Source organism: Somniosus microcephalus, chromosome 3 (assembly GCF_052327205.1).
Source record: "Somniosus microcephalus isolate GS21.2 chromosome 3, FLI_Smic_1.0, whole genome shotgun sequence".
Taxonomy (NCBI): Eukaryota; Metazoa; Chordata; class Chondrichthyes; order Squaliformes; family Somniosidae; genus Somniosus; species Somniosus microcephalus.
The window spans coordinates 111572966-111829096 of NC_140989.1; the positions used below are offsets into that span (position 1 = coordinate 111572966).

The window sequence follows — 256131 nt, forward strand, 5'->3', positions numbered from 1 at the left end:
TGCAAACAGATCAACAGAGGATGCAATCACAACTGCTCTACACTCGGCACTGAATCACTTAGATGGTAAGGAGACCTACATCAGAATGCTGTTCATGGACTACAGCTCAGCATTCAACACTATCGTCCCCAACAAGCTGGCCACCAAACTCCAAACTCTTGGCCTGAACACTTCCCTCTGCAACTGGACCCTGGACTTCCTAACAAACAGACCCCAGTCTGTCAAATTAGGTAACCACACCTCCCCCCCCCCCCCCCCCCCCCCCCCCGAACCCTGAACACGGGGGCCCCACAAGGATGTGTGCCGAGCCCCCTCCTCTACTCCCTCTTCACCCACGACTGTGTGGCTGTTCATGGTTCCAACACCATCAAGTTTGCGGATGATACCACGGTAGTAGGCCAGATCACCAACAACGATGAGTCAGCCTACAGGGAGGAGGTCCAGCATCTCGTGAAGTGGTGTGCCGATAACAACCTGGCCCTTAACATCAAGAAAACCAAAGAAATCATTGTGGACTTCAGGAAGTCTAAAGGCGGAAGTCACCCCCCCCATCCACATCAATGGGGCTGTGGTGGAAAGGGTGGACAGCTTTAAGTTCCTCGGAGTCCACATCTCGGAAGACCTCTCCTGGTCCCTCAATACCTCCTCTCTGGTGAAGGCGGCCCAGCAGCGCCTATATTTCTTAAGGAGGCTGAAGGGATGTAACCTGTCACCCCTGATCCTCTCTAACTTTTACCGCTGCACAATAGAGAGCATCCTGACAAACTGTATCACAGTATGGTATGGCAGCTGTAGCTACTATGACCGGAAAGCCCTGCAGCAGGTAGTCAAAACTGCCCAACGCATTACCGGCACCCGGCTACCGACCATAGAGCACATATACCAGAAACGCTGTTTACGGAGGTCACGGTCCATCATCAAAAACCCTACCCACCCCAGCCACAGTCTGTTCGCCCTCCTGCCATCTGGGAGACGCTACAGATGCATTCGCACCCGAACGACCAGATTTAGGAACAGCTTCTTTCCCAGGGCTGTCATCCTACTGAACTCCACAAATAAACTCTAAAGCCTGCACATCTGCCAATGCACTTTATTATGGTTATGTTTATGTTAATGTATTACAAGCCAAATGTATGTTGAAAGTTTAAATGTCTTAATCTAAATGTACACTCTCGGGAGCCGCAAGCCGACATTCGTTGTACTGCACTTGTGCACTAACAATGACAATAAAATTTGATTTGATTTTTTTAAAGCGGGTGCAGGAACAGAGACCTGGGGATGTATGTACACAAATCTTTGAAGGTGGCAGGACAAGCTGAGAAGGCTTTTTTTTTTTTTTTTAAGAAAAAGCATATGGGATCCTTGGCTTTATTAATAGAGGCAGAGAGGACAAAAGAAAGGAAGTTATGCTAAACCTTTATAAAACACTGGTAGGTCTCAACCTGGAGTATTGTGTTCAATTATGGGCACCACAGTTTAGGAAGGAAGTCGAGGCCTTAGAGAGGGTACAGAGAGATTCACTAGAATGGTACTAGGTTATGTGGAGAAGCTGGGGTTGTTCTCAGATCAGAGAAGGTTAAGAAGAAATGTGATAGAGGTATTGAAAATCATGAACAGTTTTGATAGAGTAAATAAGAAACTGTTTCCAGTGGCAGAAGTGTCGGTAACCAGAGGACGCAGATTTAAGGTGATTGGCAAAAGAACCAGAGGGGACATGAGGAAACATTTTTTTCCGCAGTGAGTTGTTGTGATCTGGAATGAACTACCTGAAAGGGTGGTGGAAGCAGACTCAATAGTAACTTTCAAAGGGGAATTGGATAAATACTAGAAGGGAAAAAAAGAGCAGAGGAGTAAGAATAATTGGATCATTCTACTGAAGAGCTGACGCAGGCACGATGGGCAAAATGGCCTCCTGTGCTGTATCATTCTTTGACTCTTTGGGCCCTGCTTGCAACACTATCTTCCGTATTGCTGGGAAGTGGAAACTGCTTTGCAATGATGCTGAAAATGGTGTGAACCAAGTTGTACAAATGGGAAAGTCACATTTGACTTCTGGTCCAGGCTAAATCTTCACCCTACTTTACAGTGAAAGTGCAATTGGTTTTGGCATCCTCAGTCAGAAGAGTGAACAGAAAATTGACTAAAGTTTAGTTTCTCTCTCCCTTCACCTGTCCCCAACTCCTTTTCCAGAAAAATGCACATACGGATCTGGGGTGAGGACAAGACCAGCACGGCCATGAAACCCCATCCCATTGTTTAAAACATTGCCAACACTTGTGGAAAAACTATGTGGGGAGATAGAGCTTTGTCACAGCCCATTGACTCATAAACCATATTTGCTGCATTCAGGCAGTGTGGGTAGGGAAGAGGAAAAATAAGTATCTGCCAAAGAGCACAAGTTAAATTTTGGGGACCAAATTTCTACTTTCACAAGAAGACACCCAGATAATTAGTAATCTGATGTGAATTTGGAATTCAAAACACTGCTGATTCTGATAAGTGACATAGCTGTCTGAAACGATTTACCTTTAGGCAACTCTAGTACGAGCATGCCAGAGTCGCCCTTGTGCCTCCAGCAGAGGTTACAGTCTGTCAGTTCCCTCTATAGGCTAGTTTCTATGCGAGAGATATATTAAGTTACGCATCGTGTAATGAAGCCTCAGGCCAGCAAGCAAGGTGATACTCTGTGCATTGACCTGTGTGGACCTCCACTTATCTGACTTTGCAAATTGGGGGTTCTGTCTGGTTTCGTGGATGAAGATTTGTTTTTGTTTTTTTATAAAGGTGTAAACCAAGAATGAGAATAGGATGGGGTATTCCAGTTCAGCCAGTTTCAGTAGGATAGAACAAAAAATAAAAACACATGTAATTTTTAAGCATCTGTGCAATTACAAGCCACGTGGAATTGTCCTTTTTGATGGGCACATTAAGTGTGTTATTTTAGGCAACACCGCTATAATAATTGTTGCAGCAAAGTTGTACATTTCAGCTTTTCCTGTATAGTCAATTAATCCCAAGACCTGCTGTTGTCTGCAGCATGGCAATAACTATTTTCCTTGAAATAATGTTTAACAAGTCTGTTCTAATGAGTGCAGAATGTGAATTTTTTTTAAACTCTCGTTGGCATTTCCAATTGTAATTGGCACCTCTTCTGTATTTTGTTGCACTTGAATAGCACCTTTAACTAGGAAATGTTCTCGAGGGTGATTGGACGTGGGGTGGGGTGGTAATTTTAAACTAATCGGTATTACGGGCTGGGCCCATTTTAGAAACTGCTCAATGTTCCTTTATGAAACGTGCGGTTTCTAGGACTGGTGCCCAGCCCACAACATTGGTTTCACGCTCCAGCGATGAGTTGAAAATTACCCCCAGAGCAGGAATTGGGCGAAGAGTTAAGGAACGTGACAGCAGATGTAGATTTCAAAGTGGCTTTTGAAGGTGGGGTGAGATAGTGAGGCAGTGGCGTTTGGAAAGTAAATTCCAGAGTTCAGGGCAGGCTGGTTGGAGGCTCTGCAACTGACGGCAGAGCAAAGAAGAGATGCACAAGCAAAAGTTAGAAGAGAATAGGACTTAATGCTGGAGGTTGTTTCAATGGAACAATGTTGTCCAATACTTGAGCCACTAGCCGCATGTGACGAATTATGAATCCAGATGTGGTGAATTGCATTTCTGATTAGTAAATAAAATTGAATAATGGACACTGTCATTAGGCATGTGATTTCAATACTATTCGCTCAGAGTGTATGCATTTGTACTTTAACCCTTTCTATATGCCTGTTAGTAAAATGGTCAGATGAAAAGCAGAGTATGCAAGTGTTTTTTGATCGTTGTGAATGCTTTACTTCCTTGGTTACTGCTTATTGGTTATTTGCTAAAATGGTGTGTAACGCGAGTGAAAATGTCGAGCTTCAGCACCATGGAAACACCAGCAACATTGTATGGAGAGGGAAGCTGTGTTTGTGGTCAGCTTGACCAATCGGAATAACTGTTTAAGACCAGCAGAAGAAAGCAAATGCAGCCAATAACGAGCAGCTCCAACAGGCATCCCATGCAAAAGGAAAGCAGCATCCATTCTGGATGAAGAGCAGGGGCGGGTCTCATGAAAGAAAAATAAATAAAGGATTGAATAGATTTGCAAATGGATAAGTTTGTCCCCCCAAAAAAAGGGAAACTGAGACTGTTTTCTATGAATTGAGAGCTGACTGATGGGCCAGTGGAGTATCCAGTCAACAAGGGTTGAGAATGGGCGAAAGTGGGACGAATGTTTCACTGTGAATTGGAGATTCAGTTTGCTGTCCTGATAAGTGATGAGAAGCCACTTTGTATTTTGTGCAAAGTTGTTTCCTGAGAATAAGGTGGATAATTTGAAGAAAATTTCAAACATGAGCATTTTCAACTTGAGAGAAAACATCCACTCGATTTGTGGGAAATGGAAAGAGTGCATAAAATTTCTCAACTGAAACCAAACTTTCAATCAGCAGAAAATGATTCTGAAGCAATTTCTCTCATGTTTGAAAGTTAGTTTTGGCCAGTTATAAAATTGTTTGGATTCAGGTGCGAAAATAAGAAACTGTTTTCTGATGGAGATGGTGACAATCATGGACACTTTACTGGAGAACTAACAACCAAAAATCAGAAATTATATTCTGCAGTTGAGTTACTAGACAGTTTTGTTGCTATCTGTCTGGCAGCATCGAAGATTGTCTTGCATTTTCATTTGCACTTGATGAGTCCTGAGACATTCGCAGCACTGTCCAGTTGGTGTTTGGAGTATAATTTTATGATTTGTTAAGCAAGACTTTGAACTGGGAGCAGAGCTGTTGGCGCTTATGGGACTGAAACACCTCGCACATAGTCCTGACATTTTGGCTGCTGCGAAACTTGGCATGGAAAGGTTTGAGCTAAACTTGGACAACCTTGTCTCTGTAACCACTGATGGTGCATCTGCCATGATTGGTCGAGACACTGCAATATGGATACATGAACGAGGTCGACTTTGTGCTGAAATGTGGCAAAATGCCAAACTAAGGATGAATATCCGGTTTTCAGAATTTCCATCGCCAAGCTGCGTTCCATGTTCGGCTTAACGCCATATACAGTTATGCGAGTCAATATTCTCGACAATCACTGAAGTTCAAGTGCCGCTCGCAACTGCTGGACAAAAACCTAGAAGCTGCGCTAAGATGTGTTGTCATACCAGAATCCTAAACTTTGGTGGTGACAGAGCAAGACTGCACAGTTTTTCACTGAATAGTGGTAGATGTTTAAGTAAATATATATGAGAGTGCACTTGCATGTAATAATGATGCCATAGCCACACCTGTGGCTAGTCAGCGATATTCTGTTGAACAGCACTGCAACAGAGATAGGATCGGTGCTCATGCAAGTCACAGTTGTAAAATACTGTGGTGTATATGATGAGATTGCCGGTGCGGAGCAATCTTTTAACTGTCACTTAAGGATCCTCTTGTAAATACACAGGCTTTCCAAGGACTTATGACATGATGCATGTTTGAATTAAGAATGTTAATTGGATCAAATCCTAGAGACTGAGAATACAATTTTTTTTTAAAAACATGGATTCTGAAAGAAAGGTCATGTTGAGCAAGCTTTATTGAATTCTTGAAGAATTCAAAGAGTAAACAAGGACAATGCGGTGGATGGACTTTCAGAAGGGTGCTGCATTAGAGACTGATAGACGAATGGAATGAAAGATGGCTACAAAACAGAAACCCAAAGGTAGCAGTTAAGGGAAGTTACTCTGACTGGCAGAAAGTCCAAAGTGGGAAGTGGTGTCCCACAGAGATCCGTGCTGGGATCACTGCTGTTTACCAAATACTTAATGATTTGAACTGAAATTGGAAGTAGTGTTGACATTTGCAGATGATACCAAATTAGGGATGTAGCTAATAATGTGGAGGACTGCATCAAAATACAGGAAACATGAACACATTTGCAAAGTGGGCAAATATGACAAATGAAATTCAATATTGCGAAGTGTGAAGTGGTTCATTTTGGTAGTGATGTGCCAAATAACTGCCTGAATCCATGAGGTTAAAACTCGAGGCTTTTATTAAGTAAGAATCATGGCATCAAGTTAACACAGGGCAACCATCATTCATCACCGACCCAGCCCTTATGAGTAAAACCCAGCTCTTATAAATAAGACTCACACCAATCAGGAGGCTCCATAAAGGCGGAGCTAGGGAGGAACATTTGTGGTTGCACCTGTAAAACATTCCAGACATTAACAAGTACAACAACAGACAATCCAGAACAGACTTATTTCATCACAGGTAGGAAGAATAAGGCACTTATTCCTTGGAAGGTAAGAAACAAAATGGGGTAGAAGAGCAAAGAAATCTGGGAATACAAATACATAAATCATTAAAAATAGCAACACAAGTTGATAAAGCCATAGTGCAAAGTACTGTACTGGGCTTCATATCTGCATAAATAGTATATAAAGGCTAATGTTAAATGTACATAAAATCCTGGTTGGACCATACTTAAAATACTATGTGCAGTTCTAATCTCCATACCACAAAAAGAATATTGACGCTGTTATGTCCGTGTATCTTAATGTTGTGTCCTTAAATAATCAGACAACAGACTGCAGGGAACGATTCAACAGGTGTTTGCTGAATGAGGGTTACTCTAGAACTAACTGTACAGATCACTACTCAGGGTTTATACACAGGTGTGGTCACTGCCGGTACTACAGTATACAGGAGCTGTAATAAGTAGTTCCCCCCCCCCCCCTTAAAGGTACATACCTTTACAATTCCTCCCCTTTTAGATTAACAGTACCATAACACTCATTTAACAATTAAATATCAAACTAATTACAATTAACACTTTCAACATGCAACATTAGCTGAAAATAGTCTATTTATAAATTCAGTCTTTGGGGAGGCTGCCTGATCCTTTCTGGATAGCGCCTTTCCCGAGTGTCTTGCTCTTGGTGCAGAGGCGATTCTGGCCCCGTCGTCGGTTGGTTCATCAGCTTCCGATGCTACTGTTTCTGGGGTAGATGCTACCTGTACGTCGGGTTCATCACCAGGTACGTATGGGCGAGGCATGGGGTTGACTTGTTCCTGTGACTCTAGGATCTGGTCAGCATGGCGTCTCACGATGCTCTCCCCAACGTCCACTGTGTACATTAGTGGGCCCTGCCGTGTGCATATCGTTCCTGGCTGCCATTTTTCTGTTCGGTAGTCGTGGGCCAAGACTGGTTGCCCTACATTGAAGCTCCTTGTTGGCTTCTCATGGATGTGCTGGAATTGCTTACACTCAACATCTCTTCGTACGTTTGGTCTGAGCAAATCCAGGTGAGATCTTAACCTTCGGTTAAAGAACATCATGGCTGGGGCCTGGTTGGTGACTGCATGTGTCGCATTCCGGTAGGCGAACAGGAAATTGTCCACCTTGTGCTGCAGCGGAATGTTGTCATTGTACATAGCCTTTATTGCCTTAAAGGTTTGTACAAACCCCTCAGCCAATCCATTTGTGGCTGGATGATATGGGGCGGATGTGTAATGCCGGAACCCATTCTTTTTCAAGAACCTCCGGAACTCTTCGGACACAAACTGTGGTCCATTGTCGGAGCAAATCTGTTCTGGCAAGCCATTCCTGGCAAAAATGGTCCGTAGGACTGCAATAGTTTTCTCCGTGGTGGTGGAGGACATTTTGATGACCTAGGCCATTTCGAGTGCGCATCCACAGCTATTAAGAACATTGAGTCCATGAATGGACCAGCAAAATCAATATGCACCCGTTGCCATGGAGATGAGGGCCACTCCCATGGGTGTAGAGGGGCCTGCGGTGGTGCATTTTGGACTTTCTGGCATCCTGAGCAGCTCTTGGTCAGGTCCTCGATTTGTTTATCGATTCCCGGCCACCACACAAGCCCTGGCTAGGCTTTTCATTTTTACCCCTCCCAGATGACCCTCATGAAGCTCATTGAGCACTCTCTCCCTTAACTTGGGTGGAATTACCACTCGGGATCCACACATCAAGGTCCCCTGGCATACTGACAGCTGTTCTCTTCTGGATGAGAATGCTGGCAACAGTGAGTCGATGTGCTGGCCATCCCTTCACTGTCAAATCATATACCCGAGACAGTGTCAGGTCATTTCGGGTCTCCTTCTCTATACCAGCGTTAGTTACTGGCAAGCATTCAATTATAGTCGAATGAAATATTTCGACAGGATCCACTGCTGGTGCTTCCTCCGCAGTAGGCAGTGGCAGGCGTGATAGCCCATCAGCGTGTCCATGCTGTTTCGTGCCCTTATACTCGATTTCATATTGGTGCGCCCCTAGAAAAAGGGACCATCTTTGTAGACATTGCGCAGTCATCACCGGAATGCCCTTTGGATTAAAGATGGAGACAAGAGGCTGGTGGTCGGTCAGCAAGGTCAACTTCTGCCCGTGCAGATAGTGATTGAACTTTTTCACTCCCCACACTAGGCTGAGGGCCTCCCTGTCAATCTGGGCGTAGTTACGCTCGGCTGAGGTTAGTGATCGTGACGCAAAGGCTATTGGCCTCTCTGAGCCGTCCGAGAATTTGTGCGACAGCACCGCTCCAATGCCGTAGGGTGACGCATCACATGCCAACTGAATTGGTAATGCCGGGTTGTAATGGGCCAATACCTCTTTCGATGTGATTAGTGTTTTGCTCTTCTGGAAAGCTCGTCTACATTCGTCACTCCACTTTCATGGCACCCCAGTTTGCAGTAGGGGGTTCAGTGGGTGTAGTATTGTAGACAAATTTGGCAAGAATTTATGGTAGTAGTTTACCAGCCTGAGGAACGACCTCAGTTGTGACACATTTTCCGGTGCTGGAGCCTTGACTACTGCCTCAATCTTCTCTGGGGACTTATGTAACCCCCTCTTTATCGATAACGTGGCCACAATACGAGATCTGTTTTCTAAAAAACTCGCATTTGGGGCGGTTAGCTCGGAGCCCATATTCCTGCAATCTAGTAAGCACCTGCTCCAGGTTCGCAAGGTGATCACTGTCATTTTCGCCCGTGACCAGGATGTCGTCTAAGTAACACTGGGTCCCTGGGATCCCTTGCAGGACTTGTTCCATTGCCCTCTGCCAAATAGCCGGAGCTGATGCTACCCCGAATACCAGCCGGTTGTATTGGTAGAGACCTTTTATGGGTGTTGATTGTGAGGTATTTTTTTGATGCTGCTTCTACCTCCATTTGCAGATACGCCTGTGCCAGATCAATCTTAGTGAAGCGTTTCCCTCCAGATAGCGAGGCGAAAATATCTTCAATCCGCGGAAGTGGATATTGTACGGTGTGAAGGACCGGGTTCACTGTTCCCTTAAAGTCCCCACAGATGCGAACCTTCCTTGGTTCCCCAGGCGTGCTGCTCAACGACTTTTTCATCACGGGGACGATGGGTGTAGCCCACTCGCTTCAGTCTACCTTAGACAGTACACCTGAACGTTCCAGACTCTCCAGCTCTGCTTCGACAGCTGGGCGGATCGCATAAGGTACCGGTCTGGCCGTAAAAAAAAAAAAAAAAAAAATTTGGGGCTTGCGTTTTCTTCAATTTTAATCATCGCTGTCATGCCTTTTAGTGTTCCGAGTCCTTGCTGGAACACTTCTTTCGCGTCAGTTAGGATCTTTGACAGTCGCCCAGGTGTGACGTCGTCATCCTTTTTGTCAGCCACAGTCAGTGCTTGCATGGAATGCCAATCTAGCTGTATCTTCCGGATCCATTCACGTCCTAGTAGTGGTGGTCCTCCATCTGGCAATACATATAGGTCCATTTTTGGTGTTTCCTTGCTGTTATATTTAACGTTCACCCTTATTTTTCCTTTGGGGTAGACTTTTTGCCCCGTGTACGTCTTCAAGACAATCTTTTTGTGTCTCAGGGGTATATGTGAGAATAGCCGCTTGTAGTCCCTTTGGTTTATGACTGTTAGGGCTGATCCTGTGTCCAATTCCATTTTCACTTGGACTCCTATCTTGAGCGTGACCCAGATAGTTTGGTGATCCTCCGTTTTGATCACATTATGTAGTTTCAGACAACCCAGCTCCTTGATTCCGGAGTCTGTGTCACTCTTCTGTTCGTCTGAACTACTCTCCGTCACCTTATGTACCTTCTTGTACTTCTCCTGTGGAGATTTCTTGCTGCTCGTTTTCTTTCCCGACCTGCAGACTCTTGCTATGTGTCCTACTTTTCCACACTGTCTGTACACTTTGTCCTTGAACCAGCAATCATTATGGTCGTGTGTTGTTCTGCCGCAGCGATAGCACTTCACTGTTCCGTATGACATTTCATTGGTGCCATATTCTTGCGGTCTCCGTTGTATCTCTGCAGCGCCCCGTGCTGCTGCTTCGTGTGATACTGCAATGCTGAAAGCCTTATCCAGCGTAAGATCCTTTTCTGATAGAAGCCGTTTCTGGGTTCCTTCGCTTTGAAGCCCACACACAAACTTGTCCCTTAAGGTATCTGCTAGTCCCGCTCCAAACTGGCAGTGTTTCGATAGCTTGCGCAGTTCCGTTAAATACTCAGCATTACTTTCATCTGTATGCTGGTTCCTTTTGTGAAACTTAAATCTTTCTGCTATCTGCAGCGGTGTGGGGTTTAAGTGGTCCTGTAGGATTGACACTGTTTTCAAAATCCTTTTCTACTGGCTTCTCTGGGGTTACTAGGTTTCGTAGTAAGCCATACGTTTTTGCACCCATTGAATTCAACAATACCAGCGCTTTCTTGTCATCTGGCACTTCATTCGCCTTGCAGTATACTTCTATGTGTTCGACATATGTCGTCCAATCTTCGACTTCATTGTCGAACGCTGTGATACTGCCACTCTTCGGCATTTTTGGGTGTGGTTAGACTGGCTTAAAATGGCGTCTCCCGCGCTTTCCTTCCCCGCTGCGGCTTAAAATGGCGTCTCCCGCGCTGCTGCCAACGCCGCTCTCGGCGGTCCTCGTGGCAAATGGCGACACCCTATGGGTTTCGTGCGCTGCAGCCAACGCCGCTCTCTGCGGTCCTCGTGGCAATGGCAGCGCCTCGCGTTTTCCTGCGCGCCTCTCTCCCCCGTTGACGCTGCTCGGCCCTTGAACACCGGCTGTGCTCTGCTCTCTCTCGCCCCTCTCCCCCATTGACGGCGCTCGGTCCTGAACACCGGCTGCGCCCTGTGCGCTCTGCCCTGTCTCTCCCCTGTCGACGCTGCTCGGCCTTTTTCTGTGCCGCTCGGTCGGGCTCTAGCCCGTCGCTGTCCGGGAAGGGTCTGCGCAGTACCTGTTGCCAGCCCGTTTCGCTGGACCACCGTGACCGGAAAGCCAAGCCTGGCTCTCGACAGCCTCCCCTGCGATGCTCAAATCTCCGCTGGATGACTAGGCGGTTGCTCGTGGTCGACGCCCGTGCTTCTGGACTCGACCTTCTTCCACTGTTCTCCAGGAGCGCATCCCTGGGAGGTGATGCAGAGTTGCAGGTAGGTTCGAATCTGCTTGTCGCCAATGTTATGTCCGTGTATCTTAATGTTGTGTCCTTCAATAATCAGACAACAGACTGCAGGGCAGAGATTTGGCAGATGGAATACAATACTGGAAAGTGTGAGGTTATGCACTTTGGCAGGAAAAATCGTAGAGCAAGTTATTATCTTAATGGCAAGAAACTTGAAAGTACTGAAGTACAAACGGATCTGGGGGTCCTGGTGCACGAAACTCAAAAGGTTAGTATGCAGGTGCAGCAAGTGATTAAGAAGGCCAATGGAATGTTGGCTTTCATTGCTAGGGGGATAGAATATAAAAATAGGGAGGTATTGCTTCAGTTGTACAAGGTATTGGTGAGACCGCACCTGGAATACTGCATACAGTTTTGGTGTCCATACTTAAGAAAGGACATACTTGCTCTCGAGTCAGTACAAAGAAGGTTCACTCGGTTAATCCCGGGGATGAGGGGATGGACATATGAGGAGAGGTTGAGTAGATTGGGACTCTACTCATTGGAGTTCAGAAGAATGAGAGGCGATCTTATTGAAACATATAAGATTATGAAGGGGTTGGATCGGGTGGATGCAGGGAGGATGTTCCAGATGATGGGTGAAACTAGAACTAGGGGGCATAGTCTTAGAATAAGGGGCTGCTCTTTCAAAACTGAGATGAGGAGGAACTACTTCACTCAGAGGGTGGTAGGTCCATGGAATATGCTGCCCCAAAAAGCTGTCGAAGCTACATCATTACATAAATTTAAAACAGAAATAGACAGTTTCCTAGTAGAAAAGGGAATTAAGGGTTACGGGGAGCGGGCAGGAATTTGGACATGAGTCTAGGTTCGGATAGGTCATGGCCCTGTGGGTAGCGGAGCGGGCCCAGGGGCCGTGTAGCCTGATCCTGCTCCTGTTTTTCGTGTGTCTAATGCTGTTAGATTCAGGAGATAGTCCTGTCATAGTGGATTGGCGGTTAGGATCAGATCAGCCATGATCTTATTGAATGGCGGAGCAGGCTCGAGGGGCCAATTGGCCTACTCCTGCTCCTATTTCTTATGTTCTTATGATTCAACAGGTGTTTACTGAATGAGGGTTACTCTGGAACTAAGTGTACAGATCACTATTCAGGGTTTATATACAGGTGTGGTCACTGCTGGTACTACAGTATACAGGAGCTGTAAAAAGTAGTTCTCCCCTTAAAGGTACATACATTACAGAAGCAGTGGAGAAAGTACAAAATAGATTTACATGGATGTTAACAGGATTAAAAGGATACAACTATCAGGAAAGATTGAGCAGGCTGGGCTTTTTTTAGAAAAGAGATGATCTGATTCCACTTGTGGGTAAGTCTAGAACAAGGAGCAATAAATGTAAGATGACCACTAACAGATAAAATAAAGAATTTAGGAGAAATTTCTTTTCAGAGAGTGGTGAGAATGTGGAACTCACTGTTGCATGGAGTGGCTGAAGCAGAGCGCAGTGACTCATTTAAGGGGAAGCTTGATGCATAATTGGAGGAGAAGGGAATAGAGGGATATGGGTGCAGGTGGGATGAGGTAATTAGAGTGAGAGGACTACTGGCATAGACCAGTTGGGCTGAATGGCCTGTTTCTGTGCTGTAGATTCTATATATTTAATGAAAATTGTTTGGGGAGCTTGAGAATAGAATTTTAAATGGAAGATTGTGAAGCTAGGGATCATGGAAAATATTTGCAAATAAAATAATTTGTGAAAGGATGAATGTAAAAACTTTAAATGAATACTTAACATTGAAAGTTTGGATCCGAGTCTTGTATATTTAATGGAGTAATTTTAGAAATGGAAAACTATCTTTAACAATTACTTATCACCACTGTAAAAGAACATGAAAGCACCAACTCTGTTCAATATTTCAGTCACAATGAGCTATATCATAAAGCTGTCACAGAACTAGTGGTTACATCAGCTGACTATGCTGTTTGGCTAAGCTATATGTCACCTGATGTAATATATCTTTGTAATTTTGATTAGAACACATCTAAGAGAAGAGTGGGTCCAAGACTCGTATTTTACACTTGAAGGCAATTATGAGGGCATGAAAGCAGCGCTAACTAAAGTGAACTGGCAAATTAGGTTAAGGGATAGGTCAATAGAGTTGCAGTGCCAGACATTTAAGGGGATATTTCAGAATACACAATATATACATTCCAACGAGAGAGAAATTCCAAGGGAAGGACCCACCATCCGTGGTTAACTAAAAAAGTTAAAGGTAGTATTAAACTTGAAGAAAAGCATATCATTGCGCAAAGATGGGTGGCAGGTCAGAAGATTGGACAGAATATAAAAAAACAGCAAAGAATGACAAAGATTAATAAGGAGAGAAAAATTAGAGTACGAGAGAAAGCTAGCGAGAAATATAAAAAGATCGTAAGAGTTTCAATAGATATTTTAAAAAGAGTTAAAGTGAGCGTTGGTCCTATAAAAAGTGAGTCTGGTGAATTAATAATGGAAAATAAGGAGATGGCAGTTGAATTAAACAGGTATTTTGCATCGGTCTTCACTATAGAGGATACAAGTAACAGCCTAGAAATAGCTGTAAATGGATGGGAGGGAGGTACTCCAATTACAATCACCAGGGAAGTGGTACCGAGCAAATTGTTGGAGCTGTGGGCTGACAAGTTCCTGGGTCCTGATGGACTTCATCCTAGGGTCTTAAAAGAAGTGGCTGGTGAGATAGTTGATGCGTTGGTTTTAATTTTCCAAAATTCCCTAGATTCGGAGAAGGTTCCATTAGATTGGAAAATAACGAATGTAACTCCTTTATTCAAAAAGGGAGGGAGACAGAAAGCAGGAAACGACAGGCCAGTTAGCTTAACACCTGTAGTAGGGAAGATGTTAGAAGCTATTATTAAAGACGTTATAGCAGGGCACTTAGAAAAGTTCAAGGTAATCAGGCAGAGTCAACATGGTTTTGTGAAAGGGAAATCATGTTTAACCAATTTATTTGAGTTCTTTGAGAAAGTAACATATGCTGTGGATAAAGGGGAACCAGTGGATGTATTTAGATTTCCAGAAGGCATTGATAAAGTGCCACATCAAAGGTTATTGTGGAATATAAAAGCTCATGGTGTATGGGGGTAACATATTGGTATGGATAAAAGATTGGCTAGCTAACAGGAAACAGAGAGTAGGTATAAATGGGTCATTTTCTGGTTGGCAAGATGTAACGAGTGGTTTGCCACAGGGATCAGTGCTAGTGCCTCAACTTTTTACAATTTATATAAATTACTTGGATGAAGGGACCGAAGGTATGGTTGCTAAATTTGCTGATGACAAAGATAGGTAGGAAAGTAAATTGTGAAGAGGACATAAGGATGCTACAAAGGGATATAGATAGGTTAACTGAGTGGCCAAAGATCTGGCAAATGGAGTGTGTAAGAGCCATAAAAGCTTCAGAAAATACTTTAAAATATTGGTTAAATAGCATAATACAGTTAATTTACCTGATTGACTTATTGTATTAAGAAACCCCCTATTTTCTTGCTCCAGTAGTATAGTCCGAGACACCCCCTTCATTCTTGCCACAATGGTACAGTTCCTAAGCCACACATGGTATGCAGCCATTTTACAGTTTAAACTCCACGTGGCTGAAGGAGGCAGAAGTTGAGGTTTGGAGCAATACAGTTTTTGACCATGTTCGTTTATACGTGTTTGCTTTGTAATTCCGTTTGTGAAGTGTTATAGTAAACAGTTTAAAAGACAAAGCTACGTTTGGGAACGTTTTATTTCGACACGCGTCTACTCGTTGTTAACAGCCCCACAGCTCAGTGGCTGCCTGTTTGGAAACTAAGAAGCGCCACTACATTAGTCAAAAACTTGCTCCCTAAGAAGGAAAGGACGGAATCGTCGGCGAACGTATACATGAATGGTCACAGAGCCAGACGACAATATAAGAAAGCGAAGGTACAGTGACTGTTACTTGCTTTGTTCATTCTATTGAGAAGCTAAATAAGAGCTGCGGGTAAAATGGCCGAGGCCTTACGGAGCCAGGAGCTTCCCCCAGCCAGAAGGATTGCTGGCCAAAAGAGGGAAATAAAGCTCCCCCCCCCCCAAAGGCAATGGAAGAGAAGTTACATAGAAGCATAGGTGCAAGGAAGGCTAAATTAGCTCAGATAACTGGAAAAATGAAGATAATTGATCGTCTCATGGAAGATAATGCTAATATTAAGAAAGCTGAAGACCTAATGTATTACGATTTCTCCAAGCTGCATGAAGAATTTAGTGTACTCAATGAAGATGTATTAGCACTTCTGTCTGAAGAAGAGGGAAACGCTGATCACAACTGGTTTGATCTTAAATCAACCAGCATTAAGGACTATATCAAGGCCACAGAACAGTGGATGTTAAAGATTCGTCAAGATGCTGATACAGCAGAGAAAGATAAAGTTGACGATGAAGTCGGACCAGACGATAGCATTTCAGAGACTTCCGCCAGACCGAGCAAAAATCGAAAAGAAGGTCGCTCTGTTTCTGGACGCAGGTCAGTCGCTTCTACCACAAGCTCGTCGCGACGCATGAGAGAGGAGGTTGAACGGGCGGCGTTGATGGCGCACGCAGCATCTTTAGCGGAGAAGCAAGCTCTTGAACGGGAAGAGGCCCAACTGCAGGCCCAACAGGCCCAGGTGCAGGCAAAGAAAGAACAGCTGGACATAAAAACAGCTATCGCGGTCTCAGACGCCAGGTTGAGTGCGTATGAAGATTATGAAGGCTCACGGGACGGCGGGAGCGAATACTGCCAGTCAATGTTGTCACATAGAGTTGGATCCAGGGCACCTTCAAGAGTTACAAGAGAGTCCGAAGGCAATCCCCTGGCATTACAGCGTGGAAGAGTGGCCTCTCCACTAACAGGAGCACGTGATGCTACGTCAGACGGCCTAGACTAGACCCTGCTGATGACCACCAGAGGCCTGAAGACACAGGGAGAAGCCTATACCGAGTGATGCAACGTCAGAACGAAATTACAGAGATGCTTGTAAAACAACAGAATCTGTTTCGACTCCCTCAAAGAGACATACCAGTGTTCCAAGGCGACCCACTCAAGTATAAGCCCTTCATCAGATCCTTTGAACAAGCCATTGACTCCAAGACAGAGAGCAGCAGTGATAAGTTGTACTACCTGGGACAGTACACCAGTGGTAAACCACAAGACCTGGTCAGAAGCTGTGAACACATGAGACCGGACCGGGGATACATAGAAGCCAGGAAGTTGCTGCAGGAGCACTATGGTAACGAGCTGAAGATAGCCACTGCATATATTGAAAAGGCTACCAAGTGGCCACAGATCAGATCGGAGGACGGAGAGGCATTGAACGCATATGTTCTTTTCCTCATAGGATGTCGCAACACCATGGAGGATGTTGAATTCATGGAAGAGATGGACAATCCTACGACTATGAGAATCATCATCTCTAAGCTTCCTTACAGGATGAGAGAACAATGGAGAAGAACAGCCTTTGAGATAATGGAGAGACGGAAAAGTAGAGCCAGGTTTGCAGACTTAGTGAATTTCATAGACAAACAGGCTAAAATTGCTAGGGACCCATTGTTTGGAAACATCCAGGACACCAGCCCGACCACCGATGGAAGAGTGAAAGCCAAGCCTGTTGAATCAAAGACTCTCAGGAAAGGTGCTTCCAGGGGAAGCAGCTTTGCAACTATCGTCACTCAGGCCGAGGAAGAAAGGCCCCAGAACTCATCTCCCAAAAAGAGCAGCACAGTGACGCCTGCTAATGCCTTTCAGAAGCCATGCTTATTCTGCCAGAAGAATCATACATTGGATTTCTGCAGCGACATCAAAGCACAGCCACATAAGGACAGAATCGAATTCCTGAAGTACAACGGCCTATGTTTTGGATGTCTCTCTCGGGGGCACCCGAGTAGAAACTGTAAGCAAAGAACAACATGCAGAGAGTGCACTCGGAAACATCCCAGTCTGCTGCATATCCATAAAGAAGAACAAGTCTCTAAGAAGAGTGAAGAAAACCATACCGACGAGAAGGTTGTTTCAAGTGCTCTGGTGTCGCTAGAACCAGAGACTTGTGGACTCACTGGGGCCGGTGACAGTGATTGTATTCTTGCCACCGTACCAGTAAAGATCAAGTCTAAGAGGAGCGAGAAGCTTGTGGAGACTTATGCCTTCATGGATCCAGGTAGTTCAGCAACATTCTGCACAGAATCACTCATGCGACAGCTGAACGTTAGAGGCAGAAGAACAGAAATCCTATTACGCACCATGGGTCATGAGAAGTCAATGCAAAGTTATATCCTGTCAGACTTAGAAGTGTGTGGACTTGAAGAGAAGGACTTCATAGACCTGCCTAATGTTTTCACACACAGGGCGATTCCTGTTAGAATAGGGAACTTAGCCCTGCAGAAGGATGTGGATAGATGGCCTTACCTAGAAAAGGTGCGTCTCCCATACATTGAAGCAGAAATTGGCCTATTAATTGGAACCAATGCCTACAAAACTATGGAGCCATGGCAGGTGATAAACAGCAAGGATGACGGACCCTACGCCGTCAGGACAGCTCTTGGATGGGTAGTCAATGGACCGGTAAGGAGAGATGATGGCAACAAGTCGAACAAGGAGGAACGACAAAATGTCACAGTTAATCGCATCTCTATCGCAAGCATTGAAGAGCTGTTGATACAGCAGTTCAACGCAGACTTTTCAGAACGCAGCTGTGAGGAAAAGACAGAGATGTCACAAGAAGACCATCAGTTCATGGATTTGATGACAAGGTCTACACAGTTCATTGATGGCCACTATCACATTGGTTTGCCACTGAGAAGACAGACCGCGAAGATGCCGAACAATCGCTGCATAGCAGAGCAACGCGCCATCAGTCTAAAGAGAAAGCTGAACAAGAACCCCGACATTCACGAAGACCAGAAAGGCTTCATGAGAAACATCATAGCGAAAGGCTATGCTGTAAAGGTGCCCGAGGAACAGTTGAACAGAGATGATGGAAGGGTCTGGTACATTCCTCATCACGGTGTGTATCACCCAAAGAAGAAAAAGATCCGTGTAGTGTTTGACTGCGCCGCCTCATTCAGAGGAACTTCACTGAATGACCAGCTGCTTCAAGGTCCTGATCTTACTAATACCCTCATTGGCGTCTTGACTAGGTTTAGACAAGAGCTCGTTGCCATGATGGCAGACATAGAATCAATGTTCTACCAAGTCAGAATCCCTGATGAAGATGCTGATCTTCTGCGTTTCCTTTGGTGGCCAGATGGCGACGTTGGTCAAGCGATGGTGGAATGTAGAATGGCCGTACACTTGTTCGGAGCCACATCATCTCCCAGCTGTGCAAGCTACGCTCTCAGAAAAACTGCAGAAGATGGCAAAGGCAAAGCACCGTCAGAGGCTGTGGAGACAATCTTCAGAAACTTTTATGTCGATGACTGTCTGAAGTCCGTGTCAACAGAAGACGATGCCATCGCACTGTCAAGAGACCTTAGAACTCTGTGTTCGAATGGAGGATTCCATCTGACTAAGTGGATAAGCAACAGCAGAGCAGTTCTAGCTTCTATCCCAGAAAAGGAAAGAGCCACTGAAGTCAAAGATCTGGACCTGAGCCACGATGTCCTTCCTATCGAGAGAGCTCTTGGTGTACAATGGTGCATTGAGTCAGACACGTTCAACTTCAGGATAATGGTGAACGAAAGACCATCCACAAGACGAGGGATTCTCTCCGTGGTCAGTTCCATCTACGACCCTCTTGGATTCCTGGCACCACTCATTCTGCCGGTGAAGCTGATGCTACGAGAGCTGTGTAGAGACAAGAGAGGATGGGATGAAGATATCCCAGAAGGTCAAGCTCAGAGATGGCACAGATGGTTGACAGATTTGCAACAACTTTCTAGCTTCAACGTCAATAGATGCATCAAGCCCGTGAGTTTTGGAGTTACAAAGACGGCTCAACTACATCATTTCTCGGACGCCAGTGAGGACGGCTATGGCACGGCTACTTACCTCTTGCTGACAAATCAACAGGGCTAGAAACATTGTGCCTTCTTCATGGGGAAATCCAGGGTGGCTCCGCTGAAGCAGGTCACCATCCCGAGACTGGAGTTGACGGCAGCGGCTGTTGCAGTTAAAGTTGACCAGGCGATGCGGAAAGAGTTACAGCTCCCACTAGAAGAATCTGTCTTCTGGACGGATAGCACGACGGTGCTGAAGTATATAGAGAATGAGAAGATACGCTTCAAGACCTTCGTAGCAAACAGAATCTCATCCATTAGAGAAGCTACACAACCATCTCGATGGAGGTATGTAAACACCTCATTAAACCCAGCAGATCAAGCCTCACGGGGATTGAAGGCTGAAAACTTCATGAGGAGTGAAACTTGGATACAAGGCCCAAGTTATCTGCTGGAAACAGAGATCATGGCCAGAAAGACCAGATATGCCAAGTCAGATTGCTGAAGACGACGTCGAAGTCAAGAGATCAGTCACAGTAAATCTCATAACTACGAAAGAGAACATTGACACAGTGAACAAGCTTGTTAACCATTTCTCAGGATGGCACCAGTTGAGGAAAGCAGTTGCATGGTTTCTAAGGTTGAAAGAGTTGCTGCTACACCTGAGCGGTAAAAGAGTACCGAGCCACTATCAGTCAGTCTGAAAGTAACCCCGATAAGCGCAGAATGCTTCTACAGTATATGCATCAGCACAAGACCACATTGGGTAAGAATTCATTGACCGTGGAGGATTTGGCCAAGGCTGAGATGGAGATAGTTTGCTTCAGTCAAAGACAAAGATACCCAGAAGAAATCGAAGCTTTACAGCGAAATACTCCAATCAAGAAAGGTAGTCATATCTACAAGCTGGACCCTACACTGCAAGATGGAGTACTGAGGGTGGGAGGGAGACTAAACAAATCTGCTATGCCAGAGGAGGCCAAGCATCCTGCTATCCTTTCTAAGGACCTCCGGGTTGCTACTCTCATTCTTCAGCATATACACCAGAGTATTGGACACAGTGGGAGGAATCACGTGCTTGCGAAGCTAAGACAAAGATACTGGATTCCAGGAGCTAATTCCGTAATAAGAAAAATACTCTCTGCATTGTTTGCAGACGGTTACACGCTAGAGCTGGGGAGCAGAAAATGGCAGACCTGCCTGAAGACCGTTTGTTACCAGACAAGCCCCCATTTACAAACGTAGGGGTGGACTATTTCGGGCCTTTCGAGGTAAAGCGAGGACGGAGCCTTGTCAAGAGATATGGTGTGCTTTTCACTTGTTTGACCATCAGAGCAGTTCATATTGAGGTGGCACACACGCTTGACACTGATTCCTGTATTAACGCCTTGCGGCGCTTTGTCTGTAGAAGAGGTCAGGTGTCCATTATGCGTTCTGATAATGGCACTAATTTCGTCGGAGTGGAGAGAGAACTACGGGAAGCTATTGAAGGTTGGAATCGGCTTAAAATACAGGAAGCCATGATGCAAACAGGAATTAAGTGGATCTTCAATCCTCCGGCTGCATCCCACCACGGAGGTGTCTGGGAAAGACAGATACGCACCGTAAGAAAACTACTCAGTTCTGTACTGAAGCAGCAAGCGCTCGACGACGAGGGACTCCAAACCGTTCTGTGCGAGGTCGAAGCCATCATTAATGACCGACCGATAACTAAGACATCAGATGATCCCAATGACCTCGAAGCCCTGACTCCGAACCACCTGTTGTTGTTGAAAACACAGCCAGCCATGCCCCCGGGAGTCTTCAAAAAGGAAGATCTGTATGCCCGTCGGAAGTGGAGGCAAGTTCAGTATATGTCAGACCTTTTCTGGACCAGATGGACAAGAGAATACTTACCTCTGCTACAGGAGCATCAAAAATGGTCCAAAATAAAGAGGAACTTCATTGTCGGAGACATTGTCTTAATCGTGGATGATTCAGCCCCTAGAAATTCTTGGTTGATGGGAAAAATAATTAAGACCATGCCAGACTCCAGAGGCGTCGTTCGTCGCGTTTGTTTGCAAACCAAGACCAGTACCCTGGAAAGACCGATCACAAAGCTCTGCCTGCTACAAGAGGCAGCGTGAAAAGTTCCTGAACGAAAAAAGTGGACACTTTTATATTGTAAATATGTTGAACTCATTAGTTTATGACTCTTAATGTTTGAGTAATTGATACGCTTCATGTGCCTAGTCAATTAGGGGCCGGAATGTAAGAGCCATAAAAGCTTCAGAAAATACTTTAAAATATTGGATAAATAGCATAATACAGTTAATTTACCTGATTGACTTATTGTATTAAGAAACCCCCTATTTTCTTGCTCCAGTAGTATAGTCCGAGACACCCCCTTCATTCTTGCCCCAATGGTACAGTCCCTAAGCCACACATGGTATGCAGCCATTTTACAGTTTAAACTCCACGTGGCTGAAGGAGGCAGAAGTTGTGAGGTTTGGAGCAATACAGTTTTTGACCGTGTTCGTTTATACGTGTTTGCTTTGTAATTCCGTTTGTGAAGTGTTATAGTAAACAGTTTAAAAGACAAAGCTACGTTTGGGAACGTTTTATTTCGACACGCGTCTACTCGTTGTTAACAGCCCCACAGCTCAGTGGCTGCCTGTTTGGAAACTAAGAAGCGCCACTACAGAGTGTAATGTGGGAAAATTTGAAATTGTCTATTTTGGCAGGGTGAATAAAAAAGAAGCCTATTCTATAAATGGTGACAGATTGCAGAGCTCTGAGATGCAGAGGGATCATAGAAACATAGAAGATAGGAGCAAGAGTAGGCCATTTGGCCCCTCGAGCCTGCTCTGCCATTTAATGAGATCATGGCTAATCATCAAAATTCAGTACCCATCCCTGCTTTCTCCCCATATCCCTTGATCCCTTTAGCCTTAAGAAATATATCTAATTCCTTCTTGAATATATTTAATGAATTGGCCTCAACTGCCTTCTGTGGTAGAGAATTCCACAGGTTCACCACTCTCTGGGTGAAGAAATTCCTCCTCATCTCAGTCCTAAATGGCTTACCCCTTATCCTGAGACTGACACCCCTGGTTCTGGACTCCCTGCCATCGGGAACATCCTTCCTGCATCTAGTCTGTCTAGTCCTGTTAGAATGTCATAAGTTTCAATGAAATTCCCTCTCATTCTTCTAAACTCTAGTGAATATAAACCTAATCGACCCAATCTCTCCTCATACGTCATTCCTGCCATCCCAGGTATCAGTCTGGTGAATCTTCGCTGCACTCCTTCCATGGCAAGAACATCCTTCCTCAGATAAGGTGACCAAAACTGCACACAATACTCAAGGTGTGGTCTCACCAAGGCCCTGTACAACTGCAGCAAGACATCCTTGTTCCTGTACACGAATCCTCTCGCTATGAAGGCCAACATACCATTTACTGCCTTAACCGCCTGCTGCACCTGCATGCTTACCTTCAGCGACTGGTGCACAAGGGCACCCAGGTCTTGTTGCACTTCCGCTTTTCCCAATCTATTACCATTCAAATAATCTGTCTTCCTGTTTTTGCCACCAAAGTGGATAACCTTGCATTTATGCACATTATCCTGCATCTGCCCAATCACCCAACCTGTCCATATCATACTGGAGCTTCTCTGCATCCTCTTCACAGCACACACGCCCACCCAGCTTTGTGTCTTCTGCAAACTTGGAGATATTACATCTAGTTCCCTCGTCTAGATCATTAATATATATTGTGAATAGCTGGGTCCTAGCACCGATCCCTGCGGTACCCCACTAGTCACTGCCTCCCACTCGGAAAAAGACCCGTTTATTCCAACTCTTTGCTTCCTGTCTGCCAACCAGTTCTCTATCCAAGTCAGTACCTTACCTATAGACGGTGTCACACGCCGTTTTATATATGCTGATGACTTATGTGTCACTGCCCAAAGCACTGATTTTAACACCGTGGAGAAAACGCTTTCGGAGGCCTTGGAGGGACTAAAATCCTACTATGAAGAAAACCACCTTCGCGCAAACCCATCAAAGACGCAAGTTTGTGCATTCCACCTCAAACCGTGAAGCCAAACGCCAGTTGAAAGTAACCTGGTGTGGAGCAACACTGACGCATTGCGAGCACCCGATCTACTTAGGAGTCACCCTTGACCAATGCCTCACCTTCAAGAACCACATCGAGAAGACAAAGGCAAAAGTGAGCGCACGAAACAACATCCTGAATAAGCTCACTAACACAAGATGGGGAGCAAGCCCGAAAACATTACGAACCAGTGCACTTGCTCTTTGCTATTCCACTGCCGAATACGCCTTCCCTGCATGGGAAAGGTCTACTCATGCCAAGAAGATGGATGCTGTTCTGAATGCAAGCTGCCGATTTATCACAGGTTGCTTAAAACCAACAAACACCAACAGCCTATGTATCCTGGCGGGTATCACTCCCCCTGATATAAGAACGGTAGCCAGCAAGAAAGAGCGACTCCGTCAAACATCAGATGAGAGGCACCCTCTGCATTGTCATACACCTACACCCAGCCGCCTAAAGTCAAGGAAGAGCTTCATGAACAGTGTTGTTCCATTACAATCAACCTCATCTGAAGCCCACATCGCCTTGTGGAAAGACCGGCTCGCCAGTCTTGAACAACCCCCAGCGATGGAAATTTTACCTGATGAAAGCCTTCCCCCAGGAGCTAATTGCAACTGGGCAATCTGGAAGTGCCTTAACAAACTTAGGACCGGTGTACGTTGCTCAAAGGTGTCACTAAGCAAATGGGGATATTCAACCAGCCCGACAACTTGTGAATGTGGAACTGAGGCACAGACTATGCAAACCTCTCCTGCAATGCCCATCGTTGGAGGAACCCTGCACTGTTGCAGATCTTGCCGAATCCAACAACAAGGCGCAAAAATGTGTCCAGTTCTGGCTGGGCTATGTATAGACTGTCCGTGGACACGATAAGTACATTACCCCCAATCCCATGTGCTTTAACTTTGCACGCTAATCTCTTATGTGGGACTTTATTGAAAGCCTTCTGAAAGTCCAAATACACCACATCCACTGGTTCTCCCTTATCTATTTTACCAGTTACATCCTCAAAAAATTCCAGATTAGTCGAGCACGATTTACCTTTTGTAAATCCATGTTGACTTTGTCCGATCCTGTCACTGTTTTCCAAATGCTCTGCTATTACATCTTTTATGATGGACTCTAGCATTTTCCCCACTACTGATGTCAGGCTTACCGGTCTATAATTCCCCGTTTTCTCCCGACCACCTTTTTTAAATAGTGGGGTTACATTAGCTACCCTCCAATCCATGGGAACTGTTCCAGAGTCTGTAGAGTTTTGGAAGATGACCAGCAATGCATCTACTATTTCTAGGGTCACTTCCTTAAGTACCCTAGGATGTAGATTATCAGGCCCTGGGGATTTATTGGCCTTCAATCCCGTCAATTTCCTTAATACCATTTCTCTACAAATACTGATTGCATTCAATTCCTCCCTCTCATTTGACCCTATGTTCCCCGACATCTCTGGAAGGTTATTTGTGACCTCCTTTGTGAAGACAGAACCAAAGTATGTATTTAATTGGTCTGCCATTTCTTTGTTCCCCATTATAAATTCCCTTGATTCTGACTGCAAGGGACCTACGCTTGACTTCACCAATCTTTTTGTCTTCACATATCTATGGAAGCTTCTACAGTCAGTTCCCTGCAAGCTTACTCTCATATTCTGTTTTCCCCCTCTTCATTAATCCCTTTGTCCTCCTTTGCTGAATCCTAAACTGCTCCCAATCCTCAGGTTTGCTGCTTTTTCTGGCCAATTTATATGTCCTCTCCTTGGATCTTATGCTATCCCTAATTTCCCTTGTTAGCCACGGTTGAGTCACCTTTTTTGTTTTATTTTTATGCCAAACAGGGATGAACAACTTTTGTAGTTCATCCATGCGATCTTTAAATGTTTGCCATTGCCTATCCACCGTCAACCCTTTAACGTTCCCCAATCCATCCTAGCCAACTCGCGCCTCATACCATCCTGGTTTCCTTTAATTAAATTCAGGACCCTAGTCTGAGTCAACTACGTCACTCTCCATCTTAATGAAGAATTCTTATATTATGATCGCTCCTCCCCAAGGGGCCTTGCACAACAACATTGCTAATTAATCCTTTCTTATTACATAATACCCAGTCTAAGATGGGTGTCCTAGTGCATGAATCGCAAAAGGTTAGTATGCAGGTACAGTAAGTAATTAGAAAAGCTAATAGAATGTTGTTTTATTGTGAGGGGAATTGAATACAAAAGTATGGAGGTTATGCTTCAATTATACAGGGCATTGCTGAGACCACATCTGCAGTACTGTGTATAGTATTGGTCGTCTTATTTAAGGATGGATGTAAATGCGTTGGAAGTAGTTCAGAGAACGTTTACTGGACTAATACCTGGAATGGGCGGGTGGTCTTATGAGGAAAGGTTGGACAGGCTAGGCTTGTATCTGCTGGAGTTTAGAGTAAGAGGTGACTTGATTGAAACATATAAGATCCTGAGGGGTCTTGACAGGGTGGATGTGGGGAGGATGTTTCCTCTTGTGGGGAATCTAGTACTAGGGGTCACTGTTTTAAAAATAAGGGGTCGCCCATTTAAGATGGAGATGAGGGGAAATTTTTTCTCAGAGGGTCATGAGTCTTTGGAATTCTCTTCCTCAGAGGTCGGTGGAAGCAGAGTCTTTGAATATTTTTAAGTCAGAGGTAGATTCTTGATAAGCAAGGGGGTGAAAGGTTATCGGGGGTAGGCGGGAATGTGGACTAATCAGATCAGCCATGATCTTGAATGGCTGAGCAGACTCAAGGGGCCGAGTTGCCTACACCTCCTAATTCTTATGTTCAGCAAAATGTATACTAGTTTTACAGGTTTATAAAACAAGTCATAATTTCTGTATAGCAGGTAGCCTTTCATTTTAATCTTACAAATTTAATGTGGCCCTTTGGTCTAACCGACCCCACCCCCTCCCAAATCAGCATGATAGTAAGTAATTGAAATCAATTTGTTTTAAAATTTTCAGTGTATCTGTCACTATGCAGATACTCTTTAGTTTCTGAGTGCAGGGACTTTCCCATTAGTTTAGCTTGTTTTAAATTGTTTTCAAACTTTGCTGTATGAAGAACATCCTGCAACTATTGACACAGTCTGGGGATTCCCCTGCCCTAACTTCTGAAATGGTGTCTGCTACCCAAAGGAAAACAGTACTATTGTTTCAAGAGTTTTTTTTATTGCCATAAAGGAACATTTGTGAAGTATTTATAAAAAATTTAAAAAAAATACAGCATTCCTGAGACACTGCTTGTGACACACTCTATACTAGCCCTAAACAGACTGGTGATCTTGCACACTTCAGTTTGAAAGCTTGCGTCTTGATCTTAAAGAATATTAAGTGTTAGCTTGGCTCCATTCACTTCACTCACTTGAGTCTGAAGATTGTGGGTTCAAACACACAATGGCTGCTGTGTTTACCCACACCAGAGTAATACAAAATGTAATTTGTTGTGTCTAAAGCACTTGTCATTTCTGGGGGGTCATTTCTGGGGGCACAATCAGGTGCAATTATAAATGCAAGTTCTTCCTTTTCACTTAATTTTATTGCTAGGTGTAACTAATGGCAATTCAATAATTAAACTAATTGTTTCAGGATTTGTTTATGAACCATGGATCCAAAAAATGATCAAATATGTTAATACTTTCTCCTAACATTCAGGAATGACCAAGGTGACCTGGATTATGAGGAGGTCAGCAAGCATGGACCAATCAGGCCTGTACCAAAGGGTTCAGAGTCGCCCAATTCTTTCCTTGATCAAGAATACCAGAGACGACGGTTTACTGTTGCAGAATATGATCAGTTGCCTCCATATGCGTTCGAAGTGCCTACGCCCACCAGAATGCGGGACAAGACACAGTTATATGGTTTGTTTCCCTGTTGTGCCTTCTGAAATTAAGTGGTTGATATTTTTTCCACCTCTTGGTTAGAATTTCCCAAATTCCAATACATTTGGAGGTATATATTCCTGACTCATTGAACAGTCTATCCTTGTGTTCAGCAGTGTTAGTAAAGGTTGTGGTCATCTGCACAGACTGTCTCCTACAGAATCCTCAATATGGGGTTCAGATACTACCTTAAATCAACAGCAGCAAAGCTTAAAGACTTTTTTTCCTTTTGAGGGTGTGACACGGGTATGGCAGTGGATACGGGAAGAGTAGCATAGTGGTTATGTCACTAGGCTAGTGATCCAGAGGCATGAGTTCAAATCCCACCACGGCAGCTGGGGAATTTAAATTCAGTTAATTTAAATGAATCCGGAATAAAAAGCTAGATTCAGTAATGGTAACGATGAAACTATCAGATTGTAAAAACCCATCTGGTTCACTAATGTCCTTTTTTAGGGAAGGAAATCTGGCGTCTTTACCTGGTCTACTCTGAAATGGCCAAGCAAACCGCTACAAAACAAAATAAGAATGAAACCAGACGGACCACCCGGCATCGACTGCTGCACCGGCTACAGACACAACAACGCGCACCCAGCCCAGTCAACGCTGCAAAGTCGTCCTCCACCAACATCTGGGGACTTGTGCCAAAATTGGGAGAGCTGTCCCACAGACTAGTCAAGCAACAGCCTGACATAGTCATACTCACAGAATCATACCTTTCAGTCATACTCACAGAATCATACCTTTCAGCCAATGTTCCAAACTCCTCCATCACCATCCCTGGGTCTGTCCCACCGGCAGGACAGACCCACCAGGGTGACCAGGCCCAGAGCTAGTTGAGGGCATTGGCGGGAAACTCAGCGGCGGCAGTGGGGCTATAAAAGGCTCCAAGAGACCAGGTAGGCCTCAGCGTTGGCGGGAATTTCAGCGGCAGCAGCGGGGCTATAAAAGGCTCCAAGAGACCAGGTAGGCCTCACCGCGTCGGCGGGAATTTCAGCGGCAGCAGCGGGGCTATAAAAGGCTCCAAGAGACCAGGTAGGCCTCATCGCGTCGGCGGGAATTTCAGCGGCAGCAGCGGGGCTATAAAAGGCTCCAAGAGACCAGGTAGGCCTACTAATCTCCAATCTCAGAGAGGGAGAGAAGTAAAAAGTAATCGAAGTGTGATGTCACCAGAAAGCAGGTAAGTGATTGGTGAGTATTTCTCTTGTTTTAAACTTTAACTCTGTGGTGTAGCGGGGACTGTTTGTAAACCAGAACCCTTAAATATATCATTTAACTGTAGTGAAATTGGTGGGATTGATTTGATTTAATTTAATTGCAATTAACTAAAGGGTAAGTCGTGGCAGGACAGCCCGGTGCCGTGGTATGCTCCTCCTGCGATATGTGGGAACTCTGGGACACTTCCTGTGTCCCTGACAACCTTGTGTACAGGAAGTCTGTCCAGCTGCAGCTACTGGCAGACCGCATTGCGGCGCTGGAGCTGCGATTGGATTCATACTGGAACATTCACAATGCTGAGGACGTCGTGAATAGCACGTTTGATTAGTTGGTCACACCGCAGGCAAAGGTTGGACAGGCAGAAAGGGAATTGGTGACCAACAGACAGAGTACAAGGCACAGGCAGGTAGTGCAGGGGTCCCCTGTGGACATCCCCCTCTGATACACCACTTTGAGTACTGTTGGGGGGGGGGGGGGATGGCTTATCAGAGGAAGGCAGCAGCAGCCAACTTCCTGGCACCAGAGGTGGTTCTGCTGCACAAGACGGGAGGAAAAAGAGGGGTAGAGCTATAGTAATAGGGGATTCAATTGTAAGGGGAATACATAGGCGTTTCTGCGGCCGCAAACGAGACTCCAGGATGGTGTGTTGCCTCCCTGGTGCAAGGGTCAAGGCTGTCTGAGTGGCTGCAGAATATTTTGGAAGGGGAGGGTGAACAGCCAGTTGTCATGGTGCATATAGATACCAACGATATAGGTAAAAAATGGGATGAGGTCCTAAAAGCTGAATATAGGGAGTTAGGAGGTAAACTAAAAAATAGGACCTCAAAGGTAGTAATCGCAGGATTGCTACCAGTGCCACGTGCTAGTCAGAGTGGAAATAGAAGGATATTTCAGATGAATACGTGGCTAGAGGAATGGTGTGAGGGGGAGGGTTTCAAATTCCTGGGACATTGGAACCGGTTCTGGGGGAGGTGGGACCAGTTCAAACTGGACGGTTTGCACCTGGGCAGGGCCGGGACCGATGTCCTAGGGGGAGTGTTTGCTAGTGCTCTGGGGGAGGGTTTAAACTAAAATGGCAGAGGGACAGAGGAAAGGGAAACGAGGATATAAGATAGGAAGGAGAAAAACAAAAGTGGCAGTCAGAGAAATCAACGGTTTAAATCAAACATGGTCACAGTAAATAATAATTCTAATAGGTCTAAGAGCGTTTATATAAAAAAAAAAAAAAAAAGCCTGAAGGCTTTGTCTTAATGCGAGGAGCATTCGTAATAAGGTGGATGAATTAACTGCGCAAATAGAAGTAAACGATTATGATTTGATTAGGATTAAGGAAACATGGCTCCAGGGTGGCCACGGCTGGGAACTCAACATCCAGGGGTATTCAATATTCAGGAAAGATAGGCAAAAAGGAAAGGGAGGTGGGGTAGCATTGCTGGTTGGTTGAAGAAGGGATTAACACAATTGTAAGGAAGGATATTGGCTCTGATGATGTGGAATCTGTATGGGTAGAACTGAGAAATACCAAGGGGCAGAAAACAGTGGGAGTGGTATATAGACCTCCAAACAGTAATGCAGAGGTTGGGGATGGCATTAAAAGGGAAATTAGAGAAGCGTGCAAAAAGGGCACAGCAGTCATCATGGGTGACTTTAATCTACATATAAATTGGGCTAACCAAATTAGTAATAATACTGTGGAGGAGGAATTCCTGAAGTGTTTACAGGATGGTTTCCTAGACCAATTATGTCGAGGAACCAACCGGAGATCAGGCCATCTTAGACTGGGTATTATGTAACGAGAAAGGATTAATTAACAATCTTGTTGTACGAGGCCCCTTGGGTCGGAGCGATCATAAGATGATAGAATTCTTCATTAAGATGGAGAATGAAGTTGTTGACTCAGACTAGGGTCCTGAATTTAAATAAAGGAAACTACGATGGTCTGAGGTGCGCGTTGGGTAGGATTGATTGGGGAGTGTCACTCAAAGGGTTGACGGTGGATAGGCAATGGCAAACATTTAAAGACCGCATGGATGAGCTACAGAATTTGTTCATCCCAGTTTGGCATAAAAATAAAACAAAAAAGGTGACTCAATCGTGGCTAACAAGGGAAATTAGGGATAGCATAAGATCCAAGGAGAGGACATATAAAATGGCCAGAAAAAGCAGTAAACCTGAGGATTGGGAGCAGTTTAGGATTCGACAAAGGGATTAATTAAGAAGGGGAAAATAGAATTTGAGAGTAAGCTTGCAGGGAACATAAACTGACTAAAAGCTTTTATAGATATGTGAAGAGAAAAAAATTGGTGAAGTCAAGCGTAGGTCCCTTGCAGTCAGAATCAGGGGAATTTATACTGGGGAACAAAGAAATGGAAGACCAATTAAATATATAGTTTGGTTCTGTTATCACAGGAGGACACAAATAACCTCCCAGAGATGTCGGGGAACATAGGGTCTGATGAAAGGGAGGAACTGAAAGAAATCAGTATTTGTAGGGAAATGGTGTTAAGGAAATTGATGGGATTGAAGGCTGATAAATCCCCAGGGCCTGATAATCTACATCCTAGGGTACTTAAGGAAGTGGCCCTAGAAATAGTAGATGCATTGCTGATCATCTTCCAACATTCGATGGAATCTGGAACGGTACCCATGGATTGGAGGGTAGCTAATGTTACCCCACTATTCAAAAAAGGTGGTAGAGAGAAAACGGGGAATTACAGACTGGTAAGCCTGACATCGGTAGTGGGGAAAATGCTAGAGTCCATTATAAAAGATGTAATAGCAGAGCACTTGGAAAACAGTGACAGGACCGGACAAAGTCAACATGGATTTACAAAAGGTAAATCGTGCTCAACTAATCTACTGGAATTTTTTGAGGATGTAACTGGTAAAATAGATAAGGGAGAACCAGTGGATGTGGTGTATTTGGACTTTCGGAAGGCTTTCAATAAGGTCCTGCATAAGAGATTAGCGTGTAAATTTAAGGCACATGGGATTGGGGGCAATGTACTGACTTGGCTAGAGAGCTGGTTGGCAGACAGAAAGCGAAGAGTTGGAATAAACTGGTCTTTTCCCGAGTGGCAGGCAGTGACTAGTGGGGTACCACAGGGATCGGTCCTTGGACCCCAGCTATTCACAATATATATTAATGATCTAGACAAGGGAACTAGATGTAATATCTCCAAATTTGCGGACGACACAAAGCTGGGTGGGCATGTGTGCTGTGAGGAGGATGCAGAGAAACTCCAGGATGATTTGGACAAGTTGGGTGATTGGGCGGAAGCATGGCAGATGCAATATAACGTGGATAAAATTGAGGTTATCCACTTTGGTAGCAAAAACAGGAAGGCAGATTATTATCTGAATGACAATAGATTGGGAGAGGGGAAGTGCAACGAGACCTGGGTGTCCTTGTGCACCAGTCGCTGAAGGTACGCATGCAGGTGCAGCAGGTGGTTAAGAAGGCAAATGGTATGTTGGCCTTTGTAGCGAGGGTTTGAGTACAGGAACAAGGATGTCTTGCTGCAGTTTTACAGGGCCTTGGTGAGACCACACCTTGAGTATTGTGTGCAGTTTTGGTCACCTTATCTGAGGAAGGATGTTCTTGCCATGGAATGAGTTCAGTGAAGATTCACCAGGCTGATACCTGGGATGGCAGGAATGACGTATGAGGAGAGATTGGATCGATTGGGCTTGTACTCGCTGGAGTTTAGAAGAATGAGAGGGGATCTCATCAAAACTTATAAAATTCTAACCGGACTAGACAGACTAGATGCTGGAAGGATGTTCCTGATGGTCGGGCAGTCCAGAACCAAGGGTCACAGTCTAAGGATAAGGGGTAGGCCATTTAGGACAGAAATGAGGAGGAATTTCTTCGCCCAGAGAGTGGTGACCCTGTGGAATTATCTACCACAGAAGGCAGTAGAGGCCAATTCATTAAATATATTCAAGAAGGAGTTGGATATATTTCTCAAGGCTAAAGGGATCAAGGGGTATGGGGAGAAAGCTGGGACCGGGTACTGAATTTGGATCAGCCATGATCGCATTGAATGGCAGAGCAGGCTCGAGGGGCCAAATGGCCTACTCCTGCTCCTATCTTCTTCTATGACAGCACTGTGGTATACAGTCGGAAAGAAGTGGCCCTGGGAGTCCTCAACATTGACCCCATGAAGTCTCATGGCTTCAGGTCAAGCATAGGCAAGGAATCCTCCTGCCAATTACCACATACCACACACAATGTATTCTGGGTGGGGGACTTCAATGTCCATCACCAAGAGTGGCTCGGTAGCACCACTACTGACGGAGCTGGCAGAGTCCTGAAGGACGTAGCTGCCAGTCTGGGCCTGCAACAGGTGGTGAGAGAACCAACACGAGGGGAAAAACCTACTTGACCACCTCCTCACCAATCTACCTGTCACAGACGCATCTGTCCGTGACAGTATTGATAGCAGTGACCACCGCAGTCATTGTGGAGATGAAGTACAGTCTTCACACTGAGGACACCCTGCATCATGTGTGGCACTACCACCGTGCTAAATGGGATAGATTTAGAACCGATCTAGCAGCTCAAAACTGGGCATCCATGAGGCACTGTGGGCCATCAGCAGCAGCAGAATTGTATTTCACTGCAATCTGTAACATCATAGCCCGGCATATCCCTCACTCTACCATTGCCATCAAGCCAGGGTACCAACCCTGGTTCAATAAGGAATGTAGAAGAGCATGCCAGGAACAGCACCAGGCATACCTAAAAATAAGGTGCCAACCTGGGCAAGCTGCAACACAGGACTACATGCATGCTAAAAAGCAGAAGCAGCATGCTATAGACTGGGCTAAGCGATCCCACAATCAACAGATCAGATCAAAGCTCTGCAGTCATGCCACATCCAGTCGTGAATGGTGGTGGACCATTAAACAACTAACGGGAGGTGGAGGCTCCATGAATATCCCCATCCCCAATGATGGTGGAGCCCAGCACGTGAGTGCAAAAGACAAGGCTGAAGCGTTTGCAGCCAGAAGTGCCGAGTGGATGATGCATATCGGCCTCCTCCTGAGGTCCCCACCATCACAGAAGCCAGTCTTCAGCCAATTCAATTCACTCCACGTGAAATCAAGCAACAGCTGAGCGCACTGGATATAGAAAAGGTTATGGGCCCTGACAACGTCCCGGCTATTGTGCTGAAGACTTGTGCTCCAGAACTAGCCGTGCCTCTAGCCAAGCAGTTCCAGTACCGTTACAACACTGGCATCTATCTGACAATGTGGAAAACTGCCCAGGTATGTCCTGTCCGCAAATAGCAGGACAAATCCAATCCGGCCAATTACCGCCCCATCAGTCTGCTCTCAATCGTCAGCAAAGTGATGGAAGGTGTCATCGACAGTGCTATTAAGCGACACTTAGTCACCAATAACCTGCTCACTGATGCCCAGTTTGGGTTCTGCCAAGACCACGCGACTCCTGAGCTCATTACAGCCTTGGTCCAAACATGGACAAAGGAGCTGAATTCCAGAGGTGAGGTGAGAGTGACTGCCTTTGACATCAAGGCAGCATTTGACCGAATGTGGCATCAAGGAGCCCTAGTAAAACTGAAGTCAATGGGAATTGGGGGTCAAACTCTCTACTGGCTGGAGCCATACCTAGCACAAAGGAGGATGGTTGTGGTGATTGAAGGTCAATCATCACAGTTCCAGGACATCACTGCAGGAGTTCCTCAGGGTAGTGTCCTAGGCCCAACCATCTTCAGCTGCTTCATCAATGACCTTCCCTCCATCATAAGGTCAGAAATGGGGATGTTCGCTGATGACTGCACAGTGTTCAGTGCCATTCACAACTCCTCAGATAATGAAGCAGTCCATGCCACAAGACCTGGACGACGTTCTGGTTTGGGCTGATAAGTGGCAGGTAACATTCGCGCCACAGAAGTGCCAGACAATGACTATCTCCAACAAGCAAGAGTCTAACCACTGCCCCTTGACATTCAACGGCAATACCATCGCCGAATCCCCCAACCATCAACATCCTGGGGGTCACCATTGACCAGAACCTTAATTGGACCAGCCACATAAATACTGTAGCAACAAGAGCAGGTCAGAGGCTAGGTATTCTGTGGTGAGTGTCTCGCCACCTGACTCCCCAAAGCCTGTCCACCATCTAAAAGGCACAAGTAAGGAGTGTGATGGAATACTCGCCACTTGCCTGGATGAGTGCAGCTCCAACAACACTCAAGAAGCTCAACACCATCCAGGACAAAGCAGCCCGCTTGATTGGCACCTCATCCACCACCGGCATACTGTGGCTGCAGTGTGTACCATCTACAAGATGCACTGCAGCAACTCCCCAAGGCTTCTTTAGCAGCACCTCCCAAACTCACGGCCTCTTCCACTTCGAAGGACAAGGGCAGCAGGCGCATGGGAACACCACAACCTGCAAGTCACACCATCCTGACTTAGAAGTATATTGCCGATCCTTCATCGTCGCTGGGTCAAAATCCTGGAACTCCCTACCTAACAGCACTGTGGGAGTACCTTCACCACATGGACTGCAGCAGTTCAAGAAGGTGGCTCACCAACCTTCTTGGACAATTAGGGATGGACAATAAATGCTGGCCTTGCCAGCGACGCCCACATCCCATAAAAATGAATTTTACAAAATGTGGCGTACTTGGTTTTCAGTAAAGCCTGTGATGCAGTTCCTCTGGAAAGACTGTTACTGAAAATAAAGAAAGCGGGTATCGGTGAAAATATTTTAAAATGGATATGTAGGGCGTAGTGGTACAGGGATTGTCATTAGCCTGGAGGAACGTTACCAGTGGGGTGTCTCGGGCCTGTTTTGGGACCTCTTTTGTTTTAAGATCTTTATAATGATCTGGAGCTAGGAGTCACGAACGAGCATGGTGACTAAATTTGCAGATGATACAAAACAAATGAAGGTGGTCAGACTCCAAAGTTGAACAGAACAGGAACATTTGAATATATTTGGGAATTGGGCAGACAGGTGGCAGATGAAATTCACTGTAGAGAAATGCAAAGTGCTTCATATTGGGGCAAAACAATCCAGGAAGGGACTGTTAATTAAATGGGGGGAAAAAAATGTGCATGGAAAATGAGATCTATGGGGCCCTGATTGACAAATTGAAGCTATCGCAGCAATACTTGGCAGCAGTGAGTAAAGCAAATCAGATGTTGGCATGTATGAAAAGGTCAATGTTGAGCCAGAATACTGCAGGAATCCTACCACTTTATAAATCAATGATGCAGCCACACTTCGAATACTGTGTACTGTCTGGCTGCCGCAGTACAAAAATAATATTGCAATTATTGAAAGGATACAGAAGAAAGCAACCACAATGATGGAAGGATTGGATTGAGTAGCAGTTATGTAAATTGGACATGTTCTCACTTGGAAAAAAGAAGGTTGAGAGATGATAAGATGGCTGTTTTTAGGATTCTAAGTCAAATGAACCTTCGTTGCCCTCCCTCTAAGGTAAGTATACCCTTCCTCTGGTATGGAGCACACCTGGAGTACTGTGTACCTTTTTGGACTCCGTACCTGAGGAAGGATATACTTGCCTTTAAAGGGAGGGCAACGAAGGTTCACTAGATTGATTCCTGGGATGAGAGGGTTGTCCTATGAAGATATTGAGTAGCCTGTACTCTCTGGAATTTAGAAGAATGATAAGTGATCTCATTGAAACATAAGATTCTGAGAGGGATTGACAGGGTAGATGCTGAGAGGCTGTATCCCCTGGCTGGAGAGCCTAGAACTAGGGGGCATAGTCTCGAGATACTGGGTTGGCCATTTTGGACTGAGATGAGCATTTCTTCACTCAAGGTTGTGAATCTTTGGCATTTTCTCCCCCAGAGGGCTGTGGATGCTCAATCGTTGAATATATTCAAGACCGATCGATAGATTTTTGGATTCTAAGGGAATCAAGGGATATGGGGATCAGGTGGGAAAGTGGAATTGGAAGTCGAGGATCAGCCATAATCTTATTGAACGGCAGAGTGGGCTCGAGAGGCCGTATGGCCTACCCCTGCTATTATTTCTTATGTTATTGAAACGGGCACAAACCCATGGCAAAAATTTTCATCCAAGCCTTGAAAATGTCTAATATGGCACACTGATTATTTTGGAATTTGGAACACTTGGAATTTTTAGATGCTCCGGCTTAAAATTGATGTGCTGTGGAATGCGATTCTCTTTTTTTTGGTTTCCACGAATATGGTGCATGCCAATCAAAGTAAATAATTTTACACTCATGCTAGCAAAAAGAAATCATTGTTCTACTTTTGTTTTGGGAGGTCAATACAGGAAACTTTGTTATATCCGGCACCGACGGGACCGAGCTGTTGCCGATCTATCAAAACTGCCGGATATACCAGCGTTAATGTTGAAGCATACGAAGGTTTTCATCTCTGTATCTGACAACAAACACTGTTGCTTAGCAACAGCTTCTAAACAGTCGGCCCATACATTGGAAGCGTCTCTGTAGCTTAGCAACAGCTTCAGAGAGACTTTCCAGAGCCTGACTGTTGGGGGGAAAAAAAAGCCACGAGAAGGAAAAAAAAGCCACGAGAAGAAAAAAAACCTAACAAAACGGCTCCTGAGTTCTGCCGGTAGATCAAGGTTTCTGGACATACAACCTCCGGATAAACCAAAGTTTCCTGCACTATTAAATTGTGTACCAGCTTTGCATCATATTGCTATATAATCTTATTCTATGGCTATAGTAAAAACCAGTAACTCCTCTGCTTAATATCTCATCTTTTGGATGAGACATTAAACCGAGGACCCACCTGTCCCCTCGGGTGGGTGTAAATGATCCCATGGCACTATTTCGAAGAGCAGGGGAGTTCTCACCGGTGACCTGGTCAATATCAACCAGCATCACTAAAACAGATTATCCTGGTCATATCTCATTGCTCTTTGTGGGACTTTGCTGTGTGCAAATTGGCTGCTGCACTTCAAAAGCATTTCACTGGCTATAAAGCACTTTGGGACGTCCTGAGGTTGTGAAAGGTGCTATATAAATGCAAGCCTTTCTTTAGTAATTGACTTTTTAAAAACTTGGGACCTAATGTGTGCAGTACATCATCAGCTGAGCACTTGCCAAAATGGAATGTAAAAACCGTAACAAAGCAGTATGTCCTATGCCGTGTTTGGGAGTGAGTTCCAAGGTCGCAATGAATTCTGAAGATTTGTATCAAAGCTGCTTGAACTTTGGGCTTGGGTTCCATTATCTGAAACCCCCCTTCCAAAACAAAGTGAAAGCCAGCTTTTTAAGTTATTCCCTGGATCACTTCATGTAGATTTCTTGCAGATTCTTATTTTTCTTAAAACCTAATAACTTCATACTTGAACATTTTTTAAGTTGTATTTCAAACCTCATCATGGAATTTGTGCAGGATATTTGACGTTTTCAGGAAGCGGAGTGCTCAAATTTAAAAATGTTATGCTATTAATAGGAAGACCTCGACCTCTGTCGATGCCCGTGAGTGGGAGCTGGATGGGTGCAGTGGAAGCTTGTCCAAGGCCCCGAGTGGAAGGAAGGAAAGGTTTGTCAAAAACTGTGGTTATTTTTGACCGGTTTACTTCATTTGTTTACAGTATTTAAGGAGTATTCAGATGGTCTTATATTAAAGTTATTTTTTGTTCACCACAGTGGCAAATTGCACAATATTTGGATTGGGTTGGCTTGTTTAATATTTACTGCTTATTCATTTTTTGTGTACTAATGGGCCTTTGCGGGTGGAATATATTTATTCAAGATGCACTGCTATTTTTATATTAAGATTGTGCCTGTATACACTCTGCACCTGTCAGTTCAACAACCCCAATATACACCTGTCATTTCATCAACCCCAATATAAGGGGCCCTATTTTGCAGTCAATGGCAAAGGAACGTTTGGTACACTTGCACTTGCCCACAGACTTTCTGTGGGCTTTTTCACTGGAAGTTGCTGTCAGCCAACCATCCAAAAAGCATAGTGCCCTCTGCAGGCCATCTGGGACCTGTGTGAACAGGGCAAGCAACTTAACCAGGTAATCAGATTGAAGAATTGTTAATGAGCAGCGCAGAGTCTGAACAGGAAATGTCAGTTAGAATATTGTATTCAATGTCAAATCAAGTACAGAGAGGGAAAGAAAGATTGGATTAAGAGACAAAAAAGAAGTCTTAAACAAGTCTCCAACAATAATAAAATCTGAAGAAATGAGACTCCACAATGCCAGAGAGATTGAAAAAGCCTCAACTTTTCCCGACTACTTTAGTTCGTACATATCGGATTAATACAGGAACTTCACATCGTTCCATGTATTTCAATGGTGAGTCTCCCGTCGAGGTACCGTTATTGGGCATCTCCGAAAGCAACTTCCTGTTTTCCACATTTAACTGCACATATGCGGTTGCTGTCAAATTTCCATGTAAAAAATGGTGAGTGCTGTTGGCCGTGCTGTTATTTCAACTGCAAAATCTGTCCTTGTATAAGGAGTATTTCATGAAGTTACCTTGGCCCGTATTTTCCGATCGGAGGCTTCCTGCGTGCGGCGGCTTCCGATCTGGAAAACATCTACGCCCTTACCGGAGGGCTCCAGAGGTCCGGCCATTTCCGATCCTGGGCCTCTCCATGATGAAATGAGCAGGGCCCACATATCCATGGGGTTCGCAAGCATCCCTGGGATCACGTGGGCCATAGGGAGCCAATGGGAGAAGGGAATCTCCTTTCATACTTTTGACAGATAGACCTGTCAAAAGTATGAATGGGGATCACGCCAAAAAAAAATCAAAACATTAAATACATTTTTAAATCATTTTTAAAGAGTTAAGATTACATTAAATTAAATATTTTAAACAAATTTAATTTTTACGGGGCTAAAAAGAAACTTGCCTTAAGTATTTTTAAATTATAAATGAGTGGGGACTTTTTAAAAAAAAAAAAAAAAAAAACTTTTTTTTAATTTTTGCTGGTAAAAGTAGGCCTTACGCTTTTGGTTGTTGCCACTTTCAAACTAGCATGCTTAAAGTCAAGAACTCTGTGCGTGGGGAGCAGCATGTGCAAGGCTTTATCCTACCTACCCAAATGTTGATTTTAAAAGAATGCAACATGCGTGGTCAAAGGAATCCAAATGAGCTAGAAGAAAAATGTATTAATCTCAGGCTTTGTATATTGTGTAACTTGCTTATTATACAAATTTACTTAACTTCTCAGTTCTAAAAGAGGAAAAACAATCTCTTTCAGGGGAGGACTACCTCTATAGGTACTTCAGCAATGATAGAATTCCACCAATCAGTGAAGATTGTGTCACCACACACATTTCTAGACCAATGGCTGGCAGACACTCTGGAAGGTCTGTGAGTGGGAGATATTCAGTCAGCCCTGAACTATGCAGCGGTATGACGTTCCCTATTCAGCAAGATGGACCCAAAAAAAGCACTAATTTGCCAGAAAAAAAGTCACTGGAACATTCATCACCGGTCAGTTGGATTACAAGATTTAAGCTATTAACTCACTGAATTTTTTTTTTCCCCCCAGTCATTTCATACTTGTGGCCAAGAGCAGTATACTAAGCGACATGTTTCATCATCTTGTGATGTGAAAACTGAGAAAAATACAGATGGCATTACTTTGTTTTTACGTTGATTTAAAAATTGACTGATGCCCCACCAGATTTCTGTTAATGGTGCCTTATGCTGTGACTAAAATAGTTACAAATGCAATCTAGTTTTCTCCATTTGATCTGATGTTATAATCACTTCCTAGTAATAAATGTACAGTGAAGTTGTGCAAAACACTTTGGTCCTCTGGATATCCTAAGCAAGGTTTTTAAGTTCTACAGTGTATAGAGTGTATGTACTGAGCAATGTAATGGCACTAAAGGGTTTTGCATCAACTTTTTAAATTAGCTTCAGACTAAGGATCACAGTAGTTGTGCATTCATTCTTGAATAGTGAACAGAATTCAAGATTAAATTTTGTTGTGCGTATCATTAAAGATTCTGAAAAGAGGGCAACAATGTACTTTTGTTGTATATGTGGAAACCTATATAGAACATTTTGATATGCTTGACTCACCAAGCAACCCATTTGTTCCATATATCTTAGCCTCCCTCATGTTGACAAAGCAAGCTTGTAGTAATCAAGAAAAGAAGCAAGTGTGAATGGTCTCGCTTTATGAACCTATTGCTTGGAGTCTGCAGAACCTTTCACATTTGATTCTCAAACCTAAAATTTGTTGCATAGTTGCAAAACTTAGCCAGATCTCTCTCAGAATACGTTCTCAAAAGTGCAGATAAACTCTTAAGGGCTTAATTAACAGACGATCATCAACCAAGCATGGGTTGGATTTTGGGATTCTTGCATTTGTAGTGTCCCTTCATTTAACAAGCAGTCATTGACCTAGGTGTTATCCCTTGAGAGATGCTGGTGACTTGAACAGTTTCTATCCCACTGCCATGCAAGTTCTGAGTTTTACTTTTTTTATTCCAGTTTTTAACCCCCTCTGGTCACTTCATTCAAGCCTGTAATCTGAGGATGTCCCCAATGTAGATGCAGTTGGGTATAAGCTCGCCCTTGGATTTCCCCTGTGTGATGTACTTGGCACATCCTCATTGAGACCACTCTGTAAAGATAACATTAATTAGTATTTTTATTTTGAAATGCAGTCATTTAGATTTGGGATTCATAATTTATTTCCCCTATCTGTGGTTATCCATATTTTGCACATATAGGCAGATATTGAGCCGCTTTGATTTGCTGTGGTTGGCTATTCAAGTCAGAGTAGACCTTCAGTCATCATGTCTTTTATGGGTTTTGTAGAAGACTGATGCTTCTGGGTGTATGAATCAAGGGCATTGAAGTTATTTGATGGACAATTGTTTTGTTTTCTTTAGCCGAAGGTCCCTGAAGAACTGTGATCAAGGAAATTCCATATTCAAATTTCAGTTCCTCAGAAGGTCATTGATTATCCTGAGTTGTGATCTATGTCTGCTCATTCCCAGCTCTTAAAGACCACAATCAAAATGTTGCTCTGGAAGAGTATGATACAACTTACTATTTATGACTTTTTTTCAAAAGATCTTCAGTTCCTTTCCATTTGCTTAATGAACAATAATGTGTAACTACTTCAGCAGTGAAGTAGTTGAACTGTACAAATATGTAGAGAAATTTTATAAAGCAAAATAATTGCAACCGAAATTTAGAGGATCATTAAATGTGTGGAGCGCTTGACTCACTAAGCCAATGGGTTCTAGTTCATATGGAACACCATCTTAGCAGCTTTCAACAGGCATCTCCAGTGATGTTAATGGAAGTGTATATAGTGTAATGAAATGAGGCATCTGTATAATTCTGGTCATTAAGGGCTGTGTGGACCTCTATAATGGTGATTGAAAAGGATGGAAGTTTAAAGGATCAAGTCTGGAATTGCAGTTAAGAAATGAGAGACAAACCTGCATGTGCAGTTTTCTTGCCAAATAGACAATTGTGCACCTGGAGTACTGGATTGTGTAGATTTACAACTATTCGGATGTTAAGAGTATTTAAATATATATATATAAAATATGCTTTAAGGTTTTGTTTTTACTTGTATTAATGTACAATATTCAAAAGGTCTAGCATGGCTATCAGTGTATAAACTATTCTGTAAAACATATATTGATAAAAACACTGAGTACCATGACAATCCCATTTGCTTAAATTGGCAAAATTTGCACAGGAAAGGCATACCAGTATTTATATGCAGAGTTTCTGGCTGTCTATAGTTTTTTTTTACTTCTTCCCAACAAATTCAGTTTATAGATGAAGGGGAGTGGGAAATGTTTATTGTAGCTGTCTCGGGGAGCCAATGTCCTATGCACATTTTTGGGTCTGAAAGAAGTTAAACGTTTACTGAGTTAAAATGTAGTTTAGTATTTGAAATGTTATGTTGAAAGATTAACAAACTTCAAAATGTAAATAACTGTATCACGACTGCCTTTGTTTAAAACATGGTGTTAAAACTTACAGGAGTATTGATTAAAGGTGCAGTATTTTTCACAAACTGTGTAATTTTCATTTATTTTTAACTATAATTTGGAAGATGCTCTAAACATCTAAAGGTTTGGTTCTTTGCTCTGAAATCCCCTGTTTAGATTTGTGGTGCTTAATAAATCTTAACTTCTTATACATTCCAATGTTTTGTTGCATGACTGAAATAAGTGTAGGCAATGATGAGAAGGGTTCCTTCAGTCAGACTGAATGGGGGGTGGGGGCAGGGAGTCACTTTCTAACTGAGCACTGGTGGCGCAAAACCTTACCTGCTGCCAGCGAAAATAATAAACTACCCATGATTTTCCAATCTGCGCTGGCAGCAGGTGAGGTTCCCCTCCGTTGCCATGTACTTGGGAAAATTAGCCCAATGCGTCTCTAAGAAAGGCTTCATAACTAAATATTTTATATAAGAATATAGGAACATAAATAGGAGCAGGAGTAGGCCATTTGGCCCTTTGAGCCTGCTCTGCCATTCAACAATATCATGGCTGATCTTCTACCTCCTCTCCACTTTCCTGAACTATCCCCATATCCCTTGATTCCCTTAATATTTAAAAATCTATCGATCTCTGTCTTGAATATACTCAACGACCCAGCCTTCTGGGGTAGAGAATTCCAAAGATTCACCACCCTCTGAGTGGAGAAATTTCTCCTCATGTCGGTCCTAAATGGCCGACTCCTTATTCTGAGACTGTGACGCCTGGTTCTAGATTCCACAGCCAGGGGAAACATCCTCCCTACATCTACCCTGTCAACCCCTGTAAGAATTTTGTATGTTTCAATGAGATCACCTCTCATCTAAACTCTGGAGAATATCGGCCTAGTCTACTCAATCTGTCCTCGTAGGACAATCCCCCCCATCCCAGGAACCAGCCTGGTGAACCTTCGTTGCACTCCCTCTATGGCAAGCATATCCTTCCTTGGGTAAGGAGACCAAAACTGTACACAATACTCCAGGTGTGGTCTCACCAGGGCCCTATATAATTGCAGTAAGATGTCTTTACTCTTATACTCAAATCCTCTTGTAATAAAGGCCAACATACCATTTGCTTTCCAATTGCTTGCTGTACCTGCATGTTAACTTTCAGTAATTTGTGTACAAGGACACCCAGGTTCCTCTGAACACCAACATTTCCCACTCTCTCACCATTTAAAAAAAATACTCTACCCACTTTGGTAGGAAAAATAGAAAAGCAATGTCACATTTCTCCACATATTCCATTTGCCATGTTCTTGCCCACTCACTTAGCCTGTCTATATCCCCTTGAAGCCTCCTTGCATCCTCCTCACAACTTGCATTCCCACCCAGCTTTGTATCAACAACAAACTTGGATATATTACATTTGGTCCCCTCATCCAAATCATTGATGTAGATTGTGACTAGCTGAGGCCCAAGCACTGATCCTTGCGGTACCCAATTAGTTACAGCCTGCCAACCTGAAAATGACTGGTTTATTCCTACTCTCTGTTTTCTGTCCGTTAACCAATCCTCAATCCTTGCTAGTATATTACCCTCAATCCCATGAGCCCTAATTTTGTTTAATAACCTCTTGTGTGGCACCTTATCGAATGCCTTCTGAAAATCCAAATACACCACATCCAGTGGTTTTCCCCTTCTCTATTCTACTAGTTACAACCTCAAACAGATTTTGTCAAACACTTTCCCTTTCATGACTCTGCCCAATCCTATTATTATTTTCTAAGTGCCCTGTTACCATAATAGATTCTAGCATTTTCCCTAATACTGATGTCAGGCTAACTGGTCTGTAGTTCCTCGTTTTCTCTTTCTTAAATAGTGGCGTTACATTTGCTACCTTCCAATCTGCGGGAACCGTTCTAGAATCTATGAAATTTTGGATAATGACAACCAATGCATCCACTATCTCTATAGCCAACTCTTTCAAAACCCTACGATGTAGGCCATCAGGTCCAGGGGATTTATCGGCTTTCAGTCCCATTAATTTCTCCAGTACTACTTTGTTGTTAATATCTTTCAGTTTCTCATTCTTGCTAGACTCTTGGTTGTCCACTATTTCTGGGAAGTTTTTTACGTTGTCTTCTGTGAAAACAGACAGAGTATTTGTTTAATTTCTCTACTATTTCCTTATTCCCCATTATAAATTCTCCTGTCTCAGCCTGTAATGGACCCACATTTACTTTCACTAATCTTTTCCTTTCTGCATACCTATAGAAGCTTTTACACTCTGTCTCTCGCTAGTTTACTCTCATTCTATTTTCCCTTTCTTTATCAATTTCTTGGTCCTCCTTTGCTGAATTCTAAAATCCTGCTGAATTCTAAAACCCTCCGAATCCTCAGGCTTACTTTTTAGCAGCATTATTAACCTCTTCCTTTGATCTAATACTATATACGTAACTTCTCTTGTTAGACACGGTTGGACCACTTTTCTGGTGGGGTTTTTGTGCCTTTTTAAAGGAATGTATATTTGTTGTAAATTATGTATTCTTTAAAAGCTAGCCATTGCTCATCCACTGTCGTACCTAGCCAACGTGCCCCTCATACCTACGTAGTTTGCTTTGTTTAGATTTAAGACCCTAGTTTCGGATTTAACTAAGTCACCTTCTAACTCAATATAAAATTCTATCATTATGGTCACTCTTCCCTAAAGGCCCCTTTACTACAAGGTTATTAATTAACCCTTTCTCGTTGCACAATACTAGATCTAAAATAGCCTGTTCCCTAGTTGGTTCCTCAACATACTGATCTAGAAAACTATTTTGCATACATTCCATGAATTCGTCCTCCACACTATTACTGCAAATTTGGTTTGCCCAGTCTATATGTAGATTAAAGTCCCCCATGATTATTACCCTTGTTACATGCGCCTCTAATTTCCTGATTTATACTCTGCCCTACATTACAACTACTGTTTGGGGGCCTATAAACAACTCCACCAATGTTTTCTGCCCCTTGCTGTTTCTTAGCTCCACCCAAACTGATTCTACTACTTGATTTTCGGAGCCAAGATCCTTTCTCTCTCCTGTCTTTATCCCATCCTTTATTATCGGGGCTACCCCTCCTCCTTTTCCATTTTGCCTATCCCTTCTAAAAGTTAAATATTCTGGAATATTTAGTTCCCGACCTTGGTTACTTTGCAACCACGTCTCCGTTATGGCTATTGGATCAAACCTGTTCATTTCTATGCGCTATTAATTCATCTATTTTGTTGCGAATGCTTCGTGTATTCAGATATAGTGCCTTTAGCTTTGACTTATTTCTCTTTCCCTGATGTCACCTTAGTCACTGATGGCCTATTACCTTTGTTGCTCTCTCTCTCCCTTCCTGACCCACTCTGCTTATTTTTACCCAAAACTCTACTCTAGAGCCTTGACATTTCTCTTGCTGCTTTTAAATTTACTCTTTCCCGAATCTCCCCCCCCCCCCCCCCCCCCCAACTTCATTAGTTTAAAGCCCTGTCTACTGCCCTAGTTATTCGGTTTGCCAGGACACTGGTCACAGCCCAGTTTAAGTGGAGCCCATCCCAATGAACAGCTCCCTCTTCCCCCAGTACTGGTGCCAGTGCCTCATGAACCGAAACCCCTTCCTCCCACACCACTTTGAGCCACACATTTAAACCTCTAATCTGTTTGTCCCTATGCCAATTTGCACGTGGCTCAGGTAACAATCCAGAGATGATTACCTTTTGAGGTTCTGCTTTTTAATTTGGATCCTAGCTCCTCAAACTCCCTCAGCAGAACCTCATTCCTAGTTCTACCTATGTCGTTGGTTCCTACCCACGCCCCCCCCCCCTCCAAGTTCTTCTCCAGCCACGAGGAGATGTCTTTAACCCTGGCAGGCAACACAACCTTTGGAACTCTCGGTCGCGGCTGCAGAGAACAGTATATATCCCCCTGACTATACTGTTCCCTACCACAACTACATTCCCTTTCACTCCCCCCACTTGAATGGCCTCCTGCACCATGGTGCCATGGTCAGCCTGCTCATCCATCCTGCATGCTTTTCCCTCATCCACACAAGCAGCAAGAACCTCATACCTGTTGGACAAGGACAAAGGCTGATCTACATGCAATAGTTGAGAATCGAGGGAGAAAATAAAAAAATATATATACTGGATCAGTTAGCATCCAATTAAAGGTAGGTTAACATTTCCAGCAGACACCTGGGGCTGGATTTTCGTTGAAGAGGCGGGACTACATTTTTGGGGTTGTAGTCCCGCCTCCATTGAGTTCTAGCCAGCCCACGAGATTTAGACTTGATTGACCTTGTTGAGCCTGCCCAGTGGGCTCAGCAGGCCAATTAAGGGCCACCCGGCAACAGGTGACGTCACAGATTGAAATTTCATCTGTGAAGACCTTTTGACAGATGAAATCTCAGTGTTTCACAGCTGTTTGAAGCTGTCAAACACTGACAATCTGTACTCCAGGTTAATTCCTTCCTCTCAGGATGATTTAGAGATCTCCCCGGAACAGAAAGCAGAGGCTGCAGATTTTGACAGCTAGCGGCCATTCTGCTTTCTGTGTCGGTGAGATGAGGGACTCCCGGGACCTGAAGGAAGGTTGTAAAGGTTAGTAGAACTTCTTTAAACACTTTACACAGACCAAACACACTTACCTCTGCACTCATGCACCCATCACTCACCTGAACACCGGACATCTCGACCCCTCCAAGCCCTTCATCCCGACGGCCCGCCTCGCTAACTTGGCGTGGTTTGGAGCTGTCGGGAATCCCACATTTCAACAATGGAAATAGGGATTAGGCTAAAAACTGCCTGTTAACAGGCAGTTAATTGGCACTAATCCCCTTCCCTGCCTCGAGGAGGCGGGTCCCAGTGCAGGGCGGGTACCCGCCTCCTTTGAAACTGGCATGGAGGTGGGTTGGGGGTCAGGACCCCCGATTTCGGTATTTTAAACCCCCACACGCCTCCAATCCCGACTCCACGGCCCAGTGAAAATCCAGCCCCTGCAGTCAGACCTCCAAAGGGTGTCTCCCTGAAATGCCAATGTCTTTTTTGGACGCTGATGGACTTGCTACTATGCATTTGCAATGTTTTCTTTCTGTTTGTGTTCATGTCTGTTGCAGGCAAAATGTTGATTCCAAGCCATATGTAGAATTCAAGGTATTTCAAAATTGATAATTAGAAGTGCTCAGTTCCTATTAAAGTAAATAGTGTTTCTGACCAAATTTTTTGTAGAAATTCACCTTGTTCATCGTTTAGTGTTCCCAATATGGAGGTAAATTTATTCTATAGAGACTTCCCCAAACTTAGAGCATTAATAATGCACATCTACAGAGAAAGTGTACTTTTATGACATGGTATTATCCTCTTTCCCATCCCCCAACATCCTGCACCATCTACAGTTTGAGAGTTGGAGGCTTACACCTGTACACATGAATTACTAAACCTGGATCATAAAAGAAGTGTGTGAGTAGTTCATGTTGCTGTCTAATGTCTTCTCCCTGCTGAAAATACTGGCCTCTACTCAGTCATCCCCTACTGTTAGTTTCCAGGGTTTTATGTCTTGCATATCAATAGGTTAATGGTGCAGCTTGTACAATGGGAACGGAGCGGTGCTGCCCTGACACAAACTTTTATTTAAATAAGAGGCCTATACTTAATAAGCATTCAGTGATATAAAGAAATGTTATAGGAACAGGGGTAGACCATCCAGCCCCTCGAGCCTGCTTGTACATAGGTTAAGTGTACTTTTCCATTCTTCACTTGCACATTACTTTTAACAATCCTAGATCAAGCTCACAATAGATTACTGTTCATTATATAACTCAAGACAAGTTTGCCATTTGAAGGAAATAGAGCTTGAGCGACTACTGATCTGTAGTGTTGTACATTTCCCTCTGATGCTTTGGTAATGTGACCATGTAGTCCGCTGCTGAGAATTGCCTTCACTCTACCAAAAACAAACTTTGTAAGGCCATAAGCTGAATCTGGCTTGCTTTTGACATTGTGAAGAATTGCAATGCTATTTTACAATTCAAGGAGGAGCTGCATTTGCCTCCAGTTTTTAAAAGGTGGTCTTCTCACTACAGTACATACCCAAACTTGTGCAAGATGACAGAGGGGAGCACTCTTTCTTCCCGCCTCCAATAATGTGACTGGAGGTTTCTTTTTTTAAACACATTTAAGTTCCTCTGCCGCCTTTCTCCCACCCCACAACCCCTCTCCCAACACCATCACCTTTCCAACCAACCCCCCAAAAATCTCGTACTCTACAGGCAACCAGCAGCCCTTCTGGCTGCTCGTGCCTAATATTCTGGCCCCCTTGGTATTTCCAGCACTTCATGAGCCATGTGTCAGAGCGACAGAAGTGTATTTAACTGGGTTGTTCTCGGTCAACTCATTTGTCCACAGGGGTGTGCGGTGGAACAATGCCCGGACCATTTTATGTATTGTCCCCATACTGTACTGTGGTTTCCATCTTTAAATATATACCATATATACAATGACCTTGGTTTTAAATCTGTTCTTTATGTACTTAGGAGACTGGCCCTTGAAGTTTAAACAGCTAAGTCACAATATAAACATTTTAGGTGCAGTGCAGTATAAAAATGTCACATAGCCAGACAGTGATATTTTTGATTGTTCTCAAAACTTTTAAATCTTGGCTAAATTGTGTTTTCAGTTATCCCACACTGCTAGAAGTTCCTGTGATGCCATTGAGTCATTTATTAACCAGACCAGGTTGGGGTAGCAGATCCCTTCCCTGAAGGACGTTCATGAACAAATTGGATTATTACAACAATCCAGCAGCTTTCTTGGCCACTTTTTCTGGTGTCAGCCCACAAATTACCAGAATTATTGGGTTCAGTTTCACAATTTGCCATGGTAGAACTTGAACTCAAACCCTCGGTTGGTAGTCCAGTACCGTAACCACTAGTTTACAATCAAGGGCTGATTAATACACGGGCCCCAGCCAAACATGGGGCTCATCCCAGCAGCCTGGTGCAAATGTCTTTCATTTAAGCTTCGTCTATTGTGATATGATTTGTTTTATTTTTAATGCCGTGTGTAAAGATTCTACGGGCCTATATCTTCATGCATTTTACTACACGTTTGGTATTTTACTGGAGGGGGGGTGCGTGCAGATGGGTTTTGAATGTTCTTGGTGCTCAGGGCATTAAGAATTCTTAATCTGGCTCTGGTTACCGTAATCATTATTGCTCTATGAAAAACAACATCTCGACCTCAAAATGCTTTAGCTTCTCATCTTCTCTTCCACCCACCCACCATGGAATTATGCAACCAGTAGCTGAGCTATGCAGGCCAAGAAGGTCCCATGGATGATCTGTTGAGCTTATTTCAGATGGAGAAGGAAAAAATGCGGCAGTGCAGCAATTGGCCTCTACCCTGGATTATGGAGAGTGAAAACATTGGTTGGGCCTCCCATTTCTGATTGCTGTTCACTGATCCCTGTTGGTTGTGTATATGTAAAGATGTTAAGTGAGGACTGGATCTAGTGCTGCTGTAATGCAGTTAAATGGAGGGTCAAGGTTTACTTGCAAACTGGTAATTTGGGCAAGATATCTGAGGCCATTTGGTATCTGTGGAACCATTCTGCCAACAGTCATTGCTTTCTGAAGATAAGAAATAGATTTTTTTATCAAAGATAGGAAAAGCTTTGGGTGTCTTGCGCTAGTTTTTAGTTCCCCTTGGTGTTCTCTGTTCTCAAGAAGGCAGTGAATTGTGCTGCACAGACATTAGTGACACTTAAATATCTCCTCCAAGTGGCCATACACATGCGAGCCGTTCTCTCGCTTGCTGAATTTAAAGACACTTGTGGTTTATAGTGCATGGTTAGTAGTAACAACAATATTAAATAATTTGGTATATTCATGTATTTTGCCCCAAAAGTTATTGATTTATGTGTATTCCATCACTACTTAAAATAGAAGAGTTTGTTAAGCAAATATTCTTAGCACATTTCCTTTTAAAGTGAGTTTTCTGATCGACCTCTCTTGTTTTAAAGCAGACTCCAGCCTGTGTACAGAAATGGATGGTAAGCTGATGTGCTGTAGTAGATGAGCAGTAATATAGATTTAGTGTAAATCTTTTAGCTAATAGTTTCTATTTGCTTTGATTATCAGCTAGTTTAATGTTCTTGGGCTAGTTACAGTGTTAATTTAATTTCTGGTGTCTTTTAAGCCATGTTCATCAAAGTAAAACTGGAGAACAGAACATTTTTCTAATCACTTTATGGCTCCCAATTTCAGTATCCAATCCAAGTCAGCGATAAGAGTCAAGCACTCTCTGCTCTGCCATAAAGCAGTGCACCCTAACACTAACCTCAGAGTGCCCTCTGCTGTCACTTTTCAGAATTTTTCCATTTCTTTCAAGCCACCCTTTTTTTAAGGGGGTTTGTGGGGGGTTAATTCTCTGCTAGTTTGTGACCTATTGGGCTGAGGATTCACACCTGCAAGGGAACTGGGTTGAATTCTTGCAGCTGACACAAGGCAATGGTTTCATTAGTCTGGACTAAATTTGAACCCAGGCCCTGGAGGTAAAGGGATGGTGTTCCAATCCTTTATACCACCCACGCCCTATCTAATTTGCCCCCTTGATTGCTAAATGTAACTTTCAGCCTGCTTCTCATTGTACAGTCTCTCCAAAGTATTTTAATTTGCAATAGCAAGTCCAGGCTTGTATGAGCTGAGCTGTTATTTTTTAACTTGTTTATGTAACCACATCACCTGAAAAAACTCCCCTTTTTCCTTATGTATTTGTGCTCTGCAAATGTTCACATGTACAATGTTGGCTCTTGCTGGCCAATCTTAACTGAACAATTATTGCTCCTTCATTCTCCGTGTATTGGGTTTATGTAGATATCGCATATTGCCTTTTGGTTTAGGGATGCGGATTAAACTACAGTGAGGCTACCAAACTGCCCACTTTTTCAGGTACCCTTTCCTAATTTTCCAAGTGGATCTGTATCAAGAGTACTGTACAAGAGCACTGTACAATCAGCACAAAATTGTGAGGTTGATTTGAAATTCCTTGGATTACACAGTAGCACTTGACCTTTGTCCAGTTTTTTGAAAAAAATCTGCAGTGTTTGAACAACTTGGCTGCAAATCCAGTTACTCCAGTAAAGCTGCAATTTAGCACTTGTTTTCGTTCTGCATCAATGATTCAACAATTCAAACAGAATTTTCTCAGTAATGTACTCCCATGCTTGGATTTTTGTTTTTTATACAGTACTCCTACAGCCCTCTGCTATACCAGCTGAACTATCAAAGACACATGGATTGATCTTTAATTGTCCAAAATGCTTTTTGTTAGAAATGTGTATGGCAGCAACCTTTAGGAGACCAATGCTTCTCTTTTTATAAAAAAAAAAAAAAAAAAAAATTTCAAAAACCAAACGCTAATCTTTATAGATAAATGTAGAGAATTGACACCACTCAACTCTCCGGTGTGATACTTTCATAATTAAGACCCATTCTTTCTCCCCCCCCCCCCCCCCCCCACACTGACTCACTGACTCCCCGCTGTAACACTTCCCTCACACCCTGTTACTGATTCCCAGCTGTAGCCCCTTTAACAGTTAAAAAGTGCTTGCTTAACTAAGATCACTAATGCCAGCACTTTTATAAAACTGTTAATCTTTCTTGGTACAGTAGTAGCACTTCAGGTACTTATATCGTGATGTTCATAATGTTGCACAGATTAAGCTAATTGTATTGATTTTGCTCTTGTAAAATAACTTCATAATATTCTGTTGGGACACACCAGTTTGTAGCACTAGGACTGCAGTCTGTCCCACAGAATACTCTGAATTGGGAAGGTGCCCACTGGTCCAGAAGATGGTGCTAATTTAATGCACAATTTAATCAGGAATGCGCTTCGGATTTGCACCCATATTATTAAAACATGACTATCACCATTCGGTCTACTTAAAAATGGAGCCTTGTGGAGAGTTACCAATTTTAGTACAGAATTACCTTTTTGAAGTATTAACCATAAATGTGGTTACTGTTTTATCTTTATAGGGAAATGCATATTAAACTTTGAATACAGTATTTACTTTTCAGTTCACTATGTATAGGTATAAAAGTACTATAGATGTTTATTTATAATGTGAAATTCTGACAGTAGTAGAATTTTCTATTGGCTCATTGGAGCTGTACTATGAAGTGGAATGATTTAAGTTTACATCATTTGAATGTTGAGAGTTCTTGGTCTCCGCTGGATCTGATGGGGGGCACGTGCTAAGTGAAGATGAGTCATTTCCCCTGAAGGATTCAGAGAATGAGTCAACGCATACCAACTTTATAGATGTTGGCTCGCAAGACGCCTCGCGCCTGGGTGCTTACTCTCCCCTCTGGACCAAAGGTGGAAGGAACTTTTATTGTCAAAAGTTCATCACGCTCCTCCTATAGCACATGTTGGGTGGATTTACTGGGACTTCTTCCACTCCGTCATAACTTTGGTGGAAAACCCGTTGACCTGTGTAAATAGAGCCTCCGCCGAACTTCCACTGAAGTTATGATGGCGGAGTGAGAGTAGCCCCGAGGAAATTCTCCCACTTTTTTTTTCTTCTTTTGTCCTATTTGATTTATTTAACCCCTTCTGATTTGCTTTGTCTTGACACTTTTTGTTTTGTACCTACCCACCAGAGGCCAGCAGAGCATTCCAGTGCTTTGGAGATGAATGGGTAAGGTACCTTTTTATTTGTAAAATCAGCTCTCATGCTGTAAATTCAATATTGAACATTTTTTTTACTAGGGTATATGCCAAGATGTAAATATTTTATTTAGTGGCTTTACTGTAGAATCATAGAGGGTCAATGTAGAAAAATTGTTTTTTTTTTACTGTTGAATAAACAATGAGTATTACAGAGGCTTGAATACCAATAGAAGTGTATAATGTTGTAAAACCCTGACAAAACTGATTCACTTTTGTAAAACAAAAGGAACTTGCCCACAACTTCTGTCAGAAAGCAAACTTCAGTCTGCAGCACTGCTGTGCTGTGAAGTACACATTTCAGACTCTGAAACGCACAGCTGCTTTTTAAATTGTGAGCCAATTACATGCCCTTTGGGTAATTTTATATTATTGAGACGAGTAATCTCTTTCAGTAGGCCAAGTATTGCATCAGTCACCAGCGCCAACTTTTCTAAAAGCTCCAGTAACTTTATCCTTTGCCCCATCACTACTTAAAAAGCAAACCTAGCGCTGCTTGAAGCAGCAGTTAGTGCCAGCATGGATGTCCCATTTCAGGACTCGCTGTCCAAGTCCACACATGAAGAATGGCACCTGTGAGGCTGTACTCATGACCAGCTTCAGGGGAGGTGGGCTGGAAGGGGGTCACTCGCTCTTACACACATGCTCGCACTCGCTCACTCTTACACATGCGCTCGCTCACTCACTCACAACATCTGCTTGCATTTATCTAGTGCCTTTAATGTAGAAGAATGTCTCAAAGTGCTTCGCAGAGGCGTAATTTTTTTTTAAATGGAATACTTCCAGTAGCAGTTTCCCTAACATGCACTGAGAGCGATGAGACTGAGATGGCCACTGCTCCACCTAATGACTGATGACATTACTATTCATGATTTATCTTCAGTGAGAAATGAATTACAGTTACAGTAATTATATAGATGCTCATGTTTGAATTACATTTTTTCTCTGTCAGCTTAAAGTTTTAAAGGTCACTTTGTCTCTTCAGCCCAATAGGGCTGAATCTTAACTCCCAAAAATGGCTGGGCTGGTGTCATGTCAGAGGTTAAAATGCAAAAACTCAAAGCAACCCAACGTGCCTCGAACACACCCACTTTGGTTTTAACAGAGGCAGGGCATGGGGCGGGCGACCAATCTGCTCGTGGGAAGCGGGTTGGTCATTTAAATATAATGGCCCAGAAATTCGGGTCGGGGGCTTCCTGTGGGTGCAAGTCCCCGACCCGCACTTACCTAGCGCGCCAGCCGTTGACCTGTGGGCCCGCGTAGGATTCCAATCCTGGGCCTGCTCCAACTACCGGCGCGCAGTGCTTGCGTATCCCAGGGACGCAGTTAGTTCGATGCGTCCCCTGGGATCACGTGGGCCATGGAGAGCCAATGGTAGCAGGGAATGCTTCATAAGTTTGACAGGAAGACCTGTCAAACCTATAAATACTATAAGCCCCAAAACATCACTAAATCTTCAAATAAATTTTTTAAAAATCACATTTTTAAAATAAACTATAAATTACATGAAATAACTATTTTAAACTTTTAAATTTTTGAAAAAATTAAATTATTTTTAACAGGGCTAAAAATAAACTTACCTTTCTTTAAAGTATTTAAAAATAATAAACCTGTGGGAGAAAATGTTTTAATTTTAATTAATTCACCACTTACCTTGTAAAAAGCAGGCCTTGCGCCTGCTTTTTACATGTCTAACTTCTGGAGACTTACCTTCCCAGGAAAACCTGCAAAGAAAACCATAAGTTCGATGCGCACGCGCTGCCTCTCCTGCGCCACGTTCCACCTCTTAACCCCTTCTTTCAGGGGAACGGAAGTGCCGGTTTCCCGCACATGCGCAGTGCATGCACGAAACCGGCACTTCCATCGGGCTTACGGGTGAGTACCCCATGCGTACTCACCCGTGGAGACCCGAATTTCTGGGCCAATATTAAGGTTGACTGCTTTCATTTTAAGTGATTCTATTTTTAACTCCGTTCGGCCAGATTTCCCAGGCCTCGGGAAACACAGCAGCTGAAAGGAGCCGAGAAGGGCTGAATCCATGAAGTAAGTGCCTTTACAGCACTGCTTGTGGGCGAAGAGGAGCCGGAGTGTTTCCTCCAGGCCCAACAAGCTACCCAGTAAATCACACCCCGCGCGCGATCTGTCTGCTCACTCACTGCAGAATACCCAGCCTCTGACCTGCTCTTGTAGCCACAGTATTTATGTGTCTGGCCCAGTTAAGTTTCTGGTGACCCCCAGGATATTGATGGTGGGGGATTCAGCGATGGTAATGCCGTTGAATGCCAAGGGGCAGTGGTTAGACTATCTTGTTGGATATGGTCATTGCCTGGCACTTGTGTGGCACGAATGTTACTTGCCACTTATCAGCCCAAGCCCAATCCAGGTCTTGCTGTATGTGGGCATGGATTGCTTCATTATCTGAAGTTGTGAATGGAACTGAACACTATGCAATCATCAGCGAACATCCCCACTTCTGACCCTATGATGGAGGAAAGGTCATTGATGAAGCAGCTGAAGATGATTGGGCTGAGGACACTGCCCTGAGGAATTCCTGCAGTGATGTCCTGGGGCTGAGATGATTGACCTCCAACAACCACAACCATCTTCCTTTCTGCTAGGTATGACTTCAGACAGTGGAGTTGGCTGTACAACAAGTACAATTGATTGTACTTGTTTTGCATGGGATATTGATTTGCATGTGTATACAAAACATGATTTAACCTCTTGTCTCTTTACAGATGTTTTTTTCTAACACGAGTCCAACCTGCTTTGACCTACTTAAGAAAGGTAAAATGAGTTGGAAAGAACTTACCATGTCATTTTAGTAACATTAGTTTCTGTTCTATTTTCAGACCTACTTTTAGTCCTGATAGCTTCAGAGTTTGGGAGTTTAGCAGTTAGTAATTGTCCCTCCATGGTGTCCCTCCATGGGCCACATTGTGCATGTAGAACCATAGTGAAAACCCAATGTTGGCAAAAATAGGTTTGTTAAATTTCGTAACAAAATAAATAGCCCTAAACCTGATGGCACCACATGGATTGGTACTGAGCCATATAGGCCAGGAATATCCCAGGTCAAATTCCTGCTCTCTGCTGAGATAGCTGATCTCTGTTCACAATACAGTGCAATGGGGGAGCTTTTCAATTGGTCTCAATGTCCCCAGACTAATGAGGGGGTAAAATTAGCTGCTCCTGATTGCTGTGTAACTCCTGCTGGAACGTTTCTGCAGGCGTGAAGATTTGGTGTGAGGATAAGATCAAACCCCTCCTGTGGTTTTATAACCTATGGGCACTTACTGTGTCCAGGCTTTTATGTGGAGAATGGCCACTGCGTGAGGTACCAGGGTGCTACTGTCACCGTTCCCCACCATGAGACATCACCTTCAGGAAAGGAGAGCAGAAAAAACAAAGGAATATACTGTTCTTTCACAATTTAAAATAAGGTGTATTCAACTCGGGAGTTAAGATTTTTAAATGTTTTTATGATTACTATTATCAATGATCATTTGTCATGCAATGTATTCGGGAAATACAATTTCCTTTTAATTTCATTTTGGGCATTAAACCCATTTAAACTTCACCACAAAAATATGTTCAAACTGGGTGAGTAAAAACGTTGTGAAAATGCTGATCAAAATGACCACCTATCCCACCTTTCCCAACAAAATAATTTTCCCAGTATTAAGTTTTGTCATTAATCAAGTCTGCAAAATGTTTTATATGCAAACACCGTGGAAGAAAAATCCAGACATTGGTCAAATTCCAATTTGTATTTTTGGGAGGTGGGAATTACTGAGTTACAGACTGATTTTTCAATTCTGGAACTTGGGTTCGATTTCAGCTCCGACTGCTAAAATTAAGTTAACCCCTCCACCCCCCCCCCCCCAACCCCAACCACTAATGAGTACCTGAAATATGTTTGAACCCATATTGTTCCAAGAAATTGTAAAGATGGCTAATGTAGGAAACTAGCAAATTCGCACTGGTGCATTGGACTGCTTTTCAAGTGTTTGGGGGAGAAAGTAGGGGACCTTGACTGTACCCATTGCCTATACCATACATGATCTAGGAATGCTCTAGTAATGACAGGCTGCTGATTGAGTTTTACACTGAGGTAGGATGTGGGAGAATCGCAGAGTTGCTCCTGTGCATCTCCTTGAGGCTACTTCTGATGGCTATTAATAGTGACTTAGGACCAAGCGACTTGCAGTTGCTCTGTTGGTTGTGACAACCTACATTTCTTTTGGAGGGGTAAACAATTCTGCTTGAAGTCTGAAAATTCCTATCATGTCATCACTGAATAAAGCACAATTCCACATGGGTAGCACTGCATGGGATACTGTATTGTGGTAAAACCACCAATGAACTCCTGTACAAATGAATAACTGTCTTTAAAGCAATGTTACAGCACCTATGTCCGTTTGCTGAGTGTAAACAAGCTTTCTGTAAAAACCCTGAAACAACGCGATGATGTCATCACGTTGGTCACGTGGTGCCCCGAGTGGCGGGAAACGTCATGACGTCAGAGGTGGGAGGTTCTGAGTTCAGACCTCGTGGAACAAGCTACTGTATAGACCTGTTTTCTGTTGCTCCTGCATGTTTTTGTTTTGTTCACCAGTTTAATTAAATTCGGTTAATTTACTGAACTGACTTGACCTCAGTAATTTAGATAGGAATCCGTTGATTCCAACATTGGTGACCCCGAAGCTTCGCGGACGATTTTCACGGAGGCAAGCTCGAGAACAAGATGGATGTAAATGCAGTGAGTTTGAAGCTCCCTCAATTTTGGGAACAGGCAGCCTCCTGGTTCGTTCAAGCGGAGGCTCAGTTCCAACTGCGAAACAGAGTGCTGGATCAGACCCGTTACCTGTGTGGTCTCCGCACTGGATAGCTCGACGGCTTCCCGCATTATCAGCCTGCTGGAGACCCCGCCTGTGGAGAACAAGTACGAAACGTTCAAGGCGCGCCTCATGCAAGTATTCGGTCTCAAAGGCGGAGCGCGCACGGCGCTTGCTCGCACTCCCCGGGTTAGGCGATGCTAAGCCTTCCGAGTTGATGAGCCACATGCTCACCCTCCTCGGGTCTGAGCCGCAGTGTTTTATATTTCGTGAACTGTTCCTGAGCCAGCTCCTTGAGCCAGCTCCCTGAGCAGGTACAAGCAGCCCTGGCCAGGTCGACGGCTACGGACGGTGTGGCGCTCGCGGCCGAAGCCGACACCATTTACGCAGTGATACAACAGTATTGCGCCACCTCAACGCGCCCCGCCTCCAAGAACCCCGCCTCGGCACCTCCACAGACCGGCCTTTGCTACTACCACGCCCATTTCGGTCAGAAAGCCAGATGCTGCCGACCCCCGTGTAAATTCGTGCCACCGGCACCGAGAAAGCAGCAACACTGCGCGACCAGAAGGGAAGCCCCGAAGTCGGTTTCGCCTCCACAATGACAGTTGGTGGTTCCGGAAAATTGTTGTACATCACCGACTCCATTTCGGGCCGGCGTTTCTTATGCGACACGGGCGCTCTGCAGCATCCTCCCCGCTTCGGTTCTCGACGTCCGATCTGGGCGGCGCGGTCCTCCACTACAGGCCGCCAATGGCAGCGCCATCCATACATACGGGAAGCGGCGTATCCAATTGTGTCTCGGCGGCCAACTCTTCCACTGGGAGTTGATCACCGCCACAATACCACTGGCAATCCTCGGTGCCGATTTTTTTTCTGCACGCATGACCTACTGGTTGACGTACGGAATCGCCGCCTGATCCATGCTGCCTCACGAGCCACCATCCCCTGTTTTTGGGGCTCCGGCGCGACCCACGCGGTTGCCCACACTGAGTCGCCGCCCGACGAGTTCGCCCACCTGCTCAAAGAATTTCCGGAGCTCGCTCGACCCACTTTCTCTGCGACGACCGCCAAACACTGTGTTGAACACCACATCGCGACGACCGGCCCCCCGGTTTACGCCCGGGCTTGGCGATTAGAGGCCAGTAAACTCGAGGCCGCGAAGGCGGAATTCGCCACTATAGAGCGGTTGGGCATCGTTCACCGATCTGATAGTCCCTGGTCGTCTCCGCTACACAGCATGCCAAAGCCCGGCGGTGGGTGGCGGCCCTGTGGTGATTATCGGCGCCTCAATGAGGTCACAACTCCAGACCGGTACCCGATACCGTATATTCAAGATTTTTCCGACCCACGCCCGATCATTCCGTCATCCTGGCGCAGGAAAGTCTTCGATATCATGCACAACCTCGCCCACCCGGGTGTGCGGGCTTCACAGAAGTTGTTAGCATCCAAGTTTGTCTGGAGGGGAATGCGAAAAGATGTGCGCGACTGGGCCAACACCTGTGTCGTGTGCCAGAGAGCGAAGGTGCAGCACCACGTTAAAGCTCCTGTTGCCGTTTTTGAGGTACCGGAGCGGCGATTTGATCATGTTCATATCGACCTCGTGGGCCCACTACCACCGTCACAAGGGTTCACGCATCTGCTGACTATCGTCGACCGTACCACCAGATAGCCGGAGGCCATTCCATTGACGTCCACCACCTCCGCGGACATCGCCCAGGCTTTTCTTTCGTCCTGGGTTGCCCGTTTCGGCGTGCCGTCGGACATTTCATCAGACCGCAGGCCGCAGTTCTCTGCTTTGTGGAACGCCGTGGCTTCAGAATTGGGCGCCAAGCTCCATCGCACCACGGCTTACCACCTGCAGGCCAATGGGTTATGCGAACGCTTCAGTCGTTCTCTGAAGGCATCGCTGCGGGCTACCCTCCAAGGGACCGCATGGATGGATAAGTTGCCATGGGTAATGCTCAGGATGCGCACGGCGCCTAAAGAGGACCTGCCGGCGTCGGCCGCCGAACTGGTCTACGGCCAGCCGCTCAGGGTCCCCGGCGAGTTTCTCCCGTCGCCGACGCGTCCTTGGTCCGCCACTGAACAACTGGAGGCTCACCGAGCCGCGGCGCACGCTTTCCGGCCCATTCCGATTTCACAGCATGGACTGCCTGCGTCACATGTTCCGCCAATGCTCATGAGGGCTAAATTCGTTTTTGTACTGCACGATGCCCACCGTAGTCCCCTCATGCCTCCATACACGGGCCCCTTCCGGGTACTGAAGGCGGGCGCCAAGAGTTTTCTGGTAGACGTCGGCGGGACGCCCGACTACATTTCCGTGGACTGCCGCAAGGCTGCACACCTGGACCTCGGCCAGCCAGTCGAAACAGCGCAGCCGCCGCGTCATGGGAGACCGCCCGCGGCCGCTACGCCTGGCCCATCGGCCCCGCGGCCCAGCTCCTCTCCTGCACCATCTATTCCTCTCCGGGAATATCGGAGTCGCTCCGACAGGATTGTCCAGCCTCCTCTGTGATTGACTTTGATGATTAAAGACACTTCTGGGGGGGCGCATGAGGTAAAACCACCAATGAACTCCTGTACAAATGAATAACTGTCTTTAAAGCAATGTTACAGCACCTATGTCCGTTTGCTGAGTGTAAACAAGCTTTCTGTAAAAACCCTGAAACAACGCGATGACGTCATCACGTTGGTCACGTGGTGCCCCGAGCGGCGGGAAACGTGATGACGTCAGAGGTGGGAGGTTCTGAGTTCAGACCTCGTGGAACAAGCTACTGTATAGACCTGTTTGCTGTTGCTCCTGCACGTTTTTGTTTTGTTCACCAGTTTAATTAAATTCGGTTAATTTACTGAACTGACTCGACCTCAGTAATTTAGATAGGAATCCGTTGATTCCTAAAGTATTCTATTAAATCTAGAAAAAATATACCTTTTCTGTTTAGACCTGAGTGTGTTTTTCCCCCACAAGAGCTTTAATTCAGAGCTACAGTTATTCCATTTAATCTCTGCACTAAGCAAGTTAACTGGCTGAAAATAGTACCTACTCATGGTACCGGCCAGTCTTCTAATCTTTAGTTGCTGATAAGTAATGTAAAGATTGTGGCCACAGTAAATTCTAGAGGAAGTCTGAAAACAGATGCTAAATAGATTTTGCTGAGGAATACATCTGAACAGAAAATCACATTAAGTGTACATGTAGTGCACTCCACTTAAGTGCATTGCTGAGTTTCCATAATTGTGTAATTGTGCAGGGAATAATGTGAAGTGCATCTGCGAAACCCAATATTTATATCAAATAAGGAGCAAAGAACTGCAGACACTGGAAATCTGAAGCAAAAATAAACTAGTTGAAGGGTCTACACCTGAAATGTTAATTTGTCTGCCCTCTCCACACGTGCTGACTCATCTGAGCGTCTCCAGCATTTTCAGTTTTTGTGTCTTATATTTATATACGTTTAGAGAACAGGTTTCTCTGGAAAATGAAGATGGGAAATGTAGTGTATGTAACCTGAAGAAGGAACTATATTCTGCAGCCCCTGTATACTGCAGTACCAGTAGTAACCACCCCTGTATATAAGCCTGTGTAGTAACCTTGCATAGTAGTGCCAGTTTTGTCTCCGTTCAGTAAACACCTGTTATCACCAACTCCTTCAGTCCGTGTCTCAATTACACATGGACGTTACACTGGCGACGAACAGATCTGAACTTACCTACAGTACTGCACCACCTCACGGGGATCCATCCCTGAAGCGAAGTTATTGGAGGTCGAGGCCAGAAGGAAGAAACCCAAAAAGAAAAAAAAAACAAACAGCAAAAACAGGCGTCGACCGTGGGCAACCGCTCTCTGATTCATCGAATTCGAAGATTTGCAGGAGAGGCTGTCGAGAGCGGGGCTTGGTTATCCAGTCTATGGTGTTCCAGCTAATCGGGCTGGTGGCAGGTAGTACACTGATCCTTCCTGGGCTGCGGCGGGCTAGAGCTCGATCGGGTGGCTTTTCAACGGGGCCGAGCAGCGTTGTCGGGAAAAGGAGAGAGAGAGCGGGTGGAGCACACAGGGCGCGGCCGGTGCTACGAAGCTGGGCAGCGTACAGACCCGAGAAGAGGGAGGGAAGTGTCCCATAGGGTCTGCTCTGACGACGGGAACAGTAATTAAAATAAAAGAAATTAGAAGCGCAGAAAGCCGCAAGGAGCTGCAGTTTGCCACGGGGACCGCGGAGAGCGGCGTTGGCAGCAGCGTGGGGGGAAGCGGGTGAAGACCATAGGGCGTCGCCATCAAGGCATAAAAACGCCAGCAACAGCGCTAGCAGCAGCGGGAAGGCAGAAAGCGCGGGAGGCGCCATCTTAATCCAGCGGGGAAGAAGGCAAAGCGCGGGAGGCGCTATTTTGTTCAATCGGGGAAGAAGGCAAAGCGCGGGAGGCGCCATCTTAGATCTCCAAGATGCCGAAGACTGGCAATATCACTGCCTTCGATAATGCAATAGAAGACTGGACCACGTATGTGGAAAGAGTCGAAGTATATTGCAAGGCAAACGAAGTAGCCGATGAGAAAAAGGCATCGGTACTACTAAACTTAATGGGCGCAAGAACGTACGGCCTATTGCGGAACCTGATCACTCCAGCCAAACCGATGGCGAAGAGTTTTAACGAAATTGTTGATATCCTACAGGAACACCTAAATCCTACACCGCTGCTGATAGCAGAAAGATTTAAATTCCACAAGAGAAATCAGCATAAAGATGAGAGCAATGCTGATTACCTTATGGAACTACGCGGGCTATCGAAGCACTGCTAGTTCGGAGCAGGACTGGCAGATACCCTATGGGACAAATTTGTCTGTGGACTCCTCAGTGAAGGAACCCAGAAGAGGTTACTCTCAGAGAAAGAGCTGACGCTAGATAAGGTTTTCAGCATGGCAGTATCGTACGAAGCAGCAGCAAGGGGAGCTGCGGAAATACAGCAAAAGCCACAGGAATACGGCGCCCATGAAATGACACGGGGATTTGAAAAATGTTATCGCTGCGGCAGAACAACCCATGACCAGAAGGACTATTGGTCCAAGGACAAAACATGCAGGCAATGCAGAAAGATGGGACACATTGCACGAGTTTGCAGGTCCGGGAAGAAGACTAATGACAACAGAAAGACTACTAAGGAAAAGTACAGGAAAGTACAAAAGATGACGGACAGTAGTTCCAAAGACCAGAAGAACGATAGTGAATCCGGGAACAAGAGACTAAGCTGTCTCAAACTACACAACGTAATCGCAAAAGAGGATCACCGAACCATTTGGGTCACCCTCACGATAGCAGGGTCCCAAGTCAAAATGGAATTGGATACAGGATCAGCCCTGACCGTCATGAATCGACGAGACTACGAGCGGCTATTCTCTCTCATACCCTTGAAAGACACATCCATTGTCTTGAAGACATATACGGGGCAGAAAGTATACCCCAGAGGGAAAATAAGGGTGCCTGTCGAATACAACGGCAAGGAAATACAGAAATTGTATCTGTACATACTGCAAGATGGTGGACCACCGTTATTGGGACGTGAATGGCTCAGAAAGATAAGTTTAGACTGGCACTCCATTCAGGCACTGACTCTGGCTGGTAAAAAGGATGACGACGTCACACCTGGACGATTGTCAAAAATCTTAGCTAACGCCAAAAAGGTATTTCAACAAGAACTGGGAACTCTTAAAGGCGTAACCGCCTCGATAAAAATAGAAGAGAATGCAATTCCCAAGTTTTTCAAAGCAAGACCGGTACCGTATGCAATTCGCCCAGCCATCGAGGCAGAGCTGGAGAATGCAGGCGTGTTATCTAAGGTAGACTGGAGCGAGTGGGCGACACCCATCGTTCCTGTCATGAAGAAAACGTTAAACAATAAGTCTGAGGAGCCAAGGAAGGTTTGCATCTGTGGGGACTGTGAACCCAGTCCTTCACACAGTACAGTATCCTCTTCCGAGGATAGAAGATATTTTTGCCTCACTATCTGGAGGGAAGCGTTTTACAAAAATTGACCTAGCACAAGCATATTTGCAGATGGAGGTTGAAGAATCCTCAAGGAAATATCTCGTGATAAACACTCACAAAGGTCTTTACCAGTATAATCGACTGGTATTCGGAGTAGCATCAGCTCCAGCGATATGGCAAAGAGCGATGGAACAAGTCCTGCAAGGGATTCCGGGGACTCAGTGTTACTTGGACGACATCCTAGTGACAGGTGAAGATGACAGTGAACACCTTGCCAACCTAGAGCAGGTGCTCACTAGACTAAGAGAACATGGGCTACGAGCCAATCGCCCCAAGTGCGAGTTTTTTAAGAAACAGATATCGTATTGTGGCCACGTGATTGATGAAGAGGGGTTACACAAGTCCCCTGACAAAATTGAAGCGGTAGTTAAGGCTCCAGCGCCTGAAAATGTGTCGCAACTGAGGTCATTCCTCGGATTGGTGAATTAATACCATAAGTTTTGGCCGAATTTGTCCACAATTCTGCACCCACTGAACGCCCTACTACAAACTGGAGTAGCATGGAAATGGAGCGATGAATGTAAGTGGGCCTTTCAGAAGTGTAAAGACCTAATCACTTCAAGAGAAGTATTGGCTCACTATAACCCATCACTACCGATAAGACTGGCGTGTGATGCGTCTCCCTACGGCATTGGAGCGGTACTGTCACACAAATTCCTTGATGGTTCAGAGAGGCCGATAACTTTTGCGTCACGCTCGTTAACTTCAGCCGAGCGTAACTACGCCCAGATTGACAAAGAGGCCCTCAGCCTGGTGTGGGGTGTGAAGAAGTTCAATCACTACCTGCACGGACAGAAATTGACTCTACTAACTGATCATCAACCTCTTGTCTCCATTTTCAACCCTCAGAAGGGCGTGCCGATAATGACAGCACAACGGCTACAGAGGTGGTCCCCTTTCCTACGGGCACACCAATATGACATCGAGTTCAAAGGAACTAAACAGCATGGGAATGCTGATGGATTGTCGCGCCTACCGTTGCCGAAGGTGGAAGAAGCACCTGCAGTGGATCCTGTGGAGATATTCCAGTCGACCATAGGCGAATGTCTACCTGTGACGAATGCAAACGTAGAAAAGGAAACACGAAATGACCTGACACTCTCCAGGGTCTATGATTTAACGGTGAAGGGATGGCCAGCGCATGGCGAACCACTGTTGCCAGCATTCTCGGCGAGAAGAGAACAGCTGTCAGTGTGCCGAGGAACCTTGATGTGTGGATCCAGAGTAGTAATTCCACCCAAATTGAAGGATAGAGTTCTCCATGAGCTTCATGAGGGTCGTCTGGGAGGGGTAAAAATGAAGAACTTAGCCAGAGCGTTTGTGTGGTGGCCGGGAATCGATAGAGAAATCGAAGAGATGACCAAGAGCTGTACAGGATGCCAGAAGGTCCAAAACGCCCCACCACAAGCCCCTCTGCATCCATGGGAGTGGCCCTCATCTCCATGGCAAAGGGTGCACATTGATTTTGCTGGTCCATTTATGGACTCGATGTTTTTAATTGCGGTGGATGCACATTCAAACTGGCCAGAGGTAATAAAAATGTCCTCAACCATCACAGTCTTACGAACCATATTCGCCAGAAATGGGCTGCCTGAACAGATTTGCTCCGACAATGGGCCACAGTTTGTGTCTGAAGAGTTCCGGAGGTTCTTGAAGAACAATGGTGTTAAGCGTTACACATCTGCCCCATATCATCCAGCCACCAACAGTGGCATAGTGGTTAGCACTGTTGCCTCACAGCGCCAGGGACCCGGGTTCAAATCCGGCCTCGGGTGACTGTCTGTGTGGAGTTTGCACATTCTCCCCGTGTTTGCGTGGGTTTCCTCTGAGTGCTCCGGTTTCCTCCCACAGTCCAAAGATGTGCGGGTTAGGTTGATTGGCCATGATAAAAGTTGGCCCTTAGTGTTAGGGGGGATTAAATACGTGGGGTTACGGGGATAGGGCTTGGGTGGGATGGCTGTCGGTGTAGGGACCGGGTGCTAGGGTTTGGATGATCAGCCATGATCTCGTTGAATGGCGGAGCAGGCTCGAAGGGCCGAATGGCCTACTCCTGCTCCATGTTTCTATGTTTCTATGATTGGCTGAGAGGTTCGTTCAAACATTCAAGAAGGCTATCAAGGCAATGTGTAATGAAGACCTACCCCTACAACACAAGGTGGATAACTTCTTGTTTGCCTACCGGAATGCGACACATGCGGTTACCAACCAAACTCCAGCCATGATGTTCTTCAATCGAAGACTAAGATGCCGCTTGGATTTGGTTAAGCCAAACATCAGAAGAGATGTGGAGAACAGGCAGTTTCAGAATATGAATGAAAGGCCAACCAGGAGTTTCAAGATAGGTCAACCAGTTTTGGCCCGGGACTACCGCACAGAGAAATGGCAGCCAGGAACGATCTGCACACGGCAAGGACCTCTAATGTATACCGTGGACGTTGGCGAAAGCATTGTAAGACTCCATGCTGACCAGATTCTAGAGTCACTGAAAAACGTCAAATCTACACCGCAATCCTATACACCGGTGATGAAACCGAAGTACCAATTGCATCTACCTCAGAATCGGTGATATTGGAAGCAGGCAAACCAAACAACGACGTTGATCCCGAATCAACTTTGCCAGAAGAACCTGATACCCCAAAGAGGCGTTATCCGGACAGAATCAGGAAGCCTCCTCAAAGACTGAATTTATAATTGATTACCTTCAGCTAATGTATATGGCAACTGTAATTGTAAATATGTTATTTAATTATTAATCGAATGTTATGTACTGTTTAGCTAAAAGGGGAGGAATTGTAGTGTATGTAACCTGAAGAAGGAACTATGTTCTGCAGCCCCTGTATACTGCAGTACCAGTAGTGACCACCCTTGTATATAAGCCTGTGCAGTAACCTTGCATAGTAGTTCCAGTTTTGTCTCCGTTCAGTAAACACCTGTTATCACCAACTCCTGCAGTCCATGTCTCAATTACACATGGACGTTACAGGAAATTTGGGTTTTAAAAATACACACAAACCAAGTGTATACTTGATAGATATTTAGAAGTAAAAATAATATTTTTGATTTCCTTGTACTGTATCAGCTGATGATGGAGTGACTAGTCTGCTGTAAACTATTAATAGCATGTAAACAAAACTGTGAGCAAGGCTTCTGAGCTTCACATGAGAACATCATGAGAGCTATTTTGACATCGGTCTTCTATGCAAATAACTGATGAAGATGTTTCACCTCCTAATTATCTTGAGAGATTAACTGGGGTGGAGTCAAATGCTGACACAATTAACTGCAGGAGAGGAGCTTCTAAATCAGGCAGGCTATTCCCCATTTGTCCTAAACAGGGCTCCAGCCTTCTCCCTTACCAGCTTCTGATTTTAGTTTCACCTTTTTAAACTTGTTTACACTTTTCAGATTCACGTTTGTTCAGAATTTAGTGGTAGATTAGAAGTGACTACTCCAGTATAATTGTACTTAGGTACTCTGATTAGATTTCTGGTCAGAATTGTCAGCCGAAGATTCATGTCAGGTTGATGTAAATACGTGGCAGAAATTTCTAGTTAATATCGACAACATTTATTTTTAAAAAAAGATAGACAGACAGTTTTGATTGAGCCATCCATGCACCAAACTTATTCCAATGTTACAGGGTAGAAATAATTGCTTAAAATCAGGAGACTTCTAACCCTCTTGCTCCTGTTTTCTCCCAAAACATACATGCACCTCAATGTATTGATTTGGGACTATACAACAACAACATACACATACAAACATCCTTTAGAGAGGGAGCAGATTTGATGGGCTTTTCTGTAGGTACCTCAGTTTTTTTGAAAAATCCCTTATTACAATAGGATAGATACAGATTTGGAATGAAAACAAAATGCTGGAAATATTCAGCAGGTCTGGCAGCATCTGTGGAGAGAGAAACAGAATTAACATTTCAGTTCATTGACCATTCATCAGAACTGACAAAAGTTAGATGTAACAAGTATTAAGCAAGTATAGAGGCAGTGAAAGGTGGGGGGGAATGGGAGGAAAGAACAAAAGGGGAGGTCTGTGATAGGGTGGAAGGCAGGAGTCAATAAATGACAAAGGGGATGATGGTGCAAGGCAAAAGGAGATGGTAATGGGACAAGTGAAGAACCACAAGATGGGTCTACAGGAGCTGTAAATGGCAACAGCAGAATCATTAGCAGTACCTACTGTCCGAAGAACAATGAGTCCGGAAGGCTGTAAAGTGCCTCATCAAAAGATACCTCGAGCCTCTGTTGAGCTTCATTAGAACAGTGTAGGAGGCCGAGGAATCATAAAAATTTGTGGCACAGAAGGAAGCCATTCAGCCCATCGTGTCTGCGCCAGTTGAAAAATAGCTCTCCAGCCTAATTCCACTTTCCAGCTCTTGGTCTGTAGCCTTGCAGGTTATGGCACTTCAAGTGCATATCCAAGTACTTTTTAAATGTGATTGTTTCTGTCTCTACCACCCTTTCAGGCAGTGCGTTCCAGACCCCCACCGCCCTCTGGGTGAAAACATTTCTCCTCAACTCCCCTCTAATCCTTCTACCAATTACTTGAAATCTATTCTCCCTGGTTATTGACCTCTCTGCTAAAGGAAATAGGTACTTCCTATCCACTCTATCTAGGCCCCTCATAATAAAGGTCAGAGTGGAAGTGTGACTGAGACCGAGGATAAAAAAGTCAGAGTGGGATTTAAAAGGCCCATTCTAGCTCATCCAACCAGAGAGAGAGTAAAGTGCCCACCCTCATCACAGTATCTGGCTGTTAATTGATTCCAGATTTTTGACTCCGCTTTCTTACCAAGAAGCCCATTCCTTCTGAAAGCTTTGTGTCTTAATGCGAGGAGCATTCGTAAAAAGGTGGATGAATTAGCTGCGCAAATAGAGGTAAACGAATATGATTTGATTGGGATTACGGAAACATGGCTCCAGGGTGGCCAAGGCTGGGAACTCGACATCCAGGGGTATTCAATATTCAGGAAAGATAGGCAAAAAGGAAAGGGAGGTGGGGTAGCATTACTGGTTAAAGAAGGGATTAACACAATTGTAAAGAAGGATATTCGCTTCGATGATGTGGAATCTGTATGGATAGAACTGAGAAATACCAAGGGGCAGAAAACGTTAGTGGGAGTGGTATATAGACCTCCAAACAGTAATGCAGAGGTTGGGGATGGCATTAAAAGGGAAATTAGAGAAGCGTGCAAAAAGGGCACAGCAGTCATCATGGGTGACTTTAATCGACATATAGATTGGGCTAACCAAATTAGTGACAATACTATGGAGGAGGAATTCCTGGAGTGTTTACGGGATGGTTTCCTGGACCAATATGTCGAGCAACCAACCAGAGATCAGGCCATCTTAGACTGGGTATTATGTAACAAGAAAGGATTAATTAGCAATCTTGTACGAGGCCCCTTGGGTCGGAGCGATCATAATATGATCGAATTCTTCATTAAGATGGAGAATGAAGTAGTTGACTCGGAGACCAGGGTCCTGAATTTAAATAAAGGAAACTACGATGGTCTGAGCTGCGAATTGGGTAGGATTGATTGGGGAATGGCACTCAAAGGGTTAACAGTGGATAGGCAATGGCAAACATTCAAAGACCGCATGGATGAAGTACAGAATTTGTTCATCCCAGTTTGGCATAAAAATAAAACAAAAAAGGTGACTCAACCGTCGCTAACGAGGGAAATTAGGGATATTATAAGATCCTAGGAGAGGACATATAAATTGGCCAAAAAAAGCAGTAATCCAGAGGATTGGGAGCAGTTTAGGAGTCAGCAAAGGAGGACAAAGGGATTAATTAAGAAAGGGAAAATAGAATATGAGAGTAAGCTTGCAGGGAACATAAAAACTGACTGTAAAAGCTTTTATAGATATGTGAAGAGAAAAAGATTGGTGAAGTCAAGCGTCGGTCCCCTGCAGTCAGAATCAGGGGAATTTATAAGGGGGAACAAAGAAATGGCAGAACATTTGAATACATATTTTGGTTCTGTCTTCATAAAGGAGGACACAACCTCCCAGAGATGTCAGGGAACATAGGGTCTGATGAAAGGGAGGAACTGAAAGAAATCAGTATTTGTAGGGAAATGGTGTCAGGGAAATTGATAGGATTGAAGGCCGATAAATCCCCAGGGCCTGATAATCTACATCCTAGGGTACTTAAGGAAGTGGCCCTAGAAATAGTAGATGCATTGCTGATCCAGATTCCATCGAATGTTGGAAGATGAACAGTACCCATGGATTGGAGGGTAGCTAATGTTACCCCACTATTCAAAAAAGATGGTAGAGAGAAAACGGGGAATTACAGACCGGTAAGCCTGACATCGGTAGTGGGGAAAGTGCTAGAGTCCATTATAAAAGATGTAATAGCAGAGCACTTGGAAAACAGTGACAGGATCGGACAAAGTCAACATGGATTTACAAAAGGTAAATCGTGCTTGACTAACCGACTGGAATTTTTTGAGGATGTAACTGGTAAAATAGATATGGGAGAACCAGTGGATGTGGTGTATTTGGACTTTCAGAAGGCTTTCGATAAGGTCCCACATAAGAGATTAGCGTGTAAAGTTAAGGCACATGGGATTGGGGGCAAGGTACTGACTTGGATAGTGAACTGGTTGGCAGATATAAAGCAAAGAGTTGGAATAAACGGGTCTTTTTCTGAGTGGCAGGCAGTGACTAGTGGGGTTCCGCAGGGATCGGTCCTTGGACCCCAGCTATTCACAATATATATTAATGATCTAGCCAAGGGAACTAGATGTAATATCTCCAAATTTGCAGACGACACAAAGCTGGGTGGGCGTGTGTGCTATGAGGAGGATGCTGAGAAATTACAGGATGATTTGGACAGGTTGGGTGATTGGGCAGAAGCATGGCAAATGCAATATAACGTGGATAACTTTGAGGTTATCCACTTTGGTAGCAAACAGGAAGGCAGATTATTATCTGAATGGCAATAGATTGGGAGAAGGGGAAGTGCAACGAGACCTGGGTGTCCTTGTGCACCAGACGCTGAAGGTAAGCATGCAGGTGCAGCAGGCGGTTAAGAAGGCAAATGGTATGTTGGCCTTCATAGCGAGAGGGTTTGAGTACAGGAACAAGAATGTCTTGCTACAGTTACACAGGGCCTTGGTGAGACCACATCTTGAGTATTGTGTGCAGTTTTGGTCGCCTTATCTGAGGAAGGATATTCTTGCCATGGAAGGAGTTCAGCGAAGATTCACCAGGCTGATACCTGGGATGGCAGGAATGATGTATGAGGAGAGATTGGGTCGATTGGGCTTGTACTCGCTGGAGTTTAGAAGAATGAGAGGGGATCTCATTGAAACTTATAAAATTCTGGCAGGACTGGACAGACTAGATGCAGGGAGGATGTTCCCGATGGTCGGGGAGTCCAGAACCAGGGGTCACAGTCTAAGGATAAGGGGTAAGCCATTTAGGACAGAAATGAGGAATTTCTTCACCCAGAGAGTGGTGAACCTGTGGAATTCTCTACCACAGAAGGCAGTAGAGGCCAATTCATTAAATATATTCAGGAAGGAGTTGGATATATTTCTTAAGGCTAAAGGGATCAAGGGGTATGGGGAGAAAGCAGGGACCGGGTACTGAACTTGGATGATCAGCCATGATCGCATTGAATGGTGGAGCAGGCTAGAGGGGCCAAATGGCCTACTCCTGCTCCTATCTTCTATGTTTCTATCACTTGTACGGAGAAGTACTTTCTAATGCAAGTCTTTAATTTGCCTTTTGCTAGCTTTATCCTTTGCGTTCTTGTCCTAGTATCCTGGTTTAATTTTAAGTATTGTTCAGATTTACCTTTCCTATACCATTTGCTATCTTGGTTCTCTCTTTTCAAGGTTGAAGACCTCAAGTTTCTCTCTTTCCCCCTGTAACTCAGTTCTGATACTAAGGATCAGTCTTGTGGCTCTTCGCTGCGCCACCTCTAGGGCTTGTCTCCCTTGTGTTTCAGTGACCAGAACTGGAAGTAATCTGACTGGAGCACTGTACAGTTTATGTATGACTTTCTTTATCTTCTATTTTGCTCTTAGAATGCTGAAATATATATGAAACTATGTGCTTTATTAATTGCCACTGCATAATGATTGGACATGTTGAGCAGAGCGTACTCCCCTAGATATCTTTCATCTTTGCCTGTAGCTATTTCAACAACACCATGGAGTATATATACTGTTCATCTTTCTTCTCGTGCACAATGTCTGTATTACATTATATCTGTCACTGGTCTGCCCATTTACACGTATTAACTCATTTTACACGTCGCTGGTTACTTCCTCAGATTCAACTTCCTCTTCCCTCTGAACAGCATCATCTGTGAACTTACAGTTTACATTGAGCTTCTGAATTCAAGTCATTAATGTAAATTAGAGACACTAGGGGTCCTAAAACTGTCCACTGAGTTACTCCACTCAGCACTCTTTCTACCACCCCCCACCCCCAGGGTTGCCAGCTCTGGCTGAATGTAATGCTGGGGGTGTAAAAGGGGAGGGGGTGTTGCAATATTAATTAAGGAGTCAATTACTGCTGTAAGGAGGGATGATATATTAGCGGGTTCCTCTAATGAGGCCTTATGGGTAGAACTTAAAAACAAAAAGGGGGCAAGCACTTTGCTGGGAGTGTACTATAGGCCCCCAAACAGTCAGGGGGAGATAGAGGAACAGATATGTAGGCAAATCTCAGAGAAGTGTGAAAATAATAGGGTAATAATAGTGGGGGATTTCAACTTCCCCAATATAAATTGGGATAGTCAGAGTGTGAAAGGCTTAGAGGGTGCAGAATTCTTAGTGCATCCAGGAGAGCTTTTTGAGCCAACATGTAGAAAGTCCTACAAGAGAGGGGGCGGTACTGGACCTAATTCTGGGGAATGTAGCCGGGCAAGTGGTGGAAGTATCAGTAGGAGAGCATTTTGGCGACAGTGACCATAATTCGGTGAGATTTAAGGTGGTCATGGAAAAAGACAAAGACGGCCCGGAAATAAGGGTTCTAAATTGGGGGAAGGCCGATTTTAATATGATAAGGCAGGATCTGGCCAAAGTGGACTGGGAGCAGCTACTTATAGGAAAATCCACATCAAAACAGTGGGAGACTTTCAGAAGGGAAATAGAGAGAGTACAACGCCAACATGTTCCTGTAAAGGTCAAGGGTGGGACCAACAAGCAAAGGGAACCTTGGATGACAAGGGATATACAAAAATGCATTAGAAATAAAAGGGGGGCTTTTGGCAGTTACAAAAGACAAAGACGGAAGAAGCCCTAGAGGAGTATAAAAAGTGCAGGGGCATACTTAAAAAAGAAATTAGGAGGGCGAGGAGGGGCCATGAAATAACACTGGCGAGCAAAATAAAGGAAAATCCTAAGATGTTTTATAAGTATATTAAGGGCAAGAGGATAACCAGGGAAAGGGTAGGGCCCATTAGGGACCAAAGTGGCAATCTGTGTGTAGAGCCAGATGATGTAGGCGGGGTTTTAAATGAATTTTTTGCATCTGTGTTCACTATGGAGAAAGACGATGCGGACATAGAAATCGGGCAAGGGGACTGTGACATACTTGAACATCTTAGCATCGAGAGGGAGGAGGTGCTAGCGGTTTTAGCAGGCCAAAAAGTGGATAAATCCCCAGGCCCGGACGAGATGTATCCCAGGCTGCTGTGGGAGGCAAAGGAGGAGATTGCAGGGGCTCTGACACAAATTTTCAGAACCTCTCTGGCCACAGGGGATGTACCAGAGGACTGGAGAACAGCTAATGTAGTACCATTATACAAGAAGGGTAGCAGGGATAAACCAGGGAATTACAGGCCAGTGAGCCTAACATCTGTGGTAGGGAAATTATTGGAAAAAATTCTGAGGGACAAAATTAGTCTCCACTTGGAGAGGCAAGGATTAATCGGGGATAGTCAGCATGGCTTTGTCAAGGGTAAATCATGTCTGACAAATCTGATTGAATTTTTCGAGGGGGTGACTAGGGGGGGGTGGATGAGGGAAATGCTGTGGATGTGGTTTACATGGACTTCAGTAAAGCTTTTGACAAAGTCCCACATAGGAGACTGGTCAAGAAGGTAAGAGCCCATGGGATCCAGGGTGCCTTGGCGCGTTGGATCCTAAACTGGCTGAGTGGCAGGAGGCAGAGGGTGATGGTCGAAGGTTGCTTTTGTGACTGGAAGCCTGTGTCCAGTGGGGTACCTCAGGGATCGGTGCTGGGTCCCTTGTTGTTTGTGATCTACATAAATGATTTGGATGAGAATGTAAAAGGTATGATCAGTAAGTTCGCAGATGACACGAAAATTGGTGGGGTGGTAAATTGCGAGGAGGAAAGCCTCAGGCTACAGGACGATATAAACGGGTTGGTCAGATGGGCGGAAAAGTGGCAAATGGAATTTAACCCTGAAAAGTGCGAGGTGATGCATTTTGGACGGACAAATAAGGCAAGGGAATACACAATGAGTGGTAGGACCCTAGGAAGTACAGAGGGTCAGAGGGACCTTGGTGTACATGTACATAGATCCCTGAAGGCAGCGGAACAGGTAGATAAGGTGGTTAAAAAGGCATATGGGATACTTGCCTTCATTAGCCGAGGCATAGAATATAAGAGCAGGGAGGTTATGATGGAGCTGTACAAAACGCTGGTGAGGCCACAGCTGGAGTACTGTGTGCAGTTCTGGTCACCTCACTATAGGAAGGATGTGATTGCTTTGGAGAGGGTGCAGAGAAGATTCACCAGGATGTTACCTGGGATGGAGCGCCTCAGCTATGAAGAAAGACTAAACAGGCTGGGGTTGTTTTCCTTGGAGCAAAGAAGGCTGAGGGGGGACCTGATTGAGGTGTACAAAATGATGAGGGGCATAGATAGGGTAGACAAAGAGGAACTTTTCCCCTTAGTAGGGGGGTCAATAACAAGGGGGCATAGATTCAGGGTAAGGGGCAGGAGATTTAGAGGGGATTTGAGGAGGAACTTTTTCACCCAGAGGGTGGTTGGAATGTGGAACTCAATGCCTAAAAGGGTGGTAGAGGCAGGAACCCTCACAACATTCAAGAAGCATTTGGATGAGCACTTGAAATGCCATTGCATACAAGGCTATGGACCAAGTGCTGGAAAATGGGATTAGACTGGACAGGGATGGATGGGCGGCGCAGACACGATGGGCCGAAGGGCCTCTTTCTGTGCTGTATGACTCTAACTGCCCTGCCCTCACGCACGTAACTTGCGCTTGAAATCCCTTGATTTTTACGCTGCTTTGGGCAATTTCGGGTAAACTGTGCTGGTAAAACCAGCGCTACCTAGCAGAACCTCTACCCCCTGCTGTTTTGCCCCCTTTTCTCTCGCAAATTCCAAATACGTGAAAAATGGTCTATTAATGCTTGAAGCAACACACATAAAATGCACTTCATTTTTAATAGATATTTCTGACTGGCCAATTCACCTATAAATAATAGGAAATGTGAGCTGCAATAAACCTAATGTTTGACGAGCCGCAGTAAATTTTCCCCGCCGACAACAACAGGGAAGGTTTTGCATGACTGATGGCCATTGGGAGCTGCTAATTGCATCCATCAAGCACAAGTACAAATTGGCATACTCCTTCCAACGTGCGTCAGCTCAATTTACAACTGCGACAACAATAATGTTTTAATTTTCTAACGCAATATCGCACACACACAGACACAAATCTAGTTCAAGGCCATTGCAAAAGCTTTTTTAATCTGTCATGTCACTTCCTGTAAAGATTATATTAAGTTCTACATTTCACAGCAAACATTTTATGAAGGGCAACATGGGTGCAAGAGAATTCAATAAGTACTGATAGGGAAGTGGATACTTGAAGGCATGTTACTGCTTGCGTTACAAATTACCTTGCTTCACAATGGTCTTAATAGCTTTTTTACTTCCTGATTTGCAACAGCCCATCGAAGATAACCACTCAGATTACCATTAGCCACATGGTACAACGCACTATTCCCATAGCATTAGTAAAGAGAAGTAGTACAGTGGAGAATACTTAGCTGTGAAGTAACAGCTGTTCGAAATGCAAGCTGGGGCTGAGCTATTTAGTGTTTTAGTGTACCAGGGATTGTATGTATTTTCTGTGGCTGCCATGATGTGACTTCCTAGTACCCTGGTCAGACTACCTACGTTAAAAAAAATGTTCAGTTTTCGGGAGGAACCATTACGGATCAAACCTTGTAACTACATTTTCTGGTGAGAATATACAATGTGGGGCATGAAAAACCTTCAGCAGTCTGGGGTGAGTGTTAAATTTCAAACCAGGGATTTACTGTAAAGGTTAGTTATGTGAAATGCTTTTGATTTGCTAATTAATGTAATCTACAAGAGAGCACCTGATTTAATAGTCTGGTTTGCTCTGTGCTTCTAGTCGAAGATTTAAAGGGAAGTGCACTCGCTTAAGCTTGGAGAGGATGTCTGTGCACTTGCAAGGGGACTCTAGGTAATGCCCTCATTACATGTTTTTATTAAAGCTGCTAGTTAGAGGTTGCCTGGTAAGACTTTGTATAGAGTCATTTCTTCTCTTCCCCACACTGAATCAACAGTATGATTCTCCAGTATCTACTTACCAGCAGCACAAACTGGTGGGAGTGCTGGCCACAATGCCCTGTCCAATTTCCAATGATACTGGAGTATTATTTCATTGTGACATTATTTTATGCAATATTTTAAATTCCAAGGTGCATCTGAAGGGAATTAAATAATTAAGGGTTAAAATGTGTCAATAAGAGTAAACTGAGCAAGAGTGGAATGCGTGCAAGATCCTTCCGATTATGTGGCAGTTACATCATATTCAGTTCCCCTTTAACTACGTGCATGTGTGTTTTGTTCACTTTGACAAATAAAATGGTACTTTTTTCATTCCTAATCTTAATGTGTGAATTTTTATATAAAACTACACACATGCACACAAATATGTACACTAGCAGATCTTCCATGGCACAGCTTGTGGTTGGTCTCTGCTCTGGAGCACGGCTCTTTAGCTGTTTTATCCTGTTTGTAAGGCCACTGCTAGAAATGGGCAACTCCAAGTAGTTGTTGCTACTTATAAGCTGCTGAGCCCAATCAGAAGGCAACTCTAAATACTTGTAAATTTCAGACTCTAAGAGTCTAAAGATTGTTTTGCTTCTATAACAAAATCTGAGCCTGGTGTGTGACAAACATGTGCTAGATTTGACTTTAAATTGATGTATTCTCTGCCTCTCTGTCTAGGGCTAGCCCACTACTTCCAACTACAATATTAAGTTGGCAAGTCTTGTATTAAATCAACTAAAACACACAAAATGGGTTACAGCTCCTCGTTCCTCGAAACACCGCTTTAAACATGCTTTACAGATCACCTTGTGTTTCCATCAATGTTAGAGGCATAAAATGCAATGTTTGAGAAAAAAAAATCATAAATATTTGAAAAATAGTCCTCATCTACAATGTCATATATATGCCTTGTATGTTTTGGGGTTGAGTTTTTATACTGAGGACCAAGAAACAGAAAACTAAAGAAAAAAATTGAACTGTTTTGCCTTTTTGCTTCTTTACCAAATGTCTTTGGCACATTACTTAGTGTTGCTAAAAAAAATTCTGCTCAATTAGAATCATAAAGATGTAAGCACAGAAGGAGACCATTTTAGCTCAATTCAGTTATACCACTGGTAGCTCCACACCAGAGCTTTCCTACTCCTTCCTCACCCCCTTTAATAGTGTTTAATATTTCAAGTGTTTATCTAGTTCACTCTTGAATTGATTTGAATTGGCTTCATTAGTCACTTGTGATAATGTATTCCATTTTCTCAATCTTTTGCCTGAAAAATGTGTCTTAAACTTATTCCCTCTTTATACTTAGAGTATATATCCCTCACATACCCCCTTTTTACTCCTTCACCAACTAGTGAAAATAATCTTTCCCTATTTACCTTTTCAAAACTTTCAATTTTGTACACTTCTATTGGGGTGTCTCAACCTTTTCTGCTCCAGTGAATATTTAGTCATCCTACATTCTTCCTAAGTTTCCCAATCCTACTACCTGTAATTTGGTATCATCAGCAATTTATGATTTTGCCTCTATGCCCTTATCCAAGTCATTTATGTTATTGGAGAACTTGACAGGTCCTAATACACACTAATGGAGCACACACGAGCTACATTTTGGTAATGTAAGAAACATCCATTTCTTCCTACTCTCCATGTTGTATCTTTCAGCTATCCCTCTAACCATTGCAACACTTTACCTTTCAAACCATGGGACTTAATCTTTGCAACAAGTCTCTCATGTACTTTATCAAAGGCTTTTTGAAATTCCAAATGTATTACATTTGTATTCCTCTTCTCGATCTGCTGAGTATCTCCTTGAAAAATGTGATTACATTAGTTAAAGCATGACCCATCCTATACAAGTCCATATTGTTGTCCCTGAATAGCCCTTAAATTTCTAAGTGTTCATTAATGCTATCTCTTATAATCCCAGCAGTTTTGTTATTACCGATGTGAGGCTACAGTAACCTGGCTGATTCTTTCCTCTTCTTTTGAACAGAAGTGTTAAACCATCTATTGCGAAATACATTATTTTTGCTGGTAAAGTGATATGGTGTCTCTCTTTAATGCCAAAAATTCTATTTGTTAATTAAACATGTTTAGGTTATTCAGGATGGCTTGTCTGTTTAAAGCCAGAAAGCCTAATTGCTATAAGTAAAAACAGCTTGAGGTCACTTAAGAGTTTAATTGTTGTTGTGTCAGAGAACTTTACCAATTTACATTTATGTAGCAGTGAAACATCCAAAGGCTCTTTACAGGAGCCTGATCAGACAAAAATTGACACCAAGACAAAGAAGGAGACATTGGGACAGGTGACCAAATGCTTGGTCAAATAGGCAGGTTTGAAGCCGTGTATTAAGAGAAGAGAGAGGTGGAGTGGCAGAGGTTTGGGGTGGGAATTCCAGAGCTTAGGGCCTAGATGGCTGAAGGCACAGCCACCAATGATGCAGTGAAGGTAGTGGGAGATGCACAAGAGACCAGAATTGGAGGAAGGAAGCGTTCTCGGGATAGTAGGGCTGGAGGAGATTGCAGAGATAGGGAGGGGCGAGGCCTTGGATAGATTTGAACTCGAGGATGAGAATTTTAAATTTAGTGGACCGAGAGCCAATGTTAATGGCAGCAAAGTTAAAGGAAAGAAAAGGACTTGAATTTATGTAGTATGTTTCTTGATCTCAAAACGCCCCAAAGTGCTTTATAGCCAATGAAGTGTAGTCACTGTTGTAACGTAGGGAAACGTGGCAGCCAATTTGTACTAAGCAAGGTCCCACAAACAGGAATGCAATATATGACCATATAGTCTCTTTGTGAAATAAAAACAGAAAATACTGGAAATACTCAGTAGGTCAAGTAGCACCTAACATGTCAGGTCGATGACCAATCGTCAGAACTGAAAAAAGTTAGGTTTTAAGCAAATGCAGAGGCAGGGAAAGGGGTGAGGAGAGGAAAGAACAAAAGGGAAGGTCTGTGATAGGGTGGAAGGCAGGAGAGATTAAAAGACAAAAAGGATGATGGTGCGAGGCAAATGTTGATGGTAATAAGACAAGTGAAGGAACAAAAGATGGGTCTAGAAGAGGTGTAAATGGGAATGGCAGCTGATTCTGCCATTCCCATTTACACCTCTTCTAGACCCATCTTTACAGTGTCAGCTGTGGCTCTGGGTAGCACATTCGCCCCTGAGTCAGAAAGTTGTGGGTTCAAGTCCCACTCCAAGGACTTGAGCACACAAATCTAGGCTGACACTCCAGGGGAGTGCTGCACTGTCTGAGGTGCCGTCTTTTGGCTGAGATGTTAAACCGAGGCCCCGTCTGTGCTCTCAGGTGGACGTAAAAGATCCCAAGGCACTATTTCGAAGAAGAGCAGGGGAGTTATCCCCGGTGTCCTGGCCAATATTTATTCCTCAATCAACATAACAAAAACAGAGATTATCTTGTTATTGTCACGTTGCTGTTTGTGGGAGCTTGCTGTGCGCAAATTGGCTGCCATGCTTCCCAATTTACAACAGTGACTACACTTCAAAAGTACTTCATTGGCTGTAAAGCGCTTTGTGATGTCCAGTGGTCGTGAAAGGCGCTATATAAATATATGTCTTTCTTTTCCTTTTGCCATCCGAAGAAATGGGGGTAGAGGTTATGATCTGAAATTGTTGAACTCCATGTTGAGTCCAGAAGGCTGTAAAGTGTCTAATCAAAGGATGAGGTGCTGTTCCTTGAGCTTACGTTGAGCTTCATTGGAACTGTATAGGAGGCAGAGGTCAGAGTGGAGTGGAAAATAAAGTGACAGGGGTCATGCTTGCAGACTGGATGGAGGTGTTCTGCAAAGTGGTCACCCAATCTGTGGTTTCCCCAATGTAGAGCAGACCACATCGTGAGCAGCGAATACAGTATACTAAATTGAAAGAAGTACAAGTAAATCACTGTTTCACCTGGAAGGAGTGTTTGGGGCCCTGGATGTTTGGAAGGGAGGAGGTAAAAGGGCAGGCGTTGAATCTCCTGTGCTTGCATGGGAAGGTGCCGTGGGAAGGGGAGGGGGTGTTGGGGATATAGAGGAGTGGACCAGTGTGTTGCAGAAGGGGGGTGGGGTGTCCCTTCGGGATACTGAAAGGTGAGGGGAAGATGTGTTTGGTGATGGATTCATACTGGAGGTGGCGGAAATGGTGGAGGATGATCCGTTAAATGTGGAGGCTGGTGGGGTGGAAGGTGAGGACAAGGGGAACTCTATCGTGGTTCTGGGAGGGAGGGGAAGGGGCGAGAGCAGAAGTGCGGGAAATGGAATAGACACGGTCGAGGGCCGTGTCAACCACGGTAGAGGGGAATCCTCGGTTGAGGAAAAAGGAAGACATATCTGAAGCACTAGTATGGAAGGTGGCATAGTCAGAACAGGCGCGACGGAGACGGAGAAACTGGGAGAATGGAAGAGTCCTTGCAGGAAGTGGGGTGGGAGGAAGTGTAGTCCAGGTAGCTGTGGGAGTCTGTGGGCTTATAGTGGATATTGGTTGATAACCTATCCCCAGAAATGGAGACAGAAGTTGAGGAAGGGAAGAGTCAGAGATGGATTATGTGACAGCGAGAGAAGAGTGGAAATTGGAAGCAAAGTGAATGAAATTTTCCAGTTATGGCTGAGAGCAGAAAACGGCACCGATACAGTCATCAATGTACCAGAAAAAGAGGTGAGGGAGAGGACCTGAGTAGGCCTGGAACAAGGAATGTTCCACATATCCCACAAAGACAGGCATAGCTAGGACCCACGTGGGTTCCCAGAGCAACATCTTTTATTTGTAGGAAGTGAGTAGAGTCAAGAGAAGTTGTTCAATGTGAGAACAAGTTCAACCAGGCGGAGGAGAGTGGTGGTGGATGGGGGACTGGTTGGGCCTCTGTTCAAGGAAGAAGTGGCGTGCCCTCAGGCCATCCTGGTGGGGGATGGAGGTGTAGAGGGATTGGACATCCATGGTGAAAGGAGACGGTTAGGGCCAGGAAACTGGAAATTGTTGAAGTGGCAGGTATCAGAAGAGTCGCAGATGTAGGTGGGAAGAGAAAGGGGGGAAAAAAAGACTTGCATTTATATAGCACCTTTCACGACCACCGGACGTCCCAAAGTGCTTTACAGCCAATGAAGTACTTTTTGAAGTGTAGTCGCAGTGGTAATGTAGGAAAACGCAGCATTCAGTTTGCACACAGCAAGGTCCCACAAACAGCAATGTGATAATGACCAGATAATCTGTTTTAGTGATGTTGATTGAGGGATAAATATTGGCCAGGTCACCAGAAATAACTCCCCTGCACTTCTTCGAAATAGTGCCATGGAATCTTTTACGTCCACCTAAGGGCAGATGGGGCCTCGGTTTAATGTCTCATCTGAAAGACGGCACCTCTGACAGTGCAGCACTGCACTGGAATGTCTGCCTAGATTTTTGTGCTCAAGTCTCTGGAGCGGGATTTGAACACTCGGAGAAATTCGGTATAGCCCTGTTTGGGGCGCCATTAGCGGCCGTGCGCAAAGTTTAGCGCCTGGCGCTAATTATCGCCTCCGACGGCAAACTTGGCTTTTATCCCCCCTGGAGGTGATTGGAGCGCTAAATCAGGCGCTTCACACCTCTTAAGGCGCAAAGGCCAAGGAGCCAGGCGCTGGCGAAGCTCGTGATGTCAGTCAGCAATGGAACACAGACACACTGGCACCAGCCAATTCTTAAAGGGGAGTTCTGACGAATGGTCATCGACCTGAAACGTAAAATCTGTTTCTCTCTTCACAGATGCTGCTTGACCGGCTGAGTTTCTCCAGCATTTTCTGTTTTTATCTTAAAGGGGAAGGTTGATCTTGCTCTCCATCCACATCCTGCTCATTGCAGCCTTGAATCTTGGCCTGGAGAGACCTGTACATCAAATCTGCTGGAAAGAACAATGGAGACCCCCAGGGAAAGAGCTGAGAGTGCAGCCCCCACAGTCTCTCCTAAATAGATACAAGGAAGGGCAAATCAAAATGAACCTGCAAAGTGCTGCTCAGTATGCAAAACTCTTTCACACAGTGTTGAATCTCTCCAGAAGTCTCTCTCTTTTAGAATGCGTGGTGCAAAAATGTCACCAACAAAAAAAGGCAGGAAGCGGTCGCCTTTAAGTAGCGCTCCCCCAGTCCCTTCCTGACTGCAGAACGCTTCCCTCAACCTGTCGTTGCTAGCGGCAGGTGGTAAGGCAGGGGGCGCCACTCCATATCCGGTCCGGGGTGTTGTGCACTCGACTGACGTCACGATCTGCTGGCGCAGGAGATCGTGGCAGTAGTGTTCAGCGCCGCCACAAAATGTCTAGTTAATTTCGCGAGCGGCGCAAACATTGCCGCGCCCGGGCATTAGTTGCTTTGTGCCCCATTAGCACCCTCTTAAGGCACTAATGGGAGGCGCAAACAACTGAATTTTCCCCCCTCAACCTTCTGACTCAGAGGCTACCAACTGAGCCACGGCTGACGCACCATGTCAAGAGATTGGACGAGGGGAGAAAAAAGAGTTGAGATATGAAGAAATCATTTCCGTGGGGCAAGAACAGGCTGAAATGATGGGTCTACCAGTGCAGTCCTGTTTGTGGATCTTGGGAAGGAGGTAGAAGCGTGCAGTGCAGGGTTGGGCAGGGTATAAGGTTGGAGGCTGTGGAGGGAAGATCTCCAGAGGAGATGAGGTCAGTGACAGTCTTGGAAACAATGGCTTGATGTTCTGTAGTGGAGTCATGGTCCAGGAGGAGCAAAGGTGATCTGTTTGTGATGTCGGTTGAGGCATAAATATTGGCCAGGGCACTCCTCTGCTTTTCTTCTAATAGTGTCGAGGGACTTTAACATCCACCTAAGACAACAGATAGTTAAACGTCTCACTTGAAAGATGGCACCTCCGACAGTGAAGCACTCCCTCAGTGCTGCACTGAAGTGCCAGCCTTGATTATGTGCTCAAGTCTCTGGAGTGGGGTTTAAGCCCACGACCGTCTGACTCAAAGGCGGGTGTTGTTCATGTCATTTTGCAGGCCAGAGGTACTATCTTGACCTGCTTAGGTTTTGTTTTCTCCTTTACACCCCAAAGCTAACAATTATTCTGTAGACTGTATATATATATATATATATATATATATATATTGCTGTACCTTCAGCCTCTGAGACTTGCTCCCATATCCTAACTTGCACCAAGTTTCATTCACCCATCACCTTTGTGCTTGCTGACTTACTTTGGCTCCTGGTCCCTCTTTACAGAGTGCAGCTCAGTTACATGTAAAATACACTGCTCCAAGTAAAAATTTATGTTTAAAAACAAAAATACAAGGCTATTTTGTGATCTGATGCGGGATGTAGGCTCATGTCCACCACACTTGCACTCCAGGGTAGTAGGGGGACATGGTCATGGCCAGAGAGAGGGAGCGGGGTATTACATGAGATGGTTGAGCCACATCTGTTGTACCATGTGCACTCATCATGAGGCAGTGAAACAAGACATGTTCAACTTTCCTGTTGTATTGCGAGATGTGCACTTCTCTCTTTCTCTTCCTGGGATGCACTACCACCCTAACTTATTGCTCAAGACTTGGCTGTAATTCAACTCCGCTTCTGCAGTTGCTCTCTCTACCAATTCTTTTTTCTTGCCAATTGTCTCTCTTCAATCTGAAGACATTGATTTTTTTTTTGCTGGAGTAAAATTCTACAAACTCCTGGTACCTCATCCAAATGGCGCTTACTCATTTTAGATGTCAACAGGCTATTCAACAGGGGTAGGGCTGTTGACCCTCCCGGATTGCCCAGCAGCCCCTCAGAATGGAAGATTAATCTCTCGGGCTCCACTGCTAGTGAGCTGAGAGAAAAATAGAGCTTACGCCTGTGTACTTTGTTCCCCGCTGAGCATGCACAATAAAAGGCACTGCTGTTTTCAACGCCTTTACTGGCCTCGAGGATTGGCTGGAGGACCATCGCCTTTGTGCCATCTAGCCCCTTTTCACACTCCCTATTGGTTATCACCTTGCATCAGTAAACACTGCCCCGCAATCAAGCTATCAAGTTAACAACGTGCACATAAAAAAATGAGACCTCGTCGGTTTTGCCCAAAATTTCAGTATTATAAATCCTAATTTTCAAGTTATATTTAAAATACAACAGAATGAATCACTATTTCAGTGTTAAGCCATTTTCTTAAGCTTATTAAAGTAGTGGCTGAGTCTTGGACTCTCAGGAATCTTTTACTTTATATATTAACACTCCTTCCTCCAGATGCACTACTTGTTCTCTAGTGTGAACCCTATTATGGAAATCTAATTTTTTGATATTTCCCCTTATGAGGTGTGCCCTACCACATTGTTCTGCGTGGCAGAATACGCCCTAACACTCTTACAGAAGTTCAAACGTAGCTGAGGCTCATTGCCCAGGAGGGATGAGGAGGAATGTGTCCTGATACAGAATAGTACTTTTATTCTCCTTTTTCATCATCTTTTCATGCTCCTATTCTTCTTCCAGTGTTTGTTGCTTTCCTCCAAGAAAATGCTAGGTCATAAGATTGATTGAACACTTGATGAAGTAATGGAAAGGGTTAATGAGGGTAGTGCAGTTGCTGTTGTGTGTATGGACTTTCAAAAGGCATTTGATAAAGTACCACATAATAGACTTGTTAGCAAAATTGAAGCCCGTGGGATTAAAGGGGCAGTGGTTGCATTGATATGAAATTGGCTAAGGGACAGAAAGCAGAGTGTAGTGGTGAACGGTTGTTTTTCAGACTAGAGGGAAGTATGCAGTGGCGTTCCCCAGGGGTCGGTATTAGGACCACTGCTCTTTTTAATGTATATTAATGACCTGGACTTGGGTATAGAGGGAATCATTTCAAAGTTTGCAGATGGCATGAAACTCAGAAATGTAATCAACAATGAAGAGGATAGTAACATTGCAGGAGAACATAGACAAATTGGTGAATGGGCAGACACATGGTAGATGCAGTTTAATACAGGGAAGTGTGAAGTGGTTCATTTTGATAGGAAGAATGAGGAGAGGTAATGCATACTTAAATGGTACAATTTTAAAGGGGGTGCAGGAACAGCGAGACCTGGGGGTGTACATATACAAATCTTTGAAGGTGGCAGGACAAGTTGAGAAGGCTGTTAAAAAGGCACATGGGATCCTTGGCTTTATAAAGAGAGGCATAGTGTACAAAAGGAAGTTATGCTATATCTTTATAAAACAGTGGTTATGCTCCAGCTTGAGTATTGTAGTCAATTTTGGGTACCTGACTTTAGGAAAGATGTCAAGTCCTTGGGAGAGGGTGCAGAGGAGATATACTAGAATGGTACCAGGGATGAGGAACTTCAGTGTGTGGAGAGACTAGAGAAGCTGGGATTGTGGTCCTTAGAACAGAGGAGATTTGATAGAGATGTTCAAAATCATAGAGTTTTGCTAGAGTAAGTAAGGAGGCAGAAGGGGTAACTAGTGAACACAGATTTAAGGTAATTGGTAAAAACCAGAGGTGACATGAGGGAAACATTTTTTACAAAGTGAGTTGTTATGATCTGGAATGCACTGCCTGAAAGGGCGGTGGAAGCAGATTCAATAGAAATTTTCAAAAGGAAATTGGATAAATACTTGAAGGGGAAACATTTGCAATGCAATGGGGAAAGAGCAGGGGAATGGGACTAATTGGATAGCTCTTTCAAAGAGCTGAAACAGGCACAACAAGCTGAATGGCCTCCTCCTATGCTGTGTCATTCTATGATTAAGAGTTTGGGGTCTCACTTTCCTCATTCTCCATCCCAAAAGTCACATGATCAAATGCCATGTGATTAAGCATTGTGTGGTGAAAAGTCATGTGATCAGCAGTGAATTGATCAGGGGTTACGCGCTCAACTCTCCAGGAATATGCCCAGAGTTGGCAAACATAGGAGGGGGCATCACAACTGTCTCCTCATTCCCCATCCCAAATGTTACATGATCAGATGTCACGTGACGAAGCATTGTGTGGTCAAAAGTCGCATAATCAGTGAATTGATCAGGAGCTCATGAGGTGACCCCTCCAGGAATGCGTTCAACCAGATTTGGAAACCATTGGAGGGGGTGGGAAGCATCACAAGTGAGCCCGAAATAAAAACAGAAAATGCTGGAAATACTGAGCAGGTTAGGCAGCATCTGTAGAGAGAAACAGAGTTAACGTTTCAGGTCGATGACTAAGGAGTCATCAACCTGAAACGTTAACTCTGTTTCTCTCCACGGATGCTGCCTGACCTGCTGAGTATTTCCAGCATTTTCTGTTTTGATTTCAGGTTTCCAGCATCCGCAGTATTTTGCTTTTGTACAAGTGAGCCTGATACCCTTACTTGATGTCCACCCAGGCACTTCCAGCAGAAGTCACTGGATAGCAATTAGAATCAGGAATCCAAGCTGATTTTCCTCTTCCTACAATCCCCAAGCGAAAAGGAGAGTTGTACCAATACAACAGCTCTGTTGGTTGAAATCAGCACAAAGCAGGGACCAAACCAGAGACGTTCCTGGTCTGTGGCTGTCACTCACCTGGATAAACTTTCTGAACTACATTTTGATTGATGCAATATTGCACTATTCTTAACAGAGGGACAGAGCTGGGCAGTTGGCTGTTTATTTATTATCTGGTGTTTGAGTGAGATGGGGTTGGAGCCCATTGCTCCAGGGAGGCCAAAAGTGCTCAGCTTTCCTAACTTTGTCTTTGTTTCCTTCGAAGCATTCAATCAGATACTTAGAAACAATTCTTTATTTTTTCCTGTTTCTTTCAGTATGCTTCCCTTAAATTTCCTACATTACATTAGTGACTGCACTTCAAAAGTACTTCATTGGTTGTAAAATGCTTTGGGACACCCTGAAGCCTGAAAGGGATACTCTCTCTCTCCCTCTCTCTCTCTCTCTCTCTCTCGGGTGGTTCAGGGGAGAGAGAGTGAAAGAGAACGGCCCTGAAATTAGGATCGGGCGCTTGCCGCGCGTGCAAGCCCCCGATGTGCACTCGCCCTGCGCGCCGACATCTGAAGCCCGGGCCTGCTTGCATTTCCTGTCACTGGCCCGGTTCAGATGTCGGCGCGATGTGCTTACCTGATCCAGCGGCGTAGTTAGTGCGATGTGCCGGCTGGGATCAGGTGAGCACAGTGCAGCCAATCAGGGGAGGGGAAACTCATTCATGAGTTTGACAGTAAGAGCTGTCAAACTCATGAAAACTCCTGGCCCCAAAACACTACTTAAACCTGAAAGAAAATTTAAAAAAAACATTGCACTACTTAAATGAACAATAAAGAACTCTGGAAAAACTATTTTAAACAATAATTTTAAAATTTGAAAAAAAAAAATTATGTAAAAAATCGGGGCTAAAACTAAACTTACCTTACTGTAAATTCTTTAAAAATAACAAACCTGTGGGGAAAAAAAATCTCAATTGTACTAAAAGCCCACTTACCTGAAAAACTAAGGCCTAGAAATTCAGTTGCTTGCGCCAGCCGTTAGCGCCTTAAGAGAAGTGAATTTCGGGCGTTATGCGTGTAGCGTCCGGGCGCAGCGCGATCTGCGCCGCGCCCCAAATTAAGTAGACATTTAGCGCCGGCGCAAAGTTTAGCGCGTGCTCACCTGCGCGCGCAGAAAATGACGTCATATCCTCGTGCAACGCCCTTTGCGCGCCCCGATCCAGAACTTCAGTGGGACCACCCCATTGTGCGGCCGGCGGCCCGCACGCTTGTTTAGTGGAACGCAACAGAGCCGACGCGGGACCCGGGGAGCGTAAATTAAAGGGCACTTACCCTGCACTATAAAGGGCAGGCATTTTGCAGCAAACACTCTTGTGCAACGGATTTCTGGAGAGAGACCAAGGAAGACAGCTTTCTGGTTTGGGCCAACACTAGCTCAGGTATTTTTGGCTTCAGGCCAGAGCGTTGCAAGTGGCCTCTTGTAAATTTGACTGTTTGGCAGCATATTATGGGGGCTGCATGGGGTGCCAACGCTGAGTTTCAGCGTCATGTCCGTAGGGCTCGCAGACGCGGTGTGAGAGGGGCAGCCCTGGCTAGACGCAGAGGGGGCAACAGGCGTCGGCAACATAGGCCTTACCCAGTCAGGGCATACCGCCAGCAGCGCACCTACCTCAACATGAGTGGCGCGAGATGTGTAAAAAGGCTGAGATTCCGAAAGGAGGTGGTTGGAGAGATCTGCCATCTGCTTCGCAGAGATCTGCGTCCAAAGCTCAGGAGCAGGACGTCTCTGTCGGTGGAGGCGAAGGTGATGGTGGCCTTGAACTTCTATGCCACCGGCTCCTTCCAATCCGCTGCTGGGGACATTGCTAACATATCCTAGTTCGCCGTGCATTGCTGCATCCGCCAGGTGACCGATACCCTTTTCAGAAGGAGACGCCAATTCATCTCCTTCCCCATGGCCCTGGAGAGGCAGCATCAGCGTGCACTGGGATTTGCAAGATTCGCGGCCTTCCCCTTGGTGCAGGGCGCCATTGACTGTACGCATGTGGCTTTGCGGGCACCTGTGGAGCAGGCCGAGGATTACCGCAATCAGAAGGGCTACCATTCCCTCAATGTGCAGCTGGTGTGTGACCACAAGCAGCGCATCCCAGCTGTCAATGCCCGCTTTCCAGGCAGCAGCCACGATGCCTTTATCCTGCGGCAGACAACTGTGCGTGACATGCTCGAGGCACAGCCTCCCCAAAGAGGATGGCTTCTCGGGGACAAAGGCTATCCTTTGTGTACCTGGCTCATGACCCCGCTCCGCGCGCCCAGGACCCCTGCTGAAGAGGCATACAACGAGAGTCATCAAGCGAGCAGGAACATAATCGAGCAAACAATTGGCGTCCTCAAGCAGCGGTTCCGCTGCCTGGATCGTTCCGGCGGATCTCTGCAGTATTCCCCGGACCGAGTGTCCCAATTCGTTGTTGTTTGCTGCATGCTGCACAACCTGGCTCTCCGCAGGACTCGGGCACTGCCACCTCACGTTGGACCACCACCTCGAGGAGGAGCATGAGGAGGAGGAGGAGTACCATCCCAGGAGGGAGCGAGAAGGTCCAAGGGCTTATTGAACGTCACTTCTAAGCCCCCTGTCAGGGAATGCCTTGTGGCCATGAAGGAACATGAACGCAGCCGCTCTGCAAGGCCTCAGCCGGCGAAGGCAACAAACACTTACAGCAACAAACATGGACACTCTCTGAATAAAGAGAAATCTTTATTTTAGACCAATGAAACACCTTCACACATGAAACCCAGAAACATTCAACGGCCCCAAAAAAACAGTACATCAAATGACTCACTCCCACAACCTGGGGAGGAATAAGTGAACATTTGTTCAAAAATGGCCTTCATCCTCGGCCTTAACCCAAAAAACATCCCCAGAAACAAAACAACCATCCCCAAAAGAAACATAGGCATGGCCATATAAAATAACACTTGGCCACACCATCTACTTATTGGGCCGCGAGGGCGAGACCTTGTCGAGCCTTTTGGGGCCCCTGCCCGGCCTGCTACTCCTCCGCAAGCTCTGCCCAGTGGCTGCTGCAAGGCTGGGGAAAGGCTCCTGAGGGTTAGATGTCCTTCCGGCAGATGCCCTTGGGGGGCGGCCTAGACGGGGTTTGCCCCTCGAGGGGCCGGCTGGTGATTGGCGCAGCTGTGCCTGGCCAACATCATTCGCAGCCGCTTGCCGTTGAGGCGCCACTGGGGGAGTGGCGGTGACGGCTGGAGGAATGTGTGCAATCTGGCGGATGGTCGGCCCTGGCTGGTGATGTGGCACTCTGGCACTCGCACGGGCCTGCACTGCAGCATGCGCACCAATCTGCCGAAGGGCAGCCCGCTGTGCTGCTGCAGCGCGGCGGGTGTCCAGGCGATGCCTGGCTGACGCAGCGCGTGTGGCAGCAGTCAGTGCCCCTGTTGCCCTGGTCTGCGACCACAACAGAGCAGCCACTGTCTGGACGGCATCACTGATCAGCCGGCCACTCGCGGCATGTGAGGCCCCGAACTCGCGCACACTACTAGCCAGGGACTCGATGGCCTCAGGCATCCGTGCCACTACCCCCATCAGCTCGGTGTGCCAGCGATCCGAATCCTGGGCCATTTGATCGAGGTGGCGCACCTCCTCTGAGTTGAACATGGCCGGACTGGAGTCCGGACTCTCCCGCTGGGGAGCAGGGGGCAGAGCTGGCCGACCCTTGCCACGTTGCCGGCGGCGACTGGGCCCAGCAACTGTACTCCCCTCCGATCCTTCCCCCCCCTCTGGGGGGAAGGCCGTGGACCAACCGCAGCCCTCCTGGGTTGCTGGACGCCACTGGTCCCAGCAGCTCCACTCCCCTCCGACACTTCCTCCAGGCTCTCCTCCAGGGAAGACGTGTCCACTACTTCGGCATCTGCAGCCGCACCTGACTGCTGCCCTGATGGTCCGCCTTCCTGTTCCTCCTCCTCGGAGGGGCTGTCACTGGCAGCTTCAGGGAGCTCCTCGTCACCAGCTGAAAGCAGGAAGGCACAAGAGTAGCTTTAGAGTGAGGAGAGGGCGTCAGTGAGGGAGGCATGACTGGTGGCATTCATCGCATTGGTCGGACAATGGCAAAGGAGGTAGATCGGATGCGCAAGTGCGACGAGAGAGGTCCAAAAGGTGATGTCCATACCATCGTGGCCCAGAAGAGGGTCGGCATCTCCACAGGCGACGGGCCCAATCACCCGGGGTCCCATGAGGCGACTCACGCGCTCCTCCAGGGGAGTGAGCTCCTGGATCTGGGGGCGGCCTCCCCCGGTCTGCTCCTGGTGCCTTCGGTTGTTGGCAAGTTTTGCCTGCAAGAGAAAGGACGGCCTGGAAGTACGGTGTGTAGCCCTGATGTGGTGTGCACTGCCTCCCATGGTGGAGTAGCTTGGCCAGTGTGTAGCCCTGATGTGGTGTGCGCTGCCTCCCATGGTGGAATAGCTTGGCCAGTGTGCTGCCTCCCATGGTGGAATAGCTTGGCCAGTGTGTAGCCCTGATGTGGTGTGCGCTGCCTCCCATGGTGGAATAGCTTGGCCAATGTGTAGCCCTGATGTGGTGTGCACTGCCTCCCATGGTGTAAAGTGCCGAACGTGCAATTGATGTTCATGACTGTCCCATAGCTGCTGGCTGAGGGCTGGCCATTAGGGCTTTCAGGTCCCTTTGCCCATCATGTCAGGTGTACATGCAAGGATGAGGAGGAGGCTGGAAAGGGTACTCACCCTGACAATCCTGGTCAGGTCATTAAACTTCTTCCGGCATTGGACATTGTCCCTGGGGGCATCGCCGGTGGCCGACACCCAGCGGGCGACCGCCCTCCAGGCTTTCCTATAGACACTGGTGGGAGGCTTCCTGCCAGTGTCCGGGAACAAGATGTGCTGTCTCTTCTCCAAGGCCCTCACCATCACCTTCAAGTCATGGGCTGAGAAGCGCAGGGCACGCTCACGGGCCTTCTGTACCGTTGCCATGGCTCCTTCTGATCACCAGCAGTGTTCAGGCCTAGCTGGAAGGCTACAGTGTGCAGGCCGTTGCAGCAGAGCAAGTTGACCCTTCCCCCTTTAAGAGCTGGCCGGCGCCACGGTGTCTGCTGTCAATCAAGAAATGACCGCACCTGCGCTGCGCCCGGCCTCGGCGCTATCCCTCAGCACCGCCGGCTTAGCGCCTAAAGATAGGCGTGCATCGCCAGTTTTAGCGCTCAAGCAACCTCTTAGGGCGCAGCTACTGAATATCGGCGAAGTGCCATCGACTATGCGCCGGGCGCAAACTTTAGCACCCGCCTGACTTTACCGCCCCAAAAGTGGCTATACTGAATTTCTAGGCCTAAGTACTTACGTGTGGTTTTTCAATGCATAAAGACCGGAGGCCTTTACACACGCGCAACTCTGGGGGGGGGGAAAAAAAAAAAGGAATTTCACTGCGCACGCGCTGCCTGTGCAGTCACGCGCGCTCTGCCTCTTAACCCCTTGGGTCAGAGGACAGGAAATGCCGGTTTTCAGCGCATGCGCTGTGCATGCTGAAAACCGGCAATTCCTCCGGGCACACACGTGAGTACCCTGTCCGTACTCACGCGTTGTGCCCGGAATTACTGGGCCAATGTTTCTGCTGAACATAATTATCTGGCATGGTGAAACTTTTGTGATGTGAATTGTAACAGTGCATCAAGTGTTGTCTTGTTTATTACTTTGTAAGAAGACTGAGCTTCTTTATTGCCACTTATTCTCAACCAACCAGAATTTTTAAAAAATCTTCTAAATACTGGGGATAACAAATGTAGATTGGGTGACAGTGACAGCTTTGCAGAACATCTCTGTTCTGTCTGCAAGCATGATTCTGACCTGTTGTGACTCACCATTTCAGCTCCTCCCATTCCCACTCTGACCTTTCTGTTGCAATCGAACTCAACACAAATTTTAGAACCAATATTTTGTCTTCTCCTTGGGCACTCTGCAGCCTTCTTGTCTGAGCAGTGACTTTAGCAACTTCTGACCGTAAGCCATTTCCTCCATTTTCCTGCCAGCTTCCATTCACATTCGGGGCCGGGCACGGCCTCCCAGAGAGGCCACGGCCAGCTATTACAAAGTATTTACAGCACAGAAACAGGCCATTTGGCCCAATGGGTCCATGCCTGTGTTCATGCTCCACACGAGCCTCCTCCCACCCTTCTTCATCTAACCCCATCAATGTATCCTATTCTTTTTGCCCTTATTTGCTTATCTAGCTTCCCCTTAAATGTATCTATACCATTTACCTCAACTACTCCGTGGTAGCGAGTTCCACATTCTAACCACTCTCTGGGTAAAGACGTTCCTCCTGAATTCCCTATTGGATTTATTAGTGACTATTTTATATTTACGGCCCCTAGTTCTGGTCTCACCCACAAGTAGAAACATCTCTATATTTACCCTATCAAACCCTTTCATAATTTTAAAGACCTCTATCATGTCACCTCTCAGTCTTTTTTCTACAGAAAAGAGCCCAAGTCTGTTCAATCTTTCCTGATAGGCATAACCTCTCACTTCTGGTATCATTCTAGTATATCTTTTTTGCCCCTTCTCCAGTGCCTCTATGTCCTTTTTATAATATGGAGACCAGAACTATACACAGTACTCCAAGTGTGGTCTAAACAAGGTTTGATACAAGTTTAGTATAACTTCTCTACCTTTCAATTCTATCCCTCTAGAAATGAACCCCAGTGCTTTGTTTGTGTTTTTATGAACTTATTAGCCTGCGTCGATACTTTGTAATTTGTGTATCTGCACCCCCAGATCCCTCTGTTCCTCAACCCCATTTAGACACTTATTTTCCAAGGAGTATGTGGCCTCCTTATTCTTCCTACCAAAATGTACAACCTCATACTCATCTATATTGAAGTTAATTTCCCAATTACACGCCAATTCTGCAAGTTTATTAATGTCTCCCTGTATTTTGTTGCAGTCCTCCTCAGTATTAAACTATATTTCCCCAATTTGGTGTCATCTGCAAATTTTGAAATTGAACTTCCGATTCCCAAGCCCAAATCGGTTATGTAAATAGTGAACAACAGTGGAACACCACTTCTCACCTTTTGCCTGTCTGAGTAACCCCTGCCCCTAATAAACTACTTTAACCCCGACACACTCTTCTGTTTTGTAGTCAGCTTGCTATCCATTCTGCTACTTGTCCTCTGACTCCACATGTTCTGACCTTAGTCATAATTCTACTATGCGGTACCTTATCAAAGGCTTTTTGTACATCCAAATATATTACGTCTACTGTATTACCCTTGTCTACATTTTCTGTTACTACTTTTAAAAAAATTCAATGAGGTTGGTCAAGCATGACCTTCCCTTTTGAAATTTGTGCTGACTGCTCTTTATTATATTTTCAGTTTTTAAATGTTTTTCTATTACAGTTTTGAGTAAGGTTTCCATTATATTTCCTACCGACATTAAGCTAATTGATCTATAATTCCCTGGACTTGTTCTAGCTCCTTTTTTATATATAGCAACCACATTAGCTGTCAACCAGTCCTCTGGCACTATTCCCTTTTCTAATGATTTTAGTGTCTTGGCTATCGCTTCCCTAACTTTTAATATGCATGGATGTAGTCCAAGGATTTTATCCTCCCTAAGTTTGATTAGTTTATCAATTATCCCCTCTTTTCTATCTTAAATGTCTTTATATATTTTTTGATTTGTTCTTCTCATGTCTTGTCCACCTTGTTAGTCCCCCTGGTAATACTGAGGCAAAGTAATTATTTAATATTTCTGCCATCATTACTTGTGGGTTTATCGTGTGTATCCCAATCCTGATTTTTCTTTTATGTGTCTGTAGAATACCTTACTATTTAATTTTATATTCCTTTGATAATTTAATTTTGTTATTTCTTTTTGCCTTCCTAATTGTTTTTTTGACTTTCTTAACCTTTTCATGTTCCCTTTTGTCATCCTCTTCCTTTGTTGTCTATGTACTCTGTGTATGTCTTTTTCTTTAGTTTCAATTTTGCCTTTATTTCTCCATCCATGGTGTGTCATTACTGAATAGTTTGTTCTTGCTTTTTAGTGGGATATATTTTTCCTGGACACTCTTGATCACCGTTTTAAATGTTTCCAACTACTTTCTATGTTTGTCAGTAATTTTTTCCAGTTTACATTCCATTCTCATCCCCTTAAAATCATTTATTACTTTGGTCTTTGCCTTTCTTATGCCCATCTCAATAGTTATCTCAATAGTTATCTTAACCTTATTATGTTGTGATCACTATTGCCTAGATATACTCCTTATGCTTACTTCTTGTATCTGTTCTGGTTTATTTCCCATTACTAGATTCAGCAGTGCTCCCTCTCTTGGGCTTTTTACATACTGGGTAAGAAAGGAGTCCTGCTCACATTGTAAAAGGTCCATTCTCTGTAGCCCTTTAGCTGCCTCTTCTTGCCAGTTTACTTGGAGGTAGTTAAAATCTCCCATGATTATTCTATGTTCATTACTCATTTTGCATATTTGTTTACATATTTCTTCCTCCACTTCCTTTCCATTATTAGGTGTTCTGTAGCAATGTTTCTGCTAAGCTGCATGGCTGCAGGCCGCTCACTGGCTTTTATATGGAAGAAACCGCACATACGGAAAAATTTGAATGGGCTGTGCAGCCAGTTAAAGGGACTGCACACAAAAAAAAAAAGGGAACATTGGTCTCTGGTCTATTAATGTGACTGACCCCTTCCTATCTTTTATTTCAATCCATATGGATTCTGTTTCTAACTTTCTCTTAGTTATGTCCCTTTTTTGTACTGCCATCATGTTATCTCTAATTAGTACAGTTATCCCCCTCCTCACTTCCTTCCCTATCCTTTGATTGTTATAACCTGCAATATTTAGTTGTCAGTCCTGTTCTTTATGTAGCCATGTTTCAGCTATTCCTACATCATCTTGTTCCTCACTATCGATTATTGTCTCCAGTTCCCTGTTCTATTTTGGATGCTGTATATATTTCTGTACAGGCAACTTAATTCATCTTTAACAGTTCCTTTTACTTTATTTTTAACAGTCCTTTTATATAACTATTTGTTCCCTGACCGTTTGTGTTGCCCTTGCTCCTTACCTTGGTCTGAACTTTACTCTCATCTCTCATTTCTTTTATCTTTACGCTTATGTTATTTTCATCAGACCCCTCCCCCCGTTTGCTAGTTTAAAGCCTTATTCACAGCCCTATTTATCCTTTCCGCTAGGACACTGGTCCCATTCCAGTTCAGGAGTAGTCCACCCCAGCAGAACAGCTTCTTTCTGTCCCAGTACTGGTGCCAGTGTCCCATAAAATGGAACTCCTCCTTCCCACACCAGTCTTTCAGCCACGCAGTCACCGTCCTGATCTGCCTATTCCTATGCCAGTTAGCACGTGGCTTGAGAAATAATCCCAAGATTACCACCCATGAGGTCCTGTATTTTTTTATTTGGTTCCTAACTTCTGATATTCTCTCTTTTTTGTTCCCTTTGTCATTGGTCCCAACATGGACCACGACAACTGGATGTTCTCCACCACCCCCCCCCCCCCTTTCCAAGTTCCTCTCCAGTTGCTCCGAGATATCCTTTACCTTTGCACCAGGTAGATAACACACCCTTCTGAACATTCGGTTGCAACTGCAGAGGACGCTATTCCATCCCCCTAATTGAAAGAAAGACAGACTTGCATTTATATAGCACCTTTCATGACCACCAGACGTCTCAAAGCGCTTTATAGTCTATGAAGTACTTTTAAAGTGGAGTCACTGTTGTAATGTGGGACACGCGGCAGCCAATTTGCACACAGCAAGGTCCCACAAAAAAGCAATGTGATAATGACCAGAAAATCTGTTTCTGTTATGTTGGTTGAGGGATAAATATTGGCCAGGACACCGGGGATAACTCCCCTACACTTCTTCAAAATAGTGTCATGGGATCTTTTACGTCCACCTGAGAGAGTAGACGGGGCCTCGGTTTAACATCTCATCCGAAAGATGGCACCTCCAACAGTGCAGCACTCCCTCAGCACTGCAGTGGAATTATCGAAGCCCCATGACTCAAATCTTTCTATTACGTTCTTCCCTCCTCCTCCGTTCCTCCCTCCCCCAACCCCCTTGGACTGCCTCTTGCTCCACGGTGCCATGGTTAGCATTTTAACCATCCTCCCCGCAGCCTGCATCCTTATCCTCACAGGTAGCAAGTACATTGTACCGGTTGGACTCCAGGAGTTTGCTGATAGTGTTTGGCATTCTTTGGTTCTTGCGTTGGACCCCTCATCACCAAAGTCTGGAACAAGGTCCTTGCCTCTTAGAGTCAGGATCAGATATTGAATCATTTAACCTGGCTTGTCTAGGTATTTCTTTCCTTTCTTGGGTTTCCTTGGAGCTTAAGTTGTTACCACCAGAGGCAGATCCTCCAAATGACCTGCCAGACACTCATTTTCAGGACAAGCATACAAAACAAAGAATAGCTATGTTCCCTAGTCAGCCATATAGAGAGCAAATAAAGCTGGTAAAACATTTAAAACAAAAGGCTACGTAACAAATTGGAATTTTAGCCTCAGCGTAGAGTGTGTGCCCCAGCTGGGCTATGTGGGTACAATACGTCTTTTGGCACTGATCCAGGCAACGCATTACCTGCATTAGAACAAAGTAATAGTGTCTATTGTTGTGGCAGCATGTCTGCTAAAAGCTTTAAATATTGTGCAAGATGCAACAGTCCATTTACAATCACTTAATGCTTATGATTGTATAAAATGCTTGACACCTAAACATGAGACAGTAACTTGCCAGATTGGCTTGGGTTCACAAAATACACCCTTAAGGAACAGATGTGCTGTGTTTTCACATTATTCAAAACACAACAAAAGCACAGCAATCCTAAGAAATGCTGTCACATCAAGTCAGGCGTTGCCAAAATCCCATTGGCACCAATGGGTGCCAAGAATACACTGACATCACATAGTGAGAACTCAATGGCGTCAGTGCACATCAGGGACTTAACTGGAATTGGCTAATACTGAGACTAAGGGCTCGATTTTAATAGCCCTGAGGAGGCGGGTTTCATAGAATCATAGAAATTTACAGCACGGAAGGAAGCCATTTCGGCCCATCGTGTCCGCGCTGGCCAACAAAGAGCTATTCAGCCTAATCCCACTTCGCAGCTCTTGGTCCGTAGCCCTGCAGGTTACAGCATCCCAAGTGAACATCCAAGTACTTTTTAAATGTGATTAGGGTTCCTGCCTCTACCACCCTTTCAGGCAGTGAGTTCCAGACCCCCCACAACCCTCTGGATGAAGAAATTTCCCCTCAAATCCCCTCAAAACCTTCCACCAATTACTTTAAATCTGTGCCCCCTGGTTTTTGATGCCTCTAAGGGAAATAGGTCCTTTCTATCCACTTTATCTATGCCCCTCATAATTTTATACACCTCAGTTAGGTCTCCCCTCAGCTTCCTCTGTTCCAAGGAAAACAGACCCAGCCTATCCAGTCTTTCCTCATCGGTTTGGAGGCGGATCTGTTGGGAAAATCGGGAAAAATGGCTTCAGATACCCAACCCGCCTCCATCCCGCTCCCACCTGATTTTCCTGAGTCTGTTTAGGCGCTCCCAAACTGACCCGTCTCCAACTGGTGGGACAGGTAGTTAAGGCAGCTAACAGCCTGTTAACTGCCTTGCTAATCCTACTTTCATAGTGGTTTCCTATTTTCCTGCTTCTGGCTCCTGTTTCCCGACTAGCCAGAAACAGGCCAGGTTCAAGGAGACGAGTTGCTGGAGGACCACTTTAAAAGTGCCCCTAAAACATGGCTGGCATTCAAATGTAACAACTTTGCTGTTGTAGGTATGGGATAACATTTTGCACATCTACTGATCTTTTGACTGTTCATGCTGACACTCATCTGCAGTCTGTCATGAATGGAAATATTTCAGGCCACTTCAACTGTGTGCTTGCAAGATTGTCGCCTCAAATGAAATCTATAATGAAAGGGGATGGGAAATATTTATGCCCTCTCATCCTGGTCCTCATAATCGGGGGAGTAGCAGTCGCGTGGCTCACCACAGATCTTCCTGGGAAGAGGAGGAGGGGAGCCTTGCATGCCCTGTTGCGACCAATGCAGCATCCCTCCAGTTCACTGTTGCCCGTCAACCAGGGTATGCACACTGCCATGCCACACTACCATAAGCTTACTCTTCAACCATAGGTGCCCACCATATGGCTCTATAATTGCAGGCGACACTTGTCCAACATCATACTTCATCTCTGCTATACCCCCCTGTTATTTCCTATCACTTTTACCATCAGCATTACAAATGCAAGTCGCCCTGAGCCCTCAATGCACTTTTGCCATTTCCCAGAACACACAGGCCACAAGATCAACTGTTTGACATAATTTACCTTTAACACATGATAAAATATACCAGCAATAGTCAGAAAAAAAAGAAACCTCACCCAAGTGAGTCCCCTTGTGACTATAGGTGCTTAATCTTTCTCATGCGTGCTTCTACCTGGTGCTTCCCCTGTGGCTTCAGCAGATGTAGAGGCACCTTGCTGACTAGGATGCTGCACCTGCTTAGATGCCTTTGGTGGGCGTCCTCTGGGTTTGGGAGCCTGGGAGGGCTCTTCAGGTCTTCAACAGTCTGCTCTTCCTGCAGCTGTGCAGGGGCTGAAACGGCCATCTCAGTTGTCTCTGCAAAGTGGGTCTCTGACCAAGTGCTCTGCAGTGGCATGGTCATGTGAGTACTTTAAGAGGAGCCCACACTTCTGTCCTGCCAACAACACCCTCTCGTGGGTCTGCCACACCTCAGTGGTGGATTTCAGGAGGACCATGAGGACCCGTATCTGCACTGGCAGTCTTCCTCAAAAGGATGTCCATGAAGCTCTGGTCTCTCTGCTCAATAGCTGCTCATCGCTCCTCCAGAGATGTAATTCTATTCTGAACAGTCACCATGTTTTCCTGACTCTGGCGACTTATTTCCTCCATGGCCGTAGCCATCCTTTCCACTGAGGTAGCCATCCTTTCCATGGAGGTTGGCATCCTATCCATGGTGGTGTGTTAATGCACCATTGCCTCCACCATGGCAGTGCTGATGTTAGAGATGGACTCCTCCATTCTCTCCACACCCACACTAACCTTGGAGGCAAACCCTTCCAGAGACACCTACACTTGTTCCTGTATTTCACAAACCATTCTTTTTCTGGATGGCCCCAGAGGCACAGCATCTGCATACAGCTCAGCAGAGCTAGGAGAGTCCTGCAACCTCCGCAGAGGACTCTCCTCCATCTGCTGATGCTCACTTGTGCGCTGATAGACCAGGTGGCAACACTATAACTCGCGATGGCCCCACCGAGGTGTGCGTTGCTGCGCGCGCTGAGTCCTGGTCCCTCAGAGGCTTCAGGTTCCTCCGAGATGTCTGGCTCTTCATCCTGGATCGTGGGGAGGGGGGTTGCTCGATGGTCCTGTGGGAGAGTAAAAGGCTTGAATTAGACATTTGATATTGATGTAGCAGGCATATCCTGTTGAGCAGATGATACAAAGTGATTCTCTATGAACATCATATTCCATTGCTTTCTGAGAGGGATGAAACTCTATTATGTCACCAGCTTCCTCTAGTGTGCCCGTCTCTCCATCACCCACTTCCAGGTCCTTGCCACCTCCAACAATCTCGTTTGCTACCTCCTCAGCACTGGTCAATGTGGCTAAGGTAGGTGTTCCTCCTCCAGTCATTGCTCTCTCTTATTGTGGGCTATCTTTTCCTGCAAAGAGGGACACAAGTGGCATTTCAGCCACAGTGATGGAGTGAATGTGATTAATCCCTACCATAGAAGCTTTGAGTGAGACGAAGATGGAGTAAGGTGCCAAGAGGAAGGTAGCTCCCTGTGTGTTAGTTGTTGTCACTGCATGACAGTGAGAGCGAGTCTAAGGGGTGCATAGGCAGGATGCTGAAGTGATTCAGTGCAGAGACAGAGATGGATAGGAAAGGGTGCAAGGGACGTAAGAGTAAGGTGGGATGTGGAGGAGGAGGATTACAACACAGTGCTGGTGATGAGAAGGGAAGCAGATTGAAGGCAAGTGAGATGGGATACTCACTTTTGATGTTCTCACAAGATCATTAAACCTTTTGCTGCACTGGATCCATGACCATGCAAAAATGGACCTTGCGCTCACCACCTGAGCAATGCGCAGCCAGACTGCCTTGGTCTGCTGAGGAGGATTTCTCCGGCCTTCGGGGGGGGGGGGGTGCGGGGGGAGAGAATCTCCCTGCGCCCTCTGACACCATCCACAAGAACTTGGAGGGACTCATCATTAAAACAAGGAGCTGCCTTGCCTCTGGAAGAAGTCATAGCTTTGAAAAGAAGTGCAGGACACCACAATGGAAAGGCTCAGGCTGAATGGCAGCTTTAAAAGCAGCTGCTATTATGACATCAGAGGTGGCCAGCCAACCCGATCCCACTCATTGGACTGGCCAGCGCGCCTCATTGAAATTAACAAGCTCGTTTAATAAAAATCACAACTCTGCAGCTGTTCCCGCTGGGAGCGGCTCCTGAACCCGCTCACCATGCACCCAGACTCCAACCCGCCTCGGGAATTAAAATAGAGCCCCTTGTCTCAATGACACACCAAATATTTCCCTCCCACCTGGGAGTGTGCTAAGGGGCCATTTGAAAGAATTTGTGGGCATATGCATAACTGTCACTATAGGTGCATGGATGCTAGAGACTATTGGAGATCATTACTGTGACAAATCTGAATTGGTTTATTTTATTTGGTCCTGGTACATATCCCTTTTAAATAAGGCACAATACATGAAAGTTTATGAAGCCACCTGCATCCTCAAACCCATTGTGAAACTTCTCTCCTTGGTAGCAGGCTCGAGAAAGTGCCTAACAAATAATTTTCAAATCTATACAGACTTTGTGGTTGGTCCAGTTATGGATAAACAACCCATTGCTCTTTATGGTTAACAATTCAGATTTTCTAATGAGACTTGGAGATGTGCCGAGAGCTGTAAAGGGAGCGAATGGAGAAGAGAGGTCAGTGTAGTTGAATCAAACAAATATTCTTAGCAGGTAGATTTTAAATGACTCACAACTTGTAAGGAGACAAGGAGAGGGGTTGTGAATATAGCAGTTTATTTGCGATAGAGATTAGAATTTAGTTTCACAACCTTTTACTATTTTCCATTTGAGGAGATACATTGTTACAGTTTCACATTGTTTATTTAATAAATGTACTTAATTATTTAAAATTAGAGCAAGGTCTGGTGTGATGTTTTGCACTGATGGTTCCAACAGCTTAAAAATAACAGACTATGGTTTTACTACTTCTTGTTCCTGGTAAGTTACTGAACATTTATCTAGGTGGGGTATGGCTTGTTAAGCAAGACACACTCAAAATCCTAGGGAGTGGGACTCGCCTAGAAGAGTGGTTCAAGATATGATCTAGAATAAAGAGGGGTGGAAAAGAGGCCAAATAGACGCACACCCGTGATATTTAATGGGATGATTAGATAAGACCACCTGCAGGACATTATCATGGCAGCAGTGTTGTCACACAAGCTAGATAGACCTGAACATCAGGGGCAATGGAAAGAGTTCACCCTAATCAGAAGAGAATGTGCTTTTAAATCGATGTGGCTTGATTTTGCCACAGACAAGCAGGGAATTAACTGAAACCAGAGATTTCCCGTTGGTACCCCAGGTGTTTGTAGCAAGAAAGACTTGCATTTATATAGCACCTTTCATGACCACCGGACGTCCCAAAGCACTTTACAGCCAATGCAGTACTTCAAGTGTAGTCACTGTTGTAATGTAGGAAACACGGTAGCCAATTTGCACACAGCAAGTTCCCACAAACAGCAATGGGCAGATAATTGGCAAATGAAGTTCAACACAGATAAATGTGAGGTATTACATTTTGGTAGGAAGCATAGGGAGGTCACTTATCACTTGGAGGGTGCGAGTCTAGGTGGGGTGGAGGAACGAAGGGATCCCTGAGTACAAATACACAAATCACTAAAAGTTGCGACACAGGTTAGCAAGGCCATAAAAAAAAAAGCAAACCAAGAACTAGGGTTTATTTCTAGAGGGATAGAATTGAAAAGTAGGGAAGTTATGCTAAACCTGTGTTGAACCTTGGTTAGACCACACTTAGATTACTGCATACAGTTCTGGTTGCCATATTATAAAAAGGATATAGAGGCACTGGAGAGGGTGCAGAGAAGATTTACAAGGATGATACCAGAAATGCGAGGGTTTACATATCAGGAAAGGATGAACAGGCTGGGTCTCTTCTCTTGACGAAAGAAGGCTGAGGGGTGACCTAAGAGAGGTCTTTAAAATTATGAAAACATTTGATAGCGTGGATACAGAGAGAATGTTTCCACTTGTGGGGAAGAGCATAACTAAAGGCCATCAATATAAGATAGTCACAAAGAAATCCAATAGGAAATTCAGAAGATACTTATTTACCCAAAGAGTGGTGAGAATGTGTAACTTGCTACCACAGGGAGTGGTTGAAGCGAATAGTACAGATGCATTTAAGGGGAGGCTAGACAAGCATATGCGGGAGAAGGGAATAGAGGGTTATGCAGATAGATTTAGATGAGGAAAGACGGGAGGAGGCTCGTGTGGAGCATAAACGCCGGCATGGACTGTTTGGGCCGAATGGCCTGTTTCTGTGCCATATATCCTATGTAATCCTATGTGATAATGACCAGATAATCTGTTTGTGATGTTGATTGAGAGATAAATATTGGCCAGGACACTGGGGATAACTCCCCTGCTCCTCTTCAGAATAGCGCCATAGGATCTTTTATATCCACCCAAGAGAGGAAGAAGAGAGAGCATTATGGTTAGCTCTAATATAACATACCTTGAGCTAGTGATTCCACTACAGATTGGTGCATATAATCTAAACTGATACTTCAGTATAGTACTGAGGGAGTGCTGCTGCATTGTTTGAGGTGCCTTCGTTTGGATGGGACTTTAAATCGGAGCTACATCTGCTTGTTCAGATGCCACATTTGCATATATAGCAGTAATTAAACTTGAAAAGTAATCCATTAGGTGTGAAATGTTTTGGGACATCTGAAGACATGAAAGGTACTATATAAATGCAAGTTCATTATTTCAAGAGGCCATTAGGTGTGTTTCTGGAGAGAAGGGTTTGAGGCCTATGATGGGTTGGTCTGGGACCAGCTTGTTGGTCCTAGTTGCCCTTTTATTTCCCTGAAACTCATGTTGGTATGTAAACGTTTTCATAGAGCATATATAAAGCAGTAATAGCTTCAGTGACCATTAGGCTCCGTTGACCCATTTATCTGGAATGTATCATCCAGATGATACTTGTGGTTTCCGGCTGGTCCTACAGAGCACATCCTGAGAAACTGAAAGACTCCTGTATCTGGGGCATAAGCTGTGCCATTCCTGCAGTAAGACTCTGTCAGCAACACTCAGTTTAAAAACTTTTATCATATACTTGAAAAATGATTCAAAACATTGTACATTTGGCAACTTTAAGCATCACTTCTACATGAGTGCCCTCAGCAGGCACCAGAACAAAGACTGTTATCCACTTTTTAAAAGTTGTAATTGATTAAATTGCTGGCTGCCTGCTCCCAGAATGACCTCAAATGTTTAATACACGCGGGCTTGGACATTCAGTGGGAAAAATTCAGTTGATTAGCACCCTAAGTGGGCGCAAAGCAACTAGCGCCTGGGCGCTGCACCACTAACGCCTCCCGCGAAATTCAGTGGGAGGTTAGCGGCGGTGGTAACCATTAGCGTTCCATGGCGCTGTGTCACCGGCGATGACATCATCACCGTGCACAGCACCCCACTCGCGCCCGGCTGCGATCTTCGGTAGTGTAGTGTATGTACCCGTCTACCTTTAAGGGAACTATTGAATGTAACCGTTCACCTTTAAGAGGACTACTTTCGGGTGGCACTATTTGTTTGGCTTCTGTATACTGTAATACCGATAGTGACCACACCAGTATATAAGTGTTGTGGCATGATTGCTGGGGCAGAATCGCCTGAACCTCTGAATAGTAAAGACCTGTTTTGTTTGTTAATCTGGGAGTCTGTGTATTATTTACAATACAAACCACAGACTTTACAATGGCGACGAGGCCGATCGTACCCTGCGGCAACAGTAGTTCCTAAGCAACTAAGCAACTCCAAAGAGGAAGATTTTGGCATTGAAAACTTCCATCTGCAACAGGCACTGACGGTCCCTTCTGCCACAGTGAGGAGCGAGCCGATCGACAAGAGAGGCAAGGCTGCCACGGACTGTGAGTAAGGGAACAGTAAAAGAAAATAAGGAAGGAGTAAAACCAGAGGATAAGGGCGGTACACTCGACCACGGTCGAGGGGGAAAGGAGCCAGACAAAGTCGGGTCCAGAGGCGCGGAGACCGGGAGCAGGCCGGGTGAGACAGAGCCGAGAAATCGGGAATTGGCCGAGAGCCAGTTCAGAGGCTGTAACTGTCCGCCGTCATCGGGGGTACCCGGAGCCGGTTGCCTGCCGCGGGAAGGAGAGCGCTGAAGCCGACGCGCGGGCTGGGGATCTGAAAGCCAGCGGAGAGCGCTGAAGCCGACGCGTGGGCTGGGGATCTGAAAACCAGCGGAGAGCGCTGAAGCCGACGCGCAGGCTGGGGGTCTGAAAGCCAGCGGAGAGCGCTGAAGCCGACGCACAGGCTGGGGACCGGTAGCCAGCGGCCGTCGCCCGCGGGGGAAAGTGTACCCCTCCCGCCAGGGGAAGAAGCGGGAAACTGCCATTGCCGTGGGCGGGGAGAACAGAAGAGCGCGGGGAAAACCGCCATTAAAGTGGGCGGGGAGAGCCGAGAAGCGCGGGAAAGCCGCCATTTTTCGCGGGAAAACCGCCGGGGAAGAAGACAGAAGCGGGAAACCGCCATCTTAGAAAAACAATAATAAGTAAAGAAATACTTGTGTTCTCGAGAAGAGAAGAAGATGCCTAAGCGAGGAAATATTAATGAAAGCAATGCGGAATACTTAGTCGAACTGCGTAAGCTAGCGAAATACTGCCAGTTTGGAGGGAATTTGACAGAGGCGCGCTGCAGGACAAGTTCGTATGCGGCTTGGCCAAGAAGGAACGCAGAAGCGACTTCTGGAAGAAAACGACCTCACACTGGACAGGGCTGTCCTCATAGCTTCATCGCACGAAGCTGCAGCGAAAGGAACGGCGGAAATGCAGCTAAAGGCGGCGGCACTCGGGGTGGACCAAATTACTGCATGCACTTCCAAATGCTACCATTGTGGAAAGACAACGCACGACCAGAATCAGTGCTGGTTTAAGAACCAAGAATGCAGGAAATGTGGCAAGATCGGGCACATAGCTAAGGTATGCCGGCCAGGAGCAACGTACAACAATAAGAAGTCACCACAAAAATGGTATGGAAAGGTACAAGAGGTGACTAAGAAGAGTCTGAGGGAACAGAAGTTGGTCTCACACTCCAAATGCAAAGGACTGGACAGTCTGAGAATTCACAACGTGAGCAATGAAGCTGACCGACAAACTATCTGGATAACGCTACAGATTGCAAAGGTCCAAGTAAAAATGGAAGTAGACACCGGATCGGCGGTGACGGTCATGAATAAGCATGACTATAAGAAATTTTTCAAGCATATTCCACTACGGGATACGGAACTAGTACTACAGACATACACGGGGCACAAAGTATTCCCCATCGGAATGATAGAAGTCAAGGTGAGATACAAGGATAAAGATCATCACCGGTTGGACCTGTATGTATTGCCTGAGGGAGGACCACCACTTCTGGGACGGGAGTGGATCCGAAAAATAAAATTGGACTGGCAGTCCCTAAACACCATGACGGTGGATTCCGAAAAAGAGGATGTCAAACCTGAACGGTTGTCCAGAATATTGGACGAAGCTAAGGAGGTATTCCAGCAAGGACTGGGAACGCTGCGAGGTATTAAAGCAAAGGTTAAGATTGCAGAAAATGCAAGCCCAAAGTTTTTTAAGGCCAGATCAGTTCCTTACGCAATACGACCAGCTGTGGAGGCAGAACTGGAAGAACTTGAACGATCAGGGGTTCTGTCAAAAGTGGACTGGAGTGAGTGGGCCACGCCCATTGTTCCCGTCATGAAGTCCTCACTGAGTAATAAGCCTGGGGGACCGGGGAAGGTCCGTATCTGCGGAGATTTCAAGATTACTGTGAATCCGGTGCTTCACACGGTACAATACCTGCTTCCGCGGATTGAAGATATCTTTGCTTCGTTGGCTGGAGGGAAACATTTCACGAAAATAGATCTGGCTCAAGCATATCTACAGATGGAGGTCGAGGAAGAGTCACGCCAGTACCTCACCATCAACACTCACAGAGGCTTGTATCGCTACAATAGACTGGCCTTTGGGGTAGCTTCGGCGCCAGCAATTTGGCAGAGGGCCATGGAAACAGGTGTTACAAGGAATTCCAAGCACGCAGTGCTACTTAGATGACATTTTAATCACGGGAAAAGATGAGGAAGAACACCTCACGAATTTGAAACTGGTACTCACCAGGTTGAAGGAGTATGGCCTTCGGGTTAATCGCAAGAAGTGTGAGTTCTTCCAAAAACGGATCTCATACTGCGGTCATGTCATTGACCGAGAGGGACTGCATAAGTCACCCGAAAAGATAGAAGCGGTTGTGAAGGCCCCCGCCCCAGGAAACGTATCACAGTTAAGATCATTCTTGGGGTTGATTAATTACTATCACAAGTTTCTGCCAAATTTATCCACGGTACTGCATCCGCTGAATGACCTGTTGCGGAAAGAAACACCATGGAAGTGGAGTGAGGAATGCAAAAAGGCTTTTCGCAGAAGCAAGGAGTTGATTACCTCTGAAGAAGTGTTGGCTCATTTCAACCCAGCATTACCCCTTCGTCTAGCTTGCGATGCTTCCCCGTACGGAATTGGGGCAGTACTCTCGCATAGGCTACCAAATGGCTCGGAAAGGCCAGTGGTTTTCGCGTCCCGATCATTGACACCCGTGGAGCGAAATTACGCCCAAATAGATAGGGAGGCCCTCAGTCTTGTGTGGGGCGTGAAGAAATTCAACCATTACCTACAATGTAAAAAGTTCACATTGCTGACAGACCACCAGCCGTTGGTGTCCATATTCAACCCAAATAAGGCCGTTTCCACCATGACAGCACAAAGGTTACAAAGGTGGTCCGTGTTACTTGGGGCACACCAATACGAAATTGAGTACAAAAGGTCTAAACAGCATGGAAATGCTGATGGGTTGTCACGCTTGCCATTGCCGATGGTAGAAGAAGCGAGTATAGTGGACCCAGTAGAGTTGTTCCACTCCTCCATAGTGGAGTGTCTACCGATAACAAACTCAATGATTGATTGAGAATGAGACGAGGAATGACCCGACTCTTTCACGAGTCTATGATGTAACAGTGGAGGGATGGCCAGCACAGAGCGAACCAACACTGCAAGCATTTGCACAGAGGAAAGAACAACTGTCAGTGTGTCGAGGAACCCTGATGTGTGGATCTAGAGTGGTGATTCCACCCAAACTCCAAAAGAAGGTGCTAAAGGAGCTGCACGAAGGACATCTGGGGGGAGTAAAGATGAAAAATCTAGCAAGAGCGTTTGTGTGGTGGCCAGGCATTGATAGAGACATAGAGGAGATCACGAAGAACTGCCTAGGATGGCAGAGGGTTCAGAACGTGCCACCCCAGGCTCCTCTGCATCCATGGGAGTGGCCCTCATCGCCTTGGCAAAGAGTACACATTGACTTTGCTGGTCCATTTATGGACTCGATGTTTCTAATAGCGGTGGATGCCCACTCCAAGTGGCCGGAAGTAATTAAGATGACCACCACCATGACGGAAAAAACCATCGCAGTGTTAAGGACTATGTTTGCTCGGAATGGCCTGCCGGAACAGATCTGTTCTGATAATGGACCACAATTTGTATCCGAAGAATTCAAGAAATTCTTAAAGAGCAATGGGGTTAAACATTACACGTCAGCCCCATACCATCCCGCCTCAAATGGATTGGCTGAAAGGTTTGTCCAGACCTTCAAGAAGGCCGTAAAGGCCATGAGTAATGAAAATATAAGTCTGCAACATAAGGTGGATAGCTTTTTGTTGGCATACCGAAATGCGACACATGCGGTCACAAATCAAACTCCCGCAATGATGTTCTGTAATAGACGCCTAAGATGCCGGCTGGATTTACTAAAACCAAACGTCAGAAGAGATGTAGAGAACCGGCAATTCCAGGGCATGAACGACAGGGTCACTAGATCTTTCCAGATCGGTCAGCGAGTTTTGGCCCGGGACTACCGTACTGAGAAATGGCAGCCTGGAACTATTGGGAAAAGGCTGGGGCCATTGATGTACACCGTGGACATTGGAGACAATATAATAAGGCGCCATGTTGACCAAATCATAGGGTCCGCCACAAATAGGCCACCGACTTCACCACCTTATCCGGGTGATGTTGAAACTGAGATACCCAGAACACCTACTTCCGATCTAGTGATATTGGAGTCTGCTGAACCTGACACGGCTTTTCAAGCCGAATCGACCTTGCCAGAAGCACCTCCTAGCCCGCCTGAAATGACGACACCACTGCGGCGTTATCCTGACAGAATCCGGAAACCCCCGGAAAGACTGAATCTATGAACTGTCTTACATAAACCTGTATATATGTTAGAATGTATGTTCACTATGGACTTAGTAAGTAATAAGCTAAAAAGGGAGGATTGTAGTGTATGTACCCGTCTACCTTTAAGGGAACTATTGAATGTAACCGTTCACCTTTAAGAGAACTACTTTAGGTGTGGCACTATTTGTTTGGCTTCTGTATACTGTAATACCGATAGTGACCATACCAGTATATAAGTGTTGTGGCAGGATTGCTGGGGCAGAATCGCCTGAACCTCTGAATAGTAAAGACCTGTTTTGTTTGTTAATCTGGGAGTCTGTGTATTATTTACAATACAAACCACAGACTTTACAGGTAGCACCCCCTGACTTACCGCCGGACGTTTGTCCGACAGGGTTAGGGGGGGCCTACCTGCGGACGGGGCGGTGCAAATTAAAGGGAAGGTGCCGGGCGGCCATTTTTGTTGCTGGCCGCCTGCAAGCACCTGCCCACTGACCAGCCCCACCACTGCGGAGTGCCAGCTGCACTCCGTGAGTTCGGCACTTCTCTTGAGTGCTGGGCTCTTGCCGGCACTCCAATCCCCGGTGGCCCAGCTGGGCCCCGGGTCTCGCTGCGCTAGGCCCCTCCCCTTTAATAAGGGGAGGAAGGCCTGCAGTACCACAGCGCAACATTCACTTGCAGTGTCCCAAGGGGAGGCTGGGTGCTTCCAGTAGCGCCCCGCCTCCCTCTTGGGGCGCTACCGGTGAATTTCGGGCGCGGGGCGTTAACCTTTTCGAGACGCTAAAAGTAGCGTCCTGGCGAAAGTAGCGCCCCAAAGGGGGCGCGACCCAATTTATCGCCCCCAGTGTTAAACCACGTAGTTACTCCTCACCCTTGGCAATAAAGTAGAACCACATTGTGGCAGAGCCACTAAAGGACTCGGACCGTTTGTATATAATTCCCTTTAACAACATGTTAGCTACAGCCTGAGTCTGTATCTTTATTTATACTGTTTACTTGTACAGAGCGTGATTACTTTAACAGCGCGGGTAAACACGATGACGTCACACCGTACATCACGTGACCCCCCACTGGCGGGAAGAACGTGATGACGTCATGACGTCAACCACGGGACGGCCCGAGCAGTCCTCGTGGAGCCTCTGAACTGAACAGACCTACACTCAATGTTCTCCTGCAGTTACTTGTTTAAACCTGTTCGTTTCCATTAAACTTCATTTTATTTGAGCGCCTGTGGACCTCAGTCTTTGGATAGGAACTAGACATTCCTACAATATTCTTCATTGCTTTTCACCAATCCCCACCCCCACCCTGCACTAACTGCAAAAGATTCAATGGATTCCCATTCCTCCTTTCAAGTACTTCGCTGACCAAACTGTGTCTAAAAAACTGCTGACGTTTTTTGCTGAGACAGTAATATCGACAGCAACTATTCATCAGACAATGGGCATAATGACGGGGAGACTTGTGACGTGGGTACATAGCAATGGTGTGTTTGAAAGGGACAGGCAGTTCTGAATCTGAAATGAATCAACATTCAAGTATTTGCCAAATTGAACCAGTCTGGCACAAATTGGATCGTTACTTGATGAATGTTTTCTGGCATTAATCACTACTATTATTCTATTAATTTAAAGGCATTCCCTTTGTTCAAGATTTTAATCCATCAAGATCCATTTTGACACAATTGGAAGTTTTTAAAATTGGCATGGGTGAGATCAGCTCACCTTCAGCTTTAATGCAATATGTGTTCAATTTGTGGAAGTGATCACCAGGGTTGGGAAGAGGGGGTTTCGGTATTGGTATATGACCCACAGTAGCTATGGCACACAATAGTGAAAGCATCTGAGGCTGTGGAACACTGGCTTTTATAACCATTCTTTGTGTATACACACATACATACAAAATAAAATCTGAGCATTGAATTTTGCTTCTACATTACACGATCCAGATCTTGCTAACAAATTTCTTATACCAGCTTTGAAGAATATTTCTTTCCTTCATTTTCTGCATTTGTCACTCTTCCTTTGACTGCTTTCATGCCTCCTGCTTCATGTGCTAATAAACAGATGTACAATGGCTTAGCGAGATGATTTTTCTCCTGAGCTACTCACAGCAGTGTCCAGGAGATTAATCTAATTCCTGGAGACTCTGGAACAATCCTGGAGTGTTGGCAACCCTAAGCAAGAAAGGCGAGCTCTTCATTCACCTGAGAGAGTACAAGTGAGCAATATGGCTCTTGGGTAAGACGTGGAAACGTTTGCTCAGAGCAGATGAATAGCTCGCCCTCTATTCATCGACCCCTGGGTCCATAAATGTCATTCGTCATGGGGTAAGAATGAGTGAGAACAAAGTCTTCAGTGCTGTTTCTCTTGTAGGGGCCGTAAGGCAGTGAGACATTGTATTTCCAAGAGAGTGTGATGTTTAACACCCTGAGGGCTGACTATGTGGCTGGCAAACTCTGCTGTAGTTCACACCAGGATTCAAACCAACAATGGTGTGAGCTGAAATAACAACAGAAATTGCTGGAAAAACTCAGCAGGTCAGGCAACATCCGTGGAGAGAAATTTGAGTTGACGTTTCGGCTCGAAACCCTTCTTCAAAACTGGAAAGAAAAGAAAATAGATCGAAGGCACGGCTGCGATCGAACAAAAGAAGTAAAAGAGACAATAAAAGGTATTCGAAACCAGACGAGATGCTAATAGGCCAGTGGAGACAGAAGACAGCTGAGATTAGGTGTGAAGTGTACTGGCAGGATAGGAGACAGCTGCCAGGTGGGAGAGAGAAACAAAAGGAAAGGGGGCGGGGGGGGGGGGGGGGGGAAAGGAAGACCCAAAACAAAGGGGTGGAAAAAAGTAATAGGGGCCGAGGTTATGATCTGAAATTGTTGAACTCGATATTTAGTCCGGAAGGCTGCAAAGTGCCTAATCGGAAGATGAGGTGCTGTTCCTCGAGTTTACGTTGAGCTTCCGTGGAACAATACAAGAGGCCAAGGACGGTGAGGTTCGAGTGGGAATGGAGCGGTGAATTAAAATGACAGGCGACCGGAAGCTCGGGGACTGAACGGAGGTGTTCCGCAAAGCGGTCACCCAATCTGCGTTTGGTCTCCCCAATGTAGAGGAGACCGCATCGTGAGCAGCGAATACAGTATACCAGATTGCAAGAAGTACAAGTAAATTGCTGTTTCACCTGGAAGGGGTGTTTGGGGCCTTGGACAATGGGAAGGGGGGAGGTATAGGGGCAGGTGTTACATCTCCTGCGCTTGCACGGGAAGGTGCAAGGGGAAGGGCTGTTTGGGATGATAGAGGAGTGGACTAGGGTGTCTCGGAGGGAGCAGTCCCTACGGAATGCTGAAAGGGGAGGGGAGGGGAAGATGCGTTTGGTGGTGGGATCACTTTGGAGATGGCGGAGGATGATCCGTTGAATGTGGAGGCTGGTGGGGTGAAAGGTGAGGACAAGGGGAACCTTATCGTTGTTCCGGGAGGGAGGGGAAGGGGTGAGGGCAGAAGTGCAGGAGATAGAACGGACACGGTCGAGGGCCGTGTCAACCACGGTAGAGGGGAATCCTCGGTTGCAGAAAAAGGAAGACATGTCGGAAGCACTGGTGTGGAAGGTGGCATCGTCAGAGCAGATACGGCAAAGATGGAGAAACTGGGAGAATGGAATAGAGTCCTTACAGGAGGCGGGGTGGGAGGAAGTGTAGTCCAGGTAGCTGTGGGAGTCGGTGGGCTTGTAGTGAATATTGGTTGATAACCTATCCCCAGAGATGGAGACGGAGAAGTCGAAGAAGGGAAGGGAAGAGTCAGAGATGGACCATGTGAAGGTGAGGGAAGGGTGGAAATTGGAGGCAAAGTGAATGAAATTGTCTAGCTCGGGGCAAGAGCAGGAAACGGCACCGATGCAGTCATTAATGTATCAGAAAAAGAGGTGAAGGAGGGGACCTGAGTAGGACTGCAGCAAAGATTGTTCCACATAGCCCACGAAAGTCCCCTCCCTCACCTCTTTTTCCGATACATTGATGACTGTATCGGTGCCGTTTCCTGCTCTCGCCCCGAACTAGACAATTTCATTCACTTTGCCTCCAATTTCCACCCTTCCCTCACCTTCACATGGTCCATCTCTGACTCTTCCCTTCCCTTCCTCGACTTCTCCGTCTCCATCTCTGGGGATAGGTTATCGACCAATATTCACTGCAAGCCCACTGACTCCCACAGCTACCTGGACTAAACTTCCTCCCACCCCGCCTCCTGTAAGGACTCTATTCCATTCTCCCAGTTTCTCCATCTCCGCCGTATCTGCTCCGAAGATGCCACCTTCCACACCAGTGCTTCCGACATGTCTTCCTTTTTCCGCAACCGAGGATTCCCCTCTACCGTGGTTGACACGGCCCTCGACCGTGTCCGTTCTATCTCCCGCACTTCTGCCCTCACCCCTGCCCCTCCCTCCCGGAACAACGATAGGGTTCCCCTTGTCCTCACCTTTCACCCCACCAGCCTCCACATTCAACGGATCATCCTCCGCCATTTCCGCCACCTCCAAAGTGATCCCACCACCAAACGCATCTTCCCCTCCCCTCCCCTTTCAGCATTCCATAGGGACCGCTCCCTCCGAGACACCCTAGTCCACTCCTCTATCACCCCAAACAGCCCTTCCCCTTCGCCTGGCACCTTCCCGTGCAAGCGCAGGAGATGTAACACCTGCCCCTATACCTCCCCCCTTCCCACTGTCCAGGGCCCCAAACACCCCTTCCAGGTGAAACAGCGATTTACTTGTACTTCTTGCAATCTAGTATACTGTATTCGCTGCTCACGATGCGGTCTCCTCTACATTGGGGAGACCAAACGCAGATTGGGTGACCACTTTGTGGAACACCTCCGTTCAGTCCGTAAGGGTGACCCCGAGCTTCCGGTCGCCTGTCACTTTAATTCACCGCTCCATTCCCACTCGGACCTCAGCATCCTTGGCCTCTTGTATTGTTCCACGGAAGCTCAACGTAAACTCGAGGAACAGCACTTCATCTTCCGATTAGGCACTTTGCAGCCTTCCGGACTAAATATCGAGTTCAACAATTTCAGATCATAACCTCGGCCCCTATTACTTTTTGACTTATTTTTTCCACCCCTTTGTTTTGGGTCTTCCTTTTCCCCACTCCCCTTTCCTTTTGTTTCTCTCTCCCACCTGGCAGCTGTCTCCTACCCTGCCAGTACACTTCATACCTAATCTCAGCTGTCTTCTGTCTCCACTGGCCTATTAGCATCTCGTCTGGTTTCGAATACCTTTTATTGTCTCTTTTTTACTTCTTTTGTTCGATCGCAGCCGTGCCTTCGATCTATTTTCTTTTCTTTCCAGTTTTGAAGAAGGGTTTCGAGCCGAAACGTCAACTCAAATTTCTCTCCACGGATGTTGCCTGACCTGCTGAGTTTTTCCAGCAATTTCTGTTATTTTGGATTTCCAGCATCTGCAGAATTTTGCTATCATAATGGTGTGAGCTGGCTGGTTGTTGCAATTTCCTTCTGTGCTGAATCACACTCACTCAGTTTACATGTTAAAGATATGGAGATGTGGATCTGTTTCTGAGCAACCTTGCAACATGTACTACAGCGGACCTGGGTACTAAATGGCATGTGCACTGCTAAAGAGGACTGCAAAAAAAAAAAATGCACATCTTCCACAAGTACAGTAATATGTTTATCTGAAAGTATGTCATGCAGGTCAGGTTGTTTTGAGTGATTAAAGGCATCCATTTATGCAGTTGAGGACCTAAGCCACAGCTGCTGGGAAGTCTTTCAGCCACTGTCTGTAAAATTATGATAATGCATGCTCCTTTCCGCTCAAGTTATTTGTAGCGCTGACAAGTTTGAGCTAGAACTTCCTGTGTGTTTTGACATGCTGTCATTAACCAATGTAGCTGCAGAGATGGTCAGTGGTTTGAGTGATTTGGTATGTAATTTCTGTTTTTTAATGCAATTTATTTTTCAATTTGTGTTTCTCTGCCTATCTTTGTGAATATTTAAATGAACATGTCTGTAGATTTCACTGCTCGTAGGTTTAAGAAGAGTAGGGTGTATGCCTGAAAAAGCTGTGTTTTTTCCAGAAACTTTACAATGTAAAATGTTTTTTTATAGCTCTCTAAGCAATGGATCATACAGTCTAAATGTTTCATGCCTTTTTCCATTAAAACGTTAGGTAAAATTGTTAGACAAATTGACAGTTGACAACTCCTGTATTTTGACAATTGATGGAGCAATGTAAACATTTTAATTCATGACTTTATATAATATAAATCCCCTTTTTTTAATTGGTTAATATTATGCCTGAGCTCAATTATATCACATTTGTCTTGTTGAACCACAGGTGGTTTTTATAGTTATTTTGGCATGTGGTGGTGTTGCAATGTGTTTGAACTCCAATATTTTGTGTCAAAGAATATTGGAATGAAGCCTTCGCTTCCACAATTCTTTACATAGGCACTTACTGATCTCATCTGAGTAATTCTGAGGAGGTTTAGTGGATGTTGCCAAGTAGCAGTTAGGCATTTCCTCAAAAGGGTAGCTACAAGGAAGGCGAGAGCAGAGGTTTTCAGGCTGGAGTCCCTGGACCTTAGGAGATCTAGAAGGGGGTCCATGAAGCGCTTCCCAGATGATCAGGTTTCTGTCTATCCACACAGCAAATTTCTCAATCTTGCTATTGTTTATTTACCACCTGATTATTTCTGTTGCTGTATACTAATAAAAGTAAGATTTCTCCAGTGCGAGCCCGTTTTCCTTTGGGTGGCGAACACTTTCACAAGTTGGTGGAGGAGGTCCCTTGTCAATGTGTCATTATTTGCAGAGGATGCCTGTGAGTATGTTGATGTTTGCAGAGGTTCCCCTACATGGAAAAGTTTAAGCGATTGCACAAGTTATCTGCTAACAGAGTGCGTCATAAACAGAGTGTGAAAGTTGGGAATTTGGTGGGAGTGGAACTCTCTTGTAAGTACTGGGTGAGTAGGTCTCAAACTGAAATTTAGTTTATCATTTAATTTGGAACTTTAAAAACTGTAAAAGAAACTGCAAGTTAGTCAACAGTTCACAGAAACTGCCTGCCAGTGACAATTAAGTCAATCGGATGTAAGTGATTGCTTGAACAGGGGGTAATTACTGTGAGCAGGGAGCTAAGTGAGCACTTGTAACTTGGGTGTGGCTTGAAAAGGTGTATAAAAGTAAACCGTTATCTGCTAACGCACTGAGTGGTTGCACTGAGTTGTCATAAATGGAGTAAGTCATAAAAAGGGTGTAAAAGTTGGGAATTTGTGCAGGCGGGGGGGAAGAGGTGCTGCTTTTTACCTCCAATACTTGTAGTGGTTCATGTAATCTTGAGTCAGTTAAGTATTTAAAAATTTGTCCAGTTTTTTAGTGCTTTGTGCAAGTTGGGGTGTAAGAAAACCAACTTACAACAGACTAAAAAGTATGTATAAATAATCTAGACTAAGATATGGCACAGCAGGTTGTGTCTGGACTGCAGTATGTGGGAGTTTGCGGAGAGCGACAATGTCCTGAGCGAACACGTCTGCAGTAGATGTCTCCATCTTGAATCTCTCCGGCTCAGAGCCATTGAGCAGGAGTGTGATTTGGAGACACTCGGACACATAAGGGAGGGGGAGGAGTACCTGGACAGTTTGCTCCAGACCTCACTCACACCTCGTAGAGGTGTGCAGGATCAGAATGATGTTGGTGTAAGCGATAGTGTACAGAGTAAGGGGAACTCAGGTGAGCGAGAGAACGAGGATTTGCAGAAACTAATCCTATCCAACAGGCACAATGTACTTGCTACTTAAGGATAAAGTCTGTCAGAAGGACAGCTAGAATGCTGATCATGTCACCTTGGAGCAGGAGGCTGTCCAAAGTGGGAGGAGGAGGGGTAGCGTAATGTGGTAGTTGTAGGGGATTCAATAATTAGGGGGACAGATAGCATCCTTTGTAAGCAAGATCGAGAGTCACATGTGGTATATTGTCTACCTGGTGCCAGGGTGGGGGACATCTCGAACAGGCTTAAAAGGATATTGGAGAGGGAGGGGAGGATCCACTCATTGTGGTCCATGTTGGGACCAACATAGGAAGGAGTAGGCGAGAGATCCTGTTTGGAGAGTGTAATAGAGCCACCTGGTGGACTACTGGCGTATATAATAATAAAGCCATATGCAGTACAGTTCTTACTGGAAGCCATGTTGTGCTGTTATGTATATGTGTGTATATAGATAGAGATAGATATATATCTATCAAGATATCTCAATTCCCTAGCTGAAAGTTTTGTTGGAGGATAATCCTGCCAACCGACAGAGGCATTGTTAGAGGTTCTTCGTTTTGCAGAAAAATGTAAAAATCCGAGGAAAATTTCGAGCACACGTGGCTGAACTGTCGACATTGCCGGAGTCCAGATGGCCGCGCCTATGGGAATAATAGGGGGCTTGGATGAGTTCCATCATGACCGAGAGACTTTCGGAGCATATGTGGAGCAGCTAGAAATGTTTTTCACTGAATAGTATTATTGAAGTCCCAGATGATGTAAACCGTAGCCAGGTGGTTTTAGAAATGATACAGGCTATCTTTTTGACTGAAGGAGGCCCCGATGTGTATGAAACCCTGAAAAATGTGCTTCTTCCTGCCAAGCTGAAGGACACGCCACTGAAGGAGATCCTAACCAAGTTATAATAGCACTACAGTCCTGAGCCCCTGGAAATTGCTGAAAGTTATCGTTTTGGAACATGAGATCAATTAAATGACAACGGTATCAGTGAGTACATTGTAGCTTTAAAAAAGCTATCCATTCACTGTCATTTAAGAAACTTTCAGGACTGAGCTTTGTGAGACTGCTTTGTTTGTGGGTTGAAAAATGAACGTATCAGAAGTAAATTGTTGACCACCCCTAACTTGACTTTTGACTTAGCTTGTCAGACAGCTATGTCGATGGTTATGGCCAACCGATCGATGCTCCCGAGAGTTCCGTACCATTTCCAGTCATCAAACAATCAAGGTGAATCTACTGCAGGCTAAAAGTAAAAGGCAGTTGGGACCCAAGGCCTCGCAACTGGCCAAGGTAACAGTGCATTTAAGTCATGCTATCGGTGGCTGGGACAACACATCGCTCAAAGCTGTGAAGGCAGAGTGTTTCTACTGCAAGAAACCTGGGCATCTTGTGAAGGCGTGCCAACAGAAAAGTAAACCGACTGGCAATGCTAGAAGTAGAAATCGCCAGACACTACATACCGTTGAAGAGAAAGCAGCAGGACGAGGATTTCCTGGAGATTCACGTAATCAGGGGCACGAATGTATCTAACAGATTCGCAAGGTATCATCATCCAAGTAGATGTCGCAGGAACCAGGATATCCATGGAAATCGACACTGGTGCATCTGTGAACGTAGTACCGGAATCAATATATCACGACAAGTTGCGTGATTATCGACTAGAGAAATCAAAGGTAGGGCAGCAAGGCTACTCAGGAGAGCAAATCCCTGTAGTAGGAAGTGTCACCATACCAGTGAACTACAAGGATCAGTGTCAGAGCTTGCCTCTCATAGTAGTGGCAGGAGACAAGCCTGCTTTGATGGGTAAAAATTGGTTGGGATCACTGAAGCTGGATTGGAATGAGATTTTTCATGTGGAAGCGAAATTTGCATCGAAGGATAATGTCGTCGAGCAGTATCCGAAGCCGTTCAGCAAAATGGGCAGTCCAATCCAAGACTTCAAGGCAAATGTCCGAGTGCAGAAGGATGCAAGACCAGTTTACTGCAAGCCACATCCCATACCATACACACTCAAGGAGAAAATTGAGCAAGAACTCAAAAGACTAGAAACTGAGAACATTAGCTCTAAGGTAGATCTGAGTACAGGAAACTCTCGATTTACCGGCACCTAAATAACCGGAAATCTCTGTTAACTGGCAAAATGCAGGAATAGGTTCAGGTAAATTTTACTTCATATTAGTGTCCGTTCCTGGATCTGTGGCTGTGTAACCGGGGTTCTTGCACCTGTTGCTAAGCAACAGGGACGCCTGGATCTTGTGGCCGGGGTTCCTGCACCTGTTGCTAAGCAACAGGGACGCCTGTATCTTGTGGCCAGGGTTCCTGCACCTGTTGCTAAGCAACAGGGAAGCCGGGATCTGTTGCTGTGTACGGGGCTCTCGTACGTTTTACTGTACCTCACTGTAATCCGGACTTTTTGATAAACCGGCACCACGTCGGTGCTGGATTAAAAAAAAGTTTCCTGTAATTGGGCTACACCTATTGTTGTACCTAAGTCAGATGGTAAGGTAAGGTTGTGTGATGATTATAAAGTAACTGTAAACCAGCTTCTAGAGTGTAATCTACCCAATACGTTGCCAAATGTGGAAGATTGGTTCACAATGCTGACAGGTGGCCAGATCTTTTCAAAGTTAGATCTAAAAAACGTCTACCTCCAACTTGAGTTAGATGAAGAGTCCAAGTCATGTTTGATTATAAATACTCACCGAGGCCTATATCAGTTCAATAGGCTACCATTTGGAGTGTCTTCTGCCCTCGACATATTCCAGGGGGTGATGAACCAAATTTTGCAAGGGATTGAAGGTGTAGTGTGTTATTTGGCTGACACATTAATTTCAGCCCCAAACAGGCAAAGGTGTTGAATGAAGTGCTCAAACGGCTAGAGAAGCATGGAGTACGAGTGACAGCTCACGAGTGAGAGTTTCAAAACTCAGTGGAGTACTTAAGGCACAGAGTAGACAAAGATGGTTTATATCCAACCAAGGGAAAGCTGGATGCAATCAGAAATGCACCTACTCCCAAGAATGTCTCTGAACTTCAATCATTTTTGGGTCTTTTGAATTATTACGGAAAGTTCCTCCCAAACTTGGCTACATTGTTACATCCACTGAATGAGCTGTTGAGAAAACAGGTCCCTTGGATGTGGTCAAAAGAATGCGACACAGCATTCAGAGTGTAAAAGCCAGTTAGTAGAGAGTACCATGTTAGTTCACTATGATGTGTCTAAGGAGATCAAGCTAACGTGTGATGCCTCTCTGTACGGAGTTGGGGCAGTGACCTCTCATGTATTAGATAGCGGGGAGGAGAGACCAATAGCTTTTGCTTCACACACTCCCAGTATCAGTGAGCGGAATTATGCGCAGATCGAAAGGGAAGCTTTGTCATTGTTTTTGGGGTCAAGAAGTTTCGCAAATACTTGTTTGATTGTAAGTTTACCATAGTTACTGACCATAAGCCCCTGACCGCAATCCTCCATCCAAAGTCCCCAGTTCCAACCTTAGCTGCAGCCCGAATGCAGAGATGGGCTTTGATTTTGTCAGTGTATACGTAAGACATTGAGTACAGATGATCAGCTGATCACAGTAATGCTGATGCGATGTCCAGGTTGCCATCCCCATCACAAGTTCCACCCAATAAGGAATAAGTATTCTATTTCTCATACCTTGAGCTGCCAGTCACAGCTGAAGAGATTAGTAGGGCAACCAAACATGACCCAATTATGACAAAGGTGTGTGGTTACATAGCAAATGGATGGCCAAACCAGGTATCAGAGGAAGATATCCATCCATGATTCATTTGTAGGAATGAATTGTCTGTGGATAAAGATTGCATCATGTGGGAAGCAAGAATGGTTATCCCAAATAAGTTCAGGTCAAAATTGTTATCAGATCTTCATGACCAGCACCTGGGAATGTGCTTGACCAAGAGCTTTGCACGCATTTACTTATGGTGGCCAGGACTAAATAAAGAGATAGAGTACATAGTCAGTTAGTGTACATGTCAATTGGTGAGCAAGAAACCACCATCAATACCATTACAATCATGGAAATGGCCTCCCAGAGTGTGGTAAAGGTTACATGTAGATTTTGCTGAGCTGGAAGGACAGCAATTGTCCATAGTCATAGTCACTCGAAGTGGGTAGAGGTGTTTCTGATGTGGATAACAACAAGCAAAACACTAGACAATTTGCGAAGATTGCTTTCTTCATACGGCCTCCCAGAAGAAATTGTGTCTGATAGTCTCCAATTTTGTTCAGAAGTGTTCACACAGTTCATGAGCAGAAACGATGTGAAACATACCAAAGTTCCACCGTACCACCCTGTTTCAAATGGTGCAACAGTGCGCACAGTACAAATTGTCAAACATGCCCTCATCAAACAAATGTTGGATCTAAATCCAAAGAAACATCAGTTGTTGTTGGATCGCAAACTGGCAAATTTTCTGATTACCTATTGGAATACTCCTCCTACCACTACTGGTAGAAAACCAGCAGAGTTGTTTCTCAAACGAGAGCCACAAACCAGGTACTTGTTGTTAAATCCAAACTTGCCACAGTCAATAGAAGAGAAACAATCGAGGCAGAAAGAGTCATGATAAAGGTAGAGTTAGAGAGAGAAGTGTGAAGTTGAGCCAGAAGGTTAGAGTGAAGAACCATCACCATAAATGGTTAAAGTGGTTACCAGGAAGAGTAGTGAAGATATGTGGCCCTCGCACATATTTGGTCAAGATGTTTGATCATGGAAAGGTTAGGTTTGTTCACATTGATCATATCTTACCTACAGATGTGGAAGATTTGAAAGCTGGGATGATTCAATTTATTCTGATGCGTCAGATAGTCTTATTACAAATAGAGTACCAGTAGCAAATCCTACATCAGACATAGCAGAAACAAGTCCAAGACAAAGTCAGAATTTAAGTCTGAGCCCGAGTAAGGGAGACAAACAGTCAAAGTGTAGAGAGTCCAAATGTAGATCAAGGTCAGCCCTTGGAGAAAAATTCTCCGCAGGCTCAGCCTAGAATGAGTCAAAGTCCTACAACAAGATCTGAAAGTGTTCAAGAAAGAAGGTATCCTCTTCAATACAGAAAACCAAGGTTAAGTTTAATCTGTAAATATGGAAAATAAGTTCATCTTTTGTTTGTGTTACAGAATTCTACAGTAGAATTTGGCAAAATAAAATGGGTTCCATTTGAGAAATGTATATCAAGAGTTGTGTATACCATGCAAGTCACGTACAATGATTATTTGCTATGAATAACTTCTTCAATAAGGAGGAAGACGTGTAGTAGAGCCACCTGGTGGACTACTGATGCATATAATAAAGCCATGTGCAGTACAGTTGTTGGCCATATTGTGCGTGTGTGTGTATCTATATATCTATATCAAGATATCACAGAGAGTACCAGGAACAAGGAGCTAAATTAAAGAATCTATGTGGGAAACAGTTTACAGATTCAGTCTCTGCGGGAACAGTTCACAGATTCAATCTGGTCTTGACTCGGTCCGAACAACATCTCTGTGGTGTAGCCGGTTCACATTGCTAGCGTGACTCATCCAATAGTCTTTCCCTTGACTTAACAGCTTGAACTTCCGTCCTGCTGAACCAGCAGTGCTGACTTTTACAAACAGCTGGACTGCCTTGGTAATTTTTCCTACTTGCCAACTGATTTGGCTCCCTTCGTAGGGCCCACGTACATGATCTGGTAGAAGTGATAATGATTTAGATGGCTATCACTTTCTGCTTCGTCTTTTTCTTTTCTGCTTCTTGGAGACTCTCGGGGCTCCCTTATCAGCTGCCAGCTGTAGCACCACCATCTCCCTATGTTCCTTAGACTTTAAGTGCTTCATCCTGATTTCTGCACTTTGGGAGTTTTCATCACAAGCTGGGCAGACCAAGTCCTCGTAATATTCCGTGTCACTCAACAGGTCATGGTAATATTCGGTGTCGTCCTGAACTAGTCTAGCGAGAGGGCCTGCTACTTCTTCCTTACCCAACCGGACGTTAGCCGACTGTTGTTCCCTCCCTAGACATCTTTCCTGAAGAGACTTCTTCATGCGTTCATATTCATCCCGCTCTTCCTGGGTTTCCTGCCAATCCTTCACTAATGACCTCATTTGTGATTCCAATACTTCCCCTTCCATCGGGGATTGATTGATCGGGCTATTCAATCCTTCTACTGGAGCAGCTGTTTCAACATTCTGTAGTTCACATTGACGTGATTCAGCGTACTTTCGACAGCCCCGTAAAATCTGTGTTGCAACCTCAACTATTCCCCAAACTTTTGAGAGCTCCGAACCCCTTTCCTTTGAAGATTGAAGCTCATGTTCAAATGGTTCCCCTTGCAGAGTCTTGTCTCTCAGCATATGAAGGAGTTGGCTGACCGTTAACTCTTCCACGGGGACCCTGTGGATCAGAGTCTTCTCCATTTCATCCACCTTTTCCTCCAATGCTTTCACCTTTTTTTCCTCCTGTACTTTGGCTTTAAGCGCTCGGAGAAGTTGCGCCTTGATGCTCTCTAGCTCATGTTCAGGGGCCATTCTTACAGTCTCTGTGTTTCTTACAGTTGCCTTTTCTTCCACTGAAAGAATTCCCAGTTGAATCTGTTCTTCAAGTTGTTGAACCTCGGTCATTGCCGCCTCATATTTGTCTTGGGTTTCCTTCAATATTTTTATGAGTTCTTGGACATCTTGACTTTCATGTTCTGCCATGTCTTTCACCTCTAATTTCTCATCTATGGATGGAACTTCTACCGATGAGTCTGTCTTGGCCTTGAGCTCATCAAGAATTTCCTGCAGCCTTTGGACTTCTTGTTCATGTTCAACCTTTAGTTGCTCATATGCTTCCACTGAAACTAGCTTTTCGGAGGTTGCCGAGTTAACCCCCTCCAGGATTGTAGCCTGGGCCTGTTCATACTGTTCCTTCAACTTCTCAAACTCTGCTTGTAAGGAGTCGTAGAGAAGAACGGGAATAAAATCCTGGCTTCCTGAAGATTCCTCTTCATTTGCTTCTTTCTGCAAATGTTCTAACTCCTGAACATCATAAGGGAGATGTGATCGGTGATTGGTCATGATGGCTCTATGGTCGCGCTCTGCTTGAGCTAGCTGCTTCTGTTGTCTTTCCAGATTCTCCCATTCGGTGTCATAGAACTTTTTCATTGTTTTCATCTCTTGTACGAGACGGTAACTCAATTGTTCTAATTGTTGTCGTGATTTGAAATAAAGTTGAGTCCGAGCTCGGTGTTCTTCCGTCATGGATATGTCCTTAAACTGAACAGACTCAGAATTCTCTGTCAAACTATGTTGTCGTTGTTTGGTGGAGATCTGTTCTGAAACTTTGTTCTTCTCTGGAGCATAAGCCTTTCTGCATGCCTTCGTTTTTCCAACCTTAGTCGGCAAGTCCATTTTAGCCTTGTCTTTCACATTTGGGTTGGTCTTATCGTCATCCGATTCAGAATCTGAGCTGATTGTCTGCACCGAGTCCTCACTCGTTATGGCTTTTAGATAGTGCCATTCCATGTCTATTTTCTTGATCCACTCCCATCCTAGAAGTGGTGGTCCTCCCTCAGGTAGTACGTATAAGTTCATTCTTGGGTGTTCTTTACCCCTATCTCTCACCTTGACTCTTATCTTTCCCATGGGGTATACTTTATGCCCCGTGTATGTCTGCAATACGAACTTGGTATCTCTTAAGGGTATATGTGAGAATAGCTGGTGGTAATCCCTTCGATTTATGACTGATAGAGCTGATCCAGTGTCCAACTCCATTTTCACTTGGACTCCAGCTATTTTTAGCATGACCTAGATAGTTTGTAGGTCCGCTTCCTTACTCACATTGTGATTTCTCAGACTACCCAGCTCCTGGCCGTTTGGGTCTGAGTCCGAATTCTGTTCGTCTGAACTCTTCTCAGCCACCTTGTGTACCTTGTTGTACTTTTCCTGTGATGGCTTCCTTTGGTTGTTGGTCCTTTGGTTGTTGGTCTTCTTCCCTGACCGGCATACCTTAGCTATGTGACCCAGTTTGCCACATTTCCTACATTCCTGGTTCTTAAACCAGCATTGGTTCTGGTCGTGTGTTGTCTTCCCACAACGATAGCATTTTGTTGTTGTCGAGGTAATTTGATCCACACTGAGTGCCGCTGTCTTTAGCTGCATTTCCGCAGTTCCCTTCGCTGCGGCTTCATGCGATGCTGCAATAAGGACAGCCCTGTCAAGTGTAAGGTCGTTCTCTTCAAGTAGTCGCTTTTGCGTTCCTTCCTTTACCAATCCGCACACGAACTTGTCTCGCAATGCCTCTGTCAGATTCCCTCCAAACTGGCAGTATTTCGCTAGTCTACGCAGTTCGACCAAGTATTCTGCGTTGCTTTCGTCTTTCCGTTGCGTTCTCGCATAGAATTTGAATCGTTCCGCCAACATCAACGGTGTGGGGTTCAAGTGATCCTTCAGAACAGCCACAATATCATCGAAAGTCTGATCCGCCGGTTTAGCCGGTGATAGTAGATGCTTCAAGAGCCCGTATGTCTTCGCGCCCATCGAGTTTAGCAAGGTTATAGCTTTGTCATCATCTTCTATTTTATTGGCCTCACAATAGATCTCAATGCGTTCCACATACGTGGCCCAGTCTTCTACCTCGGAATTAAAATCGTTGATGTTACCACGCTTAGGCATCTTCCTCTCTTCCTGATAACACCACGGATTATTTCTTTAAATTTTCTTTTTTTTTCAAGATGGCGGTTCCCGCGAAGATGGCAGTTTCCCGCGCTTATCTTCTCTCCCCGCCCACTTCAATGGCGGTCCTCCGCCTAATGGCGGCTTCCCGCGTTTCTTCCCCTGGCGGGAGGGGTACACTTTCCCCACGGGCGACGGCCGCTGGCTTTCAGGTTCACAGCCTACGCGTCGGCTTCAGTGCTTTCCCTTTTCTCGGCAGGGCAACCAGCGCTGGGTACACCCCGTTGACGGCGAACAGTTTCAGCCGCTGGGCTGGCTCTGGCTCAGTCTCCCTTGGTCGGCTCTGCTTCTCCCGCTCGCTCGGCTCCCAATCGCACCTCGCAGTCCGGTGCTTCCCTCCCCGGCTGCGGCTGAGTTTATCTCTTCCCGCGCCTACGTTCCCGGTCGCAGCGCTTCATGGCTTCGGTCGCTGCCCGGCCTTTTTCGCCGGTCGCGGTCTAGCTGTCTCACGACGCCGTTGCGTCCCCCAGCCTGTCTGTACCGCGGCTTCCTTGCTCCACGCTGCCCCAGTCTCAGCGCCTCTGGGCCCGACTTCTGTCCGGCTCCTTTCCCCCTCGACCGTGGTCAAGTGCACCGCCCTTATCCTCCGGTTATTCTTTTTACTTTCCCTTACTCACAGTCACCGTGGCCGCCTTGCTTCTCGTGCTGATCGGCTCACTCCTCACCGTGGCAGAAGGGACAGTCAGTGCCTGTTGCTGATGGAAGTCTTTGTCTCTAAATTCTTCCTCCTTTCTAGTTCTGCAGCCTCGAGTTTTTTCCCAGCAGAACGACGAGGGCGGTTGCCTCTTCTCGACGCTCGTTAACTGCTTCGGACGTATTGTTGCCGCAGGGTACGATCGGACTCGTCGCCACTGTAAAGTCTGTGGGTTGTTTAGTTAATTAATGCACAGACTCCAAGAGTAACTTAAAACTGGACTTTACTTTTCGAAGGTCAGGGCGAATCTGCCAAATAATCCTGACACAGCACTTATATACCGGTGTGGTCACCGTCGGTATTACAGTATACAGAAGCCAACAAAGTAGTGCCACACCTAAAATAGTTCTCTTAAAGGTGAACGGTTACATACAATGGTTTTCTTAAAGGTAGACGGAGACATACACTACAGTTTTAATGGGGGATTTTTAACTTTCATATAGATTGGGATAAGCAGACTAGCTGATGTCAGAAAGGGAGTGAATTTCTTGTGTTCAGGATAGTTTTCTGCAACAAAATGTCCTAGAACCAACAAGGGGGCAGGCCATATTAAGTTTAGTAATGAGCCAGATTTAGTTAACAGAATTAGTTGCACGAGCATTTATCTAATAGCGATCTTAATATGATTGAGTTCAACATAGTGTTTGAAATGGAGAAACCCGCAACAGCTACTAAGATTCTAGACTTTGGTAAGGCTGACTTAATTGCGATGAAATAGAGACTGTCCACAGTAAACTGGGCAAATCTGTTAATGGGTAAAATGACAGAAGATCAGTGGGAGGTGTTCAAAAAATAATTAAATGTGATACAGAACCAGTTTATACCCTTAAGGGACAAGAGCTCTACTCGCCAAAAAAAAAGCCATGGACAACTAAAGAGGTAAGGGACAACCTAAAACTAAAAGAAAAAGCATACAAGAATGCAAAAACGAGCACAGATCCTGGCAACAGCGAGGGATATAAAGAACAACAAAAGGTGACAAAACAGATAGTAAGAGTTACAAAAAGGGAGTATGAAAAGAAACGTGCAAGGGATATCAAAATGAACACAAAATTTACAATTACATTAGGATTAAGAGGGTGGCCAGGAGCAATGCTGACCGTTTCAAAACTGATAACTGTGATATTATCAATGAAAATAAGGAAATGGTGGACATGTTGAATAATTACTTTACATCAGTATTTACAGTAGAGGAAGAGGTCAGCATGCTGGAAATCCCAAGGAAACTAATTGAATCAAGGACGGGGACTCACCAAAATAACAGTAATTAAGAAAATAATGGCACTAAAGAGTGACAAATCCCCAGGACCAGATAGTTTCCATCCCAGGGTTTTAAAGGAAGTAGGTGTGAACATTGCAGATGCCTAACTAGAAAGAATCGTTCCTTTAGATTGGAAAATTGCACATGTCACTCCAATATTTAAGAAAAGTGAGAGAGGGAATCCAGGGAATTATAGTGCAGTTAGCCTAACATCTGTTGTCGGAAAATTACTAGGGGGGCTAAATTCGGTTGATTTGCGCCTCCCATTAACGCTCTCCCTAAGAGGGCGCAAATCAACTAGCGCCTGGGTGCGGTGCCACTAACGCCTCCTGCTTTCTGTGGCAAATCACTCTTGACATTGTCTATCCAGCGCCCCCTTGGTCTTCCTTGACTTCTTGTTAATAATAGTAACTAATAGTAACTCACTGAAATTGCACAACTAACTAATATTAATAGTGGTAACAGTCAAGACACCCCTCATAATCAACAGTAAATACAATGGCCCAGAAATTCGGGTTGGGGGCTTCCCGCGGGTGCAAGCCCCCGACCTGCACTTACCTTGCGCGCCGGCAGTTGAGCTGTAGGGCCCCGTGGAATTCCAATCCGGGGCCTGGTCCAGCTGCCGGCGCGCAGTGCTTGTGTATCCCAGGGGCGCAGTTAGTTCAATGCGTCCCCTGGGATCACGTGGGCCATGGGCAGCCAATCGGAGCAGGGAAAGCTCCATTCATAAGTCTGACAGGAAGTGCTGTCAAGACTTATAAATACTACGGCCCCAAAATAGCACTAAACCTTCATATAAATTTTTTTTAAATCACATTTTTTAAATAAACTATAAATTACATGAAATAACTATTTTAAACAATAATTTAAATTTTTGAAAAAATTTTTTTTATATTCTAACTGGGCTAAAAATAAACTTACCTTGCTTTAAAGTATTTAAAAATAATAAACCTGTGGAAAAAATGTTTTAATTTTAATTAATTCACCACTTACCTTGTAAAAAGCAGGCCTTACGCCTGCTTTTTACATTTCTAACTTCTGCAGGCTTACGTTCCCAGAGAAACCTGTATATATAAAAAAAAACGTAAGTTTGATGCGCAGCCTCCCCCACGCACGCGTTCGACCCCTGAACCCCTTCGTTCAGAGGAACGGAAGTGCTGGTTTCCCGCGCATGCGCAGTGCATGCAGAAAACCGGCACTTCCATCGGGCCTACGGGTGAGTACCCCGTGCGTACTCGCCCATGGAGACCCGAAGTTCTGGGCCAACTCACTGATAGTCTATATGTAACTTGTAGTAATAGGTGTAATATCCCCATATTCTACCTGTAACTCATAGTAATCCTTTCACCCGCTGTATTCACCCTATAACTATAGCCAGAAATCCCTTGCACTGCACAAGGTGCGGTCAGGCTTCCCCCCTCCACCCCCACCCCCCTCAGTGCCTGTACCTGCACTGGCACTTTCCTGTAACCGCATTCACCTGAGATTTATTTTATATTCCCCCTTTTAAAAAATTTATCCCAATTCCTTTTAAATGATCTTGTCTCTACCTAAATAGCCGCTTGTGGTGAAGCATCCCATGACTTAATAGCCTTCAGTACAAAAGCCTTCCTTCTCTCTTCCCCCTTGGTTCATCCAGTGAAAATCCTGACTCCTTCCCTATTCGCCCATCAATGGAAACAATCTTTCACTCTTTACCCACAGTAAGGTCCCCAGGTTTCACACCCCTTTACTGGCGGCTGCTCCTCTCTCAGTGCCACTCAGCACCTTGCTGCTGCTGCTCCTGACTCTGCAGGAAATGCTGGGCCCCATATCCACCCCATTCATAAGTGTGTCTCTCTCTCTCTTTTTTCTCTCTCTCTCTCTCTCTCTCTTTTCTCTCTCTCCACCAAGCCCTAATCCCCCCAGTCACCAATCCCTCACCCCCCCCATTATCTCCTCTTCCAAGCCCCACTCTCTCCATCTCCTTCGATCCCCAGTCTGCTGTCATTCTCTTTCCCCTCCCCCAACCCCACCACCCACCCTGAGCCCCAATCCTTCGACCCTCCCAGTCTCGGATCACTCAGTCCTTTTCCCACCCTGTGAGCTCCAGTTCCCTGGTCCCTGCTCACCCTCATTCAACCCAGCCATGTGCCTCTACTGCTCCATCAGTGTCTGTCTCTGTCTCTTCCCCCCGCCCCCACCCCCCAGCCCCAAACTCCTGGCTGTTTCTCCTCCAGCCATTCCTGTTTCCGGTCATCCCTAATCAGGGAGATTAGTTATAGATATTGTAGCCAAGAGCCAGCACAGGCACAATAGGCAGAATGGCCTCCTGTGTGGTAAATTGCTGTCATTCTGTTTAGCTCTGGGAATTCAAGAAATGCTGTTATCAGTGCTGAGCAATAATTTAGGAGTGAAGTCTTTTTATTCTAGTGATATTTAAACCACTGTTTTGATTGGAACTGTGGTAGGTAGTTTTTCATACTAGTTGCAGTTAAAATTTGCCTGACCGAGTTTAATGGTTTTTTCCTTCGTTGCAGGTGCACAAGCTAAACGTCCTGAAAAGAATTAACAGCTGTTAAACAGCCTCGGTCTCTTATACCTCTGGGAAGCCAGTGTGTGTTTTATTACTGTACTGTTGAAACCAAATTTAAATAAACTTAAAAGCTACTGTATGTGGGTGGCACTTGCTCAGATGAGCCATTTTTAGATATTGCATACATCCCATTTTAGCATAATTACAACCAAATGAAAATTTGTGTTTGTGTAGATTTTTTTCAATTAATGAGCAAAAGAACTTTTTATAGCCTACAATGCATGAATCATTTGCTGCTTTTATGTTTGGGTTTAGATTCTGGGAGCCTGGTGTCTGGGAGCCAGCTCACTGTGTCTGTGCTGTTGAATCTGTTTTCCCTCGCCTGGTGACAGACTCACAGACCCTGCCGGTCTTCAGCCTGGGGAAACCTGATGTAACCGCTCAGATGCTGGCTGCTGGCAGCTGGCACTGAGTTATCACACTCCCAGAATCCAAATTAAAAATCAACATAAAAGTAGCTATGAACTAAACAAAAATAAAAAGTTCACCACGTCGGGTTGCCAACTCTGGTTGGACGTGTTGCTGGAGGTTTCATCACATGACCTCCAACAACCCTGCACAATAGAACAGCTTTTTCTCCCATCACCAATATTTTTACAATTAATAAATGGAGAGGGTTCAAAGGAAATGAAAAGAGAGCCTCAATTTGTTTCACTCCCCCTGTGATGTTTCACCTGCGTTGTTCACAGTATCCAGGCGATTAATCTATAATTCCCGGAGACTCCAGGGCAATTCTGGAGGGTTGGCAACACTACCTTCAGGAGAGGTGCCGATTTGCCTGTTTTGTAAACGCTGAATGGGTCTTTGAGTATCTGTGAGGTTTGGCGAGTATGTTGCAGTGCGAGTTACTGACCCTGGACAATGCTTGATGGTGACTTGGTTCCAGTTTGGAATTTCTTTGCAGTGAATTTGATGGAATTCAAGCAACTGATATCATCAAAACACCTTTTTAAAAAAAAAAAGAAATGGTTCCAAGAATTCTCAATAATTGTAACCTCCTTTTATTTTCCACCATTGTGATTTCTGAGTGTTTTACAGTCATTGATAATGGGAAGGGTCTCCTAGGGGAGATGCTGAAAGTTGATAAGGCGGAGTTAATGCAGGCTGTTGAACCAAAGCACCCTGGGTTAATGACTTTTTCTGCTGATCAATCCTTTGCACTGACAGGTTCATTATTGCCCTTGAGCCTAGGGCTAATTTTCCTATAATTTATTTATTATTTCCCATTTATTCCTGGAAGAAAAGCACAGGAAATGGGAGCAGAGACCTGTTGCTCTTTGTTGCCCTTGGACTTTCCCAAACAGGCAGGCCTGAGCCTGCAATAGGTGCAAGGCATAGGGATAGCATTCCCAGGCCCCCGCCTCAGCTTCTGCCATCTTTGTTAAAAGGGTGCCCATTTTGAATGACACTCGACGAAGTTAGGTCTTGTGCATGAGCCCCCTGCGGTCGAAGGATCTCGGGGCAAGGCAGCAAGGTGTGTGAGGCATGAGAAGGTATGTAGGACCTTTTACAGCCTCCCATCTGATCTTTCTGCCTGCTTTTCCAACAGCAGCTAGAAGGCCACAGGGCGAGCGGCCAGTCCTGTAGCTCCATCTGTGTTCCTGGCCCCGTCTCCAGGCACCAGACCTGTACCAGAAGTGAGATTGGGCTATGTTTTTTCCAACAATTGTGATTGCAGTGCATCTGTCCAATACCCGAGAGAACGAAACATAGCAACTTAACCCCATTACACATTGCTGCCTAAATAAATGTTAAAACTGATCAATTAATAGTTTAGAGCAAGCTACTATCAAGACCAGTAGAATTCCGATGCTACCAGAATAAATCCAAGTCAAGTGCAGTCTTCAATGTCTGTTTCTTAGTTCTCTGTATTTCTTTGAACAATTTTCTCTTCCAGTGAATACAGGGTCTTCCTCTGCACTGTGTTCCTTAAATATCTGTCTCTTATTTATTCATTCATGGGATATGAGCATCGCTGGCAAGGCCAGCATTTATTGCCCATCCCTAATTGCCCTGGAGAAAGTGGTTCTGAGTCGTCTTCTTGAACCACTGCAGTCCGTGTGGTGGAGGTACTCCCACAGTGCTGTTAGGTAAAGAGTGCCAGGATTTTGACGCAGCGACAATGAAGGATCGGCGATATATTTCCAAGTCAGGACGGTGCATGACTTGGCGGTGGTGGTGTTCCCATGCGCCTGCTGCACTTGCCCTTCTGGGTGGTAGAGGTTGCAGGTTTGGGAAGTGTTGTTGAAGAACCCTCAGTGAGTTGCTGCAGTGCACCTTGTAGATGGTGCGCACTGCAGCCACATTGCACTGGTGGTGGAGGGATCAAGCTTTGTCCTGGATGGTGTTGAGCTTCTTGAGTGTTGTTGGAGCTACACTCATCCAGGCAAGTGGAGGCTATTCCTTGTAGGTGGTAGAAGGGCTTTGGGGAGTCAGGAGCAATGTTCCCTTAAAGGTCTAGCTTTCCCGTGCAGCTGGCTCACTGGCTTTGAAATGCAAAAACTGCGCAAGCGTGGATTTTTGAATGGGCCGTGCAGCCCGTTTATAAAAAAAAATTAGAGGGAACATTGGTCAGATGGTGAGTCATAGTCACAGAATATCCTCCCCCTCCCTCTCCAATATCCTTTCAAGCCAGTTTGACCCTGGCACCAGGTAGGCAACATACCATGTGGGACTCTCGACCTTGCTTACAAAGGATGCTATCTGTCCCCCTAATTATAGAATCCCTTACAACTACCACATTACGCTTCCTTTCCTCCCTCCCTTAGGACAGCCTCCTGCTCCAAAGTGCCATGGTCCACATTCTGGCTGTCCTTCTGACAGTCGTTATCCTTACCCTCATAGGTAGCAAGTACATTGTACCTGTTGGATAGGATCAGTTTCTGAGGATCCTCGTTCCCTTTCTTACCTGTGTTCCTCTTACTCTGCACTCTATCGGTCACACCACACCCCGTTCTACGAGGCGTAACTGAAGTCTGGAGCAAACTGTCCAGATACTCTTCCCCCTCCCTTATGATCGGAGTGTCTCCAGCTCGCACTCCAGCTCAATGACTCTGAGCCGGAGAGATTCGAGATGGAGACATCTACTGCAGACATGTTCGCTTGGTACAGTCCCGCTGTCCACAAACTCCCACATACTGCAGTCCAGTGGTGTCCCCCAGGGCTCTGTGCTGGGGCCTCAGTTTTTCACTATACTTCACTATGACTTTGAAGTATATCCAAGTATGCTGACGACACTAAGTTAGGTGGCACAGTAAATAGTGTAGATGGGGGCAGAAAGTTGCAAAGGGACATTGATAGATTAAGTGAGTGAGCAAAACTGTAGCAGATGGAGTTCAACGTGGGGAATTGTGAGATCATCTAAATAGGACCTCAAAAATAATCAGAGTATTTTCTAAATGGCGAGAAGCTAGGAACTGTAGAGAAGGAGAGAGATTTAGGGGTCTAAGTGTATAAATCTCTCAAACCTAATGGACAGGTACAAAAAATAATTTAAAAGACAAACGGAATGTTAGCCTTTATCTCAAGATGGCTAAAATAGAGAAAGAGTGGAAGTTATGGTCCAGTTGTATAAAGCTCTGGTTAAACCTCCTTTAGAGTCTTGGGCACCACATCTTGGGAAGGATATACAGTATTGGCCTTAGAGGGAGTGCAGCGCAGATTCACCAGAATACCTGGGCTAAAAGCATTAAATTATGAGGACAGGTTGCATAGACTAGGCTTATATTCCCTTGATTATAGAAGATTAAGCGGAGATCTAATTGAGGTGTTTACTATAAATAAAGGAGTTGATAGGGTAGAAACTATTTCCTCTGGTGGGGGAGCCCAGAACAAGAGGGCATAACCTTAAAATTAGAGCTAGGTTGTTCAGGAGTGATGCCAGGAAGCAAGTCACCCTCGGTTCCGAGGGACTGCCTAAAGAAGAGGAGAAGACGACTTCACACAAAGGGTAGTAGAAATATGGAACCCCCCCCCCCCCCCCCCCACAAAATGCTGCTGAGGCTGGGGGTCAATTGGAAATTTCAAAACTGTGATTGATAGATTTTTTTTTTAGGCAAGGATATTGAGGGTAACGGAACCAAGGCAGGTAAATGGAATTAAGGTACAGATCAGCCATGATCTAATTGAATGGCGGAACAGGCTCAAAGGGTTGATGGCCAACTCCTGTTTCTGTGTTCCTAAATAGATGGTGAATGCTGGTAGACTTTTTAATTGTTCAAGGCATCACAACTGAGCTGATGTCTACATGTACGTTTTCAACAGGGACTGCTTCATTACAGTTAGGAGTGGGAATCCTGGCTGGTCATCTCCCTAATTGCAGACACTAAGCCCAGTTGTGGGCCAAATCTGGCACCACTCCAGATGCGATAAACTGATTTAGCATAAACCAAAGATTGAACCTGGGACCTCCATGGTTGTAGAACTCAGCTGATGACTATTAACTAGCTGAAGCATTGGGAGAATATCACCATATAAATGCAAGTTCTTTCTTTCATACACTTTACATACTGACATCATGTTGTCATTCCCAAGTTAGTCACTTGATGGAGCTCATTAACAGTTTACTTTGTATTGCAGATTTTGGCTTTGCTTGTAATTAAGTCCAGACCGAATAGGGTCAACAATTTCCAAGGAGGCTTACATGGGCCACACTCCTGACTGGGAATTGGTCCTGTGAAAGTAGCTTTAAAATCACATGAATTTCAAGGACGAATTATCAGAATTTCTTCAAGTGACAAGAACTAGAAAAATGATTTCCTCTGTAATTAGACAACAATTTTAGGACTTTGTAAAGATTGTTAATACTTCCAAAGGAAAGATGATGGGGATAAAAAATATTTTTGAAGTATAACGACTACACAAAAACCCCCCACAGTCGGTTCACACCTCACTTGTGTCGCTTCCTGTTTGCAGCTCACGACTGAGTTCAAATAACAATTTTTTTCATTGAATCTACGGGTTTCTAAAATGTTGTAAAATTTATTTTTCATTACAGTCTTCCCCATCTTCAGTCTCATCCACTGAAGCAGCAAATGGTGACCCAGCCGTAAGTAACCGTTTGCATTTTGGAATGTATTTTGAGGCAATCAGTTAAGCTGATTTATGTATGGTATCAGTGTGAAGGCTCGCCTACAGGCAACAGGATGTTCACTGAAATCCTGCTAATTGATTTTTTTGTGTGTTGTGCGTCAGTAGCTGCAGCCAGATATTAGTGAAAGGGGTCTTGACTGAACTGGCTGCTTGCGAATCAGTGCTCCAAATGTCTGTGATCTATTGAAGCCAAACGCTACAGCTTATATTGTCTTATCTTCACAGGTTTCATTGCGTTCAGCAAGAAAGAAGACTCGAGGTAACTTTCTTGTACTGCTCATCCAGTGTAATTCATTAGATCATATGAAAGAGCAGTGTACTGTTGAATGGAGCTGAGCCTAGCTACCATTGTAATTATAATGGTTTGAAGGTCAATAGTTATTTGATCATTTTATATTTAAAAATAACATTTCAATGCACTGTGTACTGAACTCAAATCATGTATTTGGTTTGAAAGTCTGTAGCAGACTGAGTTTAGAGCGCTCAATTGGACTTGCTGTTTATAGGAAACTCCACAGCAATGAGCAGACGAAGGATTTCCTGCAAAGACCTTGGCCATGCAGACTTCCAGGGATGGCTCTATAAGAAGAAAACCAACAAGGGCTTAATTGGCAACAAATGGAAAAAGTATTGGTTTGTGCTAAAAGGGACCTACCTGTATTGGTATACCAACCAGGCTGTGAGTATACTTACCTCAGATTGACCTCTCATTTCTGTGTCTCCACTTAAGTTCAGGTTTGACTTGCGATTTGTAGTCTGGTATTTTAATAACATGAATAGTGTATCTATGTTTTTAACTTACAGTTTAAGGAGTATATAGTTCATATTAGCGGGACGTGAGTTCAAATCCCACCACGGCAGCTGGGGAGTTTAAATTCAGTTAATTAAATAAATCTGGAATGAAAAGCTAGTATTAGTAATGGTGACCATGAAACTACCAGATTGTCATAAAAACCCATCTGGTTCACTAATGTCCTTTAGGGAAGGAAATCTGCTGGTGTTACCTGTCTGGCCTGTATGTAACTCCAGACCCACAGCAATGTGGTTGACTCTTAACTGCCCTCTGAAATGGCCTAACAAGCCACTCAGTTGTAACAAACCGCTACGAAACACAGTAAGAATGAAACTGGATGGACCACCCGGCATCGACCTCGGCACCAGCTACAGACACGGCAATGGCACACCCAGTCCAGTCGACCCTGCAAAGTTCTCCTCACCAACATCTGGGGACTTGTGCCAAAATTGGGAGAGCTGTCCCACAGACTAGTCAAGCAACAGCCTGACATAGTCATACTCACAGAATCAGACCTTTCAGCCAATGTCCCAAACTCCTCCATCACCATCCCTGGGTATGTCGTGTCCCACCGGCAGGACAGACCCACCAGGTGTGGCGGCACAGTGGTATACAGTCGGGAAGGAGTGGACCTGGGAGTCCTCAACATTGACTCCGGACCCCATGAAGTCTCATGGCGTCAGGACAAGCATGGGCAAGGAAACCTCCTGCTGATTACACCTACCGCCCTCCCTCAGCTGAGAGTAGCAAGGGCACAGAATTTACTCTGGGTGGGGGACTTCAATGTTCATCACCAAGAGTGGCTCGGTAGCACCACTACTGACCGAGCTGGCTGAGTCCTGAAGGAAGTAGCTCCCAGACTGGGCCTGCGGCAGGTGGTGAGAACCTACATGAGGGAAAAGCCTACTTGACCTCGTCCTCACCAATCTACCTGTCCATTACAGTATTAGTAGCAGTGACCACTGCACAGTCATTGTGGAAATGAAGTCCTGTCACCATTGACTTGAAACTTAACTGGACCAGCCACATAAATACTGTGGCAACAAGAGCAGGTCAGAGGCTAGGTATTCTGCGGCGAGTGTCTCGCCTCCTGACTCCCCAAAGCCTTTCCACCATCTACAAGGCACAAGTAAGGAGTGTGATGGAATACTCTCCACTTGCCTGGATGAGTGCAGCTCCAACAACACTCGAAGCTCGACACCATCCAGGACAAAGCAGCCCACTTGATTGGCATACCATCTACCACCTTAACATTCACTCCCTCCACCACCGGCGTACCGTGGCTGCAGTGTGTACCATCTACAAGATGCACTGCAGCAACTCACCAAGGCTTCTTCAGTAGCACCTCCCAAACCCGCGACCTTTTCCACCTAGAAGGACAAGGCCAGCAGGCGCGTGGGAACACCACCACCTCCAAGTTCCCCTCCATGTCACACACCATCCTGGCTTAGAAGTATATCACCGATCCTTCATCATCGCTGGGTCAAAATCCTGGAACATCCTACCTAACAGCATCGTGGGAGTACCTTCACCACATGGACTGCAGCAGTTCAAGAAGGCAGCTTACCACCACCTTCTCCAGGGCAATTAGGGATGGGTAATAAATGCTGTCCTCGCCAGCGACACCCACATCCCATAAAACGAATTTTAAAAAAATTACTTCGGTTGGTGTTGTGTGTTGGTGTGCCAACACATTGAGATATGGAGAAGTATGATGCAGGTTCCCATGATTTGCCACTTTTTATTCATTCCTGGGATGTGGGCGTTGCTGGCAGGGCCAGCATTTGTTGACCTTCAGAAGGCGGTGGTGGGCCGCCGCCTTGAACTGCTGCAGTCTATGTGGTGAAGGTACTCCCACAGTGCTGTTAGGGAGGGAGTTCCAGTATTTTGACCCAGTGACAATGAAGGAACGGTGATCTATTTCCAAGTCAGCATGGTGTGTGATTTGGAGGGGAACTTGGAGGTAGTGAGGTACCCATGCACCTGCTGTCCTTGTCCTTCTAGGTGGAAGAGGTCGCAGGTTTGGGAGGTGCTGTCGAAGAAGCCTTGACGAGTTGCTGCAGTGCATCTTGTATTTGGTACACACTGCAGCCACGGTGAACCGGTGGTGGAAGGAGTGAAGTTTAAGCTGGTGGATGGGGTGCCAATCAAGTGGGCTGCTTTGTCCTGGGTGGTGTTGAGCTTCTTGAGTGTTGTTGGAGCTGCACTCATCCAGGCAAGTGGAGAGTGTTCTATCACGCTCCTGACTTGTGCCTTGTAGATGGTGGAAAGGCTTTGGGGAGTCAGGAGGTGAGTAACTCGCTGCAGAATACCCAGCCTCGGACCTGCTTTTGTAACCACAGTATTTATGTGGGTGGTCCAGTTAAGTTTCTGGTCAATGGTGACCCCCAGGATGTTGATGGTAATGCCATTGGATGTCAAGGGGTGGTGGTTAGATTTTCTCTTGTTGGAGGTGGTCATTGCCTGGCACTTGTGTGTCGCGAATGTTACTTGCCTCTTGTCAGCCCAAGCCTGAACATGTGTGGTGAACAGAAGTATAATGCTTGCCTAGTGGAAGAAAGGAAAAATTGTTGGGAGGGTCATTCCTAGACCCCTGTTGCATACTTATAATGACCAGTTCAGAGCAGCCTGGGAGTAAATTGACAGCTCATCATCTCAGCTGTAGCTAGGCAGATTCGGCCAGAAGAATGGCAGGGGTAGGGGGGAGAAATAAAGGGAGTTTTCCTTTAAATAATAAAGGTGTGCGAGAGCAGAAGTACCTGAGTTCTGAGAATTGATGGGACTTGCTAACTTCACAAGTTCCATGTTTCCTCCCTGGCGAAGGTTCAATTCCTGCAATAGACACAATATTTGCAGAGCAAGCTTTTATAATGTTTTATATTGCGTAAAGTTACATAAATGTTAGTTGCAATATTATATCATTTTAACACAGTGTGTCAGCACATGTTCCTGTGCACAAATCTGATTAAAGTCTTTTAAGAATGCGGTAACATTTGGAAATTAAACTAAAGATATACTAGGATTAAAGCATTTTTAAAAAGAATACTGTAAATGAAGAATTGGTCTTTTTCCGAGTGTCTAATTCAATCTTAAAGTATTTATAGAATATTTTGAATGTATATGGTAGAACACCAGTGCATATCTTAAAAGCTGAGAAGAGCATTCTTTCCTCACTAGCTAACTGATGGAGTATCCTAAGGCAATATAAGACCAGTGAGAAATGAATGCCCTTCTCAGCTGTCAAATTATGCATCATATATGTTCAAAATATTCTGTAAATGTTTCACTTCACAACCAGCTGGTTGCAGGGTCAAGTCCAAAGGCCCATCAGTCATAGATGAGAAGGGTCCGATCTAAACTACAGGGTGGTGCTGCATTCACAGTGGGGGCTTTTGTGGAAGGAAGGGATGGTGAGAGAGGATATCGTTAGTCTGTTTGCATTGCTCACCAATTTTTATATTGTGATTTTGGTGAATCATGGATTGGAATAGATGATCTTTGAGTGTTCTAATGTCTGGACTGTGCCTTCCACTTTTTGGGGGGGATGGGTTTTAGTGATGATAAGAACTTAGTACAATTTTCTTCAAATATTCCCATTCATTACAGTGGTAGAATGCCCTGTACTGTTTGGTAAAAATTTAAAGTAGCAATTGAACAAAACATAGGTCTTGGCAAACAATCTCATTGTAGTGTTAATAATTGAGCTCTTCTTTGCTAAAAGTTGATAAATTCTGCCTTTTCCATAGGCACAGAAAGCTGAAGGTTTCATTAGTTTACCTGAGTTCAAGATTGATCAAGGAACAGAGTGCAAAAAGAAACAGTAAGTAATGCTGTAATTACACAGCACTTCTCCGGATTTACGAAGGAAAAGCACATTATTTTAAACATCGCTGTGGAAAGATTTATGTCTGCCTTTACCTAACTTGTGTAGGTTTAGCAGAGCAAAAATATTCTAGATAGGTTTTAATAATGGAGACTGCCTAGAAAATGTTATTTCTATAATATCCTATTGCACCATTTGTCTCTCTCCAATGTAGGTAACATTTTGTGTAAATATGACTTTAAACTTTGAGTCTACTAAGATCTACAAAATTGCTGGTCTTTTTCCTATGTTGTACGATAACAACGTTTTTTTTACCATTTTATTTTCATACATATAGAAAGAATAAAAATGTTTATGTGCTGCATACGTTTCTATAACTTAGAAAGTAGGTCTTAATGGTTGTCTTGAATCAGTTATTAGGACATGCATGAGAATTGCTGGGTGTCTTGCTGTTTTATGTCTTCCTACCCTTAGCACCCCCATTCTCCACTCCCCCAACCCCCATTTATTTCTCCTGTAGGGATGTGCCTAATCTCTACTCAACACCACCTCCAATTTATATGTTGGAAACTAGGAACTCAATACAAACAATCAGTAGTCAAACCCACACTTTACCAGTCTGTGCAACAAGCTCTTGCACTTTTCTAATGCTTTTCCTGTGACAAAACATTCCAAAGTGGGGATTGAGGAACCTATAGCAGGGAGAGAGAGGTGAGGGGAAGTATCCAGAAACATTCTCAAAGATGTAGTTTTTGAGGAGGCTTTTGAAGGGGGGAGAGAGGTGGCAACATGGATCGGTTCAGAACAAAAATTCCAGTGCAAGGGCATGGTCCCTGAAGTTTCTACCACCCATGGAAAGAGGGGTAGACCAGGGGCTGGAGCAGCAGAAACCGAGTTAGGGTTGGAGAAGATTGCAGAGGCCATGGAGGATTTGAGAGCAGGGGTACAATTTTGAGGCTGAGTTCTGGGCAGGTTGAGGTTTATTGAAGTTAGCACTCAGAGGTTTTCAGATAAATGAAGCCTAGAGATGATAAAGATGTGGGTACAAGTTCTGGCGGCGCATAAGGTGTGATGCAGACATAAGCAGCTAGGTGTAGAGATACAGGCAGATGATAAAAAGGGAGATGTAGGGATATAGGGGAGGATGCATTGTACCGGTGGAAGTAAGTTGTTTTGGTGATGGACTGCATGTGAGTTTTTGAAGCTCTGTTCAGGAGCAAACAGGGCACTGAGGTTGAGCCTGAGCAAGTAGCCAGATAGTGAGATGAAATCTGTGCCGGAGGTGCAAAATGTTCTATTAACATAGGGCGAAGGTTCTGGCTCATCAACAGCTTGATAGTGGATAGCAGCAGTCATGGAATCTGGGGTGGAGATGATGGAGATGAGGTAAAGTTGGATGTCATCAACATATGTATGTGAGCTGACCCAATGTTTACAGATTGTCACTGAGGGGCAGCATGTAAACAAGCCAAGGATGGATTGATGATGCATGTAGGAGTAACAAATGTTGGAGGAGATACACTGAGTACATTGAGACGAGTAGGTATGGAACCATGATGGGATAGAAATGGACCACAGAAGATGTGTTAAAACATTGAACCATTTTCAAACATCCTCAAAATAGATGCCTGCTAAAGCAAGTAAGAAGGAAGAATGTGCGTTTTTATATAGCTCCGTACCAGATTCTCGAGCTCGTCCCATCCAGTTAATTATTTCAGAAGGACAGTCACTTGTTATGTAGGTAACTGTGGCAGCCAATTTGTGCTTGTCAAGATCCCACAAACAGCAAATGAGATGGATGACCAATTAATCTTTTCTTGGTGGTCGTCTTCTTAGGCAGTCCTTCGGAACCGAGGATGACTTGCTTCCACATTAAAAATGAGTTCTCAGGTGACTGATGAGTCCAATGCGGGACCTACAGTCTCTGTCACAGGTGGGGAAGACGGTGGTTGAAGGGGCAGGTGGGTGGGGTGCTTGGGTTGACGAGCGCTCCTTGCGCTGCCTGCGCTTGGCTTCCGCTTGCTCCTGGCGAAGAGTCTCTTGGTGTTCGGCGCCTTCCCGGATGCTTCTCCTCCACTTTGTGCGGTCTTGGGCCAGGGATTCCCAGGTGTTGGTGGGGATGTTACACTTTTTCAAGGAGGCTTTGAGGATGTCCTTAAAGCATTTCCTCTGCCCACCTGGGGCTCTCTTGCCGTGCCGGAGCTCTGAGTAGAGCGCTTGTTTTGGGAGTCTCGTATCGGGCATGTGGACAATGTGACCCATCCATCGGAGCTGATTGAGCGTGGTCAGAGCTTCGGTGCTGGGGATGTTGGCCTGAGCAAGACCACTGACGTTGGTGCGCCTATCCTGCCAATGGATTTGCAGGATCTTGCGGAGGCAGCGCTGGTGGTACCTCTCCAGTGCTTTGAGGTGCCTGCTGTACATGGTCCATGTCTCTTGAGGCATACAGCAGGGCAGGTATCACTGCTGCCCTGTCGACCATGAGCTTAGTGCCGGGTTTGAGGTCCTGGTCTTAAAACACACTCTTCCTCAGGCGACCAAAGGCTGCACTGGCACACTGAAGGCGGTGTTGGACTTCGTCGTCGACGTCTGCCCTATCCTCTGCCTACTATCCTCCTACACTATCCTCCGCCTGCTTCCTGACGACATGCAAGCCGTGATCCTGACCAATGGTTCCACCACAGACCCAATTCACGTACGAACCGGGGTCAAGCAAGGCTGTGTCATCGCACCAACGCTCTTCTCAAGCTTCCTTGCTGCAATGCTCCATCTCGCCCTCAGTAAGCTCCCCACTGGAGTGGAGCTAATTTACAGAACAAACGGGAAACTGTTCAACCTCCATCGCCTCCAGTCCAGATTCAAGGTCGTCCCATCCTCTGTCGTCGAATTACAGTATGCAGATGATGTTTGCGTCTGCGCTCACTTGGAGGTCGAACTCCAAACCATCGTAAACACCTTCACCGAAGCATATGAGAGCATGGGCCTTACACTAAACATCCGTAAGACAAAGGTCCTCTACCAACCTGCCCCCACCACACAGTGCTGCCCCCCGATTATCAAAATCCACGACAAGGCCTTGGACAACGTGGACCACTTTCCATACCTCGGGAGCCTACTGTCAACAAGGGCAGATGTCATTGGTGGTATTAGTTGAGGGAGGAATGTTGACCAGGGCACCTAGAGAACTTTGAATAGTGCCATGGATCTTTTACATTCAATTAAAAGTGCAGAGTGGGTATTGGTTTAATGTTTCATCCAAAAGAAAGCACAACTGAATCTCCAGCATTCCCTCCATACTGCACTGAAGTGTCAGCTTAGATTATGTGCTCCAGTCTTGGATGGGGACTTGGAGCCACAATCTCTGACTCCGGCAACACTGCTACCAACTGAGCCAAGTTGACACCAAGAATGTCCAATATCTCTGTACATCAGAAATTGGAGCAGTACTGAAAGTGTTAGAAATTCATATTCCAAAGTGCAATATAACCATTATAGATTCTTTCCAACCTGAAACTGGACCCTCAAAATGCAGTTTGGATGTTGTCTTCCACCAGGTTTACCCTGGAAAGTACACTCTCAGAACTGAATTACTGGAAGCAGAATGATTCCAAATTCCAAAAATAGGACTTCTTGTTGCCAAGGCACAAGTTAAGTGTGAATTTTAGCAATCGGCCAAAAGGCAGTGAGTGAAAGTTTCTGCTAGGTATTGCAGAATTAATCATTAACACCAGAAACTGTTCCTCTCTCAAGACCATCTTACTGGTTACGATGTTCACGTTTGATTATTCTGATTAGCGCTTTCTCGGTTCAGTATCACTTATTGAAAAGAATAGTCTCCCTGTGGTGTTCAAGCTTTCTAATTTTATTTTCTTGCCTGGAAATTATGCTGTCTTGCCTCCATAAAGGGAAAGAAATCCCAGAATTAAAGCAAATGTTGGGTTACCATGTGACCATATTTGCTCAGTTTGCAGCCTGCCATATGGTCACAAATAGTAAATGTGAAGTGCAGCCATCTTTGTTTTGGATTTTGGATGACGATTTTCTCTTTTTATGTTTGCTGCATGATGTGTGCAATTTCACAGACTTAGAGCAAATACCTGAGTCCCAGGCACGAGGGGGTAAATGAGAACGGCAAGTGTTGATTTGACCTCTGTTTGCGATGCTCTTTGTCTTTTGCATCGTTTAGTGCCTCCCCACAGCCTGAGATCAGGAATTAGCCATATTAGGAGACTGAAGGTAGTGTGCTCCCTATCACTGTGTTAGTGCAGCATGTGTGGTGAGCAGAAACTCCATCTTTATTCTGTAATTAATGCTGAACACTTTTCCTGATGATGCTTTACTGCTATGTAGCTGGCATGGACTCGATGGGCCAAATGGCCTCCTTCTGTGCTTATAACCATTCTATGATTCTATAATGCCAAACTTTCTAAACATGAATTTATTATTCATTTAAAATGTAAAGTATGTACAATAAGTAATCTCTTAATGGTTTGTTTTACATGTAGTGCCATATGTTTAATTATTCAGTCAAAAGCATCATTTAAAAACATACTCAAGTGTGCAACAGAAAATGTAATTTGGCTCATCAAGCCCATTCCTTCAACAGACCATATATAATCTATCCTATCATAGACTCTATTCAATCAATTTAAATATGAGAAGGAAATAAAATCATGAGAGCATGGAGCAAGAACTGAGAGGGGATAAAATCATTTACACAGACTCAAAATCTCAAACTTTTGAAAACCATTTATGATGGGGTCGGAATTCCAGAAGTAAATCGCTAACATTACGCTCTTTAACAAGTTTACAAAATGGAGGCACAAGTCATAGCACCATGGAATGACAGAGCACAGGCTGCATTTCAACACTCTACTAAGATCTTGATCGCAATTGTTTAACTGAGTGGAGGGCAAGTGGCTCCCCATAAGGGAAAGGAAAAGCCAGATGAAGACTTGTACCTGGGACACTCTTGGGTCACTCCGCTAGGTTAGTTTAGACTGTGCCAGAAATCAGAGAGAAAAATGGGAGAAACTTTAGACACCAAACAACCTTAAACCAAAAACAAATTATATTTTTCAAATAAAATGCATGAAAGGATTTAAAATCAATGAACACACTCTTGCCAAATGTCATTGGGAAGAGGGAGAAGGGAAAAGCGTCATACACACAGTGACAAAACAGTTACATAACTACAATTTATCAGCTTGTGTTAAAGTCAAAATCTCTCTTTGGATCAGCTTGCTTTTGGGAAAGTCTGTTGACCGTAAAGGGGCTTGTTAAAGTGTAAATATTAATGCAGATCTTTGAACTGCAATGTTCAGAAATTATCCAAACCGCCATTTCAATTGAACCACAAACATTTGCAGGTTTTTAAAAGGTTTGTTATTACAATGGCAGTTGTGGGCAGAAATTAAAAGATATTGGCAGTTTGACCTTTAATAATGGCCAGAAATTCGAGTCTCCACGGGTGAGTACGCACGGGGTACTCACCCGTAGACCCGATGGAAGTGCTGGTTTCCTGCATGCACTGCGCATGCGCGGGAAACCGGCACTTCCGATCCTCTGAACGAAGGGGTTCAGAGGTCGAACGCGTGCGCGGGGGAGGCTGCGCATGCGTGTCAAACTTACGTTTTTTTTTATAGGTTTCTCCGGGAACGTAAGCCTGCAGAATTTAGAAATGTAAAAAACAGGCGTAAGGCCTGCTTTTTACAAGGTAAGTGGTGAATTAATTAAAATTAAAACATTTTTTCCACAGGTTTATTATTTTTAAATACTTTAAAGAAAGGTAAGTTTATTTTTAGCCCCATTAGAATATAAAATTATTTTTTTCAAAAATTTAAATTATTGTTTAAAATAGTTATTTCATGTAATTTTAAGTTTATTTAAAAAATGTGATTTAAAAAAAAATTTATTTGAAGGTTTAGTGCTATTTTGGTGCCGCAGTATTTATAAGTCTTGACGGCACTTCCTGTCGGACTTATGAATGGAGCATTCCCTGCTCCGATTGGCTGCCCATGGCCCACGTGATCCCAGGGGACGCATCGAACTAACTGCGCCCCTGGGATACGCAAGCACTGCGCGCCGGCAGCTGGACTAGGCCCCGGATCGGAATTCCACGGGAGCCCAGAGCTCAACAGCCGGTGCGCAAGGTAAGTGCAGATCGGGGGCTTGCACCCGCGGGAAGCCCCCGACCCGAATTTCTGGGCCAACATAACATTAAGATGAGAAGAATTCTATCCACTTCAAATTTGTCCCATTATTATTTATTTTCTATTCTCTTAATCAAGTGCGATAAAGGCCAGCCATCCGCAACTCAAGAACTTCTACTTTGCTGCAGAGAATGCTGATGACATGAGCAAGTAAGTACCAGCTGGTGAGGCTGTTTTTGTGGGCTTAGTAGCAATGATATGGTATGTTTATTATGTGGTGACTAAAACATGTCTTTCAGTTTGGTCTGTTTTTAATTGAGAAATCAAGATCCATTGTAAAGGGTACCAGCAAGGTTGAAGAGAATAAGAAACAATAAAAGGAAATGGTGGTTAGGTGATGCTAGCTTGCAATTTTAAAAGCCAGAAGATTGCAGGAGGAAGTAAATACTGAGGGGTATGGAGTTCCACGGTTATGAGGTAGTAGTAAAGAATGCCCCGTGGAACTTATCTCTTCCTATCTCAACTCTTTTTTCCACTTGTCCAGTCTCTTCCTACCTACATCCGCTGCTCTTCCGACGCCCTCTGCCACTTTAACAGTTTCCAGTTTCCTGGCCCCAACCATCTCTGTAGTGTATGTACCTTTAAGGGGAGAACTACTTTTTACAGCTCCTGTATACTGTTGTACCGGCAGTGACCACACCTGTATATAAACCCTGAGTAGGGATCTGTACTGTTAGTTTTAGAGTAACCCTCATCCAGTAAACACCTGTTGATTGTTCTCTGCAGTCTCTGTCTATTTATTGAAGGGCACCATACATCAAGATTCACGGATTTAACATTGGCGACAAGTGGATTCAAACCTACCTGCAAATCTGCATCACCTCCCAGGGATTCGCTCCTGAAGAACAGTGAAAGAAGGCGGCCGAGTCCAGAAATACAGGCGTCGACCATCCAGAGAAGACTTGAGCATCGCAGAGGAAGCTGTGGAGAGCTGGGCTTGGTTCTCCAGTCACGACGATCCAGCGCAACGGGCTGGCAACAGGTACAGCGCAGACCCTTCCCGGACAGCGGTGGCTGGAGCCGACCGACGGCACAGAAAAAGGCCGAGCAGTGTCGACGGGGTAAGAGAGAGGGTAAAGCGCACAGGGCGCAGCCGGGGTTCAGGACCGAGCGGCATCAACGAGAGAGGCGCGCAGGAAAACGCGCAGAGCGCGGCCGGTGTTCAAGGGCTGAGCAGCGTCCACGGGGGAAGAAAGGAAAGCGCGGGAGACGCCATTTTTGAGCCGCAGTGGAGAAGAAGGGAGAGCACGGGAGACGCCATTTTGAGCCACAGTGGAGAAGAAGGGAGAGCGCGGGAAGAAAGGAAAGCACGGGAGACGCCATTTTGAGCCAGCGGAGAAGAAGGGAGAGTGCGGGAGATGCCATTTTTAGCCAGTCTAACCACACCCAGGGATGCCGAAGGGTGGCAGTGTCACAGCGTTCGACAATGAAGTTGAAGATTGGGCGACATATGTAGAACGCATAGAAGTGTACTGCAAGGCGAATGAAGTGCCAGATGCCAGGAAAGCACTGGTATTGTTGAATTCCATGGGTGCAAAAACGTATGGCTTACTGCGAAATCTAGTAACCCCAGAGAAGCCAGTGGAAAAGGATTTTGAAAGCATAGTGGCAATCCTACAGGACCACTTAAACCCCACACTGCTGCTGATAGCAGAAAGATTTAAGTTTCACAAAAGGAACCAGCATAAAGATGAAAGTAATGCTGAGTATTTAATGGAGCTGCGCAAGCTATCGAAACGCTGCCAGTTTGGAATGGGACTAGCAGATACTTTAAGGGACAAGTTTGTGTGTGGGCTTCAAAGTGAAGGAACCCAGAAATGGCTTCTATCAGAAAAGGATCTTACGCTGGACAAGGCTTTCAGCATGGCAGTATCACACGAAGCACTGCAGAGATACAATGGAGACCGCAAGAATATGGCGCAAATGAAATGTCATATGGAGCAGTGAAGTGTTATCGCTGCGGCAGAACAACACACGACCATAAGGATTGTTGGTTCAAGGACCAAGTGTGCAGACAGTGTGGAAAAGTAGGACACATAGCAAGAGTCTGCGGGTCGGGAAAGAAAACCAGCAGCAAGAAATCTCCACAGGAGAAGTACAAGAAGGTACATGAGGTGACGGAGAGTAGTTCAGACGAACAGAAAAGTGATACAGACTCCGGAAGCAAGGAGCTGGGTTGTCTGAAACTACATAATGTAATCAAAATGGAGGATCACCAAACTATCTGGGTCATGCTCAAGATAGACGGAGTCCAAGTGAAAATGGAATTGGACACAGGATCAGCCCTAACAGTCATAAACCGAAGGGACTACAAGCGGCTATTCTCACATATACCCTTGAGAGATACAGAGATTGTCTTGAAGACATACACGGGGCAAAAAGTCTACCCCAAAGGAAAAATAAGGGTGAATGTGATATACAACGGCAAGGAAACACCAAAAATGGATCTATATGTATTGCCAGATGGAGGACCACCACTACTAGGACGTGAATGGATCCGGAAGATACAGTTAGATTGGCATTCCATACAGGCACTGACAGTAGATGCCAAAAAGGATGATGACGTCACACCTGGATGACTGTCAAAAATGCTAACTGACACACAAGAAGTGTTCCAGGAGGGACTCGGAACACTAAAAGGCATAACAGCGACGATCAAAATAGAGGAAAATGCAAGCCCAAAATTTTTTAAGGCCAGACCGGTGCCTTATGCGATCCGCCCAGCTGTCGAAGCAGAGCTGGAAGGTTTGGAACGTTCTGGAGTACTGTCCAAAGTGGACTGGAGCGAGTGGGCTACACCCATCGTTCCTGTAATGACGAGGTCGTTGAGTAATACGCCTGGGGAACCAAAGAAGGTTCGCATCTGTGGGGACTTTAAGGTGACAGTGAACCCAGTCCTTCACACTGTACAATATCCGCTTCCGCGGATTGAAGATATTTTCGCCTCGCTATCTGGAGGAAAACGCTTCACTAAGATTCATCTGGCACAGGCGTACCTGCAAATGGAGGTAGAAGAAGCCTCAACAGTACCTCATGATCAACACTCATAAAGGTCTCTACCAATACAACCGGCTGGTGTTCAGGGTAGCATCAGCTCCGGCTATTTGGCAAAGGGCAATGGATCAAGTCCTGCAAGGGATTCCAGGGACCCAGTGTTATTTGGACGACATCCTGGTCACGGGCGAAAATGACAGTGATCACCTCGCCAACCTGGAGCAGGTGCGCACTAGATTGAAGGAATATGGGCTCCGAGCTAATCGCCACAAATGCGAGTTTTTCCAGAAGCAGATCTCGTATTGTGGCCACGTTATTGATGAAGAGGGGTTACATAAGTCCCCTGAAAAGATTGAGGCAGTAGTCAAGGCTCCAGCACCGGAAAATGTGTCACAACTGAGGTCGTTCCTCGGGCTGGTGAACTACTACCATAAGTTCTTGCCAAATTTGTCTACAGTACTACACCCACTGAACACCCTACTGCAAACAGGGGTACCGTGGAAGTGGAATGACGAATGTAAACGAGCTTTCCAGAAGTGCAAAGAATTGATCACATCAAAAGAGGTGTTGGCTCATTTTAACCCAGCACTACCAATTCGGTTGGCGTGTGATGCATCACCCTATGGCATTGGAGCGGTGCTGTCGCACAAATTCCCAGACGGCTCGGAGAGGCCAGTAGCCTTTGCGCCTCGGTCACTAGCCTCAGCCGAGCGTAACTACGACCAGATTGACAGGGAGGCCCTCAGCCTAGTGTGGGGAGTGAAAAAGTTCAACCACTATCTGCACGGGCAGAGGTTCACCTTGCTGACTGACCACCAACCACTTGTCTCCATCTTTAATCCAAAGAAGGGCGTTCCGGTGATGACTGTGCAACGGCTACAAAGATGGTCCCTTTTTCTAGGGGCGAACCAATATGAAATCGAGTATAAGGGCACGAAACAGCATGGAAACGCTGATGGGCTATCACGCCTGCCACTGCCTACTGCGGAGGAAGCACCAGCAGTGGACCCTGTCGAAATATTTTATTCGACTATAATTGAACGCTTGCCAGTAACTAACGCGGATATAGAGAAGGAGACCCGAAATGACCCGACACTGTCTCGGGTATATGACTTGACGGTGAAGGGATGGCCAACACATGGCGACTCACTGTTGCCAGCATGCTCATCCAGAAGAGAACAGCTGTCAGTATGCCAGGGGACCTTGATGTGTGGATCCCGAGTGGTAATTCCACCCAAGTTAAGGGAGAGTGCTCAATGAGCTTCATGAAGGCCATCTGGGAGGGGTGAAAATGAAAAGCCTTGCTAGGGCTTGTGTGGTGGCCGGGGATCGATCAGCAAATCGAGGACCTGACCAAGAGCTGCTCAGGATGCCAGAAGGTCCAAAATGCACCACCACATGCCCCTCTACACCCATGGCAGTGGCCCTCCTCTCCATGGCAACGGGTGCATATTGATTTTGCTGGTCCATTCATGGACTTAATGTTTTTAATAGCCGTGGATGCGCACTCGAAATGGCCTGAGGTGATCAAAATGTCCTCCACCACCACCACGGAGAAAACGATTGCAGTCCTACGGACCATATTTACCAGGAACTGCTTGCCAGAGCAGATTTGCTCTGATAACGGACCACAGTTTGTGTCCGAACATTTTCGGAAATTTATGTAAAGGAATGGGGTAAGGCATTACACATCCGCCCCGTATCATCCAGTCACAAATGGATTGGCTGAGAGGTTCGTACAAACCTTTAAAAAGGCAGTAAGGGCCATGTGCGATGACGACATTCCACTGCAGCATAAGGTGGACATTTTCCTGTTGGCCTACAGAAATGCGACCCATACAGTCACCAACCAGACCCCGGCCATGATGTTCTTTAACCGAAGGTTGAGATCTCGTCTGGATTTGCTCAGACCAAATGTTCGAAGAGATGTTGAGAATAAGCAATTCCAGCACATCAATGAGAAGCCGACAAGGAGCTTCAATGTAGGGCAACCAGTTTTGGCCCGCGACTACCGAACAGAGAAATGGCAACCAGGAACGATATGCACATGGCAGGGGCCACTAATGTACACAGTGGATGTTGGGGAGAACATTGTGAGACGCCATGTCGACCAGCTCCCAGAGTCACAGGAACGAGTCAACCCCATGTCTCGCGTACCTGGTAATGAACCCGACATACAGGTAGGATCTACCCCAGAAACAGTAGCATCGGGAGCTGATGAACCAACCGACGACGGGGCCAGAATTGCCTCCGCACCAAGAGCAAGACACTCAGGAAAGGCGCTATCCAGAAAGGATCAGGAAGCCGCCCCAAAGACTGAATTTATAAATGGACTATTTTCAGTTAATGTTGCATGTTGAAAGTGTTAATTGTTAAATGAATGTTATGGTACTGTTAATCTAAAAGGGGAGGAATTGTAGTGTATGTACCTTTAAGGGGAGAACTACTTTTTACAGCTCCTGTATACTGTAGTACCGGCAGTGACCACACCTGTATATAAACCCTGAGTAGGGATCTGTACTGTTAGTTTTAGAGTAACCCTCATCCAGTAAACACCTGTTGATTGTTCTCTGCAGTCTCTGTCTATTTATTGAAGGACACCATACATCAAGATTCACGGATTTAACAATCTCCTTTTCACTATGGACATCCAATCCCTCTACACCTCCATCTCCCACCAGGACGGCCTGAGGGTGCTCCGCTTCTTCCTTGAACAGAGACCCAATCAACCACCCTCCTCCGCCTGGGTGAACTTGTTCTCACATTGAACAACTTCTTCTTTGACTCCACTCACTTCCTCCAAATTAGAGGTGTTGCTGTGGGAGCCCGCATGGGTCCTAGCTATGCCTGCCTTTTCGTGGGCTATGTGGAACATTCTTTGTTCCAATCCGACTCAGGTCCCCTCCCTCATCTCTTTTTCCAATAGAAACATAGAAGATAGGAGCAGGAGTAGGCCATTCGGCCCCTCGAGATTGCTCCGCCATTCAATGAGATCATGGCTGATCATCCAAATTCAGTACCCTGTCCCTGCCTTCTCTGCAGATCCCTTGATCCCTTTAGCCTTAAGAAATATATCTAACTCCTTCTTGAATATATTTAATGAATTGGCCTCTACTGCCTTCTGTGGTAGAGAATTCCACAGGTTCACCACTCTCTGGGTGAAGAAATTCCTCCTCATCTCTGTCCATCTCATCTCCATCAATACATTGATGACTTTATCGGTGCCATTTCTTGCTCTCGCCCTGAACTAGAAAATTTCATTCACTTTGCTTCCAATTTTCACCCTTCCCTCACCTTCACATGGTCCATCTCCGACTCTTCCCTTCCCTTCCTCGACTTCTCTGTCTCCATTTCTGGAGATAGGCTATTGACAAACATTCACTATGAGCCCACTGACTCCCACAGCTACCTGGACTACACTTCCTCCCACCCCACTTCCTGTAAGGACTCTATTGCATTCTTCCAGTTTCTCCATCTCCGCCGCATCTGCTCTGACAGTGCTACCTTCCATACTAGTGCTTCCAATATGTCTTCCTTTTCCTCAACCGAGGATTCCCCTCTACCATGGTTGACATGGCCCTTGACTCTGTCCGTTCTATTTCCAGCACCTCTGCTCTCACCCCTTCCCCTCCTTCCCAGAACCATGATAGGGTTCCCCTTGTCCTCACCTTTCACCCCACCAATCTCCACATTCAACGGATCATTTTCCGCCAGCTCCAGCGTGATCCCACCAACAAACACATCTTCCCCTCTCCTCCCCTTTCAGCATTCCGAGGGGACCACTCCCTCCGCAACACCCTGGTCCACTCCTCTATCACCCCCAACACCCCTTCCCCTTCCCACGGCACCTTCCCGTGCAAGCGCAGGCAATGCTACACTTGCCCTTTTACCTCCTCCCTTCCCATTGCCCAGGGCCCCAAACACTCCTTCCAGGTGAAACAGCGATTTACTTTTACTTCTTGCAATTTAGTATATTGTATTCGCTGCTCTCGATGCGGTCTCCTCTACATTGGGGAGTCCAAACACAGATTGTGTGACCGCTTTGCGGAACACCTCCGTTCAATCCGTAAGCATGACCCCGAGCTTCCAGTTGCCTGCCATTTTAATTCTCCGCTCCCCTCCCACTCTGATATCTCCATCCTTGGCCTCTTACACTGTTCCAATGAAGCTCAATGTAAGCTCGAGGAACAGCACCTCATCTTTTGATTAGGCACTTTACAGCCTTCTGAACTCCACATCCAAGTTCAACAATTTCAGACTATAACCGGCCCACATTTTTCATTTATTATTGGGGTTTTTTCTCTCACATGGCAGCTGTTGATGATTCTGCCATTGCCATTTACACCTCATCTGGAGTCATCTTTTGTTTCTTAACTTATCCCATTACCATCTCCTTTTGCCTTGCACCATCATCCCTTTTGTCTTTTAATCTCTCCTGCCTTCCATCCTATCACAGACCTTCCCTTTTGTTCTTTCCTCCCCTCCTCCCTTTCCCTGCCCCTACACTTGTTTAAAAATCTGTTCCATCTCTAACATTTTTCAGTTCTGACAAAGGGTCATCGACCTGAAATGTTAACTCTGTTTCTCTCTCTACAGATGCTGCCTGACCTGCTGAGTATTTCCAGCATTTTCTGTTGTTCTTTCAGATTTCCAGCATCCGCAGTATTTTACTTTTGTGAAAGAATGAGTTAGAGTAGGCGACGGCAATGAAACTTGATTTCCACACTGCTAGTTACATCCTTTTTTTTCCTACTGCCATTGTTATCTTTAACTAGTACAGAGACTCCACCTCCCCTCCTTCCTTTCCTTTTATTCCTAAATGTGTTATATCCTGCAATCCTGTTCTCTATGTAGCCATGTTTCAGTCATCCCTACTATATCCGGATCCCCTCTACAAATTATTGTCTTCAGTTCATCCATTTTGTTTTGAATACTACAAACATTGCTGTATCAATAGTTTAAATTGTTTTTATTTATTATTCCTCTCTTTGTTTTCAGGAGTAATTTTATCTTTATGCTCTGACTTTATCTGATCTCTGGTCATTCATATTATCCTTATTCCTTCCTTTAATTTGTCCTTTACTCTCTTTTCCTGATTCTTTTATTGTTAGGTTTTTGTAATTTCTAGCAGTTCCCTCAACCCATGTTATTAGTTTAAAGTCTTATTTACAGTTATCCTTTCCGCTAGGACCTTGGTCCCAACAGTACGGTGGCATAGTGGTTAGCACTGTTGCCTCACAGCGCCAGGGACCCGGGTTCAAATTTGGCCTCGGGCGACTGTCTGTGTGGAGTTTGCACATTCTCCCCGTGTTTGCGTGGGTTTCCTCCGGGTGCTCCGGTTTCCTCCCACAGTCCAAAGATGTGCAGGTTAGGTTGATTTGGCTATTATAAATTGACCCTTAATGTTAGGGGATTAAATACGTGGGGTTACGGGGATAGGGTGGGATATGTGTCGGTGCAGGCTCGATGGGCCGAAATGGCCTCTATCTGCACTGTAGATTCTGTGAAAGTCTCTGTGAAAGTACAGCTCCTTCTTGTCCCAGTGCTGGTGCCAGTGTCCCATGAAATGGAACCCCTCCTTCCCACACCACTCCTTTAGCCACATGTTGACTTTCCTAATATGTTTGTGCCTATGCCAATTTTCACATGTGCTGGAGGATGTGTGATATGTTGAATATAAAATGGAATCAACAGCAAATGTATAAATAGAATTGGATGATGAATGTAGAAGGTCATTATCATGAAAACTTGAGTTACTGAGACTACTCTTGAGATACTGGAACTATTCCCACTGGAGCAGGAGGAAATTTAATGTAGGTTTTTAAATTATGAAGTGTTTTGCTAGGATGAAAAGTGAAAGACTATTTCCACTAGTTGAAGTCAGTGATAAGGGGATATCAATTTAAAAAGTCACAAAGAGTGAGGCGAGAGTTTAGCAGAAATGTCTTTATGCAGTGAGTTATTAGAGCATGTAATGCTTTGACATGGAGCAGTTGCATCTTTTAAGGGAAGAGTGCATAAACATTTGAAGCAGAGGAAGATGCAGAACTATGGGGACAAAGCAAGGCAACAGGACTAGTTTGGAATTGTTCTAGCAAAGAGCCAGCATTGACAAAGTGGACTGAGTGGCCTCCTACTGTGCTATAAATTTCTATGGTTATAAGAAGGAACAGAGTGCAAGAGAGGACAGAACCCTGGTGAACCCTTATGTTAATAGGAAAATAGTCAGAGGCTTCACAGTGATTGGAGAGGAAACAACATGGCCATAAACATAGCTTTGGTGGGTGGCCATATGATAGTTACTTGCTTAGTAGTGCATTGTGCCAAAGTCTTAGCTTCAGGCAAGATTAGAGATTCAGTCGGATTAAAGCCAGATTTAGAGCATTTATTTCGAAATATTTGTTACTTGTAGTTAAGGAGGTGGTTGCAATAGATTTATCTTTTCAAATTACACTACTGTCTGACAGCTGAAGTATATACACTACACAATGTACTAATAGAAATCCAAAGGAACAAATAATATTTCTTTGAAGTTCTGAACAAATTAAATAAGATAAAGAACCAGGACAGTCTGTCTATATTGAGATTTGTATCTGAGTCTCTAATCTTGTAATACCATAAAAATGTAGGTAGTCTGTAGTGTGTCACTGAGAATCCGTATGGGTCCGAGCCATTCCTGCCTTTTGGTAGGAGTTGTGGAACTTCTTTGTTCCAGTCCTACTCTGGTCCGATCTCTCACCCCTTTTTCCTGTACATTGATGACTTCCTGCTCACGCCCTGAACTGGAAAAGTTAATCAACTTTGCTTCCAATTTCCATCCCTCCCTCGCCTTCACATGGTCCACCCCTTTCTCGACTTCTCTATGTCCATTTCTGGGAATAGGCTGTTTACCAAGATCTAGTTTAAGCCCACCGACTCCCACAACTACCTTGATTACACTTCCTCCCATCCACTTCATATAAAGACTCTCTTCCATTCTTCCAGTTTCCCTGTCCCTGTTGCATCTGTACTAACAATGCTACCTTCCACACCAATGCTTCCAATATATCTCCCTTTTTCCTCAAACGAGGATTCCTCTCCACTGTGGTTGACGGGGCCCTCGACTGTGTCCGTCCCATTTCCTGCACTTCTGCCCTCACCCCTTCCCCTCCCTCCCAGAACTATAATAGGGTTCCCCTTGTCCTCACCTTCCACCCCACCAGCCTCCACGTTCAACGGATCATCCTCCGCCATTTCTGCCACCTCCAGCACGATGCCACCACCAAACACATCTTCTCCCCTTCCCTTTTAGTATTCCGAAGAGACAGTTTCCTCCGTGACAATCTTGTCTACTCATCCATCACCCACGACAACCACTCACCTTCCCACAGCACCTTTCTGTGCAAGTGCAGGAGATTAAACACCTGCCCTTTCACCACCTCCCTTCCCAATGTCCAGGGCCCCAAACATTCCTTCCAGGTAAATCAGCGATTTATTTGTTGTACAATCAATTTAGTATATTGTACTCGCTGCTCACAATGTGGTTGTCTCTACACCGGGGAGACCAAACGCAGACTGGGAAATCACTTTGCTGAACACCTCCGTTCAGTCCACAAGAGTGACCCTGAGCTTCCGGTCGCATGTCACATTAATTTTCCGTCCCACTCCCACTCTGACCTTGCTGTCCTTGACCTCCGACACTGTTCCAATGAAGCTCGAGGAACAGCACCTCATCTTGACCTGAAACGTTATTTCAGTTTCTCTCTCCACAGATGTTACCTTGCTGAGTATTTCCAGCATTTTCTGTTTTTTACTCCAGTGTTACTAATTGGTCCATGCGAACAAGGTGACCATGATCTGGCTTCTTTGCCTTACACACACCAACTCTACCTAACATCATCTTAGCTACCCAATCCTTAATGCCCTGTGCTGTATCTGCCAGCCTCTTCACCATTCCAGCAGCCTGCAGACTGACTTTACTCAGTTTTTTCCCCCTCTCTCACCTGTTCCCACTAGGAACAATGAGGCCTGGTGACATGTGAGTTTTCACTGTGGGTCCTACTTAACTTGGGTATGGGGAAAATGGGGGATTATTAAAGGTAATAGCTGATCTGAATTAAATTACCAAAGATTAAATACTTCAGTGTAGAAGAAACTCATTTTAAAAAGACTTAAGTGTGAGTGTGAACTTTCATTCCTCCTCTCCTAAGGCTGGTACCTCATCTTGGGGGTATAGTTCCATGAATGCCAACAGCCCTCTGATACCTCACATTAAGTAGTCATTAGTTTTATCCCAGCCTCAACAGTGATTGTCAACACTGGGAACATAACTGTCAAAACCAATCTTGTCTTTACATGGATTAATTTTCTGTCAGGATCACAAGATAGCGACCAGGACTTGGACTCCCAACCAACCTTTTCCCATCCCCGAGGCAAAATGTAGAACCCTTTCTGCCAAACAGGCTGGAAAAGGTTAACCCAGACTAGGATGGAATATGGGGCTTCCTTGGTGTGTATGGGTCATTACCACACCAGGTAGTCCATGTACCCAAGGAGCCAACCCCAAAATATACTTTGATCATGCATATAAAAAGATGTTTTTGTAGTTGAGATCTGAAAACAGTATTGCTAACATTTTTTTACCATCATCCTTAAAGGCTTAGATAGGAATGATATACTCAATTCATTAACAGTGAACTTACATTTGGGAGGTAAATTGGTGGATTCAGTGTCATCGGTAACAGTTTGTAGAATTGAAGATGTGCAATATCAGACTACAATTCTCATTAATCTTTCAGGTGGATTAATAAAATGGGTTTAGCTGCCATTCAGTATGTTCTACCAGCCTCTCAAGCAAAAACTGAAGGTATGCGCTTTTATTGATATGAGTACAAAATTCACTGAAGTGTCCAGTGTGTCTCATTGTGTGTTTGTTGATTTTTTACAAACCTAATCCTCCGTCAACGGTGAATTCCTTCTTGCTGCAGACTGTTGGAGTGAGAGTGAGCACGAAGATGTGGAGATTTCATCAGAGGTGCCACCCTCACAACCAGAAGAACATCAAGTAAGTGTCGATTAACAGAACCCAACCATGTAAAGAATCACTGCACGGTGTACAGGGTAGCTTTAGTATATATTTCAGTGTTGGTTTTAGTGCTAGGATATATTTGACTATAAGTTGGAGATACAGAAATGTACAGGGCTGGATTTTCCATTCAGCAGGAGTTGTGGGATTCCCACTGCTGATATTGTTTTAAAACTCTACTGCTGTCTGTTCTTTTAAGCATCATGTCTTGGTATTTATCTGATTTGAATATGTAAATATTCACACACTGACCTTTTTGTCTTTGGGAGCCATTTTTAATCTGCCTGAACAGCAAGTGTTGGCTGTTTTTATTACAGAAACAGGCCATTCGGCCCAGCCAGTCCATGCCAGCATTTATGCTCCACTCGAGCCTGCTTCCGTCTTTCCTCATCTAACTCTATCAGCATAACCCTCCATTCCCTTCTCCTGCATATGATTATCCAGCCTCCCCTTAAATGAATCTATACTATTCCCTTCAACCACTCCCTGTGGTAACGAGTTCCACAGTCTCAACACTCTTTGGGTAAAGAGGTTTCTTCTGAATTCCCTATTTGATTTCTTGGTGACTATCTTATATTGACGGCCTTTAGTTTTGCTCTTCCCCACAAGTGGAAACACTCTCTCTCTATCTACTATATCATAACGTTTCATAATTTTAAAGACCTCAGTTAGGTCATCCCTCAGCCTTCTCTATTCAAGAGAAAAGAGACCCAGCCTGTACATCCTTCACTGATAGGCATACCCTCGTATTTCTGGTATCATCCTTGTAAATCTTTTTTGCACCCTCTCCAGTGCCTCTATATCCTTTTTGTAATGTAGCGACTAGAATTGTACAAAGTACTCTCTAACCAAGGTTCGATTCAAATTTAGCATAACTTCACTGCTTTTCAATTCTATCCCACAAGAAATAAACCCTAGTGCTTGGTTTGCTTTTTTTATGGCCTTGTTAACCTGTGTCACTATTTCTAGTGATTTGTGTATTTGTACTCCCAGATTCCTTTGCTCTTCTATGCCATTTAGATTCATATTTTCCAAGTAATATGTGACCTCACTATTTTTCTTAGCAAAATGTAACACCTCACATTTATCTGTATTGAAGTTCATTTGCCAATTTTATGCCCATTCTGCAAGTTTATTAATATTGTCTTCTAATTTATTGGAGTCCTCCTCAGTATTGACTATTCCCCCCCCTCCCCCAATTTTGTGCCATCTGCAAATTTAGAAATTGTGTTTTTGATTCCAAAGTCAAAATCATTAATATAAATTGTGAACAACAGTGGTCCTAGCACTGATCCTTGTGGAACACCACTTCCTACCTTCTGCCACTCTGTATAGCTACCCTTTACCCCTATTCTCTGCTTTCTGTCTTGAAGCCAGCTAACTATCCATTCTGCTACTTGTCTGCTGACTCTGCATTCTCTGACCTTATTCATTAGTCTATTATGTGGTACCTTAATGAAGGCCTTTTGAAAATCTAGATAAATTACATCTACTGCATTACCCTAGTCTACTCTCTCTGTTACCTCTTCAAAAAATTCAATGAGGTTGGTCAAGCAAGACTTTCCCTTTTGAAATCCATGTTGACTATTCATTATGTTTTTGGTTTCTGGGTGTTCTCCTATTGTCTCCTTTAGTAGGGATTCCATTTAAAAAAAATTTATATTTATTTGTTTATGGATGGATGGAATATGGGTAAGGTGATGTTGAGGAAGGAAGCAATTCATAGAATCATAGAAATTTACAGCATAGAAGGAGGCCATTCAGCCCATTGTGTCTGTGCCAGCCAAAAAAGTGCTATCCAGCCTAATCCCACTTTCCAGCTCTTGGTCCATAGCCCTGTAGGTTACAGCCATGGCAATGACAAGTTGCACATTCAAATATGGTGAGGATAAATGTATCGCTTATCTACACAGTCAATGGGAAAATTGGGTTAATAACCCACATCACCACCTACCCAATCTATCCAGGCACCAGTCTGGCTCTTCACCAAGCCCCTGCTAATAGCTACCAACCACCAGTGATAGAGGGGTGGGCAAAGTCACTAACTGCTAGGTTAAAAAAGAAATTACAGGAACTTTAGCAGAATCAACTCTCTTTATAATGTCAGCTGTAAGATCTAGCTTGGTATGTTAACATCTTAGCATCTTCATTTTACAGCATGACTCAAGTTCCTAATTAAAACCTAAATGTATAACTCACATGGATTTTGATACAGGATAAAGTTTAATTTATAAATCATAGATTAGTTCATCAAAAAATGGAATCTTCAAGGTACCCATTTAATAATATTGAGACACAAATGTGGAAAGAAGGCACAGCAGTGGGGCTAGTTTTGGGTTGCTGGAGCAAAGAATTAGCAGAGACACAATTGGCCAATTGGCCTCCTTCTGTGCTGTAAATCTCTATGGTTCTAACTGCCATAATGAAGAGAAATGTCAGCTCCCAAAAAGTACACGAATAATTCAATTTGTTTTGGAGCCTGCACACTAATCAAAGAACATAAGAAATAAGAGCAGGAGTAGGCCATTCAGCCCTTCAAGCCTGCTCCGTCATTCAATAAGATCATACCTCAACTCAACCTTCCTGCACTAGCACCATATCCCTTGGCTCCCTTAGTATCCAAAAATCTATCAATCTCTGTCTTGAATATACTCAACAACTAGTCATCCACAGCCCTCGGGTAGAGAATTCCAAAGATTCACAACCCTTTGAGTGAAGAAATTTCTCCTCATCTCAGTCCTAATTGGTTGACCCCTTATTCTAAGGCTCTAGTTCTAGAATCCCCAGCCAGGGGAAGCAGCCTCCTCTACCCTGTCAAGCCCCTTAAGAATTTTATACATTTCAATAAGATCACCTTTTATTCTTCGAAATCCTAGGGAATATAGGCCTAGTCTACTCAATCTCACCTCAGGAAAATCCCCCCACCCAGGAATCAGTCTAGTGAACCTTTGTTGCACTCCCTCTAAGGCAAGTATATCCTTCCTTGGGTAAGGAGACCAAAACAGTACTCCAGCTGTTGTCTCACCAAGGCCCTATATAATTGTAGTAAGACTTCTTTATCTTATATGCCAATCCTTTGTAATAAAGGCTAACATACCATTTGCTTTCCTAACTGCTTGCTGTATCTACATGTTAGCTGTACATGTTACATGTACAAAGACACCCAAGTCCTTCTGAATACCAACATTTCCCAATTTCACCATTTAAAAAAAAAAAAAAATATTCTGCTTTTCTATTTTTCCTACCAAAGTGGATAACTTCACATTTCTCCACATTATATTACATCGGCCATGTTCTTGCCCACTCACTTAACCTGTCTATATCCCTTTGCAGCCTCTTTGCATCCTCCTCACAACTACTTTCCCACCTAGCTTTGTATCATAAGAACATAAGAACATAAGAAATAGGAGCAGGAGTAGGCCAATTGGCCCCTCGAGCCTGCTCCGCCATTCAATAAGATCATGGCTGATCTGATCCTAACCGCCAATCCACTATGACAGGACTATCTCCTGAATCTAACAGAATTAGACACACGAAACAGGAGCAGGATCAGGCTACACGGCCCCTGGGCCCGCTCCGCTACCCACAGGGCCATGACCGATCCGAACCTAGACTCATGTCCAAATTCCTGCCCACTCCCTGTAACCCTTAATTCCCTTTTCTTCTAGGAAACTGTCTATTTCTGTTTTAAATTTATGTAATGATGTAGCTTCGACAGCTTTTTGGGGCAGCATATTCCATGGACCTACCACCCTCTGAGTGAAGTAGTTCCTCCTCATCTCAGTTTTGAAAGAGCAGCCCCTTATTCTAAGACTATGCCCCCTAGTTCTAGTTTCACCCATCATCTGGAACATCCTCCCTGCATCCACCCGATCCAACCCCTTCACAATCTTATATGTTTCAATAAGATCGCCTCTCATTCTTCTGAACTCCAATGAGTAGAGTCCCAATCTACTCGACCTCTCCTCATATGTCCATCCCCTCATCCCCAGGATTAACCGAGTGAACCTTCTTTGTACTGACTCGAGAGCAAGTATGTCTTTTCTTAAGTATGGACACCAAAACTGTATGCAGTATTCCAGGTGCGGTCTCACCAATACCTTGTACAACTGAAGCAATACCTCCCTATTTTTATATTCTATCCCCCTAGCAATGAAAGCCAACATTCCATTGGCCTTCTTAATCACTTGCTGCACCTGCATACTAACCTTTTGAGTTTCGTGCACCAGGACCCCCAGATCCCTTTGTACTTCAGTACTTTCCAGTTTCTTGCCATTAAGATAATAACTTGCTCTACGATTTTTCCTGCCAAAGTGCATAACCTCACACTTTCCAGTATTGTATTCCATCTGCCAAATCTCTGCCCACTTACTTAGCCTGTCTATGTCCCCTTGCAGGTTTTTTATGTCCTCCTCACTCACTACTTTCCCTCCCATCTTAGTATCATCTGCAAACTTTGATATGTTACACTCGGTCCCCTCCTCCAAATCGTTAATATAGATTGTAAAGAGTTGGGGCCCCAGCACTGACCCCTGCGGAACACCACTGGTTACTGATTGCCAGTCTGAGAAAGAACCATTTATCCCAACTCTCTGCCTTCTGTTAGATAGCCAATCCTCTATCCATGCCAGAATATTACCCCCAATCCCGTGATTTTTTATCTTAAGCAATAATCTTTTGTGTGGCACCTTGTCAAATGCCTTTTGGAAGTCTAAATACACTATGTCCACTGGTTCACCTTTATCCACCCTATATGTTACTTCCTCAAAGAACTCCAGCAAATTTGTCAAACATGACTTCCCCTTCATAAAACCATGCTGACTTTGTCTTATTAAATTATTATTATCCAAATGTCCTGTTACTGTCTCCTTAATAATGGACTCCAATATTTTACCTACCACAGATGTTAGGCTAACCGGTCTATAGTTTCCAGCCTTCTGTCTACTGCCCTTTTTAAATAAGGGTGTTACATTAGCAGTTTTCCAGTCTGCCGGGACCTTTGCTGAGTCCAGGGAGTTTTGGAAGATTATTACCAATGCATCCACAATACCTACCGCCACTTCCCTCAAGACCCTAGGATGTAAGCCATCAGGTCCAGGCGATTTATCCGCCTTGAGCCCCATTATTTTACCGAGTACCACTTCCTTAGTGATTTTGATCGTGTTTATCTCCTCCCCCCCTATAGCCCCCTGCTTGTCCAGTGTTGGGATAGTCTTGGTGTCCTCTACTGTAAAGACTGATACAAAATATTCATTCAGTGTTTTTGCCATCTCCATATTTCCCACCATTAATTTCCCGGTCTCATCCTCTAAGGGACCAACATTTACTTCAGCCACCCTTTTTCTTTTTATATAACTATAAAAACTCTTACTATCTGTTTTTATATTTTTTGCTAATTTACTTTCATAATCTATCTTCCCTTTCTTAATCAATCTTTTTGTTATTTTTTGCTGTCTTTTAAAGTTTTCCCAATCCTCTATCCTCCCACTAGATTTGGCTACCTTATATGCCCTTGTTTTTAGTCGAATACTATCCTTAATTTCTTTACTTAGCCACGGATGGCTGTCTTTTCTTTTACACCCTTTTTTTCTCAGTAGAATATACTTTTTTTGGAAGTTGTAAAATAACTCCTTAAATGTACACCACTGATCATGTATCGTCTTACCCTTTAATCTATTTTCCCAATCCACTCTACTCAATTCCGCTCTCATACCTTCATAGTCTCCTTTATTCAAGCTTAGCACGCTTGTTTGAGATACAACCTCCTCACCCTCTAATTGAATATGGAATTCAACCATGTTATGGTCACTCATTCCAAGGGGATCCTTTACTAGGACATTTTTAATTAATCCTGTCTCGTTACACAGGACCAGATCTAAGGTTGCCTGCTCCCTGGTCGGTTCAGTTACATACTGCTCAAGAAACCCATCCCTAATACACTCAATGAACTCCTCCTCAAGGCAGCCCTGCCCAATTTGATTTGTCCAATTAATATGATAGTTAAAATCCCCCATAATTATAGATGTTCCCTTATTACAAGCCTCAACTATTTCCTGATTGATACTCCGTCCAACCGAGTTGCGACTGTTTGGAGGCCTATAGACTACGCCCACTAGTGTTTTTTTCCCCTTATTATTCCTTATCTCCACCCAAACTGTTTCATTATCCTGATCTTTTGACCCAATATCATTTCTCTGTATTACAGTGATTCCTTCCTTTACTAACATAGCCACCCCGCCTCCCCTTCCTTCCTGCCTGTCCTTCCTGATTGTTAAATAACCTGGTATGTTTAATTCCCAGGCATTGTCACCCTGCAGCCATGTTTCTGTAATGGCCACAAGATCATACCCATATGTAGCTCTTGTCTATTTTGTTACGAATGCTACGTGCATTCAGATAGAGAACTTTCAAATGTGTTTTGTGACACTTAGTTCCTGCTTTTGCCCTTTTTTTACTTTACCTTTTACTCCATACCTTCTGCCCCTTCCTGACATGCTCTGGTTTTTAATTTCCCCACTGCTACCTAAGTCTATGACCTTCTCTGTTGTCATTTTTATTATTTGTTCTCTAGGAACTTCCCCCCCCCCCCCACTAGTTAGTTTAAAGCCCTCTCTACAGCCCTAGTTATATGATCCGCCAGGACTCTAGTCCCAGCACTGGCCAAGTGAAGCCCGTCCCAACGGAACAGCTCCCTCCCGCCCCAGTACTGGTGCCAGTGTCCCAGGAAGCAAAGCCCATTTCTCCCACACCAGTCTTTGAGCCACGCATTTAACTCTCTTATTTTATTTGTCCTAGCCAAATTCGCTCGTGGCTCAGGTAATAATCCAGAGATTATTACCCTTGAGGTTCTGTTTTTTAATTTGACCCCTAGCTGCTCATACTCCTTTAACAGAACTGGCTTCCTAGTCCTATCTATGTCGTTTGTACCAACATGGACCACGATGACTGGATCCACACCCTCCCACTGCAAGTTTCTTTCCAGCCCAGAGGAGATGTCCTTAACCCTGGCACCGGGTAGGCAACACAGCCTACGGGACTCTCGCTCTCGGCTGCAGAGAACTCTATCTATCCTCCTAATAATACTATCCCCTACCACTACAACATTTCTATTTACTCCCCCCTCTTGAATGGCCCCCCGCTCCACGGTGCTGTGGCCAGGTTGCTCATCCTCCCTGCAGCCCCTGCTCCCATCCCCACAGGGAGTAAGAACTTCGAACCTGTTGGACAAGAGCAAGGGCTGTGGCTCCTCCAACACTACCTCCTGGATCCCTGTCCCTGCCTCGCTCGTAGTCACACTGTCCTGTCCCTGACCATGGGCTACATCTGAATTAATTAACTTCATAGGTGTGACCACCTTCTGATACACAGAGTCCAGGTACTTCTCCCCCTCCCTGATGTGTTGCAGTGTCTGAAGCTCAGACTCCAGCTCACCAACACGGAGCTGGAGATCCTGTAGCAGCAGACACTTGTCACAGATGTAATCACCGTTAGCCTCAATGGGGTCTACCGGCTCCCACATCTCGCAACAGTAACACATCATCTGCTCCATTCTATGTAATTAATTAAATTTTTTATTGTTAGTTATGGACACCCTCTGCCCGATTATAGATGCTAGTATCCCCTTTAATTAATTGGATTTAAATTAAATCAATCCCTCTAATTACACCAGTTAAATGGTTTACCAACTGTCTCCACTGCAGCACAGAGACCCTAGAAAAAAACCGCAGAATTTAAGCTTGTAATGAAAAGAAAGAAAGAAATACTCACCAACCAATCCAACCAATTACTTACCTGCTTCCTGGTGACGTCACTCTTGGATTATTTTTTACCTCTCTCCTCTGCTGTTGAATTGGTACGCCTCGCCTCACCTCACTGCTCACTCCCAGGTCCGATGCTGTAGTCGGGCCTCGGGTCGCTGCTGGTTTTAAGCTCCGCCTCGCCTCACCTCACTGCTCACTCCCAGGTCCGATGCTGTAGTCAGGCCTCGGGTCGCTGCCGGTTTTAAGCTCCGCCTCGCCTCACCTCACTGCTCACTCCCAGGTCCGATGCTGTCGTCGGGCCTCGGGTCGCTGCCGGTTTTAAGCTCTGCCTCGCCTCACCTCACTGCTCACTCCCAGGTCCGATGCTGTAGTCGGGCCTCGGGTCGCTGCCGGTTTTAAGCTCCGCCTCGCCTCACCTCATGCAATGTACTCAGTCCCCTCATCTAAATCATTGATATAGATTGTGAATAGCTGTGGCCCAAGTACTGATCCTTGCAGTACCCCACTATTTACAGCTTGCCAACCGGAAAATGACCCGTTTATTCCTACTCTCTGTTTTCTGTCTGTTAACCAATCCTCAATCCATGCTAATATATTACCCCTAATGTTGTGTAATAACCTCTTGTGTGGCACCTTATCGATTGTTTTTTGAAAATCGAAATACACTACAGCCACTGGTTCCCCCTTATCTACCCTGCTAGTTACAACCTCAAAAAACTCTAGTAGATTTGTCAAACATGATTTCCCTTTCATAAATCAGTGTTGACTCTGCCCAATCATGTTATGATTATCTAAGTGCCCTGTTACCACATCCCTAATGATAGATTCTAGCATTTTCCCTACTCCTGATATCAGGCTATCTAGTCTATAGTTCCTCGTTTTCTCTTTCTCCCCCCCCCCCCCCACCCCTTTCTTGAATAGCGGGGTTACATTTTCTACCTTCTAATCCATGAGGACCGTTCTAGAATCTAGGGAATTCTGAAATATCAAAAACCAATGCATCCACTATCTCAAAAGCAAGATACTGTGGATCCTGGAAATCTAAAATAAAAACAGAAAATGCTGGAAATGCTCAGCAGGCCAGGCAGCATCTGTGGAGAGTGAAAACAGAGTTAACATTTCAGGTCAATGCCCTTTCATCAGAACTGGAAAAGTTTAGAGATGTAACAGGTTATAAACAAATACAGAGCAGGGAAAGGGGAGGAAAGTACAAAAGGGAAGGTCTGTGATGGGGTGGAAGGCAGGAGAGATTAAATGACAAAAGGGATGATGGTGCAAAGCGAAAGGCGATGGTAATGGGACAAGTAAAGAAACAAAAGATGGGTCTGGAGGAGGTGCGACTGGGAATATCAAAATCATCAGCAACAACTGCCATCCGAAAGAATGCGAACAGAAGTTAGGATCTGAAATTGTTGAACTTAATGTCAAGTCCGGAAGTCTGTAAAGTGCCTAATAGAAAGATGAGGTGCTGTTCCCTGAGCTTACGTTGAGCTTCATTGGAACTGACCTCATCTCCTCTAGCGATCTTCCCTCTACAGCCTCTAACATCATAGTCCCCCAACCCCGCATAGCCTGCTTCTATCTCCATCTCAACATCCACAAACAGGACTATCCTGGTAGACCCATCGTTTCAGCCTGTTCTTGCCCCATGGGACTGATTATTCCCAATCTCGACTCTATTTCTTTTCCCCTTCTCCAGTCTCTTCCTACATCTGCAACTCATCTGATACCTTCCGCCACTTTAACAGTGTCCAGTTTCCTGGCCCTAACTTTCTCCTATTCACCATGGACGTCCAATCCCTCTACACCTCCAGGATGCCTGAGGGCTCCACTTCTTCCTTCAACGGAGGCCCAACCAGACCCCATCCACCACCACCCTCCTCCGCCTAGCTGTGTTTGTTCTCACAGTGAACAACGTCTCCTTTGACTGCACTCACTTGTTCCAAATAAAAGGTGTTGCTATGGGAACCCGTATGGATCCTAGCTATGCCTGCCATTTTGTGGGATAGGTGGAACACTTTTTGTTCCAGTCCTACTCGGGTCCCCTCCCTCACCCTCTCTTTCTGGTCCATTGATGACTCTATTGGTGCCATTTCCTGCTCTCTCCCCGAACTGGAAAATGTCATCAACTTTGCTTCCAATTTCCACCCTTCCCTTACCTTCACATGGTCCATCTCCGACTCTTCCCTTCCCTTCCTCAACTTCTCTGTCTCAATTTCTAGGGATAGGCTATTGACCAATATCTACTATAAGCTCACTGACTCCCACACCTATTTTGATTACACTTTCTCCCACCCGCTTCATTTAAGGACTCCCAATTTCTCTGTCTCTGTCGCATCCGTTCTGACGATGCTGCCTTCCATACCAGTGCTTCCAATATGTCTTCCTTTTTCCTCAACTGAAGATTCCTCTCCATCGACTGTGTCCATTCCATTTCCCATGCTTCTGCTCTCACATCTTCACTTCTCTCCCAAAGCCACGATATGGTTCCCCTCGTCCTCACCTTCCACCCCACCAGGCTCCACATTCAACGGATCATCCTCTGCCATTTCTACCACCTCCAGCATGATCCCACCACCAAACACATCTTCTCCTACCCTCCCCTTTCAGCACTGCAAAGGGACCGTTCCCTCTGCGACACCCTGGTCCAGTCCTCAATCACCCCCAACACCCCCTCCTTCCCACAGCACCTTCCTGTGCAAGCGCAGGAGATGCAACCTGCCCTTTTACCTCCTCCCTTCTCACTGTCCAGTGCCCCAAACACTCCTTTCAGGTGAAATACTTGTATTTTTTCAATTTAGAATACTGTATTCACTGCTCACGATGCGGTCTTCTCTACACTGGAGAGACCAAATGCAGATTGGGGGGCCGTTTTGTAGAAAACTTCTGTTCAGTCTACAAAGCGTGACCCCGAATTTCTGGTTGCCTGTCATTTTAATTCTCCGGACCACTCCCACTCTGACCTCTATATCCACTATTTCTGTAGCCACCTCTTGTAATACACTATGATGTAGGCCAACAGATCCAGGGGATTTGTCGGCTTTTAGACAATTAATTTCTCCAGTACTATTTGTTTACTAATACTAATTTCTTTAAGTTCTTCATTCTGACTAGACTCTTGGTTCCCCACTGTTTCCAGAATGATTTTTGTGTCGTCTTCCATGAAGACAGATACAAAGTATTTGTTTAATGTCTCTGCCATTTCATTATTCTCCATTATAATTTCTCCTGTCTCTGCCTCTAAGGGACCCATGGTTACTTTTGCTAATCTCTTCCTTTTTACATACCTATAGAACCTTTAACAATCTGTTTTTATGTCTCTTGCTAGTTTACTCTCATATTCTATTTTCTCTATCAATTTCTTGGTCATCTTTGCTAAATTCTAAAATCCTCCCAGTCCTCAGGCTTACTATTTTTAACAACAAAAAATTGAGCACAAAAATCTAGGCTGACACTCCAGTGCAGTACTGAGGGAATGCTGCACTGTCAGAGGTGCTGTCTTTTGGATGAGTAAAAGATAACAAGGCATTATTTTGAAGAAGAGTAGGCGAGTTATCCCCGGTGTCCTGGCTAATATTTATCCCTCAAACCATCATTAAACAGATTATTTAGTTATTATCACATTGCTGTGGGACCTTGCTGTGTGCAAATTGGCTGCCGCGTTTCTTACATTACAACAGTGACTACACTTCAAAAGTACTTCATTGTTTGTAAAGTACTTTGGGGTGACCTGTGGTTGTGAAAGGTGCTATATAAATGCATGTCTTTCTGTCTTTCTACATTATAAGCCTCTTCCTTTAATCTAATACTATCTTTAACTTTTCTTGTAAGCCACAGTTGGACCATTTTTCCTGTGGGGTTTTTATTCCTTAAGGGAATGTATATTTGTTGTGAATTCTTTAAATGTTTGCCATTGCTTACCTACCATTATATCTTTTAATCTAGTTTCCCAATCTACCTTTCTCAACTTGCCCTTCATACCTGCTTAGTTTGCTTTGTTCAGATTTAAGACCCAAGTTTCAAAATCACACTCAAACTCAATATAAAATTCTAACATATTATGATCACTCTTCCCCAGAGGTTCCTTTACTCCAAGGTTATTAATTAACCCTGTCTCATTGCACAATACTAGATCTAAAATAGCCTGTTCCCTAGTTGATTCCTCGACATACTGATCTAGAAAACTATCTTGGATGCATTCCATGAACTCGTCCTCCACACTATTACTGCAAATTTGGTTTGCCCAGCCTGTATAAAAATTAAAGATCCCATGATTACTGTATTATCCTTGTTACATGCACCTCTAATTTCCTGATTTATACTGTGCCCAATACCACAACTACTATTAGAGGGCCTATAAACTACTCCCACCATTGTTTTCTGCCCCTTGTTGTTTCTTAGCTGTGATTCTACATCTTGATTTTCCAAGCTGAGATCCTTTCTCTCTACTGTCTTTATCCCAGCCTTTATTATCAGGGCTACCCCTCCTCCTTTTCCATTTTGCCTATCTCTTCTAAAAGTCAAGTATCCTGGAATATTTAGTTCCCAACCTTGGTCAATCTGCAATCATGTCTCCATTATGGCTATTAGATCAAACCCATTTATTTCTATCTGTGCTATTAATTCATCTATTTTGTTGCGAATCCTTCACGCATTCAGATATAGTGCCTTTTGCTTTAACTTTTTTCTATTTTTCCCTGACGTCACCTTAGTAACTAATGCCTTTGTTAAGCTCTAAAGTTGGTAACAAGTACCATGGTGAACATTTTCCACGTGCTGGAATACTTTAATGTTGATCTATATGGAAAGTATTTTAACTTGTTTTTAAGTGTCTGATCATATGTTCTAATGCAAGGAACTGATTAGCAACTGACTGCTGAATTAGATACTGGTGCAAATAAATCCTCTCGATGGATTCTTGCAGCAGACTTCAGCATAGAAAGTTCAGTAGCTTATACTGCAGGCACAAATTTAGTGAAACAATTCTATTAGTCCCTTTTCACAACATTCTCTGATACACCTCAGTTTAACTTGGCATGGTTTAATGCTCCTCCTCTGGTAATGGTCATGTAAAATGCTCTCCCGCTGCACCGTGACATTGGCCTTTGGCAATGATACCCCAAGTGCTATGCTTCCAAAGACGATGGTACATGAGGGTTTATTGTAATTCATAAAATCATGGCAATTTCAGCACAGAAGGAGGCCATTCAACCCTCTCGCTAGATTTGCTAATATTCTGCCTATTAAATCTATCCTTGTGTGTTTTTCAAAGATAATTAGTTTGAATTGCTGCCATTTGCATTGGGTAGAGTTGGAGCAGACTACAACTGCATGTTCCCATTCACCTGATGCCTGAGTGTGTTTGTGGGCACTGTGTGGGGCCAGTGACAGATTCAATAAACTCAGCATTGCAGCTTTCACTCCAGCTGATCTAAACAAGTTAGAAATCCACGAGAGAAACCTAATTGTTTTAAATACCAAGTTTCATAAGAACATAAGAAATAGGAGCAGGAGTAGGCCATATGGCCCCTCAAGCCTGCTCCACCATTCAATAAGATCGTGGCTGATCATCGACCTCAACTCCAATTTCCCGCCCGATCCCCATATCCCTTTCAGGTTAGGTCAGTACCATAACTTACAATATGTACCTCCAATAGGAAAACAAGCACTTAGATTGTTAGCTCGTATCTCTTGGGAAATAATTGAGAAGACTAAGAGGTGCAGTTGATTAGCATTCACTGCCCTTTCACTTCTGGGAATCCAGCCAGCACAGGATGAAAGCCTCCTTTCCATTGACAATACAAACCCCAAAGGTGAAATGAGATGGAGCAAGCTCATCTCACCTCCACTCCTGGTGAACGTGAATACACACAGCACAGAACTGCCCCAAATTCGGCATTAATTCGCAGTCTCACTCAAAGGCCATAAGGATGACTAATTTGGGAAGTGAGAAATTCACACTATATACAATAAGGATGTTCTCCTGAGGTTGGGGAAAGGCATGCTGTTAATGCAGTAGAGGGAGCTTTGTTCTACCTCTAGCTGTGCTACACTTGATAGAGACAATGGCCAGAATTTCCAACTTTGGCAGGGGTGGAGAACAGATGATATCAGATAGTCCATCTGTTATTCGCCTTGTCCAAATTTCCATTCCATTCAAAATGTACACCCTGTTGAAGTTGAACATTCCACCAAATAGGTGGAAAAACTGGTTGAAGTGTTCTACTTCTGAGCACATCCTTTGGCTTGAGCACAAAACTTTAACAATTTATTTTAAATAAAAGATGCCAGGAAGCATCTTGGCAATTCCTTTAATTTGTAAAATATTTAAATAAGAACGTGCCAAGTTTTGAAAATTATGTGCTGATGTTCCTACATAGACAAGTACGTTTTTTTTTGGAGAAAGGCTAAGGCACCACCAAGGTTAAAAAGTGTAAAATAAGACCAATTAAATCAGGATTTCATGATTTGGTGATATCAAGCTTGAGTTTTAAAAGCCTGAACATTGTAGGACGACTGAAAGATTGAGAATATTAATTGATTGAGAGTAAGAGATTGCATTGAGACTCGATTTCAACATAGATATATAAGGCAGATGACTGTATCGGACATGTCTGGACCTTAGCAAGGAACAAGGGGAAATTTCAGTAGAGCAGTCACCATGCCAGTATAGATAAAACAGGGACAGATGAGAAATGTGACAAAGAGGGGAAATTGAGGCCTAGAAGTCAAATGATATCTGAAAAATCAGACGAGACGCTTTATGTTGCATCTGATCCAGAAATGCAAGAGAAGTGTTCTATTCTGGCCAAATATGGAACATTATTCATGTTTTGAAAGGACTTGGCATTCATACTGATTTAAGAGTTGTTGAGGGGAAAAGAATTGTTTGGCACAAATGCCGAACCTAAGCTTGATGCCTTTTACCAATGGAGAAAGATTTGGAACTTCCATTTGAGGTTAGGTGAAACAGTGATGCCTATAATATGATAGAAGAACAATAACTATAGAGAAGAACCATCAGGTAATATGGTAATTATTGGTTGTACTGGAGAGAAATGAAGGAACTGTATATTTGATGAAGCATCATGAAGGAGATAAAAATGCAGTGATTCAACTATTGCCCTGAGATGCCCAAAGGTTATGTACACTTGGGAGGTGCGATCTAAATTACATTGGCGAAGGTAGAGTAGAATCATCAGCAAAAGAGTGATTCAGGCTGGATGAAGATTACTGATATGAGGAAAAAACTGTGCAAGAGAGAAAAGAGAGTCTTAGACAACCCCTAAGTTAATGGCAAAAGAGTCTAATGATGAGTTGTCAATCACAGCATAGATAGAGCAAAATTTGAGAAGAAACTACATAGCTTTTTTGAGATATCACTGAGCCAGATTGTTGTGGTTCAAGTTCCACTCTAGGATTTGGGCACATAATGTAAGTGTAGTACTAAGTGATACTGCGTATTGGAGGTGCTATCTTTCAGATGAGATGTGAAAGTGAGACGCTGTTCCTGTAGTTCAGGTGGATGCTAAAGATCCCATGGCATGATTCAAAGAAAAGCAAGAGTTCAACTGCTGTTCTGGCCAACGTTCCTCCCTCAGCCAGATTAATTAGTCATTTATCAACCAACATTTTGCTAGCTGCCATGTTTGCTTACAGAACATCAGTGACATTCGTGTATGTGAAGCCTTTGGGACTTCTTTGAGAGATGTGATGAGGTACTGTAGGAATACAAGCTTATTTTTATATACATGCCAACTGGTTAAATATCTTCAAACATTTAGATAAAATATGTGATTGAGAATAAAGAGGGCTTTGTTCTGTTTTTTGTAATCCTACAGGCACCTTCTCGTCACTCTCCATTCTTGTCTAGTGAAGCATCGAGTTCTTATTCTTCACCAGAGAGCACCAGTAGATCATCATCACAGTATTCCTATCAGGAAAGACAGTCATTGCTTGACATTGTTAATTCATCATATTCTGATGATGGGCACCAGTCCTTAACTTCTGCTATGCAATCTAGTGTGGGATTTTCACAGCAGGAAATATGTGAAAATGTAAAAGCTGAGCTGAAAAGGATTTCCTCTGGACCACATGAGAATTTGACTGCAGGAGCACCACAGTTCACTCTTAGTGGAGAAGGTACCGAGATAGCAGAACACTCAACTGTTCTAACCACACCTGTCAAAGGTAAGCATATGCATTTAACTCATTTTATTTCCCAAAGATTTTTTCCCCATCTCTTCTGAAGGTACTGATTCTTATTTGAGGTAAGATTCTAGGGGCATCTGCTGCACCTGGATATCTCAACTGAGTGAATCTTGAATGTGAGAGTTGGAAAAGTTTTCAACAATTGAGGCATCACAGTCAAGTCCGATCGTGTCCTCACTGGAAATCCACGTGCACACTTTGTAGCAGAGATGATTTGATAGACATTGGGGTAGGAACACTGGCTGGTTTCTTTTTTGTCACCAGCCCTTTGAGCTCCAGGACAATGGCAATTGGAGCACTCCTATGGCTGAGATCAGCTAAGCCAACAAAGACCAGGGATTGGAGCTTTCTGGCTTTCCTGGTCTGTATTACTTGGTTCCACACTGGACAGTCCATTTACCAACGGAACCATTAGATGAGCTCATATTTATGCCACTAGCATCATTTCAAACATTGGCAGCACAACTGAGATTGGGAACGCAACATGTGGGAATTGCAGGCTTGAATCAGCATCTTACCACTCTGATATAACGCAACTGAATAGCAACATGCTGTGTTACTCTGATGAACATTATGCTTTATATGCGTGTGATTTTTTAAAATGGTTTTAGCATGAAGCTAAGTCAGCAGCCATAGGTCACTTCAGTTATTCACCCAAGTGTTCAGGCAGTCACACTGAATTGCAGGTTCAGTGTTTAGTTCACAATGTGGTTAATTTGTGAAATGTGTTGTGTGGTATGTTATGGAATTCATATCAAGGAGTGAGTTACAAGGCAGTGATTCCATTGTGAAGAACCATTGACATTGACAAAGCAAATGAAGCTCAAGACACATATGAATTTCTAAACTCCAAGAGAAAATGACTCTTGGAACTCTTGCTGTCATGTCTGTTTCAGTGAAATATGTCTTCAATGTTACTCCTCATGAAGTTTAGAGTTTTGAGAAAAACAAGCTGCACTTGTATCCAGTGCACACAAGCCACAGGGTGGGGCACTGTTTCTGTTTTCAGTTCTTTTCCACATAATTTTTCCGAAGCTTGCAGTGAACAATAACAGCAGGCATTGCATGTAATGTCAGTCCCACTGAAGCGACTTGAATTAGATCTGAGGTGGAGATTACCTTTGCAGTTTTACTTGTGGAGCCTCCCAGAGTGTTTATTCATGGTGTATATGTATTTATGGCAAATTAAACCCACCAAATTGTCCAGGTTTACAATGTTTATTGTGACAAATGAGAGCACCAAAGGGTTTATTTCTCTCTCTCAGTAGTTCTGGTTCCCGTTTGTCACTATAAACAAGACGTGTGGATGATCAGTGTTGCACCTTGGCAGCTCACTGTTTCAGTAGTAGGAAAAAGTTTGCAAATACAGAAGATAAATAATTAGATGTGTAATTTGAAAATAACTAGAAGTATTTGGTAATTGAATGTGACATTTTTAGTGTTTTGATGATGATCCATTCCTTTAATGTTACTCTGACTGTAGTGTGGAAGAATGAACGTGGCGCCAAAAGAATGTTGGTATAAGAGTATAGCAGCTGTTGCAACACTTTGCTTGCAGTGTATCAGTATTGTGATCTTCATAATGTTGGTTTTCAGGAGATTATAGCGATCACTTACAGCATAACATATTCGATGGACATGTTATGAGGGACTGTCTGAAATGGATCAATTCAATTAAAATAGGAACTTTGGATGTCCCAAAAGTTCAGTGTGTTTCTCCAGTGTGCTGCCGAGGCAAACTGACAAACTAGGTTCCAAGTTCAATCCACTGTCTTGTGTTGAACGAGCTGACCTCAGCCAGGCGGTCACTAAGCATACTACAATACAATTAACCTCAGTGCCCCTGGATGATGCAAGGGAAAATCAGCCTGATAGCTCTTCCATGACCACTGCTGAAAGTGCATTTGTGGATGCTGGGCAGAGACAGGGTCAAGTAGGGTTGTGATGACTCAACTCTACTTTACTGCCCCTCCTTCCAAACCAGGCTGCTAAATGACCATCAAGGCTCAAAAAACCATTTGGGTGACATTTACAGAAGAGGAGGGGAACCAGAAATCATACCACAAAGTTCTAAAGATAATCCTAATCAAGACTGAGAAGAAATGTTGATTTTGTTTGCTTGTTTTAATAATCCAGTAAATATTATACAACTGGTGGGAGCTGCAGACGATGCTGCTTCATTAAATTGGAAAATTGGAGATATTTGGAGTGCTTTTAAATGGCCAAGTTGTCTCATTATATTGCAGTTTGATTTAATAAAATAGCATAGAAATGCATTTCCAAACAAATTTAGTTTACATACTTGCCAGGAAGCCCACTTTCAGGAGGCAATGTATTGATGCTATTTAGGTTATAATGTGCTTTCACACAAGATTAATAACCAGTGCTGTTTCTCTATTAGTTTAATCATTTAAATTCTTGTTTGAATGCCATTCCCCATGAAAGTATATTGATTACATTAAAGAGGCAATTTCATCTCATTGGGGAATGTTTAGAGCAGTTTGTAAACCTGCAGCTGGGATCTCACTGATGTAACTGCCGGAGAGAGCGCGAGCTCGCGCTGGCAGAGAGAGCTCCCGCTGCCGGAGAGAGTGAGAGCTCACGCTGGCGGCGAGAGCTCACGCTGGCGGAGAGAGCTCGAGCTGGTGCTGGCGGAGAGAACTCGAGCGGACGCTGGCGGAGAGAGCTCGAGCTGGCGCTGGCGGAGAGAGCTGGCGCTGGCGGAGAGAGCTGGCACTGGCGGAGAGAGCTCACACTGCAACAAATACCAGACTGGTTTTCACAAGATTGACTCCTGAGCATTTTTTTAATGGCCCAGAAATTCGGGTCGGGGGCTTCCTGCGGGTGCAAGCCCCCGACCTGCACTTACCTTGCGTGCTGGCCGTTGAGCTGTGGGCCCACGTGGGATTCTGATCCGGGGCCTGGTCCAGCTGCCGGCGCGCAGTGCTTGCGTATCCCAGGGGCTCAGTTAGTTAGATGCATCCCTTGGGATCACGTGGGCCATGGAGAGCCAATGGTAGCAGGGAATGCTTCATTCATAAGTTTGACAGGAAGAGTTGTCAAAATTTATAAATTCTACGGGCCCCAAAACATCACTAAATCTTCAAATAAATTGGAAAAAAAAATCACATTTTTAAATAAACTATAAATTACATGAAATAACTATTTTAAACAATAATTTAAATTTTGGAAAAAATAATTTTCTTTTCTAACGGGGCTAAAAATAAACGTACCTTTCTTTAAAGTATTTAAAAATGATAAACCTGTGGAAAAACTCTCTTAATTTTAATTAATTCACCACTTGCCTTGTAAAAAGCAGGCCTTGCGACTGCTTTTCAAATGTGTAACTTCTGGAGACTTACCTTCCCGGGAAAACCTGCAAAAAAAAAAACAAAGTTCGATGCACACGCGCAGCCTCTCCTGCGCACGCGTTCGACCTCTGAACCCCTCCTTTCAGGGGAATGGAAGTGCCGGTTTCCCGCGCATGCAGGAAACCGACACTTCCATTGGGCTTACGGGTGAGTACTCCATGCGTACTCACCCGTGGAGACCTGAATTTCTGGGCCAATAAGTTCAGTTTTTCCCAGTGATCCATTGACATGCATCACTCATTGCATTATTGTATCCTGTTCTCTTCACTACCTTGATAAATGATTGTGCAGGACGATGTTTATATTGCACCGTGGCTGCAGTAATCTTAGTTCAGATTAATCCTAAAGCTGCTGTTTTTTATTCAGTATTGTTACAGCCAGGGCACCATAAAGCTGCTGATTGCCTTCACGTATCTCTTTTTATAAAAAAAAAAGTGCATACTGAAACTTTAAAACGTTCCTGTGTGAGAACTGCAGACCGCATACCATCTACGAATACAACAGGGCTCGAAGTCGGAGAGTGGTTTCACTCACTTCCAGCCACGACACTGTGTTGTATGGTTTTGGGAATGGGGGAGAAATGTGGCAGCTTTCTGTCCATTTTGACCTGGTCTCTCTCTCTTCTCAGTCAAATGTGAGAAGTCACACAACACCAGGTTATAGTCCAACAGCTTTATTTGAAATCACAAGCTTTCGGAGCGCTGCTCCTTCGTCAGGTGACGAAAGCTTGTGATTTCAAATAAAGCTGTTGGACTATAACCTGGTGTTGTGTGACTTCTCACATTTGTCCACCCCAGTCCAACACCGGCATCTCCACATCATGTCTTCTCCTAATAATTCGGGATCATCCCGGAGGGCAAAGATAACCCATAGCTCCTTTTATCCAAGATAAAACAACATCTCATCTCTCTGCCCCACCCCCTCCAACCTCCCCTGCAATACCATAGAAACATAGAAGATAGGAGCAGGAGTAGGCCATTCGGCCCCTTGAGCCCGCTTCGCCATTTAATGAGATCATGGCTGATCATCCAAATTCAGTACCCTGTCCCTACCTTCTCCCCATACCCCTTGATCCCTTTAGCCTCAAGAAATATATACCACTCCTTCTTGAATATATTTAATGAATTGGCCTCAACTGCCCTGTGTGGCAGAGAATTCCACAGGTTCACCACTCTCTGGGTGAAAAGAAGTCATGGATTTGTTCATAATTGAGAACAGCCATGGAGCTGCCACTGCTGCTGTCTCTTCCTCACCTCTGCTGCCCCGAGCTTCCCCCAATATCCCACCCGCCCTCCTCCTGAGCCCCCGTCACTCTGCAGTTTCTCTCCTATCTCTGCGGCTCTTTCCAAGCTCGCCTCGTTAATGAAACCCATCTCGTGCTCCCAACATGTTAGCCATGGCTCAGTGGTAGCACTCTCACCTCTGAGTATTAAGGTTGTGGATTCAAGTTCCATTCCAGAGATGTGAGAGCACAAAATCTAGACTGACACTTCAGCGCAGTACTGTGGGAGTACTGCACTGTCAGAGGTGCCGTCTTCATTGGATGAGACATAAAACCGAGGCCCTATCTGCCCCCTCGGGTAGTCGTAAAAGATCTTATGTCATTATTTCAAAGAAGAGCAGGAGAGTTCTCCTCTGTGTCCTAGCCAATAAATGTAATATAAATGCAAGTCAATTGGCACCACATGCTTTCTGATAAGTGATTATCATTGCTGAGGTACCTTTCCCTTTCAAACACGCTATCATGATCCCCTCCTCAAGAAGCCCATGCTCAATCCATCCATCCTGTTCAACTATCACCCCATAGCACTGGCTATTGTTATGAGTGACATCCTCTCTGACTGTGACCAAGATACATTATCCCTCTGACCTTATCAACCTTTCTGCAGGTCAACCACACCATTTTCCTCCAATGTCTGGCTCGATGGTACTGCCCTTGCATGGTTCCTACCTGTTTGAAATAGCCAGTGCAGATGCAGCAATGGTCTCTCTTCCCTCCCCACACTCATCTAAGGTTCCCCCAAAGATCTATTCTTGCCACTATTAGGGTTAGGCTTTGTCATCTACATGCTGCCCCCTGGTGACAACCACAGGTACGGCATCAACTGCCATTTGCATGTTGATGACACCGAGCTCCAGGTCTCTGTTGAGTCCGTGATTCTTAAAGTATGATGTTTTCCAATAACTAGACGGAGGCTGTAAATTAACAATCAACAGGTGTTTACTGGAGGAGGGTAGTCTAAAGACTAACAGTACAGAGGCATGCTCAAGGCTTATATACAGGTGTGGTCACTGCCGGTACTACAGTATACAGGAGCTGTAAAAGTAGTTCTCTCTTAAAGGTACATACACTACAATTCCTCCCCTTTTAGATTAACAGTACCCATAACATTCAAATAACAGTTAACACTTTAACATGCACATTAAACTGAAATAGTCCATTTATAGATTCAGTCTTTGGGGCGGCTTCTTGATCCTTTCTGGATAGCGCCTTTCCTGAGGTTCTTGTTCTTGGTGCGGAGGCGATTCTGGCCCCCTTTCGTCGGTTAGTTCATCAGGTTCCGCTGCTACTGTTTCTGAGGTAGATGCTACCGGTATGTCGGGTTCATCCCCAGGTACGCGAGACATGGGGTTGACTCATTCCTGTGATGCTAGGATCTGGTCGACGTGGCGTCTCACAATGTTCTCCCCGACATCCACTGTGTACATTAATGGCCCCTGCAGTGTGCATATCGTTCCGGGTTGCCATTTCTCTGTTTGGTAGTCGCGGGACAAGACTGGTTGTCCTACATTGAAGCTCCTTGTCGGCTTTTCATTGATGTGCTGGAATTGCTTATCCTCAACATTTCTTCGCACATTTGGTCTGAGCAAATCCAGACGAGATCTCAACCTTTGGTTAAAGAACATCATGGCCGGGGTCTGGTTGGTAACTGCATGTGTCGCATTTCTGTAGGCTAACAGGAAATTGTCCACCTTATGTTGTAGTGGAATTTCATCATCGCACATGGCCCTTATCGCCTTTTTAAAGGTTTGTACGAACCTCTCAGCCAATCCATTTGTGGCTGGATGATAGGGGGCGGATGTGTAATGCCTTACCCCATTCCTTCTCATAAATTTCCGAAACTCTTCGGACACAAACTGTGGTCCGTTATCAGAGCAAATCTGCTCTGGCAAGCCGTTCCTGGCAAATATGGTCCGTAGGACTGCAATCATTTTCTCTGTAGTGGTTGAGGACATTTTGATCACTTCAGGCCATTTCGAGTGCGCATCCACTGCTTTTAAGAACATTGAGTCCATGAATGGACCAGCAAAATCAATATGCACCCATTGCCATGGAGAGGAGGGCCACTGCCATGGGTGTAGAGGGGCATGTGGTGGTGCATTTTGGACCTTCTGGCATCCTTGGCAGCTCTTTGTTAGGTCCTCGATTTGTTGATCGATCCCCGGCCACCACACACAAGCCCTAGCAAGGCTTTTCATTTTCACCCCTCCCAGATGGCCTTCGTGAAGCTCATTGAGCACTCTCTCCCTTAACTTGGGTGGAATTACCACTCGGGATCCACACATCGCTGTCCCCTGGCCTACTGACAGCTGTTCTCTTCTGGATGAGATGCTGGCAACAGTGAGTCGCCATGTGTTGGCCATCCCCTCACCGTCAAATCATATACCCGAGACAGTGTCGGATCATTGCGGGTCTCCTTCTCTATATCCGCGTTAGTTACTGGCAATCGTTCAATTATTGACGAATAAAATATCTCGATAGGGTCCACTGCTGGTGCTTCCTCCACAGTAGGCAGTGGCAGGCGTGATAGCCCATCAGCGTTTCCATGCTGTTTCATGCCTTTATATTCTATTTCATATTGGTTCGCCCCTAGAAAAAGGGACCATCTTTGTAACTGTTGTGCAGTCATCACCGGAACGCCCTTCTTTGGATTGAAGATGGAGTCAAGTGGTTGGTGGTCAGTCAGCAAGGTGAACTTCTGCCCATGCAGATAGTGGTTGAATTTTTTTACTCCCCATACTAGGCTGGGGGCCTCCCTGTCAATCTGGGTGTAGTTGCGCTCGGCTGAGGTTAGTGACCGAGACGCAAAGGCTACTGGCCTCTCCAACCTGTCTGGGAATTTGTGCGACAGCACTGCTCCAATACCATAGGGTGATGCATCACATGCCAACCGAATTGGTAGTGCTGGGTTGAAATGGGCCAACACCTCTTTTGATGTGATCAATTCTTTGCACTTCTGGAAAGCTCGTTTACATTCGTCATTCCACTTCCATGGTACCCCCGTTTGCAGTAGGGTGTTCAGTGGGTGTAATACTGTCGACAAATTTGGTAAGAACTTATGGTAGTAGTTTACCAGCCCGAGGAACGACCTCAGTTGTGACACATTTTCCGGTGCTGGAGCCTTGACGATTGCTTCGATCTTTTCAGGGGACTTATGTAACCCCTCTTCATCAATAACGTGGCCACAATACGAGATCTGCTTCTGGAAAAACTTGCACTTGTGGTGATTAGCTCGTAGCCCATATTCCTTTAATCTAGTGAGCACCTTCTCCAGGTTGGCGAGGTGATCACTGTCATTTTCGCCCGTGACCAGGATGTCATCCAAATAACACTGGGTCCCTGGAATCCCTTGCAGGACTTGATCCATTTCCCTTTGCCAAATAGCCGGAGCCGATGCTACCCCGAACACCAGCCGGTTGTATTGGTAGAGACCTTTGAGTGTTGATTGTGAGGTATTGTTTCGAGGCTTCTTCTACCTCCATTTGCAAGTACGCCTGGGCCAGATCAATTTTGGTGAAGCATTTACCTCCAGATAGCAAGGCGAAAATATCCTCATTCCGTGGAAGCGGATATTGTACCGTGTGAAGGACTGGGTTCACTGTCACCTTAAAATCCCCACAGATGCGGACCTTCTTTGTTTCCCCAGGCGTATTACTCAACGACCTCTTCATTACAGAAATGATGGGTGTAGCCCACTCGCTCCAGTCTACTTTGGACAGCACTCCTGAATGTTCCAACCCTTCCAGCTCTGCTTCGACGGCTGGTCGGATCGCATAAGGCACCGGTCTGGCCTTAAAAAAAAAAAAAAAAAAAAAAAAAACTTTGGGCTTGCATTTTCCTCTATTTTAATCGTTGCTGTTATGCCTTTGTGTTCCGAGTCCCTCCTGGAACACTTGTGCGTCAGTTAGCATTTTTGACAGTCGGCCAGGTGTGACATCGTCATCCTTTTTGGCCTCAACCTTCAGTGCCTGTATGGAATGCCAATCTAATTGTATCTTCCGGATCCATTCACGTCCTGGTGGTGGTGGTCCTCCATCTGGCAATACATTTAGGTCCATTTTAGGTATTTCCTGGCCTTTGTATATCACTTTCACCCTTATTTTTCCTTTGGGGTAGACTTTTTGCCCCGTGTACGTCTTCAAGACAATCTCTGTAGCTTTCAAGGGTATATGTGAAAATAGCCGCTTGTAGTCCCTTTGGTTTATGACTGTTAGGGCTGATCCTGTGTCCAATTCCATTTTCACTTGGACTCCATCTATCTTGAGTGTGACCCAGATAGTCTGGTGATCCTCCATTTTGGTTACCTTATGTAGTTTCAGACAACCCAGCTCCTTGGAGCCTGTATCACTTTTCTGTTTGTCTGAACTACTGTCCATCACCTTATGTACCTTTTTGTACTTCTCCTGTGGAGATTTCTTGCTGTTGGTTTTCTTCCATGACCTGCAGACTCTTGCCATGTGTCCTGCTTTTCCACACTGTCTGCACACTTGGTCCTTGAACCAACAATCCTTCTGGTCGTGTGTTGTTCTGCCGCAGCGATAACACTTCCCTGCTCCATATGATATTTCATTGGTGCCACATTCTTGCGGTCTCCGTTGTATCTCTGCAGCGCCCCATGCGGCTGCTTCATGTGATACTGCCATGCTGAAAGCCTTGTCCAGCGTAAGATCCTTTTCTGATAGAAGCCGTTTCTGGGTTCCTTCACTTTGAAGCCCACACACAAACTTGTCCCTTAACGTATCTGCTAGACCCACTCCAAACTGGCAGCGTTTCGATAGCTTGCGCAGTTCCGTTAAGTACTCAGCATTACTTTCGTCTTTATGCTGGTTCTTTTTGTGGAACTTAAATCTTTCTGCTATCAGCAGCGGTGTGGGGTTTAAGTGGTCCTGTAGGATTTCTACTATGCTTTCGAAATTCTTATCCACAGGCTTCTCTGGGGTTATTAGGTTTCGCAGTAAGCCATAAGTTTTTGCACCCATGGAATTTAACAAAACCAGTGCTTTCCTAGCATCTGGCACTTCATTCGCCCTGCAGTACACCTCAATGCGTTCCACATATGTCGCCCAATCTTCGACTTCATTGTCGAACGCAGTGATACTGCCACTCTTCAGCATCCCTGGGTGTGATTTAACTGTCTAAAATGGCATCTCCCGCACTCCCTTCATCTCCGCTGGCACAAAATGGCGTCTCCCGCGCTTTCCTTTCTTCACGCGCTCGCCCTTCTTCTCCGCTGCGGCTTTTAAAATGGCGTCTCCCGCGCTCTCCCTTCTTCTCCGCAGCTCAATGGCGTCTCCCGCGCTCTCCCTTCTTCTCCCCGCGGACGCGGTTCAGCCCTTGAGCCCTGGCTGTGCTCTGCGCGTTCTCCTGTGCGCCTCTCCCCTTGCCGTCGCTCGGTCCAGAACCCAGCTGCTGCTTTACCCTCTCTCTGTTTGTTTTTCCTCGACGCCGCTCGGTTTTCAACCCCCGGCCGCGCCCTGTGCGCTTCACCCTCTCTCTTACCCCGTTGACGCTGCTCTGCTTTTTCTATGCCGTCGGTCGGCTCCAGCCGCCGCTGTCCAGGAAGGGTCTGTGCTGTACCTGTTGCCAGTCTGTTGCTGGATCGTCGTGGCTGGGGAACCAAGCCCGGCTCTCAACAGCCTCCCCTGCGATGTTCACTCTCTGGGCGGTTGCTTGTGGTCGACGCCCGTGCTTCTGGCCTCGACTTCCACCGCCCTCCCAGAGCGAATCCTTGAAGGGAAATGCAGAGTTGCAGGTAGATTCGAATCGACCTCGTCGCCACTGTTGAATCCGTGATTCTTAAAGTATGATGTTTTCCAATAACTACACGGAGGCTGTAACTTAATCAACAGGTGTTTACTGGAGGAGGGTAGTCTGAAGACTGACAGTACAGAGGCATGCTCAAGGCTTATAGACAGGTGTGGTCACTGCCGGTACTACAGTATACAGGAGCTGTAAAAGTAGTTCTCTCTTAAAGGTACATACACTACACCACCCTCGCTGACCTACCTTACCTTCCTGTCCCCAAAGCCTTATATTCTTGTCTTCAAATACCCTCCACAGCCTCTCGCCACCCTATCTCCTCCCACAACCTTCAATAATCTGACACTGGCCTTTTTTCATCCGTCCCTCTCTTCCTCCCAGTATTGGTGGCAGAGTTTTCAGCTGGTGCACTCCTACTCTTGCAACTCCCTCACTAACGACCTTCCCCCCCCCCCCCCCACCCACCTTGCCCCCAATCTCTACTTCTCTCTCTATCTTTAAAAATGCTTTTCAAAACCCATCTTTTCCACCAAGATTTGACTCACCTCTCCTAACTCTCTCTCCATGGATTAGGATCTGCTCCTTGATTCCTTTTAACTATTTTTATTTCCCTCTGTCCCATGTAAATTACTTTGAGATGTTTTCTACATTAAAGAAACTACATAAATTTGTTATTGTCTCAGTAATACAGTATATATATGTTCTCTTCATTTCAGTCGGCTTGCAATGTCACTGTTCTTGGCAAGTCTTACCGTACCCAGTGATCTGATCATTAGCAAGACTTACAGTGACCATTTAAGTTCTTTTTATTGGTGTTTGGAATGTATTTGCTGTGTAGCAGACTGATTATTCTTGTGTAACCTCTACAAAGATGTCTTATCAGAGGAACTGAAGCATTAGCATTTACGATGGAGCGAAAAGCAATTTTCCGATCTGCTTTTAATGAAGATTTTTTCTCCCCGATTAACTTTAGTTAAGCGTTGTTGAAAAGAAAAATAAATGATAGCAAATGTGTCTTTTTTCCCCAGAAGCTGCAACAGCTTCTTGGTTCTCAAAAAGGATGAAACCAACGCACAAACTGTACACCGGCTGGAATAGTTGACAAGTAATTATTTACTGGAACAATGCAACAGCGATTCAGCGGAAAAGATGAGCCAGTCCTGTTTGTTATCAAGTTTGTGGGAGGGCAGGCGTGCAGGCTGCTCATCTGTGTCTTGTATAGATCAATGAACATGGATGACCTTTGTGACCTCCTACAAAAGTGCTCTGCTCTGCTGGTGGCCTGTCCTTGCATACTGACAAAAGCGGGGTTGTGTTCAACATTGCAGTCACTTCAGGCTGAATTTTAAAGGGGCATTTTCTTTGTGATAAAGTATTTTGCATTTTTTTTTTGAGGGGAGGGGGGATAGGGCGCGGAGCCAGAAAATCATTTTTGTGACTATTTGCTTCCGTGTTTGCAAGCAGAGAAAAAAAACAATTTGCCAAGCACTTGCTTATGAAGGCAGTGTCCCCTTAAAGGTAGATTAACTCCTCAATGGGTCATTTTTATGTCGGGTCCCATCTCCATGTCGAAAAGCTCCTGCCACATCATCCAGTGAGTCATTGTAGCAACTTGTGTGTTTTTTTAAAATTTAAACAGATAAATTTCTGTAGTGCTAGAACAATTAACGAAGCAATGATGGCAGTTGCCTCATGGCGCTCTCCTCTGTTTACTAATCTGGTCAATTCTCTTGTGAGAAACGGTCCAATCAAGAACGACCCTTTAAAGGAAAAAAGTAAGTTTTCCCACATTCTAAACCTTTCTCTGTTGAATTCAGGAACAGTTTCTTTTGAAATATTTACTAAAGCTGTATTGTTTCAAACTGTCATGTTCACTGAGAAAGCATTAAGCTGTAGCAGTCTAGTAAGAGTTGCACAGTGTTAACTCATCCCCCATTTTCCCTACCTCTTTCTTGGAAAGTGTTTCTTACAGTAATGCCAACCCCACCATCTCAAATCATGGGATTTGGTATAGAAATCATGAGTTGCTATTGTTTTCCCCCGACCCAACCCCTTGCTGACCTTTGCTCCCAGACAGGAAGCACCTTCTGTGACCTTTGCTCCCGGACAGGAAGCGCATTCAGCGTCACTAACCGATTACTGACATAACATAAGAAATAGGCGCCTTGTACTTCTGATCACAAAAAGTAAAAAAAAAAAAAAAAATTCCCCAAAACAGTTACTCAGTCCTCTAGTTATAAACGATCAATAATAATTACCATGCAATTTTTTTTTGCTTGCTTGTTAGCTTTGGATCTGGCCTCTTTTTTGTGGTAACTGTCCTCAGGCTACGGTGGCGATGATAGTGTTTTAATATAAATGCGATGGTGCTGATATATGTTAAAAGCGGCTCAGGAGGAAACGCACATTGATCCGATGCACGTTAATACATTTAAATCTCACTCCCTCTTCACCCCCCTCTCTGTTTAAAAAAAAAATGCAGATACAGTGCTGAGATGATTGCCAATGAAATGCAATGGGCTCTCCCTCTCTCTCTCACACACATTTTGCAGCTCCTTTCCTCTCTCTCTCTCTCTCTCTCTCTCTCTCTCTCTCTCTCTCTCTCATTCCCACCTTCCAGATCACTTTAATGCAGTCCTGATGCATTTCTTATCCATTCGCACCGATCCTTTTTGCAAGCTGCATCTTGTGTTTTTTTTCTACTACTTTATTTTTTTAATTTTCCCACCGAATTTAACAGCAGGACCTGATTAATATTTTTTGTCTGTTTTCCGGCTGCAGCCAGTCAGATTGAGAGGCTGGCTGGCTGTCGGGCGGGTAGGCCTTCAGCACCAGGCCGCAGCCGTGGAGCGGCGGGAGGGGGTCAGAGGGGGGCATCGATTTGTGGGGTGGGGGGGGGGTGGCGGAGGGGAAAAGATCCCAGGTGGAAGGAGCCAGGGAGGTTGGGGAAGGAGGGGAGAAGATCGCAGGGGGCCAGAGAGATTGGGGAAGGAGGGGAGAAGATCGCAGGGGGCCAGAGAGGTTGGGGAAGGAGGGGAGAAGATCGCAGGGGGCCAGAGAGGTTGGGGAAGGAGGGGAGAAGATCGCAGGGGGCCAGTGCGATTGGGGGAGGAAGGGAGAAGAAGGAGGGGGCCCGTGGAGGATATGTGGAGGGCATCGGATCGCGGGGGTTAACCTCCCTGGCAATAACAGGTTCGCTTGCGGGTTCAGGGGGAAGCATTCCTGCTCCTCCTGACCCACAAGCAGTGCTGGAAAAGTACTTACCTGTTCCATGCAGCAGTCCTCACCTCCCTTTAGCTGCCGGATTAAAGCTGGAACAGAGAATAAATCTGAAGCATGCAGCCTGATTAAAATATTTGAATGAGTGACCTGCCTCCTGGGAGTGAGTTGGTCGCCACCCCCTCCCCCCCCCTCCCCCCCCACCCCCCCCCCCCAATATGTCACCTCCCTTAAACTGGATGTGGGCGGGTTTGAGGTGGGTTGGGTTCAAGTTTGAGATTTTTTACATTTCTACTTCCCACCTGACCCAAGTCAGTTTTACATTCCTGGTTGGGTATGGAGCAGTGGACTGACACAGTTACCACACTGATTGTCCCCTGAAGACCAAGGTCATCAGTCGAAGGTTGACTCGGGGCACACACCAAGGCATTGTTTACTAAAAACAAGATCGCAATTGTTCCTCTGTGCATAAGCTCTAGCAATGTTTGATACTCCACCATTAGAGTGACAAGCAAGTGGCTGGAGCTATAACAATAAACATAGGTTCTTCAATTCTACTTTTAATTAAAAGAATAACTATCTAGGGCAGGAGTGTGAAATGCATGGCATGTGGGTCAGGAGTCATAGTCATAGAGTTATACAGCACAGAAAGAGGCCCTTCGGCCCATCGTGTCCGCGCCGGCCAGTCAAGCCCTGTCTATTCTAAACCCATTTTCCAGCACTTGGTCCGTAGCCTTGTATGCTATGGCATTTCAAGTGCTCATCAAAATGCTTCTTGAATGTTGTGAGGGTTCCTGCCTCTACCACCCTTTCAGGCAGTGAGTTCTGTAATGATATCAGCAAATAGAGATGGTATTTGCCTGTTTGATTATGATGCCTTAACAGCATGTTTGCATGTATTGATTGCTTGTGCCTGACCAGCAGAGGGCATGTGACAGAGACATGCAAGGCAGTTCAGTTTAGTTTCAGTTTCGTTCTAGATGCATCTCTAGAATGGTGTCTCCTGAAATGCTGTATAAAGAGTTGAACAGACTTTAGATTAAAAGACATTCTCTTTCATAAATGTCTCGTCATTGAACCCACAAAGAAATCAATACATGGTGTCAGAAGTGATTGAAAGAGATGAAGAGAAAAAATCTGAAGTTAAATCAGCTCTCCACAAATTAGCAAGCCAAAAGAGAACATCGTTGCTTACCATTGGAGAATAGCTAACGAAGTGAAAAAATGGAAGGCTTACTCCCACCGGCGACGCTTCAGTTGACAGGTAATGTGGCTGAAAATTGGAAGAGATTCAAACAACGTGTGGGGTTGTATTTAGCGGCAATCGGAGCTGACGAGAAAAGTGATAAAAAAGAAATCGTCAGTGTTCTTACATGTCATGGGTGATGAAGCGCTGGAGGTGTATAATAACTTCACATTCGCTGCTGATGGAGACAAAGTGAAGCTAGATAAAATAATGGAACAGTTTGAGGCCTACTGCATACCTAAACGTAACGTGACGCTTGAGAGGCACAGATTTTTCACATGTGTACAGAAAATGGGAGAGACTATTGATCAGTATGTGACTGAACTGAGAAACAGAAGCAAATCATGTGAATTTGGGGGACTGACCGACTCGCTGATAAAAGACAGACTGGTGTGTGGTATTCCGGATAATGGTCTAAGGGAAAGACTGCTAAGAGAGCAAGATCTAGACCTGGGAAAAGCCATAGCACTGTGTAGGGCTACAGAGACACTGAAGTTGCAGGCAAAGGAGCTGTTCAGTGATAATAGCTGCAGCGTGGATGCAGTGAGAATGAACGGATACAAACCGTTTAACAAAAAGAGCGCCAATGTGAAAAAAGAGGCATGGCCAGCGAACAAAAATGAAAGGGGCAATCGAAAGTCATGTAATCGATGCGGTACACAGCATCCACCAAAAAAGTGTCCAGTATATGGTAAAACATGCAATAGTTGCAACAAAAACAACCATTATGCCCGTTGCTGTAAGAACCAAGCGCAACAAAGCAAGGTCCATGCAGTAGATGAAAGCGAGATGGAGGAGTTCTATGTAGATGTTGTGTCTGAAAACAAAAAAGAAGAAAGAGACTGGATGTTGACACTAAAAGTGAATGACATACACATTCCATTTAAATTGGATACTGGAGCACAAGTTAATGTGATATCAGAGACTGATTTTAAGAAAATTAGACCCAGACCAAAGATACATGGAATGAAAGTGACAGGATACTCAGGTACTGATATACCAGTGAAAGGAAGATGCATTGTCAAAGTAACACACAAGGACAGAGAGCACACGCTAGCATTAATCATGGTGCCAAAGGATGTGCAAGCCATACTAGGTTTAAAAGCCTGTGAGAGACTGAACCTGGTAAAGAGAGTCCTCGTTGTGGAAAGCGAAGGAGAGACAGTCTATGATGAACTCATGAAAGAGTACAACGACCTATTTAAGGGTCTAGGCTGCATTCCAGGAGAACACACGATCAGAGTAGATAAAAGTATGACACCGGTCATACATCCATGCAGAAAAGTCCCGTTTGCTCTTCAAAAGCAACTGAAGGCAGAGTTGGACAGGATGGAAAGCCTGAACGTGATTCGGAAGATAGATGAGCCAACTGAGTGGGTGAGTTCCCTCGTCGTAGTGGACAAAAAGAATGGAAAGCTCAGAATTTGCCTGGATCCAAGAGATCTAAACAGAGCAATAAAGAGAGAGCACTTCAAGCTTCCTACACGTGAGGAAATCATGGCACAGTTTGCAAATGCAAAGTATTTCAGCAAGTTAGATGCATCATCAGGATTTTGGCAGATGAAATTGGACGAAGCAAGTTCAAGACTGTGCACGTTCAACAGTCCATTTGGCAGATACAGATTCCTAAGGTTACCATTTGGCATTGCCTCAGCTCCTGAAGTGTATCACAAAACTATCCATATGATCTATGAGCACCTGGAGGGAGTTGATACATCAATGGATGACATCATAGTATGGGGAACCACGAGAACTGAGCATGACGAGAGACTGAAAAAACTGCTGGAAGCAACAAGGAAAACAAACCTGAAGCTGAATAGAGAGAAATGCCAGCTCGGGGTGACAGAACTGACATTCGTGGGAGATATCCTTAGCAGTGAGGGCATCAGACCAGATCCCAGAAAGGTGTCCGCCATTGAGAATATGCCAAAGCCACAATGCAAAAAGGACATGCAGAGGTTTAATGGAATGATCAACTACATGGGTAAATTCATATCCAACCTCTCAGAAAAGATGGCGCCACTGAGAAGACTAACTGAAAAGAACATAGAATGGGAATGGAATCATGAGCATGAGAAGTCATGGAGCGATCTAAAGAAACTGCTCACAGAGGAACCAGTTCTGAGGTTTTATGACCCAGCGAGACCCATCAAGATATCATCAGATGCATCGCAGAGTGGGCTCGGTGCCGTTCTTCTGCAAAAATATGACTACTGGCAACCTATTGCATATGCATCGCGCTCAATGACAGACGCGGAGACGCGATATGCTCAAATAGAAAAGGAGCTGCTCAGCATCACATACGCCTGTGAAAGATTTCACCAGTTTGTGGCAGGACAAGCAATCAGTGTAGAGACTGACCATAAGCCCTTGATTGCATTGTTCCAAAAGCCACTAAATAGCTGTTCGCTTAGAATACAAAGAATGATGATCAGGCTGCAACGCTATACACTGAATGTTGCGTACACACCGGGTAAACTGATGTATACAGCAGACACGTTGTCCAGAGCTGTTGACCCAAGTGAGCCCGCAAACACCATAATGGATGAAAAAGTGAACGCCTACGTGGACATGATCACAAGTGCACTGCCCATAGCAGATGCAAAAATGGAGCTCATAAAGACTGAGACAAACAAAGATGAAACAATGAGACGACTGAGGAAAAGCATCTTGGATGGATGGCCCAACATGAAGCAAGACTGCTCACCTGACATGGCAGAGTACTGGAAATGCAGGGCGGAACTATCAGTGGTCGAAGACATCATCTACAAAGGAAGTAAAATAGTTATCCCAAAGAGTCTGAGAAAAGAGATGCTAAAAAGGATCCATGGAGGACATCTGGGAATCAAAGTGTAAGAAAAGAGCACGAGAGGTGATGTACTGGCCACGAATCAACCAAGATGTGACAAATGAGGTGTCAAACTGCACAATATGCCCGAAATATCGAGCAAGCAATCCGGTAGAACCACTAAAGCCACACCCAGCGCCAGACGGACCTTACCAGAAGGTAGGCGCTGACCTATTCGTATGTCAAGGGAAGGACTATCTTGTAGTCACAGACTATTACTCCCTGTATCCAGAGATTTGTAGACTGTACACCACCACTGCAGATGCTGTGATAACATGTATGAAAGCCATATTCTCCAGACATGGCGTGGCAAGCGAGGTCTTCACAGACAATGGACCCCAGTTTTACAATGCAAGTTTCTGACACTTTGTCAAAGAGTGGGACTTTGTCCACACAATGTCAAGTCCTCACTTTCCACAGTCCAATGGTCTAGTGGAAAAATCGGTCCAGACAGTGAAAAGACTGATGTACAAGGCAAAAGACAGTGGAACTGACTTCTACCAGAGCATGCTTGTATACCGCACAATGCCGCTCGAGTGTGGTATGTCACCAGCCCAACTCCTGATGGGACGTCGGCTAAGGTCAAACCTACCCATCCCAGAGAACCTCCTGTAAACAAAAGAGGGGGAGAAAGTGAGGAAGTTCAAAGAACAACAAAGAAAAGCAAAAGTACTACTATGACAGAGGAACACAAAACCTACCTGAACTCCACACTGGTGACCAAGTAAGGTTCAAAGACAAAACAAACACATGGACTCAGAAGGGAACTGTCCTGAGTGAAGTTCAACCAAGATCATACACCATTCAGACAGATGAGGGTGCTGTTCTGCGAAGAAATCGTCGAGATCTTCTCAGGGGACCAGCCACAGCAGGTCAAAAGACTGATACTGTTGAACAACCTGATCACACAGCAGGTCAAAAGACTGATACTGTTGAACAACCTGATCACACAGCTGAGAAAACATCATCGGAGGCAACAACTCAGATTCAAGGACAATCCATCAGAAAATCCTCAAGACACGTGAAGCCTCCTGAGAGACACATTGAGCAAATTTAAGGACTATTGTTATAGAAGGAAGTAATGTTATCTTCTTTCTTCAAGTTCTAGTGTATTTACATATTTCATGTGAACACACAAAGCAAGGTTAAAAAACCTTGATAATGATAATGTAAGTTCATTAAGTGTTACAGTTAAAATGCAGATTAATACAAAGAAAACATGTTAGTTAAAAGTAAAATACTTTTGTTTTAAGAAAAGGAGATGTAATGATATCAGCAAATAGAGATGGTATTTGCCTGTTTGATTATGATGCCTTAACAGCATGTTTGCATGTATTGATTGCTTGTGCCTGACCAGCAGAGGGCATGTGACAGAGACAGGCAAGGCAGTTCAGTTTAGTTTCAGTTTCGTTCTAGATGCATCTCTAGAATGGTGTCTCCTGAAATGCTGTATAAAGAGTTGAACAGACTTTAGATTAAAAGACATTCTCTTTCATAAATGTCTCGTCATTGAACCCACAAAGAAATCAATACAAGTTCCAGATTCCAACCACCCTCTGGGTGAAAAGTTTTTCCTCAAATCCCCTCTAAACCTCCTGCCCCTTACCTTGAAACTATACCCCCTGGTTATTGACCCCTCTAATAAGGGAAACAGTTCCTTTCTATCTACCCTATCTATGCCCCTCATAATTTTGTACACAATCAGGTCCCCCCTCAGCCTTCTCTGCTCTAAGGAAAACAACCCCAGCCTGTCCAGTCTCTCTTCATAGCTGAAGCGCTCCAGCCCAGGTTGTTAGATCCGTGTATCTTGTTGTTGTGTCCTTCAATAATCAGACAAGAGACTGCAGGGACCGATTCAACAGGTGTTTACTGAACAAGGGTTACTCTTGAACTAACTCTACAGATCACTACTCAGGGTTTATATACAGGTGTGGTCACTGCTGGTACTACAGTATACAGGAGCTGTAAAAAGTAGTTCTCCCCTTAAAGGTACATACATTACAATTCCTCCCCTTTTAGAGTAACAGTACCATAACACTCATTTAACAATTAAATATCAAACTAATTACAATTAACACTTTTAACATGCAACATTAGCTGAAAATAGTCTATTTATAAATTCAGTCTTTGGGGAGGCTTCCTGATCCTTTCTGGATAGCGCCTTTCCCGAGTGTCTTGCTCTTGGTGCGGAGGCGATTCTGGCCCCCTGTCGTCGGTTGGTTCATCAGCTTCCGATGCTACTGTTTCTGGGGTAGATGCTACCTGTACGTCGGGTTCATCACCAGGTACGTATGGGCAAGGCATGGGGTTGACTTGTTCCTGTGACTCTAGGATCTGGTCAGCATGGCGTCTCACGATGCTCTCCCCAACGTCCACTGTGTACATTAGTGGGCCCTGCCATGTGCATATCGTTCCTGGCTGCCATTTTTCTGTTTGGTAGTCACGGGCCAAGACTGGTTGCCCTACATTGAAGCTCCTTGTTGGCTTCTCATGGATGTGCTGGAATTGCTTACTCTCAACATCTCTTCGTACGTTTGGTCTGAGCAAATCTAGGCGAGATCTTAACCTTCGGTTAAAGAACATCATGGCTGGGGCCTGGTTGGTGACTGCATGTGTCGCATTCCGGTAGGTGAACAGGAAATTGTCCACCTTGTGCTGCAGCAGAATGTTGTCATTGTACATAGATTTTATTGCCTTCTTAAAGGTTTGTACGAACCTCTCAGCCAATCCATTTGTGGCTGGATGATACGGGGCGGATGTGTAATGCCTTACCCCATTCCTTTTCATAAATGTTCGAAACTCTTCGGACACAAACTATGGTCCGTTATCAGAGCAAATCTGCTCTGGCAAGCTGTTCCTGGCAAAAATGGTCTGTAGGACTGCAATAGTTTTCTCCGTGGTGGTGGAGGACATTTTGATCACCTCAGGCCATTTCGAGTGCGCATCCACGGCTATTAAAAACATTGAGTCCATGAATGGAGCAGCAAAATCAATATGCACCCGTTGCCATGGAGATGAGGGCCACTCCCATGGGTGTAGAGGGGCATGTGGTGGTGCATTTTGGACCTTCTGGCATCCTGAGCAGCTATTTGTCAGGTCCTCGATTTGCTGATCGATCCCCGGCCACCACACAAGCCCTAGCAAGGCTTTTCATTTTCACCCCTCCCAGATGACCTTCGTGAAGCTCATTGAGCACTCTCTCCCTTAACTTGGGTGGAATTACCACTCGGGATCCACACATCAAGGTCCCCTGGCATACTGACAGCTGTTCTCTTCTGGATGAGAATGCTGGCAATCCCTTCACCGTCAAATCATATACCCGAGACAGTGTCAGGTCATTTTGGGTCTCCTTCTCTATACCAGCGTTAGTTACTGGCAAGCATTCAGTTATAGTCGAATGAAATATTTCGACAGGATCCACTGCTGGTGCTTCCTCCGCAGTAGGCAGTGGCAGGCGTGATAGCCCATCAGCGTTTCCATGCTGTTTCGTGCCCTTATACTCGATTTCATATTGGTGCGCCCCTAGAAAAAGGGACCATCTTTGTAGCCGTTGCGCAGTCATCACCGGAACGCCCTTCTTTGGATTAAAGATGGAGACAAGTGGTTGGTGGTCAGTCAGCAAGGTGAACTTCTGCCCGTGCAGATAGTGATTGAACTTTTTCACTCCCCACACTAGGCTGAGGGCCTCCCTGTCAATCTGGGCGTAGTTACGCTCGGCTGAGGTTAGTGATCGTGACGCAAAGGCTATTGGCCTCTCTGAGCCGTCCAAGAATTTGTGCGACAGCACCGCTCCAATGCCGTAGGGTGACGCATCACATGCCAACCGAATTGGTAATGCCGGGTTGTAATGGGCCAATACCTCTTTCGATGTGATTAGTGTTTTGCTCTCTGGAAAGCTCGTCTACATTCGTCACTCCACTTCCATGGCACCCCAGTTTGCAGTAGGGTGTTCAGTGGGTGTAGTATTGTAGACAAATTTGGCAAGAACTTATGGTAGTAGTTTACCAGCCCAAGGAGCGACCTCAGTTGTGACACATTTTCCGATGCTGGAGCCTTGACTACTGCCTCAGTCTTCTCTGGGGACTTATGTAACCCCTCTTTATCGATAACGTGGCCACAAGACGAGATCTGTTTTCTAAAAAACTCGCATTTGGGGCGGTTAGCTCGGAGCCCATATTCCTGCAATCTAGTGAGCACCTGCTCCAGGTTGGCAAGGTGATCACTGTCATTTTCGCCCGTGACCAGGATGTCGTCCAAATAACACTGGGTCCCTGGGATCCCTTGCAGGACTTGTTCCATTGCCCTCTGCCAAATAGCCGGAGCTGATGCTACCCCTAATATCAGCCGGTTGTATTGGTAGAGACCTTTATGGGTGTTGATTTTGAGGTTTTTTTTGATGCTTCTTCTACCTCCATTTGCAGATACGCCTGGGCCAGATCAATCTTAGTGAAGCGTTTCCCTCCAGATAGCGAGGCGAAAATATCTTCAATCCGCGGAAGTGGATATTGTACGGCGTGAAGGACCGGGTTCACTGTTACCTTAAAGTCCCCACAGATGCGAACCTTCCTTGGTTCCCCAGGCGTGCTGCTCAACGACTTTTTCATCACGGGGACGATGGGTGTAGCCCACTCGCTCCAGTCTACCTTGGACAGTACACCTGAACGTTCCAGACTCTCCAGCTCTGCTTTGACGGCTGGGCGGATCGCATAAGGTACCGGTCTGGCCTTAAAAAATTTTGGGCTTGCGTTTTCTTCAATTTTAATCATCGCTGTCATGCCTTTTAGTGTTCCAAGTCCTTGCTGGAACACTTCTTTCGCGTCAGTTAGGATCTTTGACAGTCGCCCAGGTGTGACGTCGTCATCCTTTTTGTCAGCCACAGTCAGTGCTTGTATGGAATGCCAATCTAGCTGTATCTTCCGGATCCATTCACGTCCTAGTAGTGGTGGTCCTCCATCTGGCAATACATATAGGTCCATTTTTGGTGTTTCCTTGCCGTTATATTTAACGTTCACCCTTATTTTTCCTTTGGGGTAGACTTTTTGCCCCGTGTACGTCTTCAAGACAATCTTTGTATCTCTCAAGGGTATATGTGAGAATAGCTGCTTGTAGTCCCTTCAGTTTATGACTGTTAGGGCTGATCCTGTGTCCAATTCCATTTTCACTTGGACTCCTGCTATCTTGAGCGTGACCCAGATAGTTTGGTGATCCTCCGTTTTGATCACATTATGTAGTTTCAGACAACCCAGCTCCTTGCTTCCGGAGTCTGTATCACTCTTCTGTTCGTCTGAACTACTCTCCGTCACCTTATGTACCTTCTTGTACTTCTCCTGTGGAGATTTCTTGCTGCTGGTTTTCTTTCCCGACCTGCAGGCTCTTGCTATGTGTCCTACTTTTCCACACTGCACACTTGGTCCTTGATCCAGCAATCCTTATGGTCGTGTGTTGTTCTGCCGCCGCGATAGCACGTCACTGTTCCATATGACATTTCATTTGTGCCATATTCTTGCGGTCTCCATTGTATCTCTGCAGCGCCCCGTGCTGCTGCTTCATGTGATACTGCAATGCTGAAAGCCTTGTCCAGCGTAAGATCCTTTTCTGACAGAAGCCGTTTCTGGGTTCCTTCACTTTGAAGCCCACACACAAACTTGTCCCTTAAAGTATCTGCTAGTCCCGCTCCAAACTGGCAGTGTTTCGATAGCTTGCGCAGTTCCGTTAAATACTCAGCATTACATTCATCTTTATGGTGGTTCCTTTTGTGAAACTTAAATCTTTCTGCTATCAGCAGCGGTGTGGGGTTTAAGTGGTCCTGTAGGATTGACACTATGTTTTCAAAATCCTTTTCTACTGGCTTCTCTGGGGTTACTAGGTTTCGTAGTAAGCCATACGTTTTTGCACCCATTGAATTCAACAATACCAGCGCTTTCTTGTCATCTGGCACTTCATTCGCCTTGCAGTATACTTCTATGCATTCGACACATGTCGTCCAACCTTCGACTTCATTGTCGAACGCTGTGATATTGTCACTCTTTGGCATTTTTGGGTGTGGTTAGACTGGCTTAAAATGGCGTCTCCCGCGCTTTTCTTTCTTCCCCGCTGCGGCTTAAAATGGCGTCTCCCGCGCTGCTGCCAATGCCGCTCTCGGCGGTCCTCGTGGCTAATGGCGATGCCCTGTGGGTTTCGTGCGCTGCTCCTGCGCTGCTACCAACGCCGCTCTCTGTGGTCCTCGTGGCAATGGCAGCGCCTCGCGTTTTCCTGCGCGCCTCTCTCCTCCGTTGACACTGCTCGGCCCTTGAACACCGGCTGCGCTCTGCGCGTCTCACCCCCCCGTTGACGCTGCTCGGCCCTTGAACACCGGCTGCGCTCTGCTCTCTCTCTCGCCTCTCTTCCCCCGTTGACGCCGCTCGGTCCTGGACACCGGCTGCGCCCTGTGCGCTCTGCCCTCTCTCTCTCTCCCCCGTCGACGCTGCTTGGCCTTTTTCTGTGCCGCTCGGTAGGGCTCTAGCCTGTCGCTGTCTGGGAAGGGTCTGCGCAGACCCTGTTGCCAGCCCGTTTTGCTGGACCACCGTGACTGGAAAGCCAAGCCTGGCTCTCGACAGCCTCCCCTGCGATGCTCAAATCTCTGCTGGATGACTGGGCGGTTGCCCTTGGTCGACGCCCGTGCTTCTGGACTCGACCTTCTTCCACTGTTCTCCAGGAGCGAATCCCTGGAAGATGATGCAGAGTTGCAGGTAGGGTCGAATCTGCTCGTCGCCAATGTTAGATCCGTGTATCTTAATGTTGTGTCCTCAATAATCGGGCAAGAGACTGCAGGGAACGATTCAACAGGTGTTTACTGAATGAGGGTTACTCTGGAACTAACTGTACAGATCACTGATATACCTATCAATTCATTCCATGAAAAGCGACGAGTTAAGATAGTAACTATAGGTTTTTATTGGCTAAATAACAGAGCCCACCCTCGTGGGTGATCGGTTCCAACAAGGAAGAATACTAGCCAAGCGGACACCTTTATACCTGGGCAAGCAGGCGGAGCCATGGGCGGAGTCAGCTGAGGTATGCCTAGGTATAACAGCGTGCGTGGCAAGAGGTAACCTTGTGTAGTGATAACAACAGTGTAAACAGTGATAACAACAGTGTAACAATAGTGAACGGTTGTGAACGGTAACAGTGGTTTACCACATTCACCCCTTGTTTAAAATGGAGTCCGGCGGGGTGAAGTGTACTACCAGTTCATGTATGTCAGTCTCTCAGGAGGCCTCGTAAGCCTTTCTGATCAGCACAGCAGCAGCGGCGGCGGTGGTGCAGTATCCGATGTTAATGCTGGTGTCTGCGTGGTCGACGAAGGCTCCTGGGGTTCCGGCATGCCGTCTACAGGAGCTGGATTTGGGGGAGTGGTGGGGGGTAACGGTGGTATCTCAGGGGTGCCCGAGGGTGCGAGGTCTCGCAAGGAGACAGTGTCCTCCCGCCCGTCTGGGTATGCCACATAGGCGTACTGGGGGTTGGCGTGCAGGAGGTCCACCCTCTCGACCAGGGGGTCCATTTTATGGGCCCTCACGTGCTTCCGCAGCAAGACGGGCCCTGGAGAAGTCAGCCATGTTGGTAGCGAGGTTCCCGTAGTCGACTTCCTGGGGAAAACAAACATTCGTTCATGGGGGGTGGCGTTAATGGCAGTGCAAAGCAGTGACCGGATGGAATGGAGTGCTGCCGGGAGGACTTCCTGCCAGCGAGAGATTGGGAGGCCCTTAGACTTTAGGGCTAAGAGGACGGCCTTCCAAACTGTCGCGTTTTCTCTTTCCACCTGGCCGTTCCCCCGGGGCTTGTAGCTGGTGGTCCTGCTCGCAGCAATACCTCTCGCGAGCAGGAACTGGCGAAGTTCCTCGCTCATGAAGGATGCGCCCCGGTCGCTATGTATATAGTTCGGGAACCCGAACAAGGCAAAGAGGTCGTTCAGGCATTTGATGACCGTGGTACTAGTCATGTCTGGGCAGGGGATGGCAAAGGGGAAACGGGAGTACTCGTCAATAATGTTGAGGAAGTACACATTACGGTCAGAGGACGGGAGGGGCCCCTTAAAATCGATGCTCAAGCGCTCGAAGGGGCGGGTGGCCTTGATCAGGCTTGCTCTGTCCGGCCTATAGAAATGCGGTTTGCATTCGGCACAGGTTTGGCAGTTCCTGGTCATGGTCCTGACCTCCTCGATGGAGTAGGGCAGGTTGCGGGCTTTAATGAAGTGGTAAAGTCTGGTGACCCCGGGGTGGCAGAGGTCGTTGTGGAGGGTCCGTAGTCTATCAACTTGCGCGTTTGCGCAAGTACTTCGTGATAGAGCATCCGGGGGGTCGTTGAGTTTACCAGGCCGGCACAAGATATCGTAATCGTAGGTGGAGAGCTCAATTCTCCACCTCAAGATCTTGTCGTTCTTGATTTTGCCCTTCAGCTTGTTATTAAACATAAAAGCAACCGAACGCTGGTCGGTGAGGAGGGTAAATCGTTTGCCTGCCAGGTAATGCCTCCAGCGTCGTACCGCCTCCACAATCGCCTGGGCCTCCTTCTCGACAGACGAGTGTCGGATCTCAGGGCCCTGGCGGGTCCTTGAGAAGAAGGCCACAGGTCTCCCCGCCTGGTTAAGGGTTGCCGCTAGGGCGAAGTCGGAGGCATCGCTCTCCACTTGGAAAGGGATGGACTCATCCACAGCGTGCATTGTGGCCTTCGCAATGTCTCCTTTTATGAGGGAGAAGGCTGCGCCTGCTTCTGCTGTCAGGGGGAAGGAGGTGGACTTCATGAGGGGTCTGGCTTTGTCCGCATAATTCGGGCATAATAAGCGAAGAGCCCCAGGGTTCTCTTCAGCGCCTTTGGACAGTGGGGGAGGGGAAGCTCCATGAGGGGGCGCATTCTTTCGGGGTCGGGGCCGATGACTCCGTTCTCTACTACGCAGCCGAGGATGGCCAGGCGCGAGGTATTAAACATACATTTATCCTTATTGTAAGCGAGATTCAGCCATTGGGCCGTACGGAGGAATTTCTCCAGATTAACATCATGGTCCTGCTGGTCACGGCCGCAGATGGTGACGTTATCTAGATAAGGGAACGTGGCCTGAAGCGTGTTCTGGTCGACCATCCGGTCCATCTCCCTTTGGAAGACCGAGACTCCGTTGGTGACGCCGAAGGGAACCCTAAGGAAGTGGTAGAGGCGGCCGTTCGCCTCGAAGGCGGTATACTGGCGGTCCTCAGGGCGGATAGGGAGTTGGTGATAGGCTGACTTGAGTTCAATGGTGGAGAATACCCGGTACTGTGAAATCTGGTTGACCATATCAGATATGCGGGGAAGGGGGTATGCGTCCAGCTGGGTGTACCGGTTTATGGTTTGGTTGTAGTCGATGACCAGGCGGTGTTTATCGCCGGTCTTAACGACTACGACCTGGGCACGCCAGGGGCTGGTGCTCCCCTCGATGATGCCCTCCTTCAGGAGTCGCTGCACCTCAGAGCTAATAAAAGCTCTGTCCCCGGCGCTGTACCGCCTGCTCTTGGTAGCGACGGGTTTACAGTCACGGGTGAGGTTAGCGAACAAGGAGGGGGGCGGGACTTTGAGGGTGGAGAGGCCGCAGGTGGTACGCGGTGGGCGGTTTAAAATTTGCTGGTTGTAGACTGAGTGGGGGGAGGGGTCCACCGTAAGCCAAAGTGACACTTTGAAGGTGGCATTAGAAATCCAGCCCTAGTAGGATGGCAGCGCAGAGCTGGGGCAGGACGAGAAGTTTAAAATTTTTATATTCCGTGCCCCTAACCAACAGGGTCACTACAGAGTAGCCGCTAATGTCTGTTGAATGGGACTTCGCCGCCATCGAGATCCGATGGCGCGCTGGCCGGACAGTGAGGGAGTAGCAGCTCACCGTGTCTGGATGAATAAAACTCTCCGTGCTTCCGCTGTCGAACAGGCAGGGCGTGGCGTGGCCGTTTACTTCGATGTCCATCATGGACTTGGACAGATGATGCGGGAGAGCTTGGTCAAGCGTGACAGAGGCCAGTGTATGGCTGAGCGAGCTGCTGTAGTCTGCAGGCGAGGCGGTGGTCGGGTCTGGCGACAAAACGGCGGCCGAGTGCGGCGAACAAAATGGTGGCGCCCATGACGCGGGTCCCCACAAAGTTGGACAAAATGGTGGAGAAGATGGCCGCCCCCACAACTCACATGAGGCACTGCTGGCGTCTGTGGCCTTGATCAAAGATGGCTGCCCCCGCGACTCACGGGCAATGCTGGCGTCTGTGGCCTTGATCAAAGATGGCCGCCCCCACAACTCACATGAGGCAATGCTGGCGTCTGTGGCTTTCCCCCTGCAGGCGTTTACAAAGTGGCCTTTCTTTTTGCAGCCGGAGCAGGTCGCGTTCCTTGCAGGGCAGCGCGCCCTTTGATGTCTCGTCTGGCCACCGAAGAAGCAGCTGGCGGCCCGATCGCGGAGGTCCGCTGTCACAGCGGGTCCCGGGGGTGGCGGTCCCGATCGATTCCAGGACACCGACGCCGTGGTGGGTCCCAGGGGCGGCGGTGCGAGGGGAATTGCGGCCGGAGTCGGGCCCGAGTCCCAGGGTCGCGCAGCACAGTACCTGGAGTACGCCTCGAGGTCCCGATGGGCCACTTCCAGAGAGCGAGCGAGGGCTGCAGTTGTGTTCAAGTCGAGGTCCTTTGATTCGAGCAGTCTTTGCCGTGAGTAGTCGGACCGAAGGCCTTTCACGAAGGCATCGTGGATATTTCCTTCAGTATTTTCTGCAGCCGTTACAGCTTTAAAGTCACAGTCCCTGCCGAGTGTTTGTAGCGCCCGTAAAAATTCATCTACAGACTCTCCTGGCTGTTGCAAGCGGGATCTTAGGAGATGTCTGGCATACATAGAATTTACGGGGCTCCGGTACTGCTCTTTTAGCAGGTTGAGGGCGTCCTCGTATGTAGCAAGGTCCCGGATTAATGCAAATACTTTAGGGCTCACCTGGGCGGTCAGAACTCTTAGTTTGGATCCCGGAGGCACGCCGGATTCTCCCAGGTAGGATTCGAAACAGCTCAGCCAGTGTTCGAAGTCGAGGGCTGAGTTCGCTGCCTGTGGGTTTAGATCCAGGTACGGCAGTCGGAGGGCTCGCAGCCAGGCTGGCTGCTGTGGCTGTTGTAGCTGGCCGTTTGGCTCCTCCGATCCACTCATTTCAAAATTTAGCCAATAAAATTGATATACCTATCAATTCATTCCATGAAAAGTGACGAGTTAAGATAGTAACTATCGGTTTTTATTGGCTAAATAACAGAGCCCACCCTCGTGGGTGATCGGTTCCAACAAGGAAGAATACTAGCCAAGCGGTCACCTTTATACCTGGGCAAGCAGGCGGAGCCATGGGCGGAGTCAGCTGAGGTATGCCTAGGTATAACAGCGTGCGTGGCAAGAGGTAACCTTGTGTAGTGATAATAAGTATCAACAGTGATAACAACAGTGTAACAATAGTGAATGGTTGTGAACAGTAACAGTGGTTTACCACAATCACGACTCGGTTTATATACAGGTGTGGTCACTGCCGGTACTACAGTATACAGGAGCTGTAAAAAGTAGTTCTCCCCTTAAAGGTACATACATTACACAGGTAACATTCTGGTGAATCTCCTCTGCACCCTCTCCAATGCAATTACATCCTTCCTATAGTGTGGCGAGCAGAACTGCACACAGTATTCCAGCTGTGGCCTAACTAGCATTTTGTACAGCTCCATCATAACCTCTCTGCTCTTGTATTCTATGCCTCGGCTAATGAAGGCAAGTATCCCATATGCCTTTTTAACCACCTTGTCTACCTGTCCTGCTGCCTTCAGGAATCTATGTACATGCACACCAAGGTCCCTCTGATCCTCTGTCCTTCCAAGGGTCCTTTCCTTTGCCTTGTTAGTTCTCCCAAAATGCATCACCTCACACTTTTCAGGATTAAATTCCATTTGCCACTGTTCTGCCCATCTGACCAATCCGTCTATCATCCTGTAGCCTGAGGCTTCCCTCCTCGCTATTTACCACTCCACCAATTTTTGTGCCATCTGCAAACTTACTGATCGTACCTCCTACATTCATATCTAAATCATTAATGTACACTACAAACAGCAAAGGACCCAGCACCGATCCCTGCAGTATACCACTGGACACAGGCTTCCAGTCACAAAAACAACCTTCGACCATCACCCTCTGCCTCCTGCCACTAAGCCCATTTGTCAAATTGCCCTGGATCCCATGGGCTCTTACCGTCTTGACCAGTCTCCCATGTGGGACTTTGTCAAAAGCCTTACTGAAGCCCATGTAGACTACATCAACTGCACTACCCTCATCCACACACCTAGTCACCCCCTTGAAAAATTCAATCAAATTGGTTAGACATGATCGCACCCTGACAAAGCCATGCTGACTATCCTTGATTAATCCTTGCCTCTCCAAGTGGAGACTAATTCTGTCCCTCAGAATTTTTTCCAATAATTTCCCTACCACTGATGTTCGGCTCACTGGCCTGTAATTCCCTGATTTATCCCTACTACCCTTCTTGAATAATGGTACTACGTTAGCTGTCCTCCAGTCCTCTGACACCTCCCCTGTGGCCAGAGAGGTTCTGAAAATTTGTGTCAGAGCCCCTGCAATCTCCTCTCTTGCCTCACACAGCAGCCTGGGATACATCTCGTCTGGGCCTGGAGATTTATCCACTTTTAAGCCCGCTAAAACCGCTAGTACCTCTTCTCTCTCAATACTAATTTGTTCAAGTATATCACAATCCCCCTGCCTGATTTCTATGCCTACATCGTCCTTCTCCATAGTGAACACAGATGCAAAATATTCATTTAAAACCTCGCCACATCTTCCGGCTCTACACACAGATTGCCACTTTGGTCCCTAATGGGCCCTACTCTTCCCCTGGCTATCCTCTTGCCCTTAATATACTTATAAAACACCTTGGGATTTTCCTTTATTTTGCCCGCCAGTGTTTTTTCATGCCCGCTCTTCACTCTACTAATTTCTTTTTTATGGAGATTGGGACTTGGGATGGGGGGAGAAAGGGAGAGGGTGACAGGACTGGGGAGAGTTGGGACTTGCCAATTGCCAGGATATCGGTTCAGGCCCATGATATAAAATTAGTTTGACACACTTGAAGATGAACAGGGTAGTTAAATTAGTGGGCACTCTTGCACCTGTAGTGTGATGGCATCCAACTCCATTTCTGTGCCACCACCCTCAACCCTACAGGTAGTGCCTGGCTCCTTGTCTGACATCAAGTTATGGATGAGCCTGTGCTTTGTATCAGCAAGACTGAAGCCACGCTGTTCAGCTTTCTAAGAATTATCAACTCAAAATAAGCAGGCGAACACATTTGTAAAAATATCAGACAGATAAATGTCTAACAAAAGGTATTAAGCATTGATCCTATATTATTTATTGCTGTCAAAAAGGTTTATTTTCTTGTTCTGTAAGCAAAAAAAAAATAAGCACAGCAATCATTTTGAACTGGAAACAAAAATCAAATATAGGAACTGTGAGAATTGACAGTAATTAACAGATTGCAATTGCCAGAATAGAAGCACAGATTTCATCTCCCTGTGACTGTTCCTGCAAACCATGTTCTCAAATAATTTGATTTTTTAAATGTTTATAGTGTGCATGAAATTAATTGGTTGATACTGACACCCTTAAATCCCATAATCAAAATGTGCTCTAGATGGCACCTAATTTCTATCACTGAGACACATGTCTGTACACCACACCATCGAAGGATTTAAACTGGATTACTTTGGGGACCATCTATAATTTTATTTATTTCACAAGAATGCAAAGGGCACTCTTTTGCTTGATGACACTTTTTGTAAACTGTAGTTTTTGAAATCTTTTAGCATCCTGAGAATATTGTTCTCCTCAAATATATTTAAAGTTCGTATTTGACTTCTAATGCCTTTTATTTTGCATGTTTGAGCGAAACCACTGTTTTCTGTGCTTTGTTTAAAGTGCTGGTCTTCGTTACCAAGTGCTGACCGCAGCAGGGTTCCTTCCCAGCAGCACCTGTTGTGGGGAAAAAATAAGTCTTTGTATCTTCCAAAGGAAAATGTGTTAAACATCAACATCAACAATGCTCATTTAAAAGAAATCACTGACCCCACACCAAAGGTAGTGACTATGGAAGTCTTCGAAAAACTATCACTTTAGTATCACAAGCATCCGCACCCAGAAATATGAAACAATAGGGTTAGATTTTCAACACTACACTGGCAGAAGCGTGTTTTAATGTTCATTGTTAGCATCTAATATGTTTGCCAAGTTAGTGTGATAAGTAAGCAGTTGATCATTTGTGTATTGTGTAAATCTAGCATATTATACAAGGGATCTCAGTCTCACGTCTACCAGGAAAGTGTTTGAAAAGAATGCAATGAGAAAAAGTTTGGTTAAAATCTGCTGAAAAGCCTGACTATTCTTAAATCACTAGATAATTTGACTTTTTGCTGTTTATTTGTAAGGCATTTTGTCCGTGCACCCTGACTATTGCCCACCTGAGAGAATGGCCAGACACCATGGCCTTGTCCACATCACTCTGCAACTAGATTTACATTTATATGATGCCTTTAGTGCAGTAAAATAATAAGGAGGTTCACAAAGGCAGAATGGATGCTCAGCTGAAATAGGAGGTAATTGAAAGTCTGGTTCTAGAGATCCATTTTGAGGAGAGAGAAGTAAGAAGATGAAGCATTTTAGGGAGAGAGTTTGAATGTGTACAACTCAGACATCTAAAGGTTCTCCCCCTGAAGGGGAATTAGAGGAAGGGAGGAATGCAAAGAAGGCCAGAGTCTCAAGATCACAGAGCAAATGCTGGCACGGAGGGTCAGTGGAGGTTGCAGAGTTGGGTGAGGTGAGGGCATGGAGAAATTTGTAAACAAGGTTTGGAGATTTTGATTTCATTGCATTGAGGGCCTGGAGCCAGTGAAAATCAGCAAGGACAGGATGATGAGGGTGTTGGATAGGATGTAGAAGTTGGAATTTATGTACATTTGAACAAAGAGGCAGAAGGAGGAGAGTTTTGGAGAAGTTGAGCATGCAGATGACAAAGGCATGGATGAGGGTTTCAGCGGCAGTTGGGGGGTGAGGTAACGGAGTCGTAGGTTTGAGAGGAGCTCAGCAGCATGGGCTTCAGTCTTCCTGATAAGTTGTCAGAAGTTCAAGCTCATCCACAACATAGAATGATACAGCACAGAGGGAGGCCATTCAGCCCATTGTGCATGTGCCGGCTCTTTGAAGCAGCTACCCAATTAGTCCGATTCCCCTGCACTTTCCCCATAGCCCTGAAATTTTTCCCCTTCAAGTATTTATCCAATTCCCTTTTGAAAGTTATTATTGAATCTGCTCCAACCACCCTTTCAGGCAGTGCATTCCAGACCATTACAACTCGCTGTGTAAAAATGTCTTCCTCACGTCGCCTCTGGTTCTTTTGCCAATTACTTTAAATCTGTATCCATTGGTTACTGCCCCTTCTGCCACTGGAAACAGTTTATTCTTATTTACTCTATCAAAACCCTTCATAATTTTTAATACCTCTATTAAGTCTTCCCTTAACCCATCTGCTCTAAAGAGAACAACCCCAGCTACTCTAGTACGATAGCAAAATACTGCAGATGTTGGAAATCCGAAATAACAACAGAAAATGCTGGAAAAACTCAGCAGGTCAGGCAACATCCGTGGAGAGAAATTTGAGTTGACGTTTCGGGTTGGACCCTTCTTCAAAACTGGCAAGAAAAGAAACTAGATCGGAGGCAGGGCTGCGATCGGACAAAAGAATAAAAGAAACAAAAGAAGTAAAAGAGATTAGAAGCTAGACGGTAATAGGCTGGGATTAGGTGTAAAGTGTACTGGCAGGGCAAAAGATAGCTGCCAGGTGTGAGAGAGAAACAAAAGGAAAGGGGGGGGGGAAAAGGAGTGGAACAATTACAAGAGAAAATGAAATGGGGGCCGAGCTTATGATCTGAAATTGTTGAACTCGATATTGAGTCCGGAAGGCTGCAGACTGCCTAATCGGAAGATGAGGTGCTGTTCCTCGAGTTTACGTTGAGCTTCCGTGGAACAATACAAGAGGCCAAGGACGGTGAGGTCCGAGTGGGAATGGAGCGGTGAATTAAAATGACAGGCGACCGGAAGCTCGGGGTCACCCTTACGGACTGAACGGAGGTGCTCCGCAAAGCGGTCACCCAATCTGCGTTTGGTCTCCCCAATGTAGAGGAGACCGCATCGTGAGCAGCGAATACAGTATACTAGATTGCGAGAAGTACAAGTAAATCGCTGTTTCACCTGGAAGGGGTGTTTGGGGCCCTGGACAGTGGGAAGGGGGGAGGTATAGGGGCAGGTGTTACATCTCCTCCGCTTGCACGGGAAGGTGCCAGGCGAAGGGGAAGGGCTGTTTGGGGTGATAGAGGAGTGGACTAGGGTGTCTCGGAGGGAGCGGTCCCTGCGGAATGCTGAAAGGGGAGGGGAGGGGAAGATATGTTTGGTGGTGGGATCACTTTGGAGGTAGCGGAAATGCCGGAGGATGATCCGTTGAATGTGGAGGCTGGTGGGGTGAAAGGTGAGGACAAGGGGAACCCTATCGTTGTTCCGGGAGGGAGGGGCAGGGGTGAGGGCAGAAGTGCGGGAGATAGAACTGACACGGTCGAGGGCAGTGTCAACCACAGTAGAGGGGAATCCTCGGTTGCGGAAAAAGGAAGACATGTCGAAAGCATTTCCCTACAATTATTGATTTCTTTCAGTTCCTCCCTTTCATCAGATCCTATGTTCCCTGACATCTCTGGGAGGTTATTTGTGTCCTCCTTTGTGAAGACAGAACCAAAATATGTATTTAATTGGTCTGCCATTTCTTTGTTCCCCATTATAAATTCCCCTGATTCTGACTGCAAGGGACCTCTGCTTGACTTCACCAATCTTTTTCTCTTCACATATCTATGAAAGCTTTTACAGTCAGTTTTTATGTTCCCTGGAAGCTTACTCTCATATTCTATTTTCCCCTTCTTAATTAATCCCTTTGTCCTCCTTTGTTGAATCCTAAACTGCTCTCAATCCTCTGGATTACTGATTTTTCTGGCCAATTTATATGTCCTCTCCTTGGATCTTACGCTATCCCTAATTTCCCTCATTAGCCACGGGTGAGTCACCTTTTTTGTTTTATTTTTATGCCAAACTGGGAGGAACAAATTCTGTAGTTTATCCATGCGGTCTTTGAATGTTTGCCATTGCCTATCCACCGTTAACCCTTTGAGTGACATTCCCCAATCAATCCTACCCAACTCGCGCCTCAGAGCATCGTAGTTTCCTTTATTTAAATTCAGGACCCTAGTCTCTGAGTCAACTACTTCATTCTCTATCTTAATGAAGAATTTGATCATATTATGATCGCTCCGACCCAAATGGCCTCGTACAACAAGATTGCTAATTAATCCTTTCTTGTTACATAATACCCAGTCTAAGATGGCCTGATCTCTGGTTGGTTCCTCGACATATTGGTCCAGGAAACCATCCCATAAACACTCCAGGAATTCCTCCTCCACAGTATTGTTACCAATTTGGTTAGCCCAATCTATATGTAGATTAAAGTCACCCATGATGACTGCTGTGCCCTTACTGCACGCTTCTCTAATGTCCCTTTTAATGCCATCCCCAACCTCCGCATTACTGTTTGGAGGACTATATACCATTCCCACTAACGTTTTCTGCCCATTGGTTTTTCTCAGTTCTACCCATACAGATTCCACATCATCAGAGCTAATATCCTTCCTTACAATTGTGTTAATCCCTTCTTTAACCAGCAATGCTACCCCACCTCCCTTTCCTTTTTGCCTATCTTTCCTGAATATTGAATACCCCTGGATGTTGAGTTCCCAGCCTTGGCCACCCTGGAGCCATGTTTCCGTAATCCCAATCAAATCATATTCGTTTACCTCTATTTGCGCAGCTAATTCATCCACCTTATTACGAATGCTGCTCGCATTAAGACACAAAGCCTTCTGGCTTGTTTTTTTTAACGCTCTTAGACCTATTAGAATTATTATTTACTGTGGCTATGTTTGATTTAAACCGTTGATTTCTCTGACTGCCACTTTTGTTTTTCTCCTTCCTATCTTTTGCATTGATCCTTGTTTCCCTTTCCTCTGTCCCCCTGCTCAGGTTCCCAACCCCCTGCCATTTTAGTTTTAAACCCTCCCCCAGAGCACTAGCAAACAATCCCCCTAGGACATCGGTCCCGACCCTGCCCAGGTGCAAACCGTCTGGTTTGAACTGGTCCCACCTCCCCCAGAACCGGTTCCAATGTCCCAGGAATTTGAATCCCTCCCCCTCACACCATTCCTCTAGCCGCGTATTCATCTGAAACATCTTTCTATTTCTACTCTGACTAGCACGTGGGACTTGTAGCAATCCTGAGATTACTACCTTTGAAGACCTATTTTTTAATTTACCTCCTAACTCCCTATATTCAGCTTTTAGAACCTCATCCCGGTTTTTACCTATATCGTTGGTACCTATATGCACCACGACAACTGGCTGTTCACCCTCCCCTTCCAAGATGTTCTGCAGCCGCTCTGAGACATCCTTGACCCTTGCACCAGGGAGGCAACACACCATCCTGGAGTCTCATTTGCGGCCGCAGAAACGCCTATCTATTCCCTTTACAATAGAATCCCCTATTACTATAGCTCTACCACACTTTTTCCTTCCATTCTGTGCAGCAGAGCCACCCCTGGTGCCAGGAAGTTGGCTGCTGCTGCCTTCCTCTGATAAGCCATCCCCCCCAACCGTACTCAAAGCGGTGTATCTGTTTGAGAGGGGGATGTCCACAGGGGACCCCTGCACTACCTGCCTGTGCCTAGTACTCTGCCTGTTGGTCACCCTTTCCCTTTCTGCCTGTCCAACCTTTGCCTGCGGTGTGACCAACTGATGAAGCGTGATATCCACGACGTCCTCAGCCTCGTGAATGGTCCAGTATGTATCCAATCGCAGCTCCAGCACCTCAATGCGGTCTGCCAGTAGCTGCAGCTGGACACACTTACTGCACACGTAGTTGTCAGGGACACAGGAAGTGTCCCTGAGTTCCCACATAGCACAGGAGGAGCATACCACGTGGCCGGGCTGTCCTGCCATGACTTACCTTTAATTGCAATTAAATTAAATCAAATCATCCCACCAATTACACTACAGTTAAATGGTATATTTAAGGGCCCTGGTTACAAACAGTCCCCGCTACACCACAGAGACTTTAGAAACTATAAACCACAGAGTTAAAGTTTAAAAAAGAGGGAAATACTCACCAACCAATCACTTACCTGCTTTCTGGTGATGTCACACTTCGATTACTTTTTACTTCTCTCCTTCCCTCTGAGTTCGGAGATTGGTAAGCCTACCTGGTCTCTTGGAACCTGTTTTATACTCACTCCGCCGCTCCGAGATTCCCACCACCGCTCGTGCCACCCTGAGGCCTACCTGGTCTCTTGGAGCCTCTTTTATACTCACTCCGCCGCTCCGAGATTCCCGCTGCCACCGCTCGCGCTGCTCTGAGACCTACCTGGTCTCTTGGAGCCTCTTTTATTCTCACTCCGCCGCTCCGAGATTCCCGCCGCCGCTCGCGCCCCTCTGACTACCCTTGTGACTATTTGTGCAGTATCTTTCTCTTACGCATGCTCCTACATGGTGCGTCCCCTGTGGCTGCAGCAGATGTGGAGGCCCCTTGCTCACTTTCTTGCTGCTCCTGTCTCAACACCTTTGGTGGGCATCCTCTGGGGTTGCGAACCTGTGAGGGCTCGCCAACAGTCTGCTGCTCCTGCTGCTGTGCAGGGGTTGAGACACTGATCTTGGTTGGGTGTGGACTCTGGTGGGGCTCAGCAGTGGCATGGAAGTGTGAGTGCTTGGAGAGGAGCCCCCACTTCCTTGATGTCTGCCACCAACTTCCCCCTCATGGGTCAGGTCCCCCTCAGCGCTTGCTAGTGGCTTGAGAGCACCTAGCTGCACATCAGGGGGGCGATGGGGACCCATATCTGCACTGGCAGTCCTACTCAGAAGGACTTCCATGAAGGTCTGGTTTCTCTGTTCAATAGATGACCATCGCTCCTCCAGAGATGTCGTTCTATTCAGAACACTCACCATGTTTTCTGCACTCTGGCGACTTATCACCTCCATGGAGATTGCCATCCTTTCCATGGTGATGCGTTCATGTGCCAATGACTCCACAAAGGCTCTGCTAATGTTCGCAATGGACTACTCCATTTGCTCCACACTCGCAGCGACCCTGGAGACAAAACCTGCCAGAGACTCCTGCATCTGTTCCTGGAGTTCCAGCATCGCTGATCTTGTGGATGGACCCAGAGGCAGAGGGTCGACATGCAGCTGAGCCGAGCTGGCAGAGTCCTGCGCCCTCCGACGAGGACTCTCCACTGCTGTCCCTGTCTCCACCATTTGCTGATGCTCACTTGTGAGCTGTGATACACCAGGTGACAACACTACTCTATGTCCTGAAGGTCCCACCAAGTTGTGAGTGTCTGCGCTGGTGCTGGGTACGCTGAATTCTGCTGATGCTGCGCCCTCAGAGGTTGCAGCTTCCTCTGAGGAGTCCGGATGCTCAGGCGCTTCCTCCTGGCTAGTGTGGACAGGTGCTTGCGATGGTCCTGTGGGGGAGTAAAGGAAAGAGTCAGAGATGTGATGCCAAAGTTACATGCACATTGCATATTGCAGATGATCATAAGTCCATTTGTTGCAGCTTCAGAATAATTATCAGCGACTCATGCAATGTCAATGAGAGAGATAGAAAACTATTTTGTCACCAGCTTGCTGTGATGCACCCATCTGTCCATCCGTCCCCCACTTGCGCATCGTCCTCCACTCCCATGATCTCCAGGACCGCATCCTCCTGGGGGTGAGCTGGGCTACTGAGGGTGGTCCTCCTCCTGTCCTCGCTCTTTCCCTCTTATTGTGAGCTCTTTTCCTGCAATGAGGGAGACAAGTGGAGTTTGAGTGAGAATGAAGGAGTGAGTGTAGAGAATCCACAGCATAGATGCTTAGAAGAAGACAAAGATGGAGTGAGGTGGCAAGACCAAGGGCCCTCCTGTGTTGTAAGTTGTTTTCATAGCACCAGAGTAATAGGGAGTGTGAGGGCTGCATAGTCGAATAGTGTGGTAAACCACTGCTAACTCTGTACATGTCTGTGTGGTAAACCACTGTTAACTCTGTACAGGTCCGGGCATGTCTCCGCCCCTGGCTCCACCCCTAAGCCCGGGTATAAAGGTGACTCACCACCCTTCCCCCGGGAGCTCTTAGGATGGATCCACAAGTGGGATGTGGAGGAAGAGATTGCTAAAGCTGAGTGCTGGTGAGGAGAGGCAATGGGGATCAGATTAAGGGTGGTGGGAAAGTCATACTCACTTTTCCAGTGCGCAGAAGGTCATGAAACCTCTTCTTGCACTGAAGCCAGGTTCTGCGGGTTATCGACAACAGGTTGACCTCCTGGGCCACTAGGATTCACACAGCCTTGGTCTGCTGGGGAGGCTTCTTCCTCCCTGAAGAAGGGAAGAACATCTCTTTATGAGCTCTTGCTTCCTCCACTAAAGCCTGCAAGGCAACGTCATCAAACCTGGGAGCAGCCCTAGGTCTCTCGCTGGCCATTCTGCCTCCAGGTTCCTCTAACATGAAAGGCCAAAAGGTTGGCAGTCTGCCGAAGAAGCAGGGCTTGTTGCAGACCTTAAATGCAGCAGCCATGATGACGTCTGCGGAGGCGAGTTTCAGGCTGAAAAAATGAATTGGGCCATGGGTTCCCACACGCTAGAACTCAATTGCCCAATTAAGTTAAAATCGCTTCATTCTCCCACATCGATTCAGAATCGGGTGGCTAACACGAAAAGTGGATTACACAACCCCAGCCCGCCCCAGTAACAAAATCGAGCCCTATGTCTCTGTTTATAAAGCCCAGGATCCCGTATGCTTTTTTAACAACCTTCTCAACTTGTCCTGCCACCTTTGAAGATTTGAGTATGTGAACCCCCAGGTCTCTCTCTCCGTGCACCCCCTCTAAAATTGTCTGAGTTTCGTGTCAATCTGCAAACTGGGAGCGGGGTTGGCTGCCCGCCCCCTGCCCCGCCTCTCTTAAACCCGGAAGTGGGTTGGTTGGGGTCGACATTCAGATTTTAAAAATTTTAACACCTCAACCCACCCGTTTTTGAGGGTTAAAATTCACCCCAGTGCACAGTGACACAGCCCATAGGAGTTCAGTGTACTGCATCACGGCTCCCGTTATTACAAACACACAGGCCTAGAAATTCATCTGGAGTGGTAGGGCAAAGCGGGTGGTATCGGATGGGCCGCCCGTTGTGTGGTGGGGCAAAGCAGGTGGTATCGGATGGGCCGCCTGTTGCGTGGTGGGGCAAAGTGGGCAGTATCTGATCAGCCACCCGTTGTGTGGTGGGGCAAAGCGGACGGTATCTGATGGGCCACCTGTTGCATGGTGGGGCAAAGCGGGTGGTATTGGATGGGCCGCCCGTTGTGTGGTGGGGCAAAGCAGGTGGTATCGGATGGGCCGCCTGTTGTGTGGTGGGGCAAAGTGGGCAGTATCTGATCAGCCACCCGTTGTGTGGTGGGGCAAAGCGGACGGTATCTGATGGGCCACCTGTTGCATGGTGGGGCAAAGCGGGTGGTATTGGATGGGCCGCCCGTTGTGTGGTGGGGCAAAGCGGGTGGTATTGGATGGGCCGCCCGTTGTGTGGTGGGGCAAAGCGGGTGGTATCAGATCGGCCGCCCATTATACGCAGCGTCTGACATTCAGTCCCATTGCAGTCACTGGACTGAATGTCAGACGCTGTGTATAATGGCCGGCCAATCCGATGCCCGCTTTGCCCCACCACCCTAGACTAATTTCTAGGCCACAATGTCTGCAGGAAGGGTTTCTAGTTTTTGGGGGGGTTGATAAAATTAAGACAAATAGTATTAAAGGGAATGTGGCAACATGGATAGGAAGTTGGTTAAAGAGTAGTGGTTAATGGGTGGTTTTCAGACGAGAGGGAGCTAAAGATAGTTGTGTCTGTGTGTAAAAATAAAGAGTGTGGTTAACTATGAGGAGAACTGTAAGCAGCTTCAGATGTTGGATCAAATTTGATATGGACAAGTGTGAGGTATCCCCGATTCCGGGAAACATCCAGTCATTCCGAGGGTTGGGAACCCACAGTTTAGGGAGGGAATTCCACAACATGGGGCCTAGGTGACTGAAGGCACAGCCGCCAATGGTGGGGCAAAAGGAGGGAGTGATGCAGTTACTTTTATTTTGATGAAGAAGGCAAAAAGTTAATGTTGCCCAGTACTCTGTGTCACCGTGTTTTCAGTACTGCTGTTTAGAGATTGCTTCCCACTAAAGGATGTGTAAATACAGGAGATTGGTATCTATTCCATTGTAATGTACAGCACCAGCCCAAAATGTCCTCCTGTGTTCATGTGGAAGCATAAATAAGAATCCTAACCAGCTGAACTAATCTGTATTTCCAGCATTTTTTATTGGAAGTACTGTATGATGTTTCATAAATTGTCAGCTATACAATTTGTGCTTATTTTACAGCATATTTAAAAAAAACACTTTGTATAATGTCATTTGCACAATAAACTGCTGAGATGTGAATTAACATTGGGCTCTAGGGAGCACTGTTTGAAGCCATGTTCTCCTTCTGCACTCATTTGAATAAAGTGCATGAATTTCCTCATTGGTTCGCGCGCACAAGCTCTCATTGACAGTTTACAAGACAGTTCAGTGCTTGAATTCTTTGTTTCAGTCACACTGTATGGTAAGTTCAGCAGCCAGGGCTTTTGTGAGTAGGAGGTTGAGACTGAATATTTAACCTACTTCATGTTTTGCTAAAATTGCCCACTAAGTATAGCTCTTAGCAGAGAGCTCTGTGGGTAGGGGGCAGAGTCCCAACTACAACAACCCAGCAGTTTTGAAGCATATTTGCTTTGTTTGTGAACCTCAGACTAGCACAGGGCATGACATCTAACCAGGCTATTTTCCTGTTCATATTAATTTCATCTGTCAGACATGTATTTTATTTGTTTTGTAAGTCTGCTCCTGTGCCCCTGCTGTGATGTCATAGAGTTTATTTTAATTTTTGACCCCATTTATATGAAAACTTTTAACTTGGAGGAAATTGTAACCCTTCCGGTATCTTTCCGAACCAAATTCACTGCTTCAACCTGAGTTTTCATATGCTGTAGTGCGTTGCTTTAAGTCAGACCTGTGGCAAGTCTTGTGGTTTCCTGGCAATAGAGTTTAACTCAGCGGTATCAGAAGTGTCAAACAATTCTTAACTATTATGTTCCTAGTCTCAGAGTTGAAGGCAGGCATGGCTTGTTAGCAGCTCCACTGGGTGTGCAGTTTAAATTAAACAGCTCTGACATTTGGTAGCCTGAGTAAGCTCCTGTTTATGTGTGTGTGTTTTAAAGGTGCTTTTATATTGCACTAGTGCAGCTGGGTTACCAAAGTACAGCTAGCTGTAAGCCAAGTGTAAAACTGCTAGGACTTGCTAATGCACACTAGTGCAGGTCTTGCACAATATAAAAGCACCTTATGATTGAAAGGAAGTCATTCCTCTTCCAGGATCCGTGTGCCCATATTCTGTGGCCATGTTCTAAATTGTTGATCCCCTAAATCTCAACCAGGAGTTCAACCAAAAGTTAGCAGCATTGTCTTCAGCACTAGATTTAAAATGATAAAGGGATTTGATAGAGTAGAAGCAGAGAAATCCTTTAAGATGCTCCTTAAAACCTACCTATCTGTCCTGATATCTCCTTCTGTGGCTTGGTGTCAAAAATGTTTTTATTGATAACAACAGAAAATGCTGGAAAAACTCAGCAGGCCAGGCAACATCCGTGGAGAGAAATTAGTGTCGATGTTTCGGGTGAACCCTTTTTCAAAACTGGAAAGGAAATGAAATAGATCGAAGGCAGGGCTGCGATAGAACAAAAGTAGTAAAGAGACATTAAGAGGTATTCAAAACCAGACGAGATGGTAATAGGACAGTGGAGACAAAAGACGGCTCAGATTAGGTGTGAAGTGTACTGACAGAAAGAGAGACAGCTGCCATGTGGGAGAGAGAAAAAAAGGAAAGGAGGGGGGGGGGGAGGGAAAACCCAAAACAAAGGGGTGGAAAAAAAAATAAGTAAAAATGTAATAGGGGCCGAGGTTATGATCTGAAATTGTTGAACTCGATATTTAGTCCGGAAGGCTGCAAAGAGCCTAATCGGAAGATGAGGTGCTGTTCCTCGAGTTTACGTTGAGCTTCCGTGGAACAATGCAAGAGGCCAAGGACAGTGAGGTCCGAGTGGGAATGGAGCGGTGAATTAAAATGACAGGCGACCGGAAGCTCGGGGTCACCCTTACGGACTGAACGGAGGTGTTCCGCAAAGCGGTCATCCAATCTGCGTTTGGTCTCCCCAATGTAGAGGAGACCGCATCGTGAGCAGCGAATACAGTATACTAGATTGCAAGAAGTACAAGTAAATCACTGTTTCACCTGGAAGGGGTGTTTGGGGCCCTGGACAGTGGGAAGGGGGGAGGTATAGGGGCAGGTGTTACATCTCCTGCGCTTGCACGGGAAGGTGCCAGGCAAAGGGGAAGGGCTGTTGGGGGTGATAGAGGAGTGGACTAGGGTGTCTCGGAGGGAGCGGTCCCTACGGAACGCTGAAAGGGGAGGGGAGGGGAAGATGCGTTTGGTGGTGGGATCACTTTGGAGGTAGCGGAAATGGCGGAGGATGATCCGTTGAATGTGGATGCTGGTGGGGTGAAAGGTGAGGACAAGGGGAACCCTATCGTGGTTCCGGGAGGGAGGGGCAGGGGTGAGGGCAGAAGTGCGGGAGATAGAAGAACAGACACGGTCGAGGGCCATGTCAACCACGGTAGAGGGGAATCCTCGGTTGAGGAAAAAGGAAGACATGTCAGAAGCACTGGTGTGGAAAGTGGCATCGTCGGAGCAGATGCGGCGGAGACGGAGAAACTGGGAGAATGGAATAGAGTCCTTACAGGAGGCGGGGTGGGAGGAAGTGTAGTCCAGGTAGCTGTGGGAGTCAGTGGGCTTGTAGTGAATGTTGGTCAATAACCTATCCCCAGAGATGGAGACGGAGAAGTCGAGGAAGGGAAGGGAAGAGTCAGAGATGGACCATGTGCAACATAGAAACATAGAAGATAGGAGCAGGAGTAGGCCATTCGGCCCTTCGAGCCTGCTCCGCCATTCAACGAGATCATGGCTGATCATCCAAACCCTAGCACCCGGTCCCTACACCGACAGCCATCCCACCCAAGCCCTATCCCCGTAACCCCACGTATTTAATCCCCCCTAACACTAAGGGCAAATTTTTTTATCATGGCCAATCAACCTAACCCGCACATCTTTGGAGGTGAGGGAAGGGTGGAAATTGGAGGCAAAGTGAATGAAATTGTCTAGTTTGGGGTGAGAGCAGGAAACAGCACTGATACAGTCATCAATGTATCGGAAAGAGGTGAGGGAGGGGACCTGAGTAGGACTGGAACAAAGAGTGTTCCACATATCCCACGAAAAGGCAGGCATAGCTGGGACCCATGCGGGTACCCATAGCAACACCTTTGATTTGGAGGAAATGAGTGGAGTTAAAGGAGAAGTTGTTCAATGTGAGAACAAGTTCAGCCAGGCGGAGGAGGGTGGTGGTGGATGGGGACTGGTCGGGCCTCTGTTCAAGGAAGAAGCGGAGCGCCCTCAGGCCATCCTGGTGGGGGATGGAGGTGTAGAGGGATTGTACGTCCATGGTGAAAAGGAAGCGGTTGGGGCCAGGAAACTGGAAACTGTTAAAGTGGTGGGGGGCGTCCGAAGAGTTGCGGATGTAGGTGGGAAGAGACTGGACAAGGGGAGAAAAGATAGAGTCGAGATAGGAAGAGATAAGTTCCGTGGGGCAAGAACAGGCTGAAACGATGGGTCTACCAGGGCAGTCCTGTTTGTGGATCTTGGGAAGGATTGATATTGTTTGTGGATCTTGGGAAGGATTGTTACTGATATTGCTCTTGTGAAGTGCCTTGGGACGTTTTGCTACATTAATGGCACTATATAAATGCAAGTTGTTGTTGTTGAAAGAATTATTGGGAGGCTAAAGGAGGGTTACAAGGTGGATTCCAGAGCTGAGTCATGAGTAAAGATTGTCTACCCTGGGAGTTTACTTGCTGGTTAGGAGGATATGGGGACATGATAGAAATCTTTGGGGGAGAAATTCATTATAGCGCCATTTTGGGCGCTAACTTTTAAAAGTTGAAAAAATTAGAGCCAGGCACTAATGTTTCTCAACTTTAAAAAAATTTGTTTTTATGCTCCAGGAAGGAAGTGGAGTGATAAATCAAGCGCTGCAGTTCCTTCCTGGAGCACAACAGGCAGCAGGCGGGGCGGTAGGTGTGCAGCACTGCCGCTTGGAAGGCTCCTTCCCTCCCTTAAAGGAAAAGGCCATCGCTGCAGGCTCTGCAAGGAAAAAACTTACCTGGTCCCCGACGGCAGCCGCGATCTGGCCCAATCAGCCCGATGCACTGCAGCAGAGTGCCGGGCTGATCAAGTGCTGGGGAAAGAAGCAGAGAACAAGCATTTGATTATTTTTTTCCCTATCTCTACCAATTTGCCTTTAAGTATCGCCCCCGAAGCGCCCGGCCTCCTGATGAACGCCTCTGCAGCTGCCGTGTTGTCGCCCGGTGATGCTGCAGGGGGCAAAACCAAACTTCAGGTCTGGGGCGCAACCGGAGCGATGCGCCCAGCAATGGCGTCACGATCTCTGGGTGAAGGATATCGGGGCGCAACGCCATACCGCTGCCGCAAACCTCCCGCTGAATTTAACGGGCGGTAAGTGGTTAGCGCCCCGTTATCGCCCCCCGGAGGCGCTAACCAGGCGAATTTCTAGCCCTTTAGATTTTCACGATTATGGAGTATTTGGATCCAAGAAAGTTTTTCTGTCAGACGTAAGATTCCGATTGGGGCACAGTTTAAAGGGTGTCGAAGAAAAATAAGAAATGTAGAACTTTTTATAATATAATGATTGGTTTGTGAAACAGATTACCAGCAGGGGTGATGGAACAGAAAACTGGGGCTGGTTTTAAAGGACTGGATGAATTCCTTTTAGTAAAATTAATACAGAGCTCTTAGTTCTAGAATCACAGTAAGGCTAGATGGAATTACTAGGCTGCTCCTGTCCAAAACATTGTATAAAATGCAGCTTTTAAAATGTTTTATTTTCCTGGATTGTGAACCCCAGACTGGAGGTGGTCAGTCAAGGGTCCACCAGAAAGCACAACATTTAACTTTCTGTGACTGTTCCTGCAAGATACATTATTCTGCACTTTTTATTAAATAATTGCATTGTTTTTTGCCAATGGAATAAAAGTAAATCTTTTTGATAAAATCAAAAGTGTGATGTGGGCTAGAGATTACTGTTGGTAATAATAACGGATTAACACTTAACGTCCCTCTGTTCTCGATTTTAACAGATTAATGCTTCCACTAAATTAGCAGATAGACAAATGTCACAGGAATGCATTAAGCATTAATTTGCTATGATTGGCAACGGTAATCTCCAGCCTCATGTTTGAGGGTTTTAAAATCAGAAAATAGACAAAATGCACAGCAGGTTCATCAGCATCCTAAAGAGGGAAAGACAGGTGTGTTTGGGTGTGATCATCTGCTCATGTCGCTCCAGATTGCCTCTGATGCCAGTCTGAAGTGCTGACCTTAATGTAATGAATTGAACTGCTCCAACAAGCACTTAATCCCTCCCCATGATTTACATCACCCAGGGTGGGACAGCTAAGGAGACATAAAATGGTGAATATCTGGAAGGCAAGATTTGGCACTATTTGTGATTTTATTTACCATAATTTTTTTCAGAAAGACATTGAGGGTGTATTTTGAACAGAAAGTATTCATCCTAGACTTTTCTCTCCCTTTAAGTTTATTAATAGCTCAGTTGTCACAATTATTCAATTATATAAATATATATACAGGAAATTCTCGTTTAAACAGCACCTAAATATCCGGAATTCTCTATTAACCGGCAAAATTCATACTCCGAAAACACCTCAATAACCGGAAATGTTGCCGAGTCAGAGTCCGGGTCTCCCATGGTGGCCGAGTTAGTCAGTGGGGGTAGTTCTCCAAACTGCCACTACTCGGCTTCTTGGCACTGTCAGATGTCCGAACACTTCAATAACAGGAGTCTGACTCTGTTTGTTAAAAATAGCCTCGGTAGATAACCCTCTCCGTCATCCGGAATTTTTAATCAACCGGCACCATCCTGGTCCCGTTGGTGCCGGATACCAGAGAGTTTCCTGTATACATAATTGTTATATTTTTAAAAATAAGTTCACGTTGATATTATTTGCACTGGCAAGGCTGCATTTATTGCCCGTCTGTGTAGTACCCAAGATATTGCATGCATGGTCACATATGGTGTGTTGCCTTCCTGGTGCCAGGGTAAGGGATATCACAGAACAGGTGCAAAACATTCTGCTGGGGGAAGGGGAACAGCCAGAAGTCATGGTTCATGTGGGAACCAACAACATAGGAAGGAAGAAGGTTGAGGTCCTGCAGTCAGAGTTTCAGGAGCTAGGGAGGAAGTTAGAGACCAGGACCTCAAGGGTAGTAACCACTGGATTACTACCAGTGCCATGTGCTAGTGAGTATAGAAGCAGTAAGATAAGACAGGCTAATGCGGACTGTAGAAATGGTGCAGGAGGGAGGGCTTCAGATTCCTGCGGCATTGGGACAAGTTCTGGGGCAGGAGGGACCTGTTCAAGATGGATGGGTTGCACCTCAACAGGGCTGGGACCAATTTCCTTGTGGGGAGGTTAACTAGTGCTGTGATGGAGGGTTTAAACTAATTTGGCAGGGGGAGGAGCACCAAGGTGAAGTATTAGAGAGGAGAAACAAGGTGCACAGAGGATTGAGAGAGACAAACTCCATTAAAATAAAGAGTAGTTCAGAAATGGGAGGGATCAGACGGGGGGGAAAGCAAAGGCAAACTAGGATGGGTTTGGAGTGCAAGTGTGTAAATGCACGGAGCGTGGTAAATAAGGTTGGTGAGCTGCAGGTACAAATTGCCACATTGGATTATGATATAGTGGCAATAACAGATATTAGGCTCACAATACAGTAGAGAACCAGCTGAATACAGAAAGTACATGATATACCTATCAATTCATCCAATGAAAAGCGACGAGTTAAGAAAGTAACTATAGGTTTTTATTGGCTAAATAACAGAGCCCACCCTCGTGGGTGATCGGATCCAACAAGGAGGAATACCAGCCAGTCGACCACCTTTATACCTGGGCAGGTAGGTGGAGCCATGGGCGGAGTCAGCAGTGTTCAGCCCAGGTATAACAGCGTGACAAGAGGCGACCTCGTATAGTGATACAACAGTGTGAACAGTGATAACGATATAACAGTGATAACTAGTGTAACGATAGTGAACGACAAAAGTGGTTTACCACATTCACCCCTTGTTTAGATTTGAGTCCGGCGGGGTGAAGTGTACTACCAGTTCTGGTAAGTCAGTCTGTCCGGAGGCGCCTCGTAAGCCTTTCTGATCGTCGCAGCGGCGGTGTTGCATTCTCCGGTGTTGATGCTGGTGTCTGCGTGGTCGGCGAAGGCTCGTGGGGTTCCGGCATGCCGTCTACCTGAGCTGGAATTGGGGGGGGGGGGTGGGGTAAAGGTGGTGTCTCCGGAATGCCCGAGGGTGCGAGGTCCCGTAAGGAGACTGTGTCCTCCCGCCCGTCTGGGTAAGCCACATAGGCGTACTGGGAGTTGGCGTGCAGGAGGTTCACCTTCTCGACCAGGGGGTCCGTTTTATGGGCCCTCACGTGCTTTCGCAGCAGGACGGGCCCCGGGGAGGTCAGCCAGGTTGGTAGTGTGGTTCCCGTAGTCGACTTCCTGGGGAAAACGAACATTCGTTCATGGGGGGTGGCGTTAATGGCCGTGCAGAGTAGTGACCGGATGGAATGCAGTGCTGCCGGGAGGACTTCCTGCCAGCGGGAGGTTGGGAGGCCCTTAGACTTTAAGGCTAAGAGGACGGCCTTCCATACCGTCGTGTTCTCTCTTTCCACCTGGCCGTTCCCTCGGGGGTTGTAGCTGGTGGTCCTGCTTGCAGCAATACCTCTCGCTAATAGGAACTGACGGAGTTCCTCGCTCATGAAGGAGGAGCCCCGGTCACTATGTATGTAGTTTGGGAACCCGAACAAGGCGAAGAGGTCGTTCAGGCATTTAATGACCGTGGTACTGGTCATGTCTGGGCAGGGGAAGGCAAAGGGGAAACGGGAGTACTCATCAACGATGTTGAGGAAGTACACATTACGGTCAGAGGACGGGAGGGGCCCCTTAAAGTCGATGCTCAGGCGCTCGAAGGGGCGGGTGGCCTTGATCAGGCTTGCTCTGTCCGGCCTAAAGAAGTGCGGTTTGCACTCTGCACAGGTCTGGCAGTTCCTGGTCATGGTCCTGACCTCCTCGATGGAGTATGGCAGGTTGCGGGCCTTAATGAAGTGGTAAAGTCTGGTGACCCCGGGGTGGCAGAGGTCGTTGTGGAGGGTCTGAAGTCTATCACTTTGCGCGCTGGTGCATGTAATTCGTGACAGAGCATCAGGGGGATCGTTCAGCTTACCTGGCCGGTACAAGATATCATAATCATAGGTGGATAGTTCGATTCTCCACCTCAATATCTTGTCATTCTTGATTTTGCCCCTCAGCTTGTTATTAAACATAAAAGCGACCGAACGCTGGTCGGTGAGGAGGGTAAATCGTTTGCCTGCCAGGTAATGCCTCCAGCGTCGTACCGCCTCCACAATCGCTTGGGCCTCCTTCTCGACCGACGAGTGTCGGATCTCAGGGCCCTGTAGGGTCCTTGAGAAGAAGGCCACTGGTCTCCCCTCCTGGTTAAGGGTAGCGGCTAGGGCGAAGTCGGATGCATCGCTCTCCACTTGGAAGGGGATGGACTCGTCCACTGCGTGCATTGTGGCCTTGGCGATGTCTCCCTTAATGAGGGAGAAGGCTGCGCACGCTTCCTCCGTAAGGGGGAAGGATGTGGACTTCATGAGGGGTCTGGCTTTGTCTGCATAATTGGGCACCCATTGGGCATAGTAGGCGAAGAGCCCCAGGGTTCTCTTCAGAGCCTTTGGACAGTGGGGGAGGGGTAGCTCCATGAGGGGACGCATTCTTTCGGGGTCGGGGCCGATGACTCCGTTCTCTACTACGCAGCCGAAGATGGCAAGGCGCGAGGTGTTAAACACACATTTATCATTATTGTAGGTGAGGTTCAGCCGTTGGGCCGTACGGAGGAATCTCTCCAGATTAACGTCATGGTCCTGCCGGTCGCGGCCGCAGATGGTGACGTTATCTAGGTAGGGGAACGTGGCGTGCAGCCCGTTCTGGTCAACCATCCGGTCCATCTCCCTTTGGAAGACCGAAACCCCGTTGGTGACGCCGAAGGGAACCCTAAGGAAGTGGTAGAGGCGGCTATTCGCCTCGACGGCGGTATACTGGCGGTCCTCAGGGCGGATAGGGAGTTGGTGGTAGGCCGACTTAAGGTCGATGGTAGAGAATACTCGGTATTGTGCGATCTGATTGACCATATCAGATATGCGGGGAAGTGGGTATGCGTCCAGCTGGGTGTACCTGTTTATGGTCTGGCTGTAGTCGATGACCAGGCGGTTCTTATTGCCCGTCTTAACTACCACGACCTGGGCACGCCAGGGGCTGGTGCTCCCTTCGATGATGCCCTCCTTCAGGAGACGCTGCACCTCCGAGCTAATGAAAGCTCTGTCTCCGGCGCTGTACCGCCTGCTCTTGGTCGCGACGGGTTTGCAGTCGGGGGTGAGGTTAGCGAACAGGGAAGGTGGCGGGACTTTGAGGGTGGATAGGCCGCAGGTGTTACGCGGTGGGCGGTTTAAAATCTGTTGGTTGTCGACTGTGAGTGGGGGGAGGGGTCCGCCGTATGCTAGCGTGACGCTTTGGAGGTGGGATTGGAAGTCTAGCCCTAGTAGGACGGCGGCGCATAGCTGGGGGAGGACGAGGAGTTTAAAATTTTTATACTCCGTACCCTTAACCGATAGGGTCACAACACAGTAGCCGCTGATGTCTGTGGCGTGGGATCTCGATGCCATCGAGATCCGGTTGCGCGTTGGCAGGACAGGGAGGGAGTAGTGGCTCACCGTGTCTGGGTGGATGAAACTCTCCGTGCTTCCGCTGTTGAACAGGCAGGTCGTGGCGTGGCCGTTTACTCTGATGTCCATCATTGACTTGGACAGGTGATGCGGGCGGGCTTGGTCCACTGAGATGGAGGCTAGTGTATAGCTGAGCGAGTTACTGTAGTCTGCGGGTGAGGCGGTAGTCGGGTCTAGAGGCACGGTGGCGGTCGAGCGTGGTGGGTAAAATGGCGTCTCCCACGAGGTTGGACAAAATGGCGGAGAAGATGGCTGCCCCCGTAACTCACATGAGGCACTGCTGGTGTCGGTTGCCTGTATCAAAGATGGCCGCCCCATGACTCACATGTGGAGATGCTGGCCTCTGTTGCCTTGAAGGAAGATGGCCGCCCCCACAGCTCGCATGAGGCACTGCTGGCCTCTGATGATCCACCTCTGCAGGCCTTAGCGAAGTGGCCTTTCTTCATGCAGTTTGAGCAGGTAGAGTTCCTGGCTGGGCAGCGCGACCTCGGGTGTTTCGCCTGGCCGCAGAAGAAGCAGCCGGCGGCCCGATCGCGGGGGTCCGATGTCGGAGCCGGTACCGGGGGTGGGGGTCTCGATCGGGTCCGGGACGCCGACGCTGAGGTAGGTCCCAGGGGGGTTGCTGCGGGGGGTATCGCGGTCGGGGTCGGCCCAAGTCCCAGGGTCGCGAGTTACAGTACCTCGAGTATGCCTCGAGGTCCCGATGGGCCACTTCTAGAGAGAGAGCGAGGGCTGCAGCTTTGCCCAGGTCGAGGTCCCTTGCTTCCAGTAGTCGGACCGCAGGCCTTTCACGAAGGCATCGCGGACATTGTCTTCAGTATTTTCTGCCGCCGTTACCGCTTTAAAGTTACAGTCTCTGCCGAGTGCTTGTAGCACCCGTAAAAATTCCTCCACGGGCTCTCCTGGCGGGATCTTAGGAGGTGTCTGGCATACATGGAATTTACCGGGGTTTGGTACTGTCTTTTCAGCCGGTTGATGGTGTCCTCGTATGTTTTAAGGTCCCGGATGAGTGCGAATACTTTAGGGCTCACTTGGGCGTTCAGAACTCTTAGCATCGATTTCTGAGGCACGCCGGATTCTCCCAGGTAGGCTTCAAAGCAGCTCAGCCAGTGTTCGAAGTCAAGGGCTGAGTTTGCTGCCTGTGGGTTTAGGTCCAGGTACGGTGGTCTGAGGGCTCGCAGCCAGGCCGGCTGTTGTAGCTGGGCGTCTGGCTGGTCGTTTGACTGCTCAAGTGTCGACATTTTAAAATTTAGCCAATAAAATTGATATACCTATCAATTCATCCAATGAAAAGCGACGAGTTAAGAAAGTAACTATAGGTTTTTATTGGCTAAATAACAGAGCCCACCCTCGTGGGTGATCGGATCCAACAAGGAGGAATACCAGCCAGTCGACCACCTTTATACCTGGGCAGGTAGGTGGAGCCATGGGCGGAGTCAGCAGTGTTCAGCCCAGGTATAACAGCGTGACAAGAGGCGACCTCGTATAGTGATACAACAGTGTGAACAGTGATAACGATATAACAGTGATAACTATAGTGTAACGATAGTGAACGACAAAAGTGGTTTACCACAGTACAGAGGAGAACCGAAAAAGGAAAAAAGAGAGCAAAGAGAATGTACAAGAATAGATAGTGGGTAACATAAAAGGGAACCCAAAAGTCTTTTGTAAGCATATAAATTGTAACAGGGTAGTCAAAGGAAGAGAGAGGCCGATTAGGGACCAAAAAAAGAGATCATTTTGTGGAAGCAGAGGGCCTCCATAATTGGATAAAAATAAAGAGTAGGTACTTAAAAGGTTGGAGCGCTCAAAGTAGAAAAGTCACCCAGTCTGGATGGGATGCATCTTAGGTTGCTGAGGGAAGTAAGTGTGGAGATAGCAAAGACTTTGGCCACAATCTTCAATCCTCCTTAGATATAAAAGCGGTGCCAGAGGACTAGGTGATTGCAAATACTACACTTCTGTTCAAAAAAGGGGAGAGGGATAAACCCGGCAACTGCAAGCCAGTTAGTCTAACGTCAGTGGTGAAGACAATAATCCGAGGCAAAATTCATTGTCTCTTGGAAAAATATGGGTTAATAAATGAAAGCTAGGATTTTAAAAAGGTAAATCTTGTTTTGACTATCTTGATCAAGTTCTTTGATGAAGTAACAAAGGGTTGATGAGGGTATTGCGGTTGATGTTGTGTACAGTATATGGAGTTTCAGAAGGCGTTTGATAAAGTACCACATAATAGACTTTTTCACAAAATTGAAACCCAAGGGATTAAAGGGGCAGTGGCTACATGGATATGAAATTGTCTACTAGACGGAAAGCAGAGAGTAGAGGTGAACGGTTGTTTTTCACCTGGAGGGAAGTGTACAGTGGTGTTCCCCAGGGGTTGGTATTGGACCTCTGCTGTTTTTGATATACATTAATGACTTGGACTTGGGGGTACAGGGCACAATTTCAAAATTTGCAGATGACAAGAACCTTGGAAGTGTAGTAAACAGGCTGCTGGAATGGGAGGACACATGGCAGATGAAATTCAACATAAAGAAGTGTGAGGTGATACATTTTGGTAGGAAGAATGAGGAGGGACCATACACACGAAATGGTACAATTTTAAAGGGGGTGCAAGAACAGAGAGACCGGGGGTGTGTGTACACAAACCTTTAAAGGTGGCAGGACAGGTTAACAAAGCAGTTAATAAAGCACATGGGATCCTGGGCTTTATAAATAGAGGTATAGAGTACAAAAGCCAGGAAGTTATGCTAAACGTATATAAAAGACTAGTTCGACCCAAGCTGGTGTATTGTGTACAATTTTGGGCTCCACACTTTAGGAAGGACGCGAAGGTTTCAGGGATGAGGGATTACAGTTATGTGGATAAACTAGAGAAGTTGGGGTTATTCTCCTTGGAGCAGAGAAGGGTAAGAGGAGATTTGATAGAGGTGTTTAAAATCATGAAGGGTTAAATAGAGCAAATAAAGAGAAACTGTTTCCGGTAGCTGAAGAGTTGATAACCAGGGGGCACAGTTTTAAGGTGATTGGCAAAAGAACCAGAGGCGACATGAGGAAAAGCTTTTTTACCCAACGAGTGATTAGGATTTGGAATGCACTGCCTGATTGGGTGGTGGACACAGGTTCAATCGTAGCCTTCAAAAGGGAATTGGATAAATACTTGAAGAAAAAATTGCAGGGATATGGGGAAAGAGTGGGACTAATTGGATTGCTCTTCGAAAGAGCTGTCACAGACCTGATAGGCCGAATGGTCTCTTTCTGTAATAAAAACAGAAATCGACCTGAAACGTTAACTCTGTTTCTCTTTCCACAGATGCTGCCTGACCTACTGAGTATTTCCAGTATTTTGTTTTTATTTCAGATTTCCAGCATCTGCAGTATTTTGCTTTTGTATTGGCCTCTTTGTGTTGTACTATTCTATGATTCTATGAATTTTAAATGGGTTACAGGAACAGACACACCTGGGGTGTACGTACACAAATCTTTGAAGGAAGCGAGTTATGCCAAACCTTTATAAATCACTGGTTAGGCCCTAGCTGGAGTAATGTGTCTAATTCTGAGCACTGCACTTTAGAAGGATGTCAAGGACTTAGAGAGGGTGCAGAGAAGAGTAAATTTACTAGAATGGTACCAGAATGCATAACTTCAGTTCCGTGGAGAGACTAGAGATGCTGGGGTTGTTCTGCGTGGAACAGAGAAGGTTAAGGGGAGATTTAATAGAGGAGTTCAAAATTATGAAGGGTTTTGATAGAGTCAATAAGGAGAAACTGTTTCCACTGGCAGGAGGGTCGTTAACCAGAGAACAACGATTTAAGTTAATTGACAAAAGAACCAGAGGAGAAATGTTTTTTACGCGGCGAGTTATGATCTGGAATGGACTGCCTAAAAGGGTGGTGGAAGCAGATTCAGTAATAACTTTCAAAAGGGAATTGGATAAATACTTGAAGGGGAAACATTTGCAGGGCTATGGGGAAAGAGCGGGGGAGTGGGACTAATTGGCCTGCACAGGCACGATGAGCCGAATGGTATTATTCGATGATTCTATGCAGCTGGCTGGATAATGCACATCACATCGACACACACAATCATTTCGACACAGGGTGCCTGGTGCATGATTTGCTGCTGTTTGAATTCAGTAGCAACAAAATATCCAAATTACAGTTTGCTGTCTTATACTGCCCTCTATGAGGCTCTTTTGATATATTCAGCAGTTACTTGTCTCCCTCGGTGGTGTGCACCTCTTGTTTTATGTACATGTTTATGTGGAGGGAGGAGGATGCAGACTGATAATGAGAACTAGTTTTAGTAGAACAGAAAAAAGCTTGTTAAACTTGGAACCAGAAACAAACTGCAGGCAGCACAAATCATAAAGCACAAGAAGCATCTGAAGTCCTCCACACAGCAGGCACAAAGATGTCGGATTCAAAAGTGAATAATATGTTCAATGCTACATGATTAAAGATCGCAAGAAAGCAGCACTCACATGGAGACCCATGCCCTTCATACCTGTGCTCCATTTACATAGAAATACACAGAAGTTACAACACAGAAACTGGCCATTTGGCCCAACCAGTCCCTGTTGACGCGCCTTGTTCCCATATCCCTTTCTGAAGGGGATTGACAGGGTAGATGCCAAGAGGTTGTTTCCCCTGGCTGGAGTGTCTAGAACTAGGGGGCATAGTCTCAGGATAAGGGGTAGGCCATTTAAGACTGAGATGAGGAAGAATTTCTTCACTCAGGGTTGTGAATCTTTGGAATTCTCTGCCTCAGAGGGCTGTGAAGGCTGAGATAGATAGATTTTTGGACTCGAGGGGAACCAAGGGATATGGAGATTGAGTGGGAAAGTGGAGTTGAGGTCGATGATCAGCCATGATCTTATTGAATGGCGGAGCAGGCTCGAGGGGCCGTATGGCCTACTCCTGCTCTTACTTCTTATGTTCTTTACTCATTTTTCTTTACCCAGCTATCTAATCTAATCTTGAATGTTGACATATGCCCTGATATTTATGGGGAGGTGGGGAGGGTGTGGGGAAGCTGAAAACGGCTGAAGAAACCGGCAAGAATTCATTTCCCGCCCGGCAGCAGAACAAATTGGCAGCCAGGGGGGAAAGTCAACGGCAGGAGGCTGCCGAGGGAGACCATTGGGGATGGTCCCCGGCAACCAGGAGGGGTAAGGTAGGCCATTGCGGCATGGGGGGGCGGTGAAGAGAGAGAACATTGGGGTTGGAGGGGGGTGGTCAGCGATTGGGAGGGGGGTATGGAGCGGCCATGATCAGCAGTGAGGAGGCTGAAGGCTTCCTTGAGGGGCCTGGGGGGAAGCACTCCTGCTCCTCCTGGCCCACAAGGAGTGCTGAAAGAGGCACTAATCTTGTGGAGCTGGCAGCTCCCACCTGCCTTTCACTGCCGGGTTTCCTGACCCCTGGGAAACCTGTGCTGCAGCAGTGAATTTCAAATCGGGCTTCTAATTGCATTAGAGTTAGGGTCACGTTTCACGCATTTGATGGTTTAACCCTGCCCTTTCTAATCCATTGTACCATCCAGTCCAATGTTTAATAAAAACATAAGAAATAGGAGCAGGAGTAGGCCATTTGGCCCCTCTAACCTACTCTGCCATTTAATTAAATCATGGCTGATCTGATCTTGGGCTCAGCTCCATTTCCCTGCCCGCTCCCCATAACCCTTCACTCCCTTATTGTTCAAAAATCTGTCTATCTCCACCTTAAATGTATTCAATGACCCAGCCTCCACAGCGCTCTCGGGTAGAGAATTCCACAGATTTACGACCCTTTGAGAGAAGAAATTCCTCCTCATCTCTGTTTTAAATGGGCGACCCCTTATTCTGAAACTCTGCCCCCTAGTTCTAGATTCCCCATGAGGGGAAACATCATCTCTGCATCTACCCTGTCGAGCCCCCTCAGTATCTTATACACTTCAATAAGATCACCTCTCATTCTTCTAAATTCCAATGAGTATAGGCCCAGCCTGCTCAAACTTTCTTCATAAGTCAACTCCTTCATCTCAGGAATCAACCTCGAGAACCTTCTCTGAACTGCCTCCAATGCAAGTATATCCCCCCTTAAATAAGGAGACCAAAACTGTACGCAGTACTCTAGGTGTGGTCTCACCAATACCCTGTACAGTTGTAGCAGGACTTCCCTGCTTTTATACTCCAGGCCCCTTGCAATAAAGGCCAACATTCCATTTGCCTTCCTGATTACTTGCTGTACCTGCATGCTAACTTTTTGTGTTTCATGCACAAGGACCCCCAGGTCCCTCTGTACTGCAGCATTTTGTAATCTCTCTCCATTTAAATAATTTTGCTTTTTTCTTTTTCTTATCAAAGTGGATAACCTCACACTTTCCCACATTATATTCCATCTGCCAAATGTTTGCCAACTCACTTAGCCTGTCTATATCCCTTTGCAGATTCTTTGTGTCCTCTTCACAACTTGCTTTCCCACCTATCTTTAAGATCATTTCAATTACATTTCATTATTTTGTTTTAGTATCACGGTGATTAGTACTATGATTCATGAACTAGAGACTCTTTTCATGAACCCGATATCAATTTAAATGTGCATTTGTGTATTGGTTCATGAAGGTGAGGCATTCATTTGACAGTTGCTTTGCTGTTTGTCTTTAAGAACAACCACAAAATTCTGATGAAATGGAACAGATGTACAAATCCTTAGAGGAAGCCAGTCTTTCACCTATTGGACAACATCGGCCTTCATCGAGAAGGGATTACAGGAGATCCTTCATAAAACGCAGCAAAAATCCTGTTGTCAATGAAAAGTTACACAAATTCAGAGCTTTGAACAGTACTTTAAAGGTATGTATGTATCAGGTTTCTTTTTGTATCTGTTGATAAAACATAATTGCTTTCTATAAGCACTACATAATTAGCAAAGTTGATGGGCTGTTGAAAAATGAATAAGCCAGGCATACTCAGTAAAGCATGAGCACCTTCTCTGAAGGAGTTTGCAGGGGATAATGGTGGGTCTGATAATTCCAGATCGCACCTGATGCCATGGACACCAACAATCCAACATCTCTTGTTCCCTCTCTCTTTGTGACCAGTATGTCCCCTCAAGTATTACACAGGAGGTCATGAACTCCAAATCCCACACAGTGCAGGGCATTGAGGCCAAGCTACCGGGAATATTCTTCAAAAGATCCAAGGCACACTTTTGCATTATAAGGAAGTTTAGCAGATGGCATATGATTAGGCAGGAGTGGAAGGTCAGAAGTTTTATTTTCAAAGTGCTTGTTCTGGTCTAGAAGTGAGCAGCAAATGCAAATTTGCTTTACCAAGCTCCAGCTCCACATGAGAATATAGACCATAGTGATAATTGTTAAATGAGTGAAGACATTGCTGTAAATGGCTGCTGTGCAGATGTTGAGTCTGAAAAATAGCCTGCAAGGATTCCAGTTAGCATAGGAAAATACCCCATTTAAAGTTTGCCCTGAATAAGAAAACCCCCTCCCCACTTGGCAATCTTGTTCTGTGCTTTCTCCTTGGGAACCAGGACTGCCCATGGCCCAGAAAGGTGCTGGTTTTTCAGTGTCAATTACCTATCTGTGAAACACAGTATTTATTCATTTAGCAAAATAACACCACGATTGTAATGTTTGCATATTTTCAGACTTTATTTCATTTTTAACAACGCACAAGAAAATGATTAATGTTGTACAGGGACATTTTGGTTAGATAAAAGCAACCAGATGCTTGAAGCCCTGCATTTTGTCCGTCTCTGTTAGGCAACTGGGGAATTGTAAGAAACAGTTTGGATATTTAGATTGATCAGTTACCCAGGTTAAAATAAAGAATCCATTTCACATCAGCATAATGTCATCCCTGCTTCACTTCAGGGGGGGTAGAAAGAGTGTAAATTAATGATATTGCTCTGAAAGTCCTACTGTTGGAGGTGAGTGGTGTATGCAGTGTATGAGTAACAAGCAGTCTTGACAACTCAATGACAGTGGAGGCTGGTGGAGGAGTAGAGCCAGATGTCATCAGTGTACTTGTGGAATCTGACTCCATGTCTGCGGTGATGTTACCAAGGGGCAGCTTGTAAATGAGGGGAATAACAACAGAAAATGCTGGAAATACTCAGCAGGCCAGGCAGCATCCGTGGAGAGAGAAACAGAGTTAACGTCCCAGACCTGAAACGTTAACTCTGTTTCTCTCTCCATGGATGCTGCCTGGCCTGCTGAGTATTTCCAGCATTTTCTGTTGTTATTTCAGATTTCCAGCATCCGCAGTATTTTGCAATTATATAGGTAAATGAGGGGACCATGAATGGATCCTTGGTGTGTTCCGGAGGTGGTGAGATGAGGAGAGAAGACATTGATGGAGATGTTTTGGCTACAATCAGATAGATATAAGTGAAAACAAGTGATGCCGTTCCACCAAGGTCCTGGAAGATAGCCAGAGGTATCAGCAGTAGCTTTTCCTTCAATATTATAAATTTATTTAAATGATTCTCTCTTTCACCTCCCCATGTCACGTTTGTATCTCCTACTAGTGCTGTTAAAAGGCTTTGATCCCTCCCCCACCCCCAGCATCTGCTGTTCAATTTAAATGCTACTCTGTGAAGAATGTGGCACCAGTTTAAAGGATATATAAGATTTATCCTTCTTTCCCTATTTGTACATCTATATTTACTGATTATGCTGATGGGGTTAGAAGAGGGGTGGGAGGAGGCTCCTGTGGAGCATAAACACCGGCACAGACCAGTTTGGCCTGTTCTTGTGCAGTACATTCTATGTAATTCTGCTAGATTAGAGAGGTTTTCATATTTTTTTAAGGTAATAGAGTGTGTGAAGTTAACCATGTAGCTAGAATTCATTTTTTTTTTTAAATCACTGTCCACATGCCTCCAGATTTATAATTATGCAGCCACCAAAAGGAAGTGTGTGTGGTGGGTGCGTATATGAATGTATTTTTGTGTGCGATGGCCGATGATAGTGAGTCTCTGCGTCTTACTGAGACAACCTACCACTACAAAAGCAAACAGCCGTAGACCACTGCCCTTATACTTGATAATATTAAACTAATCTGCCCCCCCATACTGCATTTTCTCTATGTAATATTTTCTTTCACTGATGCACACTGAGGAAATTTACTTAAGCTCTATACTTCGTCTTTTAAACACAATAATGACTACTGAATGAATGTTGAGCCAGAATTCTATAAGTTGATAGTGCAAAAGGTCATGGGACAAAGGAGCAGTTCATAGGTCATGCAGGGTCGATGGGCACGATGAGTACTCCATCTTAACAAGCTCCACCTTAACCACTGGTGCATTGGTTGGTAAGATGTGCATTCATGCCATTGATCACCCAATTTGCTGAGCTGCCATTGTTAGCTGTGTCACTGAGAGCGCAAACCAGTCACTTCCCACAAAGAGATGAAGGAAATTAGAAGGATGTTCAACCCAGGCCACGCTTGCATCCCTCCTGGTAGCCTGTTTGAAAGTGACATTAAATGTGGGCCACTCTCAGTAGGGGATGATGACTGGTGTGGGGGACAAAACTAGAAGAGAAGGAAAATAAATAATTTCAAGCAGAAAAAACAAACCTTGCCCTAACCTTCCTTCTGTCTCCCCACCATGAAAAAAGACATTTATATGTGGCAAGTCATTAAGTCCTATGACTTCATGGCATTAGATACTAGTAGAACATGCTGTGCCACTGAGTTACCCAGCTCTTTAATGTTTACTGAGTTACCCAGCTCTTTAATGTTTACTGAGCATACAATGCTGTAAAAACTTTTGATGTAGAACTGAAATAGGAACCTAATCTACATCCACCATGAAGATTTCAAAGTAAACTTTTCAGTGAAGTGTGACAGGATTTTGTGTTTTGACTAAACTGTGACCAAAATAATAGGAAAGAAATCAAGTACCAGCATCAATTAATTTTAAATCTGAATTCTGAAATGACTCTATTTGCATCTAACTAAGAAATCATTGTCTATATGTTTGTTTTCAGTTTTGTTAATGCATAATTACTGGACATTTTGGCCCAATATCTGGGATTTTTCATCATCAGCTGTAGCCTTGGTACTCATTACATTTTTATGGTGTACCTTAGTTCCAAACAGAAACTTGCTTGGGAGCGCCTCTCAAAGCAACCATAAGACAACTCAATCAGCTTATTTTTGACAGGAGAACATACTCCATGTATACGTACTAAAGAATAACCCTGAAATCCAAAAATATTAAGTCGTGAACAGAAACAATTCTACATTTAGCATTAGATAGTATGTAGTGAGTGTGTTTAACTACTTTTCTGAATTAGATGTCAATATTTGTTTCATACAAAGAATAGTGGAGTGACTGGTCCACTATTTTAGACGACTCTAGCCCTCTTTAACAACTGTAAGAAAAATGCTAAGTAGGGAAGTGCCCAAACAAGTTGTTTCTGATGGTGTGTTTCCGTCCTCTTCATCTCTTACCCAATTCTTATCTCAATTTGTTTTATCACCCATACAGCCTATGCAGTTAAATGGAGAATGGGATGGTCTCATCTTTGGGCTAATAGATTGCCTCTTCTATCCCCATCTGGGGACACGGTTATACCTGTTGGCCTTTCAATGCAGCACAAAGGGGTATTATCCAGCTGAAGGGGTGGTCTTTAAAGTGAAGCATTGAACTAATACCCAACCCTCCCATAGTCCTGCCACTATTTCCTCAATAATCCTTGCCAGAGCCCTGCTTCCTACAGGCCTCAAGGTAAATGAAACCTGTAGTCTCATTGAGCAATCCTTTCCTCGTACCCTGCTAATTGAGTCAAAAACTGTGCAATTTTGTACAGCTGCTCCTGTAACTTCTAATCCAGCTAATCCCAACTTCTCTTCCTGTTCCATATTAGTTGAAGTTACAAACATGATGGGTTGATTGTCCTCATCTACTCATTTGATATTGAACTTCATGATCTGTACTGAACAAGTGGATGGGTTTTAAAAATTAGTTGTCCATTTACCAAAGGATGTCTCTTATGCAGGATTTGCCTCTTTACTGCTATTAATTAATTAATTTATATAAAAGGACTGGTGTGCTTCCAAACTGAATTATTTTAAGTGGAGAAGTCTATATGAGAATACAGTAACTAGCTAAAGTCAAAGAGTTAGTTGGAAGTTAGGCCTTCCATTCATTTTACTCACCATGGTGCTTTGACTAAGACAGTCTTAACCTCATTGGGAATTAAATTTTATTTGAATGTAAGAAAATCCACACATGGAACAAACATGTCTTTAGTGAATATATGAAGGGGAATACACACATAGAGGACTTGGTATTGTAGCAGTAATTTATTTTTATCATGACTAAACATGGCTGTCTGTGTTATGGTAATTATGGCTGATTTTTCCTTTCCTCTCCATTAACTAGTCCAAAGAAGCAGACCTAGCCATAATAAACCAACTCTTGGAAAGTTCACACTTGACATCAGTGAAATTCAAACAGTGGAAGGAAGACTACTCATTGTTGCTGCAGGATATCTGTAAAGCATGCCGAGCTAAAAGCTATTCAGAAAAAAATGCTGATGCGCTGGAGAATCAGCAGTCATCCTACGTTGAAACTGATGTTTAAGACTTGAGAATGACTTGACCAAAATGTGGTACTTAACTGTCTCAGTCGAGCTTTACTTCTTACTGAAGCACTAAGAGGTGTGGGACTTCCAGCAAGCTGATACTGCCTGCAAACAATGAAGGCCATCAACTGATTAACAGTGTTCATTGTGTTTATAAGTAGACATGCAAAGTCCTTTTTTGCCTACAGTGTAGGACTTACAAATGTTTATTTAAATTATGGGCTATTGCACTGATAGTAGTGGGTTTTGTAAGTATAAAGATTCACAGGAGTGTGAAAGTTGTCGAGGACATTCTCACAGGTGAAAGAACAATTGTGCACGCATCATATTCTATTTTTGTGATATTCTATTTATTCTGCAGTCAATGGTTCTGAAGCTCAGAGCTATTGAAACATGTTTTCACACTTGCGTAATATTTTTATACATGTGAAATTCCACTTAAGGAATTGTGAAAATATCAATGATTTCCCATAGAATAAAGGCCAATTTACATATTAAATCCATCAATTCCTATCTATATCGATCAAAGCAGACTGTGTAACTATTACAAATGTGAACAAAGCCTGCATTTACATTATCTTTTAATTGTACTAATCAAAGCTATGTTATAAAACAGAATAAACTGAGGAAAGTCTTTTTGTTCTTTGACCATTATCGCTATCTTTGTAATGAATTGTTCTGTCCATTCTGACTCCAAGTAAACCAAACAGGAGTCAGACTGTAACAAGTGAGATTGTCTGGCTAGAGTGAATTGTACCCGCTGGCTGTAGTGTACTCACCCGCTTTCCCAGCAGAACTGTACCCACTGGCTATAGTGTACTCACCCCCTTTCCCAGCAGAACTGTACCCACTGGCTGTATTGTACTCACCCCCTTTCCCAGCAGAACTGTACCCACTGGCTGTAGTACTCACCCCCTTTCCCAGCAGAACTGTACCCAGTAGTGATTGCGACTAGCAGTGCAGCATTTGTCTTTCTGCTTGATCTGCAAACCAGTTCCATGTGAGGTCAGTCATTTACAGGTGAATCATTGCAAGGCTAGTGTGTGTGTGAAGCACTCAATATTTTTAAGTATTAGGACCTTGGGGCACAATGCAGGGGTAAAAGGAATATAAGAAGCCTGGTGCGAGGGGGAAATTGGCTGGTACCTGAAAATGATGGATCTCCAACAACAACAACAACTTGTATTTATACAGTGCCTTTAACAGAGTAAAACCTCCCAAGGCGCTTCACAGGAGTGTTATAAGACAAAAAAAATGTGACACCGAGCCACATAAGAAATTAGGGCAGCTGACCAAAAGCTTGGTCAAAGAGGTAGGTTTTAAGGAGCGTCTTAAAGGAGGAGAGAGCGGTAGCTCATTTTAGGGTCAAATATGACACCAAGGTTGCGAACAGTGTGGTTCCACCTCAGACAGATGTTAGGGAGAGGGATGGAGTCAGTGGTGGGGAGCGAAAACAATGACTTCAGTCTTCCCAATATTTAATTGGAGAAAATTTCTACTCATCCAAAACTGGATGTCAGACAAGCAGTCTGACAATTTAGAGACTGTGGAGGGAAGTGGTGGTGAGGTAGAGCTGGGTGTCATCAGCATACATGTGGAAACAGACACACTGTTTTCGGATGATGTCACCAAGGGGCAACATATAGATGAGAAATAGGAGGGGGCCAAGGATAGATCCTTGGGGGACACCAGAGGTAATGATGCGGGAGCGGGAAGAGAAGCCGTTGCAGGTGATTCTCTGGCTACGATTAGATGGATAAGAATGGAACCAGGCGAGTGCAGTCCCACCCAGCTGGACGATGGTGGAGAGGCGTTGGAGAAGGATGGAGTGGTCAACCGTGTCAAAGGCTGCAGACAAGTCAAGAAGGACGAGGAGGATAGTTTACCTTTGTCACAGTCACAAAGGATGTCATTTTGATGAGAGCCATTTTGGTACCGTGGCGGGGTGGAAACCTGATTGGAGGGATTCAATCATGGAATTGCGGAAAAGATGGGCACGGATTTAGGAAGTGACAACACGTTCAAGGACTTTGGAGAGGAAAGTGGGGTTGGAGATGGGGCGGTAGTTTGCAAGGATGGAGGGATCAAAGGTTGAATTTTTGAGGATATCACAAAGATAGGAATTACAGCTGGGGTCTGGAGCAGATGGGAATTTCATCCACCCCACAGAAGGCCCACACGTCAGAAGGATGCAGGACCGCTAGCATGGCTCCCCCCCAGCAGAATTCATGAAGCTTTCGCCTCCTGAGCACCCAGTAATCTGGATGGCAGAAAGATACCACCATCCAGGTCCATGTAAGGGCTAGTGGGGCTCACCAGGGTGTCCAGGACTTGGTTTTGACCTGGAAACTCTAGAAGACTGCCACCTGCATCAGCCCTATGGGCTCTCTTATGAAGGGGGTTGATTGCCAATGTTTTGAAATATATTTAGTTTTTATTGCACCACCCTGCGCCCTGAATGGCTTTCCAGTGCTGCATCCTCCCCTCCACCACACTAGCAGGTGCGGTGTTGTACCCGTACCGCCATGTGCGTCGCTTGGATATTTAAAGTAACTGACCTTACCCTGAACTCTGATGGGGTCAACGGCAGTGGTCAGTCGCATAGTGGGGTGGAGCTGAAGCAGGTCCATGGATTTTTGGCCCCTTAGTCTCTACTTAGCACTACACAGAATTATTTGGCCTGCAAAACTTCTGATCAGATTTAGCTAATTTACTCATACATTTAGACAGTTTATATGCTAGATTATCAAACTGTAGTCTTACGGGTAAAACTGTGCTTTCCTCCTCCCATCCAAGTTATTTTTAGTAGAATTCCCTGATCATTGCAGCCAAGAAGATGAGAAGGCAAACTGCACTGAGGCCTCTGCCAGTGCTACTTTACCACTGCTCGGAGGTGTGCCCACCCAGTGATGGCTCTCTCCACCTAATTTTCCTTGCTGTGAAGGTGCCTAATCTCCCCATTCCCTACTGCAGTGGAGTTCAGTAACAGTTAAGATCAAGTACATCGCCACTGCGTTACCAACAAGAGCTTGATTTTAGTAGTTTTAATTTATATTGTTCAATTAAATGCAGCATCAGGAGGTTTATATGCCATAGTAACAAAGTCATTTCATCTCCGTTCCTTAAATGAATGCATTTTAATTTAACAGAAGTCCTCGTTTACAAGTGTTGAGTGAAAAGGTATAACTGCTTATATAGAAATAATGAAAGGCTGGTTATGTATCTGTGGAACTAGAAACCTCAGAGTCTTTTTCTATTAGGGAGCTACCAGAGAAACCGTGTAATGGTATTACTGGAAGTAAAATTCAGACTGTTTTAAATAATGTAATTTGATCCAAACTTTAGTTTACTGTACAGATGCAAATAAATGGGTTGTAAACGAGAGGAATGTTAATTTCTGTGAATTTTTGCTCACTGTCTTAATTTTCCTCAGATTGTCTTGCAGGTGGATGCATTTGCAGATTGTTAACCACTATGCCAAGTGTATTCACTGGCATGAATACATGGTTCATATTTACTCGCAATTTCTGGCGGGTTTGGGGTTTAAAACCAGCAAACTGCACTTTTTGGAGCTGGATTCTGGGCCAGAATACGTTTCTGCCCCACTGCAGTTTCTGTCATAGGCCCAACCAATTTCTTCATGTTAGTTCCCCAAAGTGCAGGCTGCAGTAGATGATGAACATTGCAAGCTCCTACCATTTACCCCCTTTCTTGCGAGAAAGAGGTGCCATTTTATGCATGTCCAGATGAGCAGGTGCAAAGAATCCTTCATGTTAATGCCAGATTTGCATGATGCATTCAACCTAAGGAATTCTACACTACCTGAGCTCCTCAATAAAAATGGTTAAGTGAACAGGTTGCTTGTGAGTGACGAGGCTTACCACTTGCTGCCATGGACAATCATCCCTTGAAGAGTTGCAAAAATGGCAGCCACAAGAAGCACATATCTCTACCAGAGTTGTCAGAGAGACAACCTGAGACTGTTGCCTTGTTGGCTCTAAATTATGCTCCAAAGCGTGTATATGGCACAGTTGTAGTTTGCTGTGCCCGGCACAATTTTGCCATCTAAAAAGACCTGGACATGGAGAATGCTGAGGAGGTGGCACGAGCTGATTTGAAGGCAGAACAGCATGGAACACAGCACAATGAGGATTATCACTCAGCTGTCCTCAGTGACGCCAGAGGGGCATCACAACTCAACTTACAATCATAGACTCATACAGCATAGAAGGAGGCCATTCGGCCTAGCGTGTCTGTGCCGGCTCTTTGAAAGAGTTATCCAATTAGTCCCACTTCCCTTCTCTTTCCCCTTCAAGTACGATATGGTAGCATAGTGGTTATGTTACTGGACTAGTAATCCAGAGGCCTGAACTAATGATCTGGAGACGTGAGTCCAAATCCCACCATGACAGCTGGGGAATTTAAATTCAGTTAATTAAATAAATCTGGAAGAAAAAGCTGTGGTAAACCACTGTTATACCTGCCTGTGTGGGTGTTTGTATTCCACTGTGTACATGTCTGTACATGCCTCGGCTGACTCCTCCCACGAGTCCAGGTATAAAGGTGACTGCTCCACAGTCCCTCTGTATTCTGGACTGGTCGACCACTCGAGGCACACCTTCATTCTCTTGTTAATAAAAGCCTGTTAGTTACTCGCTTAACCTCAGTCTTTTGAGTAATTGATAGCGCATCAATTTTATTAACAAGACTTTTTTTATAATGGAGAAGATCCTCACACCAGCATGCCTGGACTGAGACCATCGGGAGGCGGACGCATCCACCAAGTTTGCTCACTGGCTTAGGTGCTTTGAAAGATTCCTGATCGCCTCCGCTGCAACGGTCAAATCGGATGAGGACAAACTGGATGTCCTGACCTCCAAAGTGAACCACCGAGCGTAATTGGTCATCCAGGACGCAACCTCGTACACGGCTGCTCTCAAGCTCCTCAAGGGCCAGTACACACGCCCAGTGAACGAGGTGTACGCCAGGCACCTCCTGGGGAGTCGTAAACAGCAACCTGGGGAATCAACCGAGGAATACCTTCAGGCACTGTCTGTGCTTGGCCGGGCCTGTGGTTGTAAGGATGTAAAGGCCGCCGTGTACACAGAGGAACTTATCTGGGACGCTTTTGTAGCGGGCCACAGGTCCAATTACACCCGACAGCGACTTGGAGCAGAGTGACCTCGACCTCAACAAGGCCTCTGAACTCGCACTATCATTGGGCGCAGCCTACCGGGGCATGGATGCCTACTCTGCACCGTGGACGCCGTGGGGAACGACAGCCTGGGACACGGTAGGACCGTCTCATAGTGCCGTACCATCCCAGCAACGGCCCAACTACCGCAGCAGTGTCCCAAGGCCAGAAATGCTACTTCTGTGGCCAGGCCAAACACCCCAGAGCGTGCTGCCCGGCGAAAAATGTGATCTGCTCGGGCTGCGGGAAGAAGGGACACTACGCCAGTGTCTGCAGGGCCAAAGCCACCCCGAACCCCAGCAGTGCCGCGTGTGGGCCGTGCGAGCCGCCATCTTGGGCCTCCCCAGCCATGTGCGAACCACCGGAACAGCAGCCATTTTGGACGCCTCCAGCCACATGGGGATCATGGACGCCACCATCTTGGACGCCAGCCGGGACGCAGCAGGCCCCCAACACTGCCTCATCTGATACCCGCAACGACACACCGACCCCTACGCTGGCCTCCGTTACGCTGGACCAAGCGAGACCGCACCAACTGGCCCGGTCCACAATGGACATTAAGGTAAATGGTCACGAAACAACCTGCCTTTTTGACTCTGGGAGCACAGAGAGCTTCATCCACCCCGACACGGTGCGGCGTTGCTCTCTCCCAGTCCTGCCTGCGCACCAGCGGATTTCTATGGCCTCCGAGTCCCAGTCGGCGGACATTGGCGGCTACTGCGTGGTGACACTCTTAGTAGATGGGACTGTGTACGATAATTTTAAACTTCTGGTCCTGCCCCACCTCTGCGCTGCCGTTCTACTGGGGTTAGATTTTCAGTGCCACCTTAAAAGTGTTACGATGGCGTACGGTGGACCCCTCCCCCCACTCACAGTCCGCAGCCAGCAGCTTCCAAATTGCCCGCCGCGCACCAGGTGCAACCTCTCCACACTCAGTCACTCCCCCCCCCACTGTTTGCTAACCTCACCCCCGACTGTAAGCCCATCGCCACAAAGAGCAGGCGATACAGTGCCGGGGACAGGGTTTTCATTAAAACCGAAGTGGAGCGGCTCCTGAAGGAGGGGATTATTGAGGACAGCACCAGCCCCTGGCGAGCCCAGGTTGTGGTCGTTAAGACCGGCGAGAAGCAGCGCCTGGTCATCGACTACAGCCAGACAATAAATCGCTACGCCCTGCTGGACGCTTACCCACTCCCCCGCATGGCTGATATGGTCAACCAGATCGCGCAGTACCGCGTCTTCTCGACCATTGACCTGAAATCAGCGTGCCACCAGCTCCCTATCCGCCCTGAGGACCGCCAGTATACTACCTTTGAGGCAAACGGCCGCCTCTATCACTTCCTTAAGGTTCCCTTTGGCGTCACCAACGGGGTCTCCGTCTTCCAAAGGGAGATGGACCGGATGGTCGATCAAAATGCGTTGCAGGCCACTTTCCCATATCTGGACAATGTGACCATCTGCGGCCATGACTTGCAGGACCATGACGCAAACCTCGAAAAATTCCTCTGCACCGCCCAACTCCTGAACCTGACGTATAACAAGGAGAAGTGCATATTCCGCACAACCCGCCTCGCCATCCTTGGCTGTGTTGTGGAACACGGAGTCATCGGTCCCAACCCCGACCGGATGCGTCCCCTTATGGAACTCCCACTGCCCCACTGCCTCAAGGCCCTGAAGAGGTGTCTAGGGTTTTTCTCCTATTACGCCCAGTGGGTCCCCTACTATGCGGACAAGGCCCGTCCGCTGATCAAGTCCACCTCTTTTCCCTTGACGGCAGAGGCCCGCTTAGCCTTCCACCGTATCAAGGAAGACATTGCCAAAGCCACCATGCACGCAGTGGACGAATCCATCCCCTTCCAGGTGGAAAGCGACGCATCCGACTTTGCCCTGGCCGCTACCCTTAATCAGGCGGGGAGACCCGTGGCCTTCTTTTCACGAACCCTCCAGGGCCCGGAGACCAGACACTCCGCTGTTGAGAAGGAGGCCCAGGCTATTGTGGAGGCTGTGCTTCATTGGAGGCACTACCTGGCCGGAAAACGATTTACCCTGCTCACTGACCAGCGTTCAGTTGCTTTTATGTTTAACAACAAGCAGAGGGGCAAAATCAAAAACGACAAGATCTTGAGGTGGAGAATCGAACTTTCCACCTACAATTACGAGATCTTGTATCGGCCCGGGAAGCTCAATGAACCCCCGGATGCTCTATTGCGTGGCACCTGCGCCAGCATGCAGATCGATAGACTGCGGGCCCTCCACAATGACCTCTGCCACCCGGGGGTCACCAGGTTCTTCCACTTCATCAAGGCCTGCAACCTGCCTTACTCCATTGAGGAGGTCAGGACCATGACCAGGAACTGCCAAGTCTGCGCTGAGTGCAAACCGCACTTTTATAGACCAGACAGGGCTCACCTGATAAAAGCTACTCGCCCCTTCGAGCGCCTGAGCATTGATTTTAAAGGGCCTCTCCCCTCCTCCGACCGCAATGTGTACTTCCTCAACATTATTGATGAGTACTCCCGTTTCCCGTTCGCCATCCCCTGCCCGGACATGACCAGTGCCACGGTCATTAAATGTCTGAACGACCTCTTCACCCTGTTCGGTTTCCCCAGCTATATCCATAGCGACCGGGGCTCATTGTTTATGAGCGACGAACTCCGCCAGTACCTGCTCGCTTGGGGTATTGCCACAAGCAGGACCGCCAGTTACAACCCCCGGGGGAACGGACAGGTGGAAAGAGAGAATGCGACAGTTTGGAAGGCCGCCCTGCTAGCCTTAAAGTCTAGGGGCCTTCCGACCTCCCGCTGGCAGGATGTGCTCCCCGATGCACTCCACTCTATTCGGTCACTGCTCTGTACTGCCACTAACGCCACCCCTCATGAGAAAATGTTTGTCTTCCCAAGGAAGTCCACATCGGGGACATCGTTACCGCCATGGCTGACGTCCCCAGGGCCGGTCCTACCGAGAAGACACGTGAGGACCCATAAAACGGACCCCCTGGTCGAGAGGGTCGACCTCCTCCATGCCAACCCCCAGTATGCTTACATTGCGTACCCGGACGGGCGGGAGGACACAGTCTCCATACGAGACCTCGCACCCTCGGGGGCCCCAGTAACCCACTACCCACTACCACCCCCCCCCCCACGATCCAATATCCAACCCCAGCAGACGGCACGCCTGGGCCCCGCGACCCGCTCGACACCCACGAGGACTACACACCAGTGCCCCAGCCTACGCGAGACTCGACGCCGGAAGCTTCACTACCCCTGCCGTCGCCACGTCGATCACAGCGGCAGACAAGACCTCCGGAGAGACTCCAATACACAAACTTCTAATACACTTCACCCCGCCGGACTCATTTTTAAACAAGGGGTGAATGTGGTAAACCACTGTTATACCTGCCTGTGTGGGTGTTTGTATTCCACTGTGTACATGTCTGTACATGCCTCGGCTGACTCCTCCCACGAGTCCAGGTATAAAGGTGACTGCTCCACAGTCCCTCTGTACTCTGGACTGGTCGACCACTCGAGGCACACCTTCATTCTCTTGTTAATAAAAGCCTGTTAGTTACTCGCTTAACCTCAGTCTTTTGAGTAATTGATAGCGCATCAAAAGCGAGCATCAGTAATGATGACCATGAAACTATCGAATTGTCATAAAAACCCATCTGGTTCACTAATGTCCTTTTAGGGAAGGGAATCTGCTGTCCTTACCTGGTCTGGCCTACATGTGACTCCAGACCACAGCAATGTGGTTGACTCCTAATTGTCCTCTGAAATGGCCTAGCAAGCCACTCAGTTGTACCAAACCACTACAAAGAAGTATACCACCTGACATCGACCCAGGCACTGGACACGACAAAGGCACACCCAGCCCAGACGACCCTGCAAAGTCCTCCTTACGACCATCTGGGGACTTGAACCAAAATTGGGAGAGCTGTCCCACAGACTAGTCAAGCGACAGCATGCCATAGTCATACTCAGAATCATACCTCCCAGACTCCTCCACCATCATCCCTGGGTATGTCCTGTCCCACTGGCAGGACAGACTCACCAGAGGTGGCGGCACAGTGGTATACAGTTGGGAGGAGTGGCCCTCAACATTGATTATGGATCCTATGCAGTCTCATGGCATCAGGTCAAATAGGGACAAGGAAACCTCATGCTGATTACTGCCCTCCCTCAGCTGATGATTCAGTACTCCTCCGTGTTGAACACAGCTTAGAGGAAGCACGGAGGGTAGCAAGGGCACAGAACGTACTCTGGATGGGGACTTCAATGTCCATCATCAAGCGTGTCTTGGTAGCACCACTACTGACTGAGCTGGCCGAGTCCTGAAGGACATAGCTGCCAGGCTGGGCCTGCGACAGGTGGTGAGAAATCCAACATGAGGGGAAAACTATTTGACCTCGTCCTCACCAATCTACCTGTCGCAGATGCACCTATTCATGACGGTACTGGTAGGAGTGACCACCAAACAGTCATTGTGGAGATGAAGTCCCGTCTTCACACTGAGGACACCCTCCATTGTGTTGTGTGGCACTACCATCTTGCTAAATAGGATAGATTCAGAACAGATCTAGCAGTTCAAAACTGGGCATTCATGAGGCGCCATGGGCCATCAGCAGCAGCAGAATTGTATTCCACCACAATCTGTAACCTCATGGCCAAGCATATCCCTCACTCTACCATTACCATCAAGCCAGGGGACCAACCCTGATTCAATGAGGAGCATCGACCATGCCAGAAGCAGCATGAGACGTACCTAAAAATGAGGGGGGGAAAATTGGGTGAGTAGCGCCACCTGTTAGCGCCTAAAGAGGCAGTCAGTGGTTGTAGCGCCACTGGCTGCGCCTCTCGCAATATTCAGCAGGGGCGCTAATGGTGGCATTAGCCTTTTGCGCTGCGCCGCCACCGATGACGTCATCGGTGTGCGCAGCGCCCCGATCGCGATATTTGGTAGCGAACGCCGCTGTAGCGCCGTTCGCTACCTGCGCCCGGTTCACGGGGCCTTGCTGCGCCGGCAGAGGCGCAAGTTAAGGTGGAGGTGCGGGGCGGCCGCCTGCCAGGACCTCCGTCCCCGGCCTCCTGGTTTCCCCCCCGCCCCCCCCCCCCCGCGGCATTCCCGGCTGTTCCCCCGAGAGCCCGGCACTTCTCCTTGGTGCCGGGCTCTTTTGCCAGCACTCGCGATCGGGGCTCGCGCTGTTGCAGGCCCCTTCCCCTTAACAGTGGGAGGAAGGCCTGCAGTACCGCAGCGTGCCGTGCCGCAGCGTGTGGCGCTGCGGCACGTAGCGCTGCGAAATTCACTTTCAGCGCCCTAAGAGGGACGCGGAGCGCCTCGAGCCGCGCCCGTCTCCCTCTAGGGGCACTTCAACTGAATTTGCGGCGATCGCAGCGCAAATACCAGCGCCCAGGCGAACTTTGCGCCGCTTGGGCGCCTCAGGCCAATTTCTAGGCCTCGGTGCCAAACTTCTGAAGCTGCAATGTAGGACTACGTACATGCTGAACAATGGAAACAGCATGCTATAGACAGAGCTAAGCGATCCCACAACCAAAGGATCAGATCAAAGCTCTGTAGTCCTGTCACATCCAGCCGTGAATGGTGGTGAACAATTAAACAACTAACAGGAGGAGGAGGCTCCACGAACATCCCCATCCTCAATGATGACAGAGCCCAGCACATGAGTGCAAAAGACAAGGTTGAAACGTTTGCAACAATCTTCAGCCAGAAGTACCAAGTGGATGATCCATATCGACCTCCTCTCAAGGTCCCTGCCATCACAGAAGCCAGTCTTCAGCCAATTCGATTCGCTCCACGTGATATCAAGAAACGGCCAAGCACACTGGATACAGCAAAGGCTATGGGCCCTGACAACATCCCGGCTGTCATACTGAAGACTTCTGCTCCAGAACTAGCCACGCCTCTAGCCAAGCTGTTCCAGTACAGCTACAACACTGGTATCTATCCGACAATGTTGAAAATTGCCCAAATATGTCCTGTCCACAAAAAGCAGGACAAATACAATCTGGCCAATTACTGCCCCATCTGTCTACTCTCAATCATCAGCAAAATGATGGAAGGTGTTTTCAAGCGACACTTACTCACCAATAACTTGCTCACCGATGCTCAGTTTGGGTTCCACCAGGACCACTCGGCTCCAGAGCTCAGAGCTAGATGTAATATCTCCAGGTTTGCAGACGACACAAAGCTTGGTGGGCGTGTTTGCTGTGAGGAGGATGCCAAGAAACTCCAGTATGATTTGGACAGGTTGGGTGATTGGGCAGATGCATGGCAGATGCAGTATAATGTGGATAAATGCGAGGTTATCCACTTTGGTGGCAAAAACAGGAAAGCAGATTATTATCTGAATGGCAACAGATTGGGAGAAGGGGAAGTGCAATGAGACCTGGGTGTCCTTGTGCACCAGTCGCTGAAGGTAAACATGCAGGTGCAGCAGGCGGTTAAGAAGGCAAATGGTATGTTGGCCTTCATAGCGAAAGGGTTCGAGTACAGGAACAAGGATGTCTTGCTGCAGTTGTACAGGGCCTTGGTGAGACCACATCTTGAGTATTGTGTGCAGTTTTGGTCGCCTTATCTGAGGAAGGATGTTCTTGCCATGGAGGGAGTGCAGCGAAAATTCACCAGACTGATACCTGGGATGGCAGGAATGACGTATGAGGAGAGATTGGGTCGATTGGGCTTATACTCGCTGGAGTTTAGAAGAATGAGAGGGGATTTCATTGAAACTTATAAAATTCTAACAGGACTAGACAGACTTGATGCAGTAAGGATGCTCCCGATGGCCGGGGAGTCCAGAACCAGGGGTCACAGTCTAAGGGTAAGGGGTAAGCCATTTAGGACAGAAATGAGGAATTTCTTCACCCAAAGAGTGGTGAGCCTGTGGAATTCTCTACCACAGAAGGCAGTTGAGGCCAATTCATTAAATATATTCAAGAAGGAGTTAGATATATTTCTTAAGGCTAAAGGGATCAAGGGATATGGGGAGATGGCAGGGACAGGGTACTGAATTTGGATGATCAGCCATGGTCTCATTGAATGGCGGAGCAGGCTCGAGGGGCCGAATGGCCTACTCCTGCTACTATCTTCTATGTTTCTATGTTACAGCCTTGTGGGCTACTTCATTATTTGAGGAGTTGCAAATGGAACTGAATATTGTGCAATCACCAGCAAACTTCCCCACTTCTGACCTTATGATGGAGGGAAGGTCATTGATGAAGCAGCTGAAGATGGTTGGGGCCCAGTCCAAAGATGTGCAGGTTAGGTTGATTGGCTATGATAAATTGACCCTTAGTGTTAGGGGGATTAAATACGTGGGGATAGGGTGGGATATGTGTTGGTGTAGGGGTTACGGGGATCGGGTGGGATATGTGTCGGTGCAGGCTCGATGGGCCGAAATGGCCTGTATCTGCACTGTGGGGTTTCTGTGTTTCTGTGTGACACAACCCTGAGGAACTCCTGCAGCCATGTCCTGGGGCTGAGATGATTGGCCTCCAACAACCATAACCATCTTCCTTTGTGCTAGGTATGAATCCAGCCAGTGTTGTAAGAATCCTGAGAAATCTCCATTTCAGATTCCCACTAACTAACATGGACAAAATTAAATAAGCATTATTAATTGTAGGCTTAAGTTTGTATTATGTAACTGTTAGTCAATGCACGCCGATTCTTGAATAATCATGCTTTAAACTAGTGTAATAGGGTAAACCCGCTTAGATTTTAAAATGGAAGAAAGAGGCACTGGGCCTGCTTGTACAAATATTAAAAATGCAGACTCCAACAAAGCCTGCTAGCAGAGCGGCAGTCAGTCTGTGAGAGAAACTGAGAGAATTAATGGAAGAGGCAGGGACCGTAAGATTGTCATGAGTTACATATCAGTTGTTTTTTTGAATACTTGTTTTAATATCTTATAACCATTAAGTCATGCATAGGGTCAAGCAAATCAGACAGTTAAATGCGTGGCTCAAAGGGTGGGGTGGGAAGAAGGGGTTTCAACTCCTAGGGCACTGACACCAGTAATGGGGAAAAAGGGAGCTGTTCCATTGGGACGGGTTCCAGTTAAACCGGGCTGGGACCAGCGTCCTGGTGAATCGAATAACTAGGGCTGTAGATAGGGCTTTAAACTAAAAAAGGGGGGGGAGGGGTCAGGAGAGGGGAAATTTAGAAATCTAAAGAGAAAGGTCAAGGCAATAGAACAGTGTAGCGATTCGGGTAAAAATAAGCAGTGACAGGAAGGGACAGAGAGTTTAACAGTAGCAGTGCAGCAGAGAATAAGTTCAAAGCAGGGAAAAATGGTAAAAAATGTTAATTAAAGGCTCTTTATCTAAATGCATGAAGCATTCATAACAAGATAGGTGAACTAGTGGCACAAATAGAGATAAATGGGTTTGATATAATAGACATTACAGAGACCTGGTTGCAAGGTGGCCAAGGTTGGGAACTAAATGTTCCAGGGTACTTGACGTTTTGAAAAAGCAGGCAGAATGGAAAAGAAGGGGGAGTAGCCCTGATAATAAAGGATGACATAAGGATTGTAGAGAGAAAGGATCTCGGCTTGAAAGATCAGGAAGTAGAATCATTATGGGTGGTGATAAGGAATAACAAGGGGCAGAAAACACTGGTGGGAGTAGTATATAAGCCCCCTAACAGCTATACCATTGGACAGAATATTAATCAAGAAATAGTAGGAGCTTGTAACAAAGGTAATGCAATAATCATGGGGGACTTTAATCTTCATATAGACTGGACAAATTAAATTGGCAAAGGTAGTCTGGAGGGCGAGTTCATGGAATGCATTCAGGACAGTTTCCTAGAACAATACGTCATGGAACCAATCAGGGAACAGGTTATTTTAGATCTTGTATTGTGTATTGAGACAGGGTTCATTAGCAATCTCATAGTAAAGGATCCTCTGGGGCAGAGTGATCATATGATAGAATTTCAGATTAAATTTGAGAGTGACTTGCCTAAGTCCGAAACTAGAGTCTTAAACTTAAATAAAGTCAATTGCATAGGGATGAGGGGCGAGTTGGCTGAGGTAGATTGGAAAAATAGGTTGAAAGGCATGGTGGTAGATAAGCAGTGGCTAGCATTTTAAGAATTATTTCATAATTCTCAACAAAAATACATTCCATTGAGAAACAAAAACTCCACGGGAAAAGTGATCCAACCGTGGCTAACTAAAGAAGTCAAGGATAGCATTAGATTGAAAGAAGAAGCTTATAATGTTGCAAAGAAAAGTAGTAAGCTTGAGGATTGGGAGAGTTTCAGAAACCAGCAAAGGATGAACAAAAAATTGATAAAAAGGGAAAAAATTGAATGAGAGAAAACTAGCAAGAAATATAAAAGCACATTGTAAGAGCTTCGACAAGTATGTAAAAAGGAAGAGAGTAACAAAAGTAAACGTTGGTCCCTTAGAGACTGAGACAGGAGAAATTATTATGGGGAATAAGGAAATGGCAGAAACGTTAAACAAATATTTTATATCTGCCTTCACAGTAGAAGACACAAAAAGCATACCAAAAATGGTGGGGATCTAAGAGTCTAGTGAGGGTGAAGAACTTAACATAATTAATATAAGTAGAGAAAAAGTACCAGAGAAACTAATGGGACTAAAAGCCAACCAATCCCCTGGACCTGACGGCCTACATCCTAGGGTTCTAAAAGAGGTGGCTGAAGAGATAGCGGATGGATTGGTTTTGATCTTTCAAAATTCCCTAGATTCTAGAATGGTCCCAGCGGATTGGAATGTCGCAAATGTAACACCGCTATTCAAGAAAGGAGAGAGAGAAAAAACATGGATCTACAGGCCAGTTAGCCTGACATCAGTCATCGGGAAAATGCTGGAATCCATTGTTAAGGAAGTGGTATCAGGGCACTTAGAAAATCCTAACATGATTAGGCAGAGTCAACATGGTTTTATGAAAGGGAAATCGTGTTTGACAAATTTATTAGAGATTTTTGAGGATGTAACTAGCAGGATAAATAAAGGGGAACCAGTGGAAGTAGTATATGTGGATTTCCAAAAGGCATTTGATAAGGTGCCACATGAAAGGTTATTACACAAGATTAGGGCTCATGGGGTTGGGGGTAATGTAGTAGCATGGATAGAGGATTGGTTAATGGTCAGAAAACAGAGAGTAGGAATAAACTGATTTTTTCAGGTTGGCAGTCTGTAACTAGTGGGGTGCCACAAGGATCAAATGGCATGTTGGCCTTTATTGCAAGGGGGTTGGAGTATAAGAGTAAGGAAGTCTTGCTACAATTGTACAGGGCCTTGGTGAGACCACACCTGGAGTACTGTGCACAGTTTTGGTCTCCTTATCTAAGAAAGGATATATTTGCCTTGGAGGCGGTGCAACGAAGATTCATTGGATTGATTCCTGGGATGAGAGGGCTGTCCTATGATGAGAGATTGTGCAGAATGGGCCTATACTCCCTGGAGGCCAGTTGTTACTGGAAAAGATATCGTGCATCTGCGGCCATGCAGCAAATTTAAATGGACCGCGCATGAAAAAAATTTAGAGGGAACATTGTATGCGGTATAAATTCTAGAAATTCTGTCTGGGTAAAACTGAGAAATACCATGGGGCAGAAAACATTAGTGGGAGTGGTATATAGACCTCCAAACAGTAATGCGGAGGTTGGGGATGGCATTAAAAGGGAAATTAGAGAAGCGTGCAATAAGGGCACAACAGTCATCATGGGTGACTTTACTCTACATATAGATTGGGATAACCAAATTAGTAACAATACTGTGGAGGAGGAATTCCTGGAGTGTTTACGGGATGGTTTCCTGAACCAATATGTTGAGGAACCAACCAGAGATCATCTTAGACTGGGTATTATGTAACGAGAAAGGATTAATTAGCAATCTTGTTGTACGAGGCCCCTTGGGTCGGAGCGATCATAATATGATCGAATTCTTCATTAAGATGGAGAAGGAAGTAGTTGACTCAGAGACTAGGGTCCTGAATTTAAATAAAAGAAACTACGATGGTCTGAGGCGCGAGTTGGGTAGAATTGATTGGAGAATGTCACTCAAAGGGTTGACGGTGGATAGGCAATGGCAAACATTCAAAGACCGCATGGATGAACTACAGAATTTGTTCATCCCAGTTTGGCATAAAAATAAAACAAAAAAGGTGACTCAACCGTGGCTAACAAGGGAAATTAGGGATAGCATAAGATCCAAGGAGAGGATATAAAAATTGGCCAGAAAAAGCAATAAACCTGAGGATTGGGAGCAGTTTAGGAATCAACAAAGGAGGACAAAGGGATTAATTAAGAAGGGGAAAATTGAATATGAGAGTAAGCTTGCAGGGAACATAAAAACTGACTGTAAAAGCATTTATAGATATGTGAAGAGAAAATGATGGTGAAGTCAAGCGTAGGTCCCTTGCAATCAGAATCAGGGGAATTTATAATGGGGAACAAAGGAATGGCAGACCAATTAAATACATATTTTGGTTCTGTCTTCACAAAGGAGGACACAAATAACCTCCCAGAGATGTCGGGGAACATAGGGTCTGATGAAAGGGAGGAACTGAAAGAAATCAATATTTGTAGGGAAATGGTGTTAAGGAAATTGATGGGATTGAAGGCCGATAAATCCCCAGGGCCTGATAATCTACATCCTAGGGTACTTAAGGAAGCGGCCCTAGAAATAGTAGATGCATTGCTGATCATCATCCAACATTCGATGGAATCTGGAACAGCAACCATGGATTGGAGGGTAGCTAATGTTACCCCACTATTCAAAAAAGGTGGCAGAGAGAAAACGGGGAATTACAGACCGGTAAGCCTGACATTGGTAGTGGGGAAAATGCTAGAGTCCATTTTAAAAGATGTAATTTCAGAGCACTTGGAAAACAGTGACAGGATCGGACAAAGGTCAACATGGATTTACAAAAGGTTAATCGTGCTTGACTAATCTACTGGAATTTTTGAGGATGCAAACTGGTAAAATAGATAAGGGAGAACCAGTGGATGTGGTGTATTTGGACTTTCAGAAGGCTTTCGATAAGGTCCCGCATAAGAGATTAGCATGTAAAGTTAAAGCACATAGGATTGGGGGCAAGGTATTGACTTGGATAGAGAACTGGTTGGCAGACAGAAAGCAAAGAGTTGGAATAAACGGGTCTTTTTCTAATTGGCAGGCAGTGACTAGTGAGGTACCGCAGGAATCGGTCCTTGGACCCCAGCTATTCACAATATATATTAATGATCTAGACAAGGGAACTAGATGTAATATCTCCAAATTTGCAGATGACACAAAGCTGGGTGGGCGTGTGTGCTGTGAGGAGGATGCCGAGAAGCTCCAGAATGATTTGGATAGGTTGGGTGATTGGGTAAAAGCAGGGCAGATGCAATATAACATGGATAAATGTGAGGTTATCCACTTTGGTGGCAAAAACAGGAAGGCAGATTATTATCTGAATGGCAATAGATTGGGAGAAGGGGAAGTGCAACGAGACCTGGGTGTCCTTGTGCACCAGTCGCTGAAGGTAAGCATGCAGGTGCAGCAGGTGGTTAAGAAGGCAAATGGTATGTTGGCCTTTGTAGCGAGAGGATTTGAGTACAGGAACAAGGATAGCTTGCTGCAGTTATACAGGGCCTTGGTGAGACCACATCTTGAGTATTGTGTGCAGTTTTGTTCGCCTTATCTGAGGAAGGATGTTCTTGCTATGGAAGGAGTTCTGCAAAGATTCACCAGGCTGATACCTGGGATGGCAGGAATGACATATGAGGAGTGATTGGGAGGATTGGGCTTGTACTCGCTGGAGTTTAGAAGAATGAGAGGGGATCTAATTGAAACTTATAAAATTCTGACAGGACTCGACAGACTAGATGCAGGAAGCATGTTTCCAATGGTCGGGGAGTCCAGAGCCAGGGGTCACAGTCTAAGGCTAAGGGGTAGGCCATTTAGGACAGAAATGAGGAGGAATTTCTTCACCCAGAGAGTGGTGAACCTGTGGAATTCTCTACCACAGAAGGCAGTAGAGGCCAATTCATTAAATATATTCAAGAAGGAGTTGGATATATTTCTTAAGGCTAAAGGGATCAAGGGTATGGGGAGAAATCAGGGACCGGGTACTGAAATTGGATGATCAGCCATGATTGCATTGAGTGGCAGAGCAGGCTCGAGGGGCCGAATGGCCTACTTCTGCTCCTATCTTCTATGTTTCTAGAACATCACATAACACCAGACCTCTGGTCCTACACGACCACGCAAGTCTAAATAATATAAATAATAAATAAATATCTATCTATATATATAAAACGGTATGTCTTCTGTCTCACTGTCCGGCTATACAATCAAAAGTTATAGAGCGTACCTACACGTGTGTTACATCAAAAGAAAGCTTACGATTCCAGAACGGTCATAAGCATATTTACGTTTCGGTGAGACAAAAATTGTGCCCGCGGTATCCAAAAAACGTTCAAAATTCCGCTCATTATCTGCTCATTAGCATTGAGTGACGTCGAGGTCGACCAATCGTAACGGTTGAGCGACCCGACGGTCGACCAATCGCTGCGTGGCGGGGGCGGGTT

General features: G+C 45.6%; 2 protein-coding genes across 6 annotated transcripts in view; both read left to right on the forward strand.

Moving 5' to 3' along the window:
• cnksr3 (cnksr family member 3) overlaps positions 1 to 42664 on the forward strand; it is a 226273-nt gene extending 183609 nt beyond the window's left edge. For 2 of the 4 annotated variants that reach the window (XM_085981475.1, XM_085981478.1), the window contains 3 exons: positions 27186 to 27391; positions 38093 to 38182; positions 39866 to 42664. In XM_085981475.1, the coding sequence (XP_085837601.1) occupies positions 27186 to 27391; positions 38093 to 38182; positions 39866 to 40140 (571 nt within the window). In that variant the 3' untranslated portion in view covers positions 40141 to 42664. The remainder of the gene's footprint in view (positions 1 to 27185; positions 27392 to 38092; positions 38183 to 39865) is intronic. The other 2 variants (XM_085981476.1, XM_085981477.1) reach the window with 2 other exon arrangements.
• Positions 42665 to 75620: 32956 nt separating this feature from the next.
• On the forward strand, positions 75621 to 240752 carry ipcef1 (interaction protein for cytohesin exchange factors 1). Of its 2 annotated transcripts, none has more exons than XM_085981479.1 (11): positions 75621 to 76473; positions 135854 to 135904; positions 136174 to 136207; positions 136455 to 136627; positions 140488 to 140561; positions 146855 to 146926; positions 158548 to 158615; positions 158737 to 158813; positions 174436 to 174784; positions 232415 to 232602; positions 237167 to 240752. In XM_085981479.1, exons 1-11 carry the CDS (start codon positions 76441 to 76443, stop codon positions 237365 to 237367), a joined length of 1320 nt encoding a protein of 439 aa, XP_085837605.1. In that variant the 5' UTR covers positions 75621 to 76440; the 3' UTR covers positions 237368 to 240752. The 2 variants fall into 2 exon arrangements, with proteins under 2 accessions (XP_085837605.1, XP_085837606.1); XM_085981480.1 differs by lacking the exon at positions 75621 to 76473 and adding an exon at positions 129466 to 130728.
• Positions 240753 to 256131: the final 15379 nt, after the last annotated feature.

Coding starts and splice junctions, on each gene's coding strand:
- ipcef1 (XM_085981479.1), top strand. CDS start 76,441: ATGTGGGGCATGAAAAACCTTCAGCAGTCTGGG. Junction 140,562..146,854: donor ACAGAGTGCAAAAAGAAACA/GTAAGTAATGCT, acceptor CTCTTAATCAAG/TGCGATAAAGGCCAGCCATC. Junction 158,814..174,435: donor CACAACCAGAAGAACATCAA/GTAAGTGTCGAT, acceptor GTAATCCTACAG/GCACCTTCTCGTCACTCTCC.